The sequence below is a fragment of the Bos indicus x Bos taurus genome, chromosome 10 (assembly GCF_003369695.1).
Source record: "Bos indicus x Bos taurus breed Angus x Brahman F1 hybrid chromosome 10, Bos_hybrid_MaternalHap_v2.0, whole genome shotgun sequence".
Classification (NCBI taxonomy): domain Eukaryota; kingdom Metazoa; phylum Chordata; class Mammalia; order Artiodactyla; family Bovidae; genus Bos; species Bos indicus x Bos taurus.
Window position 1 is genome coordinate 39,796,792 of NC_040085.1, and position 218,504 is coordinate 40,015,295.

The window sequence follows — 218,504 nt, forward strand, 5'->3', positions numbered from 1 at the left end:
AAGACAGTTATGGTCCTTTACCTTGTGGCATTCACATTCTAGTAATTCAGTTTAATAGACTTTGCTGGGTTGGGGATATCAGGAAGTGTATGGGTACAAAGATGAACAAAGCGTTGTCCTTGCCCTTGAGGAGAAGAGAAGTGGACACTCGTTACAACTAAAACAGAGGAAAGGGAACGTCAACTGGGTAGAAACCAAGAGTGGTAGGGTTCAGGGGAGAAGCCATCTAGAGGGGAGATCAGGGAAGTTTCCATGAAAGATATAATACCTGAGAGGGCCCTTGAAGAATGGATAGGATTTTGTAGGATGGAATGAAGAGGTGATGGTGGAAGGGCTTAAACAAAAACATGGAGGCAGGAGTAGTCAATAAGCCAAGCTGGCAAGAGAGCTGATGTGCACACACAAGAGGGAAGAGGATGTGTGTACACAGTGGGGAAATGCAGGTCAGAACCTTAAATGCCAGGGGAGGCATCTGGATCCATTCAGGAACTGAGGCTGCGTGCATAATTCTTAGCTGTTACCTGGACCTCCTCCTGACTTCATTCTGGAGTAGGTGTCCTTGCTGCCGCCACCCTCCGGGTCTCCCCTCCCTGCCACTGTTGCCTTGGTCCCGTGTTCAGTGTTCAGTCGCTGCCCTCAATGTCTGATGAAGTCACACCATACCAAGCACAAAATGCATTTCCAGATGGTACCTCCCTAGGCAATGCATTTGGCAGGTAGAGAGGAAAGAGCACCAAACTGAGAATCAGGAGGGGGCCTGGGTCTAATCCTAGTTCTGTCTCTTACCAGCTGCGTGACCTTGGGCAAGTCACTTCCCCTCTCTGAGCCTCAGGTTCCTCGTCTGAAAAATGACTAGGCTGGATAGAATGACTGATAATGACCCTTTCCGCAGCAGCATTTTTTGGCTAGTTTGCTGTGTGTCAATCCAAGAATGTTCACTTTGCTCTGGACAAGGACATTGTTGCTGCAAAACAGATATTAAGCATGAGACTCAGAGTGGGAAGGGATGGCAAGGAGACGTGTAGGTGCTTGCGCAACACAGCTGAGCCTAGCCTTGGATTCATCGTACGTAGTGCAGGGTCTGGCCATGTGAATGAAGACTCTTCCAGATGATTCCAGCCCCCAGCCATTCAAGTCACTCCCACCCACTCAAGTCTCCTTAGTTGAAACACCAGACATCCTAGAACAGAGATAAGCCATATATGCTGTGCCTTGTCAGTGTTTCTAACCCTCAAAACATGAGTTGAACAAAATTGCTTCATGCCACAAGGCTGGGGTGGTTTGTTACACAGCAGTAGATAACAGGAAATGGGGGAGGAGGTGTCTGAAGGGTGGTCTGAGGATGAAGGTTTCACCTTATGCTGGAGAAACGTTACCAGTGGGTATCCTCCTGAGCCCATTGACTTGGAGAGCCACCTCTGGTCTTGGATATTACTCTACTCAAGGTAGCCTGGTGCTCTTGGGAGAGGTGGCTCAAAGCCTGTGCTGTCCTGGAATGTTGTCAAGTTTATGGACAAGGAAGCCCGGGCATCTTTCTAGAGGCTGTCACAGATGCTAAGGTACCAGTCAGTTGGGGGGTGGGGGAGGGTTGGTTCATCTGTACATCTCAGCACCTCAGTATCTAGGAAGGCTAAACTGGGGCGGGGTTGCTCATGTGAGTAGAGGTCGTGTGTGTGTGTGTGTGTGTGTGTGCGCGCGTGTGCACGCGCACTCAGTCATTAAATAGTGTCAGACTCTTTTCAACCCCATGGACTGTAGCTTGCTGGGCTCCTCTGTCCATGGGATTTCCCAGGTAAGAATACTGGTGTGGGTTGCCATTTCCTCCTCCAGGGCGTCTTCCCAACCCAGGGATCCAACATGAGGCTTCAAAGTCTCCTGCATTGGCAGGCAGGTTCTTTACTGCTGAGCCACCTGGGAAGCCCCAGAGAGATCCTCTAGGTGCATCTTATACACTCTGTCTCATTTCATCCCCACAGTAGTCCTGTTAGATGCTGTAAGAAGAAGTGTTTGCCTACTTTACTTATGAAGAACAAGTTCAGGGACTTCCCTGGCAGTCCAATGGTTAAGAGTTCCCACTTCCACTGCAGAAGGTGGGGATTCCATCCCTGGTGGGTGAACCTGCATGGCCAAAAAAAGAAAGAAAAAAAAAACACACACATTAAAAAAAAAAAAAAAAGATTAAGTTCAAGTGCCATGACCAAGACTGGGAATGGCAGAGCTTTGAGCAAAATAAAAGACTGAATCTGTAGCTTTGTCCTCTGGGACTATCTTAAGGAGCCGCCTGAATAGCCTCGGAGGGAGGTTCTGGGAAGGGGCCTTCATTTCTTTAAACAGCCTTTTGTCTTGAAATAAGACCACTGAACTTGATTTACATTCTGTTTCCATTTCCTTCCACCACCCCCTCCACTCTCATTCCTTTTTCCTCCCGGGATTTTTGGCAGGAGGAAGAGAGGAACACTCCACTCCCCAGTCTTTCACTCGGAAAGGCGGGAGGCGGGGGGAGGGGCGGGGGGAGGGGCGGGGGGGGGGTGTGATCCGGGGCTTCACTCACCAACGTGCCAGGCAGGGCTGGGGGCACTGAGGCCAGGCCGCTCCCAAGCGCGGGTGGGGGTGAGCTGACGGGGAGGTGAGGAGGGAAGTGTTCCCCCACCCCCATCACGGCCGCCACCCCACTGTGGACCTTGGATGGTAAGGTTTCCACTCTGGCTGGGAGGAAGGGAGAGGCCTGCTCCCTGGTGGGATTTCTCTCACGGTGCGTGCGTGGAAGCGGCGGACAAGGAAATACCACTTTCTGAGTGATCTTGTCAGGCTATATCGACTGTATCAGCTCATGTACACCAATTTCCAGGTTAGGCCTGGAGAGGTTAGCTGACTTGCTCAAAGCCACAAAGCATGTAAGCGGCAGAGTCCCTGAAAACGCCAGGTCTTGCCACTGGCTTTCGCCCCCCTCTCCTGGGAACCTCGGCTGTTGGAGGTGCCCCATCCGACCTGGCGGGGAGGCTTGCAGCCCTCACTCCAGGGTGCCCCGAGGGGACTCCCGGCAGGGGGCGCTCCAAGCCGGGTCTCGGGCCTCCGGGCGCGCCTCCAGCCGGAGCCTGGGACGGGACCCGCCGCTCCGCCTCCTCGGTGGCTCTGCGGGCGGGCGCGCAGGGAGCAGAGCAGATCCGAGAGCGGCGCGCCCTGCCGGGCCCCGGTGCCCACCGCGCCCCTACTCCCGCCGCCGCGCAGCCTCCCGCCGTGAGTAGCGCTCATCTGCGGGCTCGACGGGCGGGACGGGGTGCGCGGCCCGGGGCTAGGCTGGAGCGGGCAAATTGCTCCGGGGCGTTAGCCGCCTATTCCCTGTCGCCCCCGCCCACCCACCCCCGCCCCCGGCTATGGCCAGTCTTGGCCTTGGGCACTCTGGCCGGTCCTTGACCTCCGGGACCTGACTGTTGGCCCCCTAGGGCCGGCTTCGAAGTCTGGCCTTTTGACCAGAAGGATTGGGTGGGAGCGGCGGGCAGACCGGGCGCCTAGGGGGAAGATGGGAGAGAGACTTCCATCAAGTTAGGACTCCTTGACGGGGGAGAGCACCCCAGATTTCTGGGAGGAGAGGGGATCTGGGCTTCTCAGCATCCTACACTTTACTTACCTCCTTCTCCTGGTGCGAGGAGCTGATGCGAGGAGGCTCCTCCATCCGCAGCCCGTCAGCTTTCTCAGTGGCAGAAGGAAGCTGTGGTCCCCTACGTCTGGAGCCCGGGATGGGTTAGGGTGGGCAGGGGGCCAGCCAGTAGGTCTGCAGCAGGCTGGGGTTTTGACCCCAGTGTATTGTCAACAGTTGACCTGACTCTGGGCTAGGCATTGTGGATGGCTCATGGCATGTGTGGATCTGGCTGATCCTCACTGTAACTCTGCAAGGTGGAGGTTAGTCTTCTCTTTGGGGAGGAGAGGTAGCCCAGAGCGGTAAGCACGGAGGCCATACAGGTGGTGGTAGGTTAGGAGGGTGCGCTGAAAGAGAGGATGCCTAACTGCTGCCTCACTGGCAGGTGGGAAGGTCCTAGGGGCAGGCGAAGAGAGCACATGCCCTGGTATTTGAGAGTCCAGTGAGGGTGGCAGGGGGGCAGCTGGAGGTTGCTGCTGTGTTTTCTGACGTTGTGTTTCTCAGCTGCTTTGTATATGGCATTCCTTGGGAGAGTCCTGGTGACCAAGGGATGCTGGCACATTGGCCTCTTCACTATTGCTTCCAGAGTCCTGCTCTTCCCCAAACCACCCATCTCCCGAGATGTGTTTTTAGCTTCTGAAGTGGTTCCATTCAGCAGCCTTGAGAGAGGCTTGGGCAGGGGCACAGGGGTGTGTGGATGTGAGTGGGTGTGGGACAAGTGTTCCACTGGTAAGAAGGAGACCTGAACTGACCCTGACCCAGTCCCTGTCCAGTTCAGTTCAGTTGCTCAAGTCATGTCTGACTCTTTGTGACCCGATGGCTTCTCTTCCATCACCAACTCCTGAAGCTTGCTCAAACTCATGTCCATCAAGTCGGTGATGCCATCCAACCATCTCATCCTCTCTGGTCCCCTTCTCCTCCTGCCTTCAATCTTTCCCAGCATCAGGGTCTTTTCCCATGAGTCAGTTCTTTGCATCAGGTGGCCTAAGTATTGAAGTTTTAGCTTCAGCATCAGTCCTTCCAATGAATATTCAGGACTGATCTCCTTTAGGATTGACTGGTTGGATCTCCTTGCAGTCCAAGGGACTCTCAAGTGTGTGCAGGGGTGTGTGGGTGTGAGTGGGTGTGGGGAAAGTTTCCCACTGGCAGGATGGAGACCTGAACTGACCCTGACACCCTCCCTGAGGGCCGCCCAGTTGTTAGATGTGGAATGAGCAAGCAGGCTGCCCAGCAGAGGTGGACCTTCACCGGGAAGATAGTTTTCTCATGTCCACTTAGGCAGGCGGCTGAGGTTCTCTGAGTCCAAGCTTCCTCATCAGAGACTGAGGTGTGTCACAGCCTCCAAAGCTTGGAGGTGCGCTGTAATGTCGGATGGCCCTCCCCTCTGTTGACAGCTTCCTCAGAGCCTGATTGTGAAGATTCTTCATGGGAGGGGGTGTAAGGGAACAATAGTGGTCCCATTTTACCTGCGCTGGGTGAGGATCTCTGAGAGTTCAGCAGGGTGGGCTGGGTTCCATGAGGGAGGGACTTAGTAAGGTTGGAATTTCCTCAGGAGATAATCCTTCAGCCTTGGAGGCCCTCTCCCAGGTTGTTTCTCAGGAGGCCACTGGCCTCCCAACCCTGGAGCCACTGTTGGAGGGTTGAAGTGCTGTTGACAAAAGCCGGGAAGAGCAGCTGGTGCAGGCTGTGTGACTTTTAGCAAGTCCCTTCTCCTGTCTGGACCTCAGTTTCCTCCTCTTGCAAAACAAGTGGGCTTGACCAGACAGCAGTGGGTTTCAAACTCCTCCCACCCCTGAATTCTTACACAGAATCCTAACGTATAGTGTAGATAAAGTGGAACTTTTCTAACTTCCCTTCCTGATGCAAGTGGCTCCTGAGTGGAGACTAAAAGTCCTCCAGGTTCCTCAAGGTCCCTTTTTGTGAGGTTCTAGGAAGTCTGTGATATGCAGATGACACCACCCTTATGGCAGAAAGCAAAGAAGAACTAAAGAACCTCTTGATGCAAGTGAAAGAGGAGAGTGAAAAAGTTGGCTTAAAGCTCAACATACAGAAAACTAAGATCATGGCATCCGGTGCCATCACTTTATGGCAAATGGATGGGGAAACAGTGGAAACAGTGGCAGACTTTATTTTTTGGGGCTCCAAAATCACTGCAGATGGTGATTGCAGCCATGAAATTAAAAGACACTTGCTCCTTGGAAGAAAAGCTATGACCAACTTAGATAGTATATTCAAAAGCAGAGACATTACTTTGCCAATAAAGGTCCATCTAGTCAAGGCTTTGGTTTTTCCAGTGGTCATGTATGGATATGAGAGTTGGACTATAAAGAAAGCTGAGCCCCAAAGAATTGATGCTTTTCAACTGTGGTGTTGGAGAAGACTCTTGAGAGTCCCTTGGACTGCAAGGAGATCCAACCAGTCAGTCCTAAAGGAGATCAGTCCTGGGTGTTCATTGGAAGGACTGATGTTGAAGCTGAAACTCCAATACTTTGGCCACTTGATGCAAAGAGCTGACTCATTGGAAAAGACCCTGATGCAGGGAAAGATTGAAGGCAGGAAGAGAAGGGGATGACAGAGGATGAGATGGTTGGATGGCATCACTGACTCAATGGAGATGAGTTTGGGTAAACTAGGAGTTGGTGATGGACAGGGAGGCCTGGCAATGCTGCGGTTCACGGGGTTGCAAAGAGTCGGACATGACTGAGCGACTGAACTGAACTGAATCGAGGAAGTCTGTCTTAACTTTCAGAAATGTTGCCTAGTATTAGGGTTGGGGCAGGAATGTGAACTCTGAAGATTCCACTAAGGAAGATGTGAGCATTAAGATGGACTTTGCCTGTGGAATGCCTGGAGCCAGTGGCCTGGGCCCCTAGCCAAAGGTTGTATCAGTGCCTTCTGCTGTGTGGTTTCATCTTTTGGGGGCCAGAAGGGTCCCTGTGCTTCTGGGTCCTACATGGTGACTAATTCCACCTCAAAATGTCTCCCCTTTAGTTTCATGTCTCTAAACTGGTGATATGCAAATTCATCTTGGGGAGCAATGTTAGGAAGGGGCTTTAAGTTAATAGCTGTTTTTACCTGATGAGCTTTCTGAGCAGCAGCTTTGAAAAGGACAGCTGGGACACTACATTTAAATCAAACATTTTGGAGTGCCTGCTGTGTACCAGATCCCACAAGGGGATAGAGGTGAGAATGTCACAACTCTTGCCCTCATGAAGCTCCAATAGGCAAGAGGGAAGGAACTCATATTTGTTGGAACCATCCAGGGACTATTAAAAACACTTTACATATGTTATCTCATTTGTCCCATAAAGCAGATATTAGACTCATTTTTAATTGTTTAAAATTTTGATTGCACACAAAATAAGGGTACACATGTACATCAAGAAACAGCATTGGCAGCACTCAGAAAGCTCCTGTGTTCCCTTCCAGGTACAATCTCTGACCCAGGTGTGACCACTATTCTAACTTCTAGCACCACGGTTTTGTTTTACCTAAAAGAGAGTTACACAGTTTGTGGTCTTTTGTGTCTGTTTTATTTCATTCAACACTATGTTTGTGAGTTTCATCCATATTGTTGCAGGGAGCAGTAGTTTATTTATTCTTATTGTTATATAATAATTTCATTATATGGGTATAACTCTAGCCATTCTTCACTTGATGGCTATTTGGTTGTTTGCGATTTTTAGATATTACTAATAGTGCATCTGTGAACGTTCTAATGTGGAGCATTTTGGAAGCCATCTACATGCGTTTTTGTTAGGTACGCCCATAGATACTGCCCAAGAGTTTTCCAAAGTAATTGTCCTAATGAATACTCTCCTAAGCAGTGTTTGCGCGTTCTCCAAATATTCACTAACCCTAGGCATTGTCTGGACTCATTCTCTTTTTTTTCTTTTTTTTAAAAATATTTATTTGGCCGTGTCGGATCTTAGTTGTGGCACTCAAGATCTTTAGTGTGGCATGCAAACTCTTGCATGTGGGATCTAGTTCCCTGATTAGGGATGGAACCCAGGCCCCCAGCAATGAGAGTGTAGAGCCACCGGACCACCAGGGAAGTCCCTAGACTCATTTTCTACGTAAGTAATTTGAAGCTCAGAAAAGCTGTACCGTGCTGTGTGTGCTAGTGGGTGGCAGAGCTGGGATTCAAACCCAGGCCTGTGTGCCTGTGCAGTCTGTGCTTTCTCCCTTTGGGTTACACATTGACATAGAATATGATATGAACCGGAACATGGTAAACTCTAACCCTAACAGTTTGTAAAGAGGCCTCTGTGAGAATTTAAAGAGAAGAAGAATTTTCCATCTGTTTTGTAAGGAAAAGAGTCATGGAGGCTCATAGAGATGGTAGCATTTGAGCCTGGCTTTGCGGGAAGGGAAGAGTTTTACTTGGAGGGCTCTCCAGGTGCCCTCCCCCCATCCCCATCCCTTCTGCCATGAAAAGGGCCCAACTTGAGCTGGGGTGTAGCAGGGGTGAAGGTTTTGGAGGAATAGGAAAAGTCTACTTGGGGCTGTAGTCGAGGATTTGTGGGGGAGGGGGGCTATGCTGAAATGGTGAGTTGGGGCCAAACTGGTAGGCCTAGTTTGAGCTTAGTTGGCTCCCTTGGCCCCCAACTTCTGGTCACCCAGGATGTGAGCACAAGGCAGGGACTCATGGTTTAGTTGGGGAGGTGGGACAGTTTCAAATCCAGCTCAACTCCTGATAGCAAATGCAGCTGGCCTCTAGCCAAGGAGAATCTTAGCTGTTCCTGGGACCACTCTCAGGGTATCTGCCAACAGAATTTTTTTGGAGTTTTCTGCTTTCATCTAGCTGTGGGAAATTAGTAGCTACTCATACCTCCACCCCCAGGATCCGGCTCAAGTGGTTTGTTTGGAAGTATTTTTACAGCAAAAAGAAGCTGATAGATAGCAGTCCTGCCACCCTCTGCCTAGTCTTAGGAACCTTGCCATGATGGGGGTGGGGGTGAGGGGAGCTGAGCTTTTGATCTGGTCAAGCCAAACTTGCCAGAATCCCAGCTCCTTTTCCTCAGAAGGGAACAGAATTGGTCTCAGTGGCTGTGGGAAGCAGAAACATAATGACCTGGGGATGAGTTAAACAGTAATAGCAATAATCATCCTTATTTGCCTGGCAGTTTATGTCTTTATCACAGTGGATCCTCACCTGCATGTGTGAAGTAGGTGATATAGATGCTATCACCCCAGGTTACAGATGAGGGGGACTGAGTCCCAGACAGGGAGCCAGACTGCTATGGGTCTTGTGACTGATGCACCCACAGACTAGCCTAGGACTGGGGATCCTGCTCCTTTTAGGATTCCATACTCGCCAGGCCCTGGCTGAGCATAGTGAGACCAAGCCAGTAGGAGGCTCTGTGATGGACAGGCAGGAGAAGACTGGCAGGTGACCCTGAGAGTAAGACCTGGGAGCCAGGCCAGTTCCACCTGGAGGTCTTCAGGGATGTGTGTGCCTCGGTGGAAGGGAGAGAGGAAGGTGGCATCTTGATACCAGAACTCTGGTTTGTAGTGGGCAGAGGAAAGAGGCTGAAATATAGACATCACCTGAGAGTTAAAACAGCTCCAGCCACTTGGCATTGATGAGACGTGCCCTTATGTAATGGTACCTCCACCCAGCGAGGTGAAAATAGTATTTTGGGGCTCACAGGGCCTGGGCGTGGTTGGTATCTGATTGCCAAGCAGAAGAAAAGCTGCCAGTGCCAGCCAAAATGAGCTCTGAGAGCCCTTTGCTAATGACTCTTGAAAGATGCATCCACAGGTAGCTGTTTTTAAAATTTATTCCTATTTTTATTGGAGTATAATTGCTTTGCAAGGTTGTGTTAGTTTCTACTGTATGGCGAAGAGAATCAACTATATGTATACATATATCCCCTCTTTTTTGGATTTCCTTCCCATTTAGGTCACCACAGAGCATTGAGTAGAGTTCCCTGTGCTCTGCAGTCAGTTCTCAGTAGTTATCTATTTTACATATACTATCAATGATGTGTATATGTCAATCCCAATCTCCCAATTAATCCCATCCCCCCCTTCCACCTTGGTATCCATGTATTTGTTGTCTACTTTTCTGCCTCCATTTCTGCTTTGTAAGTAAGATAGTCTACCGTTTTTTTCAGATTCCACATATATGTGTTAATAGACAAAATGTGTTTTTTTTACTTCCTTCACTCTGTATGACCGTCTCTAGGTCCATCTACGTCTCTACAAATGACTCAATTCCATTCCTTTTTATGGCTGAGTAATATTCCATTGTATATATGTATTCATGGGTAGCTGGTTTTATCTTTATGTTGTGCTTACTGTATCCTGGCCCCTGCCCTTAGGGTGCTGTCCAGGGTGGCATGTGGCTGTCCCAGGACTAGGGGGCTCCCTGGGGCAGAAGGATCCCAGGGGAGGGTGCAGACGGCCTCTTCTGTGGTGATGCTCTGTGTGGCTCAGAGTTGTCCTGAGGTTCTCACTAAGGTGCACTGGACAGGCAGAGTTAGCACCACATTGCTGCTGCTACTACTGCTAAGTCGCTTCAGTCGTGTCTGACTCTGTGCGACCCTATAGACGGCAGCCCACCAGGCTCCCCCGTCCCTGGGATTCGCCAGGCAAGAACACTGGAATGGGTTGCCATTTCCTTCTCCAATGCATGAAAGTGAAAAGTGAAAGTGAAGACACTTAGTCATGCCCGACTCTTAGCAAACCCATGGACTGCAGCCTACCAGACTCCTCCATCCATGGGATTCTCCAGGCAAGAGTACTGGAGTGGAGTGCCATATACAGACGTGGAAACAGGCATCCCACTGACAGGAGATGAAGTCATAGAGTTAGTTGTGGGCAGAACTGCAGCTAGAACCTCAGGTTTCTGACTCCTGGTGCCTATTGTTATTTGCCACACCTCCTCCCTAATCTTTCCCTTAGGGCGATGAGTGAACTGCACATCAGTTCAGACTTGAAATTGGGTGGCACAGCCCCTGAGGGAGCTGAGGTCATGATAATCCCTTACCTTTCTACTGCAGTTTATAGTTTATAAAATAATATCCTGATTTGCAGTGGTTTTTGCAGTATTAACCCTTTTTACAGATGAGGAAGTTAAGACTCAGCAGTTTAAATGACTTAGGCAAAAGTGGGACTCGAAACTGAAGCTTTTTTAAAATTATTTTTTTAGCTTTATTGAATTATAATTGACATATAACATTGTAAGATATTTAAAACATACATCATGGTAATCTGATACACTTATACATAGTGAAAGTATTCCCCTCGTCTAGATAATTAACATGTTTATCACCTCGTGCACATTTATCCTTTTTTTTTTTTTTTTTGGAGAGAACATTTGTTTTCCTCTTCAGGAAGTTTCAGTTATTCTGACTCAAAACTGAGTTCTTTTTTTCCTGCATCACAGCTGCCTCTTTTCTCAGTAGACCTGAATTTTGTGAGAACAAATTGCCCAAGTTGCCCATGGCTCTGTTTTCTCTGAACATGTTCAGAGCAGATCTGTCTCCTTAACAAACTTGAATTAGTATAAATCAAGTAAGAACCATACATCATTGGTCACAGGTCCTGAGGAAAGGCTCGATCAAGCCTGTTCTTGAGGAATGAGAGCTGTGAGCTACCTTTCAATTATTAGCCATTTACTTTGGGGCCTAGAGTCAGACTGGTACCAATGGACACATCTGTCCTAACCTCAGGATTTCTCCTGTTTCAGGGCTGTACGCTCCAGGCCTCAATGAGGAGCCCAAACATGGAGACGTTCAAGCAGCAGAAGGTGGAGGACTTTTATGACATCGGGGAGGAGCTGGGGAGGTAAGTGGCTGTGAGAGCTGCACTGATCGGTAGATCTTATAGGTCATGGGCTTGTCACGGGGCTTGTGGAAATCTTTACAAACAACCCAGAGGGTGATTCATTGTCCTGGGCGCCTCTGCAAGTAATCCTCTCTTTGGAAATAAAGACTTGCCAACAGAGGGGACTACAATTGTTGAGTTCCATGTTTTCAGTATAACCCAACTGACGGTTATGGCAAATCTAAATGACTCTTGTTTTATCTGTTACTTTGCTCCCAAAGCCCTCCCCAGGCTCTGGCCTGAGACCTGACCCATTGGTTCTTTTCTGAAACCCACTTGGGATTCTCCACGGCTTTCAGGGTTTTGTTCTGTCAATTCAGAGCCTGAATGGCAGGTGAAATCATCTTCCTGAAAAAAGCTTTGCATCGAGTGACAAGCCATGCAACCCTGGTCGTGAAGCTTCCTCGGATCTGAGTTATTGGCTGCATTTTCAGGTTTGCTAAACCCACAAAACGGACAGGGATAAGCTCAGATCTGAAAGTAGTTACCGTCTGGAGAGAAATGAAGACTTTCTGAAGCTCTTTCCTTGTCTCTCATTTATAACAAAGCTAGTATTTGGGTGGTGTTTTAATGATTACAGAATACCAGTCCTGGAGTTTGGGTCTCTTAACAATTCATGAAATGGGAATAGTCTTTATTCTTGTTTTTCGTGAAGAAAGTGTGTTCTAAAGAGTTTAAGAAAGTTGCTCTAAGTTGCTCAGCCAGCAAGGGATATGGCCAAGGTCTGGCCAGTCCAGTCCGCACCTGCACATCTGTTATGCTCTCTGATGCACATGGTTCTTGCACACTCACATGTGTTCACAGTGTACCCAGCCCCGTCCCTCCACACACCCAGCAGAGTAAAAACCTGGGGGTTCAGGGCCTTCACTGTATCTGCGGTGGGAACAGGAGCCTTTCCCTTTAAAGAGCTCTTGTGTCAGGACTCATCTTTTACTTCCTTTTATCTTTCTTTCTTTATTGTTTGCAAATAAATGTATATATTTACTTCCTTTTATTTTAAGCATTAGGATCATATTGAATTTGTTAGTGTTTTACCACAGTTTTTTAAAAAATTTGGCCATACCGTGTTGCTTTTGAGATCTTAGTTCCCCAACCATTGATCAAACCCACGCCCCCTGCAGTGGAAGCACAGTCTTAATCCCTGGGCCACCAGGGAAGTCCACTACAGCTTTGAATATTACATCTTAATGTATTATACAGGTTTGCTCATGTCATTAAATATCTTAATGCAATTTTACATTTCCTTGTACATTCATGCCTCAATTATTCAGCCTTTTCCCCTACTTTTAAAAATATGCAGTTTCCATTTAAAAAAATTTTCATTACTAAAGCTGCAATGAACATCTCTTAGCAGAAATTTCTGATCCTGTTTTTGATTGTTTCGTTAAGATGGATAACTAGAAACTGGGTCACTGGGTACTTTTATTTTTGAAGAAAAACTAGAAAAAGCTTCAAAGTCAGAGGAGCCTTAGTCAGGGAAGAATGGAAAGTGCAGTTATGGGAGTTCCCTGGTGGTCCAGTGGTTAGGACTTGGAACTTTCACTGTCGGGTCTGGGTTCAGTTCCTGATAGGGGAACTAAGAACTAAGATCCTGCAAGACACGTGGCATGGCCAAAAAAGAAAAAAGAAAGTGCACTTACTTCAGGTTCAGGAAGTGCTTGTCCTGGCTGACTGGCTAGGTCAGGGAGCAAGTATCTACAGAGACCCCCGAAGGGGAGATTCCTCAGCATTCTGTCTGAGCCGCTGCCCCTGGCAGTCCAGAACCTGGGAAGGGCTGGGGGGAGGCTGAAGGGCGGTCACCTGGACTCTGCCTCTGAGTGGGAAGCAAGGTTCTCTTTGACTTGGGTGCTTCTCCTGACTTGTGATGTCAGGGAGAAAGTGGCCCCTCAGCAACAGACCCTGGCAAGCCCTACCAGTGGCTTCTTAAATTTAATTTTCAAAACTTTTGGACGTGCCACAAGGCATGTGGGATCTTAGTTCCCTGACCAGGGATTGAACCCTCACCCCCTATGTTGGAAACTGAAACACTTAACCACTGGACCACGAGGGAAGTCACCTTGTTGTTCAGTTGCCCAGTCGTGTCCGACTCTGTAACCCTATGGGCTGCAGCACAGCAGGCTTCCCTGTCCTTCACCATCTCCCGGAGCTGTTCAAATTCATGTCCATTGAGTCAGTGATGCCATCCAACCATCTCAGCCTCTGTCAACCCCCTTCTCCTCCTATCTTCAGTCTTAAGCCAGGATCAGTGTCTTTTCCAGTCAGTTGGCTCTTCACATCAGGTGGCCCAAGTATTGGAGCTTCAGCCTCAGCATCAGCCCTTCCAGTGAATATTCAGAATTGATTTCCTTTAGGATTGACTGGTTTGATCTCCTTGCAGTCCAAGCGACTCTCAAGAGTCTTCTCCAACACCACTATTTGAAAGTGTCAGTTCTTCAGTACGCAGCTTTCTTTATGATCCAACTCTCATATCCATACATGACTACTGGAAAAGCCATAGCTTTGGCTATACAGATGTTTGTTGGCAAAGTGATGTCTCTGCTTTTTAATATGCAGACATTTTAATATGATATCTCTGCATATTAAGCTGTCTAGGTTTATCATAACTTTTCATACCCCTACATTGGAAGTGCAAAGACTTAAACCACTGGACTACTAGGGGAGACTCCTCTATAGTGGCTTTTGATTCGACGGCCTTGTGTTGGCCACATCCTGTGTGTAGGTGTCTGTGCTAAGTGCTCCAGCTACAGAGATGAGCATGACACAGGGAGTCTTTGCCCCTGGAGCTCCAGCCTGGCCATGGCTGTGGGCACAACAAGGGCAGTGTTGACTGGGATTATCTCAGGTGGGCTGAAACTGAGAAGTCGGGATGGGTTGTTGGTGTTGGGCTCTGAAGAAGGAAGTAGCAGCAGTTTCCTGTGGAATTCATCTATCATTCCTTCTTAGTTCTGTCTCTCCCTGACTCGGTACATCAGAGATATTAGAACGGGAAGAGACCTCATGTTTCTGGGGCCTCTACCTACAACAGAGTATGAAGGCCACATGTACCTCACGGCCTGGGGAACCTTGGAGGACCACTGCCCCCTACCCCACACACAACCTGAAACTTTCCTTAGATGCCAGCTGGACACAGGGCGAGTGAAAGACAGCAGAGGCCTAAGGCATTTTTCATGGCTTGCTGTCCTAGGATTTGTGGTCTAGAGGCCAGGTGAGATGGAAGGCCTGTAGAGGTTTTTCTTCCAAGCCCCTCATCTGACCGTTGAGGAAACGGAGGCTCAGAGAGAGGAAGGGTCTTGCCTGGGGCCATAAACAGGCTGAAACTAGAGCTGCCTTCAGAGCGGGTAGCCCTGTCTGTCTTTCTTCCCCTCTCCTGCGCAGGCTCACTGTGTGCCAGGCATTATCTGACACAGTGACAAAATAGACTTTCCTGTCCCCTAGTGGCTTGTGTTCAGTTGGTGGAGGAAGACATTGAACACATGATGGAGGGGTTGCAAAAGGACACATCACTCCAGAGTGCATGGTGGGCTATGAGAGGAGGGTGTGGGACACATTGAGTGGGGAGTACAGTTGGGCCTGGGTGGTCAGGGGAGGCTGCTCCAAGGAGGTGGCAGAGGACAAGTGTGCAGGCAGGGAAAGCAGCCTGGACACAGGCCCGGAGGTGGGGAGAGCCTGGGCCCTGAGTTGCTGGCCGGAGGCCTGTGTGGCCATGGAACATGAGCTGGGGACAGGCAGTGCTAGCTGAGGCTGGATATACAATTAGAGACTAGTGTGCAAGCTTCCTGCCAACATAGACAGGTTGAGGTTTGTGTGCTTCCTAGCTGTGCAACCTTAGGACAACTTACTTGACCTCTCTGACTCTGAGTTTCTTGGTTTTTGTTTTATTTACCCATAAGATAGAAATAGTAACAGTAGCCACCTCATGATTGTAGGGATGAAATGGGATGCTGAGCCTGCAGGGCTCCACACAGAGCTGGTACTAGGTGTTGAGTGAGCACCTAGCAGAGCCTCTGCTTTTGAACTTAAACTGCCTTTAAGTTAGGGTGTCAAGACCCCGTCTCCCACCTCCGGACCCCCTGGGAGGACAGTGGGGGTCTCCCAGAAGGAATAGCAGTAGGGCTTGTTCTTACATTTGGGAGGAGCAGTGTGTAAACCTTCTTCGGCTCTCTACCCTTACCTAGACTCAGGGCTGTTTCACTGATTTTTGTTCTGGTTCAGTTGGTCAGTTGTGTCTGACTCTTTGCAGCCCCGTGGACTGTAGCATGCCAGGCCTCCCTGTCCCTCACCATCTCCCGGAGTTTGCCCACGTTCATGTCCATTGCATCAGTGATGCCGTCCAGTCATTTCATCCTCTGATGCCCTCATCTCCCTCTGCCCTCAATCTTTCCCAGCATCAGGGACTTTTCCAATGAGTCATCCATTTGCATCAGATGACCAAAAACTGGAGCTTCAGCTTCAGCATCAGTCCTTCCAGTGAATATTCAGGGTTAGCTCCTCATTAAGTCCATACTGTGCAAAAATGAAAATGAGTGAGAGTTACTTTTCGTTTTTTACCTGTAATGACAGGTGGAGCTCAAAAACATCATGTTGAATGAAGGAAGGCAGACTCAGAAGAGTCATACTATATCATCCCATTGGTGTCAAGTTCAAGACAGGCAGAATGAATCCTTGATGCTAGAAATCAGAATAGTGATTCTGTTAGTGATTCTAATAGTGAGGGACTAGTGGCTGAAAGGGGGCATGAGAGGGACTTCTGTGGGGAGGATATTGTTGTGTTTCTTGATCCAGGTGCCTGTTTCACTGATGTGTTCATTTCATGCATACAGGTTAGGCCATACTTGTATATGTACATTTTCCTGTATGTATATGTATCTGAACTGAAGCCACGTTTTAACAAGGAATCTTTGACTTTACTCCCTGCCCTCTTCTGGCTCCTGAAGTGCATGATTCTAATGCCTTTGGAAGGTTAGTCTGGGTGTGTATCAGCCATGAGACCCATAGCACTCTGGTACCCAGTCTGGAACTCAGTCCCCCTCATCTGTAACCTGAGGTGATAGCATCTATATCACCTACTTCACACATGCAGGTGAGGATCCACTGTGATAAAGACATAAACTGTTGGGCAAATAAGAAGGATGATTATTGCTGTTATTGTTTGACTCATCCCCAGGTCATTGTATTTCTGCTTCCCACAGCCAATGAGACCAATTCTGTTCCTTTCTGAGGAAAAGGAACTGGGATTCTGGCAAGTTTGGCTTGACCAGATCAAAAGCTCGGCTCCCCTTATCCCACTCCCATCCTGGCAAAGTTCCTAAGACTAGACAGAGGTATGCCCTTATCTTAAAAATAAGAGAACATCTGTGAGAAAAGCTGCAGAATCCAGCTTTGGATCTGGACAGCGTGCCCTGGCCTGAGAGTCCTGGGCACGGCTGGGGCCCGCCTGGCCCTGCACACCTCACTTGATTTTCTGGCTCACATTCTGGCACCAGCCTACTGGGGATGCTGGAGGTGGCTGGCTGTTTCTGCAGTTTCCGGCCTCTCCCAGCCTGGGTAGCCACTGTTGGGTGGAGCTGGGCTCATAAAGAGAAACCCATCTAACCCCTGGTCTGATAGATGAGGCTAAGACTAGAGAGGGGAAGTGGCTTGTCCAAGGTCACATGGTAAGCGGGTGATAGACAAGGGTGGGGACTGATGATCTGACTCCTCTAGAGCTCTGGCCACCACACTAAAAGGACCCACAAAACAAACTGATCTTTTCTTTAATTTGAATGCTTTTGGGAAGGGGGGGCATTATTTTGTGGGATAGTCTTTTTTGTTTGACCTTGGGGACAGGTAGCAGAGTCAGAAGGGAAAGTATTTGGGAAGGATTGATGCTCCCTGGGAAAGGGCGCTGGTGGATAGGGCCAGTGATGACTACTGTGTGTCTAAGGGTACAAAGTAATTTAATGTAAGCAGCATAAAATGGTCAATGGTTTCTTCTTTCCTATGCTATATTACTTTTCTTGCTTTATTGCACTGAGTTGGCCAAAAAGTTCTTTTGGGTTCTTTGTAAGATGTTACAGAAAAACCCAAATGAACTTTTTTGGCCAACCCAATATTATTGCATGAACATAAAATCATAAAATGTTACTGTTGAACTGAATCTCAACAAGAATTTAGTGCAGATCTCCATTTTATAAACAAGGAAAGTGAGACCCAGAGAGGGGAGGTGATTTGTCCAAAGTCACAGAGCCAGCAATGGAGGAGGTGAAACTTAGAGAAGATTTTCAATTCCACTGTGCTAGTTAAACAAAACAGAGGAAAACCTCTCTATATGTAAATAAATTCAACTTTTATCTATAGCCCTCACCTCTCTCAGGGAGCCTACCTCCCCAGTACTCCACTCATCCCATCATCCCCTCCCTGGCTCCCCTGGTGAAGAGAGTGGCCAGAGCCCTGATATTTACAGGAGGCTCATGTGTGCCAGGCATGGTGCTGGGCACTTAACCTGCAGGGTCCCCTTTTATAGGGATAGGAACTTTGGGCTACACAAGGAGCCACTCCTCTGAAGCCTCATCCTTTGTAAACAGGCTGAGGAATTCCCTAAGATGAGCAGGGAAAGCTGCTTGCCGGACTTGAGTCTCCTGATGAGATCCTGTATGGTTAAGATCACCCACCCCACATGCATCTTAGCTAGGACATCTTCTTTTAGGAGAGAAAGAAAAACCTCTAGGAAATACATAGAGCTCAAGTGTACCTAGGCTGGGTTCTCAAGCTCAGTCTAGCCATAAAACTATATATAGAAAAAAAAAATAATAGGTATTTGTATTTACCTGTCTCTGTCTTTGGGAAAAGGGTTTCCAAGATGACCTTGGAGGCAAAGGGGCTTTTATTATTTCGTCTTTTTTTTTTTTCAACAAAAGATTTTTTTTCTTAATGTGTTCTGTTTTTAAAAATCCTTATTGAATTTGTTACAATGCTGTTTCTATGTTATGTTTTGGTTTTTTGGCCACAACGCCTGTGGGATCTTACTTCCCTGACCAGGGATCGAAACTTCACCCCACTTATTGAAAGGTGAAGTCTTAACCATTGGACCCCCGGGGAAGTCCCTATTATATCTTTTTAAATTAAAAAAATTTATTGTAGAAGTAATGCATGGCATATATCATAAAGTTGTGAAAAGTTAGAGTAAACCTCCATCTGCCCTCCCTCCAAGTCTCACATCCACAGGTAGACTTTGATGGTAATTGTCTTCTGTTGTCTTTCCAAACTTTAAAGCAAGTGTATGTTGACCCGGATGCAGTCATATGACCAGAACAATCTACAACTTGCCTTTCTCACTTAATGAAATACACTGAGTATCTTTTTATAACAGTGTATATAGATCTATGAGATTTATTTTGGGTGAAAGCTTTTTTTTTTAAAACAATAAAACATTTAAGGAGACCAGTTTAAGCCCATACAAGATTAGCAGCCTTAACCAGTAACTATTTTTATTTCTGAGTCTTACCGTCTAATCTGTCCCTGGCTATTTCTCACGCCCACACATCCTCTCCTCTTTTGTGTCTGCTTGAGGCCCAGAGTTAACATTCCCCCAAGTGCTAAGCTCCTGGGGGCGGGTTGCAGAGACCAAGGGCAGCCAGAGCCGTGCTCAGGCCCTGGGGTCCCAGAGAGAAGATTAGGCCTGTCTGTCGTGTGTTTGTACTGAGCTGTCAGCTCTGAAGGCAGGGCCATATCTGCTCTCCTATTCTGAGCGCCCCGACCGTACCATGCAGAGGCCAGAAGTCCCCACATCTTCTGTGACTTCTCTCTGCTCTCGGTCTTTCCTCACTCTTGGAGGGAAAATTAAACTTTTCCTTCAAGGTCAAGATCAGATGGTGTCTCAAATACTGTTTGATTCTACTTATACGAGATATCTATAAAAGTCAAATTCATAGAATCAGAAAGTACTGTGCTACAGCATAAAATACATATGCCATGCTTTGCATATTTGTGCGGTCGTGTCCGACTCTTTGCCATATATATATTCTTTTTCAGGTTCTTTCCATTTTAGGTTATTATAAGGTATTGAATCTAGCTCCCTGTGCTATGCAGAAGGACCTTGTTGTTTATCTATGTTATACATAGTAGTGGATACACATTGTTGTATTTAACCCTTATAGCACCTTGTGAGGTAGTTCCTATTCCCATTTAACAAATGAAGAAATTCAGCCTCCAAAATGTTAGGTAATTGGCTCAAGAAATACAGGCGACCTACTTTATCAAGGAGAAGCCAAGTGGAAAAGTCCACTTCATGCAGCACAGCAAATCTCAGAGAAATTCAGAAATAAAAGCCAGAAATGTCTCTGGCCAGAGCCCTGTCTAAAGTCCTGGCATGGGGTTCTGGTGCCTCTGATCACACACATGCTTAGGTTTCCTGCTGCTAGGAAAGTGAAAGAGACTAACCTAAGTTAAGAGTCTAATGCCCTCATGTCAGTTTCTGCGCCAAGTACTTCTCATCTTCCAGAACAATATGAACTGGATCACACTCCCACTTTACAGATGTGAAAACTGAGGCTCAGAGAACTTTTACAGTGGCAACTGGTCACTCATGCCAAAAAACTTTCTTACTGCTCACACTGAGCGTGCTGTGCTGGGCCTAGGAAACTCTCAGCTTGGTGTTAGTGGCAAGAAAATCTTTGGGGCCATAACAAGCCAGTGGTTTCCAAAAGATGAGTGAGTGTGTGTGGATGAGTACGTGCACATCTGTACTATAGGTCATTGTCATAGTCCACAGATTCTCCCCAGATATCCACTGTGTGCTGGGCACTGTGATGGGTGGTGGAGACTTAGGGCTCAGGCCATGCCCCGTAAGAGATGAAGGGACACAGGGATACTTTCCTCAAAAGCTAATGAAATGGGGACTTACCTGGTGGTCCAGTGGCTAAGACTCCACACTCCCAATGCAGGGGGCTCAGATTCAATCCCTCATCAGGGAACTAGATCCCATGTGCTGCAACTGAAAGATTCCACATGTTGCAACTAAAGATCCCATGGGCGTGCATGCGTGTTCAGTCACTTCAGTCATGCCTGACTCTGTGTGACCCTATGGACAGTAGCCCACCAGGCTCCTCTGTCCATGGAATTCTCCAGGCAAGAATGGGTTGCCAACTAGAGTGGGTTGCCATTGTCTCTTCAAGGGGATCTTCCCAACCCAGGGATTGAAACTGCATCTCATGCGTCTCCTACATTGCAGACAGGTTCTTTACAGCTTAGCCACCTGGAAGCCCAAAGATTCCACATGCCATAACTATGACCTGGTGCAGCCAAATAAATAAATATTTACAAAATTAAAAAGCAAAATGAAAGGTTGGAACAGGCTATGAGCTAATAGAGGGACCCCAACCTTGTGCCAAGTGTTCAGCGGAGGAAGCCGTCACCCTAGGTGGGGCAGCTTTGCATGGTCTCATTCTGGAGATGATGCATAACCACCTCGAGGTCAGGGCTCTGCCAAAGACTGAGAGGCAGCAGGTCCAGGCTTGGGCAGGAAGGCACGTGGAGAGGGATGAAAGGCTGTGGCTGCCAGGAGGACAGGCAACTGCAGGGGCCCTGGATGACAGAAGCCCTGGAGGAGAGAGGGAGGTGCCTTTATCAGTCATTGTCAGGCAAACAAAGCACAAAGCCACTCAAACAAAGTGGCTGCATCGCTCGGGCTTCACTCAGCAGCTAGCACATGGAGGGAGTGCGCTCACTGAGCTGGTCTGCATGGGAAAGCTGTAAGAGCTGGAGGGAGGTTCTGTGTGGAGATAACTGAAACCATCATATACCTCTATCTACGGGATGTGCTTTCCTTTCTGCTTATTTATCGTCAGAATGTACATCTTGTGTTGGGTTGTTTTTTGACTCCACGTAGATTTATGGATACCTTTCCATGTATCCAGAGTCCATATAGCCTAAAAATTTCTTTGTTTTGAAATTATTTCAACTTTGATAGAAACATTTTCAGGATAACAGAACTCCCATATATCCTTTAAACACATACCAGTCTTTAACATTTTGTCACCTCCTCTCTTGTTCTCTCCTTTCTCCCCCCACTCTCTACTCCTTGTCCTGTTCCTCTCCCCTCGTGCTCCTTCCTTCCTGCCTCCTTTCCTTCTTCCCTTCTTTCTTTTTGTCTGTCTACCTACCCGCCTGTTGTTTCTGAACTATTTGAGAATTGAGTACGGACATTATACCTCTTTATCTTTTATTCTTCATTATGCGTCTCCAAAGGACATGGGCCTGCTCTTTCATAACCATAGTACAGCTTTCAAGTTCAGAACATTTCACTCCAATATAATGTTTTTGTCTAAACTATCATCCTTGTTCCAATTCTGTCAATTTTCCCATTTAGAGCAGTTTTTCTCTCTGTGGAATAAGATCCAGTGACAATCATGTATCGCATCTCCTTGTCATATCACTTTAGCATCCTTTAATCTGGAACAGTTCTTCAGCTTTGCTTTGACTTTTATGACAAGATAATTTTGAAGAATACTGGCTCTTTAGAAAAAATAGATACAGTCCACATATTTTCACTAACATATTACTCTGCTATATAAACATCCCCCATTTACTTAACTCACCCTGTTGTTTTTCACAACTAAAAATAAGTGTTTCTATGAGTGTATTTGTTGAATTTCCTCTCTCTGCATTATTTTTGCCAAGCCTATTCCCAGGGGTAGAATACCAGGTCAAAGGTTGTGGCTGATTGATAGTAGTTAAAACTAGAAATACTGAACCTGTTTACTAGGTCACCAGCATATTTCCTTCTGGTTTTGCCAATACTCTTTCACAGTTTCGGGGTATTTTCGGTAGCTTAAGAGTTTTGTGAAGATACTTAATGTTTTCACTGTGGAAGAATTTAAAGTGGTTGAAGTCTTCTGTGTTTTTCCCTTCATGCCAGATCTTGTTCTCTTTGCTACTTTAACTTTTTTCATGGTGTTTCTATTTTATTTTCATAGATAATTTGATGTTCTGATAGCAACACAAGGTGGGCAAGGCAAATGTAATCATTCCTCTTTTATAAGTGATGAAAATAGGTCCCATCAGGGCCAGAGACAGAGATCTCCCCTGGAGGCTGATGGTGTTGCCTTCCTTCTCCCAGAAGTAGAGGGGATTCAAGGTCTTTGGGGAGCCCCAGAACTCCAGCAAAGTGTTCTTCTTCTTTGTCTCTACATTTATTTATTTATTTACTTACTTGTTTAGCTAGCTAGCTAACTAGCTGTGCCATGTCTTAGTTGCAGCATGTGGAATCTTTTAGTTGCACCATGTGGGATCAAGTTCCCTGAGCAGGGGCCGAACCTGGGCCCCCTGCATTGGGAGCATGAAGTCTTAGCTGCTGGACCACCAGGGAAGTCCCTGTCTCTACTTTTAGAAGCCGGCTGCAATGGTTCTGTAAGAAAGCTTTCTGAGAGATGCTGTTGGGAGAGGCAGTGCTTGGGAAGAGGTGTGTTATGAGGGCAAAGGAGAGAGTTTGGTTTCCCTGTACTCTCCATTGCTGGGGAGATCAAGTTGAGGGGTAAGAGCCGAGGCCAGGGGTAGGAGTTAGGGCCTCAGGTAACCATCAGCTCAGTAAAGCGCCAGGGCTCTGGCAGTGCAGGTGAGAAGTCATGTGAGGGCCTCCCACAGAGAAGATGCAGCAGCCTTGACAGTCTCTCTCGTGGAGATTCCTCCAGCCCCCAGCGCAGTCTTCAACAGGCCTTAGAGCCCAGCTGTACCCTGCGAGGGCTCCTACCTTGTGCAGTCCAGGGGGTGAATGGCTAGGACAGCCCTACAGCCAAATCCAGTTTGCCACCTATTTTGAGTGGCCCTGGAGCTAAGAATGGGTTTTACAGATGAGCAGTTCCAATAAATTTGTTGGTTGGACGCTAACATTGGACCCCAATTAAACAAAATGTCACCCCCTCTCCCCCCACCAATTTTCATTCTTCCCATTGGAAGACCTATTTCAGAAAACAAAATAAAATTGTATAAACTCAATTCTTACCATATTTTGAGCTTCATCAATTTAAATTTTATGGAAATTTCATTTTCTCCTTTGTTATATAATATCCTTGATTTTCATTCCTGGCCCTCAAAGCCTAAAATATTTATAGTCAGGCCCCGTGTGGGAAAAGTATGTCTGCTCCTGACCTACTCCAGAGTCGTTTACTATTTAAGCAGCAAAACTTTAAAAAAGTGGCTTCTTCTGGGTTAGAGGACAGACTAGAAACACATCAAAGTGAAGGTGCGGTTACTGGAGAGGAGGGAGAAGAGAACAGAGGTCCGCCTGCCTTCCTTCCCTGCCCTCTGTCCAACAGCCTGAGAGGAGCCTCCCAGAAGCCCAGTTTCAGAACCACTGTCCACGTCCCGGAGTCCTGTCCTGTCTTGTCCCGCAGGAAGTGCTGGGGTGGAAGAAGGGAAGAGAGCTCTGGGCACTGGGGACTGTGCATCTTCTCTAGAGCAGGTCCTGCTCTGGTCACGGCCATTACCTAATTTAATCCTCTTGCAGCCCTACAGGGTGGCAGGTGTTTCTCCCATTTTGCAGATGAGGAAACTGAAGCTTGGAGAACCTAACTAATCTGCTGAGGGAAGCATCAGAGCTGGGATTCAAACCCATGACTTCTGACTTCTGGTCCAGTGCTCTCTGTGAGGCACCAAGTTGCCTCGGGTTTTCTTTTTGCCTGTGACCCTTGGGTCCCCTCCAGAGAACAGGGGAGGAGGTGGTACTGTTGTTTAGTGCTTTTGCTGGTTTTCAGTGGAATCTGCTGAGAGCCCAGTGGTCACTGTTTCATCCATGTCCATGGCTGGCCCTGCTTCCCTGCCCAACCCCATCCCCTGCTGCCAGCATCTAAGCCTCAAAACCCTATTCTTGAATCCTGATGTGCTGGCCCCTGGTGGCCTGGCCATAGGGCCCAGAGGGTGATGAATTATCCTCCCCTCCTGGGGGCGAGGTTCATTTGTCACCCTGGGCTCAGGGCCCACCAGCTAAAAAGGAGAACTTGACTGCTGAGGGTCTGCAGTCTGGTTCTAGGATGAATTGCTCCTGCTGCTGCTGCTGCTGCTGAGTCGCTTCAGTCATGTCCAACTCTGTGTGACCCCATAGACGGCAGCCCACCAGGCTCCCCCGTCCCTGGGATTCTCCAGGCAAGAACACTGGAGTGGGTTGCCATTTCCTTCTCCAATGCATGAAAGTGAAAAGGGAAAGTGAAGTCGCCAGTCATGTCCGACTCTTAGCAACCCCATGGACTTCAGCCTACCAGGCTCCTCGGTCCATGGGATTTTCCAGGCAAGACTACAAGAGTGGGGTGCCATTGAATTGCTCCTACCCATTATTTATTTATTTATTTTTATTTATTTGGCTGCTCTGGGTCTTAGTTGTGGCATGCAGCCTGTGGGATCTAATTTCCTGATCAGGGATCGAACCCAGGCCCTGTGCTTTGGGAGTATGGAGTCTTAGCCACTGGACCACCAGGGAAGTCACTCCTACTGGTCTTTTGGAGCAGGACAGGGGCAAGAAGCATGGCTGAGAGGCAGCGGAGGGCCCCAGTAGGAGGACGGGCTAGGAGCAGGAGGCTGATGAGCCCTAGCCCCCAGGCCCAGGTGCAAGCCTGGCTCTGCTGCTGTGACCTCAGGCAGCTTCACTCTGCTGGGCTCCGTTTCTTTGTCCTGAGATGGTCCCTGTTTCACGGGGCTGTTTTCCAGCCTCCTGGGATCCTCTCTTTTACTGTTCAAATAAGAATAATGAGCATTCCATTCCAGGGCAACAGGAAATCCTGTTCCTGACTCAGCATTTCTGGGTCTCTCCAAGGAGTGCTCACACCCTCTTTGATGCCTCAGGACCTTGGACTCACGGACCCCTTCCTCCTTCAAGACAAACCAGCACTTCCTCTGTGACCCTGTCTCAGGCATGGACTCAGGTCGGTTTCCAAGGGCCTGCCTTGTCCCTGAGACTGGTTGCCGGGTAAACTGAGTTTCATGGAAGGTGTGGGGGTAGTGAGAGGCATTTCTGCACAGAAAAGGAAACACCTTAAAAGAGGGGTAGCGGACACCTCTGCTCCTCTGACTCCTGACCTCTGCCACGATGCTGGGGTCTTCCAGGACCTCAATCCCAAATCTGCTACTGCCCTTATACTTACCCCTTAAGAGACCCCCTATTCTTTCACATGTAGGAAGTTTAGATTCTTATTACAACCTCTCCCTGAAAGGGCCTTGGGCATCTCTTTTCTAGAATCAAAGACCCTTTAAAGTTCTTCCTATATAAAAAGCCATCTCTGACCAACCCCCTTCCCCATGATGCAGCCTTTTGTCTTTCTTACTAGGATAACAGTTCTGAGCAGCTTTCAAAATGACACATTTCCTGTTCCCTGGCACAGATATAAGGGGCGTATCCTGACATGTGGGAAGTACCCAGCAAATGGTTGCAGATATGGGCAGGATGATGCTTGAAGCCCAGTGGGCCATTGTTTTGAAGAGCTCATAGTGGGGAGCTGGGTCAGGCAGCTTCTCCTCTGTTACGTCATTTGATCATGAGCCTCCACGTTGGGGTAGGTGGGCAGGTAGGCAGGTCACTGTCCCCATTTTACAGAAAAGGAAACAGAGGCACAAAGACCCAGCTCCTCCTCTTGAGAGCGGGGAGGCAGGTGGAGTGGAAGTAAGGCTGTGTGTGCACAGGGCTTTGTAAACACAGGTCTAGGTAGCAATCTTGAAAAGATTTTGTAAAGAGATTGTAGAACACACCTTTGGACTCAGCTAAGTCAGCAGTGTTTCTAGAGTTTGCGGTTATGAAATTCTTTCTGATGTCTCAGCTGAGCCCTGATATAAGAGCCTTCCTGGGGTCCACACATGTCTCTGAGATTTCAGCTCCCTGCTGGTCAGGAAGCATGTTGGGGCCCTGGCTAAGCCGGTTTGGCTCCACCCTCCCCTCCAGCCCCAGTGCTCCTGGTTCTCTGTGCTGTCACCCTCCAGGAGGGCCTGTGGCTGGACCATCTCCAGGAGAGCTGAATCACCCCCCTCCAATGCATAGTCAAAAATTTGTTTCTTGGGGGACTTCCTTGGCAGTTAGTGGTTAAGACTCTGTCTTCCAATTTATGGTTGCTGGAGGGAAAGGTATAGTTAGGGAGTTTGGGAAGGTCATGTACATGTGACTATATTCAAAATGGATAACACACAAGGACCTACTGTATAGCGTAGGGAACTCTGCTCAATGTTATGTGGCAGCCTGGATGGAAGAGGGGTTTGGGGAAGAATGGATACGTGTATATGGATGGCTGAGTCCCTTCACTGTTCGCCTGAAACTATCACAGCATTGTTAATTGGCTATGTGAAAAGTGAAAGCTAAAGTTGCTCAGTCATGTCCAACTCTTGGGACCCCATGGACTATACAGTCCATGGAATTTTCCAGGCCAGAATACTGGAGTGGGTAGCCGTTCCCTTCTCCAGGGGATCTTCCTAACCCAGAGATCAAACCCAGGTCTCCCGCATTGCAGGCAGATTCTTTACCAGCTGAACCACCAGGGAAGCCCATTAATTGGCTTTATCCCAATACAAAATAAAAAGTTTAAAGTTTGAAGAAAATAAAAGATCATTTCTTTCAGAATGGTACTTGAGAAACAGTAAGCTATGGAGATGGCTGGGTAAAAAGCTCTGTCTGCCTGAACCAGTGATATATCAGCTGAAAGCCAATTAAAGGGCCCCTGTCTAAGGCTTAATGTAGGTTGAGCAGGGAATGGAAGATGCAGTGGTTCCACAAGCTAACTCCTTTCTGGCTTCTAGGTTCACTTTCTGTTGCAGTGACCACCTTTCGGCATGCCTTCCCTGTGTCATCTGTGTCTCACCCACATATGGAGCCCTGCTGCGCTTCTACCCATTCCCAAGTTCTGCTTCCTTCCAGTAGCCTATCCTGACAGCTGCAGGCCTGTGGATAGCAGGCAAGGTTGGGTGCTCTTGTCCTACATTCCTACAGTATGTTATGGATTCTCTAGTTGCCATTATTTGCCTGTGAGTGTGCTTCTATCCTCTTTGGTACCACCCCTTAACAAAGAGCTGCCCTAAGGCCACTTGCAGTGCAGGGAGCTTTCTGGTCATAGGCTCTGGAGGTCATTCTGTTTCATCTCGTAGTGTCTTACCCAGTGATAGGCACATAGTAGGTGCCCAATAAATGTTCGAATGAGTTCTAGTTTCACCTGGTTCCCAGGGTCTCTATTCTGGTTTTATTTTGTGACATTAATCAAATTTCTCTTCTTCTCTAGCCCCTAGTCCCATTTCCACCCCTCCTCAACTTGAAAATGCCATACTGGATGCTTGGGGCTAATGCACTGGGACGACCCAGAGGGATGGTATGGGGAAGGAGGAGGGAGGAGGGTTCAGGATGGGGAGCACAAGTATACCTGTGATGGATTCATTTTGATATTTGGCAAAACTAATACAATTATGTAAAGTTTAAAAAAAAAAAAAAAACATCGATTGGGTAGAAGATGCTTTGATGGACATAAGGAAGGGTGGAGGGGGAGTGAGTGCAAAGATATAGTTTATGCTTTCTAGGAACTTATAGAGAGGTTGTGGAGGCACACAAACAAACAAAACAGCCCATGAGAATATCTTCCTTGGCAGGAAGTCAAGAGCTGTCAGAACATAGCGCAGTGAAAAGAACTCGCAGACAATCCACATGATACTGATTTGGAACGTGGCTGCTTCTGTGGGCTGGAACAGCCAGGAAAGATTTTGGGAGGTGGGAGCTTAGTGAAGAATGGGTGGGATTTGAATAGGCTGAGCAGTGAGTGTGGACTTGAGCCACCGCAAATAGACAGGAAAATGAAAGTTGTGTTTGTGGAGGTGGGTCCCCCAGAAACTGGATGACAGGTTCTGATAGGGAAGCAGTGGGCAAGCCCAGAGTAGCAAGCAGGGGATGGACAGAAGTCTAAGCTGACCATTAAAGTTTTACTAGTCATTGGCATTGGTCACACTGAGGGGAGATGGTGTATCTCTCTAATGTGCTTAGTTTCCGTTTTTGTCGCCATCTTAGTTTCCTCCTTGCAAGGTAAGAGCTTCAAAGCCAGTGTCTAAGCCACCTCTTGCCTGTGGTTGTCTGATACAGGTTCAGGGATAAGTGGTCGAAAGATGAAACTGAAGGGTGTCGCTGACTCAGTCTGTTACTGCCCCATACATAATTGTTCTGAAGTAGAAGGTTTCCTGGAGGTTCATTCTGTATTCTGAGCCAGGCTGAGAGCCCCGTTTAAACAGAGGTCAAGGTTTATCCTTCTTAGTGTTCCCACCACCTCTAGCCTAGAGCTGGATCCATAGCAGGCACTCAGCAAACACAGGGGCTGGTGTAACCATAGACTGTGCTCAGCCAGCACTGAGCTCTCGAGGGTTTGAGTTTGTGTTTCCAAGCCCAGAAGAAGGTAGAAATGCAGCGGCATTATTTTCATCACAGCCCTGTTCACACGACCTTCTTTGTTTTCTTGCCTGGAGGGCGCGGGGGGGGGGGGACAGGGCAAGTGTGCAGAGCTGTTTGACATCCCAGCAGCTGTACAGAAAGCTCGTTTGTTCTCCCCTCTCGTGTGCTGGAGTCGCTGCACATTACAGCTTCCTCCTGCACTGGTGTTAGCCTGTGGCCTCTGTCCTGCTCCTGCTTCTCCAGGAAGTGTCTGAGCCTGGTCCTGCGAACCCCAGCAGGGTATCTAGGCCCAGAGAGAGAAGATGCCAGAGCTTCCCCTTGGGGACAGCGACCAATCTCAACTGAGGAGCTGCTGTGGAAGTTCCAAGTTGTGGTTCTTTCTTTCTCGGGACTGAGAATGAGAGAAATGCAAAGATTCACCCATGACATCACCCATGGCCATCAGCCATGGACTTAAAGCAAAGGACTTGATTCAAGCCCCACTTTAGCCACCACTTTGCTGTTTGACTTTGGACGAGCTGCTTACCCTCTCTGGGCCATGCAGCATTTGGGTGGTGCAAGTGGAATGTGAATACAGATCTCCTTGCTCCCAGTACTTTCTCTTTCTGCTACTCCACAGAAACACTCCAGGCATTTGATATCACACTTTTGCTTTTGACTTCTTCCTGTTAGTGTCTGAGGTGTTCTTAAGAACAGGGACTTCCTTCAGAGGCCTGCTATCAGCGATCTACCCCCAAACCATAATTCTCCTACATTTCCTTCCTATAGATAATTTCTTTTAAGCCTCAGACTTCCTTGAGGCTACCTGATGAGTCTCACTCTTTATTTTTGAAGTCTAGTTGATTTATAATGTTGTGTTAGCTTTTCTGTACAGCAAAGTGATTCAGTTGTACACACACACATGTCGTAGTGGTTTAGTCACTTAGTTGTGTCCAGCTCTTTGCAACCCTGTGGACTGTAGCCCGCCAGGCTCCTCTGTGCATGGGATTTTCTAGGCAAGAATACTGAGTGGGTTGCCATTTTCTTCTCTGAGTTCTCAACCCAGGGATCAAACCTGGATATCCAGTATTGTAGGCAGTCCCCTGCATTGCAGGCGGGTTCTTTACCAACTGAGCCACCAGGGAAGCCCGCCCCCACCCCCTATATATATATATATATATATATATATATATTCTTTTCCATTATGGTTTATTGAAAGTGAAAGTCACTCAACTGTATCTGACCCTTTGCAGTGCCATGGACTATAGCCCATCAGGCTCCTCTGTCCATAGAATCCCTGGTGGTTCAGACAGTAAAGAATCTGCCTGCAATGCAGGAGACCCGGGTTTTATCTCTGGATCGGAAAGATCCCCTGGAGAAAGGAATGACTACCCATTCCAGTATTCTTGCCTGGAGAATTCCATTCTGTTGGACAATCTTCATGATTTATTACAAGGCAAGGTACTGAATATAGTTCCCTGTGCTATACAGTAGGACCTGACGTTGTTTAGTGTGTCTCTTGATAACTGCTAAGAGATCCTTTGAGAAAATATGGGCCAATGAAACTGCTTTGGTGAAACAAGTAATACTTTCCCAAGACTGGGCACCATAAAGTGTTGTCATATGAACACATGAATGAATGAATGAATTCCAGCAAATGGCAAGAGGATTGATGCCATGGGATCACCTGAATCATCATTGTAAAAGACCAGGTCAGTCCTGGGAAGACTCCTCTGTGAAACAGACCATCTTAAAGCAGCTCTGGCCCAGTTTCCGGTCCTGATGAAATGCGTTCTGTCCCCCACTGCCCCTGCAGTTCTTTCTCCACGTTGATGCATTTGATGAGACTGTGCAGAGAGCTGGTATAGGAGTGAAGGCATCCCGGGTTTGCTTCTGAAGCTGTAAGTGATTAGGCAAATCCTTTCCCTCCCCAGGGCATCTCAGTTTCCCCATCTCTAATGTTTAAGTGCCTTCCAGCACTAGCCTCCTGTGACTTTATGATTAAGTGAAGCATCCTTGCTGGGTCAGAGGCCACATGCTCAACAGGGAAGGAGTCACTCACCAAGTGCCATGGCCCGGGACACAGTAAAGCCTGTGGTGCCACTGAGGCTGCTGCTGCAGAGATTAGACAGGGACGCGTGGCATTGAGGCCATGCCCAGGGCCTGTTTTAGCAACACAGCTAGTAAATATTGACTCTGTGGCACAAAAATGGAAAGCAGAGAAGACTGTGTTAACTCACTCCAAGGGTAGAAGTTCAACAGGCACTGATAAGACAAGATGCATTTACACAATGTGTGGGTGTATCACTGACAAATAAGTTGTTTAGGGGTGGGGAGAGCCGACAACAGGAGGAGGGAGGTTTCATGGCTGATTCACAGCTGCTTACTCATGGTTCATTTTTTAATGAATGGATTCATACATTCTTGAAGCATACAGAAAAAAGACTGGAAGGAAATACATCGAAACAGGCACCGTGATGTTCTCTAGAGATGGTAAAATTGCCAATAATTTGATTTTTGGGGGTATGTGTGTGGTTTTTTTTTCTGTTTTTCACACTGTCCAAATGATCACATTGCTTTTGTAATCAGAAAAAGACAGTGTCTTAGGAATAAAATGCCCTTCTTTGCAGAGTCAGAAGTCACTTTCAGAATTGTCTAAGTACCTCAGGTCTTTGTGTTTTGCCTGCTGGGTGTTGTATGGTAACGTGGCTGTCAAAAAACGAGAGAAGTCCATATGAGAGAAGTTTATCTTCAGAATAAACCCTGATCTAAGTGTGTTTACTTATTGATTGTACCCATGAAAGTGGAATGTGGTGGGAAAAAATTCCAGTCACTTGAGAGAGCAGGATTTTTTTTTCTGTGTCAACAAACACTTACTGCTTTGAGCGCCTTCTGTTTGCCAGCCCTGTACTCTGCAGCGACCAGGCCTGCCTTGGCCCAGATCTGGGCAGGTCTGAGAATAGGGCAGTCTCATAAGTGGTTCCAGTGGTTCTGGTAAGGTCACAGAAGCCAGGTATGGAGGAGGGCCCAGGCCTTAGAATTTGGAGGGCACAGGTGGGAGTGCCATTATGATAATAATTATCACTGGTGGGAAACAGTGGAAACAGTGTCAGACTTTATTTTTCTGGGCTCCAAAATCACTGCAGATGGTGACTGCAGCCATGAAATTAAAAGACGCTTACTCCTTGGAAGGAAAGTTATGACCAACCTAGATAGCATATTCAAAAGCAGAGACATGACTTTGCCAACAAAGGTCCGTCTAGTCAAGGCTATGGTTTTTTCATTGGTCACGTATGGATGTGAGAGTTGGACTGTGAAGAAGGCTGAGCGCCGAAGAATTGATGCTTTGGAACTGTGGTGTTGGAGAAGACTCTTGAGAGTCCCTTGGACTGCAAGGAGATCCAACCAGTCCATTCTGAAGGAGATCAGCCCTGGGATTTCTTTGGAAGGAATGATGCTAAAGCTGAAACTCCAGTACTTTGGCCACCTCATGCAAAGAGTTGACTCATTGGAAAAGACTCTGATGCTGGGAGGGATTGGGGGCAAGAGGAGAAGGGGACAACAGAGGATGAGATGGCTGGATGGCATCACTGACTCGACGGACATGAGTCTGAGTGAACTCCAGGAGTTGGTGATGGACAGAGAGGCCTGGCGTGCTGTGATTCATGGGGTCGCAAAGAGTCGGACAGGACTGAGCGACTGATCTGATCTGATCTGAAGCACCAACTGTACCCCAGGAACCGTCTGCATGTTATTACTAATCCTTACAAAACTTTGTGTGATACGCATTAGCTACCTTTTAGGGATGAGGAAAGCAGGGAGGTGAGAGGTGATACCTACAACTTCAGAGCAGACTTCCCTGGTGGTCCAGTGATGAAGAACCCGCCTGCCAATGCAGGGAACATAGGTTTGAACCCCGGTCTGGGAAGATTCTACATGCTATGAGGCAACTAAGTCCATGAGCCACAACTACTGAGCCCATGTGCCGCAACTACTGAAGCCTGTGTGCCCTAGAAGCCGTGCTCTGCAATAAGAGAAGACACTGCAATGAGAAGCCCACACACCACAACTAGAGAGTAGCCTCCCTCCACTTGCTGCAACTGGAGAAGGCCCCCGTGCAGCGACAGAGACCCAGTGCAGCCAAAAGTAAATAAATAAATAAAATTATTAAAAAACAAACAAAAACTTCAGAGCCCAGCAGACTGTTTTCAAACCCACATCTGCCTGGCTGTGAAGCATGTGCTTGTCCCACCCTGCCAGGCTGCCTCTCAAGCAGTTTAGGGTTTTACAGTGGAGAGCAGACATCTGCAGAGAGAGCCTGAGCTAACAGCAAGGTGCATGCAGTCTCCATCCGGAGCGGAGGGTCTTTGGAGGAGGAGGCAACCCCAAGTGGAGAGCATCGGCCAGTAACCACATGGAGCTTCCCTCATGGCTCAGTCAGTAAAGAGTGCCTGCAATGCCGGAGACCCGGGTTTGATCCCTGGGTCAGGAAGATCCCCTGGAGAAGGAAATGGCAACCCACTCCAGTATTCTTGCCTGGGAAAGCCCATGGACAGAGTAGCCTGGTGGGCTACAGTTCATGGGGCTGCAAGAGTCAGACAAGACTGAGCAAGACTGAGTGATTTAGTCAGTTCAGTTCAGTTCAGTTCAGTCGCTCAGTCGTGTCCGACTCTTTGTGACCCTATGAATCACAGCACGCAGGCCGCCCTGTCCATCACCAGCTCCCGGAGTTCACTCAAACTCATGTCCATCGAGTTGGTGATGCCATCCAGCCATCTCATCCTCTGCCGTCCCCTTCTCCTCCTTCCCGCGATCCCTCTCAGCATCAGGGTCTTTTCCAATGAGTCAACTCTTTGCATGAGGTGGCCAAAGTATTGGAGTTTCAGCTTTAGCATCAGTCTTTCCAATGAACACCCAGGACTGATCTCCTTTAGGATGGACTGGTTGGATCTCCTTGCAGTCCAAGGGACTCTCAAGAGTCTTCAGCACCACGGTTCAAAAGCATCAATTCTTCGGCACTCAGCTTTCTTCACAGTCCAACTTTCACATCCATACATGACCAGTGGAAAAACCATAGCCTTGACTAGACAGACCTTTGTTGGCAAAGTAATGTTTCTGCTTTTGAATATGCTATCTAGGTTGGTCATAACTTTCCTTCCAAGGAGTAAGCGTCTTTTAATTTCATGGCTGCAGTCACAATCTGCACTGATTTTGGAGCCCCCCAAAAATAAAGTCTGACACTGTTTCCACTGTTTCTCCATCTATTCCCCATGAAGTGATGGGACCAGATGCCATGATCTTCGTTTTCTGAACTTTGAGCTTTAAGCCAACTTTTTCACTCTCCTCTTTCACTTTCATCAAGAGGCTCTTTAGTTCCTCTTCACTTTCTGCCATAAGGGTGGTGTCGTCTGCATATCTGAGGTTATTGATATCTCCCCCCACCATCTTGATTCCAGCTTGTGCTTCCCCAGCGCTTCTGAACCTACCTAATAACTGCATGAGGATCCTGATGTATCAGCCCTGTCCCCACATGTGGGTGCATCTGCCCTCCTCGCCCTGGGGTGACCCAGTGAGGGCACTGGGGCCACAGGAACCATGGGGCAGTTGAGCCTCCTTTGAGGGTCCTCCTGACCAGTCCAATGGTCCCTTCATCTTCATCATTGCTTGTGTGATGGCAGAGGTCATTTGTTGGGGGAGACAGTTAGAGTTGGGGGCTGCAGTATCAGAACCTCTCGGGGAGGAGAAACTGGACTGTAGGCCTACTTTGTCTCTGATTAAAACAACCAGTAGAGGAGTACCATGGGGGTTTGACTTTGTAGCTGGCTTTCTGAATCTGAGCAATCAGCTTTTGGACCCAGAGAGGTGGTCCTCAGAGTCCTTGGGACTGGCCAGAAGCCTCGCTTCCTCACCCACCTCCCCTGGAAATCTCTCTGCCTTCAAACTAACTGGAGAGTGTTTTGCCCACTGCCTTTACCCGGGAAGGCCTGCCTTCCGACAGTGAATCCCTCAGAGTTGGAGTTCATTGGTTAAAATTGGTTTCCACTTATTTTGGGCTTTTCGGGTGGCTTAGTGGTAAAGAATCCTCCTGCCACACGGGAGGCACAGGAGACGTGAGTTTGATCCCTGGTGAAGATCTCTTGGAGGAGGAAATGGCAACCAATCCAGTATCCTTGTCTGGAAAACCCCATGGCTAGAGGGTGGGCTACAGTTCATGGAGTCGCAGATTCGGGCACAACAGAGTGAGTCCACACACACTCACACCACTTATTTTATTTTCTTAGGATAAAGTATATGTGTTTTTTTGGGGAGGGGCTGAATTGTGGTGGTATGTGGTGTTTTTAAAAAACTGTGTTTTTGGCCCAAGCAACTGAGTTGATTGAAGCCCAGCAGCACCCACAATAGAATGACTTATTTTGTGGTTCTCCAGAGTTGTGGCTAGAATATGTTTGGTTTCCTGGCAAAGCCATATAGGATTTTTCAATTTGATGGAGAAGGCTTCAAAGTTACCAAAACTGAAAGGAGCAGAGGCATCTGTATTCTCCAGGCTTGAGAGTCTGGGCTCCTCTGAGGCTCACACCAATGTGTCTGTTTTTTGTTCTGTTTGTTTTGGGGGCGCCACGCTGTGTCTTTGTGTCTGCATGTGGGCTTTCTCTAGCTGTGGTGACCAGGGGCTACTCTCTAGCTGCGGTGCACAGACTTCTTAGTGTGGTGGTTTCTCTTGCTGCGGAGAATGGGCTGTAGGTACAGGGTCTTCAGTAGTTGTGGCCCATGGGCTCTGGAGCGCCGGCTCAGTGGTTGTGGCTAACAGGCTTAACCGCCTTGTGGCATGTGAATCTTCCTGAACCAGGGATTAAACCTGTGTCTGCATTGGCAAGAGGATTCTTAACTACTGGACCACCTGGGAAGTCCAGTGTCTGTTTTTTGACATAAAGTGATAAATGTAATAATCACCTTCATTTGTATAGTACTTTACAGTTTATGTGAAGGGGAACTAAAAAGCCTCTTGATGAAAGTGAAAGAGGAGAGTGAAAAAGTTGACTTAAAGCTCAACATTCAGAAAACTAAGATCATGGCATCCGGTACCATCACTTCATAGGAAATAGATGGGGAAACAGTGGAAACAGTGTCAGACTTTTATTTTGGGGGGCTCCAAAATCACTGCAGATGGTGATTGCAGCCATGAAATTAAAAGACGCTTACTCCTTGGAAGAAAAGTTATGACCAACCTAGATAGCATATTCAAAACCAGAGACATGACTTTGCCAACAAAGGTCTGTCTAGTCAAGGCTATGTTTTTTCCAGTGGTCATGTATGGATGTGAGAATTGGACTATGAAGAAAGCTGAGTGCTGAAGAATCGATGCTTTTGAAGTGTGGTGTTGGAGAAGACTCTTGAGAGTCCCTTGGACTGCAAGGAGATCCAACCAGTCCATCCTAAAGGAGATCAGCCCTGGGATTTCTTTGGAAGGAATGATGCTAAAGCTGAAACTCCAGTACTTTGGCCACCTCACGCGAAGAGTTGACTCATTGGAAAAGACTCTGATGCTGGGAGGGATTAGGGGCAGGAAGAGAAGGGGACGACAGAGGATGAGATGGCTGGATGGCATCACCAACTCAATGGACGTGAGTTTGAGTGAACTCCAGGAGTTGGTGATGGACAGGGAGGCCTGGCATGCTGCGATTCATGGGGTCGCAAAGAGTCAGACACGACTGAGTGACTGAACTGAACTGAACTGAACTTACAGTTTGTGAAGCACATTCACATACATTATCTCATTCGATTCTTGTGGCTACATTTCTAGATAGGCAGGGGCAATTAACCCCATTTTACAGAAGAGAAAAAAGAGGCTCAGAGAGGTTAAGTGACCTGGTCACACATCTAGGAAGAGGCAGCATCAGAAGTTAAGCCCAGGTTTTCTGACTCCAGAGCAGGAAAGGCAGGGAGGTTTGCACCCAGTTTACAATGCAGACCTGCCATGCTGCTGAAATGCAGGCTCTCTGGGCACAGGGAGATTTGAGCATCCCAAGACTGTCCTGGGCCCAGCAGAGCCCACTTCGCAGAAGATGGGACAGCCTTTGAGGTGCAATTTGGGGCTTTGTATGGGCTATGCCTCTGTGGTCTTCTGTGGCTACTGTTTCTATTTGGTTTTTACAATTGCCTGTGAGGCAGCAGGGTGGGAGGTGCTGTGAGCCCCATTAGATGAGAAAATTGACATTTCAAGAGGTTGGGTGACTCACTCAATACCATGTGTTCCTTATATACAAAACAAATATGAATTGCGTGCCTGTGGGGGGCACATAGAGGGTTGAGATCATGGCTAGTGACTGGCAAGCAAGGGATATGGAAGTGAGTAAGAAGAGGGACCACAGCAGGTACTCAGCAACTCTCTGCTGAGTGAGAGCCCTGGAGGACAGCCCCACTGTTGCGGATCTCTTAATGTCCCACCCCAGCAGTGAGGACAGGGTAGGCTCAGGCCAGTGTTCCAGAAAAACTTTGTTGTTCATGTAAATAATGATGATAATTGCTCGTGTTTATTGTGCTCCTGTTGTGTAGCACATCATAGACCAGGTGTTTTATCTGTGCTGTTTCTTATTTATTTGGCTGCCTTGGGTCTTAGTTGCAGCATGTGGGAGGTCTTTGTTTCATCCTGTGGGCTCTTTCATTGGGGCACACGGGCTTCTTTAGTTGTGGCACTTGAGCTTAGCTGCCCTGGGGCATGTGGGATCTTAGCTCTCCGACCAGGGATCATACCTGTTTCCCCTGCATTGGAAGGTGGATTCTTAACCACTGGACCACCAGGGACGTCCCCTACCAGTGTTATTTCCAATTGTCCTCGTTACCCCATTTTACAGATGAGAAAACTGAGGCTCAGAGAGGCCTAATCACTAGCTATCCCAAATCATCCTAGGATTAAAAGTCAGATCTGTTTGACGCCAAAGCTAGCGTCCTTCCCCCTGAACTACTCTACGTCTCTATGCAAATGAGCTCTGAGAAATTTGCTGGAGAAGAAGGGTGCTTGTCACTTTGGGGGAGCTCGTGGATAAAGAAGGTCAAGTGTGGAGGGACCTTAGGTGGGTGGACAGGACCACAGCTCTGGATAGAGAATCTTTAACAGGTGATGAGCCCTGCTGGTGGGAGCCATGCCTGATGAGCGAGCAGGGTGGGGTGAGCTGGGTGGGGCCTTGTATTCATGGCTCCTCCATCCTGCGGATTTGACATCCTCAGAACCCAGGAGTTGCCTTGTCCCCCTCAGATACCCTCCCGGGAAAGTGCTACTACCACAGGTTTTGTGACCCCTGTTACACAAAGATGAGTGACATTTCCCAGGACTCCTGAAACCCCCAACCTGCTTCCCTGACTCCCTTCCCTGTTGTATTAGTTTCCTGGGGCTGCCACAATAAATTACCTCAAACTAGGTGATTAAAACAACAGACATATATTCTGTCACAGATGTGGAGACCAAAAGTCTGAAATCAAGGTGTTGATAGAGCTCATTCCTTCTGGAAGCTCTGAGGGAGGCTGGGTTTCATGCCTCTCACCTAGATTCCGATTCCAGTTATCCTTGGCGTTCCTGGGTTGTAGCCATCACTCCAGTCTCTGCCTTGGTCTTCACATCCCCTTCTCCCTGTGTGTCTCTATGAGTCCTCCTCTTCTGTCGAATCTCCCTCTGCCTCTTCCTTTCTCTCTGCGCTGGGTCTTCATTGCTGCATGCGGGCTTTCTCCAGTTGGCAGACAGCAGGGGCCACTCTCTAGTTGTGGTGTGTGGGCTTCTCTTGTTGCGAAGTGTGGGCTCTAGAGAGTGGGGCCCACTAGTTGTGGTGTCCAGATCAGTTGCATGTGGGATCTTCCTGGACCAGGGATCAAACCTGTGTCCCCTGCATTGGCAGGCGGATTCTTAACCACTGGACCACCAGGGATGTCCTGTTTTATTCTTATAAGGACAACTGTGACTGGATTTAGAGCCTTAACAGGTAATCCAGGGTGATCTCCTCTCAAGATCTTTAAGTCCATGACATCCCAGAGACCCCTTTTCCATGTAGGTTACATTCACAGGTTCTGGGGATTAGGACACAGATGTATCTTTTTTTGAGGGGCTACTATTTTACCTATCACATCTGCCATCCCTTGTACCTCCTGGAGCTGCCTGAGACCTCTGAAGTCAGTGTTCTCACTGAAGGCTGGGCCCTGTGCCAATGCGGCCATCTCCCCTCCCCAAGGAGCCCCCTGAGCCCATGGTCAAGTGGGTCTTGGCCCCCCATAGACTGGCAGTGGGATGGCCTCGTAGAAAGAGCTCCCAGAGCCCTGGGGTTAGCTGCTTTGAACTTCAGAGCGGTAATTGCCACCTGGAACACGCTGTCCTTGTCCTGCACGGCATAAGCAGGAGAGAGGGTGTCCTTGGCCAGGCAGGGCCCATGGGTCAGCCAGGCTGTCTGTCTCTGGCCAGACTGCCGCTGGCACGGGTCCCTGACCACACAGTGCCCTCTCCTGCCACCTCAGCACTCTGCAGAGACCTGCCCTGCTCTTCTGCCCACATCACCCCCCTCCTTCCCTGCGCGCCTCATTTGAGGATGCCTCCTTTCTCCATGCCCTTTTTCTTGTCTGCGGACTTATCTCTCCTCTCTCAAAGGTGACACATCTTGTTTCTATTTAATGATGTTGACTTTTCTGAGGGCTCATATCTGTTTTTTTAGTTAGATGTCAGCTCCCCTGTGGTATCTCTCCTGTAGTCTTTGGTAGACACCATTGGCTGCTCATCTGGGATAGGAGAGTGTTTGGGGCTCCTGGCCTCGGCCAGGACCTGAATCTCCTTCAAAGACCCCAGAGCTGTTGGGATGGTCACACAATGTGGAACCTGAAAGGGACCTTCCAGAGTATCTAATAATCCAACACAGGTTTTCCAGAAGGAAAAATGAAAACCCAGGAATGGGTGATATGTTCCTTTTATTTAAAAAAAGAAAAGCTATTTTTTACCGTGTTGAGTCTTACCTGTGACAGGACTGTCACTGCGGTGGGCGGGCCTCTCCCTTTTTGAGGCCCCCAGGTCCGCAGCCCCTAGTTGTGCAGGCTTAGTTGCCCCTCGGCTTGTGGGAATCTTAGTTCCCCGACCAGGGATTGAACCTGTGTCCCCTGTGTTGGAAAGTGGAATCTTAACCACTGGACCACGAAGGAAGTCCTGGTTGATTTGTTCCTAAATTACTGGGTGGCTTTGGATAAATCAGTCACTTCCTGGGTTCTCATTTCTTCTCCTGGAAACCAGGGTGTTGAGCTGTTAGATACTCTCAGAGTATCCCTTTCAGGCTGAACGTTGGGTGATTGCAGGAAGGTTCTCCCTGTGCTCGAGGGAGGGTCAGAGAAACCCACGCCTCCACCTCCACCCCCAGCACTTTCCTGCCATTATCAGACAGGACCTTTCAGAGACCTGTGGGCTGCTGGGACAGTCACCCTGGTGGTCGGATGCTCTGGGTTGGGAGAAGGCCATCTTGGAGCCCTTGGTTAGAGGAAAATATAATCAATGAACACTTAACCCGAGTCACTGCACCCCCGGGGAGGAGGCAGGCTGCCAGGCCTCTGACTCAAAAGCCTGGCTGGAAGGTGTTTCTTCTTTCTGGCTAAACTGCCAGCCACACCCAGAGAAGGTTGGGATTTGCTAAATGCGATGACTAATTCGTTCTGAGGCAGGAGATCCCTATCCTTTCACTATGGCATCATGATTTATTCATGTGAGGCTAGAACATCTACAGGGACTGGACCTTTGTTTCCTGTGGCTTCCGTGTCACATGCAGCCAACTGTATTTTTCCAGAATGGATCATTTCTCAATTCTAGCTTGCTTTCCCAGTCAGCTCCAGGAAGCTTATAACTCTGGTCACTTAAGAGCCCCCTCCTTCCTGGGTCTGCAGTTTTTTGGAAGGAACACTTGTTTTTGACCACACTGTGAGGCATGTGGGATCTTAATTCCTCTACCAGGGTTCAAACCCATGCCCCACTGCAATGGAAGCACGGAGTCTTAACCACTGGACCGCCAGAAAATTCCCAGGAAGACATTCTTTTCTGGGCCTCAGTTCCTTTCCTAGCAGTGCAGGTGCTGGGCTAGCTGGTACAAGACCTTCCAGCCCTTAGGTTCTTTACTTTTAAAATCTCACCCCTTTCCCAGCAAACCCTTCTATTTTCTTAAGGGATTGCTTCTATAGAGCTGCTGCGAGGAAATCAGAGACATCTTAGCTGCTGGGAAGACTTTTGCCTGGTTTCACCTTTCTGCTTGTTTACTAGTCTTAAAGGCACCCAGTGTCCTTTAGGTGCCGGTTTCTGCCTTTCAAGATCACACTAGATTGAGGGAATTCTCTGTCAGTCCAGTGGTTAAGACTTTGCCTTCCAGTTCAGGGGCTGCGGGTTCGATCCCTGCTCCAGGAGATAAGGTCCCACATGCCTCTCGGCCAAAAAAACCAAAACATAAACAAAAGCAATATTGTAAGAAGTTCAATAAAGACTTAAAAAAAAAAATCACACAGATTCACTTGATGTCTAAAGTCTCAGTAAGGAAGAATAAGGTCTCAGCCCTGAAGCAGAGTGAAGGCAGGCTCATCCCACTTCGTTTTTCCTCGGAGTGAAGGGAAGGACCTGTCTCGCTCCTCAGGACATTTGCAGTGTCACTGTGACTGCTTCCTGCTCTCGGGCTGTGGAACCGAGTCGGCTGCTCAAGGACTTGGTTGCCACCTTGTGGATCGTCTGGGGGCGGGGGTGGCAGGGGCCTCAGGGCTGTTGGGATCTAAAAATGGTTGCTTCCATGCTTTCTTTATGTATGTACGCCATTCGGATGACACCGGAGATACAGTTTATACCCTGTTTTCCCCAATTACGTTACACTGTAAACATTGCTCTCTGTCCTTTCCTCGGGGAATGTGTTTATTGGCCGTGTGACATTACAGATAGAATTTCTAACCATGATCAGGTTAACTTTTATAGCTGCAAAAGCAAACTAGTCAATTAAAAAAAAAATCAAATAGTGCACTGAAACGTTTCCTCCCTCATCCTCCTGAATCCCTCTAGCTCCAGTCCTCAGAAAGGACCATTGTTAAGTTTCCATGAATCCTTCTGGACATTGTCTATGCATGTACAACTATACATATGCACATTCTGGTTTTTTTTTTAATGTAGCTTGGCTCAGACTGTACATGTAGATGGGATCAGAATGCTGTTTTGCAATTTGTTTTTATTCTTGTGTATTTTCACAGATCTGTGTGTGTATATATATGTGTGTGATGTTCTGTTTAAGAATTGCATAGACCATCTATTATGGATGGACCATAATGAATTTAACCAGTGACATTAAGGTTGTGTGTCTTCCCTGATGGTTTAACAGGTAAAGAACCTGCCTGCAATACAAGAGATGCAGGTTCGATCCCTGGGTCAGGAAGATCCCCAGGAGGAGGGCATGGCAATCCACTCCAGTTATTCTTGCCAGGAAAATTGCATGGACAGAGGAGCCTGGCAGGCTACGGTTCCTGGGTTGCAAAGAGTTGGACACGACTGAAGTGACTGAACACAGCACAACATACAGCTGTGAGGTTGTTGGGGCTTTCCTGGTGGCTCAGTGGTAAAGAATCCACTTGCAATGCAGGAGATGCGTGTTTGAATCTGGGTCAGAAAGATCCCCTAGAGAAGGAAATGGCAACCCACTCCAGCGTTCTTACCTAGAAAGTCCCATGGGGGCTCCAGTCTGTGGGATCTCAAGAGTAGAACAGGACTTAGTGACTAAACCACCACCACCATTGAGGTTGTAGCTGCAATGCTCATCCTTATGTATACATCTTCATACCTTGTTTACTCACCTTCTATCTGCCAAGTATGATTCTAGACAGAGGATTTTGTAGTAAAAAGGAAAAACTCCAGTGCCACATTCATACCAGTATGATCGTTTGGTAAATTCTGGAAAGTGAATTGTTGGCAGATTGATTTGTCACGTTTACTGAATGCATGTAATGCATGTAAACCACGTAAAATGTTTTGCTGAATGTTTGTTAAGTCAGTGGCTGCCTGAAACTTCCTTCCCTCTCTGTGGCACCTGGCCACATTATCAGTACCCACTCCCTAGCCTCCCAGGGGTTAAAGGGCCATTTACTGAGACTCCAGGAAGGTCACTACAGCAGTGCTGGGGGGTGACAGTAACATGCATTGCTGGCACTTTTCTTTCTTGTTTTTTTTTTTTTTTTTTACTGAGATATAGTTGATTTACAGTATTATATTAGTCTTAGGTTTATAATGTAGTGATTCAATGTTTTTTAGATTATACTCGATTTAAAGTTATTATGAAATATTGACTATGTTCCCTATACTGTATAATATATTCTTGTAGCTTATTTTTTTTATACATAGTAATTTGTACCTCTTAATCCCCTTTTCCTATTTTATTTCTCCATCCTTCCCTCTTCTCAGTGGAAATCACAGTTTGTTCTCTTCTCTATGTCTGTGAGTCTCTTTCTGTTTTGTTATATTCACTCATTTGTTTTATTTTTTAGATTCCACATGCAAGTGATAACACAAATATTTGTCTTTCTCTGACTTATTTCACTAAGCATAATACCCTACAAGTCCATCCATGTTTTTGCAAATGGCAAAATTCCTTTTCTTTATTTTATTTTATTGAAGTATAGTTGGTTTACAAGGTTATGTTAGTTTCTGGTGTATAGCCAAATGATTCAGTTATATATATGTGTGTATATATATATTTTTTCACTTATAGTTTGTTACAGGATATTGAATGTATTTCCCTGTGCTATAAGGGTCTTCTTCTTTTTTTTTTTTTAAGGCTCTTCTTGTTCATCTATTTTATATATCAGTTCAGTTCAGTTCAGTCACTCAGTCATGTCCGACTCTTTGCAACCCCATGAATCACAGCACGCCAGGCCTCCCTGTCCATCACCAACTCCCGGAGTTCACTCAAACTCACGCCCATAGAGTCAGTGATGCCATCCAGCCATCTCATCCTCTGTCATCCCCTTTTCCTCCTGCTCCCCATCCCTCTCAGCATCAGAGTCTTTTCCAATGAGTCAACTCTTTGCATGAGGGGGACAAAGTACTGGAGTTTCAGCTTTAGCATCATTCCTTCCAAAGAAATCCCAGGGCTGATCTCCTTCAGAATGGACTGGTTGGATCTCCTTGCAGTCCAAGGGACTCTCAAGAGTCTTCTCCAACACCACAGTTCAAAAGCATCAATTCTTCGGCGCTCAGCTTTCTTCACAGTCCAACTCTCATATCCATACATGACCAGTGGAAAAACCATAGCCTTGACTAGACAGACCTTTGTTGGCAAAGTCATGTCTCTGCTTTTGAATATGCTATCTAGGTTGGTCATAACTTTCCTTCCAAGAAGTAAGCGTCTTTTAATTTCATGGCTGCAGTCACCATCTGTAGTGATTTTGGAGCCCAGAAAAATAAAGTCTGACACTGTTTCCACTGTTTCCCCATCTATTTCCCCATGAAGTGATGGGACCAGATGCCATGATCTTTGTTTTCTGAATGTTGAGCTTTAAGCCAACTTTTCCACTCTCCACTTTTACTTTCATCAAGAGGTTTTTGAGTTCCTCTTCACTTTCTGCCATAAGGGTGATGTCATCTGTATATCTGAGGTTATTGATATTTCTCCTGGCAATCTTGATTCCAGCTTGTGCTTCTTCCAGCCCAGCGTTTTTCATGATGTACTCTGCATATAAGTTAAATAAGCAGGGTGACAATATACAGCCTTGACGTACTCCTTTTCCTATTTGGAACCAGTCTGTTGTTCCATGTCCAGTTCTAACTGTTGCTTCCTGACCTGCATTAGGTTTCTCAAGAGGCAGGTAGTAGTTTGTTAATCCAGAACTCTTAATTTATCCCTTCCCTCTTCCCCTTTGGTAACCATAATTTGTTTCTATGTCTGTAAGTCTGTTCCTGTTTTGTTAATAAGTTCTTTTGTATCATTTTTAAAAATTTCATATATAAGTCATATTGTATGATACTTGTATTTTTCTGTCTGACTTAATATAATTAATATAAATTATGTGATATAATTAATTTACTAAATTATAAATAATTAAAAATAACCTCTAGGTTCACCCATGTCACTGCAAACGACATTATTTCATTCTTTTTTATAGCTGAGTAATATTCCGTTGTGTGTGTGTGTATATATGTATACATATACATATATCTTTATTTATTCATCTGTCCACAGACACATAGGTCGCTTCCACATACTGCCTGTTACAAATAGTGTTGCTATGAACTTTGGGATACATGTATCTTTTTGAATTGGTGTTTTTGCTTTCATTGTATATATACCTGGAGTAGAATTGCTGGACCGGTAGCTCTGCTTTTAGTTTTCTGAGGACCCTCCAGCGGCTGCACCGGTTTGTATTCCCACCACCGGTTATATGAGCATTACGTTTTCTCCACATCCTCATCAACATTTGTTACTTATAGAGTTTTTGATGCTAGCCATTCTGACAGGTGTGAGGTGATAACTCACTGTAGCTTTGATTTGCATTTCTCTGATGATTAGCAATGTTGAGCATATTTTTATGTGCCTATTGGCACCTGTATATCTTCTTTTGAAAAATGTCTATTCGGGTCTTGTGCCCATTTTTAATAGGGTTTTTAATATGGAGTTATATGAGCTGTTTATCCATTTTGGATATTCACTCCTTATCAGTCATATCGTTTGTATTTTCTCCCATTCCATAGTTGTCTTTTTTCGTTTTGTTGATGGTCTCCTTGCTGTGAAAAGGCTGACACCTTTAAGTTCCTTGTGGTACAGGTTTGCCATATGTCCTCACAACTGTGTAAGGAGGTCAGAGTGGCTGCTTTGTACTTTATGGAAGGAACTGGGGCACAGAGAGGTTATTGTTGTTCAGTCACTCAGTCACGTCTGACCTTTTGCAACCCCATAGACTGCAGCATGCCAGGCTTCCTTGTCCTTCACCATCTCCCGGAACTTGCTCAAACTCATGTCCATTGAGTCATTGGTGCCATCCAACCATCTCATCCTCTGACGATCCCTTCTCCTCCTGCCTTCAATCTTTCCCAGCATCACGGTCTTTTCCAATTAGTTGGCTCTTCCCATCAGGTGGCCAAAGCATTGGAGCTTCAGCTTCAGCATCAGTCCTTCTAATGAATATTCAGGATTGATTTCCTTAGGATTGACTGGTTTGATCTCCTTGCTGTCCAAGGGACTTTGAAGAGTCTTGAGTTAAAAATTGTGCCCATAGGCATTCCTTAAAGATTGAAGGAACTTTCTGGTATACCAAGATAATTCTCTTGTGTGTTTATGCTGTGTGTATCATCAGTAGTGTCTGACTCTTTGTGACTCCATGGATTGTAGCCTGCAAGGCTCCTCTATCCATGGAATTTTCCAGGCAAGAATATTGCATTGGTTTGCCATTTCCTTCTCCAAGGGATCTTCCCAACCCAGGGATCGAACACACGTCTTCTGTGTCTCCAGAATTGGCAGGCGGATTCTTTACCACTGAGCCACCTGAAATTGAAAGTGAAAGTGAAGTCGCTCAGTCGTGTCCGACTCTTTGCAACCGCCGTGGACTGTAGCCCGCCAGGCTCCTCTGTCCATGGGATTCTCCAGGCAAGAATACTGGAGTGGGTGGCCATTTCCTTCTCCAGGGGATCTTCCCAACCCAGGGATCGAACCCGGATCTCCCGCATTGCAGGCAGATGCTTTATCCTCTGAGCCAGCAGGGAAACCCGCAAATCCTTGTACCCATGCCTCAACTGTGTTATGCCTAAAACCAGCCTCTATACCACTCAGAAAACACTTTTGTCATCACCAACCATGCTGTGTTTCAGATTTTCAGACCTAGGCACCGGTAAGTCTTGAGGTTCAGGTACGTGCCCGTCTCATGGTGGGAGTGGTGGGTCACCCTGATGAAGTGTAAGACATTGCCCTGCCCTTAAGAAGATTAATCTAGTATGAGGGTGGGGAAAACAAACATAGGAAAGAAAAGGGTACAAAGAGATAATTATCCCCTTGTGTACTTAACTTTGGAAGCTGACACATTCAGATCTCTGAGGGTTGGCATGGTCAGGGAAGGCTTCAGGGAGGAGTTAGAACTTGAATTTAACCAGAGATAGGATTTGAGTAGGCAGAATTTATCTCCAAATAGGCAAACAGGAGAAGCCCTGAGGTGAGAATGAGTGTGTTGTGCTGATCCTGCTGGGAAGCCAGAGTATCCATACAAGGGCTTTGGGACCTGGCCAAGGTGCTCAGGCTTGATGGGAAGGGAAAACAGGTCTTGAGCAGAAGAGAATGTGATCCCATAAGTGTTTCAGGAAGATGGACTTGGGAATGTGCGGGGTGGACTGGGAATGTAGATAGAGGACTGTGAGCACGAATGCTGAGCGGGAGGTTGTGCTAAAGGTTGCTGTTTAGTCACTTGAGTCATGTCTGACTCTGTGTGACCCTATGGACGGCAGCCTGCCAGTCTCATCTGTCCATGGGATTCTTTAGGCGAGAGTACTGGAGTGGGTTGCCACGCCCTCCTCCAGGGGATCTTCCCAACCCAGGGATCAAACCTGGGTCTCCTGCATTGCAGGTAGATTCTTTGCTGCTGAGCTACCAGGGAAGCCCAAGGGTAAGGTGTATTCATCTGTAAAAGTCTAGCTCTTACACCAAGGGTGCTAAGGGTATTCATCTGTAACGGTCTAGCTCTGTAGGGTGCTGGGCCTGAGGAGTCTAGTCCGTTTCATTCAGAACACATACGCCGCAGCTCTGCTGTGTGTCCATCATGTGCCTGGGGATACAGAGATGGGTGACTGTGGGCTCTGCTGGAGGATCCCACTGTCTAGTGAGGAAGAGAAATATACGAAGAGAGAATTTCGATAAGACTCGCTGAATGTCTTAGGACAGAGGGGTGCAACAGAGATGGGAACAGAGGAGGGTCCTGTGTCCAGGCCACAAAGAACATTTCAAAGGAAAGATCAGTAGTGACTAAATAATTTATGGCTGACTTGCCTGTGCTTTGACAGAGGAAGTCTCATGTTTGCAGACTGAGAAAAGATTCCTGCCCTTTCTTCCCCATTGACTGTCAAGTTCTTGGTGATCCTGTAGCCCAGTAGCATGTGTGATGGGAACTGCTGACCCCTCTCTGAGTTCACTCTTGGTTGGATAATTACAGTTATCGATGAAAGCTTACAGTCGATCTAAGAAAGAAAAGGAAAATTTTATTCGAGCCAAATTGTATTATAATCTAGGAAGAGCATTCCAGAAAATTCCAAGAACTCTTCTGCCCATGAGGAATCAAAACACAGTTATGTAAGTTTTGTGAAACAGAGGGCAATACATTAAGTGACATATTATTGACAGTTTACACAATCCAGATCTATGTGTCACGGTGGCCCCTTCTAAGATCAAAAAGGAATGTTATCTTTTAAGGAGTTGTTGCTGGGGGAATGTTGCTCGTCATGGTTGAGCAGATATTTCTGCCCGTGAAGGAGGTTTGGTGATGTATAATGTGGATTCACAATGCACAGTAGAAAGGGAGAGAGGGGCCAAAGGGCAGAGAAATTTTTAATGTTTAAATGTTATTTGTCTTGCCATAACACACGAACTTCATTTCACATGGTATTCTGTTGTACTGGTTGAGGTTATCTATGTGAGTATTTATTTTCTCTCTCCTGCTTTTCTACTGTTAAATCAACACAGGAAGTTTTAAAAAGGGAATATTCACTTAACTATTCATCATCCCAGCACACTTGTGCATCTGTGTTCTCTACTACTTTTTGGCCACACACGTATGTTTAAACAAAATGAGAATAGTTATCAAATTGTACATACCATCTGTGCATGTTCCCGTAACATTATTTTATAAACATGTCCCACCCGATGCTCCTATTTATCATCTTGATGTTTATGTCATCTTCCATTACCTCCGGAACAGCTAATTACCACCCATTTCCTTCATGGAAGATTTTTAGTTTGTTTCCAGATTTTCCTTGTCTACAGAGCTGTATTCTTTCTTTTGAGGTCTCTCCATTGGCTACATTCCCAAAGAACCCTGCACTTGGATTCAGATAATCTGATTTAAAATTCCAGATCTGTATCTAGTTAGCTCTGTGGTTTTAACTATCTGAGCCTCAACTTTCTGGTCTGTGATAATACTGATCATGCAGGGTGTTGAGATTTGAGCCAGGGCCAATAAAGGACCTTTCATGAAGGACCTTCACATTCAGGCACAGCTGATATCACCCAGTAGAAGCATGTGAGTGAGTATTTTATGGGTCTCTTTTTATCTCTCTATATAGAGAGATAATTCACAGACCATTTAATTCACTTATTTAGTATATGTGCTGCCAAAGTGAACACGCAATTCACTCATTTATAGTGTACAACTCAGTGGCTTTTACTCTATTCCCAGAATTGTGCATCATCACCACCATCAATTAAGAACATTTCATTACCTTCAAAAAGAAACTCCATGCCCATTAACAAATTAATAGTCATTCCCCATCTCCCTCAATCCCTCACAACCCTAAGCAACCACTAATCTACAGATTTTGTCCCTATGTATTTGCCTATTGTGGTCATTTTTTGTAAATGGAATTATACAATACATGCTGTTTTATGACTGGCTTTTTTTTCTTCTTTGCTTTGTTAATGCAGCTTTTATTTCAGTAGACCAACAAGTTCTTACTAAGTACGTATTTTATATGTTCTTTTCACTGGTTCAGGCATCATATAGACATAATGAAATAGTTCCTATTTGAAACTATTTAAGGGTCTCTTAGTAATATGAGGAAGACAGTTATCCAAAAGCAGCAATAAAATACTATGTGATAAGAACTCCAGCAGAAGTATAAACCAAGTGGAAGAAGAGCAAAGAGAAAGGAAGAAAACTGAATTTACCAATTTACCTTAGAACTCTGACATTCATTGGAAAAGACCCTGATGATGGAAAAATTGAGTGCAAGAGGAGAAGGGGGCGACAGAGGATGAGATAGTTGGATGGCATCACTGACTCAGTGGACATGAGTTTGAGGAAACTTAGGGAGGTAGAGATGGACAGAGAAGCCTGGCATTCTGCAGTTCATGGAGTCATAAAGAGTCGGACATGACTTAGTGACTCAACAACAACAACATCAACAATATGTATGCTGCTGCTGCTGCTAAGTCGATTCAGTCGTGTCCGACTCTGTGTGACCCCATAGATGGCAGCCCATCAAGCTCTCCCATCCCTGGGATTCTCCATGCAAGAACACTGGAATGGGTTGCCATTTCCTTCTCCAGTGCATGAAAGGGAAAAGGGAAAGTGAAGTCGCTCAGTCGTGTCCGACTCTTTGCAACATGACTATATACATATATACACACACACACACACACACACACACACAGGCTTCCCTGGTGGTTCAGTGGTAAAGAAGCTGCCTGTCAATGCAGGAATGGCTGGCTTCTTTCACTTAGCATGTTTTCAAGGCTCCACGTTGTAACATGTATCAACACTTCATTCCTTTGGGTTGCCGAATAATATTCCATTGTATGGATATAGGACCTTTTGTTTATTCATACATCTGTTGGTGGATATTTAGGTTGTGTGGTTCTTGATATGCAGTGCTAACTTTTTGTTGTTCAGTCACTAAGTCGTGTCTGACTCTGCTACCTTGTGGACTGTATCACACCAGGCTTCCCTGTCCTTCAGCATCTCCCAGAGTTGGCTCAAACTCATGTTCATTGAGTTGGTGATGCCATCCAACCATCTCATCCTCTGTCTCCCTCTTCTCCTGATTTCCATCTTTCCTAGCATCAGAGTCTTTTCCAATGAGTCAGCTCTTTGTTTCAGATGGCCAAATATTGGAGCTTCAGCTTCAGCACGCAGTGCTAATTGGCATCTATCAAATACTGTTGCATGCTGCAAACTGCTGATGTGCCAAAAAATTGGTACCTTTTTCATCATAGCAGTCAAACTGTAGAAATTAGGTAACTGCTGGGACATCCATTGGAGAGATGTCCCCATGAGTTATGAGGAATTCCGGGCCAAGTAAGCACACACCCTTTAGGAAGGTACCTTTGCCTTCTTTTCTATAGCTTTCTCCAGGGCTGGGAGATCAGAGGAAGCAACTCTTTCAGAAGGTAGAGAAGGCTTCCTGGAGTAAGGGCCCTTCAAGGATGGAAAGTCTGACTGGAGTTAAGAGGAGGTGGGAATTTTGGGCAGGTGTGAGCAGGGGATGGGTTGCCATGATAGGAGAGTGGAGGCAGGATTTAGGGGGCCTGGAAACGGCAGAGGCCAGATTATAGGCTGAGGGGATCTTATACCTTCCATCATTTGGGGGGGTATAGGTGGCTCAGACGGTAAACGTATGTCTACAATGCGGGAGACCCGGGTTCGATCCCTGGGTCGGGAAGATCCGCTGGAGAAGGAAATGGCAATCCACTCCAGTACTATTGCCTGGAAAATCCCATGGACAGAGGAGCCTGGTAGGCTACAGTCTATGGGGTTGCAAAGAGTCGGACACGACTGAGCAACTTCACTTATGAGAGGCGAAGGCAATGGCACCCCACTCCAGTACTCTTGCCTGGAAAATCCCATGGATGGAGGAGCCTGGTAGGCTGCAGTCCATGGGGTGGCTAAGAGTCTGACACGACTGAGCGACTTCACTTTCACTTTTCACTTTCATGCATTGGAGAAGGAAATGGCAACCCACTCCAGTGTTCTTGCCTAGAAAATCCCAGGGACGGCGGAGCCTGGTGGGCTGCCGTCTATGGAGTTGCACAGAGTCAGACAGGACTGAAGTGACTTAGCAGCAGCAGCAGCAGGATGAGAGGGTTGTGTGCTGACAAGCATGGTGGAGTGAGGATGGCCTGCCACTGACTTGAAGCTTACCTCCTTCCCTGTAGCTGGCAGAGGTTTTTCTGAGTGTGGTTCAAGCTTCCCTGCATGTTCAGTGGCTTCCTGAAGCTGGGCTACCCACAGGTAGCCTGTGGGTGGAAGGAAGACAGTCTCCACTTCCTTCTTGGCTCCCTGTGAGATGGATGTAATCTGGACGTGGCTTTCTCTTCTCCCAGCTGCCATGTAGGCACCACGGCTGCGCTGTCTGAAACATGAGGCAGGGTGGAGGGGGTGAGAACAGGGCTGCCTGTCAGGAGTCCTGTCTGGCCCTGGCTCTGTTACTGCACAGGAGAACAGAGGACTCAGTCTGGGCCATTCCCTTTGCTGGTCCCTGCTTTCCCCATCGATAAAGGGAGGGTGATGGTGATAAGTTCCCTTTACTTCCACCATCCCACAAGTTCTGCAGAATTTTATTGTGTACTGGGGGATCTCCAACAGCTTTCCTTGGTGGGATCTGTCCTGCTTTGGAGGGGGTGGATCGTGGCTTCTCTGGAGGGTCTTGGTATAGCTACTGGGATTGAACATCTTTAGGTGTTGGAGGAGTGGGGAATCATGGTGCCAGGGGCTGATAGATATTTATAGACCAGGATATAACAGGAGGAGAGAATGTTCTGGTGTCTTTCTGCCACCTGACCAGTCAGCCTGGAGGGCTGTGGCCTCTGCTAGCAAGGGCCAGGTCTCTGACTCTGGCCTGTTTGGGGTAGATTGGCAAAAGCTACATATGTCAGATTCGGTGGTAGTGCCTCTGTGGCAGCAGAGGGGTCAGGGCTGGCCCAGGGAAGCTGGGGCCAAGTGTGGTGGGCAGGGACCACTCGGTGTGGGTTGATCCTGAAGCTGTCATGGGCATGAGGGGGTGCCAGGAGATGACACGAGCAGAGAGATGCTGGGCAGGCTGGTCCTGCCCACATGACTGACATTTACGTGGGATGGGTCTGGTTCTACTCCTGCATCCAGTGCTTCACTTCCCTCTTTTGTGGGCCAGATGGCTTCTTATTTTTTTTTCTTCCTGCCCCTACCTTGGCCATCTCTCTCCCAGTGTTTTCTATCGACTTCGAGCATGAGAGACTCTGGGCACGTTGGTCTAAGCCCATTCCCATTTTGGGAGTTTGTTCCCACCTTCTGGGTTGTTCCAGGCTTTCCTTTATCCATCTTCTGCAGCACCTGTGCATCTTCCCTGACCTGCACATGGTATTCCTGGACCAGCAGCTGGGATTTAAGTCAAGGGAAGATTATGTTTCTCTTCTTGTTTCCAATATCTATGGTGACTATATTTACTAACTCCCTGATCAAAACACATAGCCTCACACACAGAGCCTGAGTGTAGAACAAAATGTTCACTATATCTGCTAGGCAGGATGATTTGCCATGAGCTGCCTGGGTACCTACCTTACTGACAGCCTCCTGGCTTCTGCAGCACCACAGGTAGGAAGATCCCTCAGGGGTAGGTATTGGACCTACTCAGAAGATGTGCTTGTCCCATTAAAGGCAAAAGCTTTCACCCTTGTTGTTATTGTTCAGTCACTAAGTCATGTCTGATTCTTTGTGACCCCATGGACTGTGCACGCCAGGCTTCCCTGTTCTTCACCATCTCCCAGATTGGCTCAAACTCAAGTCCGTTGAGTGGGTGATGCCATCCAAACATCTCCTCCTTTGTTGTCCCCTTCTCCTCTTGCCCTCAATGTTTCCTTACATCAGGGTCTTTTCCAATGAGTCAGCTCTTCGCATCAGGTGACCGAAGTATTGGAGCTTCAGTTTCATCATCAGTCCTTCCAGTGACTATTCAGGGTTGATTTCCTTTAGGGTTGACTGGTTTGATCTCCTTGCAGTCCAAGGGACTCTCATGAGTCTTCTCCAGCACCACAGTTTGAAAGTATCAATTCTTCGGTGCTCAGCCTTCTTTATGGTTCAACTCTCACATCCATACATGACTACTGGAAAAACCATAGCTTTGACTCTAGGGACCTTTGTCAACAAAGTGATGTCTCTGCTTAATATACTGTCTAGGTTTGTCTTAGCTTTCCTTCCAAGGAGCAAGTGTCTTTATTTCAAGGCTGCAGTCACCATTCACAGAGATTTTGGAGCCCAAGAAAATAAAATCTGTCACTGTTTCCCCTTTTTCCCCAGCTATTTGCTATGAAGTGATAGGACTGTATTCTATGATCTTAGTTTTTTGAATGTTGAGTTTTAAGCCAGCTTTTTCATTTGCACTAACCTTAAGTGCTGGCTTTGGGTCAGAGCAGGACAGCAGATAGACCAGCTGAGCAACTGCTTTGGGCTTAGTTTTCTGGCCTGGGGTGGGGCTTTGGTAGTCACCTTCCTTACTTATGTAAGTACTGGAGGATTAGGTAAGAGTGTTTTGAAGAGCTCATCTAAAAGGAGCTTTGGGAGGAGAAGGAATTAATGTTTCAAATGAGGAAAGAAAGAGAAGTCGTCACTAATTTGGGCCCTAAAGCCAGAAATCTGTGGCTGCTGGGAGGGAGGGTTCAAGTCCCAGAGTCGTGGGATCCTTGGGTCGTATCTCTGGATGACTCAGGAGGTGGTTCTGCATGTGCTCAGTGCATTTGTGTGTGTGTGTGTGTGTGTGTGTGTGTGTGTGTGTGTCCCAGGCCTGTGAGAAAGTCCATTGCCAAACCAGCCAGCAGATTCTACTGAGGCCTGGCAGATGTGGCATGCATATGTGGCAATGCTGCTGCTGCTGCTAAGTCACTTCAGTCGTGTCCGACTCTGTGCGACCCCATAGACGGCAGCCCACCAGGCTCCTCTGTCCCTGGGATTCTCCAGGCAAGAACACTGGAGTGGGGTGCCATTGCCTTCTCTGATATGTGGCAATAACAGCTTGCAAAGTCTGTTTCCTGCTGAGGAGATCAAAATCCTCAACACTCTCCTGGTCTAAACAAAGCTGTCTCATCCAGGCAAAGGTATTAGCATGAGGCAGGTCATGTTTGATGATGATGATTTTAAAAAAGAAAAGAACCCCCTATTGAATTAATGAATCTAGGCATTGATCATCAGAAGCTGTTAATATCACTGAGAGAGAGACAGCCAGCCAGCCATATTATGTGCTTCCAACCTCCTGATGGAAGCACATAATATCACCTGGGGAGTTTTGCCAGAAACTCAAACTTGAATCAGATTTAGCATCTCCATCCAGCTACAAATCTACAGGATATACAGGGGACAAGGAAATGGCTACCCACTCCAGTATTCTTGCCTGGAGAATCCTGTGGACAGAGGAGCCTGGTGGGCTGCTGTCCATGGGGTCGCATAGAGTCGGACACAACTGAAGCGACTTAGCATGTATGCATAGGGGACAACAGAGCATGCTAAACAACACCATGGGGATGTAATCAACAAACCCCAGACTATGGGAGGCTCTAAGTCAAAATATCTCTAGTATATTCAACAAATGGATTGTGAGAGAAAGAGAAGTGGGGCAGGGAGGAACCTATAGATTAAAAGAGGTTTTACTCTTTTAAGGAATATTTTCGGGCTTCTCAGGTGGTGCTACTGGCAAAGAATCCACCTGCAATGCAGGAGATGTAAGAGACGTGGGCTTGATCCCTGGGTTGGTAAGATCCCCTGGAGGAGAAAATGGCAACCCACTCCAGTATTCTTGCCTGGAAAATTCCATGGACAGAGGAGCTGGTGGCCTACAGTTCATGAGGTCAGAAAGAGTCAGACATGACTGAGCGCCTGAGCACAAGGAACATTTTCAATCAGTTACAATGTATGGACCTTGTATGGATTTTGATTTGGTGAAACAAACTATAAACAAGTTTTATGACACAATAGGAGAAATATTGGCACCAACTGGATAGTAATGATATTAAAGAATTATTTTTTAAAGCATAATAAGTACTATGGTTATAGTTTTTTAAGAAGAGTGCTTATCTTTTAGACATACATACTGAAATATTTATAGATGAAATACTATGGTATCTTGGATCTGCTTCAGAAAAACCCACTGGAGGGGGGCACTTAGTAGAAGTGTAGATGAAATGAGATGGCTATATGTCAATAATTGTTGAAGTTTAAAAAACATCTTCTAATGAGATTTGACAAAAAATTTTATGGGACTGCTTGTCCCCAGGTTGACTTACTGTATGTCTCTCAGTCTCAGTGTCATAGGCATTACTGAAATGTTTGTAAACCAAATGAACTCCAGACCAATGAAACACAAGACAGAATAAAACTATTTTCTAGGTTGGCATAAAGCAATGATAATTAATATCTATAGAGAATCTGCTGAGCATTGGATGCTGTTCTGAACCCTTTATAATAAAGCATTTAATCCAAGCATGGCTCTGTAAAGTAGATACTATTATTGTGGAATTTTTTAGTTTTACAGAAAAATTGTAGAGGTCATACAGAGAGTTTCTGTATACCCCTCACCCAATTTCCCCCAATATTAACAGCATCTTACATATCCACAGCACATTTTTCAAAACCAGTAAGCCAACATTCATTTCAGTTCAGTTTAGTTGCTCAGTTGTGTTCAACTCTTTGCGACCCCATGGATTGTAGTATGCCCGGCTTCCCTGTCCATCACCGATTCTTGGAGCTTGCTCAAACTCATGTCTGTCGAGTCGGTAGTGCCATCCAACCATCTCATCCTTTGTCGTCCCCTTCTTCTCCTGCCTTCAATCCAACATTAGTAACTACTATTAGCTGAGCTCCCAACTTTACATGGACTTCACCCATTTTTCCAGTAATGGCCTTTCTTCCATTCCAGGGTCCCACCTAGGACACCACATTGGATTTAGTTGTTATGTCTCCTTAGTTTCCTCTGGTCTGTGTTTCTCAGTGTTTCTTTGTTTTTCATGAGTTGGAGGAGTACTGGTCAGATATTTGCAGAATGCTCCCTATTTTGGGTGCATTTGTCTGATGTTTTTCTCAGGAGGTAACGGTGTGGGGAGAAGAATACTACAAGGTGAAGTGTCTCTCATCACCTGATAGTAAGGGATATCTGATATCAATGTGACTTTCACTGGTGATTTTAAAAAGTTTTTTTAAATTTATGTATTTGGCTGTATCGTGTCTTAGTTGCTGCACACGAGGTCTTTGTTGCTTCATATGGGATCTTTCATTGTGGTGCACGGACTCTAGTTGTAGCACGCAGGCTTAGTTGCCCACTTAGTTGCCATAACATGTGGGATCTTAGTTACTTGACCAGGGATCAAACCCACATCCCTCTACCACAAGGTGAACTCTTCACCACTGGACTACCAGGGAAGTCTCTCCACTGGTGATGTTAACCTTGGTCACTTGGTGAGAGTGGTATCAGCCTGGTTTCTCCACTGGAAAGGTACTGTTTTCCCTTTCCATACTATTAGAGGTGAGTCATTAAGTCCAGCTCATACTCAAGGGAAGGGGAACTAAGCTCCCCTTCTTGGAGGGAAAATAGCCACATACATTATTTGGGGCTCTTCTTCAAGAAAGATTGAATAACTTCATTTTAAAGGTGAAGGAACTAAGACACAGTAGCAAACTCACTCACCCAAGGGATGAATCCCACATGTGTACCACTAGCTGTGTCTGCTGAACTTTGTGAATATCCCAGCTCCAAACTTGGCCAGTTTAGCCTAATGCCTGACTTGGCTCTAGGAATCCTCTGACTTGGTTCTCACCTCACCTTGACATCTTTTAAAAAATTTTTATTTTATATTGAAGTATAATTGATTTATAATGGTGTGTTAGTTTCAGGTGTGTAGCAAAGTGGTTCAGTTATACATATACATGTATCCACTCTTTTTCAGATTCTTTCCCCCATAGGTTATTACAGAGGATTGAGTAGAGGTCTCTGTGCTATACAGTAGGTGCTTGCTGATTACCTATTTTATATATAGCAGTGTGTATCTGTTAATCTTAATTTCCTAATTTATCCCTCCCCCACCTTTCCCCTTTGGTTATCACAAGTTTGTTTTCCAAGTCTGTGAGCCTGTTCCTGTTTTGTATATAAATTCATTTATATCATTTTTTAGATTCCACATATAAGTAATATCATTTGATATTTGTCTTTGTCTGACTTCACTTAGTATGATAATTTCTAGGTGCATCCATGTTGCTGCAAATGGCATTATTTTATTTTTTATGGCTAATATTCCATTGTATATATGTACCTCATCTCTTTTGTTCATTCATCTATTGATAGACGTTTAGGTTACTTCTGTGTCTTGGCCACTATAAATAGTACTGCAGTGAACATTGTAACCCTGACATTCTTTTTTTCACCCCGACATTCTTAACCAGCATGAATCATGCAGTTTCATGGCCTAGAGAAATGAAGGGAACATGGACTGTATCTGGCCCAGTGATTTTCAAGCTGTATCCCTGAGAACCCAGGTCCCCCAGGGCCACCACTGGGAAAGGCGGGAGAGAAGTTGAGCCTGTGGCTCCCCAACCCCTAGTGTTTCTGTTTTCATCTCTGTTACACGTTGGGCTTTCCTAGTTAAGAAGTTTGAAGACTATGGATCTCAGTCATCTCATTTAAAATAGGGGAACTAAGGCCCAGAGAGGATGGCTGATTTGTTCTTGATCACTCAGCAGGCTAAACCCAGGTTGTTGAACTCCACCAGGGATCAGTAAGGAAGAAGGGGGACCCTGCTGGAAGCATTGGCTGCCCCAGAAGGACCTTCTTTTGCAGTCTCTGAAGTATGGCTAGGTCTCTGCTGGGGCAATGGCATTGGCTGGGATGCTGCACTATTATTAAACCTCTCCATGAATGCACTCATTTCACACCCTTTGGAGGTGGTGCTCTTCCAAGTTTTAACTCAGTCAGTCACTGAAGAGGGACAGAATCTGGATATGTGACCTGGAGAAAGCAGAGGGGAGAGCCAGAAGGGTTTGTCTCTACCTTCTGCTACCAAATCTGGCAGCCTTTCTCCCAAAGCAAGTTCCTCCCCGCTTCACCTCACTACACCCACCCAGCCCTCCCCAGACTCCAAGCCTAGGTCCCATTCCTACTAAGTCCTGCTTTGGTGAGTTGATAAATGCCTTGGTCATAACCCTGCCCCACCACCTCCCCAACCCCAGCAACACACACACACACACACACACACACACACACACAACCTCCCTCTGCTGCTAGTGTTATTAACTGATTATTCTCTGTTTAAAAAGCCCCAAAACCACAAGGAATGACACTTCAGAAGTATGATGTGGTGGGGGAGGTCGGGGAGGCCCCCTCAGCACTAAGTAGATAGCTGTCTACAGTGTGTGTACGAGACTGACGGGGCTCATCTCATACATAGCCCCTGTGTTTGTGTGGCTTTTTGCAGTTTACAATGTGCATTCACTTTCATCATCACCTTTGGGCCTCACATTGGCACGGATTACCCTCATTTAACAGAAGAGGAAGCTGAGGCTGGGAGAGCTTACGACTTAGCCAAGCATGATAGCTGATTTGAGGGAGCTGGTTCTGATCCTGGGTCATCTGACTTCTGGGATCACACATCCCTGCAGTAGATGAGTGACTCCAAGGGTCCAGGATAGGGCCTTTGGGTGTGCAGGCCTATCTTAAAGGTCTACAATCACCTGTGACTGTCCTGGGTCGGGAAGATTCCCTATCGAGAAGGGATAGGCTACCCACTTCAGTATTCTTGGGCTTCCCTGGTGGCTCAGACAGTAAAGAATTCCCCTGCAATGTGGGAGATCTGGGTTTGATCCCTGGGTTGGGAAGATCCCCTGGAGGAGGGCATGGCAACCCACTCCAGTATTCTGGCCTGGAGAATCCCCATGGACAGAGGAGCCTGGCAGGCTACAGTCCATGGGGTCGCACAGAGTCGGACATGACTGAGTGACTAAGCACGGCACAGCACCTGTGAATGAGGTAGAAAGGAGCATGAAGGGGTCAGCTGATGACCTGTCTTTGGGTGGAATAAATAGTAAGTAGAAACCTAGCTTGATTTCCCTCTCGTGGCCAAGTTCCCAGCAGACTCTGATGATGTTTGAGGATGGGTCAAACTCAACCCTACTTGACTTTGTAAGTGAATGAGATTCTGACTTTCTATCTCATCATCTCTTTCCAGGCCCCTGAGTCAGTTTTCCACCAGTTTCCCTCCACTCTTGACAAGGTGGTCAACATTTAGAGTAAGGCTCTGGACCCAGTCCCTTTGGGTTCAAATTCTGGCTTTGTCCCTTTCTGGCTCTGTGACTAGAGAATTGCTTTGCCTCTCTGTGCTCCAGTAGCCTCATCTGTAAACAGGAGGCAGTAATGGTGCCTTCCTTATAGGGTTGGTAAGAGTACTAAGCATGTTAAATACATTTTAGAATTGTGCCTAAAATATAGAAAGAAATACTCATCATTATTTTTGAAAATAGTGAAAAGTCTTAAAAAGCTAAAAATAGAGTTGCTGTATTATCCTGCAATCCCACTCTTGGGCATATATCCAAAGAAAACTGATTTAAAAAGATACATGCACCTCAGTGTTCACAGCAGCACTATTTACGATAGCCAAGATATGACAGCAACCTGAGTGTCCATTGCCAGATGAATGGATAAATAAGATGTTTTATATATATATATATATATATATATATATGAAGTATATAAAATGGAATACTACTCAGCCATAAAAAACATGCCATTTACAGCAATATGGATGTACCTAGAGATGATCATAAATGCAGTAAGCCAGACAGAGAAAGACAAATATCATATATTGCTAATATATGGAATCTTAAAAAATGAATACAAATGAACTTGTTTACAGGACAGAAACAGACTCACAGCCTTAGAAAACAAATTGATGGTTGCCAAAATGGGGGGAGGGATAAACTAGGAGTTTAGGATTAAAATATACACACTACTATATGTAAAATAGATAACCATCAAGGACCTATTGTATAGCACCGGGAAGTATACTCAGCATCTTATAACCTATAATGGAAAAGAATCTCTGAAAGAACATTTATAGATGAATCATTTCGCTGTACATTTGAAACCAGTACAACATTGTAAGTTAACTTTCAGTTCAGTTCAGTCGCTCAGTCGTGTCCAACTCTTTGCGACGCCATGAATTGCAGCACGCCAGGCCTCCCTGTTCATCACCAACACTTCAATTAAAATATAGTGAAAAGTTTCTATAAGTAGACCTGGATATGACTACAAAATAATGAGTGATTGGTTATTGTTGTTTTTAAACAAACTGGAGAAACTTCCAAGGATCCTGTCCAGTCTGGAAAGAGCTCTGAAATTCCTTCCTGAGAATTGTCTTCTGGACCAGACTGCAAACTGTATGAGACAGTCAGTCACACTGAGGTCTCACTCTGTGAAACTGGTTAACTCTAATCCTTTGTTAAATGGAATTGTGTGTGTGACCTTTTCTTTATATATATATATACTTAAAATCTATCTTTTTTTGGCTGCACAGGCTCTTCGTTGCTGCGTGCTGACTCTGCTTATGGCAGCCGGAGCCGCTCTCTAGCTGCAGTGTGAGGGCTTCTCATTGTGGTGGCTTCTCTAGTTGCAGCATACAGGCTCTAGGGAACCTGGGCTTCAGTAGTTGCAGTGTGAGGGCTTAGCTGCTCCACAGCATGTGGGATCTTAGTTCCCAGACCAGGGATTGAAACTTTGTCACCCACATTGGCAGGTAGATTCTTAACCACTAGAACACCAGGAAAGTCCCTTCATGACCTTTTCAGTTGGCAGATTAAAAGAAAACAAGATGACATCAGGAATATGGTTTGTATTTAGGCATAGGATCCCAGTTTCTCATACCCACAGTTCAGTTTCCAGGCCTGTCCAATGAGAGAGATCAGTTCAGTTTAGTTCAGTTGCTCAGTCATGTCCGACTCTTTGTGACCCCATGGACTGCAGCATGCCAGGCTTCCCTGTCCATCACCAACTCCTGGAGTTTACTCAAACTCATGTCCATTGAGTCGGTGATGCCCTCCAACCATCTCATCCTCTGTCTTCCCCTTCTCCTCCATCCTTCAATCTTTCCCAGCATCAGGGTCTTTTCAAATGAGTCAGTTCTTTGCATCAGGTGGCCAAAGTATTAGAGTTTCAGTTTCAACATCAGTCCTTCCAGTGAATATTCAGGACTGATTTCCTTTAGGACAGACTGATTGGATCTCCTTGCAGTCCAAGGGACCCTCAAGAGTCTTCTCCAACACCACAGTTCAAAAGCATGAATTCTTTGGCATTCAGCTTTCTTTATGGTCCAACTCTTACATCCATGCATGACTACTGGAAAAACCATAGCCTTGACTAGATGGATCTTTGTTGGCAAAGTAATGTCTCTGCTTTTTAATATGCTGTCTAGGTTGGTCATAACTTTTATTCCAAGGAGTAAGCATCTTTTAACTTCATGGCTGAGTTCTGCTAAATCTTCCAGTTGATCATCCATTCAAAAATGTTTGTTAACTGTTATGTACAAATCACTGTGGTGGAGCTCTGGAAGATACAATGATAAATAAGAGAACTTAAGGCCTTTAAAGACCTGTTAATCTTCAAAAACATATTTGGTTAAAGCATGAATACAGCACAGTGTTCATTTTTAGTGAAGATAAAGTGGATTCATGTTCCCAACAAGAAGGCCCCAGTCAAAAACAAATTCTGATGAACTCTGTTATTAAACATTTAAAATATCAGATTGCCCTTTTCTCTATACACTGCAGTTAATCCATGTTGAGCTGCAACATTTCCACCATTTGTGGATCCTAACTGCCACGTTGTAGGCTGTATATGCTGCTTTCTTCCAGGACCCTGAGCTTGGCTCTTCCTCTGTAATGAAAGTGAAAGTGAAGTCACTCAGTCATGTCCCACTCTTTGTGACCCCATGGACTGTAGCCTACCACGCTCCTCCATCCATGGGATTTCCCAGGCAAGAGTACTGGAGTGGTTTGTCATCTCCTTCTCCAGAGGATCTTCCCAACCCAGGGGTCAAACCCGAGTCTCCCGCCTTGTAGGCAGATGCTTTACCGTCTGAGCCACCAGGGAAATCCTCTGTAATAGGAGTCAGTAATACCTGTCCCCAAGGGCATCCTGAGGATTTGGTGAGTATTAAATAAGACAATGCACATAAAACCACTTTGTAAATCATAATCCTACTCTTCAAGTGTTACTTACTGTTCACAGAAGGAGTCATTCAACATATTTTTATTCATTTGCATCTGCTCATTATACTGCCTTTTCCAAGATATGAAAACAGTGCCATAGGTCCAGATTTCCAGCAAGAAGGACCAGAACCAAAGAGGATTTGAAGGGAATTTGGGGTACCCAGGATTCCATTAAGTAGTGGATTGAGGGTTTGCTGTAATATTTACTAAATCAGCACTTCTCAGACTTTAGTACATGCATGAATCACCTGGGAATCATGTTCACATACAGCTTCTGAATCAGTAGTGCTGGAGTAGGGTCTGAGATTCTGCTCTTCTGCCAGACTCCCAGGTAAAATCAATGCTGCTGGTCCAAGGAATGCACTTGGAGGAACAATGTTCTCGGGGGTACAAGGTTCATAATCAGCAGAGGAGACAAGGTGCAACCCCAGGCCCCAGGAGGTAGATTTCCAGGAAGTCTGTGTTGGGAGCTGTGGCTGCAACTCTGTGCCCCCACTTCCTTTCCATCCCCTCCCAGAAGAGGCTGTTATCTTCCTAAGCTGTGCATTTGCTCTGAATGTTGGAGGGAGAAAATGTGCATTGTAAATACTTGGGAAAAGGAGGAGGAAGGAAGGAGATTACCCCATCATGTATAGTAAGTGTTCTTGTAGGTGACACGCTGCGTTTCTCCCTAGTGGGATGATGATCTAGAGATAGCACAGTGAGCCACTTCCTGCCTCCAGCATCTGATGGGGCAGCACAGCAGAATCCAGTGTAGACTAGAACTTTTTTTGTGAGGGGGGGACTACCAGTGGAGGTAGCTGAAGAGTATTGACTTAGGTGTTTCAAAGAAGGAAAGAATTGAGGAGTAAGCAATCAGAGGGTGCTCCCACCACCACCACCCCCCTTTTTTGCCAGCTTGCTAGCACTGGCAAAGCACTTGCTAGCACTTTGCCATCATGCTGCCCACTAGCAGCCCCAAAACTTCCCCTGAAGGGTCTGTCTTGTTCTGCATCTAAGTACCTCAGTTCTCCTCACCCCAACATTATTCCTTCTTCTCCTATTGCATCAAAATTCCCTCTTTTTTTTGTCCCAGCATAGCTGAATTCTGTCAGTTGCTGGGAAAGCAATCTAATCCAACTAATTCATATTAAGGTATTTTTTTGCTGTTGTTTTCATCACTAAGTCATGTCCGACTCTTTTGCAATCCCACGGACTGTAGCCCACCAGGCTCCTCTGTCCATGGGATTCTCCAGGCAAGAATACTGGAGTGGGTTGCCATTTCCTTCTCCAGGGGATCTTCTCAGCCCAGGGATTGAACCTGTGTCTCCGACATTGCAGGCAGATTCTTTACCACTGAGACACCTGGGAAGCCCCTGTATTAAGGCATGCTGCTACTGCTGCTGCTGCTAAGTCACTTCAGTCGTGTCCGACTCTGGGTGAGCCCATAGACGGCAGCCCACCAGGTTCCCCCATCCCTGGGATTCTCCAGGCAAGAACACTGAAGTGGGTTGCCATTTCCTTTTCCAATGCATGAAAGTGAAAAGTGAAAGTAAAGTTGCTCAATCGTGCCCGACTCTTAGCACCTCCATGGACTGCAGCCTACCAGGCTCCTCTGTCCATGGTATTTTCTAGGCAAGAGTACTGGAGTGGGGTGCCATTGCCTTCTCCGGTATTAAGGCATACATGACTGTTAATCCAAGTAACTGTAAATTACTTGTGTTTTGATGAGCTATGATACACATGGATTTCTCCCCACTTCTCCCCCTGCAGGTCGACAGAGCCAAAGCCCTAGGGAGGCCTGAGGCCTTGTAGAGATCTCTTTTGCTATAGATGGTGATACCTCAGGAGTCTTAAGTATGAGGACAAAATCTAGGTGTATCTGGTACAGGTGTGTTTGTTCAGGAGGAAAGATTTCTCTTCCTCCCCTGCAGGCCACCAGTAAAAGCAGGAGGCTGTGATATAAAGGGAAGTTTGCTGTAGTGGTGTAACTTTCTCACTGAGTCCTATGGTGCATTCTTAGGGTCTGTCACGCATGTGTGTGTGTGTGTAGTGACCAAGAAGTGCTTTGTGCTGCTCCCCTTTGATCTGTCTTGTATTTTAAACTTCTGTGTGAAATTTATTTGAAAAAAAGTGATCTTAAATCTGAGAAGGCTTATAAGCTATTGCTTCAGGTGAGCAGAGCTGAAATGGGGCAGGGGGCTACTGATTCCACTCTAGGGCTTTCTGTACAATTTCATTTCTATTTATCCATGTTCATGTGTAGTCCTTTGCTTCAGATTTTAAAAAATGAATAATGAAAGAAAAGAGAGCTTTTCTACTAGAAAAAGTTTGGAACTCCTTGCCAAGTAGAAAGGCAGAATAGGTTTTGGGAGACCTGGGGTCTCTGGCTGCTATGCTGTAAGCTTCTCTGTGACCCTGGGCAAGCTCTGAGTTTCCTCAACTGTGAAGGGGAGTTTCCTCTCCCCTGTTTGACCCTGAGATTCTGTGAGAAACAGCTGTTGGCAGCTGTAGGGGCAAGACTGTCCCTCCCAGACCCCACTGTGCCCTGGAAAGGCCTGGGTCTGACACCCAGCCTGTGGGTTGACCTGACCCCCGACCCCAGCCTGGCAGATGATTTATGGGCTGGAGAGGAAGGGAAATTTTGACCAAATTGCTCTGTGCTTTACTTACCTCAGGGATCCATGGGGAGAGTTCTTACAGAACAAAGAGTGATTGGGCAGGTTTCCAGCAGAGTGGATGGGCAGCGCTCCTGAGCTGAATTTAGTCTGTGTACGGATGTAAGAGTTGGATCATTAAGAAGGGGGAGTGCCAAAGAATTGATGCTTTCGACCTGTGGTGTTGGAGAAGACGCTTGAGAGTCCCTTGGACAGCAAGGAGATCAACCCAGTCAATCCTAAAGGAAATCAACCCTGACTATTCATTGGAAAGATTGATGCTGAAGCTGAAGCACCAATTCTTTGGCCACCTGATGTGAAGAACTGACTTATTTGAAAAGACCCTGATGTTGGGAAAGATTAAGGGCAGGAGAAGAAGGGGGTGAGAGAGGATATGATGGTTGGATGCCATCACTGACTCAATGGACATGAGTGTGAGCAAACTCTGGGAGATGGTGAAGGACAGGGAAGCCTGGCATGCTGCAGGCAGTCCATGAGTTAGCAAAGAATCAGATGCAACTTAGGGACCAAACACCAACAAAAGTGCTTACTGTGTACTGTTTGAAGGCTTGGGTTTCCTGTGGGTAAAGAAAAGTACCACAGGACAGCTCTGCCTTTAAAGAGCCAGAGAGAAAAGACACACCAAATGTTTAGTTTAGAAAAGAGGTTTGTAGGGGAGTACCTTCTGCAAATACTTGCTGGTTCTTACATGAATGAGGAACTGCATCTTGTTCATCTCTGTGTTCTCAGTGCCTGCACGCAAGACTCCAGTAGTCAACTCATACTTAATGAACATTTCTAGATGCCAAAAGACAGAACCATCCCTGTTTTTCAGGCATTTTCAACCCTGGGGGCAAATGTGGGGTGGTGGGAATTCAGGGGAGTAGACAGAATAACCCAGGGCAGTAAGAGCCGTGATGGACAATGAGTCATGCACAGAGACACCTGTTGTTTTGGTCAAGGCAACTGCTTGACCAACTGTTTTGGTCCTGGCTGGGCTTCCTGGCACTTCACCTGGGGCCATTCTTGGGGTGGGCCCACCTAGAAGAGACTTAGGGACCCAGGCAGAGAGCTCTGGCTATGTGGAGACCCTTCTCTGTGCCTATATGAGCCTCATCATCCAGACCCAGCCTCTGGCAGGAGACCCCAAAGCATGTCTGTCCTAGAGTGAACAGCGGACTGGCAGGAGGGCTGAGGGACACTGTCCATCTCCTGGCTGACCTGGGGTGTGCCGTGTTGAGACACTCTGCCCTGAGGGAGTGCTGGGAACTGCCCGCTCTCAAAATTGAGGCAGGAATGTGCCTGTCTCACCAGTCCAGGCCCCATGTTGGGGGGGCCCTGGGTGCTCTGTGGATCTGTGTCTCTGAGTAAGGAGGTGATTTCTGGGATACTGTGGAGCAGGAAGGGGCAGCCTGTGGCCAGGGTGAAAACATGATACTTGATACTGATTGTCTGATTTATTCCTCTTTCACCTTTCAGAAACTGTTTATCAAGCACCAAGGATATGCCAGGTTTATGCTGTTTTCACATTTCTCTAATTAAAATTTCTCAACTGTCCTGCAAGTTAGTATATTATTTTCATTTGACAGGTGAGGAAACTGAAGCCTGGTGAAAAAACTAAACTCATATTTATCAGTGTTGACCATGTGCCAGATACTGTCCTGGGCATTTGCAGGTTGCAGGGCATTTAATCTGCATCACAGCCTCTGAGGTGGTTGTCATCCCCGTGTGCTGATGTGGGAACAGAGGCACAGAGAAGCTAAGAAACTCACCCAAGTTTCCAGAGCCTGCTAGAAACAGAGCTGGCTTAGGGTCATCCTGGCATCCTTCCCAGATCTGAGCCCCCTAGCTTTCAGAGCCCTCCAGCGTGGGCTGTGTGGGCGACGACAAGGACACCCTGCAGCAGCTGGTGAAGCAGGCCTGACTGGTGGGCTTCTAGGGGGAAGCGGCCAGGTTAGACACCAGGATCTGTTCTAGGCTGTGGTTTGGGCGGAAAAACCGATCATGTTGGAGGTGACGCATACCTTCTTGATGATATCTTGACAATTATGCTTGAAATTAGGTGCCAAATCCTGTAATGACTTAGAGTGGATTTAGAGGGATCGGGAAGGATTGGCAGCCTCCAGGGCACCTGGTGCTGCTAACTGGGGTTGGTGATGAGAGTTGTGGGAGGAGGGTGGCCCAAGCTGTGACTCGGATCCGCTTCCCCAACAGAGGCTTCAGCTTCTACAGGGAAGATGGGGCTGGGTGGAGGAGAGTTTGGACAGAAATCTGCTTCTAAGAGGACTTGGACCTGTTCTCTCTACCTGGTCTCACTCTCCAGGGTTGTGGGCATAGGGAGGATAGTGAGTGAACTGAAAGTCGCTGTCATGTCCAACTCTTTGTGACCCCATGGACTATAGAGTCCATGGAATTCTCCAGGCCAGAGTACTGGAGTGGGTAGCCTTTCCCTTCTCCAGGGGATCTTCACAACCCAGGGATCGAACCCAGGTCTCCCGCATTTCAGGTGGGTTCTTTACCAGCTGAGCCACAAGGGAAGCCCAAGAATACTGGAGTGGGTAGCCTTTCCCTTCTCCAGTGGATCTTCCTGACCCAGGAATCGAACTGGGGTCTCCTGCATTGCAGGCAGATTCTTTACCAACTGAGTTATGATGTGGATCTAAAGTCAAATCCATTTTAGGGCAGGGATGAGGAAATAAGCCCCCTGTGAGCATGAGGCCCAAGGGGCATGGAAGTTGGCATCATTTTCTTCCTATGCGAAATGTCTTCTGCAATGCAGTTGATCAAATTAGCCATTGGGATGGACTGTGTAAATGGCTGTGTGGGTAGTCCTGCCTGGGACAAGCCCCTTTAACAGTTTGGGGCCCCCTTTAGCCAACTGTGAAATAGTCAAGTTCTGCTTCTGCAGGCGTGCTCGACAGCTCCCTATCTTTCTCCATGCCACAGTAATGGCAACACAGGACCACTTATAGTTAGTTCCTCCTGCCCATGTATGGTAAGAACTTGAGGCAATCTACACCACGAGGCACACAGAATTTGAAAATAAAGGTGGAGATCAAAAGACACATGGCCTCCAGAAGATTCAGTTCAGTTCAGTTCAGTTGCTCAGTCGTGTCTGACTCTTTGCGACTCCATGAATTGCAGCACGCCAGGCCTCCCTGTCCATCACCAACTCCCAGAGTTCACCCAGACTCACATCCATTGAGTCAGTGATGCCATCCAGCCATCTCATCCTCTGTCGTCCCCTTCTCCTCCCTCCCCCAATCCCTCCCAGCATCAGAGTCTTTTCCAATGAGTCAACTCTTCGCATGAGGTGGACAAAGTACTGGAGTTTCAGCTTTAGCATCAGTCCTTCCAAAGAACACCCAGGGCTGATCTCTTTTAGGATGGACTGGTTGGATCTCCTTGCAGTCCAAGGGACTCTCAAGAGTCTTCTCCAACACCACAGTTCAAAAGCATCAATTCTTCGGCGCTCAGCTTTCTTCACAGTCCAACTCTCACATCCATACATGACCACTGGAAAACCATAGCCTTGACTAGACGGACCTTTGTTGGCAAAGTCATGTCTCTGCTTCTGAATATGCTATCTAGTTGGTCATAATTTTTCTTCCAAGGAGTAAGTGTCTTTTAATTTCATGGCTGCAGTCACCATCTGTAGTGATTTTGGAGCCCCCCAAAATAAAGTCAGCCACTGTTTCCACTGTTTCCCCATCTATTTTCCATGAAGTGATGGGCAGATGCCATGATCTTCGTTTTCTGAATATTGAGCTTTAAGCCAACTTTTTCACTCTCCTCTTTCACTTTCATCAAGAGGCTTTTGAGTTCCTCTTCACTTTCTGCCATAAGGGTGGTGTCATCTGCATATCTGAGGTTATTGATATTTCTCCCGGCAATCTTGATTCCAGCTTGTGCTTCTTCCAGCCCTGCGTTTCTCATGATGTACTCTGCCTAGAAGTTAAATAAGCAGGGTGACAATATACAGCCTTGATGTACTCCTTTTCCTATTTGGAACCAGTCTGTTGTTCCAGAAGGTTCAGTTCAATTCAGTTCAGTCGCTCAGTTGTATCCAACTCTTTGCGACCCCATGAATCCCAGCACACCCTTGGACATCTCATTTCTACCAAGCTCTCCCTGATTCTGTTCCACCCTCAAGTGTGAGAACCACTGGTGCAAAGGAAAGAGGAAGAAAACACACCCAAGATCTGGGTCATTATCATTGACCATTATCACTGACCACCAAGGCAACAAAAGGGAAATAAGATAGCTTATGTCATTTTCATTATCTGAAATGAGGAAGGCTATAGGTTTTTCAGGGTAGACAGACCTGTGCATGGTACTAATTTCTTAAAGAAAGCCACTGCCTGCTGCATCCTGTTCCAAAGGACGCTAAACAACATAATGGATAATTGGGGGGCAGGGGAGATGCTCTGCATCCCTACAGGGGATTTGCTGTGCTGGTCACCCCAGGAGCTGCAGTCTATCCTGGGGATACCAGGCCCACTCTGTAGCAGGACCTGCTCACATTCTGATGCCATCCTTTCCTGAAATCAGCCAGTAGAAGGGTCATCACCAGGGGGAAGAGTGGGGTGACTCTGAGTAAAGGGCCATGTGTGGGGGATGAGGGGTTGCCTCTGGTAAGTTTGAAGGTATTACCTGAATTGAATGCCTGTGTGACCAAAGGGGCACACGGCACTCCCCTTTAGTGTACCCTTAAGTCACAGCTTAGTAACAGTCAGAGGAGAGGTAAGGAAAAAACTGGTTAACACTGTCTGATGCTACAAAAGACCTTAAGTTCCTTTTGGACAATACAATCAGGGCAGATGTTTGCAACATACATGACAAAGGGTTCAGGTCACAAATATATAAAGAGCTTTTATAGACAATAAGAAAATGGCAAACACCCCAGTGGAAAAATAAGCGAGGAGGCATGTATAAGGCAGTTCAGATTACCAATAAGCATAGGAAAAAGATGTTCATTCTTACTAGTAATCAACTACAAGTTAATAATAAATTTAATTCAAGTTAAGATAATCAGATATCATCTTTCAGATAGGAAAATGGTAAAGCTGAAAAACACAGTGAACAAGTTCAAGGGGTTGTTTAGGACTGTTAGGAGTATTATTGAGACAATCTTCCTGGGAGATAATTTGCCAAGTACCATAAACCTTAAAAATGTAAATAACTTTTGACCAAGGGTTCTACCTGGAACTTACCTTCAGAAAAGATAATCAGCGATGTACACAAATATTTTTATATAGTAGTATCTGTAACAGTCTTAATTATAGTAAAAATTAGAAGTAATATAAATGTCCAGGGACTTCCCTGGTGGTCCAGTGGTTAAGACATTGGAAGTAGCCTTCCAATGCAGGGGGCATTGGTTCCATCCCTGGTTAGGGAACTAAGATCCCACATGCCATGTGGTGTGCCAAGAAAAGGATACTACAAATATCCAAAATTAAGAATTTGCTTTACAAATCACGGTTTATTTGTAAGGTGGCATATTATTTAAAATCAGGAGTGAAACAATTTTCAGTAATGTGAGTAATATTCATGATCTATTGTTAAGTAGAAAAATTTTAAAAAGCAGTTTCCAAAATAGTACATACAGCATCATCCCAGTCCCATTAAGAAAATGAACAAACAAAAAAGACTATAGTATGTGCTGAAAAAACTCTAAGAGAGCAGACACCAAAATGATAACGAGGGTTATCTCAGGAAGCTTCCTCTTTGTGCTTTTTAAAAATAATGAACATGCTCCTTTTGTAATAAACAACTATCAAGAACATGTTCTTTTCCTAGTGAGTCTGCTAGTGAGGTGCTCTGATTGCACAGAGGGCTGGCTGTGAGTGACAAGTCCTTCACGCACTTCCTGTTGCCTCAGTTTAGCTCTTCTTTTCTGCAAGTAGGCAGAATACCTACTTCATGCTCAGTGTTCAGCAGACCCCATCAGATGAGTAGGACAGTTCTTACTCCCCAGGCTCCGACGGGTTGGTTGCTGATTAAGGTGAATGTCTTGGTCATTTGTCATGGAAGTATCTCTGCCATGTGATGTGTTCAGCATTTTGCTGGATATGAAGATGGTACCAGGACATCTTGCTGAGTGCCTGAGATCTGTTCTTTAAAAAAAAAAAAAAAATTTGGCTGTGCTGGGTCTTTGTTGCGATGTACAGGCTCTTCATTGCTGCACGTGGGCTTTCTCTAGCTGCAGCAAGCAGGGTCTACTTTCCAGTTGCAGTGCTTCTTTTGTTTCGGAACACAGGCTCTAAGACACATGGCTTCAGTAGATGCAGGATCCTCGGGGGATGTGGACCATGGGGATGTTCAGAGTTCACAGGAGAGGGGCTGGGAACAGAACTCTTGGCACTAGAGAGGTCTGGCAAGTCGGGAGGGAGCCATTATAGAAGATATGAGGGACGACCCTGTCCCTACATGGTAATAACAGAACCTCAACCTGCCTAGATCTTTCCGTCTTCCTGTTTTAGTCCCTTTCTTGCTCTGCAGCATGAGCTCATGCTAAAGATCACATCCCTTATGGTCCAGTCTCCTGGGCTTTGCTCAGGCTGTGAAGGCCAACTGGCTGGTGTTTCTGGGATCAAGTGAACTGACCTGTGTTTTCCTGAAGTTCTTTCCATTAATCAAACGTACATCTGATTGTCAGGAACTTGGGTGGCGAGAGGGGAACCCTACCTGGGTGAACGTGGTCGGCTGCTGGCCACTTGTCCTTTTCCACCACCCCCACAAAGAGGAGAGGAAAGGGCAAGCTCAGCTTCCTGATAGACTTCCTTGAGAAAGTGGCCACTTGACGGGGAGGAAGTAACGTGTTGACTCAGGGCCTTTCCAGAATAAAGCATTTGTGTTTCACTCCAGCTATAGCCAGCTGATTCCTTTTTGCCTGTCTGAATTCAGCTTTCTCTGCCTGTGGGGCTGCACCCTATAGGCCTGCAAACCCTGTACTTGCCCAGCTTCAAGACCAAAGAAAGAGCCTGGAGTCAGCAACAGAGACATCAGTGGCTTAATAGATGGGGTGGGATGAATCTTACATGGCTGAAACGAGGTCCTGGAGCAACATCTCCACATGAACAACAGATAGCGGGCAGGGCAGGGCAGCAGTCTTCACTCCTGGTGGGAGGTGGAGGGTTACCAGTTATAGAGGGAATTGATGTCAGGTTGGCTCATCAGTTACCAGGGAAACCAGCAGTGGCCCATGCCCCTCACTGCTCCTTTCATCAGCTATCATGGTGGAGATGTTCTGATTTAAAGATTAGAACAATCACAAGCTGAGACTAGGAGCAACTATGTAGGCATGCACTGATTAGGCTCTAAGATTAAGAGAGAAATTCAGTGAGGTGAGTAGGGCGTAGGTGAGGCAGGGACTGGTGGAGCAGGGGATGTGCAGAGAGCAAGAGAACAGCCATCTTCAGTGGCCTGCTCATATGCTGTCAACCTGCTTCAAATCCCACCTGCTCCTTAAGACGTCCCCTGACTCCCCTTGGCCAATACTTCTCCCTCTGCAGAACTGCTGCAGGACTTGCTGTTGCCCATGCACTTGAACCTGTGGCAGCTATTTCTAGACATCCATGCCATATTTCTTTTTCCATGAGCATTTGTCTGATCTCTCCAGTTGACTATGAGTCCTTCAAGTTGTGGGGGTATGTCTGGTCTGTAGTATTGGGACACTGATCCGTACATGACAGATGGAGGAGTAAATTAGTAAATAGATGGATTGGTGAATGGATAGTTAGGTAGATAGGTGGACGGGTAGTTAGGTGACTAGACGGGCAGGTGGGTGGATAGTGGGTGATGGGTGGTACCTTCCATGGCTAACACTTCAAGCCATAGTAGCCCACCTCGTGTCTGTGTCTAGAATCTAGACTCCAGACTAAGGGAAATACCAGACGACACTGAGCTATATTTTCAGTGAAAACTTTCCTCCAAACAGCCAAGTCCAAGTTAAACTGAGCTTAATTAATTTCAGGCCTTGGGCCTGTGGGCTCCTGTTCATTTGACAACAGCATCAAAACGTGCTTAGACTTAAAAATAGATTCCAAAATGTAATCATAGCTCAGCCTGACTTGGCTCTGCTCAACAATTCCTTCCTTTTTGTGCTTTAGGAATTTTTTCTGTGTGCCCCCTAGCTCCCAAATAAAGAGTCAGAGGAAGGAAGTTAGTCTGAAGGACAGGGGGCTGAATGAGCTAAGCTGTGCAGGCAGCTGCGACTGGCCAGCACAGGCAGACACCTGTGACATGATGGATAGGGGCCATTTGTAGGTCAGGGTTTAGCTCCCTGGAAACTTCTGGTTCCTGATACTTAATCCAAAGTGTGCTCCTTATTGTTGATCCTGAGTTTGGTTTGGTCAGAGTAACTTTTTTTTTTTTTTTTTAGTATTTACTGATGTGTTTATGTTGGCTGCACCAGGTCTTAGCTGTGGCATGCAGCATCTTTAGTGAGCTCTTAGTTGCAGCATGTGGGCTCTAATTCCCTGACCAGGGATCAAACCTGGGTCCCCTGCATTGGGAGCTAACCACTGGACCACAGAAAAGTCCCAGAGTAACTCCTGAAAAGAATAGATAATAATTTTGAGAATTATCTCATCAGTGTTTTCTATTTCTCCTTTTTTTCCTTCCTTTTTCCTTACACTTTGGAATTGCTTTGGGATCATCAAAGAGCGTGCTTCCATGCTATTGAGTAGACTCCTCAAATCATGTTCCCTGGAATCCTTGGGGTTCCAGAAAGCCCCTTTGGGCATCATGTGGTTGGGCTCTGAGAAGGTAGCCTGTGAGTTGTTGTTATTTAGTCGCTAAGCTGTGTCTCTTTGCAACCTCATGCACTGCAGCACTCTAGGCTTTCCTGTCCTTCACTGTCTCCCAGAGTTTGTTCAGATTCATGTCTATTGAGTTGGTGATGCTGTCTAACCATCTCATCCTCTGCCACCCTCTTTTCCTTTGGCCTTCGATCTTTCCCAGCATAAGGGCCTTTTCCAGTGAGTCGATTCTTTGCATTAGGTAGCCAAAGTATTGGAGCTTCAGCTTCAGCATCAGTCCTCCCAATGAATATTCAGAGTTGATTTCCTTTAGGATTGACTGGTTTGATCTTCTTGCAGTCCAAGGGACTCTCAAGAGTCTTCTCCACCACCACAATTGAAAGGCCTCAGTTCTTCAGTGCTCAGCCTTCTTTATGGTCCAACTCTTAGTATCTCTCCCCAGAAAGAAGCACTGCTTTTTTAATGTTTTACATAGTGAGCTTCTTTGCACAATTTGTTGGAGAGAGGGTTCCACACCTCAAATAAATTTTAAAACCATCATCATGAGACTAGAAAGTTATGGGCAACATGGTCAGGGAAGGGAAATGGGCTCATAGACAGTGGTTTGGCTCACATGCTGGGAGCAAAGGCCATTTGAACAGTCTGGGCACTCTTGTGTTTGCAGGTCTTGTGCTGATGTTTGTCTGCTGCAGCTCACGTGCCACATGGCTGGGCTGCTGATCCCACGGGTCTCTCACTCCTTGCTTGCACACCTAGTTCCTGACATGCTGCCCCCCTGGCATTTGGTAAACTTTTGCTCCCTATTCTCATCTCCTTGGCCTGGAATCTTGACTTGCCATGTATTCCCCCTTCTGGCAACCTTCACCCTGTTTTGGCTTCCTGAATATCTGATCCCTTGTTTACCCTGACCTCAGATGACTGTGTCCTGAAGTGTTTTCTGCCTTCCTGGATCCTGGCACCACCCAGGGACCCTGCCTTTCAGCTGCCCCAGTTTTCCCCCACACTATCTTTTTAAGCTGGGATCTGAGGATGGGGTTCATAGGTGCTAAATCAGGTTCAAGGCTGGGACTGGAAAATGGAGACCATGATCCAGATGTGTCAATCCATTGGCTGGAAGGAATAATTCACATTCACGGAGAGAGAGAGAGTTTCCTTAGTGCTTTCACATAGTTGTCTCATTTCTTTCTCATTATAACATGGTGAGATTGGGATATTCTTTTTGGGGGCGTATAAATGTACATTTGCTACATGAGAGAGGAGACTAACTTCTTGCTATAGAATTTCAACTAACTGATGTAAATCTTTCACCCTTAAAAATACCACAACTCCACACTACTGTCTATTTAGACAACCAACAATCACCCACTGTATAGCACAGGGAACTCTACTCAGCAGTCTGCAATGACATAAATGGGAATAGAATCTTAAAAAGAGTGGTGGTGGTTTAGTTGCTAAGTCATGTTCGACTATTGTGACCCCATGACTGTAGCCTTCCAGGCTCCTCTGTCCACGGGATTCTCCAGGCAAGAATACTGGAGTGGGTTGCTATTTCCTTCTCTAGGGGATCTTCCTGACCCAGGAATCAAACCCAGGTCTCCTGCATTGCAGGCAGATTCAAAGAGAGTAGATACATGCATATATATAACTGATTCACTCTGCTGTATAGCAGAAACTAATGCAACATTGTAAATCATCTATAGTTCAATAATATATATATATATGTATATATATATATATGTATGTATATATATTGTAAAAGAAGGAATACTACAGCTCCCTCTTCTTAAGTGTGGGCAGCACACAGTGACTTCATTCCAAAGAGTGGAGTGTCAGGGAGCAGGGTAACTTTACAGTGGAAAAAACCTGCAAATAAGACCTCAGCCAGGTGATCAGCAGTAATAAGTCATATTGATAGTGTGTATCTTAATATGACATGAGAATAGTCCTTTACCTCCATGGTCTTCCTTTCAAAATCCCTTAAGATTTTAAGATCCCTAAATCCTAATTATGAGAAAACTCAATCAAACTGAGAAACTTCCTACAAAATGCCTTACTCAAAATTTGAAGGCATCAAAAACAAGGCAAGTCAAAGAAGCCGTCACAGCCAAGAGAAGCCTAAGGAGACGATGATGACTAAATGCAATATCCTCAGTAGGATCCAGATTGTTTTCCTTTGTGTGAATTCCTAGGCACCAAGCCACCTTCTTATGTCTCTTTGGGGCCTGCAGAATTCATTTCTCTGGAGTTCTGTTTTCTCAATTAAAATTTGATGTATAATCCAAAATCTTATATTTATTTCAACTATTACTTATCTTGGTGTCACAGAGGGCTGTCTGACCTCCATGGTCCCAGTGAGCAAAGGTTTCTCACTCAGGTAAAGGCATCAGATAACTCCAAAACACAGACTGTCCACCTGCTGCTAGTTTCCTCTCTTCAGGAGGGCCAAGGATGCCCTTGGCCAAGACCCCATCCTGGGGCTACATCTGCCCCAGAATCCACAGCTGGCCCCCATGTACATGTTCAGGGCTTGGCAGGGACACTGCAGCCTGGGCAGAGACTGCAGATGAAAGGTGAGATTGGAATATCCTTATGTCTGTGTTACACACAAGGAAACTGAGGATCAGAGTCACATGATTTACTAAAAGTAATAGAGCTAGAAATAGAACCTCGGTCTGCTTTGCTACTGCTAAGTCGCTTCAGTCGTGTCTGACTCTGTGCAACCCCATAGACGGCAGCCCACCAGGCTCCCCCGTCCCTGGGATTCTCCAGGCAAGAACGCTGGAGTGGGTTGCCATTTCCTTCTCCGGTCTAGTGACTGCAAATCCTGGAGTTAAGTCTAGGAGACAAGAAACAGATTTTTTGTTAAGGTGATGGGAGGAATATCTTTGTCCGTGAGAGTAGCTGACTGGAGATGGGATGTGTTGAAAAGGATGGTGTGTTTGTGTGCGTGTGTGTGTGTGTGTGTGTGTGTGTGTGTGTGTGTGTATAGGGTAGGGGGGCAGGCTAAGAGGCTGGGTCAGTCAAGTTTGGCCAGGCAGAGGAGTGGGGAGGGGGCTGGTAACACCATCCTCAGACAGGCTCTTGCCCTGGGATCAGGGGGTGTGTCCTCTGGGATTGGGCCGATCTGGTTCCTGTGGACTGTAGATTTGAGCTCCTCCTGCTCATGCTGGCTGAAGGTTCCATTCCCCCACTTCCCAGGCTGCACCTGGGGTGGCCTTGACTGGAAACTTCTAAGCACTGTCCCGCCCTGTGGCACTGCACTCCTGCAGGGTAATTCCAGAGTAGTCGTGGCTCATTGTTCTCCAGTGTGGGAAGAGGAACTGCAGTGACTGTTTGGGGGAAGCGGGAGGAGGAACCTGGGCCCCACACACCTCTGACCTGGAGCACTTCCCACTTGATACCTCTCACCTCCCATGACATCTCCTCCCTGGTCTGTATTCTGTGCAGCTCTGCCTCACCTCCACTTTGATCAACTGGGTACTTTGGGGCAAGTTACTAGATTCATGGACACTTTAGAGTTGACTGAGAGAATGAGTTAGACCAACTCTATCCATAAACCTTAAAAACGCCTTTGTCAGTCAGCCCTGGGGAGTTGTGAGAACAAGTCTAGTTGGCCATAGCCAACCTGGTGGGAGTGGGTAGACCGTAGGAGTAGTCTGTCTCAATTCTGGCCATGAGAGATGCATTGTCTTTTGAGAATTCAAAACCAATGATAAAAAAAATTGAATAACATTTATTCTACTTTTTAAAAAATGATTTTCTTTTCAAAAGTAATTGATTTATTTTTGGTTGGCCATAGCCAACCTGGTGGGAGTTGGTGGACCGTGGCAGTGGTCTGTCTCAATTCTGGCCATGAGAGGTGCATTGTCTTTTGAGAATTCAAAACCAATGATAAAAATCAAATAAAACTTATTCTACTTAAAAAAAAAAATGATTTTCTTTTCAAAAGCAATTGATTTATTTTGGCTTCGTTGCTGCACGAGGGCTTTATTTAGTTGTGGCAAGCAGGGGCTACTCTCTGGTTGTGGTGAATGGGCTTCTTCCTGCAGTGGCTTCTCTTGTTGCAGAGCATGGCTCTAGAGTCTGGCTTCAGTAGTTACAGCTCATGAGCTCAGCAGTTGTGGTGCAAAGGGCTTAGTTGCTCCGCGGCATGTGGGATCTTCCTGGACCAGGGATCAAACTGGTGTCCCCTGCATTGGCAGGTGGATCTGAACCACTGGACCACCAGGGAAGTCCCCAGTCTACTTTTTTTTTTTTAATCTGTTTATTTACTTGACTGTATCGAGTCTTAGTTGAGGTACATGGTGTCTTTGTTGAGTCACACAGGATCTTTCACTGCAGTGCATAGAGGGATCCATGGGGCTCTACGAGAGCCCGATAGCATATGGGATCTTAATTCCCTGAGCAGGGATCAAACCTAATTCCCCTTTATTACAAGGTGGATTCTGAACCACTGGACCACCCAGGAAGTCTCCCCAAATCAGTCTACTTATTATCACCATGCATTGGCAATTGTTAGTAATATCAATGATAAAATTCTCCTCTGTTCTGGGGTGGGCCCCTTTCTTACTGCTTGGTACATCACTGCTGGCTGGTTACCTCGAGAGTCTCACTGAAGCTAGAGTTGGTTGACATGACTTTATGTCCTAGTCCCTCTATCAGGGCCTGCTACCTGGTCCAACTCGTAAGTCACTTAACCTTCCTAAGTCTCTGTTTTCTGATCTGTAAAATGGAGCTAAGAATGATGCTAGCAAATATTTAAGAGAGGATAAAAGTAAAATTAGCTTGAAGAGAGAAAAGCTGGATGTAAATGTTGTGATGTCCATATTGCTATACAAAATCTATCCCAGGTGTGAGATTTGGCTCACACCCAGATTACTCTTCTTTGGTGGTAAAGAATTCAGGGACAGTTGAGCCAGGCTCTTCCCTGAAACTTAGGAGCTGGTTTTGAAAAATATTATTTATTTTATTTTGGCTGTACTGGGTCTTCCTCGATGTACATGGGCTTCTCTAGTTCTGGCACAGGCTTAGCTGCCTCATGGCATTTGGGATCTTAGTTCCCCAACCAGGGATCGAACCTACATCCCTGAATTTTTTTTTAATAATTTAATTAATTAATTCATATTTATTTTTGGCTGTTCTGGGTCTTTACTACTGTGTGGGCTACTCTCTAGTTGTAATGCACAGGCTTCTTATTGTGGTGGCTTCTCTTGTTGAGGAGCACTGGCTCTCGGGCAACAACAGGCTTCAGTAGTTGCAGTACGTGAGCTCAGTGGTTGCAGTTTTTGAGCTCTAGAGCACAGGTTCAATCATTGTGGTTCACAGGCTTAGTTGCTCTGCGGCATGTAGGATCTTCCTGGATTAGGGATCAAACTCATGTCTCCTGCATTGGCAGGTGGATTCTTTACCACTGAGCCACCAGCAAAGCCCCCAGAAGGCAGATTCTTAACCACTGCACCACCAGGAAAGTCCCAAACCATTTTTGAGTTCTGAGAAGCAGTTCCAGGTTTACTTCTCATCATCTGCTTCCTAGACAGACAACAGGAGACCCTAATGGGGTGCCCCCGCTTCCCCGGGCCCTGCCAGGTCCTGTCTGTGACACCAGTCTTCACACAGCTTGCTCTGTCCTCCAGGGACACTGAATAAGTGAGGAGCTGGGTCCTCTATCTGGGAAAAGGGGTGTGTTCCTGATATAATTGCAGGAGAGCTTCTGGCAGAAGCTGGGAAACTAGTTTCTGTGTCTTGCAGATTTACTGTCCTTCACGAAACCCTCCTACGTGACTTTTGCAAGTCAGCCTCAGGCACAGTGTTCCACCCACCCCTGCCTCCTGCCTTTCTACTAGTTGGATGGTTTAGTCCTTTCTGGGGAGTTACCTCTGATTTCCCCTGTGAGGTGGTCAGACTGGGTTTTCTCATCCTCATTTGACAAGGGAGGACCTTGAGGCCCAGGGAGGTGAACAGACTACCCAGGCTCATGACCAGTTAGCAGATGGGATCTGGTCAGAACCCAAGACTCCAGGCACCAGCCCAGAGATGGAATTTGGAGACTGAAGGGAAAACTTCGTTTCTGTTCAGAGTTGCCGTGGACTCTCCGGAACTTTCTTTTTGGCTGTGCCACACGGCTTATGGGAACCTGGGGATTGAATCCGCGCCATGGCAGTGACAACACCAAGTCCTAACCACTGGACTGTCAGGGAATTCCCCTCAGAAGCTTTCTGGAAGGTGAAGGAAAATTGTCCAAGCCCGCAAAGCTTTGGGGGCAGGTCAGGGTCAGAAATTGGACCTCCTGACTACCCGCCCTTTGCTGCATTAGAGTTCGGAACTGACTGTTGCAGGGATGGGCTTTGCATATGTGCATCATGTTTCACTATTCCCATGATTTTTAAATCTGTGTTGACAGTCACTTCCCTTACAATTGGCTGGCTCCCCTCTACTCTGTCTTAACCTAGATGGGCTCTCCCTGTCTACCCTTGGTCCTGTAGCGTAGCTGAGAAACTTCTGCATCCCTGGGCCTGAATTTCTGGCTTCAGAGCCTTCCTGATGGGCAGAAAAAGGCCCATAACCATCACTCTTCCACCTGCCCATGGGTCTGCCAGTGCCTTCTGATGGGCGTGACAGAGCCATCTCAAGTCTGGCTTTTTTGTCTCTACTGTGGGTACAGGGACCAGGGGGTGTCCCACAGCAGCTTCCGTTCCTGTTACTCCCCAGAGCCCAGGGTCATCTTCTGTCTTGATTTGCAAATCAAGCAAAACCTGTCCTGATGAAAGAGACAACACTCCCCATCTCCCTTTTCTCTCCTCTCTCCCTCCTTCTCATGGTCAGATCAAAGATCTAAGGGAGAGGGTAATATATCAATACTGAGAAGGACAAGGAATAACATGAGTTACAGTGGTGTACTTTTTTTCATCTGGGAAAATGGAGATAATCAGAGGACTGTTGTAAGTTGGTGTTTCTCAGCCCTGGCTACCCATCGGGGTCACCCAGAAGTTGATTTATTTATGTCTGGCTGCACTGGGTCTTTGTTGCTTTGTGCAGGCTTTCTCTAGTTGTGGCAAGTAGAGGGCTGCTCTTCATTGTGGAGCTTTGGCTTTTTATTGTGGTGGTGCCTCTTGTCGCGGAGCACAGACTCTAGGTGCGTGGGTTTCAGTAGTTACAACTTGAAGACTCTAAAGTACAAGCTAAGTAATTGTGACGCACGGGCTTAGATGTTCTGCTCCACGTGGAATCTTCCTGGACCAGGAATCGAATCTGTGTCCCCTGAATTGGAAGGTGGATTCTTATCCACTGCACCACCAGGAAAGTCCCAGAAAGTTTTTAAAAAATATCTTGATTCCCAGTCCGAGGAAATCAGAAGCTCTGGAGATGGGATCCAGGCAGCAGTAACTTTATGATTTCCCCAGTGATTCTGGTGTGCCACCAGGGTTGAGAACCCCTGCTCTAAGGATGAATAGAGTTGGTGAATTGCTTAAAATGAAGATAAACCCAAAATTGACTGTGCATTGGAATCATCAGAGAGTAGGGTGGGGTGGGGTTGTGTGTTAAAATTGCACTGATGCCCTGGCCACACATTGCAGTCCATGTAAATCAGTGACTTATTTCTGCCTTCACATGAGCAACAAACTAATAACAGTACTACTAGTCGCCATTTATTAGATTTGCCTGCAGGCCAATGTGATGTATTTTTTTTTTTATTAAAAAAATATTTATTTATTTACTTGACTGTGCTGGGTCTTAGTGGCAGCATATGGGGTCTTTTAGTTGTGGCCTGTGGAATCTAGTTCCCTGACCAAGGATCGAACCTGGGCCCCCTACATTGGGAGCGTGGAGTTTTAGCCACTGGACTGTCAGGGAAGTCCCCCGTGACATGACATATTTCCAGTCCTCACAGTTCCTTGGCAGGGAATCACAGTTCCCATTTTACAGATGAGGAAACTGATGCACAGAGGGGGTGACCACTGGCCCCAGGTGACAGTGTAGGTCTCCTGAGACCAGGCCTGTCTGACCTGGAAGCCTGCTCCTTCTGCCCAGGGCTGGCCTAGTGGAGCATATACTCTGCGCATTCCAGTACTTGCTCAAGGAGAGAGGAAACCAGCGAGTGGCCTTGGCTCCCTTTGAGGCTCCCCAGGGCAAGTTGAGCGGAGGACCCTTGTCTTGCAAAGAGAGGGAAGATGAGTGGCAATGGCTGGCATTTTGGCAGGAGGAGGATGCCTGATCGTGTTAGGCCTGACCCCAGTCACCTCTCGTTGCCTCAGCTGCTCTCACAGAGAGAACACTCAAAAGCAAACACTCATTTGCTTTTTGAGAGTTAGAGGAATTTTTCAGGCATGTAATACAGAAAAATGCCTCTGTTTCCCTCTGAGGAGAAGGTAAGCTTTTTTGTCAAGGTGATCTGAAATATTTAGCTCTGCTTTGTAAAAATCCTCTGCCTCCACCTCTGTGCTCCATAAGCTTAAACAAATAGTTTAAAATCCTTACACTTTGGCTTTCATCCCTCAGGGCTGCTGATCCCAGACTCCTTGAGGTGTCAGGGAGGAGGGGAGCATGGCTGTCCTGACTCGGAGACGCATAGCTGCCTGGGACTCAAGGCTTTGCCAAGTGTTTGCTGGTACCCGCTAAGGGACCTGATGTCCCAAGGCCCAGAGCCGCTCCCAGGGACCAGAGATCTTGCTGAGTGTGTTCCCTCTGACTTTGGGAGGCCTGATTTAACCCCACTTGCATCAGCCCCTCGTATGTAGACAGCCTAGAACCAGTATTTGGGGCATAAATAGCCGAAATTTTAGAGTTGGCAGACAGCGTGCTATATACATGGCTCCACAAAGCCTTCCAGCCCAGCCGCTGGAGCCCTCTCCCTCCCCAGAGCTCCATCTGTACCTGATGTCTGAGTCTTTGGTCCCTGCCCCTTGCTGTCGAGGCAGAGCCTGGCACAGAGTACAGAGTACATGCTTAGGTAGCACTGGGTAAAGGGGCGAAGAGGGGATGGAGGCATGTGTGAACAGGTGTTTGGTGACATCTCTCCGATGGTTGCCATAGAAAGCTATTTAAGTGTTGGCATCTCTTATTCCTTAATTGCTCTACTTGAGGGTCTGTTTTTTTGATCACTTGGGTTTATTCTGAAGCTGTCTCTCTGAGGATTATTCTAGTAATGGAGTGATTCAGACGTACTACTAGTTTCTGAGGCTGAGGCAAACATAGTAAGTCCCCTAATACGAACCTTCAAGTTGCAGACTTTCAAAGATGCAGACGTGCGTCCCATCAGTGTCGGGTGTGAGTGAAACTGCAGCTTGCCCTCCGTCTCCTGTTGCTGACGATCCTTCAGCTCTACCCTCTCCCACATCCTCTCTCTCCTCTAGTCAGTAACTCTTCTTGCCTGTTCACTCGAGGCCAGCCCCTGTATACCAGCTGTTGTACTGCACTACTGTACTTTTCTAGGTACTGTAGTGTAAGACTAAAAATGTTTTCTTTATTTGTTGTTTTTTATGTATTATTTGTGTGAAAAGTATTATAAACCTATTACAGTTCAGTACTATATAGCTGATTGTGTTAGTCAGGTACCTAGGCTAACTTTGTTAGACTTATAGACAAAATGGGTTTACAAACACGCTTTTGAAATGGAACTCGTTCTTATGTAGGGGACTTACTGTATCCAGAGCACTTCCTTGTGTGTGACTTTTACCCCAGCACTACTAAGAGAGTACATCCAAAATGTGGAGTCTGGCAGCCCCTTGTTAAGCCATTAAGCTGAACCTTAAATTTTTTATGGTTTTTGTCTCAAGCAGTAGGTATTGTGGGTGTCAGGAAAACCTGGGACACTGGGGGAAGGGGAATGGGAGGGTCCCCAGGAGGGTGGCCATTGGGTAGTCTCCAAAGACTGAGAGTGGCCCCCAGTGATTGCCTTAACCTCACCCCCAGTGATGGTGAAGGCCGCTGCCCTTCCCTGTGTGGAGGGGGCTGCCTTTAGAGCACTCAGGGAGGCTGGCCTGGGGCCACCTGCCACTTTGGCAGGTTTCTGCATACAGGTTTCTCAGGAGGCAGGTAAGGTGGTCTAGTATTCCCATCTCTTTAAGACTTTTCCAGTTTGTTGTGATCCACATAGTCAAAGGCTTAGATGTACTCAGTGAAGCAGAAGTAGGTGTTTTTCTGGAGTTCTCTTGCTTTTTCTATGATCCAACAGATACTGACAATTTAATCTCTGGTTCCTCTGCCTTTTCTAAATCCAGCTTGTGCATCTGGAAGTTCTTAGTTCATATACTGCTAAAGCCTAGCTTGAAGGATTTTGAGCATTACCTTGCTAGCATGTGAAATGAGCACAATTGTACAGTAGTTTGAACATTCTTTGGTGTTTCCTTTCTTTGAGGTCAGAATGAAAACTGACCTTCTCCAGTCCTGTGGCCACTGCTGAGTTTTCCGTTTGCACCATTTCATGGATGCTGTCTAGGTCCCTGGAGTGAAGGATTCAGGCTCAGCCCTGAAGGGCACTAGGCATAGTCTTGACTCCACCTGCCTTAGCAGCTTTGTGAACAGTGGGCAGGGTCCTCGGCTCTTTGGTCTGGCTTTGCCATTAACTCCGTGATGACCTTGGGTGAGTCACTTGATGTCTCTTGTGCCTGTTTCCTAATACCTTACAATTCTCTGGTGCTATCTGGGCTTCCCTGGTAATTCAGCTGGTAAAGAATCCACCTGCAATGCAGGAGACCCTGGTTCAATTTCTGGGTTGGGAAGATCCACTGGAGAAGGCATAGGCTACCCACTCCAGTATTCTTGGGCTTGCCTGGTGGCTCAGCTGGTAAAGAATCCACCTGCAATGCAGGAAACCTGGATTTGATCCCTGGGTTGATAAGATCCCCTGGAGAAGAGAACGGCTACCTACTCCAGTATTCTGGCCTGGAAAATTCCATGGACTATCTGTCTTCTAACCATGACAAAGACCCACCGTGGTTACTAACAATGTTAGGCTGCCTCCACCCCATCCCCACTTCCATCGGGATCCCCCCAGCCCCGCTGGCATAGCCTCTGGCCTTGTCTTTAAGTGCTTCAGCCTGGTGTTTGCTCTTATTGTCCGAGCCACTACCTGGCTCGAGTCAGGTAATTGAGGTTTTATTTGTTGGGAAGGGTTGGAAACCAAGGTGCAAACATGAGACTAGAGAGGTGCTTTGTCTCCTTATAATTGTAAATAGATGAGTTTGTACTTGCTTCCAGATAAGGGAGGCCCAAACAGATGATTGTTACTATTAGTAGTCTGACCGCGCTGACCGTTTTTACTATTCATTCATTCATTCATTCCATACCTTGTGGCTTGTAGGATCTTAGTTCCTTGACCACGAATCATATCTGTACCCCTTGTAGTGGAAGTTCAGAGTCTTAACCACTGGACCATCAGGGAAGTCCTGCTTTTCCTTTAAAATCTTTCCATTAAGTAGTATAAACCTCTGGACCTTGTGATTTCATCTGGTGAATACAAGACAGAGGTTCTAGCTGAAGTTGTGTCATCTGGATCAAACCAGTAGCCTTTCAGGGCCTCAGTGTTCCCATCTGTACACTGGGAATGACAATACTACCATTCCTTCCTAGTACAAGGTAAAGGATTCATAGGAACAGAAGGGGAGCCCAGAACTTTCTCTGTCTCTGGATGATGGCCAGGTGGGGATCCCGGCTGATGACATGACTTATCCTGCCCTGGAAGAAGGAGTTGCTGTGGCCGGGGGGTGGCGGCCAGGTCACCTCTCCCATGACCGCAGTGATGACCTCATTGTGTGTGTCTGTGTCCCCGCAGCGGCCAGTTCGCCATTGTGAAGAAGTGCCGGGAGAAGAGCACGGGGCTGGAGTACGCGGCCAAGTTCATCAAGAAGCGGCAGAGCCCGGCCAGCCGGCGGGGCGTGTGCCGGGAGGAGATTGAGCGGGAGGTGAGCATCCTGCGGCAGGTGCTGCACCCCAACGTCATCACGCTGCACGACGTCTTCGAGAACCGCACCGACGTGGTGCTCATCCTCGAGCTGTGAGTGGGAGCCTGGGACCCTGTGGGCAGCAGGCTTGGGGCCGGGGGGAGGAGGGAGTCCAGCCACAGGCCCCAGAGGGAGCAGCAACCTGCAGGCCAGAAGCTCAACCCGGAGGAGATGAAGTCAGTAGGGGACGGTTACCCTCAGTTACCAGCTCCTCCGGAACCCAGGCAGCAGAGACTGAGGGCCAGGGTCTAGGTCTGGCTTTCACTGGACCCTGGAGATCAAAGGGAAGAAGTGGCCAGCGCTGGGGTCCTTTCCTGGCTGCTGAGCATGTTAGAGGGTGGACGAGGGGAGCAGGAGAGCCATTAAAGAGAGTCTGTTTTTCAGAGAAGAACAAGCACCCTCCCAGCTCTGTGAAGCCCTTCCCCAGCCCCTCCCCAGGAAAGCCCTGCCTTTGTACTGTGTCTGATGCCGTGATTATTATTGTGCATGCATGCTTAGTCGCTCAGTTGTGTCCCACTCTGTGCAACCCCATGAACTGTATATAGCCCGCCAGGCTCCTCTGTCTATGGGATTCTCCAGGCAAGAATACTGGTTATTGTAGTAACAGTTATTTAGAGAGCTCTGCTGTAAGCCAAGGTCCTTTGTGCTAGTCATCTTGTTCAATTTTCAAAGAAGCTGTGTTGAGGGAAGTGTTCTACTTACCCTGAGAGGACTTTGTATTCACTTTGCCAAGAATGTCTATTATCTCATTTAATCCTTATCTCCGTGTGATAGGATCACTGTAACATGTGATCTCCGTGTTACAGTCAAGAACACTGAAGTCCAGTCACTTATTAGATCCTACAGCCAGGAAGTAGCAGGACCAGGGCTGGGGCCACACTGCTTGTGTATGTGAGGTGGGATGGCCTCGGGCTGGGGCTGCTGGGGAAGCCTTCATTCCAAGTCTGGTGAAATTTGGATGGGTGATACCAAGACTCCAGGGTTTGGTCGGGCACCTGATGCCTCTCCTGTAGACAAGTCCATGGACTGGGGATGTGGGGCTCTGGCGGACCATAGAGTTTGAGTTGGACTGTGGCACAAGTGGCAATGGCTGTGTCCAGTCAAGCAGCAAGACCCCGTGTTGGGAGTGTTCTGAGCCTCATAGGCGTGAGGCGTCTCCCAGTGAGCAGAGGAGTGGTGTCATTTGTCTCAGCAGCCCCTGACTTTGTGACCTGGGGCAAGTTACCTCACACCTCTGAGCTTCAGCTCTCATCTGTAAAGCTGGCAGCCATCCTTGGGCCACCTGACTTTGGAGACCATTCTAATTTGAGAACGTGCTCTAGTGTTGCCAGGCTATAGATTTATGTAGCAGATGGGCATTTGCATACTCTTGCACTGGATTCTTAAATTATCCAACTCAACATTCCAGTGCACACAATCACCCATGCTTTTCCCTCCTCTAACTTCCAAAGTCCTCCATGTCTCTCCCAGGGACTTCTCAGCCAGCTGGACTAGTCACTGTACACACCTGCCTGGTTCAGACAAGCCTGAGGGGGTTCCTCCAGGATGGCCCGAGGTGTGACGTGTCCCAAGGCTAAGGGTCAGCAGATGGCACGCTGGTTCCCAGCAGAGAGTGACAAGCCCGCCTTTGCTGGGAGAGCCAGGCAATTTCTTTAAGTCTGTTGCCCAAAAAACCTTATAGCAACCAAAAAAGAAATTATATTCAGAAGCCAACCACCCAAACACTGCCATTTATGTGTCCCCGTGGCTCCTCTCAGTCTTTATCTGTTTGTGTACAATCTTTGTACTTGTACAGTTTCCTGTTCTGCTCCCCCTCCCCCATTAAGTTCATAATGCCATGAACAGCTTTTTTCCTTTCCACTGACTGTATCATGTTTCCTTGAATTATATACATGTACCTCCTTGTTGTAGGACATTTGATTTTTCAGTTTCTAACCATTATAGATTTTATTGCCATAAAGCAACTTTCTTCTCATATTTTCCCATTTTCTTTTGAATTAGTTTTTTTTAGATAAATTCTCAGGAATGGAGTGACCAAGCTGACATTTTTAGACTCTTGGTATCCTCACCAAGGACAGTCTTGGCTAACGAGTACCACCTGCAACATGGGAATATCCCATCTCCCTACAGCCTTGCCAACCCTGGGGCATTTGTTTTAAAGCAGGGTTCATTATTTATTGTCTTTCCCTCTATATATTGAATATATATATATATATATATTTGTTTTGTGTACATATATATATTGTGTGTATATATTTTTTTTGGGGTGGGGGAGCCATCTTAGTTCCCAGACCAGGGATCCAACCCATGCCCCCTTACAGTGGAAGTGTGGAGTCCTAACCACTGGACAGCCAGGGAATTCCCAAGTCCTTTATAGTTACTAAACGATGTTTGGTTTTTAGGATTTTTTTGGTCATTTTAATTGGCATTTCTGTCATTGCTGGAGAAGCTCTCTGTTACTCTGTTTGTAGAACCCTAGGAGTTAGGGTCTAGGATGTTCTTGAGTTGTCCCTGTTTCTCCAAGCAGGTCGCGCCCATTTCTCCAGCCATGGTTCGCAAGCAGTTACATGCCCTCTTGCCGTGAGCCATCACCACCTGGAACATCGTCGTCATACCAGGACTCCTGTGGTCTGCTTGAGCTGCTCTGTTTGTGAAGCTCTGTCTGTTCATAGTTTCTCTATCTCCTCCTTTACTCTCAAGCTGTCTCACTATCTCAGGGTGCCAATCTGTGGTGCTAGGGATTGCTAAGACAGTGTCTCAGCCTTGTGTGAGCAGGGTCTGAGAGAAGGACCTTCCAGGAGAAAAGGACTTTAAAAATATCGTTATTTATTTGGCTGCATTGGGTCTTCGTTGCAGCACTTGGGATCTTCATTGTGGTACCCAGGACCTCTCATTGCGGTGCATGGACTCTCTAGATGTGGCTCACAGGCTTTAGTTGCTCCACCACATGTGGAATCTTAGTTCCCTGACCAGGGATCGAACCCGTGTCCCCTGCATTGCAAGGCAGATTTCTTAACCCTGGACCACCAGGGAAGTCCCTTTCTGTGGGCTTCTGTGTGTGACCTTGGTGACCACTGTTGAGCTGCTCAGGAGCCTTCAGCCTTCTGGTCCTCACTGTGCCCTACTAGGTTCATGGGTTTGCCTGATACTTAAACACAGGTGTCAGAGCCCATCTACTCAGTTGAAGTTTGCATATTTTGTGGGTGGAGTTACCTCTCAGCACTGTTTTCTGGTACAGGGCTTCCTCCTGCTTCCTGCTGAAGTGGCCAGTGCTAAGTCCCCTTCAGCTGTTATTACCCCGTCCATGATGGCCAGTGCTGCAGCCACCTCTCACAGGACTGATGAAAGCAGGGATGGGAAGGGTATATCTATCCATATAAATTGGCTTTGCCTGAAGGAGGGCATGGCAACCCACTCCAGTATTCTTGCCTGGAGAATCCCATGGACAGAGGAACCTGGCGGGCTACAGTCCGTGGGGTCACAAAGAGTTGGACACGACTGAGTGACTTAGCACAGTACAGCACATAGTTGACTTCTGCGGGGTGTAAAGAATATTTTCAAACTCTCAAGAAATTAACTCATGTCACATGTGGAGCTGACTTTGAAAAATGTAGGTCTGCTCTGGCAGGTTTGGGCAGCCCTCCCGTCCCAGGCTCCTGACCCCTCTGGGGCCCCCTTGACTCCAGGCTAGTGGAAAGTGATACCTCAGTGGGTGCATTGAGTCCTGGGGACTGGGAGCAGAGCAGAGGCCAGGCTGTTAGGTTTTTCTTTTCCTCTCTAAGTTAAATTGTTTAGGTATGTGAGAGGAGAGAAGCCTGGGTGGAGGTGGGGTGACTCCAGGGCAGAGGCCTTGGAGCTGAGAAGCTCTGGGGAGAAACTACATTGCGAGGGTAACAGCTGGGTTGGAACAAAACCCAGGCTTCTTGAAACCCTTGAGAAGACATGCATGAGAATTGATGCAAGTGTTCCCAGCCTGGGTGTCAGGGCTGGGACTGTCACCCCAGCAGGCTCATCAGCCTCCCACTTTCCAAGTTTCTATGGGCAATTCTAAGGGCCACCATAGCTTTTCCTCTCTTCATCCAAAGGAGACCATGTCTGTCTGGGTATCTTGTCCAGATCACACTTTCAGGTAGAGCAGCTAATTACTGACCCCCCCACCCCAAGTCCTCACCCAGCCAGGGCCTTTACATCAGTAACTTTGGGTGACAGGACACATCTCCATTATCATGATATTCTTTTACCTTTATGTAGCATTCAGTTTAAGGTAGGAAGGGCAGTATATGCCCAAGGTCACAGCCTCCCATGACCCAGCAAGGCTGCAAGTATGAAAACAAAGATTGGGCTGGGTCCTGTGTGTTCCCAAGGAACACTGTGGATTGGAAAATTTGCAAAGGACTCCGACAGGTCTCTTGCAAATGCCAAGGTTTCACTTCTCTATGATATAGAATATTCTGTGCCATATTAATGTTTTCTTTTATTTTTAAGTTTTATTTTATTTTTTGGCCACACCTTGAAGCTTGTGGGAATGGAAACCATGCCCCCTGCATTGGGAGTGCAGAGTCTTAACCACTGGACTGCCAGTGAAGTCTTGCTGTGTTGCTATTTTAAATGTCTTATTTCTTTCCTTTGTTCTTTTATTAATCCACCTTCTCTTGAATGTCTTTCTCGCACACAGTGCTGTGAGAGCAAAAGGTAATGTAGCCGGGGAGAGAACCAGCCAGACACTGACAGCCCAGGGTGAGAGGGCACTCATGCAGCTGGACGGGGATGTCAGAGGATAGCCCAGGGCTTGGGGTGGCTTTGAGTTTTCCTTTTCTCATCAGCAGTGATTTTATAGCAAGATGCTTAAGCTAAGGTTTAGTTTCAGTTTTTCAAGTTGTAATACTTCATAGGTGTTGCTGTGTATTCCCTATATATCATGGCATGTCCAGTTGTTCTGCTTTTCCTGATGCTAAGATTGATGAATGGGTCAATATATGGATATTTTTAAAGAAAGGAGAAAAGATTTTGAGGCTCTTTAATTAGGATGGACTAGGTGACAGGACGTGAATGATTCCCAAAATGGACAGAAGCCATTCAGAAATCATTTGAGGTCTCATATGGTATAGTGGTTGAGAGTCATTCTGCTTGGGTTTGAATCTTGATTCTACCACTTACTGACTGTTTGACCTTGGACACGTGACTTAACCTCTCTGAGCCTGTCTCTTCAACTGTGAGATAGCAAAATAATAGTCCTTTAGCTCATAGGGTGTTGTGATGATTAAATGAGATAATGTGCAACAAGTATACATAATGCTCCAAGTATTCAATGACTATCAGTTACCATTATTGATGTTGCTATTATTATAAAAATACAGGTTCTGAGGCCTTGCTGCTAGAGAATCTAATTTGGTAGGGTCAGTGGTAGGACCTGAAAATGTGCATGTTAAACAAGTTTTCCAGGTGATCCTGAGTTTCCGGATCCCCTGGCCCTGATCCCTTCCTGAGATCTTTTCCTGGGGTGAGCATTGACTATGTCCCAGCTCCTGAGATGTGCGTGCCGGCTGGATACCTCAGCATGCATCAGCGGCCGAACAAGCCCAGTAGGACTGCCAGATTTAGCAAATAAAAATCTCTCATTTTGTCTGGCAACCCTAAATCCCGAATTCAGGTAAAACTGTAAACTAGTTTTTACAGGGGAGATTCTTTTTGCTCTGTTGGTCTCTCTTCCTGCCACATCAACCATAACGTACTGGAAAGTAGAGTGTGAGGACAAAAGCAGTATTTTAGAGTTTTTAAAGATGAATATAAAGGATGGATCTTGATGGTTAAGGTAGGGACATGCCTTTGAAAAGGTCATGCCTTCTATAAAGTCACAGAAAGGGGCTTTGGGAACAGTCATGGTCAGTCTGCCCATTTTGCAGGTGAGGAAACTGAGGCCTGCCTAGAGGAGGCGGGGCAGGGGGTTGTCCAAAGCCAGTGGCAGGGGTGGACTGGACACTAAGTCTCCATTTTCTGCCCCAGCATGTGTTCCTCTTTGTCATCCCACATAGCGCTTGCTTCTGTCCTCGGTCACCTCCGTTGTGTGGCGGGAAGGGAGCACCCAGGGTAACCAGGGACCTGAGCCTAGAGTGTTAGCAGAGGCCCTTTTGCTGTCACCTGAGGGTTCCGTCTCTTGTGATCCAAAGGGAGGAACACAGCAAATAGAAGTAGCAGCACAGTCAGCCCTGTGCTGGCTGGACTGAGGCCGAGAGGTGGGTGAGGGGGTTCTGCCCCGCAGGTTTCCTGGGGGCAGGGGCAGGGGCAGGGGCTTGGGCTTCTGGTACATGGGGCTGACTGGGCCTGGGCCCTCCCTACCGGTGTCTTGCAGAGTGTCTGGAGGAGAGCTCTTCGACTTCCTGGCCCAGAAGGAATCCCTGAGTGAGGAGGAGGCCACCAGCTTCATTAAGCAGATCCTGGAAGGGGTGAACTACCTTCATGCCAAGAAAATCGCTCACTTTGATCTCAAGGTCAGTGATGGGGGGAAGGGAAAAGAGTTAGTTCAGGAAGAATGGACCCAGTCTCTCCAAATGTCATTGCCAGGAGGGGTCAGCACTCACTTGACCTTCCTCCCTCATCTTACAGTTGAAGACTCTGAGCTCCTGGAAAAGAAATGATGGCCCAGGAGCATCCCTATCCTGAGTTTCATTCCACAGATCAGGTTTTATTCATGTAGGGACTGATGGCAAGAAGCTTCTGAATCAGACTACAGATACCTTATCTCTTTCAGGGAGCATTTGGGGTGTAATTTTAAAATAAGTGAGCCAAGGACAGGAAATGTGAAACCAAACCCATTTCACAAGACTGAACTTTTCAGTAACCAAGAGCTCACTCCCGAGCCAGCAGAGCTAGACGCATTCAGATGAGTACTGCTGAGGTTGCCTGGCGCCCTGGGCCCAGCACAGCGACCAGCATCCCTTGACCAGAGGTTGGAAATCTTAGAGCCCAGTGACCACTGGCTGCGTTCCCCCACCCCACCCCTTCCTGTAGCCATGAAACTGCTCCCAGGGGCCACTGATCATTTGTGGTCACTGGCATGCAGGGTCAAGAAAGTTCACTGTGACCACATAGAACTTCACAAAGCAAGAGTGTGGTCAGAGTCAAAGGACTGGTTCCCATAGTAGCTGAGCTCAGTTTCATAGACTGTTGAGCCTTTACAGACAGGTGAAGCATAAAGATCCTCCAACCCGTGATCAGGGGGACCCACTTACTGGGGAGGAGACCCACTCATTTTGCTATGCAGAAATACCTGTGGTGTTTCAACCATTGCGCTGAGTACCTGGGTGTTGCTACAGGTACAAAATCAACTCAGGACTTCTCTGAGCTTAGTTCCTCTTTTCCAGGAACTTGTGCAGGAACCAGAAAAGCGAGATCAATAACTCTAAGTGCTGTGATAGAGGGAAGTACATGGAGAATGGTCGTCTAAATAAGAAAGAATCTAAGTCAGACTCTGGTGTCTAAGAGGACTTCTTGGAAGCGGTGGTATTTGAGTTGAATTTTGAAGGATTATCAGGCATTATCAGAGGGAAGGGCCTTCTAAGGAAGAGAGGTCAGCAGGTACATGGTCCTGAAATAGCATTTAGGCAAAGGTTGAATGTGCTGAATGGAGAACCTAGGGGACAGCAGGAGGCAGACTCAGGGAATGGGAACTAAGCCAAGGAATTTGAACTTTAAGAGATATGGGACCAGGTGAGCAGGGAGGTGAAGAGAGCAGATGTATATTTCAGAAAGATCCCTCTGAATGGGAGCACGGATAGAATGGGGACAGTAATCTGGGTGAGATGTGGCAAGTGCCAAATTAATTTGAGGAGGGATGGATTCAAGATCTTTTAAGGTTGCTCTGAAGATTGATTTAGGTACCCAATTAGATGTGGGAGATGAGGGGGAGGGCAGAGTCCAGGATGACACCCAAGCGCTGGCTGAGGGTCCGGCCCAGAGAGGGTTTGGCATGCCTGGGGTCTCAGCAGCTGCACCAGGGCATGGGCTCACATCCCACACGTGGATTCCAGCCCAGTTGTTACTCTGCCCTGTGGGGTGACCTGCTGTGAGCCTCCCGTCCTTAGTCTAATTGTCACGGTATTTTGAATTCCTCCAACAGAAGACATCTTGCAGAGTCTCACTTGGGTGTCACAGAGTACAAGTCAGGGTCATCAAGGAGTGTGTGGCTTGGGTTGGCCTTTGGACCTCAGGATGATAATACACCAAGCAGGAAATGGGCTACCTGGATTCACCTGTGACTTCTTCCTATCCATAATGCTGTGGATAGTTGACTTATTTTCTGTGTTTTTTCTGGCTCCAGGAGGTCCAGATGGTGTCCTTTAACACAAATGATAATACTTAGCTGTCAGAGTTGTAGAAATGAGACAGAAGCAGGATTAAGTGCTGGATACTAGAGAGGTGCTCTGTAATAGTAGCTGGCATTGCTACTTCCCTTCCCACAACAGAGAAAAAGAAAACACAGCTCTTGTTTTGGGCCCTGCTAGAGTAGGAAATCCCATGGACCAAGGAGCCTGGTGGGCTACAGTCCATGGGGTCGTTAAGAGTCGGACATGACTGAAGCGACTTAGCAGCAGCAGCAGCAGCAGCAGGAAAACAAAGCCTGCTAGTGCAGTTCGAAGTTGCCCAGCAGAGAGCTGAGCTTATTGTTAGGTGGGATTGCTGGTGGGGTATCTTGTCTGGCTCCTGGGCTCAACCTGGACATTTTCCACAACCTGGAGACAGTCTGGGTTTCTCCTGGGTGCATGTAGGGTGAGGATGCTGGTAACCCCCTCCCTGCCTCATATCCTTAGCATTATGTGGACTCTGAGCCTTCTGACTCCCCACCCATGGGTCCCTTGGCCCAAGCCCAGCTGGGCAACTTCAGAAGTGATGAATAGCTGGAACTCAGTGTGATTACCTCATGAGTGGCTAGACACTTCCTGGAGCCAGAATGTGAGTACGTGTTGGCTGGAACTTCCTGCCTGCTAGAGGGGCTCATGCAGAAGTTCCAGCTGGTGGCTTAGAGGGGACTTCGTGATTCCGTGTTATTTCTCACCGTATACAATTCATTTTATATGAACACATTTGTCTTGCTGATTTTCCTTCTCCATGAGGGCTCTCAGCCTTCCTCTCCTCTTGTATTCTGTTACTTCTTGCCAAGTGAGTCAGGCTAGCTTAGCCATCCCATGAATTCGGTCACCGTGTTATCTTCACGGCCCTGCTCATGAGCTGTTCTCCATGCTCACCTTCCAGCTGGAAGGAGCAGGTGATGGATGAGGGTCAGCTCTCTGGCCGGCCTTTGGAATAGGAATGACCTCTCCTCCCATGTCAGCCATTGTGCTAGTGCCAGGGATGGTGAGACTCTATTCCTGCTTATGATATACTCCCAGCCTTGTGGCAGAGAGCAGATGAATGGAAAGATTGATGTACAGTAAACAGTCTTGGTGAAAACAGATCATGGCATATAATTGCCTGGAAATCTGTGATGGATCCTTGTCACCCATAGGACAAATGAACCCATTCTCAGCATGGCATTCAGGCCTGTCTTGTACTGCCTGAGCCCCAGTTCTGGCCTCATCCCCCTTTCCCCATTCCAAAGCAAGAGCCCCAGGCACCAAGATGATAGATAAATATCCTGTTTCCCCCTCCTCCACTCTGTTCGTGCTGTTCACATCCAGGAAGCTACTAGTCTTCCTTTCCTGTGCCCGCAGACTTCCTGCTTGTCCTCCAGGCCCAAAAGAAATGCCATTTCCTCTGGGAAGCCTTTCCCATGCCTTGCCACCTCCCAGAGCGTAATGAAGAGCTAACCTGCTTCCTCGCTTCTTTTTCCCCTTGTACAGGATGCTTCCACTGGGAGCATTTATCCCCACGCATGACTTTCTGCTCTTGTCTCTAGTGCAGTGCCTGACACATGAGTTACTCAGTGTTGGATGAATGAGTGAATGAAGGAATGAATGCTTTAGTAAGACAGGAGCATGCATGGATAGCACCTGGAAAAGGCAGAAGAGGTTGTGGGCAGTTTTCAATTCCATGATGTGACATTTATTGAGGGACTGTTTAGTATTCATTAAGGGCAGGGTGACAAACATCAATAAGATATGGCACCTGCCTTACAAGAACCCACCCTCTATGGGGAGATGGCCGCAGTGAGACTGGTGGCGAGGCCACCTGAAAAAAAAGCTAACCACGACTCTCACCAAGAGACACTCACTTCCAAGGGGTAAGCTCTCTGCCTACGCAGAATGAACACCACCTTGACGTGTGTTATAAATCCACCGTGGACAGGCCTGCGGGCCTGAGTAGGTAGAGGGGTGCAGGTGGATGGTGTTGCCCTGGACGTGGCACTGGGCTGACTGCCCCTTGTCCTGGGTAGCACCCAAGGTGCCATCTGGACGATGGATACCAGAAAATGTGGCTCAACACCACCCAGGAACCTCACCCTGATATGTGACCCCATACCAATAAAGGCCTTGCAGAGGGTGTTTCTATGCGGTTTTCTGTGTATTTTGGATTTGGGAGTTTCCTCTCTGAGTATGGGTGTGTCTCTCCCATACTTCCCCATAGCCAACCTCAGAATTCAGAAATGGAAGGTGGTTCTCAGATCTGATGGGTATTTTAAGCAAGAAGAACACACCATGAGAACTGAATGAAATTGTATGCGAACCAGGAACCCAGAACTCAGAAGGGACTTTTTGATTTGCATAAACAGTGTTAGGAGGAGTGAATTCCTGAGCAAGATACTCCAACAATCTAAATTCCTCTATGCCCTGATCATCCTTTGAACTGTTTTTATGTTCATGATGTGTTGGTTCTGTTCATCAAGCTTTCATAACAATGATCCTATGTGTGTGTACGTGTGAAGTTACTTTGGTCACATCCGACTCTTTGCAACCCTATGGACTATAGCCCACCAGGCTCCTCTGTCCATGGGGTTCTCCAGGCAGGAATACTTGAGTGGGTGCCATTTCCTTCTCCAGGGGCTCCTCCCAACTCAGGGACTGAACCCGTGTCTCTTAAGTCTCCTACACTGGCAGGAGGGTTCTTTATTACTAGTGCCACCTGGGAAGCTAGTGATACTAGCTTGCTGCTGCTGCTGCTAAGTCGCTTCAGTCGTGTCCGACTTTGTGCGACCCCATAGACGGCAGCCCACTAGGCTCCCCCGTCCCTGAGATTCTCCAGGCAAGAACACTGGAGTGGGTTGCCATTTCCTTCTCCAGTGATACTAGCTTAATAGAACTTATTTATTAGAATTTCACCAATGTGCTTTTATTTTTATTTATTTATTTTGGCCATGTTGTTTGGCTTGTGGGATCTTAGTTCCCTGACCAGAGATTGAACCTGGGCCCCTATAGTGAAAGCTGCAAGTCCTAACCGCTGGACCACCAGGGAATTTCCACTAATAATGCTTTAAATGTACATGGTACTTTCTAGAATACAGCATTCTTACTCATCTCTCCTTTCATTTGATTCTCATGGCTACCCACTGAGGTACAAGGTATTTTTACTTTTTATACATAAAGCACTTGAGATTAAGAGAGGTTAAATTACTTGTCCAAGACCACACAGGTATTAAATGACAGGTCTAGTACTTGAACTTCTGGAGAAGAGAATGGCAACCCACTCCAGTATTCTTGCCTGGAGGATTCCATGGACAGAGGAGCCTGGCAGGCTCTATGGGGTCGCAGAGTCGGGGACATGACTGAGTGATTAACACACAGTACTTGAACTTAGCCAGTGAGGAGACACTAAGCAAAGCTGAGTGTCACCAGCTTTTGTTTCACCAGGTTCTAACGGCAAATTTTGTACTTGCTTGCATCATGCCTTTTACACATAGTTAATCCAAAGGTCTATGCTGTGCCATAAGTTTATCCTTTGCACAGTTAATTTTTCTTCTGTTTACATTGTTTTTTCTTTCTAATAGATTATTCCTCATACTTAAAAAATCAATTTGTGCTCTATTAACTACTATAAAGTGTGCATGCATTTGAAAGTAGATCTTACAAGAGTAAGATGATTTCCATACTAAAACCCTGGAGCATAATACAGAGGTGAGACTTGGCAGTTTTTAAACCATTTTTATGTATTTATTTTGACTGCGCTGGGCCTCTGTTGCTGCGCATGGGCTTTCTCTAGCTGCAGCGAGCAGGCTTTGCTCTCTGGTTGTGGTGCGGGAGCTGCTTCTCATTGCAGTGGCTTCTCTTGTGGAGCACAGGCTCTAGGCATGTGGACTTCGGTAGCTGCAACTTGTGGGCTCATCAGTTGTGGCGCATAGGCTTAGTTGCTCTGCAGCCTGTGGGATCTTGCCAGACCAGGGATCGAATCTGTGTCCACCGCAATGGCAGGCAGATGTTCAACCACGGGACCACCAGGGAAGTTCAAGACTTGACAGTTTTGACTGTGAAGATAGGTTAGGGTGAGATTGAAAAGGTTTAGGGCAGACCAAGAAGTTTGTATAGGCAGTCACAGCCATGGAAGACTTTCCTGTCAATTTTTTTTTTTTTTTTTATGAAAACCTTTCAAAGCATTTGAAGAAACTGGAAGAATACAACTGGCACCATTATGCCTTTCTCCTCCCTTCAACATTTGGCCACATTTGCTTTACCTTTCTTTAAAACAGAAAAATATATTTTTATATTTGTATTTATATAAAAGCATAATTGGGCTTTCCTGGTGGCTGAGTGGGTAAAGAATCCACCTGCAATGTGGGAGACCTGAGTTCTATTCCTGTATTGGGGATCCCCTGGCAGAGGGCATGGAAACCCACTCCAGAGAATCCCTATGGACAGAGGAGACTGGAGGACTGCAGTCCATGGGGTCATAAAGAGTCGGACATGACTGAAAGACTAAGCACAGTGCAAAAGCATTATATATACATATATGTACGTCTAAAATATCTTTAATAAAAATTTAAAAATAAGTATTAAAATATTTGTAATTTTAAAAATTATGATATAATTTGAAAGAAAACTCTAGCTATTGACCCTTTACTCTAAATACTTCAATAAGCATCTCTCAAGATTAAATTCAGTCTCCTACTAACCCATAATGCTGTTGTCACACTTAAAAAAATTAACAGTAATTTGTGGAAGACCTTTAATTGGTAGAGAAACATTATTCTATTTCTGATTTAGAAAGAAAATTCTTCTGACAGAGGAGAGAGAATAAATAGGAGAGAGTTAGCCAGTTGGAGATTATGATAAGAATGTGGGAAAGAGATGAATCAAAGGTACTCCGTAAGCATCTTTTAAATGAAATTGATGGTTGTTTATGCTCTTATAAAAAGTAATAAGTCATAGAAAATACAGAAACCTACAAAGAAGTTACCTACAGACTCCCTACTCCAAAATAATCACTATTAATTTTTGGTGAATCTTCTCCAGCTTTTTATGAACAGTGTGTGTGTGTACGTGGGTGAGAACTGTACAACCTTTACAATTTTCTCTCCTGCTTTTTTCACTCTATATTCAACTCAAGCAGCACACGTTTGCTCTGTAATGATTTACTTTCCTATTGAGGCTTCTAAGTCTCTCCTGATTTCCTTAACCTTTGGGTGTGTTCTGAGGGCAGACCTTGTTTCCTGGTCCTCATACCAAAGCTTAGTTTGTGCCCCAGCCTCAGCGTGCCCCCATGAGCTCTTCATCTCATGAAGCCCCAGGTATCAGCCTGGGAGCCTGGGCCCTTAGGAATGCATGTTGGCTGCTTCATCAACTACTATGAGGCCATCCTAGAGTGATCTGAGCAGAAGTGAAGTGAGGACACTGAGCTCCTAAATGATTGAGGAAGGAAACAAATGTGGCAAAAATTCAACTATGGAGAGCCATTATTGAAAGAGTTGAAATTTGGTGGTAAATGGGGAGCATTAAACCAACCAACTGCTTCTTATAAGATACAGCAAGAGGCTACCTGGGAAGCAGAAAGAGAAGGGGATTGTGGGTAGAGCCTGCATTTGAGTCTCAGCTCTGCTAGGGGATATTGGGCAGGTCATGGACTGACCTTTCCTGGCCATGAAAGTGGAGATAATATTGCCCTTCACTTCCTCACCCCGGAGAGGAGTGAAGGACCAGGGAGAGGTCAGTATTTCTGAAAGGGTCCTGCAAACTCCAAGACTCGTTACAAGTGCTGGCTGTGAATTTTAACTAGCCTCCCTATGAGGCCACATTTCTCCCTATTCCTCTCTTTCCTCCAGAGGGATTCATAAAAGGATGTGGGCCTAGAGACACCCAAAATGGGAATGAATAGGTGGTGTGTTCCAGCCAGGAGGCTGGGCAGATTCCCAGGGCGGGCAGGACACTGGGTGTGAAGTTGATCTGACTTGCAGTAAATACCATGATCCCTGTTTTACAGATGAGGACACTAAGAGAAAAATGCAGTGCCTTCCTCCTCTTTTGTCCTTATTACCTTTGCCACTGTTAGGTGCTCAGAGACCCCTGCCACTGCTGGCTGCCCATAGCCCTCCACTCTGGACCCCTGCCCAGGCCTGACCTGCACTGAAGTATCATGCGTTCAAATAGTACCTTTTAGGTTCCATTCACATCTCTACCATCAGCCCTCCTCTGAGCTGATCTCCCTAGGAGTGAAAGAATCTGATTCTGGAAGTGGTGAAGGGTGGTGCAGACAGCAGGTATCTTGGCACTAAAATACCTGAGTGAGAACCTAGCAGCACCACTTATTTATTAGTCACGTGGCCTCGAATCAGTTACTTAACTTCTCTGACCCTCGGTTTCCTCACCTGGGGAACACACACAGTAATTTAGTCTATTCAGATTCTGTGCAGTGGTTTTCTGGTAATAGCTGGATTCCAGTAAACAAATATATGTACACACACACACTAGATTACTATAAATTCTACTGATATAAAGGTTTATAATATAATTTACGAGTATAAAATATATAACATTTTATTTTGTTAACTTCACAAAATAAATTGATTCTCATAGAACACTTTTCATTAGTTGTATCTGTAGCCAACCTATGGATGCAGTAGGCAGATGAGTGTAGTTTTCAACAGGATTGTTGGTTGGTATTTTTGTTTATGTTAATAGGTAAAGTGAAAGTGAAGCAATGAATATTGCTTGTGCATTGGAACTTCACAACTTCAATGATGTGAGTGGCTTCTTTGCTGAATTGGATAATAATTTCTGAATATTGAACAATATTTCCTCAGTTTTCTCTGGTAGCACAAAATAATAGCTATAGACACAGGACACACAAGTTTAATCTCTGTTATTAAGTGATCTTTAGCACTTCCTAAGTCTAAAATCAAGAATTCGGGTCCTGATTTGTAGTGTCTGCCAATTTCTGTGGTGTAAATACACCTGCTGTGGCCAATTTCAAGGTACCAATATTGCTGACACTGACTAGAGCTGGAGAGAGGGGTGCAGTAACATATCATGACGTAGTAACATACCATAATCTATATTCAGAGATAAAAGGCATTAAATAACTTCAAGAACATAAAAGGTAATAAAATATAGTAGAAATTAAAAGCAATAAGTTTTAAGTTTTGTAAATATAATTTAATTAAACATATTTCCATAATTTAATTTTTAATATTAAAATAATATTCTTACATGGCTCAGTTTAATACCTGGTTCACAAAATTCCTGCAAATTTAACAGGAGTCTCTCATAAGTCAGTAGGCACCAGCTTTAGCCCACCCCAAGCTCTCTGAGACCCTGGAGGTGAAAGCATTTTGTAAACAGGACAGTGCTAGGTGCAGGCTGATTGTTTGGTAACAGCAGTGGTGTATAGTGGCAGCCAGCATTTATTAAGGGCTGTAGTAAACATGCAGGCTCACCTCTGAGAGCTCTGCTTGTGTTTATTTACTCCTTTAATCCACATGACAGACCCTATGAGGAAGGTTCCATGGTCATGGCCATTGTATAGAAAAGGGAGGTTGCTCAAGGGCTCTTAGGGCTTTCTTGTGCCTCCTGAGAACCCACTCAGATCAGATCAGATCAGATCAGTCGCTCAATCGTGTCCGACTCTTTGCGACCCCATGAATCACAGCACGCCAGGCCTCCCTGTCCATCACCAATTCCCAGAGTTCACTGAGACTCATGTCCATCGAGTCAGTGATGCCATCCAGCCATCTCATCCTCTGTTGTCCCCTTCTCCTCTTGCCCCCAATCCCTCCCAGCATCAGGGTCTTTTCCAGTGAGTCAACGCTTTGCATGAGGTGGCCAAAGTACTGGAGTTTCAGCTTTAGCATCATTCCTTCCAAAGAAATCCCAGGGCTGATCTCCTTCAGAATGGACTGGTTGGATCTCCTTGCAGTCCAAGGGACTCTCAAGAGTCTTCTCCAACACCACAGTTCAAAAGCATCGATTCTTCAGCACTCAGCCATCTTCACAGTCCAACTCTCACATCCATACATGTCCACAGGAAAAACCATAGCCTTGACTAAACGAACCTTTGTTGGCAAGGTAATATCTCTGCTTTTGAATATGCTATCTAGGTTGGTCATAACTTTCCTTCCAAGGACTAAGTGTCTTTTTTTCATGGCTGCAGTCACCATCTGCAGTGATTTTGGAGCCCAGAAAAATAAAGTCTGACATTGTTTCCACTGTTTCCCCATCTATTTCCCATGAAGTGATGGGACCGATGCCATCATCTTCGTTTTCTGAATGTTGAGCTTTAAGCCAACTTTTTCACTCCCCACTTTCACTTTCATCAAGAGGCTTTTGAGTTCCTCTTCACTTTCTGCCGTAAGGGTGATGTCATCTGCATATCTGAGGGTATTGATATTTCACCTGGCAATCTTGATTCTAGCTTGTGTTTCTACCAGTCCAGCGTTTCTCATGATGTACTCTGCATATAAGTTAAATAAACAGGGTGACAATATACAGCCTTGACATAGTCCTTTTCCTATTTGGAACCAGTCTGTTGTTCCATGTCCAGTTCTAACTGTTGCTTCCTGACCTGCATACAAATTTCTCAAGAGGCAGGTCAGGTCGTCTGGTATTCCCATCTCTTTCAGAATTTTCCAGTTGATTGTGATCCACACACTCAAAGGCTTTGGCATAGTCAATAAAGCAGAAATAGATGCTTTTCTGGAACTCTCTTGCTTTCTCGATGATCCAGCAGATGTTGGCAATTTGATCTCTGGTTCCTCTGCCTTTTCTAAAACCAGCTTGAACATCAGGAAGTTCACGGTTCACATATTGCTGAAGCCTAGCTTGGAGAATTTTGAGCATTACTTTACTAGCGTGTGAGATGAGTGCAATTGTGTGGTAGTTTGAGCATTCTTTGGCATTGCCTTTCTTTGGGATTGGAATGAAAACTGACCTTTTCCAGTCCTGTGGCCACTGCTGAGTTTTCCAAATTTGCTGGCATATTGAGTGCAGCACTTTCACAGCATCATCTTTCAGGATTTGGAATAGCTCAACTGGAATTCCATCACCTCCACTAGCTTTGTTTGTAGTGATGCTTTCTAAGGCCCACTTGACTTCACATTCCAGGATGTCTGGCTCTAGGTCAGTGATCACACCATTGTGATTTTCTGGGTCATGAAGATCTTTTTTGTACAGTTCTTCTGTGTATTCTTGGCATCTCTTCTTAATATCTTCTGCTTCTGTTAGGTCCATACCATTTCTGTCCTTTATCAAGCCCATCTTTGCATGAAATGTTCCTTTGGTATCTCTGATTTTCTTGAAGAGATCTCTAGTCTTTCCCATTCTGTTGTTTTCCTCTATTTCTTTGCACTGATTGCTGAAGAAGGCTTTCTTATCTCTTCTTGCTATTCTTTGGAACTCTGCATTCAGATGTTTATATTTTTCCTTTTCTCCTTTGCTTTTCGCTTCTCTTCTTTTCACAGCTATTTGTAAGGCCTCCCCAGACAGCCATTTTGCTTTTTTGCATCTCTTTTCCATGGGGATGGTCTTGATCCCTGTCTCCTGTACAATGTCACGAACCTCATTCCATAGTTCATCAGGCACTCTATCTATCAGATCTAGGCCCTTAAATCTATTTCTCACTTCCACTGTATAATCATAAGGGATTTGATTTAGGTCATACCTGAGTGGTCTAGTGGTTTTCCCTACTTTCTTCAATTTAAGTCTGAATTTGGCAATAAGGAGTTCATGGTCTGAGCCACAGTCAGCTCCTGGTCTTGTTTTTGCTGACTGTATAGAGCTTCTCCATCTTTGGCCGCAAAGAATATAATCAATCTGATTTTGGTGTTGACCATCTGGTGATGTCCATGTGTAGAGTCTTCTCTTGTGTTGTTGGAAGAGGGTATTTGTTATGACCAGTGCATTTTCTTGGCAAAACTCTATTAGTCTTTGCCCTGCTTCATTCCGTATTCCAAGGCCAAATTTTCCTGTTACTCCAGGTGTTTCTTGACTTCCTACTTTTGCATTCCAGTCCCCTATAATGAAAAGGACATCTTTTGGGGTGTTAGTTCTAAAAGGTCTTGTAGGTCTTCACAGAACCATTCAACTTCAGCTTCTTCAGCCTTACTGGTTGGGGCATAGACTTGGATTACTGTGATATTGAATGGTTTGCCTTGGAAACGAACAGAGATCATTCTGTCGTTTTTGAGATTGCATCCAAGTACTGCATTTCAGACTCTTTTGTTGACCGTGATGGCCACTCCGTTTCTTCTGAGGGATTCCTGCCCGCAGTAGTAGATATAATGGTCATCTGAGTTAAATTCACCCATTCCAGTCCATTTCAGTTCGCTGATTCCTAGAATGTCGGCATTCACTCTTGCCATCTCTTGTTTGGCCACTTCCAATTTGCCTTGATTCATGGACCTGACATTCCAGGTTCCTATGCAATATTGCTCTTTACAGCATCGGACCTTGCTTCTATCACCAGTCACATCCACAGCTGGGTATTGTTTTTGCTTTGGCTCCATCCCTTCATTCTTTCTGGAGTTATTTCTCCACTGATCTCCAGTAACATATTGGGCACCTACTGACCTGGGGAGTTTCTCTTTCAGTGTCCTATCATTTTGCCTTTTCATACTGTTCATGGGGTTCTCAAGGCAAGAATACTGAAGTGGCTTGCCATTGCCTTCTCCAGTGGACCACATTCTGTCAGATCTCTCCACCATGGCCATATTAATATTCCTGCTTTGCAGGTGAGGGGCCCAAGATCAGAGAGATGAGTCTATTGCTAAGGTCACACAGCTAGCCTGGGGCAGAAGTGGAGTTCAAACTCAATTCTAAGACAGGGCCTTCTCAAGTGTTGGTTCCCCAAACACTGGGTACTCTGATTTTGACATCCTTGCAGAACTTGCTTTAGAAAACCAGTTCTGGAGCCTCACTCCCAGTGAGTTGATTTAATTGGTTTGGCCTTTTTAACACAGTCTCCAGTAGATTCCAGTGGGCAACTAGTTCAGATGGGGCCCCCAAAGCACAGCTTGGGGCTCAGAATGCCTGAATTGAGATCCAGGTTCCTCACTGGCTAGATGGAGGCACTGGGCATCCATAGCTTGGTGGCCTTGAGAATCTAATAAGGTAATGTGTGGGGACAACTCATGGCAAATGCTAGTTGTCGTTTGGCACAGACCAGAGAACCAGAGGTCAGATTGCCAACATCTGCTGGCATCTGCTGGATCATAGAAAAACCAAGGGAATTCCCAAAAATATCTACTCGTGCTTCATTGGCTGTGCTAAAGCCTTTGTGTGGATCACAACAAACTATGGAAATTTCTTAAAGAGAAGGAAATGCCAGACCACTTTACCTGCCACCTGACAAACCTGTATGCAGGACAAGAAGCAACAGTTAGAACCGGACATGGAACAACAGACTGGTTCCTAATAGGAAAGGAGTACATCAAGGCTGTATATTGTCACCCTGCTTATTTAACTTCTATGTAGAGTACATCATGTGAAATACCAGGCTGGATGAAACACAAGCCAGATTCAAGATTGCTGGGAGAAATATCAGTAACCTCAGATGTGTAGATGATACCACCCTAATAGCAGAAGAGAAACTAAAGAGCTTCTTGATGAAGGTGAAAGAGGAGAGTGAAAAAGGTGGCTTAAAACTCAACATTCAAAAAACTGAATGGTTTTTTCTGGATGGTTGGATCCAAAAACAGGATCATGGCAACTGGTCCCATCACTTCATGGCAAATAGATGGAGAAAAAGTGGAAACAGTGACAGATTTCATTTTCTTGGTCTCCAAAGTCACTGTGGACAGTGACTGCAGCCATGAAATTAAAAGACACTTGCTCCTTGGTGGAAAAAACTATGACAAACCCAGACAGCTTACTAAAAAGCAGAGACATCACTTTCCTGACAAAGGTCTGTATAGTCAAAGCTATGGTTTTTCCAGTAGTTGTGTACAGATATGAGAGTTGGACCATAAATAAGGCTGAGGACTGAAGAATTGATGCTTTTGAACTGTGGTGCTGGAGAAGACTCTTGAGAGTCCCTTGTGTATCAAGGAAATCAAGCCAGTCGATCCTAAAGGAAATCAATCCTGAATATTCATTGGAAGGACCATTGCTGAAGCTGAAGCTCTAATTCCTCAGCCACCTGATGCAAAGAGCTGACTCTTTGGAAAAGACCCTGATGCTGGGAAAGGTTGAAGGCAAGAGGAGAAGGGGGCAAAAGAGGATGAGATGGTTGGATGGCATCACCAACTCAGTGGACATGAGTTTGAGCAAATTCCAGGAGATAGTGAAGGACAGGGAAGCCCGGTGTGCTGCAGTCTCTGGGGTCATAAAGAGTCGACACAACTTAGTGACTGAATAACAACAGCAACAGGCCACTTTATATGTCTTGTTTGATCCTGTTAGTAACCCTCTTGAGGTAAGTTTTCGGTTACTCCTAATTTACAAGTGAAAAGTCTGAGGCTCATAGAGCTTAAGTAACTTGCCCAATGTTGCCACTGCTACTGCTAAGTCGCTTCAGTTGTGTCCGACTCTGTGCGACCCCATAGACGGCAGCCCACCAGGCTCCCCTGTCCCTGGGATTCTCCAGGCAAGAACACGGAAGTGGGTTGCCATTTCCTTCTCCAATGCATGAAAGTGAAAAGTGAAAGTGAAGTCACTCAGTCGTGTCTGACTCTTAGCGACCCTATGGACTGCAGCCCACCAGGCTCCTCCATCCATGGGATTTTCCAGGCAAGAGTACTGGAGTGGGGTGCCATTGCCCAGCATTAGACTGCTGGTAAATACCAAAACTGGCATTCAAACCCAGGTTCTAAGTCTCTATCTATGTTGATTCCCTAAAAACAGGTTGTGCAAGAGATGTGCATGTGACTGCATTGGTTCATTCATCCCTGCATCCCATCAGCTATTCCCGAGCACCTACTCCATGGCAGCCACTCTTGGGTGGAGTGATGGAAAAGAGAGACAAAGCCCCGTCCTCCCTCTGGGGCCTCAGGATACTGGGGAGAGGAATTGTAAGGGGCAATTGTAGTGTAGTTGGTTCTGCACTAGAGGCATGTCCACATACCATGCAGGCCCTTGGATCGAATAACTAGCTGTGTATATTGACAGGGGCGGTGGGTAGGGGTTGTCACAGGAGAGGTTCCAGCAGGAAAATGTTGGAGCTGGGTGGTGAGCAGGGGAGAAGAAGCTTGTCAGAAAGGCATGCTCCCAGAGTGAACTGCAGGTTGAGGTGGGGGGTGATGAAAATCGGCCAGGATGTAGCAGAGAGTATGCTGGCCAGAGGTGGGAGGGCCTTGAATGCCAGATGAAGACAGACTTGGGCCTGAGGCGCACTGGAGCCTGGTGGGGAGGGGCTATCTGTGGTCTCATCTACAGTGTGCCAGGAGTGGGGCAGGTGGTGGGGGCAGAGAATTTGCTGCAGTGCCATGGAAACCTGCTCACAGAGGCCTGGCAGCGAGAGGCCTTGCTTCTCAGGTTGCCCAGCACTTCCTGAGTAACCTGGGACCGTGCTTGACATTTCCCATTAAGGTTCCTTGGCAGCTTCCTCATCCCCCTAACAGACCTGGCTTGGCTCCTGCTCTGCTGAGCTGAGCACCTCGCCTGATGATGGGCAGACCATGTGGGCACCGGAAGAGGGCAGCAGCCCGGGGGTCAGCTGACTTGGGCTCTGTTCTTTGCTCGGTGTCCTGGCAGTTTCTTGACCTCTCTGGGTAGCTCTGCAGCAGGCAGGGACTAAATGGTGTCTGAGGTCCCTTAGGGCCCCAACATTGTAAGTCTGGGGGTGAAATGGGATGTGGGGAGGGAAGCAGAAGATGAGGGGGAGAGGGGGAAGGTCTGCGAAGGGCATGTTTTTCTGATTCAGCAGATTCAGTAAAGTCCCCAGGGAGGACTGTTGTCACTGCTGCAGCCCAAGAGGGAGAGAACAAACATAGTCATTCTGCTCTAAAATCTCACTGGGCACCGCTCCTTGCGTGGACCGTCTCTCTGAATCCTCAGAGCAACACTGTGTCACAGTAGGCGTTACCATTTTACAGATGAGAAACCAAGGCTCCAAGAGGTCCAGAGACTTTTCCCAGGTGTCACTGTGAGTAGTAGAGGTGGAATTTGACCCCGCACCTGCCTGACTCTAAGCTCTGGTCTTTGGCATCTTACTGCATAGCCCCCTCTACCTCCCCGAGGCTGCCTTCATCCTTCAGGGACTCTTAGACATGCTGTACCAGGCTGGTAGGAATCCCCTGACATGGGTCCCCCTAGAGGATAAGCTTCCAGTTGGCACCAGACTAGGCACCTCTGGCCAGATCCACTGGGTTGCTAAAGGACACACTGGCTGGCAGCTGCTCGTCTGGTGGGCTGAGCTGATGGGTTTGTTTTAATGGAGGGGTAAGATTTCACCTCCTGGTGGCTGCTCTATGGGCCCTGGGCTTGGCAGTGGCAGTACCTATGGGAATGTGATCCTTTCCTCCAGCCATGCTTTGGAAGCTACGTCAGGTGTGTGGGTGAGGTGTTTGGTTGAAGTAAATAAAGGTGGAGGAGAATGACAGGAGTGAGGGAGTAGAGATAGCTTTGTGCTGCCCCAGAGGGCAGTCTGGCTGGGCTGTCTGCTCTTCCCTCCTGACCTGGGGCCAGGAGACCTGAACCTTTGTAGGTCCTGCCTTGGGGCCCAGAGGAGTGGGAATTGGCCCAGCCAGCTTGGAAGGTTGTGTCACCGTGCAGTCACAGAGCCTAGAGCTTGAAGGAGCTTCAGATATCATCCAGAGAGGAAAAGCCTGCTTAAGCTCACACAGCCTTTGGTGGTGGAGCTGAACTGGAATTTCCCAATACCTAAGCCTAGGCTCTTTCCCACTATCCTACACAGTTTGGGGAGGGTAGACTCGAAGAAGCTTAGACCATACTGCCTTTTTGCTGCCCTCTGACTACCCCTGGGACCCTTCTTGAGTCGGTCTCTTTTCCCTCCTGACTCAGCCCTTTAGCCATTCTGAGGGGAGGTGTGCTCTCGGGCACCCCTAGTGGTGAAGAGCCTCCATGGCGAAGAAAGGGAAGGGCCACAGGGTCCCAGTTCCTTCACTTCGCATGAAACATCCACAATGCAAGACATCAGAGGGGGTGCCAGGAACCTTAAAACTGATTTGAATTTTCCCAGAGGGGCTACCGCCCAGGAAAGGTGCATCACAATACAAAAGAGTCTGCAACTAGGGCTACTTGCTCGTGAGCATGATCAGCTCTGAGGGCTTAGAGCACAAGGTCAGGGTGTGCTTCATTAAAAGTAAGGAAATAAAAGGAGGCAGAGATGGGGGCCTGGCTCTGAAAGTGTGATGGAGGGTAGGAAAGGCATTCGAGGCAAAAGGAAGAGCCAGAGTAAAGGATGGGGTAGAGATGGTGTTCTGGACCTGGTAATGTGCACCCTGAGGGTACCAAATGGCCCTGTCTTCACTCGGAGAACATTTACTGAGCACCTGGTGGGTCCAGGCTCTAGGCCAAGCTTTGGGTAGTTGGTAGGACTGAGACCTTCAGGAAGCTCTTGGCCCAGTGGAGAAGACAGGTCAGTAAACTGACAAGCTTGAGGCAGTGGGAGAAGCACTAGAGGAGAGGAAGTACAGGCTGTGATGGAAACTGGGGAGGTGGTGAGTGTGGGGAGGCTTTCTGGGGAGGCTTTCTGGAGGAGGTACTATTTTTACTGAAATGTGAATAGGAATTAGCCAGATTCGGGGTAGGGACTATGCAGGGAGTGTCCCAAGCAGGGGAGCTGTGTGTGAGGTTCTTGAGACAGGACAGAGGACAAATGGGACTCGGGTGAGAAAACATGGCCTTGCCTGAAGGTTCTCACAAGCCAGCGGAGAGGCTGTTTTCCCCGGAATGTGGGCCACAGAGGGGAGAGGATGTGAGGCAAAGATTCTTTTCACTGCTCAGGGTGCGGCCTGGGAGAATTCCACCTCTTTGTTCCTCCTTCCTTCCTGTGGGTCCCTGTGCCCATCCCTACTGCTCCCCAGTCTTGGGACCACCAGGGCTCTGTGTCTGCTGTGTCCACTGCAGCTCTCAGCTCCTTTCAGCGTGTTTTGTGGTGGTGCCAGGCTTTAAGCACACCGTGGTGGTCAGGAGTACCTGGGCTGGACCCCTTAGCCCCAGGGAGAAGCTTCAGGGCCGTTCCCTGGAAGAGAGACATTCCCGAAAGGTGGCTCAGGAATACTTTGGAATGGGAGGAGGAGAAGCCCCCCAGTTCAGGAGATGGTGAGCTGTGGGGAAGGCTTAACTCACTTCCCAGGTGCCAGGACACTTGGGGTCCCTGAGAAGCCCCAGAGGGCCAGGTCGGCGCACTGGCATGGGACTCCTAGCCTGTGTCCCATGTCTTGACCACCCGCTGCCCTCGCTTGCCTTTCTGCAGAACCCAAGGAGCTGCCCTGCCTTGGAAAAGGACTTTGACACAGTTTCAAAATGAAGTGGAGAAAAATCTCTGGAGGGGAAAAAGAATAAACACACTTTAAAGATGCAAAAGGAAACATATATTTTTTAAAAAAGGAAAAAAAATGGAAGGGTTTCTCATCCAACTCACTTGAGTGAAAGTTTCCAGTCACTGTGATGTGAGGTCAGAGACTTCAGGGAGCGGGAAGTTCTAGATGCAAACACCTGGGGTGTCTTCAGTGCAGATTTGGGATCAGTCTAACTAATAGCGAGGGCCACCGTCCACCTCTCACCCTCTGTGTTCTGTGTGGTGGTGGAGATGCAAAGACCTGACTCCTCCCTCCAGCTGAGGGTCCAGTAGGGCAGTGAGGACTGTTGGACAAGAGAGAGTGTGACAACTGTCATGGCAGAAAGGTTCCAGTGAGCATGAAGGAGTCCAGGGGGCAGAGAGGGTTCACATCTGCCGGCTGGAGAGAAAGCTCAGTGCCAGTGAGGGAAGATTTCAAGGAAGAGCTGGATTAACTCAGACTTTGAAGCCTGACTGGGATTTCAGTGGACAGAGACTGAGCAGAGGTTTTCCGGGTAGAGCAGAAGTGCAAGGTGGGAAATTCTCTAGTGCTTTGAGAAACAGGGCCATTCAGTTTTCTCAAACATTTCTTTATTTGCTTATCTATTTATTTAAAGCTACTTTATTGAGAGTTATACATCACGTATAATTCACCCATTTGAAGTGTACACTTTACAAAGTTGTATAACTCACACTGCAATCAATTTTGGATGATTTTCATCACCTGAAAGAAACCCTGTACCTATTAGTCATTCCCCATTCCCCAGGCCCTAGGCAACTCCCTGTCTACTCTCTGTCTCTATGGATTTGCCTATTCTGGATATCTTATATTAATGGAGTCGTATAATCTGCGATTTTTGGTGACTGATTTTCACTTAGCAAGATGTTTTCAAGGTTCACCCATGGTATATAGCATGTATCAGTACGCCATTCCTTTTTGTTTTTCTCTGCCTCCATTCCTTTTTATGGCTGAATAGCACTCTACTGTATGGATATACCACACTTCATTTATCTACTCATCAGTGATGGCCATTTGTGTTGTTTCCACTTTGAGACTATTATGAATATGCTGCTGAGAACATCTGTGTACCAGTTTTCGTGGGCATGTATGTTTTCAAGGCTTTTCTTTTCGAATGGGATCCAGGATAGTCCCGGTGAGGAGCAGGAGGAAAGAAGATGAATCAGAGGGACCTGCTCACCCACCAACTGCTCTGAGCAGTTGGGTGGGAGTGCAAAGGGTCAGCTCAGGATCCTGTTCTGGCCTCACTGGGACCTGGGGCTGTGTGAGGCCAGGGCAGGGCTGGCCCCCCTCCAGCAGACACCCCCAGTGTTGTGTCCAATCTGGCAGCTGTTTGCTGGGCTGGAAATAGTCTAGGCAGCTGGTATTTTCCCTGGAAATCAGGTGCTTTTTCCTGTGTCTCACTGAGGGCCAGAATTAGTTAAACACACAGAGAAGTGTGAGCTATACATTAGTCTAGGGGAGGGGAGTGTTGTCAACAGGAAGCTGACCAGCCAGGGGAAAGGGGTGGTCAGGAAGATGCAGGTCAATAAGCCAAGTGTAAATCGGGGTTAAGTTGCAGTGCCCCTCCCCCATCACACATAAAGAGGCCATGGTTTTGTTTACAGGAAATGCTGCAAGTATCTCCCTGGCCCCATTTGACAGATGGGGAGACAAAGGCACTACATGGCAGGGATCTCCCACTCAGAAACAGAAGGATTAAAGCCACAGTCTGGTTCTGCTGTCAGCAGCAGCTTTGGTAAAACCCAGGCCTTGCCCTCAGCGTTGTGGCTGTTCTTGGGTTCACGGGAGAGGACTGAGGACACAAGAGTAAGAAAGGGTTTGTGCTGTTTTGGTCCTAAAAAAGAACACTAAACCCCACCTTAAACCCAAAGCAAAAACATAAAATAGGGCTTTAATTACCATCTTTTCTTTTATCCTCTTTTCTTCTTCTTTTTTTTTTTGTTTCCCAGCCAGAAAACATTATGTTGTTGGACAAGAATATTCCCATTCCACACATCAAGCTGATTGACTTTGGCCTGGCTCATGAAATAGAAGACGGAGTTGAATTTAAGAACATTTTTGGGACACCAGAATTTGTTGGTGAGTTTTAGGCCTGTTTTTTCTCCCAGCTGAGAATCTCGGATCAACAGATAGAGAAATCCCAGGAGCGAACCCTGTGTCTGGGGCTGTAGTCTCTGGGCTGAGAGATGATACCTTGCGTGCGTGCGTGTGTGTGTGCCAAGTTGCTTCAGTCATCTCCGACTCTTTGCGACCCTGTGGCCCATCACCTGCCATGCTCCTTTGTCCACAGGAAATGTCTCACTGGCCTCTGGGTGAGGGTTGAGCGCCAGCAGGGCAGTGGGAGGCCAGGTGGGACTGGGGCCATTTGCAGAGTTAAATCTTCCCAGAGCTGGCCCTACTTCCTGCTCTTAGATGAGCTGATTGTGAAGATTTAAAATTACCTCACCCTGTTGCATTCCCCTAAACTCAATCTTTTCTGGAGTAGCTTTTGATTTCCTAAAAAAGAAAAGGGAAATTATCTGCCAGATGCCAGATCCACACACTTGCCTGTCCCATACATCTGGCCTTCATTCATGCACAGGGTGCCCAGGTCCAACAGGGCTCTGGCGGCTCTGTCTTCCCTCCGTGTCTCTCAGCCTTGGCCCAGACCGCAGAAACCCCCTTTTAGGTCTTGTGCCACAGGCCAGGGGGTCATAAAGAAACAGCTTTGCAGAGGAGAAAGGAGTGAGAATTGAGAACCACCATCTCACTGCTCAGGGAGTTGAAATGCTCTTAGAGATGGAAGGAGGGCATGGTTTCCTCAAAATCTAGGGACTGAAACTTCTGACCACAGCCTAATAATAAACAAATAATAATAAACAAAAAGAAAGATGAACCAGATCATCCACCATGATGGAGTTTCAGGCCGTATATACCAACTCTGCAACCACTAGGGAATGAAACTGCAGACGCCCCAGCAGGGGAATCTTGCAATATGCCAGGCACTAGGCCTGGTGTTCTGTATACAGACATTGTCCAATTAATACCCATACAATCTTATGAAGCAGGTTCAAAGTATTTTCTCCATCAAGTGCCTTATTCAAGGTAAAACAACCAGTACATGATAGAGCAGAGATTCAAATACAGATACATCCAACATTAAAGCCTATGCTCTTTTTTTTTTTTTTTGACTGCACTGTGCAACATGTGGAATCTTAGTTCCCTGACCAGGGATTGAACCTGTGCCCCCTGAAGTGGAAGCGCAGAGTCCTATACACTGGACCACTGGGAAAGTCCCAAAGCCTAATCTCTTTCCATTATACCAGGTTATCTCTCGAAGGAGCCTTTAAGGGTGGAATTTAGCTGTGGGAATAAGACATCAAACAATCAAACAAGAGTGCTTGAGGCATATTTTCAGATCGTCTGGTCTAGTTTAACAGACGTGGAATTGCAGAGCTAGGGGATTTTAGTTAAGGTCAACCAGTGGTCATTCTCTATCTACTATATGATAGACATCAGATGCTGGAGACACAGGGACGGTAAGCAGCCACACTCAGAATGACACGCCCAGGGTCACACAGTCAGTTAGTAGTAGAATCATCTTGAAACTAGGGTACAGGTATACAGTCTCAAACTTTGTCCAAGATAGCAGTTACTGCCCACCATTCACATATGTGGTAAAAATGCATGTTTTAAGTTCATACCAAGGGTTGAATAATAATAAATTGTTCAACTAGAAATTCAGGGCAGTAATGGAAGAGTTGTCATGAGAGAGGATGTGGTTAATTGTGAAGTGAGTGATATAGACAGCTCTGAAAGACTGTTACGTGACGTAGCCACTCTCACGAGGTCAGTGGGCTCAGTCCTGGCCTTGAGTGAGAGATGAAGTGCTGGTGTCATGGGTGGAGGAGAATCTAAAGCGGGGTGGGGTGGGGAAGAAGCCAGGGTAGAGGAGGCGCATATCTGAGGCACCCCATAGCGGGGGTGAAGGGCCAGAATGAGTATGTTTATCAGGGACAGTTCACTGTCCTTTCTAGATGGATCAGAGGGTGGCAATGTGAGTAAGACATTGATGGGCGGAGCCAGACAAACTGTGGAGGGATTTTCCCAGTGATATACTGGTAAATGTCTAACAGTCAGGTCTCAGGACAAAACAAAATACAACCCTAATTTACAGCATTTACTAGTTTCAAGCTATCAACCTGTTTCACTGAATTCAGAGCTGGGAAGAGATGCCCACGGTTGACTCTTGTGAGCCAGTATGATACAGCTCCAGTCCAGAACTGGTCTTATTTGCTCCTTACAGATATATAGGGTGGTTTCTGTAAGCCCCTGCCCAAATTATGATGACTTCCTTTTCATCATAGACCCCTGAACAGGTTATAACCACTGTTCCCTATTCCCTCTTTGAAATTTTAACCTGAGACCAGAGTTAAAAACTGTCAGCTTCTGGGAATGTGGTGGAAAACTTCTTCCAAAAGGTCCTCTCACTACAAAGTTGGATTCTTGAGAAAAATGTTTTTAATGTGATTCTGGACTTAGGAAATAAGATAAATCTTTATAGTAACTCCTTCAGCCATCACCTGTCCTACCCTAAAAATTGAGTGAAATGAACTTTGAGCTGGAGCTGTGAGCTGCAAGAATATTCAATAAGAGGATCTCTCCTAGAGGCAAGTGCACATGTCAGCATTTATCAGAAACTAGCAAGACTTAGATGTTCAAGGAAGTAGGATATTAAAATGATCAGATGTTGACTATAAAATAAATGGAATGTATATAGAAATAACAGGTAAACTCATAAGAATGAGCAAGCAAGAACCAGATAGAACTTTAAGAAATAACATACACTCACTGAAATTTTAACCTCAGTGGATGGGCCAAACAGCAGATTATACACAGCTGAGGAGAGAATTAAAGATTTGGAAGACTGAGGTGGAAAAAATTAGCTAGACTATCACACAGTGGCAAAGATATAGAAATGTTAAAGAGAAGATAAGTGAAATAAGGTTAAAATAAGAAGTTTACCATAGGTCTATTTGGATTCCTGGAGGAGGGAATTAAGACAATAGAGCAGTATCTGAATAAAACTGCTGAAAATTTTCAGAACTGATGTAAAAACATGCATCCCCAGATACAGAAAGGACAATGTATTTCAATCAGAAAGAAGTCCATACCTCTAAAGTCCATACATTATACTTAAACTATAGGGCATCAGAGACAAAGAGAAGATCTTAAAAATCATCCAGAGAGAAAAGATAGATTACCTACAAAAACCAAAAATAAACAAAAACCAATACTTGGACTGACAGCATGCTTCTTAAAACAACATTGTCCAATAGAATATGATATTCAAAGAACTGAGGAAAAATAAAAACTCCATAGTTGTGAAGAAATTGTATTTCAAGAATGAAGGTAAGAGATCAAACAAAAAGCAAAATAAAAACAACGACAACAACAAAGATAAAACAATAAACAACCTCCAACAGACCTTTGTTAGTGGAACTTCTAAAAGGTGTACTTGGAGTTCTAAATGCAAGAAGTAACAGGAGCAAAGAAATCAGAGAACATCAGGCAAATATAATTCCTTTCTTTCCTAAATAATGATGATGATGATGAAGATTAAATATGGGGTTGAAAAAAGATAGAAGTAGAAACTGAAGAAAATAATGTTAGATAGGACAGAGTACTTGAAATTAGTGTTCTAAAATTCTTGTATTGTTAGAGGAGGGCCCAAATATTGACTTATGTTAGAATTTGTTTCATGTCCATAGTAAGATCTCAGGGGTAGTCATTACAAAAATAGAAGTTAGAGAAAAAACAGTCAATAAAAAAACTAACAAGAAGCAATTTTTTAAAAAGACGAGAAAGAAAAACGCAGATGAAAGTGGAAAAACAAAAGTACCTGGAGGACAGAAATGAGTATGTGTTTATATCAGGCAGATGAGCACTGAAAAGTGTTATGCTTCTCAAACTCTCTATGAGGAACAACCTGGGGGGAAATAGTATATCCTGGACAGCTTCTTCAATAAGATACAATACACATAAATTCCTAGAAAAGTGATCATGGTGTGTGTCATGGCAATGTCAAATTGCTATGTGTGTGTGTGTTAAGTTGCTCAGTCGTGTCCGACTCCTTGAGACCCCATGAACTGTAGCCCTCCAAGCTCCTCTGGCCATGGGATTCTCAGGCAAGAATACTGGAGTGGGTTGCCACGCTCTCCTCCAGGGGATCTTCCCAACCCAGGAATCGAACCTGGGTTTCCCACACTGCAGGCGGTTCTTTACCAGCTGAGCCTCTAAATACATACTCTCAACTTCTGTACATATCTTGTCAGCACCAGTGACAGTCTGCAGATTATTTGCCTGCAGACTGTACTTTGAATAACACTGTCCTAATGAAAGCCTTTCTTGTGTGTCTCAGGAGAGCTGAGAGAAGAGCTCATAGCAGTGATTTTTCAATAAAAGTTAATAATACAAAAAAATAATAAAAATAAGTAGAGACCTTCCAAATGATCACCAAAGAAATGACTGGAAGATAGTCTGTATTCACAAAGTGGACTATTATATAGCAGTGAATATGAAAGACCATGGGTGAACATTCAGTGAATGCTAGAAGCATCAGTTGAGTGGGGGGAAAAGGTCTATTGACGGTAGATGAGATTCAGTATGGCATCATTTTTTGGAAGCTAACAAGAAAGCAAAGCCAGGAGAGTGGTTCCCTGCATCTGGGAGGGTGGGAGGGTGGGTTCATCCTATAGATGCAGAGGTTTTGATATTCTAGATAAACAAACTTAGCCTTCCCCTCTCTCCACCTTCTCCCATTCGTGATTAAACAGGCTCAATCCTCCCTTTTCTAGTTATTGCCCCCTCTTTCTTTTCTATTTCATCACCAAGCTTTTTTAAAGAGTCATCTGCACCCTTATCTTGCAGCCCACACTCAGCACTCTCTGGTCACTGCAGTGGGTGTGAAATTCAACACTTGCTTTCCAGCCCATCCAGGGTACAGGCTTGATCTCCAGGCAGCATTTGGTCCTCTTCTCTCCTGGGTAGAGTCTTCTTTCCTAGACTCTGCACCTTCTCGTGGTCCTGGCAGCATTCACATGGCTCCTATTTCTACCTGTGTGATGACGCCTGTGTGATGACCTGGGTGATGGCTCTGACCCACCTCACTCCCACCCCAGGTACCCAGCCTGTTCCTGGCATCTTCTTTTGGATGCCCCTCGGACATCACTGGCTCCTCACCTCAGTGGCCACCAGAATGTCCTCCTGCCCCTGCTCAGGTGGGAGGTACCCTCTTTAGACACCCGCAGAGGAATGTGGATTCTCTCTCTGCCTCCTTTTCTCCCCCATCACCTTCCAGTGCTGGCTGACTGGTTTCCAGCTGAGAGTTCAAAAGCAGTCTTTGTCATGGACCCCACTGTCCGTCCTACACCTGCCTCTCCCCACTCTCCTCTTCCTTTTCCAGGGCTCCCCTTGTGCTTTCTGTCTTCCTCACTATCAGAATAACAGGCAACTTCCTCCCTCAAAATCCCTAGACCCAGGCTATCTCCATCCGCCTCTCTAATTTTCCTTAGGGAGGGTTCGGGATGGAGACCTTCGGCATCTAATTCCCTAAAATTCCTTAAGATCATCTCTTCTCCTTTTCATACTCCTGCTGACTCTTCGACATGGCTTCTTTCAGCTCCAGAAATTGTGAACTATGAGCCCCTGGGCCTGGAGGCGGACATGTGGTAAGTGGGACAGCCCCCCAGGTGGCCCCAGATCCTGGCTCTGGCTGACATCCCCCGGATGAAAACCTCTTCCTCCACACTCACCTTTAAGAGCCTCTGGCTGCTCCTGGGGTGCTGGCATGTGGCAGTTAGCACATGGCCAAGGCAGAGAACAAGGGGCTGGAAGCCAGAGGTACAGGCTCACCCTGAGACTGCCACAGCTGTCATAAACATACTAGTGACAATAATTCGTTCTGTTGGTCAACCATGTGATCCCTGGGGGCCTCATGTATTCTGGCTACCGTGCTGGGCTGGGTACCGCAGTGATTGACTGCACAGATGGGGCTCGTTTCATGTGAACTGTGCTATACAGTTGGCTGGGTACCTTGATCACTTGGTTTTCTAAAATCCTCCCAGTGGTCCTGTAAGATAGTTATTATTATCCTCATTTTATGAGGAGAAAGAGGCTCAGAGGTGGTCATCACAGCTGTTAGTGGGTCCTCGGGCTCAACATCCAGACCTGATTGACTCTGAGCGAGTCCCTGGCTGCTGCTGAAGTGTGGGGTGGGGAGGGGTGTGGGGCTTGAGGCAGCGTGTGGGGGCTGCAGTGAAGGGGCCCTCAGAGCCAAGCGGGGAGTCGCTTGCTGGTCTGGGAGGAGAGCCAGGCGGCCCTGACTTGACTGTTCTTTGTTTTGCAGGAGCATCGGTGTCATCACCTACATCCTGTGAGTATGACTGATCCTGGGGCTCTGACCCAGCTCAGATCCAGGGGGAGCAGGAGGAATGAGAGAGGGGCAGGCAGGCAGACAGACAGTCTGACATTTCCTGAGCACCCACCGTGACCAGATGAGTTAGATCCACACAGCCAACCTGAGGCTCAGTGCTCTCAGCTCGATTTCATACGTTTGAGCCTGGGCTTGGTGTTGGGCAGGAAGCCGGGAGAGCAGTCTGCAGCCCTCCATTCTACACTGCTTGTGTTTGCATCCCTCCTGTGGCCAGGATCCACCACGCGGTCTCACCCGGACCCAGGTTTCCAGTGAGAATGTCAGTTTTCGCTCAGAAACCTGGGACAGCCCTCAAGTCACCATGCCCTTCCTGATCCTGCCTCGTCTTTCTCTGCCTTTCCTCTCCCTTCCCCAGAACCCCTTTTCCTTTCACATGCTGTCTCTTCTGTTTTCCCCAGAGTCTCTCTTTCTTGACTCTGAAATATTAAGTACTTAAGCAGAGATTTCCTGCATTGTGTAGCGAAACTGTCACTTTCCATCTGTGGCCTTGGGCAGAAAAACAACTTCTGGGCTTGTTTTTCTCATCAGAAAAATAGGAATCATAAACTTCCTGCCACGGGTATGTTGAGGATTAAATAAGCTGATGTGCAAACTTCCTAGCACTGCTCAGACACAGACATTGCTGATTAGTTGGTGTTCATTACATCGTACTTTCCAACTGTTTCCGCTCGCAATACTCCTGGAAAAATGCTGTTTTTATGGAACTCTGGGTAAGAGGCAGCCCACAACCAGAGGGCATGAAGGATGGGGAGGGCAACACTCAGCTCTCTCAACACCCCTGTAATCCCTCCCTCTGACTCCTCCTTGGACTGGGAGTTCTGCGTGATGTGGTGGATGCCACCCCCCCTGCCCCGCCCCTGCCCCCTGAGTTGCAACAGAGGGTGTCAACCCAGGCAGCACATCAGACCTTTTTTTTCTTTTTCTTCATATCAGACCTGTTAATATCTGCTATGGCCCAGGGCCCACTCCAGATCTATGAAATCAGAATCACTAGGAGTAAGATCTGGGCATTGGTATTTTTTAAAAGCCATAGAGGAATTTGATGCAGAGAGAATTTGATGCATTGCTGCATAATTCCAGATTAGAGCCAGGATATTCAGACATGGGCTCTTAACACCTTGATATCTTCAGAACTGTGGCTTTCATATTGAAATAGTAAGGAATTCCAGCATCTCCAGGGCACACAATCTTCCTGTAGCTCACTGAATTCCATACAGTTTATTGACCGCCTGATCCTCAGTGAACACAGTGCCAGGCACTCAGGGTACTAAATGGACAGTCTGTCCTGCTTGCCTGAAACTTCTTTTGTGGGAGGGAGACACCAGACTGCTAACTCTCACCCGGTGGGACCAAGGTTGTGCTTTAGGTATGAATATGGCTTTGTGAGACAAAGTGGAGAGCCACTGGTTTGCTGGGACTGCAGAAAGTTTAATGGGAGAGAGGGAGCGAGAGAGGCAGATAAGAGAGATTGATTTGAACTGGGCTGGAAGGAATGTGATGAATTTTCCTGGTGGAAAGGAAAGGAAGTGCCATTCTGGGTGAGGAAGGGGACAGCAAGTGTGGTAAATGCAGTGAAAATACAGAACGTGTGGTGGGGACCAAATTTTGATGCCTTCCTGAGAAGTTCAGATGTGATTCTATAGAACACAGGAGGGAGGGTAGGGCCCAAGGACTTCTGGGACAATGGCATATTTTGAATATTAGGCAGGGGACAGTAGATTCAGGAGTCATTGTTTGAATGGCACTTTTTTTTTTTAATGTAAAAAATGTAAAAGAATGAAACTAGAACACTTTCTAACACCTTACACAAAAATAAACTCAAAATGGATTAAAGATCTAAACGTAAGACTAGAAGCTATAAAACTCCTAGAGGAGAACATAGGCAAAACACTCTCTGACATACATCACAGAAGGATCCTCTATGACCCACCTCCCAGAATATTGGAAATAAAAGCAAAAATAAACAAATGGGACCTAATTAAACTTAAAAGCTTCTGCACAACAAAGGAAACTATAAGCAAGGTCAAAAGACAGCCTTCAGAATGGGAGAAAATAATAGCAAATGAAGCAACTGACAAAGAGTTAATCTCAAAAATATACAGGCAACTCCTGCAGCTCAATTCCAGAAAAATAAACGACCCAATCAAAAAATGGGCCAAAGAACTAAACAGATATTTCTCCAAAGAAGACATACAGATGGCTAACAAACACATGAAAAGATGCTCAACATCACTCATTATCAGAGAAATGCAAATCAAAACCACAGTGAGGTATCATTTCACGCCAGTCAGAATGGCTGCTATCCAAAAGTCTACAAGCAATAAATGCTGGAGAGGGTGTAGAGAAAAGGGAACTCTCTTACACTGTTGGTGGGAATGCAAACTAGTACAGCCACTATGGAGAACAGTGTGGAGATTCCTTAAAAAACTGGAAATAGAACTGCCACGCTATGCTATGCTATGCTAAGTCACTTCCGTCGTGTCCGACTCTGTGCAACCCCACAGATGGCAGCCCACCAGGCTCCGCCATCCCTGGGATTCTCCAGTCAAGAATACTGGAGTGGGTTGCCATTTCCTTCTCCAATGCATGAAAGTGAAAAGTGAAAGTGAAGTCGCTCAGTTGTGTCAGACTTTTATCGACCCCATGGACTGCAGCCTACCAGGCTCCTCTGTCCATGGGATTTTCCAGGCAAGAGTACTGGAGTGGGGTGCCATTGCCTTCTCCATAAGACCCTGCAACCCCACTGCTGGACATACACACCGAGGAAACCAGAATTGAAAGAGACACGTGTACCCCAATGTTCATCGCAGCACTGTTTATTATAGCTAGGACATGGAAGCAACCTAGATGTCCATCAGCAGACGAATGGATAAGAAAGCTGTGGTACATATACACAATGGAATATTACTCAGCCATTAAAAAGAATACATTTGAATCAGTTCTAATGAGGTGGATGAAACTGGAGCCTATTATACAGAGTGAAGTAAGCCAGAAAGAAAAACACCAATACAGTATACTAGCGCATATATATGGAATTTAGAAAGATGGTAACAATAACCCTGTATGTGAGACAGCAGAAGAGACACAGATGTATAGAACAGTCTTTTGGACTCTGTGGAAGAAGGCGAGGATGGGATGATTTGGGAGAATGGCATTGAAACATATATATTATCATATGTGAAACGGATCGCCAGTCCAGGTTCGATGCATGATACAGGGTGCTCAGGGCTGGTGCACTGGGATGACCCAGAGGGACGGTATGGGGAGGGAGGGGGGTTCAGGATGGGGAACACATGTGCACCCGTGGCAGATTCATGTCGAAGTATGGTAAAACCAATACAATATTGTAAAGTAATTAGCCTCCAATTAAAATAAATAAATTTATATTAAAAAAATATTTATTTGTTTGGCTGCACCAGGTCTTGGTTGTGGCACACAGGGTTTTCCATCTGTTGTGGGATCTTTAGCAGCAGCATGGGAACTCTTAGTTACAGCATGTGGGATCTGGTTCCCTCACCAGGGATTGAACCCAGGCCCCTTTCATTGGGAGCACAGAATCTTAGCCGCTGGACCACCAGGGAAGTCCCCGAATGACACCTTCTTGACAAACCCTGCGGGGAACCTCATACGGCCCTCTAGCCCCTAATGGCTCATCTACAGCCACACTTGTCAGGCTTTGCTCAGGATGCTTGTTAGCCTAGAAGACCTTCCATCTCCTTCTCTGACTGCTGACAACCTCTTCAGGACAAAACTGATGCAAATGTCAGCTCTTCCATGAGGCCAGCACTGGGCCTCCCCTCTGTCCTGTGTTCCTCCAGCCCTTTGTCTGTTCTTTATTTTATTCTGTGTTCTTCTGGAAATTTATGAAGAGCCAGGTCTCTCTTTCTCTCCCCTCCTCTTTCAAGTCCCTTGAAGACACAGTTCTCTCTTTCAGGTCCTTAGTAGGGACTCCATTAAGTGTATTGAATTGGACTCGTTTGAAAACCCGTTGACTGCCCCCCGCAAAGGATTGTGGGGAGCCTCCCATCCCCGTGCAGAATCCAGGTCCCTGAGTCCATCACCCCTACTTCCGTCTCCTTTCCTACAGTCACATATTCCCTCTCTGTGTGCCCAGCCTTAGTGGAGCATCCCCTTTCCTGGGAGACACGAAGCAGGAAACGCTGGCAAATATCACAGCAGTGAGTTACGACTTTGACGAGGAATTCTTCAGCCAGACCAGCGAGCTGGCCAAGGACTTCATTCGGAAGCTTCTGGTTAAAGAGACCCGGTAAGAGGACAAAGAAGAGAAGGGCACTGGCCTCGCAGGTCCTGACTCTCTCCTGCCACTTCTCTCACAGGCATGCCAGCCGTGCCTGCTTTGCCACAGGCTGTCATCAACCATTGCAGTGTAATCTGGGCAGGTGCTGAGGAGTGTGAACTGGCCAGGACTTGGCTTTCATCTTGTTTACTCAAGTCTTTCTCTTTTCTTTTCCTCCTGAAATGCAAATAACCGTGTGTGTGTGTGTGTGTGTGTGTGTGTGTGTGTACACGTAAGTCAGCCTGGATTTTTTTTAGAGCTCTTTATTTTTTGCAGTTTGTCTCAAAGGTACCTGGAAGTAGAATTCTTTAAAGGAAAGGGGCAGGGTTTTCAAGACGATTCAGGATGGGAGTGGGGAGGGTGTCCAGCCCAGAGGGGTCAGAACAGCGGGAACATAGGAGACCTGCTAATCCCACCCCTTCCTCAGGGCTCAGGGTAAGCCTCATGCATGTGTGATCAAAGGAGATGGGCAGGGAGTTGGAGGGTGCTGGCTGCCCAGAGGATGGATGAGCTGAGGCGGGGTAAGTCCTCACATTCTGGAAGGCCATGTCCTCTTGATCCCATAGACTTCAGAGAGACATAGAGTGGGGTCCTCTAAAGTGCAGTGCCTGGTTTCGCTGTTGAAGGGCAATGGTAGGAGGGATTGCCCCACCTGGGTACAGAGCAGGGAAGGGCCGAGAAGAGATCTGGAAGGCAAACAGAAAACCAGAGACCAAAGTTTTCACAACAGAGAGCATTTAGGACTCTCCAATAGTGTGGGGTTGGGCCCTGCAACCCTGGGACCAAAAATGAGGGTTTATATAATGTCATTCTATTGAGAGGTCTGCCTGGACTGCTTTCTCTAGTATGCAGGAGTTGTAGCCAGTCCCCCATCCACCTCTGCATTCCTTATGATTCTAGTTTGATGGCAGTGGTTGAAGGATGCCAAAAAGCAGGTCTGAGAAGAGTGAGAATGGAGACTGCTGCTCTCAGCTTCTCATGGATCATCACTGTTTTCTGATCTTCATTTAGGAAGCGGCTCACGATCCAAGAGGCTCTCAGACACCCCTGGATCATGGTAAGCGCATGGTGACGAGTTTCAGCAAGCAGGTTCCTGCTCTGTCGCCAGGGATGCCTGGGCCAGATGCCGGAGCCCTGTGACAAGGCCTTTGCTTGAAACACTGACCCCTAAGCACAGATGAAAGCTAGTTGGGGGTCTCCAAGGGTCTGGGCTTGTTCAAATAGGTCTGCAAGTTTAAGTTTCTATGTCATATGTTCAGGTGACTTATGAAAAGAAACTTTCACAAACCTCAGTTGAAATCTTTGCTCTTTGGGCCATCTTAAAAACTGTTCTTTGTCTCAAGACACGTGTGCGTGCTAAGTTGCTTCAATTGTGTCCAACTCTTTGCAACCTCATGGACTGTAGCCTGCCAGGCTTCTCTGCCCATGGGATTCTCCAGGCATGAAAACTGGAGTGGGTTGCCATGCCCTCCTCCAGGGGATTTCCTGACCCAGAGATAGAACCTGTGTCTGTTACATCTCCTGCATTGGCAGAGGGGTTCTGTACCACTAGCGCCACCTGGGAAGCCCCTGTCAGAAGACACGTCACAGTTATTCTCAAAAAAGAAAACAGGACTCCTTGGCTATAGAGAGAGATCAGTGACAGTTGAAAACCTCAGATTTGTTACCAGGGCTCCTTGTTTCTGACTTTCAAAGCTCTGAGTTAAGGATGACTCAAACCGGGTCAGTGGTTTCCTTAGGCACCTGGCAACCTCAGAGAATGGGCCGCCCAGCTGGAGGCCTGCTGGGGGAGAGGCAGCCACCCCTCAGGGCAGTTCTGTTCTCTCTGGGGAAGGTGGGGGCACAAAGGTGACTTCCTGCCTAACCCAGTTTGTAACTGGGCTTCTGGCTGCTGGGTGTTCAGAGAGCCTGGCAGTCTGGTCTCAGTGAAGTGCATGCGATAAGCACTTTGGTAGGATGGGAATCAGGGGAGTGGGACTCTGACCCTTATTCTGCTGATGGATGAGATGTGCCCCTCCAGGAATGTCAGCAGACCTCCCTTTCACTAGAATTGTTAAGTGGGAGAGCTGGTGAGGGTGATCTGAGGGTTGCAGATGAGAACGGGCAGAGGTTCACAGGAGATGGGAGAGCAGAGAGGGCCGGAGTACCCTGGAGAAGGCCGGGTTCATTGACTCAGTGAAGGATGGGGAAGGCTGAGTTTGAGTGCAGAACTCTAGGTTTGAGTGCAGAGCTGGGAAGTCTGGTGGGCTGCCTCCTTGCTCAGCATGCTGAGTGTTGTTGAGGCCCACGGAGCCCACAGGCCCTGATGGAGAGAAGCCCCAGTTTCCCCCATCAGCCATGGCCTTGTGCGCTTCCTCTCTGGAGTGGATGCTTGCAGAATCCTGGCTGTAGCCTGCTTGTTTGTGCGAGCACCCTTAAATGCTATGCATGCAGAGACCCTCTCTAATGACCGTGAACCACCCTGCCCGGAAATGCGTGTGCAGGCAGCACCCTGTCCTCCTCGACTTTTCTGATGGTCTGTGGGGGTGCTTATCCCACCCTGGTCCTCCCATGGCCTGGCGCATGCGGTGAATGCAGAGGCGGCTGGAGTGCCTTCCGCCTGCACCTTGGAGCAGACATCAAATTAACTCTGGCCCTTCTGTCTAAACACCCACCAGTCCAAAGGAGAGATCAGAGCCCCAGAACAGCACAAGGCAGAGCCCAACCAGCTGAAGACCAAGCGTCTGAGAGAGTACACCCTCAAATGCCACTCAAGCATGCCCCCCAACAACACCTACGTCAACTTCGAGCGCTTTGCCCGTGTGGTTGAAGATGTGGCTCGGGTGGAGCAGGGCTGCCGGGCCCTGACAGGGGCCCATGACACCATCCAGGATGACGTGGAGACCCTGATCTCCATCTACAATGAGAAGGAGGCTTGGTACCGGGAGGAGAGCGAGAGAGCCCGGCACGACCTGTCTCAGCTCAGGTACGAGTTCCGCAAGGTGAAGTCCTCGAAGAAGCTCCTTCGAGAGGACATCCGGGCCACAGGGTCCCGCCTTGGGGGCGCAGCCAGGAAGCTGGACCACCTGCAGACGCAGTTTGAGACCCTGAGGCGGGAGCTCTCAGCAGACCTCCAGTGGCTCCAGGAACTGGTGGGCGGCTTCCAGCTGGAGAGTGGGAGCGTGGACAGCCCAGGTTCCATGTTCTGCCGGGACGCCAGTGAGTCCTTTGGGGAGCTGCTCAACAGATCATGCGGCGAGGAAGTGTTGGCCGGCTTGAAGCTCTGAGCACCAGCATCGGGTCACTAATGCATCCTGGATGGTTTGCTGAAGACTGCTCCCAACTGCCCTGCCAGGCATCAACTCAAATTCTCCTGCAGGGGTGTGTGTCTGTAGCATAGCCTTCCACCTCCTCCCAGAATCCAGAAGCATGGAGGGACTAGCTAGTTATCCATTCTGTGCCTCCTCTCACCTGCCTGGTTTGTTGGGTGACTGGCCAGGCAACCAGGCTGTTAAAACAATTGCTGTTGAATACCCCTCAGCATTCCCTTCTCCAGAGGGAGACAGCTGGTCCTGGGGAGACACTCCGGGAGACACTCAGTAACTGATTTTTGATAATGGACTTGATCACATCTCACTTCCTGCTTTATGGACTGCAGGTCTTGGGTACCATTTGAGTTAACTAGGGCTAATAGTCAGCTTGGTGTTTTCCCGCTGCTGATGGCAGAATTTTAAATTCACAGAGAAAAGATTACTTTTCATTTACATTGACATTTAACTCACCATGCATTTATGTTTGTGATCCTTAAAAGAACTCTGTGAGACAGGAAGGTAGGTGGTATTACTGTTGTTGTTACTGTTATTTCCATGTAACTGATGAGGAAACTGACCTCCGGGGGAAATGACTTACAGCAGGGTTATTCATAGCTACTTCATACAGATGAAACATGAACCCAGGATGCCTGAGTCTAAGATGAGGTATTTAGGAACAGATAGCTTTTGATGTAAAAATGCACTTTAATATTAAAGTTCAGATCCCAGAAGTAAAATAAGCAACTTCATGTACTTTGCCAGGTAATGTGGAAGCCTCATATCCTCTAAGTGATTGTCCTAAAAAGTGTGTCCCAGAAGGCAGGCAGTTTATTGTTCCCATCCAGCCCTTCCCTGTCTGAAGATCAGCCTGAGGATTAGGAGGGAAGGGGCAGCATCTTGCCCTTCTCCACCTTCCCTCCTGTGGCTCAGGGCTCCAACCTTCTGTTGGGAATGAGAACCCTTTTCTCATGTCCCTAAGGTCTGAAGAGGGTGGACATTAAGACTGGGAAGCATGAGACCCAGTGGTCCCTTCCTGACCACAGGCTGTGTGCGCCCCTCCCTAAAGCCTGGATCATCTCGTCTCCCTTTTCCCATGGGAGAAGACAGCCAGCCAGCTCACAGAGGCAGAGTGTGGAGAGTGGGCCCAGCGCTGTGCTAGAAGCTTGGGGGTGACAGAACAGATCGTATCATTCCAAGGTGCCTTCTTGTCAGAGAGGAAGGGTAGGTGTTATTCTGAATTTGGTGCTGAGGAAACAGAGAGGGTGTGATTTGCCCAAGGGCACAGTAGAGGCGAAAGTGGACGCCTTCTGATGGGGTCTTCTGCTTCCTTCCCCTAGCTGCCCCAGGCGCCAGGGGTTCACTCTGCTGTGGGGCAGGTTTACCCAGACACACCCATCTATCTACTTACAAAGAATTGTTCAGCACCTGTCAACTGCTGGGCACTTGTCCTGTCCCCAGGAATACAATGTTGAGTGAAAACAGGTGTGTTTCCTGCATTCATGGAGTTTGCAGTAAAGGACTCCATGTTGATCTAGAACATTCTGCACAGGTAGAACTGCAGCTGGGACATATGCTATGAGAAGATTGCAGCACTGCAGGAGCCTGCAGTGGGGGGGTGACCTAGTCAGAAAGGGTGTCCCTGAGGTGGTGACTCTAGAGCTGAGATCAGCGAAGCAAACCAGGGAGAAGGTAGTTTTCCCCACAAAACTGTCATGCCAGGGCTCTGTGCTGGGAGGGGGCCTGAGAGCTGAAATTGCTCAGGCAGAAAGAAAGCTGGAGAGGAAAGGAATATGATGTAGATGTGGCTGGAAAGAAGGCAGGGCCAGTAGGGCTTTGCCATACTGAAGAGCTCTGTCTCCATCCCCAGGGTCATGGGACTGAAATGGGTGCCTAGCAGTCAGCAGCCCGATGTCATGGCAGGGGTGGGGCTGCCCAGGGAACAGCACAGATGGGGCATGGTTTAGAATGATCCCATGAAACCATGTCTTTAAAATCCTACCTCCCTTTCTATTACATGCTGGATCACTTCAAATATTATATATAATATTTGTAACAAACAGTTTTCATCAAGTAGAAGAAACCATATTTTCACCAAATGTAAGACGCATCATTATTTTATGACCCCAAAATAAATTTAAAAAGAAGCCCAAGATGGGAAGTCTAAGAGAAAACACCAAATACAAAGCTGGGACACCCTCACTGAGAGGGGAGGTGAGAAATAAAGCCACCAGGTAGGAGGGGAAGGCAAGGGAATGTGTGCATTTCAGGCTTGACACTGGGTCGCTCAGTCGCTCAGTCACATCCGACTCTTTGCAACCCCATGGACTATAGCTCACCAGGCTCCTCTGTCCATGGAATTCACCAGGCAAGAATACTGGAGTGGGTAACCATTCCTTTCTCTAAAGGATCTTCCCGACCCAGGGACCAAACCCAGGTCTCCCGCATTGCAGGTGGATTCTGGGTAGTCCTGACGCTGGGTAGAAGGGTGGAAAAATCCTCCCCTGAGAACAGGAGCCCCAAGCTGGTGGTACTCAGACAGAATTCCTTTCTGCATTTACACAGTTTCCTTTCTGCGTTTACACAATTAGTGGAATCCAAAAGAACCTCAAGCAAGAAATCTAATGTTAAACAGTCTGAGGCTGGGTGGCCCCAATGGCTGGCAGAAGCAGTGTGGTCATCTCCTGGAGCACCTGCCTTCACTTCAGACCCACAGTAAAGATACGATGCCATTGTTTGAGAGAGAAGTCCTGATTTCAGAGATCCAAAAATGTGCATCTTGGAATCAATGAAAGATGGCAAAGCCCTGTTTTCTATGCCCTGTCTGGGAGAATTGATACAAACAGCCCATCTACAATCTCTCCAAGAACTTTTCTGACCTGTCACAGGACAGAATATAATCATTTGGCATAAGACACCTCAAAAATTAATGGTCACTTTGGCCAGGGCAACCAAGTCAAGGGCTTTCCTGGTGGCTCAGGCGGTAAAGAATCCGCCTGCAATGCAGGAGACCTGGGTTCGATCCCTGGGTTGGGAAGATTCCCTGGAGAAGGGAATAGCTACCTACTCTAATATTCTTGCCTGGAGAATCCCATGGACAGAGGGGTCTGGTGGGCTGCTGTCCATGGGGGCACAAAGAGCCAGACATGACTGAATGACTAACTCTTTAACTTGGCCGAGTCAACAGGTTTCCTAAGGCAAGGAAGCCCCTGATTGAGCAACTCAGGGCAAACTTTCTTGTGAGGGTCGAAATAAAATGCAATAAAGGAGTAAGCTGTGGATGATGATTTGAATTAGGGAGACTGGGAAAAGAGCAGGAGAAGTGATTATTTTAGAATCCTGCTGCTGCTGCTGCTAAGTCAATTCAGTTGTGTCCAACTCTGTGTGACCCCATAGACGGCAGCCCACCAGGCTTCCCCATCCCTGGGATTCTCCAGGCAAGAACACTGGAGTGGGTTGCCATTTCCTTCTCCAGTGCATGAAAGTGAAAAGTGAAAGTGAAGTCGCTCAGTCGTGTCTGACTCCTAGTGACCCCACAGACTGCAGCCCACCAGGCTCCTCCATCCATGGGATTTTCCAGGCAAGAGTACTAGAGTGGGGTGCCATAACCTTCTCTGTGCTGGAGGTTCTCAGGGGTGAGCCATCTGACAGCCTCCTTTTACAGCATTTTACAGGACAGGGTTTGTCTGGAGTCTCCCAGCCAGTCAGCCCCGGAGCTGACTGGAGTCAGAATCATAAGTGGATTTCTTCACTGTAGTGCCGTCGTCCTCTCCATGTTCATGTCCAGTCGTGGGTAATAGCTTGTCATTTAGATGTTTTATGAACAGACTCTTTTAAGAGTTTCCAAAGACAAAGTGAAGTGAACTGAAAACTGCACTCCAAATCTTTCAGGGAAGTCAGAGGGGACCATGACCTTCCCCTGCCCCCTGACTAGTCCAATGCCCATCACCCTTTGGCAGCAGAACCTGATGCCAAGGGGAGTCCAAGGAGGCTGGCGGAATGCCCAGCCAGAGGACCCGCTTGACTCCCCTCCACATGCCCACAGCTGGCATTTTAGCAGTGACATCAAAAACAGGGCAGAGCAGGGCCGATGAGGCAGGATCGGGTGTTTCATTGGCATCTAGACAGACAAAGGCCTGGTGGGGGTTGCCGCTCTGTGGGCCAGCCCGTGTGCCATCACAGAGGATCTTTCAATTCATCAGGCTGTGAATGAGAGGTCAGCTTCTGTGCTCTCTGCTGATGCCATCGCAGAGAGGGCAGGGTGAGCCTGTAACATCTTCCTGAACAGCGGTTCCCAAGAGGCTGGAGAGTTGGCACCTGGGGAAGGCAGCAGCCTGTCCTGCTCTGGGGCAGACGCATGAGGCACACAGTCACCCAGCTTTGTGCTGGGGAGGGTGGAGACGGTGTGATGGTGAGCCGTGCTTCTGCAGAATCGGGATGATGGTAGCGAAGGGCGGGAGCTGAGTCATAATGGTGGGAGAAGCCAGAGTCTCCTCCGTGAACTTCTGTCCCCACACCACCCACCCACCTCTCCAGGTGATCATGAAGGTGGTGGCTCCCCACATCGCTCCTTCAGGCAGCACGGTGGTCCCATGCCAGGGAGAGCTGGCAGTGTGCTCAGCTATCACGCCTGCTCTCGGCCTCTGTACCCGTCTGTGGAACTGAATGGCCTTTTCTCCTTTGTCTGTGAACACTCTTGGCCTGTGGAGAAGATTTTTTGCCCTGGAGAGGAGACCCAGCAGTGGGCATATTTGAGGAGTGGAAGCAGCCAGTTCTATGAATAAACACTGATTGTGCCCTGGCTCTGGAGGGAGGTGACAGATAAGGACAAGACAACCCTTGAATAAAAGATTCAGTGTCTGGCACAGGTAGGGCCCCAACCAACTGCGAGTGAGAAAGGCCATGGTGAGTGATAAAGCAGCGGTACTTAGTATTCCAGAAAACAGGAGGGAGATGAACTCTGAGGAAAGGTAAGGAGATGGCAGGGGTTTCTCAGGTGGCACTCATGGTAAAGGACCCGCCTGCCAATGCAGGAGACATAAGAGATCAAGGTTCAATCCCCGGGTCAGGAAGATCCCCTGGAAGAGGGCATGGGAACCCATTCCAGTATTCTTGCCTGCAGAATCCCATGAACAGAGGAGCCCCGTGGGTGGGCTACAGTCCATAGGGTCACAAAAGTATTGGATATGAATAAAGCGCTTAACATTCTCGAAAGGAGGTGGCAGAGGGCATAAACATTCTCAGGGCTGGGGGGTGTCTTCCGCCAACACTCCCCTCCCTCTATAACCTTGGGAAGGTGCCAGGCAGAACTTGGAGGGATGGGATGAGTTCGGATTGTGGTCTGGAACCTAGAGCTATTAAATGGAAATTAAAGGAGATTACAGAGATTCAAAAGAGGGAGAGTTTGTGTTTTTAGCTTTTCATTATGGGAGATTTTCAAAACTTGCATGAAAGTGTTAGGAATGGCTGAGTGAATTCCATTTATTTATTACCCAGCTTCAAAGTATTTTAAAGCAAACTTCAGACTCACTTAACTGATAAATTTTCCAGCAGGAATCTCTTATAAAGCGTTTTTTTGTTTTTTTTTTTTACCATGACCACTGCACCATGATGGCACCTGACAAAATCAAGAATAATTACTTATCACCATCTGTATGCACAGCCGGACTTACATGCCCCCCTCTCTTCTCGAAGGTCTCCTGCTATACTCAGTATGTTCAAATCAGGATCCAGACACAGTCCACACATGGCAGTTGGATATAATGTCTCTCAAGTCTCTTGTCTTCAGTACTAGAGGGAGAGCTTTTGAAGCTTTTCTTGGGAATTAAAAGTTGCTCAGAAAACTGAATGTCCCGGAGAGAAGATGAAAAGGAAGAGTGTATGCATGCTGAGACCTGACTCAGAGAAGGTCGGGTCAGGCAAAGAAAAGGGCATTCTACCTCTTTCCATTGGCATGCTCAGTAGCGGGACAACCTGCTGGCACACAGCCTCACTGAAGCTCCCCCTACTCAGCCATAGCGAGGCAGACTCAGGCCTCCTTTCCTGGGTAAACAGAGAGGTAAGGCCAGCAGGGCTCCAGCCAGCAAAACAATCAGCAAAAGGGAGAGGTGGAGATGCCACCTACAGAGGAAGGAGCAAGGCCCAGAGTGACAGTCCTGGGCGAACCAAGAAAGTGGGTGCTCAGCTGTCCTTGGCTTTCAGTGGAGGATGGGGCTGGAGGAGTGACTCAGATGGAGGTTTGAAAAGTTGCAATCTGTTTGCGGTTTCTAGAGGAGGCTGGAAAACCAGGATTCTGGTCTTTATGCCTGGACGGATGGCTGCTGCGTCGTCTCCATGCTCTGTGGATGTTGGTGCTGGCCTAGCTCTCCACAACAGACACTTTTTTAAACTGGAGGATAATTGCTTTACAATGTTGTGTTGACTTCACTGTACAGCAATGTGAATCAGCCATAAGTATACATATATCCCCTCCCTCTATAGCCTCCCTCCCACCCTACCCCTATTCCCACTCCTCTAGGTCATCATAGAGCACCAGGTTGAGCTCCCTGTGTTATACAGTAGCTTCCCATTCACTGTCTGTATTACACATGGTAATAATTACGGTTGGAGGAAGTTGGTCGTATGTGCTTAGTCGTGTCTGACTCTTTGTGACCCCATGGACACAAAGGGGTCCCGCCAGGCATACCAGAGTGGATTGCCATTTCCTACTCCAGGTAATGTGTATATTTCAAATTATATTATCTCAGTTTATTTCACCCTGTTCTTGCCCCCACCATCCATGTCCACAAGACCGTTTTCTACATTTGCGTCTCTGTTACTGCCCTGCAAATAGGTTTATCAGTACCATTTATGCATTAACATAAAATATTTGTTTTTCTCTTTCTGACTTACTTCACTCTGTAAAACAGCTCCCTGAAGGACTTTTTCAGAGACGTTTGTGTCCGCATAAACAAAACCTGACTTTAGCCACAAAGTTCTGTCTTCTTTTCTCCCTTCTCAGAATTTTTCTGTGACACTTAACATACTCCTAGGAGCCTGGTCAAAACTGCCCACATTGGTGTCACTGCAGGACCACAAGGCTGAAGGCTTTGTTTGCAGAAAGGAGGGCCAGGAGCAGGTGGAACAAACTCCATCTCCCCTCACACCCTCAGTTTAATCCAGTGTTGGTGTCACATTCCTTCTGGAACTTACGTCACTGCAGAATTTACATCTCTCTGACTTCAAGACCTAGAAACAGTGTCAGCGTTTGGTGAGCCCCTTAGAAACTGACAAGGCCCATTGATTGGGAAAGGCCAGCCTGACAGGTTTATATACTCTTCCTTGGAATTCATGCTGTTTTGTGTAGAACACAGACAGGGTCCTTGAAGTGACTACATCACCTCCCAGGAGCAGCCTGTGGGAATGGTCCCACGTGATACTGCAGTTGGGCATCTCTGCTTAGTGGCTCATACTGCCAGACCAGTTGGAAGGTGGGATTCTCACTAACGGGATTCTCCTGGCCTGCATGTCAACCTTCCAACTGTGGGGTTTAGCTAACTCTCTCCTGGCAAGGGAGCCAATCAATAAGTAGACAAGAAGAGGTCCCTTTGGTCCCAGAGTCCACTAATCAAACTCTCCAAGTGCAGGAGTGTCCCCTGCCAGGATTAGACTGGAAGGTGAATAGCAGACATTTGTGAAGTGAGAGGTAGAAATGTTCTGTGGGGTGGCAGGAAGCCAGTGACCTTGGGAAGGAGATACTAGTTGCTGGGAGGTACAGAGCAGGGGGATTAACAACTGAATAAGTACAGAATAAAAGGTCAGGTAGTGACAGGTCCCGTGAAGAACTAGGGCAGAGGCACAGTGACTTGCACAGGGCAACCAATGTGCTATTTTATATAGGGTGACCCTGAGGAGGTGACACTGGAGCACGCACCTGAATGAGATTATACAGTAAGGTCCTGAGACCTTGGGTTCCTGGACTAGCAAGCAGACCCGTGCAGTGAAAGCCACAGGGATAGGCAGGAGATGGGGAGAAGATCAGATGAGAGAAAGACCCAGATGGTACAGGCCTTGGGGTTCTTGGTGAGCTTCTTGGGTTCTTTTGAGAGTGCCTGGAAGCTGCTGGAAGGCTTTGATGCCACGAAAAGGCAGGATCAGAACAGACCAGTTGTCCTCTGCCCTCTTTCACGGCTCTCTTGCAGGGAGGACCTTAACCCAGGGCAGGGCTTGCGAAGGGGGAGAGGCAGTTAAGGAAAGAGTTGAGAGAGCGCGACATGAGCTGATGGTGCCCTCAGCGCCCCTATCCTTTTCTCTCTCCTCTCTGCCTCCCTCCTATCCCTCCTCTCTTCCTTCCTGTACTCTTTGGACCAAACCACTGTGTCCCAGTTTGGAAGGGTGAATAGCCTCTGGCTCTCTCGTCTCCCCTCTGTGTCAAGGTGGCATGGACTCTCCCCCATGCTCCCTGACCTCCCCAGGACTCCGTGTCTCACCTCACTGGTCCCGCCAGGCAGAGCTGTGGGGAGTCAGGGTATCGTGACACTCTTCCGTGGTCTCACAGCTGGGTGGACCCAGGTGCCTGGGCCTCTTATGGGCGGAAATGAGTAGGTCCCAGGTCCTGGGGCTTTGTTCTGGTTTATTCTGCTGCAGCTCAGGGAAACAGTTCACCCACACAGTGCTTCCGCACCCACCACCTTAAGCTCTGGATCAGGAGTAGGTGGTGAGGAAACGCTGAAAGAAACATGAAGAAAATCATTCCTGTTATTGGCCACTAGTGGGAGATGACTGTACTGCGGAGCCGACCAAGAGAGGAGCTGTGTATGATAAAGGAGCACACACATGTTTGGGTCAGGTTGGGAGAGACATTGTTTCTTGGAGGTTATCTTGGAAGAGGTCATAATTGAATTGGGCTTTGAAATACACAGAGGCCTTCCTGGAGGAGGGACGTTGGGTGAACGTGGAAAGAGCCTCCTGCCAGAAGATATCAGGTCCAGAGCAGTGTGCCTCAGCCATATGCACGGGCTTCCACAGACATCTGGCGGCATGATGACAGATAAGTAGGCATGGAGGTGTGCTCACAGTGTGGTTAGGAGATGAGACCAGCATCAGGAATCATGAGCAGCCTCACTCACTGAGGTCACTGAGGTGCAAAAGGAGGCACTGCTTTCAGGAGGCTGTCAGAGCAGAGAGAAAAAATAGAGCTGGATGGGACCTTATGGACGAACGTGGGTGGTTCATTTTCTTGAGGTCACAGAGTCCTTTAAGAATCATTCAAAGCTCCTGACTCTTCTCAGAGGAAAAATATGTCTGTATCTATACACTAAGTTTTTAAAAATTGAGATATAATTCACATACTATAAAACTCACTACTTGAAAATATACAATTCAGTGCTTGTTCGTGCATTCACGAGGTTGTACAACCATCATCACTATCTAATTCCAGGACATTTTCATCACCCTAGAAAGAAACTTTATAACCTTTCACAGTCATTCTCCATTTTCCCCTCTCTCCAGCCCAAGCAACCACTAATCTACTTTCTTCCTCTGCGGATTTGCCTATTCTGGATATCTGGGGCATTTTATGTGACTCAGTTCAGTTCGGTCGCTCAGTTGTGTCTGACTCTTTGTGACCCCATGGATTGCAGCACACCAGGCTTGTTTATGTGATTAGAATTATACAATATGTGGCATCCTGTGTTTGGCATCTTTCACTTACTATATTGTTTTCAAGGTTTATTCATGTTGTAGTATGTATTAGTACTTCATTCTTTTCATGAATGGATTTTCCGTTTAGTTCTTCCATTGTATGGATAGAGTGGGCTTCCCTGGTGGCTCAATGGTAGAGAACCTGCCTGCCAATGCAGGAGACACAGGTTTGATCCCTGGGTTGGGAGGATCCCCTGGAGAAGGGAGTGGCTACCCACTCCAGTATTCTTGCCTGGAAAATCCCATAGACAGAGGAGCCTGGTGGGCTATGGTCCATGGGATCACTAAAGAGTCAGACACAGCTCAGTGACTAAAGCAACAACCTGGGCAGGCCGCATTTTTTTTTGTCCACGCATCAGTTGATGCATGTTTAGGTTGCTTCCACTTTTTGTCTGTTATAAATGATGCTGCTGTGAACATCCATGTACAAGTTTATGCACTAAAATCTGCAGGTCGTTTCAGGAGGTTCACAGAACCCCTGAAACTCATCTCTTGAATTCTTGAATTTGGAAAATCTTGTTTATGAAGAGGCAGGAATTCACGAGGGAATGAGCTCCTTACACTGGAGTCCATTAAATATGCCCACTTTTTAATATCAGTTGACTCTAATACTCTTGCCTAAAAAAGCCCATGGACAGAGGAGCCTGGCAGTCTACAGTCCATGGGGACACAAAGAGTCGGACACAACTGAGCGACTTCACTTTCTTTCTTTATCAAAATAAAGCTATTTTTAAAATAAAATAATTTTTATAAAGATGGAATGGAGAAGACAGGAAGGCTATCAGTAATTTATTACTATTTATTGAGCAACTCTAAGCTAAGCACTTCACATCCCACAGTCATTTAATCCTAAATAACCCTGTGATACAATGTTATTCATTATCCCCATATTACAGATGAGAAAATTGAGACTCAGAGAAGCCATGCCAGGTTTCTTGGAGAAGTCAGAGCTTAAGCTGAGCCTTGACTGCCAGGCAGTGAAAGGAACACGTCCCATCTCCTCTCGATCCCCATCAAAGCCCTTATTTCCTTCCGTTTATTTTTAAATGGAGTATTAATGCCCCATCTGCTAGCAAGGCATCCATTTTGCTAAGCCCAGAACTGACCAGTTTACGGTGGGTATTGCCGTAGGATGACCCTTCCCCAGAGGGACCCCCTGCCTCCTGCTCTTTCCCTTTATGGGGGTCAAGTCTCCAGTCCAGCCAGTGTGCTGTGGTAATAATAGCTCAGGGGTGCCCTGGGCATCTCCGGGACAGCTGAGATTCATCTGGAGCCCTTGCCCTCAGTGTGAGGTCCTTCTGTGTGTCCTGTCCAGCAGGCAGGTCCCAGGGTCAGGCTGAGGGTGGCATGTGGTCAGGGGTTTAGCTGCTCTCCGAAGCCCAGTGTCAGCCACCATGCTCTCTGCTTTGTCTCCCAGCCAGTGGACAGCCAGCAAGCCCTGATGCGCAGGGAGTCTGTGGTCAACCTGGAGAACTTCAAGAAGCAGTATGTCCGCAGGCGGTGGAAGGTGGGTCAGGGTTTGGAGGGGGGCGGGGGGGCTGAGGTGGGTTCCTGGTTCCTTCCAGACCCCTCCAGCGTCTCTGCGCACATTCTGACCTGGCGGTTCCCCTCTGCTCCCTCCCTCAGCTCTCCTTCAGCATTGTCTCCTTGTGTAACCACCTCACCCGATCCCTGATGAAGAAGATGCACCCGAGGCGGAACGAGGACCTGGTGGGTAAACACAGTGCTCTCGGAGCATGTAGCCTTGACCTGGGAGGAGCTGTGGGGAGCAGGTGGGGCTCAACTGCTTCCAGCAGGCTCTGCACGGTGTGATCAGCAGAGGCTGTGTTCATGGGCGACCACTGGGGTGGTGCTGGAAGATGGGTGCTCCAAGGGGGGTGGTGCATGAGCCTCTAGAGGCTCTTGAATCCTTTCCTAATGGGCTTTTGGAGGGACTGCTGCTGCCATTCCACAGCCCCAGCTTCCCTGGAGGACCTGTAGCCTGTTAGGGGCTGCGGGAACTCTGGTCAATGAGACTACCACAGGCGGGCAATCCAAAGTCAGTTCCTGATAATCCAGATATCTGCTGATATCTGAATGAGAGTTTTACATTCATTTGCCAATTTTCCCACTTCTGCTTTGCTTTAGATTATCAATAACAATAATAATATAATAATATTTAGATGATATATATAATTAGCTTGTTGCAACTTTATGTATATTTAAAATGGGAGACTCATCATGTCAAGAGCATGGCTTCTGGAGCCAGACTGCCAGGATTCAAATCTGCCACTTACTAGCTGTGTGACCTTCAGGACATGACTTAACCTCTCTGTGCTAAATGAAATCACTTGTAAAAAGGGGTTAGCAATAGTTCTTACCTCACAGGGCAGTCATGAGAATTAAATGATGACATATTCTTAGAGTCTGGCATTTTAAGTGCTCAATACTTATTAGCAGCTATTATTGTTTAAAATCCTCTTGTAGACTCTCAAATGCAGTGCTGGTGCTACCAAGTGCAGTGTTAGTATTGTGGCTGGTCAAGGGTCCCTGACAGACCCTCCTCACAGCTTGCCAAGTGTGGTGACGGCCTCTCGAATGGCACAGGTTGGGAGAGGTAACTCCCTACTCAGGAAGAGGCCGTAAGGCAGCAGCCTGCCTGTCAGCCCTGGGCAGCCTCGGGGCACACAGCACTTAGGCTACATCCCAGGTCTTGGGACTGCCCCTGTGTGCCCCCCACCAGCCCGAGCTCTTCTTGAGCTTGGGGAACTGGAGGACTTATGGGTTAGAGGCCCATAAACTGTGGGCTTTGGCCAAGCTGTGTTCCTTCTCTGGCCACCTTCCTCATCTGCTATAAAAGCGGACTGGAACAGCTTCAGCTGTTTGCAGCAAATTGTGATAAATTCTCTTTTCATTTTATTCTGTTACAAATATTTTCTAATTTTCCTTGTTCGATACAACCATCATTTAAAAGTGGACATTTAGTTTCTAAATACGTCACATTCTTAACCTTAAAAAAGAAGTGGGGAGGGGACTGGGCTTGCTCCTTCTGAGAATCCCTGTTAATCACAAGCAGATTGTCGCCCAGCTTACTTTGTTATTATTTGGCTCTGACTCATGCTAAAAAGTTGCGATTCAGCAGAGTTTGCTTTATTTTTATTGTTATAGCCAGGCTAGGTCCAGGATGTATTTGGCTAAAGTTGATCTCGACTTTGAATTTCGAGCTGGTTCAGGCCAAGGGAAGGAGAGGGGCCCCTGAGTAAACACACGGCTGACAGTGGGCACACCTCTCAGGCTGAGTTGGCCTGATACAATGCTGGCCATTGGGAAAGAGGAACAGAGAGTAATTGAAAAGAATGTAAAATTCTTGCCTAATTTTTGTCTATGTGTGAACATTTAAAATAGTTCTCTTTTTACTCAAACACACAGCACCTGATATCAACCCAATGGCTCATCCTCTAAGTAGAAAAGAAATGGGTCCCAGACATCTATTATACAGCTTTCCCAAACAAAAAACAAAAACAAAAACAAAAAAAAGAGAGAAAAAGAAAGATAGACACATCCTTTTGTTTAGGAAGCATTAAAATTTAAAATCTGAGGACTTCTCTGGTAGTCCAGTGGTTAAGACTCCACACTTCCACTGCAGGGGGTATGGGTTCGACCCCCAGTCAGGGAATTAAGTTCACACAGGCCACAAGTTGTGGACAAAAAATAGGGGGAAAAAATACAGAAAAAAAGCTTTAAAAAAATAAAAATAAATAAAACTGTACATCTGACAACAGATTTTTCTATGATTTGCATAAGTCTTTCTCAATTAATACTTCTTTCAATAGTTGTAATTATTTAAGTAAATGCATGTGGAATGAATGAAAGAGGCATCGTGACTTCCAGGGTGGCTGCCTCTGCTCTGGCTTAGCTATGTAGGAGCTGATAGAATCTGCTTTACTCTTTTTCCAGTTCATAAAAACGGGGCACAGAAGCCATTGGCCTGGAAAGACTACGCGGCAGGACTGGCTAAAGGTATAGCCTAAGCCAGTCAAAGCAGAGGGGGTGAGGTGGCCGTCAGAGCTTGGTGAGGTCCTGCTAGCCCTACTTCATTCTCTCTAGGCTGAGGTCAGGAGACCTACCAGCCCACTAACCAACTAGCCAAGTGGTCTTAATTATGTGGCAGCCACAAAGGACACCAGATATAATTTTCATGATTATCATTTGGCCTCTTCTGGTGCCTGACTTCCGCTAGAGGCTCTGCCTGCTTTCCCTCCTCCTGGAAAGGAGGCCTCCAGGCAGTTGGTCTGGCCCTGCCTCGGGGCCCTCCCCATCCCTATCTCATCCACCCCTGGGCTCTGGACAGAGCAACAGGATTCCCCTCTATGTCCACCTCCCTGGTTTACAGGCTCCTGACTCAGGTGCCTCAGCCCAGGTTGCCCGGCATGACTTCATTTTTGGCATCTTCTGACCTTGCTCTGAGTCTCTCTCTCTTTTTCTTTTTTTCCCAGAGGAATTGTGAGAGTGACACAGAGGAGGACATCGCCAAGAGGAAAGTCCTCCATCCCCGGAGGAGGAGCAGTACCTCCTAACTGACCAGGCTCTAGGTGGCCACCAGGGAAACCCAGGCCCAGCAAGTCTCCTTTCTCTGCAGACTCTTGGACCCTGCTTGTCACCAGCGCCTGAGCATTCTGCAACCCTGAGCACTTTGCAAGAGAGATGGACATGCAGGATTCAGAAGGATTTGCAGGGGATCCAGGAGATCCTGGGAGCTATGGCTATCTCCTATGGAGGAGATTCCAACATTCCCAAAGCCCTTAATTCTCCATAAAATGGGCTTTAACCTGTCTGCCCACCTCAGAACCTGGGATGGGATATGGCCCTAAGAAAATGATGTAGACGACCATCATCACCATCATCATGGGTAAAGGTCAGATTTGGGCAGCTTTCCTTACAGGATGAGGGAGTTCAGAACCAGCCTGGTCAAAAATTATACCAGGAAGACAGATACCTCACCCGTGGGCAGAAGATACAGAGTGAATGTTGGGGTATGAGGGACCAGTCCTGTGACCTCCCAGAACCCACATGGAGTCAGCGTGTCACGCCGGCCAACTTATCAAACCTCCTAAAGCAGCCCATCGCCAGCCCACTGTGTCGTAATTTTTTTCACTTTTATTAAACTTCTTGTTTACCTGATGCTCAGCTTCTTTTTGAGCTATCTGCATCTGATTTTCTTTAGCTCAGGTGCCTATGACTCTGGGGAGTACCCAGGGTTGGGGTGCTGAGTGGATAGCACCTCAGAAGGTCATACTGAACCGCCTGTCCTGGACTGCAGGGTGCCTGCCTTCTACATCTTTCCCCAAAGGTGTGCAGCCCAAGAAAACCAGCCTGGATGCCAGCATAGAATGCCTGTGTTCCCTCTGCCATGGGGACCATCACCTCTGCTGGTACCACAGAATATTTGGAGATAGATATTCAAAGAGGTAGCTAAGGAAAATGAGGTCTTGAGGTGGCCCCAGATCCAATACGACTGGCGTCCTTATAAGAAGAGAGATCAAAGGAAGAATGTATGAAGAGACAGCGGGAAGGCGTCCATCTGCAAGCTGAGGGGAGAGGCCTCAGGAAAACTAACCCTGCCAAGACCTCAGTGTCAGACTTCTGGCCTCTGGAACTGTGATGAAGTCAATTTCTGTTGTTTAAGCCACCCAGACTGTGCTGCTTTGTGAAGGCAGCTCTAGAGAACTAATACACCTGCCCAGTGATGGCCGAGATAGCGGCGGGGGCCTTCTGAGGATATGATTAGAGAAGGTCAAAGAAGGACCTACAGGGAGAAAGGAAAGGAGAAACAGATGGATTACCTGGACCCTTGAGTAAATATGGCTGAGAACCTTAGCCACACAGGAGTTTGGGCCCCGCTTTCTAGGCCAAAAGAATGGTGGTGCTGACCAGAAACCCAAACCGGAAGTAAAAGAGGTCAAGGTGAGGCACCAAGACTGAGAAAGTACATGGGAAGAGGTGGAAAGAAAAGGAGAGAGGTTCCGGAAGGTGAGTGAGGGGAAGTGTGCCAGGAAGCAGAGAGGGAAAGAAAAGAAAGGGAAGGCCTAGGGAAAGGGGAGGCCATCCTTTCCCACTGTCAGCAGCAGATTTCAAGAACGTTGTATGAGAGCATGGACAGAGCAGCCCTCATCCAGTGAATGGATCCGGGGCAAAATGGCCCCATAGGATCAGAAAGTCAGTCCGATTTCAGAAAAGCTTCCAGCCAGAAATGGAGTGACCTGCAAGCTTGTTGAAGAAAGCTCTGCTGTTGCCCTGTAGATCCTAGACACCCCAGTTCTCAGGAGGATCCAGCTCTGTGCCTCCCTCTAGCCTCTGGAGGACAGCCAAGGCCAAGAACCACTGACTGTGTTCAGGGCCCCTTGGTCCTGGCTGTGGCTGGACGCACAAATCATCAGGGAGTGCTCTAGAACAAGGGCTCCCGGGAGCTCCCAAGAAGTAATAATGTGGTAGTGGGGAGGGGACTGCCCACCTGCTAGGAAGAAGAGGAGTGAGTGGCTTTTACAAATCCAGTCTTGAGTTTCCAATCATGACCAAAGGGCAAGCCTTTTGGAACTTGTCTGGCCCAACTACTGCATTGAACCGAAGAGGACACTGAAGCTGAGAGGAAGTGACTTGTTCAGCTTCACACAGCAAATTTGTGAAAGTGCCTGATGAAAGCCCAGACTTCCTGATTCCTAGTACAGTGCTCATTTCTACAACGTGATGAACTGCGGGAGACTTTGCAGGAAATGGACGGACCCTTTGCTTTGCGTCATCTTAAACACGCTCTTGTCTGTTCTTTACTGTTGCTGTCTTGTCGTTCATTTCTTTGAAATAGACAAAATGGTCACACTTGCTTCTTTTCAAAGGGCATTACCCCTGAGTAGGGACAGCTTGGTAGCTAACCTCCCATGGGCTGCAAGTCAGTCAGTGAACTGGTTTTGGACTTGCTCTGTATGCCTGGGACTGTTCTAGATGGGGAGTTAGAACAATTAATAACACGGAGGTGACATCTCCCCTACAGGGGTCGACATTCTGTAAGTCCTGGGAATCCAGGGCTCCATCCTGCCCATAGGCTGCTCCTCCCACCTCTTTCCCATCCCTGTTGCCTGAGTCCTCCCCGACCTGCTCCGCCCACACCAGCTCTCTGGGGTTCAGTAGCACTCACTGGGTTTCCTGAATCCCTCAGGAAGCATAGGAGCAGGCAGTGGGCAGAGGGGGACCTTTGAGAATGTGCACATCCTTTGAGGATGATTTTGATACCCAGGAGTCCGAAGCCAAACACCTGTGCCAATCCCATCCGGGGGTCTGGTCCCTGTGACCTCTGGTCCAGCAGATGGCTGCTGCCCTCCAGGTGTGAGGAGGGGTGGAGCAGCTGGCCCAGGGGAATTGAGTGTGCTGGGTGCATTCTGAAGAAGGCTTCACTGACCAATTGATACTTCAAGAGACCACAGCGTGCCCTGAGGCAGATGGAACATTTCTAGTGACATTTCTGAGAGCTGTGCTCAGTTAAAAGGCAGTCTTCAAAGAGTCTGAAGGTTCCCTGTCCCTGTGTTTGCAAGATGCTGCATTAATATTTCACAAATGCACCTATAAATATTTCAGTGCTCTGCATTTTAATGTCAATCTCACTGGTTTTCCTGACTCCGGATCTTAGATTTCATTTGCCTTTTCCACTAGCCTTTTCATTTGCTGATAACCTTATTTTGGAAGGAGATGAAGGCCATATCAGAAGAAATGAGCCACAGAATCTCTGTGGAAGGAAAGTAGGTAGGTACATACAAAAAGACCTAAACTGAGGACTGGGATAGTGTAGGGAATTTCATCTGGCACGGGCTTATAGAACTTTTCATCTCGTGCCCCAGTTGATGTCATCCCAACATTGTTCGGTTCACTGTTGCTGCACCCCAAAGAAAAATTGTCCCTTGGTGGTCTGCTAAGAGGGTCCCATTCTAAGGAGACCTTAATAGGCTTTGGTATTGGAACAGTTGAAGAACTATAAACAATGGTTAATTCACATTTCAAAAGTCAGAAACACAGTTGGTGACCTCTCATCAATAGTTTCTGTTTTCAACCTTTTTCCTACTAGTTTCCTCTTTCTCTTCCCCTCCATCCATTAGCAAGTCATAAATATATAGCTGAAGTATATGTTTTAGTAATGTCTTTACTTTTTGAATAAAGTTTGTGTTCCCAGTTCTTAATCTAAAAAAAAAAAACAAAACAGTTGGTTATATTATCTGGGGAGAAATAATTTTTTAAGCTTTTCCTCCCACACTGATCTACAGATCAGTGATCCTCTACCACTGTGCTAGAAACAAAAAAAAAAGAAAGAAAAAAAAGCTCACAATAATTTTTTAAAAAACCTGTTCTGCAGTAGGAGCACTTATATACAACATTTTAACATTTTATTTAATCTTTGTAACCTTGTAAGATAAAGGAGAGCTCCATTTCTATAGATGAGGAAGCTGAGACTCAATGGAGTTAAGAAATTTGCATGCGATGGAACAGCTACAGCACTTGGAATCTGGATTCCAGCCCAGTTTCGCCTACCTCCAATTCTACATCCTTCTCTACTTTTCCTGGGGAGGCAGTGTTGAGTGAACAAAACATCCCAGAGAACCAGAGACAGCATGATACTGTTTTTATAAAGCTCAAAATCTGTACTATACTTTGTTTGGGAGTGCATGCCAATGTGATAGAACAGTATTTTAAAGGCAAGGCAATAATTACACACAAAATTCAAGATGAAGCCTACCTCTGACAGCCGAGATGGGAAAGAGGTCAGCAGTGGTGCTAAGCTGTCGGCAGAGAAGTTCTGGAGAAATTCATGATGGGCTCACAGGACTTCATTTTATTACTTTGCCTTATCAATTACACAGGAATTATCTACATTTTCCCATCAAATGTTATATTAAAATCATAAAGGGAGAGGGATTTTCCTGGTGGTCCAGTGGTAAAGACCCTGTCCCTCCATCGCAAGGGATGTGGGTTTGATCCCTGGTTGGGGAACCAAGATCCCACATGCCTCATAGTATGGCCAAAAAATTCTTAAAAATTAAATAAAATTGTTGGTACTTTAATAATAATAAAGGGAGAAAGTAAGGTGAAAAAAATCAGCCCAAATGGTCATGAAGCTGAACCTCCAATATTTTGGCCACCTGATGCTAACAGCCAACTCATGGAAAAGACTCTGATGCTGGGATAGACTGAAAAAGGAAAAAAGGAAAAGTGGGTAACAGAGGATGAAATGGTTGGATGGTATCACCAACTCAATGGACATGAACTTGGGCAAACTCTGGGAGATAGGAACGGGGATGCATGGCATGCTACAGTCCACGGGTTCACAAAGAGTTGGACACGATTTAATAACTGAACAGCTATCATGAGATGCCATAGTGGGCAGGACATGGAGGCTGCATGGCAGTGATCCCTGAATGTGCCTTTGCCCTCAAGACTTGATGCCGGGCATTGCTCTGTGTCCTTTTACTTTGATCCAAGGTCATTGTGCCACCCCATGTGAATGCTTTGACTGAATTATTATATTTCCATTTTAAAGAGAAGAAGCAGAATATCCCTCCTGCGTCCCAGGTCACCTCCCCAGCCAATCCCTTCCCTTGGAATATGCCTAAAGATTGTGGTCTGAGGACATCTTCTGAGCCCAGCTACATTGTTGGCCAACTCACGCTCTGGTGCCTTCCTGTCTCTCTGGGCTTAATCCCAGAGGCTGGACAGGGTTTGAAAAGCCATCTGGGCCATTCCCCTGCTCATTTTGAATTGAGAAGAGGCAATCCAGTTCTGTGTCTTCCCTCAATTTCCTGTCTTAACTCTTAACCAAAAGTGTTAGTCACTCAGTCATGTCCAACTCTTTGTAACCCCATGGACAGTAGCTCGCCAGGCTTCTCTGTCCATGGAATTCCTCAGGCAAGAATACTGGAGTGAGTAGCCATTGCCTTCCACAAGAGATCTTCCTGACCCAGGGATTGAACCCAGGTCTCCTGCATTACAGGCAGATTCTTTACCCTCTGAGCCACCAGGGAAGCCCCTCTTAACCGAAAGGCCTGGGTTAATTCCCTGACACTTTTCAGCTTTTGGATCTTGACCTTGTCCTTCACCATTTCTGGGCCTCAGTTTTCTCATCTGTGCACTGGTGATAATTATATCAGTGTTATTTGTCATGAGTGCCTCATTGAGACCCATTTTGTAAGGGAGGTTTGACAATTTTGAAGAACTTGGTAAACATAGGGACTTGTTATTTACATAACTTAGTTGCATTCTGAGACCATAGGCGTAAGGAGCAGCTCTGAGAAACATAAGAGCAGAACACCCATGGCAACAGTGGAACTCAACACTGGTGCCCTGGACACCAGGTTGTGGGTCCTGGGGTCCTAGCTCACCTCCCACTCATCTCTTCTGCCCCAACGCCCCTGTGTGATGCCTGATCCTGCACAGACACTCAGCAGTGGTTTATTAAACAGAGGAGGAAGCAGGAAGGGCTCCCGCGTGTGGGCCCAAGGCTCTCAGCTGGCCACCTTCTGCCCACCCCGCTGGAGGGTGCCTGCCAGGGGGGCCGGAGGCAGGAACAGAACCCTGCTGGAGGCAGCGTGCTGAGAGCCAGGCCTTTTCAGTCAAGTCTTGTGTAGCTCACCTCAAAGGGCGTAACGGCTCTTTGAAGAAGTAAACGCTGGACTCAAACTATTCGGTCCCCACTTTGTTCCTTGTTTTGTTGTTTTTGATGTTGTTTTAATTTGCTAGGGTGGCCATTACAAGATAGGTAGCCTGGGTGGCTTAAACAACAGAAATTTATTTTCTCACAGCTTGAGAGGCTGGAAGTCCAATATCAAGGTGTCAGCAGGGTTGGTTTCCTCTGGGGGCTCTGTCCTCAGCCCGCAGACAGCTGCCCTTTCTCTTCACATGGTTGTTCCTCTGGGCACAAGCATCCCTAGGCTCTGTGTGTTGGTATTTCCCCTTCTTGTAAGGCCACCAGTCGTACTGGGCTAGGGCCCACCCTCCTGGGTCAGTAACTTGATCACCTCTTTGAAGGCATGCGTGCGTGCTCAGCCACTTCAGTTGTGTCTGACTCTTTGCAACCCCATGGGCTGTAGCCTGCCAGGCTCCTCTGTCCATGGAATTCTCCAGGCAAGAATACTGGGGTGGGTTGCCATTTCCTTCTCCAGGGGATCTTCCCAACCTGCATGGCAAGTCTCTTGCATTGGCAGACAGGTTCTTTGCCACTAGCGCCACCTGAAGGCCCTACAGCCAAACACAGTCCCATTCTGAGGTCCTGGGGGTTAGGACATACGAGTTTGTAGGGGAGGTGGAAGACACAATTCAGCCTATAACAAGTATATTCTTTAAGAATTATTTGAGTTTTTTATGTCTGCCTCCTCCTGTGGGCTGTAAGCTCCATGAGAGCAGTATGGTCTGTCTGCTGTTCTGTGTATAGTGCCTGTGGGTGTTCCTAAGTATTTATGGACTGAATTAATAAATGGCTTGTTTTTCTTTGGTTGATGCAAGATGGCAAGGAAAGCTGCAGGACCTCACATTGGCAAGAAGCCAAAACAGAGCCCTGAGAACCAGGCACCCAGCAGCCACCCTCTCCCCACCTTCTGTCCCACAGAGCCTACTGGTTTAATACAAACTGGTGCCGAATAGGCCTACTACAGGTCAGATGTTTGTCTGGCCGTAAGGATGAGTAAGCTTCTGCTAAGATGAGGGGAAAGAAAGTAGTGGTTAGCATTCTGTGTGTCCATCCTTATGTCTTCCCCTGATGATGGGAAAGATTGAAGGCAGAAGGAGAAGAGGGCAGCAGAGGATGAGATGGTTAGATAGCATCACTGACTCAATGAACATGAATTTGAGCAGACTCTGGGAGATAGTGGAGGACAGAGGAGTTGGCATGCTGCAGTCCATGGGGTCACAGGGAGTCAGACACAACTTAGCGACTGAACAACAGCAACAACAATGCCTTCCCATGGGTGAACTTTGGTAAGTCACCAAATGAAGGAATAAAACTTCTCTGGGTGTTGAATTAGTCGTGTGATGAAATAAGAGTTTACCACTTTTCCCCACCTCTAGACATCATAACCCTGACTCCAGGTCAGAGACCCAGAGGGCCCTGCTGGAGAGCCAGCGGCCACCTGTTGGGATTGGAGGAGGTGTTCAAGGTCAAGCATAGACAACATATCGATCTCTGGCTGAGTGTTTTGGAAGAATGAGTGTGTGTGTGTGTTGTGGGTGTTTCAAGGTACCTGCATGTGTACATCTGTCTCTGGGATATTTGGAGGTATGTGTGTGCATCACTGGGTGTATCTGAGTTTTCCCTTTGTTTCTGTGTGTGTGTGTGTGTGTGTGTGTGTGTGTGTATCTGACTGGGTGTCTGGGTGTGCATCTGTCTCTGTGTGCGTGGATCTGGGTGTCTGGGGTGTTGTCAGAAAGGACTCATGGTGAAGTGCCTCTGCCCCAGGCTTTGCAGCATCTGTCCTAATGCTGTCAGACCTCCAAGGCTGGTCTATTTGCCATTCCAGGGGACAGAGTTGAGGACAGCCACGTCTGCTGAGTCATAAGGATGTGGGCTCTGTGTGTCCACAGTTGGACGGATCTCCTTTCACACACACGGAGGGGAAATTTCAGATGGGTTGGCTGACCCTGCATGCTCTCAGAAGGTCCTGACCTCAGCCAGCCCCAGGAAGGAGTGGAAATGAGAAAGCTGAGAAGACCTAGAGGTTGGCAGGAGGCGAGCTGAGACTTGGGTGCTCCCCAACTGGGTACCCTAGGTCACGGCTTTCTCAGGCTCTTCCAATAACCAACCTGCCAGCTTTGCAACTGATTGATGACCACTTCCTGTTGGAGGAGGAAGCCAGGGCAGATGGTCCTCACCAATACAAACTCCAGACCTCACCAAACTCCTAGTGCTAACCCTGGAAGGTCCCCCCAGGCCACGAGTCTGGACTCTGGGAAATCCTTCTCTTCCCTCCCCATCCACCCAACCAACAAATAAACAAAGAACACCACAATAGTATGCCTAGCCACAATGCAGTCAAGGGAGTCTTTCAAGCTTGTCTGATATAAACAGTAAAATTTCCCCAGGGTTGGCAGGGACGGGAAGCCTCCGTCACTGACTCCCTGATTGGAAATGATTTCATAGGTTCTTTTCCAAGAGAAGATGAAGAAGGGCAAAAAGGCCTTTGTAGGGTGTACCTGGCAGGGCATGGGAAGTAAACACACCTTCTGAGAATTGACACAGGCCTGACGTGGAGCTGGGCACTGTTTCCCTGGAGCCCAGACTGGGGGTGAACCTGTAGATATCCAGCTGATCCAGAGATAGGGTGCCTCCTGTCCATAAGGCTGCAGCCACAGGTGGGTGAGGTGAGGCAAGGGGGTACGGGTGCATCAGGGAAGGGCTGGTTCTTCTGTATGTGCGTACGTGCTAAGTCCCTCCCCCCGTGACTGTAGCCCACCAGGCTCTGCTGTCCATGGGATTCTCCAGGCAAGTATACTGGAGCAGATCGCCATCTCCTACTCCTGGATCTTCCTAACCCAGGGATCGAACCCAAGTCTCCTGCACTGCAGGCAGATTCTTTACCACCAAGCCACCAGGGAAGCCCTGGTCCTTCTGAGGAGGTGGTATTCAAAGGCAGGAGAGGGACCAGCTCGAAGCAGGGCCCTCACAACTGGTCACTTCTTGTATTTAGACTGTGAAGGCCACTGACAACCATCATGTCTCTTTACCATCTCTCACTTCTGGCAAGGTCCAGCGGACCCGTGAGACTTTGTGGGTCTGGACTTCAGGGCAGTGAGTTTAGTGGGGATCTGCTTCTCCTGTGGGGAGAGGGGCCTGAGAAGGAGGTTGAATGTCAGTACTGCCTAATCAGGGACTTCAGTGACTGTAAATGCCCATCCAACCCCACTGAAGATGACCACAAGCCAAGGAGTTCACGATCTCCAGGCAGGATCCTCAAGAACTGGTGTCAAACTATTCACGTTGTTATAAGATTTTCTCAGGGTGAGTTCAGATCTGCCTATCTGAAGTTCCAAGTGGTGTCCTGGTTCTATCTTCTGGGGTCCCATCCATTTAACAAATGTGTAGATAAAGATGAAAAAGGCAGTCTGTGTCCTCAAGGTATCCACAGACCAGTGACAAGAACAGCTGTTACACGGGGCAGAATGAAATAGGGGCTAAGCTGCAATCTGAGGGATGAGTTCCTTGTCCTGACTCATGGGAGCCTAGGAGGCATCCAGAGGAGGTGACACTGGAAACAGGCTTAAAGGACAAGGGGGCTGGTGCATGTGGAGGGGCTGTGGAGTCCAGGCCAGGAGAAGCTTGAGAGAAGACACAGAAGCAGGAGACAGCAGAGCATCTCCTGAGGATATGGGGTAGCCTGGCAGGGTAGCAGTCTCGTATGGCGGGAAGATGTGGGGGAGGTGAGGACTGAATCACAGAGGGGTTTGAATCCAGGCCTGGGTCTTTATTCAATGGGCCACGGAGAGGCTCAGAGGTTTTGTGAGACTTTATCAGAACCGAGGTTTACATCAGTGATTTTCAAAGGGTGTTCCCTGGCCAGCAGCATCGGCATTGTCTTGTTGCTGCTACTAAGTCACTTCAGTCGTGTCCGACTCTGTGCGACCCCATAGACGGCAGCCCACCAAGCTTCCCCGTCCCTGGGATTCTCCAGGCAAGAACACTGGAGTGGGTTGCCATTTCCTTCTCCAATGCATGAAAGTGAAAAGTGAAAGTGAAGTCGCTCAGTCGTGTCTGACTCTTCGCGACCCCATGGACTGCAGCCTACCAGGCTCCTCCGTCCATGGGATTTTCTAGGCAAAAGTACTGGAGTGGGGTGCCATTGCCTTCTCCGATCTCTTGTTAGAAATGCAGATTACCAAGCCCCACCCAGACCTGCTGAATCAGAAACTCTGAGGGTGGGGCCGCACTGACTGCTTACCCAGGGCCTCCAGGTGATCCTGATGCACTGGCTTAGGAAAACAACCCTGAGAGCCAGGTGAGGTGGGCGGAGTCTGGAGGAGGGAGAGCGTTGAAGGGCTTTTCGAACCACCTTGAGTGGGGCCCAGGAGGCCACCTGGCCTGGGAAGGAGGCAGGAAGGGGCAGGCAGATTTGGTTTCCAGTGCCAGGACCTCTAGCTTTTCATGAACCTGAGCCAGGGACTTCCCTTTCCTGGGCTTCAGTTTCTGCATCTTCAGAGAGGAGTTTCAGCTGGAGTAAGGTAGGAGACGATCAACAACCACGGGATTCAGGGCTTTCAGTGCTAAAACCAGGGGCATCTAGGGCAAACGGGGATGGTTTATCCACCACTTCCCCCCGCCGACCAAACAGTGCCCAGAAGGAAGCACTGCTCAGGATGCTTCCAGACTGAATGCTGAGAGTGGGGTTGCTGAGGGGCCCAAAGCCCATTCTTGAGCACTTTGGTGGTAGCTGAAGCTGCCAATTCCTCTTGCTACCATTTGGTGCCCATGTACCAGGAGCCTGTCTCCCACGCCTCTGCCCTGTCTGGCTCCAGAGGCCAGCAGAAAGGGAGACAGGGCCCTGGTCCGGCAAGGGCACAAGGCTGGCTCCCCTAGGTCATGTTGCTGGCCAGGTGCCTCGGTCACAGGAAATACAATATGGCTGAGGCCTCCAGGCCACTGCTGATGCTGCTGGAGGCTGAAAATACCCAGCGCCCTGGCCTGGGCGCCTGGCTGACTCTTCTGGGTCAGGAGTCGGGGGAGTGGCTGTGGTGTCTGTTACTTCACTAGTCTGATCTCAACTCGGTTCTCACCACTTTGGCCAGGGGCCTCTGAGGGTGGGGGTGAGGAATTGCAGCCCTCTTTTCTTACAGTTGGATTTCCTTTTAATCAAAGTATAGTAGATTTATGATGCATTAATTTCTGCTGTACAGTAAAGTGATTCACATCCATGTACATGTATATACACATTCCTTTTTGTATTCTTTTCTATTATGGCTTATCACAGATGGTGAATATAGTTTCCTGTGCTCTAGAGTAGGGCCTTGTTGTTTGCCCATTCTCTGTATAATAGTTCCACTTGCTGGTCCCGAGCTCCCAGTCTATCCCTCCCCCACTCCCATCCCCCTCCCCCTTGGCAACCGCGTCATTCTCTATGTCCGTGTTCGGTTTCTGTTACCTAGACAGGTTCATGATGTCGTATTTTAGATTCCGTATGTGAGTGAAATCATATGGTATTTGTCTTTCTCTTTTGGACTTATTTCACTTAGTATGATAATCTCTAGTTGCATCCACGTTGCTGCAAAATGGCATCACTTCGTTCTTTTTTATGGCTGAGTTGTATCCCGTTGTGTATACATTCCACATCTTTTTTTAATCCATTCATCTGTTGATGGGCATCTAGGTTGCTCCCATGTCTTGGATATTGTAAACAGTGCTGCTATGAACATTGGGGTGCATGTATCTTTTTGAATTAGTTTTTTTTGGATAGATGCCCAGGAGTGGATAATATGGCAGCTCTATTTTTAGCTTTTTGAGGAACCTCTCACTGTTTTTCATGGTCACTGTACCAACTTATATTTCTACCAATAGTGTAAGAGGGCTTCCTTTTCTCCATACCCTCTCCAGCATTTGTATTTGTAGACTTATTAATGATGGCCGTTCTGACTGTTGTGAGGTGGTACCTCATTATAGTTTTGATTTGCATTTCTCTAATAATTAGCGATGTTAGGCGTCTTTCATGTGCCTGTTGGTCATCTGTATGTCTTCTTTGGAGAAATATGTATTTAGGTCTTCTGCCCATTTTTCAGTTGGGTTGTTTGTTTTTGGTTGTTGAGTTGTATGAGCTGTTTGTATATCTTGGAAATTAAGCCCTTGTCAGTTGCATCATTAGCAAATATTTTCTCCCACTCTGTAGGTTGTCTTTTCATTTCAGGTTGATGGTTTCTTTTGCTGACGAAAGCTTATAAGTTTGATTCAGCCCCATTTGTTTATTTTTGCTTTTATTTCTATTGCCTTGGGAGACTGCCCTAAGAAAACATTGGTATTATTTATGTCAGAGTGCTTTGCCTATGTTCTCTTCTAGGAGTTTTATGGTGTCACATCTTGCATTTAAGTCTTCAAGCCATTTTGAGTTTATTTTTGTGCGTGGTGTGAGGGTGTGTTTTAACTTCACTATGTGTAGCTGTCCAATTTTCCCAGTACAGCTTGCCGATGAGACTTTTACCCATTACATATTCTTGCCTCATTTGTCGAAGCTTAACTGACAGTAGGTGTGTGGGTCCATTTCTGGACTCTGTTCTGCTCCAATGATCCATATGTCTGTCTTTTGTGCCAATGCCATGCTGTTTTGATGGCTGTAGCTTTGTAATCCAGGAGAGTTATGCCCCCTGCTTTGTTCTTTTCCCTCTGAATTGCTTTTCTGAGGCAACTCTGAGTCTTTTTTATGGTTCCATATAAATTTTAGGATTTGTTCTAGTTCTGTGAAAAATGTTATGGGTAATTTGATAGGGATCGCATTAAATCCCTACAGCTGAGTTTTTAAAAACAGGGACCTGAGGTGGAAACATCAGATAGAAAGGTTACCCATGGCTCAGAAAAGTGGGTCAGCTTTTCCTGAAGATCTCAAGGAACCTCTCCATGTGTCTTGCTGGTCCTCGTGTTCATCCATGGACCAGTAATGCAGACTGGGAGTGATTAGGGCATTTGTTTTGACCTGAGACTCAGGGCCTCAGAGCTTGGGGCAGAGATAGATTCTGCAAAACTGGTAGCGGGGAACTGAGGCCATTGCCAAGAGAAGACGAACAGATGTTGGGAGGGACCCAATGTCTCCCTCAAGCTCTCACCCTTTCCTGCTGGACGGTGCTCTTCACCTAGTTCCACTGCTAGGATGCCCTCCACACGTTCAGGGTAGCCTCTTGGGCAAACTCTGGAGTTCGAATGGGTCTCACACTCCCAGTATGCACCCACACCTGCCCAGGAGCCAGGCCTGATGCAGCCTCCAAATTCTGCAGTCCCTTCTCATATCTACCCCTCTTCCCTGAAAAGAACTTCAAACCTGGGCAGGTTTGCTAGTCTCAGGGGTGAAAATACGGGATTGGGAGTCAGGCCAGGCCTCCAGGTTTGAGTCTCAGCTCATCCCAGCTTGGTTGAGTGACTTTCAGCAAGAAATTGAACCTCAGTTTTGCCTTTTATAAAATGGGAATAACGCTATATTCCTTGAAGCGCTGCTATAAGGATGAAATTGAGTGAACAAATGTGTGAAAGCTAATAGGGTAGGAACTTCCCTGGTGGTCCAGTGGCTAAGACTGTGCTGTCAGTGCAGGGAGCCCAGGTTTGATCCCTGATCAGGGAGCTAGACCCCACATGTCACAACTAAGAGTTCGCATGCTGAACTAAAAGGTTCTGAGTGCACAACTAAGACCCTTATTTACTTATTTATTAAGTAAATAAATATTTTGAAAAATATACAAAAGAGCCACCTGCTTACAAAAAGAAGAGCTAATGGGGTAGGTGCCCAGTATATCGCGCTCAAAAAGTGGTTGCTGCTACAATAGTCATGCCTTTTCTTGATGTCATACAGTAAAAGAATAAGAACAAATACATAAATGAGGAAACTGGAGCAAAAGAGAAAGGTGGAGACTCTTTGGAGTGTATCTGCCCGTGGCACCCACTCTGGTTAAATCTGAGGTTGGCAGGTGCCTTAAAGTGAATGAGAGACCATGCCTCCCAGGCCTCTCAGCACTGTGGCGGGTACACTCCACAAGCTGGGGTTAGTTAGGAAACCTCACTGCCCAGCCACAGGGTACAATCTGATTTCCACTCAACCAGAACCCCACACCATCACATGACCATCAGCAAGCACAAAGCCAGCCCAGCCTCTTCCTACCTGTCTGTGCTGGGGACAGTTTGAGTTAGAGAAGTAATGATAATAGTGGTCCCATTTGTCATGTGCCTGCAATGTGCCAGATGACTTGCATATATTATCTTCAATCTTCACGACAATCCTGAAAAAGAGCTATTGGTTCCATTTTACAGATGAGGAAAACCGAGGCTCAGAGAGGCAAATGACTTTTCTAAGACTGCATAGCTAAGCATAGACTAACAGGAGAGTTTAGGTTCCAATCCAGTTTTAGCTGGCTCTGAAGTCCTAGTGCTTTGGACCCCAGAGTGAGGAGAGGAAGGCTCAAGCTCCAGGTCATTAATTCCCGTGGGATGGGCCAAGTTCCTCTGCTTGCTGGTCCTCAGTTTCCTCACCTGTGAGTCATGTGACACTAAAGATCAGGATTTTATTCTCCTGGCATCTGACTTCTTGGAGGCCCATTACTGCCATGGGTACAGAGCACAGCCAAGGCAGAACAGTGACACAGGTGACCTCAGTATGTCCCTGTTTCTCTTGTGAGGCTCTCCCTCCAGCCAAGGTGGTATCTTTCAACTGCCAGGCAGCTTTGAACCCAGGTGTCACCCATTCAGGCTGCTTTACCCTGTTCTCTGGACATTGCTGCTCACAGCCTCAAATAGGACATTTTCAGCCTGGTGTCTTCTCTTTGCTGGGTTCTGCCATCTTTGAGAAGACAGAGCAGAGAAGCTGAGATGCATGTCTGAATTAGAGGGTGAAAGGTTAATGGGCTCTTTAGTTGCATTTAATCAGAAGCTTCTGGAAACAGTGTCATAACCCTAAAGAGCAAGTGGTCAATTTAGTAACTTCATCAGTGCCTCTCTGAGTTCCCTTAAGGCCCTGCACATTCTCTGTGATTTGGCTGTATTTAGCTCTCCTCCAGACCTATGCATTCCCTGAGGGCAGGGGCTGGGCTTTGCTCCCTGTCTAGAAGAAGTGCTCGATGGAGCACCAAGGCCACCATACCCCAGGGGGTGACTGGACCTGGATCTGACCCTGCCTGTGGAAGCATTAGCCACTTTCTAAGCTCCCTCACTGCCTCAGCCAAGCCTGGAATTTACTCCTTAGTAGATGGAGAAGGAAATGGCAACCCACTCCAGTGTTCTTGCCTGGAGAATCCCAGGGACGGGGGAGCCTGGTGGGCTGCTGTTTATGGGGTCGCACAGAGTCTAACACAACTGAAGCAACTTAGCAGCAGCAGCAGCTAAAGAAGAGGTGGCTCAGGGGTAAAGTATCGACCCTCCAATGCAGGAGACTTAGGTTCAGTCCTTGGGCCAGAAAGATCTCCTGTCAAAGGAAATGGCAACCCACTCCAGTATTCTTGCCTGGAGAATTCCATGAGTGAAAGGCCTGGAGGCTACAGTCCATGAGCTCACAAAACAGTTGGAAACAACTTAGTGATTGAAGAACAACAGTGAAAGAAGCAAGAAGGTCAAAGGAGAGAGGGAGAGTGTTTAGAAATACTAGAAGCATACAGATTTCTCAGTCATTCCAGCAGATCCCTCCCAGTTCTGTGGCCACAGAAAACTCCTAGGAGCCAGGCTACTCTCTTTTGGGCAGGAGAGTAAATTTATCAAAAAGTAAGTGAAGGGAAGATAACATTTATTAGTATCAAGTTCTTGCTAGTGCAGGCATTGTTCTAAGTGTGCATGCAGATGCTATCTGACTTGGACCAGTGCCCATTTGATAGATGAGAAAACTGAGGACCTGAGGGGTTAATCCATATGAGATAACAAAGCTAGTGGGATTCCCTGGCAGTCCAGTGGTTTAGACTCCTCACTTCCACTGTAGGATAGAAGGTTCCATAGCTGGTTGGGGAACTAAGATCCTGCATGCCGCACAGTGCAACCAAAACAGAGAGAGAGATAGCAAGGCTAGTAGGTGGTGGAGCCAGGGTTTGAACCCAGGTCTGTCTAACTTTTATGTCCACGTGCTCTGTGCTCTTGCAGGCTGCCTCTGGTGGCTCCTCTGGGACGCAGAGGCCATGGAACTCTGAACGCTGTGCCTTATTCCAAACCAGAACCCAGACAACTAGTCTTGGAGGCTGACTATATACCCACTGGAGTCGCCCTTACCCAGCCTGTGGGCACAGAGTGCTGTTACTCCGTATCCTCATCCGCATCTGCTGAGCATCCCCAGAGATTTTTTTCCAAAGGATGCTTGGAATCGTGTCTGACTAAGGCCACCAGGTGGCGCAGTGTGGGCCGCAGGCCCCTGATTCTTGGCTCTAAGGCTCAGTTCTTGGTGATCTTCTGTGATAGACCAGGATTCCCCTAAGAGGTTCCTGGGAACCTCTGAAAATACAGGTCCAATCCCTGAGAGTCTGGTTTGATCCTCTTGATTGAGTTCCTGGAATCTTCCATTACTTGAAAGTTGTTTTTTTGTTTTCTGAATAGGTAAATTTGAATTCTCATGGTTCAAACATTTTAAAGTATGGAAGGATATATAGAGAAAAATCCTCTACTCTCCAGCAAGTATTCACTATTATTAGTAACTTGTGAATCTATTTAGAGATTATACATGTGTATATAATGTTATGTATGTAACATCTCTATATAAGATCATATGTAAGAGCACACATATATAAGATATATATTCTTATGATACATAAGATATATCATATGACATGATATGATATATCATATGACATACGATATATCATATGACATACGATATATCATATGATATGATATGTATATATATCATATGATGTATATTCTTTTTCCCTTTTTACACAATGGTTGCATTATCTTTTTACTAAATGATTTTTATTTTGTTGTATACAATTTCAAAATTTTATGTCTAATGGCCCAGTAGGTAAAGAATCTACCTGAAATGCAGGAGACACAGGTTCAGTCTCTGGCTCAGAAAGAGGAAATGGCAACCCACTCCAATATTCTTGCCTGAAAAATCCCATGGACAGAGGAGCCTGGTGGGCTACAGTTCAAAGGGTTGCAAAGAGTCAGATATGACTGAGCTTCTAAGCATATACACACATCTAATCATAAATTTTACAAGAAAAAAAGGTATTTGCAGTCTTCTATTAAGTAAGACTATTGACATTTAAAGCAATAAAATGACTGATCTAAGCCATATTTTATTTGCTAATATAGAGATAAGATATGCCATGTATACATGCAACAAAAGAAGCAGAATGAATAGATTTTAATTAAAGTAACAAAGTAAATTGTATGTTCCTTTATGTTCCTAAAATTATATGATTTACTTGTCTAGCAAATGCTAGATAAGTAAATCACAAGTAAAAATATTAACAAGAAATAGCTGTTGATTTAATAGGAATATGAATATCTCAGCCACAATCCTTACTGTAAAACTTCATTTGATTTTTGATAGCCAATCTCAAATTGTCATTTCACGACTATCTCATACTCTAGTTCACCAGGTATGTGAATGTCACTCATTTTGTCTTTTATCAGTGTTAATGATGAACACTTTCATGGCATCCTTAATTTGTACAAGTTTGTCAAAAAAAACTTCTTTCCGGGTATTATGCTACTTGTCTTTCAAGTAATCTTGCTCATTTGACTTAACAGAAGCTAAAATAACATGATGCTTCTGATGGCTGTGTTGGGTTCTTTCCAAATGTTGCTCAGCCTCTTGGCTTTGGGGAGGTGTGGCTCTTGTAATCTCTGCTTTGGAAGTTGGGTTCTTAACCTCCCAATGTATGATGATGCCAAACCACTGGCTGTACACTTCCAAGTACTCTTGGGATGGGGTGGCATGTGCCTAGTTTCCCAGCCACAGTAAACTTCTTCTGCAACATGGAAGTCTGGTTGCCTTTAGAGGTGAAAGTATTGCTTATAATATATACTATTTGGCACCTTGCTTTTTTTCACATAATAATATAGAGAATTTTTTCCCATATCAGTTCATAAAAAGCTTCCTTATTCTTCATTATAGTTGTATCAGTTCAGTCACTCAGTCGTGTCCAACTCTTTGTGACCCCATGGACTGCAGCACACCAGACCTCCCTGTCCATCACCAACTCCTGGAGTTTACCCAAACCCATGTCCATTGAGTCGGTGATGCCATCCAACTATCTCATCCTCTGTCATCCCCTTCTCCTCCCGCCTTCAATCTTTCCCAGCTTCAGTGTCTTTTCAAATGAGTCAGTTCTTCAGCAGGTGGCCAAAGTATTGGGCTTTCAGCTTCAAAATCAGTCCTTCCAATGAACACTCAGGACTGGTTTCCTTTAGAATGGACTGGTTGGATCTCCTTGCAGTCCAAGGGACTCTTAAGAGTCTTCTCCAATACCACAGTTTGAAAGCGTCAATTCTTTGGCGCTCAGCTTTCTTTATAGTCCAACTCTCACATCCATACATGACTACTGGAAAAACCATAGCCTTGACTAGATGGACCTTTGTTGACAAAGTGATGTCTCTGCTTTTTAATAACTGTCTAGGTTGGTCATAACTTTCCTTCCAAGGAATAAGCGTCTTTTAATTACATGGCTGCGGTCACCATCTGTAGTGATTTTGGAGCCCCCCAAAATAAAGTCAGCCACAGTTTCCACTGTTTCCCCATCTATTTCCCATGAAGTGATGGGACCAGAGCCCATGATCTTCGTTTTCTGAATGTTGAGCTTTAAGCCAACTTTTTCACTCTCCTCTTTCACTTTCATCCAGAGGCTCTTTAGTTCTTCACTTTCTGCCATAAGGGTGGTGTCATCTGCATATCTGAGGTTATTGATATTTCTCCCGGCAATCTTGATTCCAGCTTGTGCTTCCTCCAGCCCTGCATTTCTCATGATGTACTCTGCATATAAGTTAAATAAGCAGGGTGACAGTATACAGCCTTGACTTACTCCTTTTCCTATTTGGAACCAGTCTATTGTTCCATGTCCAGTTCCAATTGTTGCTTCCTGACCTGCATACAGATTTTTCAAGAGGCAGGTCAGGTGATCTGGTATTCCCATCTCTTTCAGAATTTTCCGCAGTTTATTGTGATCCACACAGTCAAAGGCTTTGGCATAGTCAATAAGCAGATATAGATGTTTTTCTTGAACTCTCTTCCTTTTTTGATGATCCAGCGAATGTTGGCAATTTGATCTCTGGTTCCTCTGCCTTTTCTAAATCCAGCTTGAACATCTGGAAGTTCACAGTTCATGTATTGCTGAAGCCTGGCTTGGAGAATTTTGAGCATTACTTTACTAGCGTGTGAGATGAGTGCAATTGTGCGGTAGTTTGAGCATTCTTTGGCATTGCCTTTCTTTGGGATTGGAATGAAAACATCTTTTCCAGTCCTGTGGCCACTGCTGAGTTTTCCAAATTTACTGGCATATTCAGTGCAGCACTTTCACAGCATCATCTTTCAGGATTTGGAATAGCTCAACTGGAATTCCATCACCTCCACTAGTTCTGTTTGTAGTGCTGCTTCCGAAGGCCCACTTGACTTTACATTCCAGGATGTCTGGCTCTAGATGTCTAGTGATCACACCATTGTGGTTATCTGGGTCATGAAGATTTTTTGTACAGTTCTTCTGTGTATTCTTGCCACCTCTTCTTAATATCTTTTGCTTCTGTTAGGTCCATACCATTTCTGTCCTTTGCATGAAATGTTCCCTTGGTATATCTGATTTTCTTGAAGAGATCTCTAGTCTTTCCCATTCTGTTGTTTTCCTCTATTTCTTTGCACTGATCACTGAAGAAGGCTTTCTTATCTCTCTTTGCTATTCTTTGGATCTCTGCATTCAAATGGGTGTATTTTTCCTTCTCCTTTGGTTTTCCACTTCTCTTCTTTTCACAGCTATTTGTAAGGCCTCCTCAGACAACCATTTTGCTTTTCATTTCTTTTTCTTGGGGATGGTCTTGATCCCTGTCTTCTGTATAATGTCAGGATCTCCATCCATAGTTCATCAAGCACTCTATCAGATCTAGTCCCTTAAATCTATTTCCTACTTCCACTGTTAATCGTAAGGGATTTGATTTAGGTCATACCTGAATGGTCTAGTGGTTTTCCCTACTTTCTTCAATTTAAGTCTGAATTTGGCAATAAGGAGTTCATGATCTAAGCCACAGTAAGCTCCCAGTCTTGTTTTTGCTGGCTGTATAGAGCTTCTTCATCTTTGGCTGCAAAGAATATAATCAATCCGATTTTAGTGTTGACCATCTGGTGATGTCCATGTGTAGAGTCTTCTCTTGTGTTGTTGGAAGAGGTTGCTATATGACTTAAACAGATTTTTATCAGTTCCCTAACTGGAGCTGTTGAATTCCAGCTTCACTACAGTTATTTGAGATTAAGTAACAGATGCTAGTATGCAGGAGATGCGGGTTGGATACCTGGATTGGGAAGAGATCCTGGAGTAGGAAATTTCAACCTTCTTCAGTATTCTTGTCAGAGAAATCTCATCGACAGAGGAGCCTGGCAGGCTGCAATCCATGGGGCCACAAAAGAGATGGACACAACTTAGCAACTAAACAACAATGATGATATTTAGGTTGTTTCCTTTGCTGTTGCAACCAAGACTGTAATGAATAACCTTGTGCATAGGTCATTTTAAGCGTGTACTATCTGAGGATAAGTTACTAGAAGTAGGAGTGCTAGATCAACTGTTCTGTGTATTAAAAATTTTTACAAATACTGCAAAATTGCCCTCTGTAAGGGTTGTACCTTGCTTCTATCACCAGTCACATCCACAGCTGGATATTGTTTTTGCTTTGGCTCCATCCCTTCATTCTTTCTGGAGTTATTTCTCCACTGATCTCCAGTAGCATATTGGGCACCTACTGATCTGGGGAGTTCCTCTTTCAGTATCCTATCATTTTGCCTTTTCATACTGTTCATGGGGTTCTCAAGGCAAGAATACTGAAGTGGTTTGCCATTCCCTTCTCCAGTGGACCACATTCTGTCAGACCTCTCCACCATGACCCGCCCGTCTTGGGTGGCCCCATGGGCATGGCTTAGTTTCATTGAGTTAGACAAGGCTGTGGTCCTAGTGTGATTAGATTGACTAGTTTTCTGTGATTATGGTTTCAGATAGAAGCAAGGTCCGATGCTGTAAAGAGGAATATTGCATAGGAACCTGGAATGTCAGGTCCATGAATCAAGACAAATTGTAAGTGGTCAAACAGGAGATGGCAAGAGTGAACATCAACATTCTAGGAATCAGCGAACTAAAATGGACTGGAATGGGGGAATTTAACTCAGATAACCATTACATCTACTACTGTGAGCAGGAATCCCTTAGAAGAAATGGAGTAGCCATCATGGTCAACAGAAGAGTCCGAAATGCAGTACTTGAGTGAAATCTCAAAAATGATTCAATATCACAGTAATCCAAGTCTGTGCCCCAACCAGCATGCTGAAGAAGCTGAAGTTGAATGGTTCTATGAAGACCTACAAGACCTTTTAGAACTAACACCCAAAAAGATGTCCTTTTCATTATAGGGGACTGGAATGCAAAAGTAGGAAGTCAAGAAACACCTGGAGTAACAGGCAAATTTGGCCTTGGAATACGGAATGAAGCAGGGCAAAGAGTAATAGAGTTTTGCCAAGAGAACACACTGGTCATAGCAAACACCTTCTTCCAACAACACAAGAGAAGACCCTACACATGGACATCACCAGATGGTCAACACCGAAATCAGATTGATTATATTCTTTGCAGCCAAAGATGAAGAAGCTCTATACAGTCATCAAAAACAAGACCAGGAGCTGACTGTGGCTCAGACCATGAACTCCTTATTGCCAAATTCAGATTTAATTGGAGAAAGTAGGGAAAACCACTAGACCATTCAGGTATGACTTGAATCAAATCCCTTATGATTATACAGTGGAAGTGGGAAATAGATTTAAGGGCCTAGATCTGATAGATAGAGTGCCTGATGAACTATGGACTGAGGTTCGTGACATTGTACAGGAGACAGGGATCAAGACCATCCCCATGGAAAAGAAATGCAAAAAAGCAAATGGCTGTCTGAGGAGGCCTTACAAATAGCTGTGAAAAGAAGAGAAGCAAAAAGCAAAGGAGAAAAGGAAAGATATAAGCATCTGAATGCAGAGTTCCAAAGAATAGCAAGAAGAGATAAGAAAGCCTTCCTCAGTGATCAATGCAAAGAAATAGACGAAAACAACAGAATGGGAAAGACTAGAGATCTCTTCAAGAAAATTAGAGATACCAAGGGAACATTTCATGCAAAGATGGGCTCGATAAGGACAGAAATGGTATGGACCTAACAGAAGCAGAAGATAGTAAGAAGAGGTGGCAAAAATACACAGAAGAACTGTACAAAAAAGATCTTCACGACCCAGATAATCACGATGGTGTGATCACTGACCTAGAGCCAGACATCCTGGAATGTGGAGTCAAGTGAGCCTTAGGAAGCATCACTACAAACAAAGCTAGTGGAGGTGATGGAATTCCAGTTGAGCTATTCCAAATCCTGAAAAATGATGCTGTGAAAGTGCTTCACTCAATATGCCAACAAATTTGGAAAACTCAGCAGTGGCCACAGGACTGGAAAAGATCAGTTTTCATTCCAATCCCAAAGAAAGGCAATGCCAAAGAATGCTCAAACTACCACACAATTGCACTCATCTCACACGCTAGTAAAGTAATGCTCAAAATTCTCCAAGTCAGGCTTCAGCAATACGTGAACCATGAACTTCCTGATGTTCAAGCTGGTTTTAGAAAAGGCAGAGGAACCAGAGATCAAATTGCCAACATCTGCTGGATCATGGAAAAAGCAAGAGCTCCAGAAAAATATTTATTTCTGCTTTATTGACTATGCCAAAGCCTTTGACTGTGTGGATCACAATAAACTATGGAAACTATTCTGAAAGAGATGGGAATACCAGACCACCTGACCTGCCTCTTGAGAAATCTGTATGCATGTCAGGAGGCAACAGTTAACTAGACATGGAACAACAAACTGGTTCCAAATAGGAAAAGGAGTAAGTCAAGGCTGTATACTGTCACCCTGCTTATTTAACTTATATGCAGGGTACATCATGAGAAACACTGGGCTGGAAGAAGCACAAGCTGGAATCAAGATTGCCGGGAGAAATATCAATAACCTCAGATATGCAGATGACACCACCCTTAAGGCAGAAAGTGAAGAGGAACTAAAAAGCCTCTTGATGAAAGTGAAAGAGGAGAGTGAAAAAGTTGGCTTAAAGCTCAACATTCAGAAAACGAAGATCATGGGCTCTGGTCCCATCACTTCATGGGAAATAGATGGGGAAACAGTGGAAACAGTGTCAGACTTTATTTTTGGGGGCTCCAAAATCACTGCAGATGGTGACTGCAGCCATGAAATTAAAAGACGCTTACTCCTTGGAAGGTAAGTTATGACCAACCTAGACAGCATATTCAAAAGCAGAGATATTACTTTGCCAACAAAGGTTCGTCTAGTCAAGGCTATGGTTTTTCCAATAGTCATGTATGGATGTAAGAGTTGGATTGTGAAGAAGGCTGAGTGCCGAAGAATTGATGCTTTTGAACTGTGGTGTTGGAGAAGACTCTTGAGAGTCCCTTGGACTGCAAGGAGATCCAACCAGTCCATTCTAAAGGAGATCAGCCCTGGGTGTTCTTTGGAAGGAATGATGTTGAAGCTGAAACTCCAGTACTTTGGCTACCTCATGCGAAGAGTTGACTCATTGGAAAGGACTCTGATGCTGGGAGGGATTTGGGTCAAGAGAAGAAGGGGATGACAGAGGATGAGATGGCTGGATGGCATCACTGACTCGATGGACGTGAGTCTGAGTGAACTCCGGGAGTTGGTGATGGACAGGGAGGCCTGGCGTGCTGTGATTCATGGGGTCACAAAGAGTTGGACATGACTGAGCGACTGAACTGAACTGAACTGAACTGAAGGGTTGTACCAATTTATTCTTCTCCCATTAAAGTATGTGGTAGATTGGCCAAGCAGTCTAAGGCACTGGATTTAGGCTCCAGTCTCTTCAGGGGCATGGGTTCAAATCTCACCACTGTCAACAGTGTGTTTGGGCTTCCCTTGTCGCTCAGCTGGTTAAGAATCTGCCTACAATGGAGGAGACCACGGTTTGATCCCCTGGAGAAGAGATTGGCCACCCACTCCAGTATTCTTGGGCTTCCCTAGTGGCTCAGAGGGTAAAGAATCTGTCTGCAATGTGAGAGACGTGGGTTCAGTCCCTGGGTTGGGAAGATCCCCTGGAGAAGGGAACAGTTACCCACTCCAGTATTCTGGAGAATTGTATGGACTGTATAGTCCATGGGGTTGCAAACAGTCAAACATGACTGAGCAACTATCACTCAGGAAAATATAAGAGTGCTTGCTTCTCATCAGCTTACCCAATACAGTGTGTTACCAAGCTTTAGGATTTTTGCTAATCTGATAATGTAAAAAATGGCATCTCAGCATTTCTTTTATTCTGAGAGAATTTATGGGATTTCTCCCCCCCTATTTTAAGGTCTATTTATTCTTCCTTTACTGTGATTTGTCTGGGGAATCTGTCATTTATTAAATGTTTCTCGATTTTAACCTTAGGCAAAAGACAAAAGGATTGACACAGTTAACTATATTCAAATTATAAACATCTATGTAATAATCAAGACCATTAATAGAAGTTAAAAGAGATAAGAGGAAAAAATATTCACAGTGTTCCCAATATAACTTGCAGATGAAATTTCAAAGAAGAGGAAAAGGCCAGAGTTCTGCCACCACCCCTCACCATCTTTATAGCTTTTGAAGGAAATGCTCATACCACATGACTCCTCAAAAAAAAAAAAAAAAAAAAAGAACAGAAAAACCCCACTGAAGGGGATATTGTCATTTCACAGATGAAGACTCTAGGCTCAGAGACGTTAAGAGAGCTACCCAAAATCACTCAGCTAGTAAGGAGATGAGGTGTTGTTTCTCTACCACTCACCACTGCTTGAACCATGTGGAGATCTGAGCTCTACTTTGGCTTGGCCCCTACACCTAGTTCTCGAGCAGGTCTCTCTTCTCTCCACCTTAGTCTTCCTGTCTATAAAATAGCTGGATTTTTAAGGTCTTTGCTAGCTCTAGACTTCTCTGTGTGGTGGGGATGGTGGAGGAGCATAGGAGTAAAATGTGGGGATACACTATGGAATGGGACCAAAAAGACAGAATGAGAAGGAAGGAGGAGAAGTGGGGGAGGGAGGAAGGGGAGTTGGGGGAGGGAGGGAAAGGGAGAGAGAAAAAAAGAGAAGGAAAAAAGCAATGGTTTAATGAACTTTCAAAGTTAAAATTTAAAACAAACACTATAACCGATTAAGATGATATCTATAAATACAACGTAACATTCCAGAGTTTTCAGCAGGTTTAGAAGGTCTCTGCTATTGGCATTAATCCCAGGTTCTGTTGGGGAGGGGGAGGCTCCACCTCCTGGGGCAGCGTGTGGACAGGTGAAGGGGCAGAGGAAGCCCTGCAGGGATCTGCCCCTGGTTCTGTGGCTTTCTGGATGACAAGAGCTGACCCTAGAGCTGGCAAGTACAGGACCTGACCCTGCACCTTCCTGGAGGCCTTCTCCCCTCAACCTGATACTCGAACCAACCTCAGAGCAGAATGCCCAGGCTGGCCCCAGTGTCATGGAAAACAGCTGGGGGCAGCTTTCCCAGGGCCCCCTGCCCAGGGCCTGGCCCTCAGAGGAGGGTTAACGAGGGTCAAGGAGGCCTGGCTCAAGAGGAGGAAGTCCTCCAAGGGAAGGAAATGGAGCAGGGGTCAAAAAAAGAGAGAAAAGGGGGGATGCATCCTTTGGGAAACCACAGCAGCTGGGTTGGGTGGGGGGTTGCATTACCACTGAGTAAAGACTTGTTTTTTCTCAGCACAGATGAGGCCCAGAAAAATCCACCAAAAAATTTGGACCTCCTGCCTTCTCTGTCCGATTAACCCTATGAGCAGCCCTGAGAATCAGAAGGAAAATAAGATTCCACCCCTGCCTCTGGGAGCCCACGGACAGACTGTGCCACACTTCAGGCCGAGGCTTAGAAATGTTCTCTGAAAGCTGGAGGTGGGGGAGGCTCCTGAAAAATAAGGGTAAACATGATGTTGGATCCCATTTATATAAATAAAGCCCCAAACAGACTACCCTCATCTGTGGTGTCAGAAGTCAGGGAGGAGATGGTGGTGGCCGGAAGGAACTTGAGGGGACTTTGGGGGATTGATCTGGGGCTGAGTACACAGGTGTGTTCTGATTTTGAAAATTAAATAGAACCATATACTTATGATTTGGATATTTTTAGACACATATTTCAAAAAAAAATTTTTTTTTTAATAAGGGCGGCTTAGATGTTTCCTTAGAGGAGCTCACATTGGACAGGGGAAGAGTTAGAACCACTGAGTACCTACCAGTCTGAGCATTTCACATATGTCAGCTCCAGGGCTTGGTAAAAGCCATGTGATGTAGCTACTGGTAGCTTTGCTTTACAGAGAAGGATGCAGAGACTCAAAGAAATTTAAAAACTTGTCTAAGGTGTCAGCTACTAAACAACTGAGTCAGGAATCAAACCCAGGCATCTATACTTTGTGCTGGGCCAACCTTTCTCGCCATCTGACACAGGTCTCCAATAAGACACAGGGAGAGGGTATTCCAGGGAGAGGAGCAGGCTGAGCAGAGGCTCCTTGAGCAAAGGGGAAAATCTCCTGTGACTGAAAGGTGGTTAGACATGAGATAAAACTAGGACTCTCACCCTCCCAGAAAGTTTGAAAGCCAGGCCAAGAATTGATGCTTTCAAACTGTGGTGCTGGAGAAGACTCTTGAGAGTTCCTTGGACTGCAAGATCAAACCAGTCAATCCTAAAGGAAATCAATCCTGAACATTCATTGCAAAAACTGATCCTGAAGCTGAAGCTCCAATACTTTGGCCACCTGATGCAAAGAACTGACTCACTGGAAAAGACCCTGCTGCTGGGAAAGATTGAAGGCAGGAGAAGGGGATGACAGAGGATGAGATGGTTGGATGGCACCACCGACTCAATGGACATGAGTTTGAGCAAACTCCAGGAGTTGGTGATGGCCTGGGAAGACTGGCGTGCTGCAGTCCGTGGGGTCACAAAGAGTCAGACATGACTTAGCGACTGAACAACAACAAGAATTTTAGGTCAATCCTGTTTGGGGCTTTACTGAAGCCATTGAAGCCACAATGAGCCATTAAAGGTTGTGGGGCAGGAGGTAACTAGCGTCTTGGATGCTGAAGACCCTATTTCTGGCAAACCCAGTGTAGATTTGAACTGTCCCCTTGCCCACTCACTGTCATAGCCCACAGAGGACAACAAAATCAGACCCCCTAAAGCAATTCCCCCAAAGTCCTAGAAGAGACTGGGTTTGAGTGCTTAGCACTGTCCTGGTTTGGGAGCAGGAGAAAAGTAACACAAACGGTGTCCCTGACCTCAAGGTGTTGCAGTGTAGCCCAAGAAAGAAGACATTCACATGCATAAAAGAGATTCTCACAGCATGGGTGAACTTGGAAAAGTGATGCTAAGCAAAGACAGTTAGGCACAAAAGACCACACATTATATGATTCTGCTTATATGAAATATTCAGGATAGACAAATCTGTAGAGACAGAAAAGTGATGGCTTAATGGCCTGTGGGGAGTGAGTGGGATGGGGGGAGTGATAGCTAATGTGTGCAGCGTTTCTCTTTGCTGTGGCAAAAATGTAAAATCACGACTGTGGTCGTGATTACACATATCACTGAATACACTAAAATCCATTGAATTGTACATGTAAAATGAGTGAATTTATATAAATTGCATTTCATAAAGCTGTTAAGAGAGAAATTTCGGTGGTGAGTGGAGGTCATCAGGAGCAGCTTCAGCAGGCCTTTTTGCGGGGAAGGGGGAGAAGTAGAGAAAGTCTAGTGGGGGGCAGGAAAGGCTGAAAGAAGGAACGGGACTTGAATTAGGTCCAGATGATGGGCAGGATTTCCAATGCCTTCCCAAGGGGAAGCAGAAGGCTTCTTCTTTCCCCAGCCCCTCAGTCAATGGATACACTGCCAGCAGAGCCATAAATCTGAGATTTTAGAGAAAAATCCAGGAGCCCATTTCAGAGGATGGTAGGAACCCAGGGACCTGACTCTGGCAAGAGCAAAGGGGCAACACTTCCTGCGGCCACATGGGTCTGGGTGTGACTGGCAGCTCTCTGGCTGGTGGCCTCAAAGGCAGGTCCTTGCAAGCCCAAGTGGTTAACAGACTCTTATCAAATGTTTACCAAACATCCACCTTCCTCTGCCTGTCAAACATAAGATACAGGAAGACACAGACCATAGTCAAGGAACTTTGAAGTTGAGCCTGCCATGAGGCCTGAAATTTACCACAAACCACTTATTTTAGAGAGGTCAAGGTCACTAACAGAATCGTAGAATCTTAGATGTTGAGCACAGCCTCTATTTTATGAGAATTAAGTTCAAGTTCTACGAGCTGTTCGGCCATGAGCTGGTTATGTGACCTGTCTGACTCTCAATAAAATGTGATACTCTGCCTGCACCAGATTATCCCATGTAAATTAATATGCTTTGTAACTTCGAAAGTGCTCTTCACATTTTGGTTATAAAGCTAATGAAGGCACAGCATTATTCACAATAGCCAAATAGTGGAAACGACCCAAATGGGTAAACAAAGTGTAATAAATACATACAATGAAATATGCTATGCTATGCTAAGTCACTTCAGTCGTGTCCGACTCTGTGTGACCCCAGAGATGGCAGCACACCAGGCTCCTCCGTCCCTGGGATTCTCCAGGCAAGGACACTGGAGTGGGTTGCCATTTCCTTCTCCAGTGCATGAAAGTGAAAAGTGAAAGTGAAGTCGCTCAGTCGTGTCCGACTCCTAGCGACCCCACGGACTGCAGCCCACCAGGCTCCTCCATCCATGGGATTTTCCAGGCAAGTGTACTGGAGTGGGGTGCCATTGCCTTCTCCGACAATGAAATATGATTCTGCCTAAAAAAGGAATGGAATTCTGATGCATAAATGAACCTTGAAAATGTTATGCTAAGTGAAATAGGCCAGAAACAGACAAAGGTATGATTCCATTTATATGAGGTTCCTGGAATAGTCAAATTCATAGAGACAAAGTACAATAGTGGGGAAAGGGGTACTATTTAATGGGTACAGAGTTTCAGACAGGAGACCTTGGCACTGCTGATGAGTCACCTCCCCTCCCCACCACACCACCACACCAAGAGCAAAACAGCAGTGGGTCTTCATTCCCATTTTTCATTTCAATTAAAATGATGGAAAAGTTGTGGAGATGGATGTTGGTAATGGTTGCATAACAAGGTGAATATACTTAATGCCACTGAAATATACTTTAAAATGGTTAAAATGGTAAATATTATGTGTGAAAGTGGAACTCGCTCAGTCGTGTCCAACTCTTTGTGACCCCATGGACTGTACAGGCCAGAATTCTCCTGGCCAGAATACTGGAGTGGGTAGCCGTTCCCTTCTCGAGGGGATCCTCCCAACCGAAAAGGGATCCAGCCTAGGGTTCCCGCATTATAGGCAGATTCTTTACCAGCTGAGTCACAAGGGAAGCCTCAAAAAACTGAAGTGGGCAGCCTATTCCTTCTCCAGCGGATCTTCCAGACCCAGGAATCAAACTGGGGTCTCCTGCTTTGCAGGCGGCTTCTTTACCAGCTGAGCTACCACGGAAGCTCAAGTAATATGTATATTTTACCACAATTAAAAAAATAATGAGCTAAGACCTCAAAGAGATTAGGATGATATATCCTAGCTTGTGGCCTGGGTAGGATCAGAAGAATAATAGTAAATGTTTACTCATCTATACTGTGTGCTGTGCATTTTGCATTGTTATTTCATTTAATCCCCAATAAACCTACATTCAGAAAACTAAGATCATGGCATCCAGTCCCATCACTTCATGGCAAATAGATGGGGAAACAGTGGAAACAGTGGCTGACTTTATTTTTCTGGGCTCCAAAATCACTGCAGATGGTGATTGCAGCCATGAAATTAAAAGATGTTTTCTCCTTGGAAGGAAAGTTATGACCAACCTAGATAGCATATTCAAAAGCAGAGACATTACTTTGCCAACAAAGGTCCATCTAGTCAAGACTATGGTTTTTCCAGTGGTCATGTATGGATGTGAGAGTCGGACTATAAAGAAAGCTGAGCACCAAAGTATTGATGCTTTTGAACTGTGGTGTTGGAGAAGACTCTTGAGAGTCCCTTGGACTGCAAGGAGATCCAACCAGTCCATTCTAAAGGAGATCAGTCCTGGGTGTTCATTGGAAGAATTGATGTTGAAGCTGAAACTCCAATACTTTGGCCACTTGATGCGAAGAGCTGACTCATTGGAAAAGACTCTGATGCTGGGAAAGATTGAGGGCAGGAGGAGAAGGGGATGACAGAGGATGAGATGATTGGATGGCATCAACGACTTGATGGACATGGGTTTGGGTGGACTCCTCGAGTTGGTGATAGACAGGGAGCTGGGCGTCCTGTGGTTCATGGGGTCGCAGTCGGACATGACTGAGCGACTGAATTGAACTGAAACCTACAAAGGCTTCATTATTATTCCCACTTTGCAAATGATTAAACTGAAGCTCAGCAAGTTTAAAAGTCCATACCCTTTAGGTCTTGCTTTAGGCAGCAAGTAAGATATTTAATTCAAAACAATGAGAAGACTTGTTATCTGTCTTCTGTCTTAAGTTAAAATGAAGCATAGCATTCCCTGGTGATCCAGCGGTTAGGACTGGGTGCTTTCACTTTCAGGAGCCTGGGTTCAGTCCCATGCAGCACAGTATGTAGTGGGTTAATTCTTCGTCTCTCAATGAGGACTCATTTTCTTTCTTTTTATAAATTAAATTTATTTTTTATTATTAAGTATGGTAAACACTCACATAAAAAAGGAAAATAAAATGAGTTATATGCTTACCACCCAATTCAATCACATCTTACTATTATCATATTTATTCCCGATGCTTTCCTCTTCCATTAAAAAAAAATTGCAGATACAGTTAAGGCCTCTTGTGGACCCTCCCAAACCCCCTCCTCACCCTCTGACCTTCCCCATAGGAACCACTCTCATGAATATAGTGTATATCAATCCATACATAGCTGCATGCTTTTGCTAACATATTTATGTATCCATAAATATTATATTGTTTTGCAGATTTCTCAACTTTTCGGTGTATTATCATATATTTCCTTTTGCAATTTGTTTTTTTTAATTCAATCTTATATTTTGGGGTTAACTCATATGGATACATGTGGCTCTCGTTCATTGATATCAGTTTCTTTATAGTGTTCCATTACCTGAACTTAACCACAATTCAGCCCTTCTCCTGTTGATGGATGCTTTTTACTATTACAAATACTGCTACACTGTACGTTCTGGGTTATGCTGTCTCCCTGTACTCATGTATGGATGTGTCCCTAGTGTATTTTCTCAGACATGGAATTTATAGGCCCAAGGATGTGAATATCTTCAACTTCCTAGACATTGCTGCATTGCTCTCCCAGCCAGGTCTGCCACTTAAGCTCATACCAAGCAATCCTGAGCATACCATTAACACCCTACTGTGAATTAGTACAGGACTTCCCTCGTGGCTCAGACAGTAAAGCGTCTGCCTACAATGCAGGAGACCCGGCTTTGATCTCTGGGTCGGGAAGATCCCCTGGAGAAGGAAATGGCAACCCACTCCAGTAGTCTTGCCTGGAAAATCCCATGGATGGAGGAGCGTGGTAAACTACAGTCCATGGGGTTACAAAGAGTCGGACATGACTGAGCAACTTCAGTTGGTCTTCGTCTTGTGACTTAGTACATTTAGTCACTTTCCTTTGGTGTCAGCTGGGAGCTGAGCAATTTTAATTAACTCTAAAATGCTTTTGTCCTGTAGCATTTTGTGGGCCAGGAGAGCCATGCACTGGGGATCTTGGCAATGCTGCACATTCCACGCCCTCCCTATCACACTGAGAGCAAAACAGCAGCCCAGTAGCCCTTCATTCCCATTTTCCATTTTATTATTTTCTTGACCCCCTCCACAAGGCATGTAGGAATCTTAGTTCCCCAATCAGGGATTGAACCTGTGTCCCCTGCATTGGAAGCGCAGGCTCTTTACTGCTAGACTGCCAGGGAAGTCCTCCACTTTCCATTTTAATTCAGCAAACATTTATCAGGTGCCTGCTGTGAGCAAGCACTGGAAGAACTCAATGCCAAAAAAGATTTCACTTCTAATCCTCAAGGGGATTACAGTCTAGTGAGCAAGAAAGATCCAAGTATGTAAACCATTATCCGAATGTTGTGAAATCATCCCCAAGTAACAGACAAGGTTCTGTGGGTATTTTATAGCGGAAATGAGTATTTTCTTATAATTGAAGATTTTTATTTTGATTGTAAAAGTCAAGTCTTTTTAAAAATTTTATTTATTTTAATTGGAGTATAATTGCAATATTGTGATGGTTTTTGCCATACATCAACATGAACCGGCCTGAGGTATACATGCGTCCCCTCCATCCTGAACCCCACTCCCTCCTCCCTCTCCAGCCACCCCTTTAGGTTGTCCCAGAGCACCGGCTTTGGGTGCCCTGCTCTGCTTCATGCATCAAACCCACACTGGTTACCTACTTTACATACAGTAATGTATATATTTCAATGCTATTCTCTCAAATCATCCCATCCTCTCCTTCTCCCACTGAGTCCAAAAGTCTGTTGCTTACATCTGTGTCTCCTTGCTGCCATGTACGTAGAATCATCAGTATCATCTTTCTAGATTCCATATGTATGCGTTAATATACAGTATTTGTCTTTCTCTTTCTTCACTCTGTATAATAGGCTCTAGGTTCATCTACCTCATTAGAACTGACTCAAATGCATTCCTTTTTATTTCTGAGAAATATTCCACTGTGTGTATGTACCATAACTTCCTTGTCCATTCATCTGCTGATGGACATCTAGGTTGCTTCCATGTCCTAGCTACTGAAAATAGTGCTGCAATGAATATTGGGATTCTGTTCAGTTCAGTCGCTCAGTCATGTCCAACTCTTTGTGACCCCGTGGACTGCAGCACGCCTGGCTTCCCTGTCTATCACCAATTCCTGGAGCGTGCTCAAACTCATGTCCATCAAGTTGGTAATGCCATCTAACCATCTCATCCTCTGTCGTCCCCTTATCCTCCCACCTTCAATCTTTCTCAGTATCAGGGCTTTTTCCAATGAGTCAGTTCTTTGCATCAGGGGGCCAAAGTATTGGAGTTTCAGCATCGGTCCTTCCAATGAACATTCAGGATTGATTTCCTTTAGGATTGACTGGCTTGATCTCCTTGCAGTCCAAGTGACTCTCAAGAGTCTTCTCCAACACCACAGTTCAAAAACATCAATTCTTCAGCACTCAACTTTCTTTATAGTCCAAGTCTCACATTCATACATGACTACTTGAAAAACCTTAACTTTGACCAGATGGACCTTTGTCAGAAAAGTAATGTCTCTGCTTTTTATATACTATCTAGGTTGGTCATAGCTTTTCTTCCAAGGAGCAAGCATCTTTTAATTTCATGGCTGCAGTCACCATCTGCAGTGATTTTGGAGCCCCCCAAAAATAAAGTCTGTTACTGTTTCCATTGTTTCTGTATCTATTTGCCGTGAAGTTATGGGACTGGATGCCATGATCTTAGTTTTTTTGAATGTTGAGTTTTAAGCCAGCTTTTTCACTCTCCTCTTTCACTTTAATCAAGAGGCTCTTTAAAAAAAAAAAAAATTAAAAATTTTTATTTTGTTTTAATTTTTAAAATTTATTTATTTAATTGGAGGCTAATTACTTTACAATATTGTGGTGGTTTTTGCCATACATTCACATGAATCAGCCATGGGTGTACATGTGTTCCCCATCCTTAAGACCCCTCCCACCTCCCTCCCCATCCCATCCCTCGGGATCATCCCAGTGCACCAGCCCTGAGCACCCTGTCTCATGCATCAAACCTGGACTGGCGATCTATTTCACATATGATAATGTACATCTTTCAATGCTATTCTCTCAAATCATCCCACTCTCACTTTCTCTTACCGAGTCCAAAAGTCTGTTCTTTACATCCATCAAGAGGCTCTTTAGTTCTTCTCCGCTTTCTGCCACAAGGCTGGTGTCATCTGCATATCTGAGGTTATTGATGTTTCTCCCAGCAATCTTGATTCCAGATTTTGCTTCATCCAGCACGGTATTTCTCATGATGTACTCTGCATATAATTTAAATAAGCAGGATGACAATTTACAGCCTTTATGTACTCCTTTCCCAATTTGGAACCAGTCTGTTGTTCCATGCCTGGTTCTAACTGTTGCTTCATGACCTGCATACAGATTTCTCAGGAGGCAAGTAAGGTGGTCTGGTATTCCCATCTCTTTCATAATTTTCCACAGTTTTTTGTGATCCACACAGTCAAAGGCTTTGGTGTCGTCAATAAAGCAGAAGTAGATGTTTTTCTTGAACTCTCTTCCTTTTTCAATGATCCAACAGATGTTGGCAATTTGATCTCTTGTTCCTCTGCCTTTTCTAAATCCAGCTTGAACATCTGGAAGTTCATAGTTCATGTACTGTTGAAGCCCTCACTTGAAGAATTTTGAGCATCATTTTGTCAGCGTGTGAGATGAGTGCAATTGTGCCATAGTTTGAACGTTCTTTGGCATTGCCTTTGGGATTGGAATGAAAACTGACCTTTTCCAGTCCTGTGGCCACTTCTGAGTTTTCCAAATTTGCTGGCATATTGAGTGCAGCACTTTCACATCATCATTGTTTAGGATTTGAAATAGCTCAACTGAAATTCCATCACCTCTACTAGCTTTGTTCATAGTGATGCTTTCTAAGGCCCCCTTGACTTTGCATTCTAGGCTCTAGGTGTCTAGTGATCACACCATCGTGATTATCTGGGTCATGAAGATCTTTTTGTATAGTTCTCCTGTGTATTCTTGCCACCTCTTCTTAATATCTTCTGCTTCTGTTAGGTCCATACCATTTCTGTCCTTTATTGTGCTCATTTTTGCATGAAATGTTCCCTTGGTATCTCTAATTTTCTTGAAGAGATCTCTAGTCTTTCCCATTCTATTTTTGGAACTCTGCATTCAAATGGGTATATCTTTCCTTTTCTCCTTTGCCTTTAGCTTCTCTTCTTTTCTCAGCTATTTGTAAGCCCTCCTCAGACAACCATTTTGCCTTCTTACATTTCTTTTTCTTGGGGATGGTTTTGATCCCTGCCTTCTATACAATGTCACAAACCTCCATCCATAGTTCTTCAGGCACTCTATCAGATATAATCCCTTGAATCTACTTGTCACTTCCACTATATAATCATAAGGGATTTGATTTATGTCATACCTGAATGTTCTAGTGGTTTTCCCTACTTTTCTTCAATTTAAGCCTGAATTTGACAATAAGGAGTTCATGATCTGAGCCACAGCCAGATCCTGGTCTTGTTTTTGATGACTGTATAGAGCTTCTCCATCTTTGGCTGCAAAGAATATAATCAATCTGATTTCGGTGTTGACCATCTGGTGATATCCATGTGTAGAGTCTTCTCTTGTGTTGTTGGAAGAGGGTGTTTGCTATGACCAGTGAGTTCTCCTGGCAAAATTCTATTAGCCTTTGCTCTGCTTCATTCTGTACTCCAAGGCCAGATTTGCCTGTTACTCCAGGTATTTCTTGACTTCCTACTTTTGCATTCCAGTCCCCTATGGTAAAAAGGACATCTTTTTTGGGTGTTAGTTCTAGAAGGTCTTGTAGATCTTCAAAGAACCGTTCAACTTCAGCTACTTCAGCATAACTGATTGGGGCACAGACTTGGATTACTGTGATATTGAATGGCTTACCTTGGAAATGAACAGAGATCATTCTGTAATTTTTGAGATTTCACCCAAGTACTGCATTGCAGACTCTTTTGTTGACTATGATGGCTATTCCATTTCTTGTAAGAGATTCTTGCCCACAGTAGTAGATATAATGGTTATCTGAAATAAATTCTCCCATTCCAGTCCATTTTAGTTCACTGATTCCTAAAATGTCAATGTTGACTCTTGCCATCTCCTGTTTGACCACTTCCAATTTACTTTGATTCATGGACTAACATTCCAGGTTCCTATGCAATATTGTTCTTTACAGCATCGGACTTTACTTCCATCACCAGTCACATCCAGAACGGGGTGTTGTTTTTGCTTTGTCTCCATCTCTTCATTCTTTCATTTCTCCACTCCTCTCCAGTAGCATATTGGGTACCTACTGACCTGGGGAGTTCATCTTTCAGTTTTCTGTCTTTTTGCCTTTTCATACTGTTCATGGGGTTCTCAAGGCAAAAATACTGAAGTGGTTTGCCATTCCGTTCTCCAGTACATGTGTACTGTGAGATGAGTGCAATTGTGCAGTAGTTTGAGCATTCTTTGGCATTGCCTTTCTTTGGGATTGGAATGAAAACTGACCTTTTCCAGTCCTGTGGCCACTGCTGAGTTTTCCAAATTTGCTGGCATATTGAGTGCGGCACTTTCACAGCATCATCTTTTAGGATATTGGGTACATGTATCTTTTTCAATTCTGGTTTTCTATTGGGTATATGCCAAATAGTGGTATTGCTGGGTCGTATGGCAGTTCTAGTCCCAGTTTTTTAAGGAATCACCACACTGTTCTCCATAGTGGCTGTACTAGTTCGCATTCCCACCAACAGTGTAAGAGGGTTCCCTTTTTTCCATGCCCCCTCCAGCATTTATTGTCTGTAGACTTTTTGACGATGGTTACTCTGATCGGTGCAAAATGATACCTCATTGTGGTTCTGACTTGCATTTCTCTAATAAAGAGTGAGTGGACATAAACTTGGACAGATTCCAGGAGATGGTGAGGGACAGGGAAGCCTGGCATGCTACAGTCCATGGGGTTGCGAAGAGTCAGATATGACTTGACAAGTGAACAACAACAATAATAATGAGTGATGCTGAGCATCTTTTCATGTGTTTATTAGCCATCTGTGTGTCTTCTTTGGAGTAATGTCTGTTTAGGTCTTTTGCCCACTTTTTGATTGGGTTGTTCGTTTTTCTGGTATTGAGGTGCATGAGCTGTTTGTATATTTTGGAGATTAAGTATTTGTCAGCTGTTTTGTTTGCTATTATTTTCTTCCATTCTGAGGGCTGTCTTTTCACCTTGCTTTTCCTTTGTTGCACAAAAGCTTTCAAGTTTAATTAGGTCCCATTTGTTTATTTTTGTTTTTATTTGCATTACTCTGGGAGGTGGGTCATAGAGGATCTTGCTGTGATTTATGTCAGAGAGTGTTCTACCTGTGTTTTCCTCTAAGAGTTTTTTGAAATGAGGGAAAGCTGGCCATCCTAACACCCAGAGGCAATAGATACATTTGGTACCAATGCTGGGGTGACTTGTTGTAATGAGGAGTGTGGTCAGGACGTGGCCCATGGAGGTGTGGAGGAGGGGGAAGGCTGGGCCCCATCACCTAAATCTGACCCCCCTTCCTTCCTGAGGTGGAAGCTACAATGCATGGGGAGTGGGGACACCTGTATTTCAGCCCTGGTCCGGTAAGTGAAGCCTGCTCTGTCACCTCTGCAAGCCTCCGTTTCTTTCAGAAGAAGAATCTCAAGGTTTATTTTTGGTTTTCCACTTGGACAGTCTGGCCTACAGCTGGCACACTGCATTTGTTTGTTCAAAGTCAGATTATTCTGTAATGTTTTCTTGGTTTTTGTTTGTTTTGGCCACATCATGTGGCATGTAGAATCTTAGTTCCCTGACCAGGGATGGAACCCACGCACCCTGCATTGTAAGTGTAGAATTTTAACCACTGGACCACCAAAAAAGTCCTGTGATGTTTTCTTTAATAACAAATGGAGGGAAGCAAAACCCAGCCCCTGTCCCTCTCTTACAATAGTCCCTATTCTCCCCACCTTCCTCCTCCACCCTCAGGCTCTGGGTTGTCCTGGGTGATGAGGAGTTCCACCTGAAATGTTCTCCCATAATCCCAGGCCAGATGACTCTGACACTGGAGGTGCATCTGCCTCTGGGGACCGACAGAACGTGCCGGGTAGTGCTGAGTGAGGCCGGCACACAGCATGACTCAGTGGAGAAAGCAGTTATTGTGATCATCCTACCGACCCTCCTGTTCCTAGGGGGAATTTCCCTGAATGTTGGGCTGCTTTCTGGAGGCCTCAGGGCTCTGGTCACTACTGCCCTTTCCTCATTCCCAGGGGTCCCCAAAAGGGTATGTAGTAGTCCCAGAGGGGAGTAACTTATCCAAGGGTACCAAAGGCAGGGCAAAGCCCCCGGATTCCAGACCCCTGGCTGTCTCCTGTTCCACCCTGCCCAGCCTTCTCCTTGCCTTGGGCAGAGCACAAGCCTCTCCTCACAGAATCAGGCCTCACACCTCATGATTCACTCCACAGTCACACTCCTTGTCTTGACCCCTCAGGGCTGAGTGCTGTGAAGTAGTCTATGGAGGTTGATTTAGGGGGACCCTTGTCCTCTAACTAGCTCCTGGCCTGCTTATGGACAGCTACCAACCCAGACTTAGGAACTCTTCACTTTGATACTTCCCTGTGTAGAAAAATGCTTTGTCTTCTCAGTCCCAGGGGGTAAGATGGGGTTAGATTCAGGAAGGCCCTTTCCCAAGAGAAGCTTCTGTGGTTGAGGGGGGAGGAAAGGGGAGCGTCTGTGCCAAGAAGTGCCCAGAGAGAGTGGGAATGGGACTCAGAAGGAACAGAGGGCCCAGGAAGGGCTTCCCAGGCCCCTTCTGCCTCACAGTGTGTGCTCTTCGGACTTTGAGAAAGATAACTTACACTGGAATGCTTCTCCTTCGTCAACTGAAAGAACGAGCAGTGTGCCACGGGAAGGTGCCTCACACAGACTTTGTGATGAGACACACTCCGGGCTGACCCTGATTCTGTTACCAACTCAATATGTGATGCTGGCAAGTGACTTCACTCCACTAAGCCTCAGTTTCCCCCTCTATCAGAATGGGCCTAAAACACTCACATCCAAAGGCTGAAGCAGTAGTAGTAGTGAAAGTCAATCAGTTGTGTCCTACCCTTGCGACCCCATGGACTGTAACCCACCAGGCTCCTCTGTCCATGGAATTCTCTAGGCAAGAATACTGGAGTGAATTGCCATTTCCTTCTCCAGGGGGTCTTCCCAACCCAGGAATCGAACCCAAGTCTCCTGCATTGCTTGTAGGTTCTTTACCGACTGAGCTATAAGGGAAGCCCCCAAAAGCTGTAATCAGAGTCAAATGAAAAAATGTGGACTTGCCTGGCGGTCCAGTGGTTAAGACTTTACCTCCCAATGTGTGGGGTGTGGGTTCAATCCTTTGGGGAGCTAAGAACCTACATATCTTGCAGGCAAAACACTGAAACATAAAACAGAAGCAATATTGTCATGAATTCAATATTGTTGAATTTTAAGTTTTTTCTTTTTCAATATAGACCATTTAGAAATGGTCTATATTGAAAAAGAAAAAACTTAAAAACAAAAAAGAATGTTTCAGAGCCTGTTGCCTGCACACAATAGGTCTACACTAAAAGCAGGCTCTGTTCTTCCTTCCCTGTTTCCTGTTCCCCAGTCTGTTTGGATGTTAAACCAATGGTTCTTTGGTTGAAAACAACAGAAGTTGACTCAGTTCAATTCAGTCACTCAATTGTGTCCAACTCTTTGCGACCCCATGAACCGTAGCATGCCAAGCCTCCCTGTCCATCACCAACTCCTGGAATTCACCCAAGCCCATGTCCATCAAGTTGGTGATGTCATCCAACCATCTCATCCTCTGTCATCCCCTTCTCTTCCTCCCTCAATCTTTCCCAGCATCAGGGTCTTTTCCAATGAGTCAGCTCTTCACATCAGATGGCCAAAGTATTGGAGTTTCAGCTTCAACATCAGTCCTTCCAATAAACACCCAGGACTGATCTCCTTTAGGATGGACTGGTTGGATCTCCTTGCAGTCCAAGGGACTCTCAAGAGTCTTCTCCAACACCACAGTTCAAAAGCATCGATTCTTTGGCACTCAGCTTTCTTTATAGTCCAACTCTCACGTCCATACATGACAACTAAAAAAACCATAGCCTTGACAAGATGGACCTTTGTTGGCAAAGTAATGTCTCTGCTTTTTAATATGTTATCTAGGTTGGAGAAGGCAATGGCAACCCACTTCAGCACTCTTGCCTGGAAAATCCTATGGACAGAGGAGCCTGGTAGGCTGCAGTCCATGCAGTCACGGAGAGTCAGACACAACTGAGCAACTTCACTTTCACTTTTCACTTTCATGCATTGGAGAAGGAAATGGCAACCCACTCCAGTGTTCTTGCTTGGAGAATCCCAGGGACGGTGGAGCCTGGTGGGCTGCCATCTATGGGGTCGCACAGAGTTGGACACGACTGAAGCGACTTAGCAGCAGCAGTAGGTTGGTCATAATTGAGTAAGTGTCTTTTAATTTCATGGCTGCAATCACCATCGGCAGTGATTTTGGAGCCCCTCAAAATAAAATCAGCCACTGTTTCCACATGTATTTGCCATGAAGTGATGGGACCGGATGCCATGATCTTAGTTTTCTGAATGTTGAGCTTTAAGCCAACTTTTTCACTCCCCTCTTTCACTTTCATCAAGAGGCTCTTTAGTTCTTCTTCACTTTCTGCCATAAGGGTGGTGTCATCTGCATATCTGAGGTTATTGATATTTCTCCCAGCAATCTTGATTCCAACTTGTGCTTCCTCCAGCCCAGCGTTTCTCATGATGTACTCTGCATATAAGTTAAATAAGCAGGGTGACAATATACAGCCTTGACGTACTCCTTTTCCTATTTGGAATCAGTCTGTTGTTCCATGTCCAGTTCTAATTGTTGCTTCCTGACCTGCATACAGATTTCTCAAGAGGCAGGTCAGATGGGTATGCCCATCTCTTTCAGAATTTTCCACAATTTATTGTGATCCACACAGTCAAAGGCTTTGGCATAGTCAATAAAGAAGAAATAGATGTTTTTCTGGGATTCTGTTGCTTTTTTGATGATCCAGCAGATGTTGGCAATTTGATCTCTGGTTCCTCTGCCTTTTCTAAAACCAGCTTGAACATCTGGAAGTTCACGGTTCACATATTGCTGAAGCCTGGCTTGGAGAATTTTGAGCATTACTTTACTAGCGTGTGAGATGAGTGCAATTGTGCGGTAGTTTGAGCATTCTTTGGCATTGCCTTTCTTTGGGATTGGAATGAAAACTGACCTTTTCCAGTCCTTGTGCTAACTTAAACGGGAAAAGGCATTGGGAGTTTACTGTGTAATTAAAGCAAAAGAAAATAATGAAATCAGCCTTGAGAAGAATCGGAACCAGAGAGCATAGGGGTGATCTGGAGCTCAGTGGTTTGGGGTGCTGGCCTCGGAATGGTCATCAGCTTCCCATTAGTTAGTCCCCAGAGAGAGCACAAGATTCCCTAGAGAGAGCATCTGATTGGCCAAGCTTGGGTCAGGCGCTCATCCTTGGCTATAGGGCACTGGGATGGACAATTTCTCCAGGACATGTGGAATGGGAAGAAGCAGTTCCCCAAAGAAACGAGAGAAGAGAGGCTAGCTGGGAAAAACAGCAGGTATTAGACTCCACAAATGGAATTTCTGACAGAGATGAAGACCAACTCTAGCATGTTCTTTGAATTTAAAGTAGAGGCAGGGCTTCAACCTTGGAAAAGCCAAGACAAAGCCAGAGCTTCCATTCGCTATAGTCATGGACCCCAAGGTATGGGTAGAGTGAGACGAGAGCAAAAGAACTAAAGGGCTGCTGGATATGGAGTCATAAAATGTAGGTTCAAATCTCAGCTCTGCTACTTACTAAATGAGAATTGGGCATGTCACTTTACCTCTTTGGACCTCACTCTTTTCCTCTACAAAATGGGACTTATCCTCACAAGGATAAGACAGACAGACAGACAGACAGACACACACACACACACACACACGTGCGTGCACACACACATGCACACACGCACACACATGCTCACTCTCTGGAACCTGACCTGCATTTGCAGCATCTTGAATTATATCATTATTGCTGATTTTACTTACTGTTGAGAATGTCACCCAGGAATGAGGGATACTCACCTTCAGTCTGGGCTATTTGGGAAAGTGTTTTATAGGGGTTCAAGGTCAATCAGTAGTAGATCACAGTGTTCTATTGGAACTATTAGAAACCTGGCTGCATTTGTGAGCCAGTGCGGGGGAGTAGGAAGAATCAGTCTAACCAGAAAAGTCTCCCTTCCTTCTGTCTCAAAGTCCTGGGCTTATAGCAGGGGATCATCACCTTTCTTGTGGCACAGCCCCTTTGGTAGTCTCATGAAGATTATGGCCCCTTCTCAGAATGATGTTTTTAAAGAGGTAAACTAAAATACAGAGGATTATAAAGGAAATCAATTATACCAATATATGATTATAAAAGTTATTTTTAATGTATGTAATATAATCAATGTTTCCTTATTCAAACTTTTAATAACAAAATCTAGAGTAATAACTGTAAGAATTTTGAAATGAATGTGAGTATAAATTGTATCTTGAGACACTTGCAAGAAATAGCAATGTACTAAGAAAATATCTATGATCTGTATTAATGACAAAGTCACAGATCTTGTTAGTATTGCTGAGGTTTATTGCCTGCACTCATAATCAAACGAGATGTTAGATTTCAGACAGAGGTTAGTGATAATCAAGATGTAATTTTTAAAAATCTCATTGGAATTCAAATCTCAATTTCCACCCACAGATCCAGTGAAAGAACTTCCTGGGCTTATAGAGACATAGGATGAGTCAGCAGCCAGCCCCTCTCCTGTCAGCAGGTTTGGGCCACAGGGTTGGTTCCCATTCAGAGTGTGCAGCGGAGCTGGTACCTGCTCTTCATGAAGGCTTGTCTTCTCCAGCTCTCCAAGCTCTTGCTATGTCCCCAAGAACCTAGGCTTGAAGACCCTCTGGGATGCAAACGGCCTTGACCAGTCTTGGGCTGACCCGAGTTTCCAGCCCAGGACTCTACCACTGTTGAGTAGCAATGGACTGACCCGTTTCCAGCCCGGTACTCTGACCACTGTTGAGCAGCCACGTACTAATTTATCCTGAAGGTTAAGAGTGTGAGAGGCTGGAATAGGACTTTTTCTTAAAATTGTTCTATTAATTTTAAAAACTTAATTACTTTATTTTAATTGGAGGCTAATTACTTTACAATATTGTAGTGGTTTTTGCCATACATTGACATGAATCAGCCATGGATGTACATGTGTCCCCCATCCTGAACCACCCTCCCACCTCCCTCCCCATCCCATCCCTCAGGGTCATCCCAGTGCTCCAGCCCTGAGCACCCTGTCGTATGCATCGAACCTGGACTGATCTGTTTCACATACGGTAATATGCATGTTTCAATGCCAGTCTCTCAAATCATTCCACCCTCACCTTCTCCCACAGAGTCTAAAAGTCTGTTCTTTACATCTATTTCTCTTTTGCTGTCTCGCATATAGAGTCATTGTTACGATCTTTTTAAATTCCATATTATGTGTTAATATACTGTATTAGTTTTTTCTTTCTTTCTTTCACTCTGTATAATAGGCTCCAGTTTCATCCACCTCATTAGAACAGATTCAAATGCATTCTTTTAATAGCTGAGTAATACTCCTTGGTAGAAAAGTTATGACCAACCTAGATAGCATATTGAAAAGCAGAGTTATTACTTTGCCAACAAAGGTTCATCTAGTCAAGGCTATGGTGTTTCCAGTAGTCATGTATGGATGTGAGAGTTGGACTGTGAAGAAAGCTGAGCGCCAAAGAATTGATGCTTTTGAACTGTGGTGTTGGAGAAGACTCTTGAGAGTCCCTTGGACTGCAAGGAGATCCAACCAGTCCCTTCTGAAGGAGATCAGCCCTGGGATATCTTTGGAAGGACTGATGCTAAAGCTGAAACTCCAGTACTTTGGCCACCTCATGCGAAGAGTTGACTCATTGGAAAAGTCTCTGATGCTGGGAGGGATTGGGGGCAGGAGGAGAAGGGGACGACAGAGGATGAGATGGCTGGATGGCATCACTGACTCGATGGACGTGAGTCTGGGTGAACTCCGGGAGTTGGTGATGGACAGGGAGGCCTGGTGTGCTGCAATTCATGGGGTCGAAAAGAGTCAGACACAACTGAGTGACTGAACTGAACTGAACTGAATATTCCATTGTGTATATGTACCACAACTTTCTTATCCGTTTGTCTGCCGATAGACATCTAGGTTGCTTCTGTGTCCTGGCTATTGTAAACAGTGCTCGATGAACACTGAGGTACACGTGTCTCTTTCAATTCTGGTTTCCTCGGTGTGTATGCCCAGCAGTGGGATGCCGGGTCTTATGGCAGTTCTTGTCCAGTTTTTTAAGGAATCTCCACACTGTTCTCCATAGTGGCTGTACAAGCTTACTAGCTTCCCACCAACAGCGTAAGAGGGTTTCCTTTTCTCAGCACCCTCTCCAGAATTTATTGTTTGTAGACTTTTTGATAGCAGCCATTCTGACTGGCATGAGCTGGTACCTCATTGTGGATTTGCATTTCTCTGTTAATAAGTGATGTTGAGCATCTTTTCATGTGTTTGTTAGCCATCTGTATGTCTTTGGAGAAATGTCTGTTTAGTTCTTTGACCTATTTTTTGATTGGGTCGTTTATTTTTCTCAAATTGAGCTGCATGAGCTGCTTGTATATTTTGGAGATTAATTCTTTGTCAGTTGCTTCGTTTGCTATTATTTTTTCCCATTCTGAAGGCTCTCTTTTGACCTTGTTTATAGCTTTCTTCGTTGTCCAAAAGCTTTTAAGTTTAATTAGGTCCCATTTGTTTATTTTTGCTTTTATTTCCATTACTCTGGGAGGTGGGTCATAGAGGATCCTGCTGTGATTTATGTTAGAGAGTGTTTTGCCTATGTTTTCGTCTAGGAGTTTTATAGTTTTGGGTTAATTTTTTTTATTGGGAAGATTTTTCTTATTTTACAAGTCAGGATACTCAAGAAAGAAAATTTGGAAAACAGAAAAGCCAACACAATTCCCCCAGCTCCTCACAATAGCTCTACTCAGATCTAGACACTAGGAATATTTTGGAATTTTCAACAGATAACAAAAATAAGCTCACACTGTCATAATGTTTTATTATATTTTTAAAATGCGATAATACACATACTTTTCCATATCAACAAACACTCTTTGCTGATATAACTTAAAAAAAAAATTTATTTGGCTACTCCAGGTCTTAGTTGTGGCACACAGAATCTTTTAGTTGCAGCGTGTGGGATCTAATTGCCTGACTAGGGATTGAACTTGGGTCTCCTGACTTGGGAGCACGGAGTCCTAGCCACTGAACCACCAGGGGAGCTCCTGACATAACCTTTAATGCCTGAAAAATGCTTCGTTGTTTGGAAATAACATAATGTTATTTATCATACTCTATCAGTATTTAACATTAAAATTAAAATGTCCAGGTTTTTAACTCTTACAGCTGGCGCTATTGTGAAAATTCTTTTACATCTTGGATTTCTTTTTCAGTTGTTTCCCCAGATAAATTCTTGGATAGCATTTCTGAGTCAAAGTTGAAGAAAGAATTTTGCAATAAAATGTCCATCTGCTCTTCTAAAGTTTATTCTAATTTATATTCCCATCCAGGAATTTCTGCACATCCATGCCTACCCTAGGCATTTAAAAACTTTTTCATCTTAGCTAGTAAGAAAATTTTAAAAATATTATCTCTCTTTAGTTTAAATTGTTTGATTGATTATGAGGTTGAGAGTATATTCATATGTTTATTGGTAATTTGTAACTTCTTATGTGAATTGTCTATTCAACTCTGTCTCTTATCTACTTGGATACTCACCTTCTAAAGGGTTTGAAAAGTCAGTAAAAAGGATATTACCTCCTCATCTGTCACATGCAAATATCTTTCCCTGATATCTCATTTGCCTTTTAGGCTTCCCTAATGGCTTAGCAGCAGCAGCAGCAATGGCTCAATGGGTAAAAATTCTGCCTACCATGCAGGAGACACAGGAGATGTGGGTTCAATCTCTGGGTCAGGAAGATTCCCTAGAAGAGGGCATGGCAGCCCACTCCAGTATTCTTGCCTGGAAAATCCCCAGGGACAGAGGAGCCTAGCGGGCTACAGTTCATGGGTAGCAAAGAGTCAGACACAACTGAGCGACTAACACTTTCACACAGAAGCTGGAAAGGCAAGGAAATGGATTTTCCTAAATAAAGTTGGTTTGATTGAACTCTTTCTTTGGGAAATTTCCTTTAAAGCTGAGGTATTTCCCTCTAGATATCACTGGAAAGTTCCCAAGGGCCTCCTTCCCTACCTTCTCAAGCTGATTGGCTTCAGGCCAGGCAAGAGGTCAAGAAAAAGATGTGGCAGCTCTGGAATAGGTCTGCCCCCTCCCATCCCTAGCTTGTCTGTGGTTTCTGCATAGCTTCCTGATCCTTCAGAGTAGGAGGAGGGCAGACAGTAGTGATGGGGGTGGGAGAGACTCCTTGGCAGCTTCAGTGTGAGGAGCATGACATACAGATGCCTGACTCCCCAGGGCTAGGCCTGAGGTTAATCGAGGGGTATAGGAATGGATACCAGGAATGGGGTTTCTCTGGTAACTCAGTCAGTAAAGAATCTGTTTGAAATGCAGGAGACCTGCATTCGATCCCTGGGTCAGGAAGATCCTCTGGAGAAGGAAATGGCAACCCACTCCAGTACTCTTGTCTGGAAATTCCCATGGGCAGAGGAGCCTGGCAGGTTACAGTCCATGGGGTTGCTAAAGAGCCAGACATGACTTAGCAACTAGACCACAGCCACATAGAATAGAAGGAAGGGGATCTTGCCAAAGCACTGTGGAGCTCCCAGGAAACAGCGCTGGTGGAGGTGTCCAGACCTGAGGAGAGATGAGGGGGTTCTGGCTTGGATTCTGATAGACTGTGTTTGAATCTTGGCTCTGCACTTTTACCCCAAATGCTTTGGGGGAAATGACCTAATCACTCTGAGCTTTGACTTCCTCACGGTAAAATGGGAATACCACTTTATTTTATTTTATTTTTTTTAAATTTTATTTTATTTTTAAACTTTACATAATTGTATTAGTTTTGCAAAATATCAAAATGAATCCGCCGCAGGTATACATGTGTTCCCCATCCTGAACCCTCCTCCCTCCCCATACCATCCCTCTGGGTCGTTCCAGTGCACTAGCCCCAAGCATCCAGTATCGTGCATCGAACCTGGACTGGCATCTCATTTCATACATGATATTTTACATGTTTAAATGCCATTCTCCCAAATCTTCCCACCCTCTCCCTCTCCCATATATGGAATTTAGAAAGATGGTAACAATAACCCTGTGTACGAGACAGCAAAAGAGACACTGATGTATAGAACAGTCTTATGGGAATACCACTTTAATAATGGGCTGCTGTGAGCCCTGAAAGAGGCAATACACTGAAAGAGTCTGGCAACTCAGGTGTCAACTGTAATAACCGGCAGTGTCTGCTCAGAGCGCTGTGTTGACAGGGTCAGTGAGAAAGGTGCTGGGACCAACCAACAGAGTGTGCATGAGGTGAGATGTGAGGAAAGGGGATGAGGGGCAGGGCTGGCGCATGTATGGTGTTAAATAAATAACTGAGAAGTCCCTTTCCTCCTTTTTGGGAGGCCATCTTCCCTACTTGTCGCTCCCTTACCTATAAGTGCCTGGATGTCCCCTGTCCTCTGACCCCAGCCACAAACCCATGGAGCCACTGTAGGTCTGCAGTTTGAAACCCAAAGGAGGCTGGATTCCTAATTGCAGAAAGCTCCCTCCTGTTTTTGCCCTAGGAGGTGCATAACTAAGATCCTTGGAGGGCTGACTTCAGATTGGAAAAAAAAAAACCCTCTCTACTTAGCAAATGACTGTGCATTTGCTAAGTAAGCAAACGACTGTGCGTCTACATGCTGAAATATTAACGGTGACATTATATGCATATTTTGCCCAAATAAGCACTGTCTGTGTTCATTATATACATATATGCATAAGCAGAACTTATATGAATGAAGCAGAATTTCATTTCCTTTTTGTACATTTTGTACTTTTTGTGTATTTTGTGAAATATATTTCACATTGAGCATTTATTATATTTATAATGAAAAACAAAATCCCACCGAACAATACACTTTTCCTTGAATAATTGCATCCATGTTGCTTTTTCTTTAAAGTACTGAAATCTATATGAGCAGGTGGATCAAAGTATAGCTTGAACAGCTCAAATGTCTTGCACTCTCTCCTTATTCATTTTGATCCTTACTCATTTGGGCACCTTTGAGAATCCCTAGTCCCTGAGTAGGGAAGATGCCCTGGAGGAGGGCATGGCAACCCACTCCAGTATTCTTGTCTAGAGACTCTCGTGGACAGAGGAGCCTAGTGGGCTGCAGGCAATAAGGTCACAAAGAGACGGGACAGAAGCAACTGAGCATGCACACACTAGAACCCCCGAAGAATTCAACCCAACGTCTCTCCCCTCAACTCAATACCATGTTCAGAGCTCCATGAGTCCTAGCTCTGTGCCAGGGGCTGGCGATCACACTAAAGATGGATGATCTCCATCCTCTAGTGGTTGGGCAAATGAAGGAAGGAGATAAATGCCTTTCAGTGCTTGCATTCAGAGATGGAAGAATTATACACAGGTGGGAGAGGTAGAAGGAGGCTTCGCAGCAGGCAGTGGGGTCAGCCCCAGCTGCAACTTGGGCCCTTGCAGGGTCCTCTCAAGCTTGGCTGAGGCTTGGGGTCCCCAGGTGGGGCTCTCTGCAAGGGGACCTCTTCCCTGCTGATTCTGAGGGCAGAGCTGTTGAGAGCTGGGTCTGTGGGGTGGTTGTTCTGGGGAGCAGCCACTAGGACAGGCTTCTGTTGGCATATTCCCCACAGCTTCCTGGGGCCTGCGGGAGCACTGCCCCTGGGGAGCCCTCCCCTGCAGGTTGAGAGCTGCTCCCAGCCCAGAGGAAGGGTGAAGTCACTGTCTTCAGACCTCAGAGAGAAGCAGGCTTGGTAAGCTGACTCCCAGAGGTGGAGAGTGTTCCTGGCAGTTCCCCTGTGGACTCAGGCAGCAGTCCTCGCTGCTCCTGGCTACTGGCGAGATCAGAGAGGCAAGGCTAGGGCATGGAGTGGGTTCAGGGATTGGGCTCTAGGCCTGACTCTGCCACTAATTCTCTGGGCAAGCCTTGTTACTTAGTACATGCCAGACACTGTGTAAGATACTTTATGCATATTTTTAAAAGTATTTTCATTCTTTTACTACTAAAGAAATTGAGACCCAGAGAGGCTCTATAAATTACTCAAAGTCACACAGGTGGACTTTCTCTCCAGTTCTCTCTGGCTCCAAAGCTGGTGCTTTTCCTCCTGCACTGCGTCTGCCTCTGGACTCCCCATCTCTTCCTTATCCTATAAACAGGCTGGACTTGATGAAGGGAGGGGGCAGGAAAGAGGCCCTTCACCAAAAAAGCTGATCTGTGCCCCTCACCCACCCAGGGGCTTACTGCCATTGCCATCAGAGCCACTGTGCCCAGGGGGTTCCCTACCAAGGTTGGGTTTGTACCAAGGCTTCTAATCTCTGGGGTCTGAGTCCAGAGCGGCCCTGATCTCGGTGAGGTAGCAAAGACTGGTGGCATGAAGCAAGATCTTAATTCCCTACCCAGGAATTGAACCTGTGTAGTCTGCCTGAAATGGAGAAGGCAATGGCACCCCACTCCAGTACTCTTGCCTGGAAAACCCCATGGACAGAGGAGCCTGGTAGGCTGCAGTCCATGGGGTCACTAAGAGTCTGACACGACTGAGGGAGTTCACTTTCACTTTTCACTTTCATGCATTGGAGAAGGCAGTGGCAACCCACTCCAGTGTTTTTGCCTGGAGAATCCCAGGGATAAGAGAGCCTGGTGGGCTGCCGTCTATGGGGTCACACAGAGTCAGACACGACTGAAGTGACTTAGCAGCAGCAGCAGCCTGCCTGAAAACTAGGAATCCTAGCCATCGAACTAGCAAGGGCTAGAGGCTAGAAGCTAACTTTCCCTGGCTCTTTGTCCTCAGTGAAAAATGCATTTATCACAGGTGCAGAAACTATAAATGCAGGTACAAAGTTTATCATTAGAGACATACCACAACACGTGGGAGAGCACATAGAGAAACAGTTCGTTTAGCTGAGATAGAAGCAAGGCAGAGATGCACACCTAAAGAGAAAGGGTGTGGGCGTCCCCCCCCAGTGAGGAGGAGCACAGTAAAGAGGGGGTTAAGCCATTTACATAGGTCAGTTCTTCCAGGTCTTTGTCTTCCTTGAGGCCAATTATCTGGTTTCTTTTTCCACGCTTGACTTACCCTGGGACCCTCCCATGAGGTGCGCACACACCCCTCAGCCAAGATGGATCTTAAAATGAAGGCTTTTGGGAGGAGCAAGACTCATTTCGGCCTTGCATCATCTCCTTTTTACTCCAAGGAGCTTTTCTGCACATGTGTAGTGTCTCCCTTATCCTTTACTCAGACATGGTTTTTGCCTCTCTTTGTCCTTGCCATGATTATTCCCTTGAGATGTTTATAAGAGACAAACACTGGCTATCTACCCTGTTTCTGTTGGTACTTCCATTTCCAAGAGCAAACCTGGCTGGTTGTAAATTCCTCAGCTGGAGCCCACCCATCTCTTCCCTCAGGAAATGCAAGCAGGAGGCTGGCTGATTGTAAATGTCCAACCTGGAGCCCATCTATGTCCTACCTCAGCCCCATCTGATGACCTCAGATACCGCTTCCCATCCCCCCACAGTGGCCCCAGTCCACAAAATGGAAGCTGCTTTCCTTTTCTTTCCTTTTCCCTTCCTTCCTTCCTTCTGTTTGCACAGCTGTGGCCTGAAAATCAACTTGAGGAAAATATATATAGAGATATTTCTCCAGAGAAAACCCTGGTCTCAGGAGAAGCTAAGGCTGGGGCCTACTTTCTGTAAACTTTCAGGGAATCTGTAGGATCTACCTTTCTCCATCTTAAGCTCCCCAAATCCGGGCTCCTTCTCTACCTGCTGCCCTTTTCAGAGTGAAGACCTCAGTGCCCTGTCTCCTCTGCTTGGCTGGTGGACGCTGCCCCTTAGGATTCTGAGCTCAAGCTCCCTGCTGTGGTTCCACAGCCCTTTCCTATTCATGACTTCACCCACAGCCCAGCTTCATGGGGGCAGGAGAAAGGTGTCAGTAGGCACATAATTCCATGACCATTTGACAGATGAGAAAACAGACCATACAAGTAGGAGGCAGGCCTTTCACCTCAGAGTTCTGGCTCTTCACTCCTGATTCAGTCATTCTATGCTCCTTTCTTCACCCTCAATGGAGTTTTTCTGATGAAGCTGGAGTGCAGAGTCTGGAAAGCAGCCTGTCTCCCTGATTTTCCTAGGTTTGTGCCAATAGCTCCCAGGCTGGCCCTTCTACAGGAGTTGGACTTATCCTCTGCTCCATTCCTGCTGACAAGAACCCCCCAAGAGCTTTGTTTATCTCCCAGAAGAAACTGGAAACCTGCTGGCCTGCTAAAGGCTCCATTGGAAAATACTTCCCAACCACTTGCCCTGGTCTCTATCCACCCAAAAGCGGAAATGACACCCCACTACCACCCAGGATCAGACATGGGAGGCTGGCAGCAGGACTCTGCAGCAGCCCTGGGATCATGTAAATCAGGAGAACCAAACACTTGTGTTCTCCTTCCAGATAAGATAAAAGTTTCGTTTTGTTCTCATTGGGGAGGGAGCTGATCTTGCCAGGTGCCAAAAATGCTAATGAGGTCCCAAGAGACAGCCTGCCTGGAGGAAAGAGCACTGAGCCTGGAGTTGCACAGGGCTTGCTGATTCCCTTGAGATGTTTACAAGGACAAACACCGGCTATCTACCCTGTTTTTGTTGTTACTTCTGACCTCCCTGGTGGCTCAGACAGTAAAGCATCTGTCTACAATGTGGGAGACCTGGGTTCAATCCCTGGGTCGGGAAGTTCCCTGGAGAAGGAAATGGCAACCCACTCCAGTACTCTTGCCTAGAAAATCCCATGGACAGAGGAGCCTGGTGTCCATGGGGTCGCAAAGAGTCAGACATGACTGAGCGACTTCACTTTCCTTTCACCTGGCTGATTCCCAGAGATGTGACTTTGGGCAAATCAAGTTGCCTCTCTGAGCCTGCCTTAGAGGGTTGTTTGGAAGGAGTGATGAGGCAACGCTGCAGGACATATGGCCTTACAAAGATGCTTATGACATACTGGTATGAAAAAGCAGGTTACCAATAGGTGTGTACAGTAGACCCTCATTACTGTGAAACAGAAAATCAGTGGAGCACTGTATACAATGCTGGTAGTGCTTGTTCTGGGTGATGGGACCATGGATGTTTTATAATTTTCCCTATTTATGTCTTCTCATTCTTTTCCTAGAGTGGGCATGTGTTATATATCTACCAGCTCAGTTTAGTTCAGTTCAGTCGCTCAGTCGTGTCCGACTCTTTGCGACCCCATGAATCACAGCACGCCAGGCCTCCCTGTCCATCACCAACTCCTGGAGTTCACTCAGACTCACGTCCATCAAGTCAGTGATGCCATCCAGCCATCTCATCCTCTGTCGTCACCTTCTCCTCCTGCCCTCAATCCCTCCCAAATTGCCACAATAATACTGCAAAAGAGATCAGTCCCAAAACTCAGTAGGCTTATTCGTTCTCACACTCACGGGTCAGCAGGTCAACTGCGATTTGACTGATGGAGATGGGGTTTGGCAGGGCTGCCCTGTCTCAGGCTGCGGGTCACCTGGGCCTGCTTCTCACTGCAGGTTGGACTGAGAGCTGCTCCACCTGTCCTCACTTTGGGACTCTGGCTTAAGGGACAGCAGTTATTCTGGACTTGCCTCTCCCTTCAAATCACCAGCGCCTGTGACACAAGCCAAACCATAGAGCATATACAAAGTCTCTGCTTACATAATTTCAACAACATGTCATTGGCTAAAGCAGGCCACACAGCAAAGCCCAACATCAGTGGGGAAGGAAAGTATATACCACCACAGTAGGAATGGGAGGGGAATGAACATATGTTCAGTTTTGTTTTTGTTCAGTTGCTCAGTCGTGTCTGACTCTTTGTGACTCCATGGACTGCAGCACACCAGGATTCCCTGTCCTTCACCATCTACCAGAGCTTGCTAGAACTCATGTCCATTAAGTCGATGATGCCATCCAACTACCTCATCCTCTGTCATCCCCTTCTCCTCCTGCCTTCAATCTTTCCCAGCATCAGGGTCTTTTCCAATGAGTTGACTCTCTGCATCAGGTGGCCAAAGTATTAGAGCTTCAGCTTCAGCATCAGTCCTTCCAATGAACACTCAGGACTAATCTCCCTTAGGATGGACTGGTTGGATCTCCTTGCAGTCCAAGGGACTCTCAAGAGTCTTTTCCAACACCACAGTTCAAAAGCATCAATTTTTCGCTGCTCAGCCTTCGTTATGGTCCAACTCTCACATCCATACATGACTACTGGAAAAATCATAGTTTTGACTCTATGGACCTTTGCCAGCAAACTGATGTCTCTGCTTTTTAATATGCTGTCTAGGTTGGTCATAGCTTTTTTCCCAAGGAGCAGGCGTCTTTTAATTCCATGGCTACAGTCACTGTCCGCAGTGAATTTGGAGGCCAAGAAAATAAAATCTGTCACTGTTTCCATTGTTTCCCATCTGTTTGCCATGAAGTGATGGGTCCAGATTCCATGATCCTCATTTTTTGAATGTTGTGTTTTAAGCCAACTTTATCACCCTCTTCTTTCACTTTCATCAAGAAGCTCTTTAGTTCCTCTTCACTTTCTTCCATAAGGGTAGTGTCATCTGCATATCTGAGGTTATTGATATTTCTCCCAGCAATCTTGATTCCAGCTTGTGCTTCATCCAGCTGAATAGTAATCTAAATATAATACTTATATAATAAAACAAGAATGATGTGCTTTGTGAGATGTATTCATATTATCCACTAGAAAGAATCCTAAGGGGCTTGCCAAGAATAAGGCCAGGGAGTCATTTTATAATCTTATTGTTAGAAGGTAGAACAAATGTTCTATCCTCTAACAATCCTAAAGGAAATCAATCCTAAACATTCATTAGAAGGATCGATGCTAACGCTAAAGCTCCAATACTTTTGCCACCTTTTGCGAAGAGCTGATGCATTGGAAAAGACCCTGATTCTGGGAAAGATTGAAGGCAGGAAGAGAAGGAGACAATAGGGCAGTACACTAGAAATGGATAAGACAGGGGGCGGCTGTTTCAGATGGTGTGGTCAGGGAGGTCTTTCTTGGGGAGGTGCTGTTGGAAATTATTGGAAGATGCCTTTTGGGACCTGACCTTTTCACCTGGGCTCTTCAGGCCTTGACTCTGAGTCCCAGTCAAGAATTTAGCTTGGCTTCTTCCCACCAGCTCACTCTTCACTTTGGCCTACCTCGAGGAGCTGTCTTGTCCTAGTTGAATTTCAAAACCCAATCCCGTTTCCCAGAGTTGGCTGGTATCCCAGTCAGCTTAACTAGTCCTCAACAAAGAGGAGACCCACAAAATCCTATTAGATCAAGCTAACTACTGTTGGCTACTGTGCACCAAACTAGTAGGCATTTATTGAATATTTTCTATAAACTAATCCAATAGGCATTTATGGAGCACCTATTGTATGTCAAATCAAGTCATTTACTAAGTTCTTACTGCATAACCAAGCCAACAAGTATTTATTTACTGTATGCCTGGAACTGAGGAGAACATAAAGGTTCTAGCTATTTCGAAGAAGCTGCAATTGAGTTACAGAGGCAAATGTTACACAAATGTATCTGTAAAAGGCAGGGCTTCATAGAATAAGTATTCTGATGCACGGAAATTCCCTGGTGGTCCAGTGGTGAGGACTTTTGCATAGAAGAAGCTCAAAGCCCTCTGGGACCCAAGAGATGGGGCTAGAGATCAGCATGGAATGAGGGAGCCACAGAAGGCTTCATGGAGGAGGTGGGCTTTATAGGATAGATAGGACTGAGATAGAAAAAACAGGTGTGGACTGGGCCTGGGCAGCATGGTTCCTGGGGAGTCTGTGCGTAGGAACCGTGGAAAATGATTCTGGGCGTTGGTTATGCAGGCCTGTGCCCTCTCCTTTCCGGCTTGTCAATGTTCTGGTAACCGCCAGCTCCTCCATGTCCCCTGTTTCTTCTAGGTCACAGCTGGATTCCTTAGAATAGATAATAATTTGCCTGAGTGATCAAGGGCTGATGTCATCTGTCAGAATGGGCAGCTCTGCAGAAAAGTATCTGTGATACTCTGGGTAGATAAGAGCATAAGCCCAAAAAGGCTGGGCTCAGGATGTCCACGTACAATGCAGTTCTAGTCCAGACGTCCTCCCACCTCCTAACACCTACGTTTTTAAACATGATCACATTTCTTTCCTTGGCCTGGAACCTTGAGACAGCAGCCAGGGCCATCTAGAATTGATTAGATTTGAGGCATGGGCTCAATGATCTTTTACTAGATTTCTGAAAGCAGGAAGAATGGCCTCTTATCATTTTTATTACTCTGATGGCTAATAACGTAGTCTACTTTCCAAAAACCAGTCAGGAGAAAATGTGAACTTATAAAATGACCCCACTAAGGATAATCACTTTTTTTTTTTCACACTAAAAATATTTTCATGGCACCCACTCTGAACAGACTGGGACTGGGGGAAAAGGGAGAATAAGCCACAGGTTCAGGATCCGTGTAGATAAGGAGACCCTCCATCTCTTGACTATAAGACTTGACTCAGTTTGTGAAATAGTCTATTTATACAGCTGCTCAGGAAACTTGCTCTTCTTTCTACATAGGGTGTTTATTCCATCTGCAGAATCACTTCATATTTCATTTATTTGCAGGTTACAGGGACTATGTAAAGCTCAAAAGCCTTTGAACATTGTCATTATAGAGAGAATTATTTAGACCTTGGGCAAAAAAAGAATGGAAACTGAGGAGCAGATGTAAAACAGACTGGAAGATTTATTCTGAGGAGGAAATAAACCCGCACAGGCTTTCTCCTCCACTGGAGTCCTTGGAAAAAGTGAGAAGCAGCAGGCAGGCTCTTGTAGTTTCCTGCAATTGCAGAATCAGCCCCCCTAGAAGGAAGTGAGAGGCAGCAGAAGGAGGGCTAAGGAGCCCTGTCATGTGCGTGGTTAAATCCAGGCAGCCAGCTCTGGATTCATCCTGGACACTTGTAAGTGTGTCATAGCAGGTGGCAAGGAATGAGTATGAGCTGGCCTGAACCCAGCCAGCCACTCACCACTCAGCAGCTGTGGGGCCATGCCGACCTAGCCCTTTCGAGGCTTATTTATATGTGTAGAGGTTTATTAGACCAACGCCTGTGTGCAAAATGGGGAGGAGCAAGGGAGAGCCATCCAACCTCAAAGCAGATCTGATCCCTGAGGGAAGGCAGACAGGCCTGGAGGCAGAGTTTATTTGTATTAAAAAAAAAAAAAAAAAAAAATATATATATATATATATATTAACTTATATTAATATTTGGAACATGGAACAACAGGCTGGTTCCAAATTGGGAAAGAAGTATGTCAAAGCTGTATACTCTTGCCCTGCTTATTTAACTTATTTGCAGAGTATATAATGTGAAATGCCAGGCTGGATGAAGCACAAGCTGGAATCAAGATTGCTGGGAGGAATATCAATAACCACAGATATACAGATGACATCACCCTTATGGCAGAAACCTAAGAAGAACTAAAGAGCCTCCTGATGAAAGTGAAAGAGGAGAGTGAAAAAGTTGGCTTAAAGTTCAACATTCAAAAAATGAAGATAATGGCATCCGGTCTCATCACTTCATGGCAAATAAATGGGGAAACAATGGAAACAGTAACAGACTTTATTTTCTTGGGGTCCCAAATCACTTCAGATAGTGACTGCAGCCATTAAATTAAAAGATGCTTGTTCCTTGGAAGAAAAGCTATGACCAACCTAGACAGCATATTAAAAAGCAGAGACATTCCCTTGCCAACAAAGGTCCATCTAGTCAAACCTGTGGGTTTTCCAGTAGCCGTGTATGGATGTGAAAGTTGGACTATAAAGAAAGCTGAGCACCGAAGAACTGATGCTTTTGAACTGTAAGTGTTGGAGAAGACTCTTGAGAGTCCCTTGGACTGCAAGGAGATCCAACGAGTCCATCCTAAAGGAAATCAGTCCTGAATATTCTTCGGAAGGACTGATGCTGAAACTGAACCTCCAATACTTTGGCCACCTGATGCAAAGAACTGACTCATTGGAAAAGACCCTGATGATGTGAAAAATTGAAGGACAGAGGATGAGATGGTTGGATGGCATCACCAACTCGATGGACATGAGTTTGAGCAAGTTCCAGGGGTTGGTGATGGACAAGGAAGCCTGGCGTGCTGCAGTCCATGGGGTCACAAAGAGTCAGACATGACTGAGTGACTGAACTGACTGATATATTAATTTATTTATTTGGCTGTGTCAAGTCTTGGTTGTGGAATGAGGGGTCTTTGATCTCCATTGCAGCACACAGGATCTTCAGTTACATCATGCAAGCTCTTAGTTGCAGCATGTGGGATCTAGTTCCCAGACCAGGGATCAGACTCAGGCCCCCTGCATTGGAAGCATGGTGTCTTAGGCACTGAACCACGAGGGAAGTCCCATGGTGGGAGAGTTTAGGCTGCAGTGCAGGTCTAAGGAAGGTCAACAAGGCTGATTGGGGTCCTCAAGTCAAAGCCCCACTTCAGAGGAGTCTCCCAGCTTGCAGCTCTGTCTTGATATCCCCACAGGGAGCGGCTTATGGGAAGTGTGTGATTTCAGCGCAAACACCTTGGGCCTAGGATTCCTCAACAGCAAAAGGAGAGTCGTTGAGAGATTTAAATAAAACAACATATTTAAAGTGGGATGGAACCAGGTGCCTAGCAAATGTTCAGTGAACATCAACTCCCTCCACTCCCTTGTCATACCCCACCCAGAGGCAAGTTCAGCACAGTGACAAGACCTGTCTTCCCACAGCCCTTCCATTAACCGTCCTTCGTCCCCTCCCCTCAGCCTATGCACAGGAAGGCAGATGTGTGTGTCCCAAAGCCAGGGCCTGAGGGCTTGTGCTTGAGCAACCAGGCCCTTGAGCCTTTCTCATCGCTAGCATGGGGCTACCGCCCTGATCAGGCCCTGGGGTGGGGAGGAGGGAGACTCTGAAAGCCAAATGGCATTCTTACTTAGGGGAGCTCACAGCAGAGTTGGAGCCGTGAGTCACACCACCTCAGGAACACCCTCAGGGAGGACTCTCGGACAAGCTCTGCTATCAAGTACACTGGGCTGAGGTCCAGACCGTCTGCCTCCCCAGGACTACTGGGTGTCTCCCCTCAAAGGGAGATGTTGGGGGTGGCTGCAAGGCAGTCGCCAGCCCCTGCCTTGCCCACAGCTGCCACCTCACCCTCGTGATCCCGCCATGTCAGTCTCTGTCTCTGTTTGTCTCCCTGACTCCTCTGCCATGAAAAATTCCAGGCCTTTGTCCCTGTTGGCCCCTCTACCCGTGGGGTCCTTCCCTTTGCCTCACCCTCCTAATGAAAGCCTTCCTCCCTGTCCTGTTCAGTTGTATTTTCTTCCAGGCAGCCTTATGGGACCTACTCCTTTGGCTACCAGCTCCAGTCCCCCAGGCATGTAGCTCTGTGTTTTGCTTTCCGTCTCTGAAACCAGGGGTAATGGTAATAGCACCACTCCAGCTAATTATAGTGTAGTAGTAAAAATTAAATGACATAATGATAAACGACTTTATAAAGAGCTGTATCAGTGAGCCTCATTGCTAGGTGTGTCCAACAGACACTGGTCTATGAATGTATAATATGGTAGAGTGGGGGTGGGGTGTGGGCCCAGTGTGACAACATGGAAGGAGTGTGGGACTTAGGTACAGAAGACCTGTTTTCTTTCTTTGCTGTAGGGCTACACATTCCCAAGCTAATCCTTGTCCCCTCTGAGCCTCCATTTCCTCCTTTGTACATAGATGTGGCCTCCAAGGGCCCTCCTGGCTACCCTAGCTTGGCTCAGAGTCTCCTGCACTCTTCAGATGTTGCCTGAGCTCCAAGATGCTGCCCAGCTCCCAGGCTGGACAGCTCCCATGGTATTTCAGGAGGCAGCAGAGGCTCCCAGCTCTCAGCATCTGGACAGCACCTCGGCTGGGAGGATGGAGGCCCTGGTGGACCTCAGGCCATGAGCTTCGAGGTGGGGTTGAGGAGAATGGGGAGCCCCCTTCTAGAAGAATAGGGTAGGCACCAGCAGCAGTGAGGAGTGCCAAGGCCTTAGAGGACAGGCGGGACGGATCTGCACACACCATAGCCCCTGAGTGGAGGAAGTAAGAGACTGAAAATTTGGGGGATTTGCCTATAGTCTTTGAGGGCCAAGATCACCAAAATCAGAGTGTGGTATCTTGACTGGCTCCAATCCAGATACAAGATATAGGAATCTCATTTGATGCTATGGAAAAGAACATTTTTCTGCTCTGATTGTTCAGAATCTAATTAGCAATCAAGGGCTCTATCCCACACACAGCAACTCTGGCATATCTTAGATGATGGGAATTTTTTTTTTAAAGTCCTTTGGTGTGTCTTTGATGCTAGATCCAGTAATTGGCTCTTAGGTTTTAAACGTCTGGCATTTCCACTGTGAGTCATAATTGTTCACTGACATATCTCATTTACTGCTTAATGCCATTTATAGACCCAAAAGATAAAAGGCATTGCATGAAACTTTTAAAAACTGCACTCCTTTAAACCGATTCTATACTGTATACTTCCCCCCAGGTCTTTCGTTCATTTGTTTTTCAAGTGTTCATCTAGTGTCCCCTGCATGCTGGCTGGTGTTCTCTTTTTCACACTTATCGTTTCATTTAATCCTCGTAATCAACCCATGAGGCAAAGATTGCTATTCTTTTTTCACAAATGAGGAAAATGCAACTCAGAAAGGTTAAGTGATTTGCCCAAGGCCACATCTGCCTACAATGCTGGAAACTTGGGTTCGATCTCTGGGTCAGGAAGATCACCTGGAGAAGGGAATGGGTTCCCACTCCAGTATTCTTGTCTGGAGAATTCCATGCACAGAGAAGCCTGGCAGGCTACAGTCCATGGAGTTGCAAAGAGTCGAACACGACTGAATGACTACCACTTACTCATACTTACTATGGGCTTCCCAGGTGGCACTAATGGTATAGAATCTGCCTTCCAGTGCAGGAGATGTAAGAGATGTGGATTTGATCCCTGGGTCAGGAAGATCCCCTAGAGGAGGCCACAGCAATCCACACCAGTATTCTTGCCTGGAGAATCCCATGCACAGAGGAGTCTTGCGGGTTACAGTCCATGCTGTCCCAAAGAATTGGACACAAATGAGTGACTAACACTTTCACAGAGTAAGTGAATGAATGAGGATTTCAACTTTGACCTTGAACTTCTAATTGTATCTTATCCACCTCTTCACACCTCCTTAGCTCCCTCCCCTCTGATAGTTCTCATAGCCTTGTCCCCTCCTACTTTGAAGTGGAGAAAAATGAGAAGAGCCATGGCTTGGTAGATGAGACACAAAAGGATATTGTTGACTATCAACTTCATTTTCCACATATCTGTTCATTTTTTCAACACAGATCAATGAGAGCTAGCTAAGAACAGAGACTTGATCTTAGCCCAGAAACCTAAAGTTCTTGATCACCTATGAAATGTCGGGGCACATAGGGGCTCAATAGAATCCCACTCCTACCCTAAATAAGAAAGGGGACTAAAAATGGGCACAAATAACTAGGATTCAAACAGGGGATGGTTGGTCCTGTAGAAGAAGGCCTAAGGGAATGAGAGAAAAATTCTACCAGAGAGAAATCAAGTCTGAACTTGAGGCAGCAAAAGAGAAAAAAAGGTCACTGATTTAGAAAACAAAACAACTCTGTTTCCACTAATCTCATAAACTTTAGTTTAAGATGTTTTATATGTGACAGGATAGGGTATAAAGCTATACACCTGGAAAGGAGGTAGGTGGGTAGGGAAACAGAGGCCCTGGTGTTGGCGTCTGTCAAATCCTGGGCATTCTTTCAGGCAAGGAGCTTGATGTCTTTTGGCCTTTGTTTCTTTAATCTGGAGAAGGGATATATTTCCCGTCTCTCAGGACATTGTAAATAGAGGACATGGGGAAGTACGTGCAAAGCCTTTGGGGCAGTTCCTGGCATAGGGCATCTGCTTGAAAATTGTTATTTCAATTCTGTGAGTTATGTTGGAGTAGTTGGTCTGGAGCAGAGAGGGCCCAAAATTTGGATCAAAAGAAGGCCCCCTGGGACTTGAGGGTTAATATAACATGAACCTTTGCAAAGACACAGTCTATTTTTTTATCAGTTTTTTAAAAAGTTATTTTTAATTGGAGGGTAATTGCTTTACAGTGTTATGTTGGCTTCTTCCATACACCTACATGAATCAGCCATAGGTATACATATGTCCCCTCCTTCTTGACTCTCCCTCCCACCTCCCACACACTTCCCACCCCTCTAGGTTGTTATACAGCACTCCCTGTGTTATACAGCAACTTCCCACTCACTATCCGTTTTACATATGGTAATATATATGTTACAGTGCTACATTCTCAATTCATCCCACCCTCTACTTCTTCCACTGTGTCTACAAGTCTGTTCTCTATGTCTAGCTCTATTCCTTCCCTGCAAATAGGTTCATCAGTACCATTATCCTAGACTCCATATACATGTGTTAATATGATACTTGCTTTTCTCTTTCTTAGTTTACTCTGTATAACAGGCTCTAGGTTCATCTACCTCCCTTCATTCTTTTTTCTGGCTGAGTAATATTCCATTGTATATATGTACCACTACTTCTTTATCCATTGATCTGTTGATGAACATCTAGGTTGCTTCCATGTCTTGGCTATAGATACACTCTTTTTTCTAATGTGCTGATGAGATGTCTACATCCCATCATGAAGGTGATATAAACAGAAGTGAGATGAGCTCTTATTTGAGAAGTATAATAGATTATTCATGTGCCAATGGCAAATGCTAAAGATGATTGCAAAAAGACAGTGGCAGCCTGCATTAATGAAGGGTCCTTTACATGTTCTGGAGGAGAAGAAACACTATATGAGACTTCTGGTTGGGTATTTTAGGCTGAAGAAGGCCAGAACCGTGGGAGACAGTATGATGGAGAGAAGCCTAGACTTGGAGCAAGAGGACCCAGGTTCAAATTGCAGCTCCAGCAAGCTTTGATACCTAGGCAAGCCACCAAGTGTCCTGTCTTCTTTATGTAGACAGTTGTCTTAGTACCTGCTCTGTTATGGAATTGTTGTCAGAACAAGAGGTAGGCTCTTAGAAAAACTAAACCAAGAGTTACCATATGATCCAGTGATTCCAATCCTAGGTGTATATTCAAAATAATTGAATGGATATTTGTACACCCATGTTCATATTATTTGTGTGTGTGCATGCTAAATCGCTTCAGTTGTGCCTGACTCCCTGTGACCCAATGGACTGGAGCCCCACCAGGCTCCTCTGTTTATGGGATTCTCCAGAAAAGAGTACTGGAGTAGGTTTCCATGCCTTTCTCCAGGAGCATCATTATTTACAATAGCCCAGAGGTGAAAACAACCCAGATGTCCATCAACAGGTAAATGATTAAACAAATTTTGTACATACATACAATGGAATGTTATTCAGTCTAAAAAATGAATTAAATTCTGATACATGCTATAACATTGATGAGCCTTGAAAACAGTATGCTGGGTGAAATAAAGTGAAAGTATTAGTTGCTCAGTCATGTCCAACTCTTTGCGACCCAATGGTCTGTCCATGGAATTCTCCAGGCAAGAATACTAAAGTAGGTTGCCATTCCCTTTTCCAGGCGATCTTCCTAAGATCAAACCAGGGTTCAAACCCAGTTCTCCTGCATTGCAGGCAGATTCTTTACCACCTGAGCTACCAGAGAAACCCTAGGTGAAACAAGCCAGACACAAAAGAAGAAATACTGTGTGAATCCACGTATATGAGGTACCTAGAATAGTTACATTCATAAAGAAAAAACAATAGCAGTTACCAGTGGCTGGGGGAGGGGAATGGAGAGTTATTGTTGAATGAGCACAGAGTTTCAGGATAGGATGAGGAAAACATGGTGGTAATGGCTGCACAACAATGTGAATGCACTTAATGCCATTCGTGTCACTGAACTGTACACTCTGAAGTATCTAAGGTTAAATTTCATGTTATATGTATTTTACCACAATAGAAAAAAGGATATTTTTGTTGTTGTTGTTGTTGTTTTGTTTTTTTAGAAAAAAGTATAATGTAGAGGAAAGTGCTTTGCAGTCTATAGAGCAATATGAACCAATTAGTTTTGGTGAGTTAGGCTGCCATATTTACATTTGTGTTAGAGCAACCATCAAAATTGAGGTTCCCATTTAGGACTTCTACATCTGTTTTCCAATCTGTAAACCGTCAAGAAGAGGAAGATACAAAGACAAAGTAGCATCTGCTTAAAGAGTTGAAAGAGTTCCTCTAGGAAGTGAAAAACAAGAGTGGCGGGGTTGCTGTTTTTCCTAATATGCTAGAACAACTGAACCCTTTAAACGATAAGCATATGCATGTTTCATGAAAATAAACAACTTTGGCCTTATCGGAGGCCAAATTAGAGAAAAGAAAAGTTATCAAGTATTTCCAGTTCATTATTTTATAATGCTTTTCATTTACTATCTGTTCTGAGTCATTGACTCCCATTCCATAATAAAACGAGCCAGGCCAAGGAAGGGCCTGAGTATTATGGTCAAGAGAAGGAGCTAAATAACACTGTGCCCCACCCGGTGACCTTCCTCTCTGCTAGCCAGGCCTCGGAGCAGGGGGCCTGTCCCCGGATTCTTGGGGTGTCCCCATTGGTAAAGGAATCAATAGGCCTGCTTGTTTATCAAATTGATTCTCAAGAGTCTGGAGCCAGTGCCTGGATTCTCCAGAGCCTGCTTCCCACAAGTGAGCTTTACGGATGGAGTTTGATGACCTTTAAAACTAGGACCAGACCTAGGATCCAAGCATCCCAACAAGGTGCTCTTTGAAGCTCTTCCTAAAGCAGCCCGGAGGTCTCGGCCTCTTTAATTATAACACTTGGCATGAAAATTAAATGATAAACTGTGTACATGGAAGTTCATATATACCACCAATTCAAAGTTCACTTTAGCAGTAAGGTGGCACAATTTCTAAACCACACCAGACAATAACTCAATATGCCATTAATGCGTTTTAACAGCCTCTTGTTGTTCAGTCGCTAAGTCGTGTCTGACTCGTTATGACCCCATGGACTGTAGCATGCCAGGCTCCTCTGTCTTCCGCTCTCTCCCAGAGTTTGCTCAAATTCATGTCCATTGAGTCCGTGATGCTATGTAACCACTTCATCCTCTGCCACCCTCTTCTCCTTTTGCCTTCAGTCTTTCCCAGCATCAGGATTTTTTCCAATGAGTCTGCTCTTCACATCAGGTGGACAAAGTATTGGAGCTTCAGCATCAATCCTTCCAATGAATAGTTAGGGTTGATTTCCTTTAGGATTGACTGGTTTGACCTCCTTGTAGTCCAAAGAACTCTCCAGAGTCTTCTCCAGCACCATAATTCAAGGCATCAGTTCTTCAGCACTCAGCCTGCTTTATGGTCCTGCTCTCACATCCATACATGACTACTGTAATAACCATAGCTTTGACTACATGGACCTTTGCCTCTGCTTTTTAATATGTTGTCTAGGTTTGTCATAGCTTTCCTTCCAAGGAAGGAAGTGTGTCCTTCCTTCCTTTCAAGGAAGCAAGTGTCTCTTAATTTCAAGGCTGCAGTCACCATCAGCAGTGATTTTGGAGCCAAAGAAAATAAAATCTGTCACAGCTTCTACTTTTTTCCCTTCTTTAACAGCCTTATTGATATGTAAATCACATACCATACAATATACACATTTAAAGTGTACTGTTTCATGCTTTTTTGGTATATTCCATTATTAATTTTTAAAGATCGTGGTAAAGTGTGTATAATAGAAGATTTGCCAATTTAACCATTTTTAAATGTACAGTTCTGTGCATTTATTACATTCACAGTGTTGTTGCATTTAATTCCTGTAAATAAACCATGACTAAGCAACAACAACGAAAACACAGATGAGAAAACTGAAACTGAGCAAGGTTAACACATCTCTTAGTTGCTCAATGAGGAAGTAGCTGGGTAGACCCTCAAACCTAAAGCTGCTAACTCTAAAATTTGAGGGTTTCCTGGCATGTTGCGTCACTTTGTACTGAGGCAGAGAGGTTCCTCAAAGGTAAACAGCCCAGGGCAGCTAGAAAGCGGGCTTGTCGGTGCCTAAACCAGGCAGGGGAAGCTACAGAAACTACGCTTTGTGGCTCCTCGCTTGTCCTCCCGACTCCACTTTGGTGCATGGTTACTTGTGTTCTCCTTGGTGCCCTGTCACTGCTCTCCTTTGAGGATGAATAGGCTACCCTCGTGGCCAAGCTTTGCGAAAGGGCACACAACTCTTTCTCTCTCTCATTTCTTGTTATTCCTCAACACACTGAAGTGTAGCCCTCTCACCCCTCTGATTTGACCCTTTCCCCCATCAGTATGACTAAGTGCCTGAACCCAATGGCCCCCTGCCATGTCTGTGCTGGCTTTCCCCAGGACTCCCATGGCAGCCTGCTCTCATGGCTCTCCCAACTCTGACCGCTCCTCTACCTCCCTCACCCTGCCCTTCCCCTCAAAGCTGGCTTTCCTCAGAGGTCAGTCCCAAGCCTTCTTCTACTGCTCTTGCTTGTCCTGGACAGCCTCATGTGTGACCACGTCTGGGAGTAGGACATTGAGGGATCCAGGCTGAGAAACTTTTGAGAACAGCTCAGAACCTATGCTCCAAGGACATCTTCATGAAGTGACTGGTGAACTGACGCTGTGGGACTTTTGGGGGAAAATGCATTAAATTCAGGCTGCAAGGCTCCTCAGGAACTCAAATTCAGGCCGGGGACTTCTTGGGAGACACTCTGATTCTGACTGTCCAGGAGAGGCTACTGGTCTCAGATCCAAGAGGAAGTTCTTGAACTCAGTCTATGGGGCCTTCTTGGAGGGGTCAATGTCCTCAGCTTATAATTGCTTCTTGTGGAGTTCACCAAACTCACTCACACTGTAAGCCTTGAATTTTGCAAGCAGATTCCAAGTCCATGTGGCTTCCCTCTGCCACAAAAACCCACAGTTACAGGACCTTCAGACAAGCACGGACACAGACTGCAGTCAACACAAGATCATGGTCATGACCACCTCACTCATACACACACATACACGCACGTGTGCACACACACACACACACACACACACACACACACACACACACTTCTCAGCCCCCTCTCCTGGCTCTTCCACATTTTCCTGACCTCTAAATGCAGGACTTCATAGGGCTTATTCCTCAGATCTCTCCTCTTGTTTGCACTGTCTCTCTAGGTGATCACATTTAGTCTAATGACATTAAATACATCTATTCTCTGACAGTGGTCAACTTCACATCGTCAACTCAGATCTTTCCTATCAATTCAAGACTCAGTCACATCCAACGGCCTGCTTGACACATCCTGGTTGGCTGACAGGCATCTCATGTCCACAACCAGACTTCTAACCTTTTCTCCTGAGCTCCTTCCTCCCAGAGTCTTCCTCATCTTAACAAAGGGCAACTGTATTCTCTCGATTTCCCATGTTGAAAAAAAGAGTCATCTGTGATCCCTTCTTTTATATGGTATATCAGCAAATCCTGTTGACTCTACCCTATAAGGTATATTCAGAATCAAACTTTATTTGACCATGTCCAGCACTTCAACCTGGCCCATGCCATCATCAACTCTCCCTAGGCTCTTGGTTATCTAAATAGTCACCTTGCTTCAATTCTTACCCAGTCCTAGTCTATCACAATGCTGCAGCCAGAGTGGTTTCTCAAAAATGTAAGCCATATCTGAACGCTCATTTGTTCAAAACCTGCCAGAGTGAAAGCAAAGTTCTTACCTTGACTTCCCAATGCTCCAGGTGATTCTTCCTCCCCACTCCTTTCTTTCTTCATTTTCTGTCACTCTTGCCCATGTTAACTCCACTTCCACCATCCTTGTCTCCTTGCTGTTATTTGAACATGTTAAGGATTGGGATTGACTTCGGTATTTTCTCCTTTCTCTACCTGCAATACTCCTCTCTCAGATATCTACCAGGCTCACCCCCTCAATGCAGTCAGATCTCTGGTCAAATACTACCCCTTGGAGGGAGCCTTTCGCTCACCTACTTAAAGGGTAATGTCCTCCTAGGCACTCCCCACCCCTTTCAGTTCAGTTCAGTCGCTCAGTCGTGTCTGACTCTTTGCAACCCCATGAATTGCAGCATGCTAGGCCTCCCTGTCCATCACCATCTCCTGGAGTTCACTCAAACTCACGTCCATCGAGTTGGTAATGCCATCCAGCCATCTCATCCTCTGTCGTCCCCTTTTCCTCCTGCCCCCAATCCCTCCCAGCATCAGAGTCTTTTCCAATGAGTCAACTCTTCGCATGAGGTGGCCAAAGTACTGCAGTTTCAGCTTTAGCATCATTCCTTCCAAAGAAATCCCAGGGCTGATCTCCTTCAGAATGGACTGGTTGGATCTCCTTGCAGTCCAAGGGACTCTCAAGAGTCTTCTCCAACACCACAGTTCAAAAGCATCAATTCTTTGGCGCTCAGCTTTCTTCACAGTCCAACTCTCACATCCATACATGACTACTGGAAAAACCACAGCCTTGACTAGACGGACCTTTGTTGGCAAAGTAATGTCTCTGCTTTTGAATATGCTATCTAGGTTGGTCATAACTTTTCTTCCAAGGAGTAAGTGTTAATTTCATGGCTGCAGTCACTATCTGCAGTGATTTTGGAGCCCCCCAAAATAAAGTCTGACACTGTTTCCACTGTTTCCCCATCTATTTCCCATGAAGTGATGGGACCAGAGGCCATGATCTTCCTTTTCTGAATGTTGAGCTTTAAGTCAACTTTTCCACTCTCCTCTTTCACTTTCATCAAGAGGCTTTTTAGTTTCTCTTCACTTTCTGCCTTAAGGGTGGTGTCATCTGCATATCTGAGGTTATTGATATTTCTCCCGGCAATCTTGATTCCAGCTTGTGCTTCCTCCAGCTCAGCGTTTCTCATGATGTGCTCTGCATGTAAGTTAAATAAGCAGGGTGACAATATACAGCCTTGACGAACTCCTTTTCCTATTTGGAACCAGTCTGTTGTTCCATGTCCAGTTCTAACTGTTGCTTCCTGACCTGCATACAGATTTCTCAAGAGGCAGGTCAGGTGGTCTGGTATTCCCATCTCTTTCAGAATAGTTTCCATAGTTTATTGTGATCCACACAGTCAAAGGCTTTGGCATAGTCAATAAAGCAGAAATAGATGTTTTTCTGGAACTCTTTTGCTTTTTCCATGATCCAGCAGATGTTGGCAATTTGATCTCTGGTTCCTCTGCCTTTTCTAAAACCAGCTTGAACATCAGGAAGTTCATGGTTCACGTATTGCTGAAGCCTGACTTGGAGAATTTTGAGCATTACTTTACTAGCGTGTGAGATGAGTGCAATTGTGTGGTAGTTTGAGCATTCTTTGGCATTGCCTTTCTTTGGGATTGGAATGAAAACTGACCTTTTCCAGTCCTGTGGCCACTGCTAAGTTTTCCAAATTTGTTGGCATATTGAGTGAAGCACTTTCACAGCATCATTTTTCAAGATTTGGAATAGCTCAACTGGAATTCCATCACCTCCACTAGCTTTGTTCATAGTGATGCTTCCTAAGGTCCACTTGACTTCACATTGCAGGATGTCTGGCTCTAGGTCAGTGATCACACCATCGTGATTATCTGGGTCGTGAAGATCTTTTTTGTACAGTTCTTCTGTGTATTTTTGCCACCTCTTCTTACTATCTTCTGCTTCTGTTAGGTCCATACCATTTCTGTCCTTATCGAGCCCATCTTTGCATGAAATGTTCCCTTGGTATCTCTAATTTTCTTGAAGAGATCTCTAGTCTTTCCCATTCTGTTGTTTTCCTCTATTTCTTTGCATTGATCACTGAGGAAGGCTTTCTTATCTCTTCTTGCTATTCTTTGGAACTCTGCATTCAGATGCTTATATCTTTCCTTTTCTCCTTTGCTTTTTGCTTCTCTTCTTTTCACAGCTATTTGTAAGGCCTCCTCAGACAGCCATTTGCTTTTTTGCATTTCTTTTCCATGGGGATGGTTTTGATCCCTGTCTCCTGTACAATGTCACGAACCTCAGTCCATAGTTCATCAGGCACTCTATCTATCAGATCTAGTCCCTTAAATCTATTTCTCACTTCCACTGTATAGTCATAAGGGATTTGATTCAGGTCATACCTGAATGGTCTAGTGGTTTTCCCTACTTTCTCCAATTTAAGTCTGAATTTGGCAATAAGGAGTTCATGATCTGAGCCACAGTCAGCTCCTGGTCTTATTTTTGGTGACTGTATAGAGCTTCTCCATCTTTGGCTGCAAATAATAAATCAATCTGATTTTGGTGTTGACCATCTGGTGAGTCCATGTGTAGAGTCTTCTCTTGTGCTGTTGGAAGAGGGTATTTGTTATGACCAGTGTGTTCTCTTGGCAAAACTCTATTAGTCTTTGCCTTGCTTCATTCTGTATTCCAAGGCCAAATTTGCCTGTTACCCCAGGTGTTTCTTGACTTCCTGCTTTTGCATTCCAGCCCCCTATAATGAAAAAGACATCTTTTTTGGGTGTTAGTTCTAAAAGGTCTTGTAGGTCTTCATAGAACTGTTCAACTTCAGCTTCTTTAGCATTACTGGTTGGGGCATAGACTTGGATTACTGTGATATTGAATGATTTGCCTTGGAAACGAATAGAGATCATTCCGTCGTTTTTGAGATTGCATCCAAGTACTGCATTCCGGACTCTTTTGTTGACCATGATGGCTACTCCATTTCTTCTAAGGGATTCCTGCTCACAGTAGTAGATATAATGGTCATCTGGGTTAAATTCACCCATTCCAGTCCATTTTAGTTTGCTGATTCCTATAATGTCAATGTTCACTCTTGCCATCTCCTGTTTGACCACTTCCAATTTGCCCTGATTTATGGACCTAACATTCCAATTTCCTATGCAATATTGCTCTTTACAGCATCGGACCTTGCTTCTAGGGGTGGTGGCAGAGAGGAGCAATTCCACGTCCAAGGAGCGGTGGCTGCGTGGGCACAGGAGGGCCTAGAGGAACTACTCCATGTTCAAGGTCAGGAGGGGCGGCGGTGAGGAGATACACCTTGTCCACGGTAAGGAGCAATGGCGTGCTTTGCTGGAGCAGTTGTGAAGAGATACCCCACATCCAAGGTAAGAGAAACCCAAGTAAGACGGTAGGTGTTACAAGAGGGCATCAGAGGGCAGACACACTGAAATCATAATCACAGAAAACTGATCAATCTGATCACATTAGGACCACAGCCTTGTCTAACTCAGTGAAACTAAGCCATGCCCTGTGGGGCCACCCAAGACGGGCAGGTCATGGTGGAGAGGTCTGACAGAATGTGGTCCACTGGAGAAGGGAATGGCAAACCATTTCAGTATTCTTGCCTTGAGAACCCCATGAACAGTATGAAAAGGCAAAATGATAGAATACTGAAAGAGGAACTCCCCAGGTCAGTAGATGCCCAATATGCAACTGGAGATCAGTGGAGAAATAACTCCAGAAAGAATGAAGGGATGGAGCCAAAGCAAAAACAATACCCCACCCCTTTACCCAGCTTTATATTTTCTTTGTAGCTCTTATCACCATTTGATGTACTATAAATTCATTTGCTCATTTGTTCATTGTCTCCTCCTCCACTAGAATGCAGATTCCATGGAGGCAAAGACTTTGTCTTGCTCACAGCAGCATCCCCAGGTCCTACTACAGTGCTTAGAAAATACTGTAATGGATGCTCAATGAATATTTGGTGAATGAGTGAATGTATGTTGAAAACTAAGGAAAAATTTGTTGAATTGAGTGGAACTGAATCCACTCTTGCACTTTGTGGGCCTCATGGATCTATATCTTTCTTTTCAGAGATTTTTAGCAAACAAAAAAGGAATTTTCTAAATTAGCTATCAAGGGACTTTCCTGGTGGTTCAGTGGTGAAGAATCCACCTTCCAATGCAGGGGACATGGGTTCAATCCCTGGTCCAGGAAGATCCCACATGCCATGGAACAACTAAGCCCATGCTCTAGAGCCTAAGCTCTGAAACAAGAGAAGCCACTGCAGTGCAAAGCCCATGCACCTCAATGCCACAACTAGATAAAGCCTGTGGAGAGCAACTAAGACCCAGCTCAGCCAAAAAATCACCAAAATCAGTTATCAAGACTGTTATATGGGAATATCAATACCTAGTCTGAGGGAGAGAGTTTAGGACTTCTAGAACAGTATAGGGTTCTTTAAGCATGACAACTGAAAGGGTAACAGAACTATATCTGGTCTGGAAAAAATACTACTTTCAGTAGTTAAAAGAGAGAGCTATTTAAAAGGAGAACTGGCTACACAAGTGATGGAAAAATCAAGAAACCACTGGGTATGGTGATGCAACTCAGAGATAAGCAACAGCAGGAAGTCATTTCTACCTCCAGGTCAGAGGTCAGTGGGAGGGGACTGCCAGGGCACAGGAAACAGAGACACAAATAGAAGCTGGAACCACAGAGATCAAGCAGAGATGGGGGGAGGGGGAGGGCAGGGTGGTGGGGGTGGGGTGGGGTGTGTGTGTGTGTTAGGGGAAAATAGCCTGGATTTTTTCCATCTCCCTACAGGGCTTTCCATAGGCTGAATATGCCAGGAACTAGCTTATCTAGGAGCCTGGGAAACACAGCCTGCAGGAGTCACCTCCTATAATGCAGACCAGAGCTGGGGAAAAGGAAGAATGGTATAGAGAGCAAACAGCACAGAACTAGGACAGGCGCTGAAGTGATCAGTGGTGTCAACAGACAGAAGAGGAGGGAAGACCTAGGGGAGAGGCAGAGGCAGCAGCAGAGACCATCAGTCTGAGCATGAAGGAAAATCAGACCCAAACAGTACTTTCACTTTGGATTTAAGCTGGAGGATTAGCCTCCCACCCCTGTATATGATTGTTGCCACTTGTTTCCAGAATCTCAATTGTGGCAGCTGCTTTAAAGAGGAGAATCTGCGTTTCCTGGCTGGGCTTCCAAACTTGCTTCCATTCTCCTCTTTCAAGGTGGAACCAGCTCTGCTGTTTGACAACAGTTCAGGGCACTGCTTTTAAGAGCCCACTATTATGTGGCAGGCACCAGACTGGGTATTGTCCATAGGCACACAGGACTCTGATGGCACCCAGAGTACAGACACTGATGTCATAGAGACACCCCAGGTGCCTCTGGTGCCTTTGATTTCACAGAAACACCCTTCAAGGTCTTCATTGCCCTTGAGGCTATCACATCCCGAAGAAAGGGAGGGCTTGTTCAGCGTCACTAGAGCCAGGGCCAATGGGGATGTTTCTGGGGAGGAAGGCTTACATTAAGGAAGAAGTTTTAACAACTGGAGCTGCCAGCTGGGGGACTGGCTGTCTTGTAAAGGAGTGAGGTTTCTGTTCCCGAAGGTGTTCTAACAAGGGTCTGTCAAAAATATTGTGGAGGGGAAGCCTGCAGTGGCAAAATGGACTGAATGCCTTCTCTATCGCCTCTGTTGTTGTCGTTCAGTTGTGAAGTAGTGTCCTACTTTTTGCCACCCCATAGAGTGTAGCCTGTCAGGCTCCTCTGTCCATGGGATTCTCCAGGCAAGTATACTGGAGTGGGTTACCATTCCTTTCTCCAGGGAATCTTCTCAACCCAGTCATTAAATCCGTGGCACCACATTTCCTGCATTGGCAGGAGGATTATTTACCACTGAGTCACCTAGGAAGCTGGAGAAGGCAATGGCACCCCACTCCAGTACTCTTGCCTGGAAAATCCCATAGACGGAGGGGCCTGGGGGGCTGCAGTCCATGGGGTCGCTAGGAGTCGGACATGACTGAGTGACTTCACTTTCATGCATTGGAGAAGGAAATGGCAACCCACTCCAGTGTTCTTGCCTGGAGAATCCCAGGGACGGGGGAGCCTGGTGGGCTGCCGTCTATGGGGTCGCACAGAGTCGGACACAACTGAAGCGACTTAGCAGCAGCAGCAGCAGCACCTGGGAAGCAGCCCTATTGCTCTTCTAACTCTGCCCAACTCTATTATTCTGTGGGTGACCGACTAGCTCTTTTCATTCTGTCCCTCTGGTCTGGACACATCTTTCTACAGACCAAGCCCATATCCAAGTTCCCTGACCCTGGCAAGGGAGCATCTGAGGGGAGGTTAGGCGGGTGCTACCCACTCAATGGGCTATTCTCTTCTTGTCTGGGTTTGAGTTGAGGAAATTGGCTCTTGGTGGGTGTGATAGAATAATGGTGCCCTATAGATGTTCATATCCTAATCCCTAAGCCTGTAAATTTGTTACCTTATATGGCAAGAGGCACTGTAAACAGGTATGATTAAGGATCTTGAAATGGGAAAATAATCCTGGGTTAATCCAGATAAGCCCAAAGTAATCAAAGGTCAGAGAAAAAGTAGATGCGATGGCAAAAGCAGAGATTGAAATGATGTGCTTTGAAGATGGAGGAAGAGGTCATGAGCCAAAGAATGCAGCTTCTAGTTTCTTGGGTCTGCCCTGGTGGCTCAGACAGGGAAGATTCTGTCTGCACTGCAGGAGACCCAGGTTTGATCCCTAGGTCCGGAAGATCCCCTGGAGAAGGAAATGACTACCCACTCTAGTATTCTTGCCTGGAGAATCCCATGGACAGAGGAGCCTAGTGGGCTGCAGTCCATAGGGTCACAAAGAGTCAGACACAACTAAGCTACTAATACTTTCATACAGAAGCTGGAAAGGCAAGGAAATGGATTCTCCCCAAAGCCTCCAGAGAAAATGCAGCCCAGCTGGTATCTTTGATTTTAGCTCCGTAAGACCCATTTCAGTCTTCTGACCTCTAGAATTTTAAAATAATAAATTGCTGTTTTAAGCCACCAAATTGTGGCAATTAGTTATCCAAGTAGGAAACTAATGCAGAGGACTTATGATCAAGTTCAAAGTCAACTAGCACACATCCTGGTAGACAGGAGAAAACTTCCCATAAAAAGGGAGTAGACAGGCAGTTAAGAGCGTGGGCCTTGGAGACAACCAGCCCTGGATTCAAAGTTCAGCTCTGCTACATTCTGCAATATCTCAGAGGCCCATTTCCTCCTCTGTAAAATGGGAGAATTAACTGACTTTGCCCAAGGCCATTGTGCAGGAGAAATAAACTAATGTGGAAACTCTGCATACTGCCTGGAACATAGCAAGGGCTCAATAAAGAGTGGTGGCAGTTATTCTTTTGTTTTAGATTTTATGTATTCTGGACACAAGTTTTTAATTCATATATAAGGTATGCGAAGATTTCCTCCTATGGTATGACTTGTCTGTTTTCTTTCTATTTATTTACTTTTGGCTGCATTGGATCCTACCTGTGGCATATGGGATCTTTGCTGGGACACAAGGACTTCTCTCTAGTTGCAGCACACAGGCTCTCATGGGCTCTCTAGTTGTGGCATGTGGGTTTAATTGCCCCACAGCATGTGGGATCTTAGTATCCTGACCAGGGGTCGAACCCATGACCCCTGCAATGGAAGGCCAACCACTGGACCACCAGGGAAGTCCCACAGCAGTTATTATTCCATCCAACATCACTGGTATTACTGCTACTGCTGCCATCGCTACTAATACTGCCAACAACAGCAGTGAGAGCACTCTCTATGACTGAAGGACAGAGCAGGTGCTGCAGAAGAATTAACAGAGAAAGCAGCCATAATGGCAACCCACTCCAGTACTCTTGCCTGGAAAATCCCATGGACGGAGGGGCTGGTAGGCTGCAGTCCATGGGGTCGCTAGGAGTTGGACAAGACTGAGCGACTTCACTTTCACTTTTCACTTTCATGCATTGGAGAAGGAAATGGCAACCCACTCCAGTGTTCTTGCCTAGAGAATCCCAGGGACGGGGGAGCCTGGTGGGCTGCCGTCTATGGGGTCGCACAGAGTCGGATACGACTGAAGTGACTTAGCAGCAGCAGCAGCCATAAGGACGGAGGGTGTGATTAGAAAGGATGGGATTCTCCAGGCAAGAATACTGGAGTGGGTTGCCATTTCCTTCTCCAGGGGATCTTCCCGACCCAGGGATCGAACCCCGGTCTCTCACACTGCAGGCAGACGCTTTAACCTCTGAGCCACCAGGGAAGCCCAAAGGATGGAAGTCACAATCTGCTATCTGAGATGGACTTTAGAACCTGAAGATGGGCCTGAGGGCCCTGGAGGCAGAAGAGGTTAACATCTGCCTCTGCCTACCCCAGATCTGTGCTGGGGTGTGTGTGTCTGGGCTCAGAGACCTGCACTCAGAGCCATCAGCCAAGGCCTTCCCTCTGAGCGTCTGTCTGGCCTAGGGCCCAGGGCCCCCCAGTCCAGGCCTCACTCAAGCTAGGGGAATGCTGGAGGAATGCCAAGACGTGAGAGTCCAGAAGTTCAGGAGGTGGTCCTCTGTGCTGGGAGACAAACCAGGACCCTGAACCCAAGTACACATCCATCTCCTTGTGTTATTTTCCAGATGAGAAAGGTCAGACAGTAAAAGAATTTGTGAGCAAGGTACAAATGCCTCCTCATCTCTGTGGTTCTCTCCCAAGGCCCTGCTGTTGTTCAGTGGGCACTCCCTTTTCTTTGATTACAGAAAGGCACCAGGCGGCTTTTCCCTAGTGCGTTCTGATGAATAACACACTAAGACAATGTGTTGTGGATATTTTCAGCATGTAACACCACCTAACATGCTGCAGTCACGGGGTCGCAAAGAGTCAGACACGACTGAGTGACTGAACACCACCACCACCTAATAGGGGAGTCAAGAATCTTTCTCTGGAGTCTAACAAAATCTGGCTCCACACCCTGGCTTTGTCAATTTTTAGTTGTGTGACCTGGGACAAGTTCCTTAAGTTCTCTGAGCCTCAATTTCTTTATCTTTAAAAAGGTTGTGATAGCAGATGGCTTTTAGGGTTCTTGTAAGGAGAAATGAGATGATGCGTATATGGTACTTAGTACACTGCCTGAACCTTAGCACTTGCAAGGGGGATGTTGATTACTGTTGTTAGTATCACTGTCATTACTGCAGTGAAAAGGAAAAAAAAGAGAGAGAGAGAGAAATGAGGTTTTTTTCTTTCCCTTTCATGAGAACAAAGAAGATAAAGAGAACTGTGAGCAGGCCTGAACATTCCTAGTTTTTTTTTTTTTTTTTTCACTTTAACTGCTCCTAACTCTGCATGTCTGTACCTAAGCTTGCTTTTCCACCCCCTAACTCTGCAGGAGCTACACTTCACATCTATTTTCTTTTGACTCTATGCTGAATACATCCTGTGTCTGGTGTTTACCCTTACAACACCCTTCCCTTTGTAGTTACATATCGGAAAGAAGGCCACGGAGCCACCGAACTGCCAGACTCAAATCCTGAGTTACTGACACCAGCCTATGAAATAATGCCAGTCTTTGAAACAATGCAAGAGGAAGAAATCAAGATCCTAACATCTTTGTTCCTCATCTTATAGAAGCCCCTAGACACCTCATGGGTGGACAGGGCACAGTTCTTGAGGCATAAGCCTACTGAGTTCCCCTCTCCGCTGACTGAGAATTAAAGCCACCTTTCTATTTCCTCCAAACTCTGTCTCTGTATTTTTCATTCAACTTTGGTGGGCAGAGAAAGCCAAGATTTTGGCTTTCATGTTATTTGATCATTTATATGATAATAGCATCATGTTATTATCATTTTCAGAAAAAGCTTTAACTCGGGAGCAGAGGCTGCCACAAGCCTAGGTACCGAGCTGACTTTCATTCTCCGTGTTGTCCCAGCTGCCTGAGATGGCTTGCTTCTCAGGGACTGGGAGGTCAAGCCCCTCTGTCCTGGAGGGTTCAGGAGGGTAGGCAGCTTGAAGCCCCCCAGGTGGGTTCAGCCAGGCACAGCT

At 46.3% G+C, this 218,504-nt stretch overlaps 1 protein-coding gene across 3 annotated transcripts; it reads left to right on the forward strand.

The window, feature by feature from the left end:
• The first annotated feature begins 3,104 nt into the window (after positions 1–3,104).
• DAPK2 (death associated protein kinase 2) lies at positions 3,105–143,452 on the forward strand. 3 transcript variants are annotated; one of them, XM_027553784.1, is made up of 13 exons: positions 3,155–3,237; positions 11,334–11,431; positions 85,910–86,131; positions 92,428–92,566; positions 112,860–112,989; positions 118,571–118,619; positions 119,297–119,323; positions 123,498–123,650; positions 124,692–124,737; positions 138,066–138,155; positions 138,275–138,358; positions 140,585–140,647; positions 141,124–143,452. In XM_027553784.1, the coding sequence occupies exons 2-13, from the start codon at positions 11,355–11,357 to the stop codon at positions 141,202–141,204; spliced, it is 1,161 nt and encodes a 386-aa protein (XP_027409585.1). In that variant the 5' UTR covers positions 3,155–3,237; positions 11,334–11,354; the 3' UTR covers positions 141,205–143,452. The 3 variants fall into 3 exon arrangements, with proteins under 3 accessions (XP_027409586.1, XP_027409585.1, XP_027409584.1); XM_027553785.1 differs by lacking the exon at positions 140,585–140,647 and having other exon boundaries at positions 3,105–3,237; XM_027553783.1 differs by lacking the exons at positions 138,066–138,155; positions 138,275–138,358; positions 140,585–140,647; positions 141,124–143,452 and adding exons at positions 126,338–127,489; positions 132,599–133,423.
• The last annotated feature ends 75,052 nt before the right edge of the window (positions 143,453–218,504 follow it).

Coding starts and splice junctions, on each gene's coding strand:
- DAPK2 (XM_027553783.1), top strand. CDS start 11,355: ATGAGGAGCCCAAACATGGAGACGTTCAAGCAGCAGAAGGTGGAGGAC. Junction 11,432..85,909: donor ATCGGGGAGGAGCTGGGGAG/GTAAGTGGCTGT, acceptor GTGTCCCCGCAG/CGGCCAGTTCGCCATTGTGA. Junction 86,132..92,427: donor GTGGTGCTCATCCTCGAGCT/GTGAGTGGGAGC, acceptor GGTGTCTTGCAG/AGTGTCTGGAGGAGAGCTCT.